Source organism: Triturus cristatus, chromosome 4_1 (assembly GCF_964204655.1).
Source record: "Triturus cristatus chromosome 4_1, aTriCri1.1, whole genome shotgun sequence".
NCBI classification, from domain to species: Eukaryota; Metazoa; Chordata; class Amphibia; order Caudata; family Salamandridae; genus Triturus; species Triturus cristatus.
In genome coordinates, this window is record NC_140585.1 from 936,886,703 (window position 1) to 937,175,060 (window position 288,358).

The window sequence follows — 288,358 nt, forward strand, 5'->3', positions numbered from 1 at the left end:
TTACTTCGCATCCACTGTTTAAGTAGGATTAGTCTCAATAGTTTAAACAGTTTAATGTATTTCAGGTGAAATACCCCAGAAGGTAGTTTACTGCACAGTGTACACTACATAATTTCCACATATGCTCCCTGAAATATGTCTGTGTTTGGACCTATCTGTCTCTACATGTGTCTTTGCTGTTCTCTCTGTTGCTTTGCTTGTGACCTTGTTGTTTGTGCTTTATTGCATGTGTCTCCACCTGCGGACATAAGTTGTCTTTGAGTGCAGGACATTTTCCCGAGGTCTTTGCTTGGTTGCATATGCATACTTCCGTCCTTGTGTGTTAACACGTTTCCATGTAATAATATTCCTTTGTTTTTGGTCGTTGTCAGCCCATGTCGTTATCCATTTGCCCATGACTAGCTTCATGTATCGGTATTTGAGTGTCTCATAAATATAAGCATGTATATATGTCCCTTTATGTATGGTTCGTTACCTCTGTCTCTGCCGCATGCTTTACAGGGAGCTGCTGATAAACAGATCTCTAAGGCCATTAGCTCCGTTAATGCCCCTTTTCAACTCAGTGTTTTTGCTGCCAATGTGTGATGGATGTCTTTCTTTTGCTCAATAGGAACGTACATACCCCCAAGGTTAATCTGTGCGTTGTGTTTGGGGTGAGAAAGCTTGCATTGAAGTGTCTGGTGTGAAGGTGACCGTGGGCATTGTACATCACGAAGCCCATGGCATTGGACCCTCCTCTGCCCTCCCGCTTCAGACTGGGATGACCTCCAGGCTGGGATAGGTGCCCGCTGGATGGTGCCAACAATATCGATCTTTAAAGGGATTGGGCAAAACTGGAGGAAGGTGACAGCAAACAGGAGCCGCAGAGCTTATTTAAATTGCGAGTTTCTAAGCTACTTCTCAGAAGCAAATCGGTGCAGCAAAGAATTCTGAAGAGAGGCGTTCCTTCCTCACAGCAGGTCAGTGCAGGACTGTAAATATGTAGATCCTCTCAAACGCACTTTACAGACTTTTAATACAGAAAAATAAAAGTTTTTATTGAGATTTTATGCTGGCAGAGAAGTACAGTGATGTTGTTTAGTGAAGGAGGTGTGTGAGTTACCCTGGCTGGTGGTATAAGATGGGTAGAGAATGAGAGAGCTGGAGGAAAGAGAAGTAGAGGAGAGACAGAATAGATGTAGAGTAGGAGCAAGGAAAGCAAAAGCAGAGGAGGCGTTGGGAGGGAAAAGGGGGGCTCATGAGGGGGTGGGGGTACGGGGGAAGGAGTGGCAACTACTGCTGGGACATGTTTGATATCAAACTATCTAGCTTGTACCAGATTTTATCATTTTTCATTTTAGGTGTCATCAAGTATATCACTGAACCCATTCTCACCAGGTATGAGAGGTGTTGGACTTGGCCCTTCTGGCAGGTTCACCCCTGAACTTTTTTTTCTTTTTACTGATGACTTGGGGTGGTAATTTTTGGTTTCCTGCGCACTTTCCCTGTGTCCCAGGGTAAAGTGCGTGCGTGCTCTGAGTGCATGTGGTGAGATAGGCCTGCCCTCCCATAGGAATGCATGGGGAATGTATGTGTCCCTAGTAGTTCCTGATGCGTGGGGTGTGCAGGCCCGAGTTTGGTATGTGCGGACTCGTGGGAGTGAATGCTGCGCGATGATGTGGGCGGCGTGTATGTACCTAGTGTGGAAGTGCCACTTCTAGAAGTGGGCACTTCTGTGTGCAGTGTGTCTGTCGCGTGTTTGGCTGGTCATGTCATGTGGCGGGCTAGGGATTCCCCAGAGTCAGGATGAGTCACCCAGTGGTGAATGGGGAGATCAGCAGCTAGATGGGTGGGAGGAGTACACCTGGGTCCTGAATAGGGCAGGGTTTTCCACACACAATGCTGGCTCCGCCCCCTGTGGTGCGACTGATGACCCTAGCCCTGCCAGTGAATAGAGTGAGGGGCTGAGCACATCAAGGGTGCTCCCCAACCAGCTGCGACTGGTTTTCCCCCTCACCCTGAACCAAGAACAAAGACTTTTACTGTATAAAAAGGGGCTGTGTCCCCTTACAAGTTGTTCTCTGCCAGGATCTTACCTGAGGGGGGGCTGCTGCTGCTGCTGGACCAGAGGACCGCCACCTGGACTACCTCCCTGCCTGGAGGCCCAGTGAGCTGGCTCTGGGTCCAGCCTTGCCCCCTGCCCTGCTGCATGCAGGGAAGAACTTTGCTGGACTTTGTGGTGCTTTTTAGGCTAAAGCGCTGGGAGTGCTCTATCTGTGTCCCTAAGCGCTTGGAAGCGTTTTTATTTTCCTTTAGCGCTCAGGAGCGCTTTATTTCTAACAGCCCGTGCCCACCCGGCGTTTGCCCCGTCTGTACAGATTCTGAATTCCCCTGGCAGGTGCCCACCCTGCCAGGGACATTGCCGGGGTCGTTGGCGGGTGCCCACCCCGCTTATTTGTCGTAATTCCACGGCGGGTGCCCACCCCGCCGTATATTTCACATCGCGAGGGAGCCTACCCCTCTTATTGCCGAGAGAAATCACCGCCGCGGCCCTTGGGCGAACCGGAAGCCAGGCAGGTTGTGTCGGGACGTGGGCGGGACGTAAAACCGGAAGCAGACGGGAGCCTACCCCGTGCTCCGGTGCGGCCAAGAGAAGTGAGCCGGCAGTAGAGTTCAGGCGGGAGCCCACCCCGCACTGGACTGTAACCAGGAGGCGGGGCCTCCTGGACGAAGCCGAATCCAGCCGGGCCGCCGCAGCGCGACCCAGAGGAGAGACGGAAGTGCCGTGTCCGCCCCCAGCCACCGCCGCGAGGGAAGTGCTCACCGGAGGACCGAAAGCAGACCAGGACCGCCGGTGAGTGAAGGGAGTAGACCGGGGTTGTGAGTCTGTCCGCATTGTTGCTCCAGCGCTGAGCATTATTTCTTTAGAGTCCAGAGGGACTCCCACGGGCAAGAATTGTGTCTTGAGCCCACGAGGCTCCAACGAAGGGGCCCATTGTTTGTTAAGAGCCTGTGAGGCTCACGAGTCCCCCGAGAGGACTCCAACGAAGGGGCCCATTGTTTGTTAAGAGCCTGTGAGGCTCACGAGTCCCCCGAGAGGAATCCAACGAAGGGGCCATTATTTCTCGAGCCTAGAAGGCTCTAGGGGGCATTTCAGTTGTTTCAGAGCCCTGGGAGGCTCCAACATTGGCCCCAGCATTTCTCCAGTTGCCCAGCACTTAGTGGGCAACTGCTACGTTTAGGTGGTGATTTGTGCGCGCTGGTTTGCGCAGCCTGCGCCGGCGAGCCCTGACTTTCTGGACGCAGGGCGTCCTTGCCCCTTCAGGGCCAGTTGGCCCAGGGATTGCCACAGATAGTGGCTAATGTGAGTTTTTGCGCCATTGTACCTTTCCTGCACCTCTGAATGTGTTTATGCCTCATGTGCTTTGCTTTACACCTCTGAATGTATTTTATGCATCCTGGGTTTATGTGCTTAGACCCCTACAGGTAGAGTGATACTTAGGTGGTTGTTTTTCTCCTAGTACAGGTGATGCTAGCGAGGTCCTGATTCCCTGCGCAGTATTTTCCTAAGGCGGTTAGGGTTGCGTAGGTGGTACTTACCTGTTACCAGTAGTTACTGGTTGTGTGCTATATGTTCTATTTTTAGTGCTACAGTGATTGTATGTGCTATGTTCTCAAATATTATTCCTACGTTCTAAGTGCTATTTCTACAAAGTGCTAATTCCTGACAGTGGTCCATGTGGCCCTGTCCCCTGTATATATAATCCCTTGTAAATTCTGCCCGTGCCTGTTGGCACATTGTAAAGTGTGTGTTTTTATCTAATGTGTTGTGTATAATACAAAGGTTATTTTTATATAATACCTTGTGTGGAGTTTCCTTTGTGGTGGGCCTTGGGTGTTGTTGCTGGGTGCGCGCGCAAACGCTTTACACATCGCCTCAGGGATAAGCCTGTCTGCTCGTGCCAAGCTACCAAGGGGGTGAGCAGGGGTTATCTTTGGCGTGTAACTTCCTTGCCCTGACTAGAGTGGTGGTTTCTGCCTGACTTTGGCGCAAGCCTTAGCCAACCAGAAATCCTTTTTCTAACATTGGTGATCAGCGGTGGGATTTGGACTTGCGTTTGCGCTGTACCGCAGCGGCAACTGGCCGCACTACAAAACTCTGCATGTAGATAAATCACATGGTATAGGGATTATTGTTTTAAGTTTGTTTTTAATTGTCATTTCTTTGGAAATGTGTTTTTGTGCACTGTGAGTTAGGTGTCCCTAGCTCGGGAGGGTAGATCATCCCCCTTAGTGCATTGTGTTTTCTGGATTCACCAGAGGGTGGGATCCAGTGGTGGCAGCGTAATAGTGTCCTGTACATTGTCCCCCGCCCTGCGCCCAGAGTTGGTACCTGTGTCACGTGGTGGTCAGGTTGAGGAATCAGGGGTGGTAGAAACTGCCTTACCAGTCCGAGGGGAGGGTTGTGTGTGGATGAGTGGTGAGTGGCACTAGGCAAGTGAGTGTGAGTTCTCTGGGTTAGAGAGCTTGCTTAATCTTTTTGTGAATTGTGTACTCCTGTTAAACTCAGACCCCTAGGTTCCCTGTGTGATCTTTTCTCTAGAACGTCTGCTAGAATGGAGCCTGCTTTTGATCCCAGTGATCTAGTTTATTACGGTATGCAGGAGTTGGAAGGGTTCTGTAGGGAGAGAAACATAGGGGTGAGAGAGTCAGACACTGTGTACGAACTGAGGAACCACATGATTAGATGGCAAACAGGTGAATGGGAACGTGAGCGCAGTGAGGAAGAAAGGGCCCGGGCCTCACACCTGGAGGGTGGTGGGTCTGTGGGGAGCCCTGAAGATTCAGAAGGAGATGACAGTACCTGGACGCCAGTAGAGAGTGAGGACCCCGTAGGTAGGGAGTCCCTTGCTGGGTCCAGTGTAGGAGATAGCGCCTCATCCCTTTCCCTGTCCCCTGAGCATAATGGTAGTTTTCTGGATTCCCCAGTAAGGGTGGAGTCCAGTGGTGGCAGCGATATAGAGTGCAGTACAGAGAGTCCCATTCCCAGTTCCCCGAGTATGGTACCTGTTTCCCAAGAGGAGGAGTATAGGTTGAAATTCAGGGGCAGTAGGAAACTGTCTCACCAGTCTTGGGAGGAGTTTTTGGAGGGATGTAATGAGGCACTGTCCGATTGGGTGGAGCAGTACTCGGAACGTACGTATAACGGCCTGTATGATCTGGTTCTCAAAGAACACCTGCTCAGTTGTTGTGTGCCGGGGTTGCGCCAACACCTGTTGGGGTGTGGATTGTCTGAGCCATTTGAGCTTGCAGAAAAGGCAGACCATTGGGAATGTGCTAGAGGTCCTCTAGAGTCATTAGTGAGTGATTCCAACAATAGTGGGTCAGAGATCCTCCAGCCCAGCGTGGTGGAGGAGGCTCAGTGTAGCCCAGCTAGGTCCCAGGATAGCGAGGAGGGTGTAGGGGCTCACTGCCTGGCTCAGTGGAGCAGGAGTGAGGGGGTGACCGAGGGTCCCCAGACGCCCGAAACCCTGCCTCAGGACTTGGATGGTTTCATGAGGGAACACCAAGTTGGGGACCTAGGCTGTCCTGTTAGTCCACTTGAGGAAGATCTCTTAGTGAGTGGAGGACCTGGAGCGCCTGTAAACAGGGCTCCTGTGGTTCTGGAGTCTGGCAGTACCGCTCCGATAGGGAGGGTACAGGAGTCCAGCGTGAGTGATTGGGGGATGAGTTCCCCAGTGGAAGAGCCGGTGGGTCAGGGACTTCCCAGTTGGGCTAGGATCCCGTGTAGTGACCAGGGTGACACCACTTCTGTTCTGGGGGATCTCCGCACACTGTCAGGTGGACAGGGGACGGGAGATCAGCGCCAGACAGACAGTCGCTCGACATATGTGTCATTTGATAGCCTCAGGGGGAGGGAGTGTAAGTCCCCCAAAGTCCTGGAGTGCCAGGCGATTATTCCACCAAAGGTTCTAGGCCGGAGGTTGGAAGGCCAGGTTCGGGATCAGCCTGACCTGAAGGGTGGGACGTCTGTAATCAGCGTCCCGACCAGTTCTTCTTCCAGAGGTACCGCCCCAGTTGGTAGGGAGCAGGGTTCTGGAAGGGGGTGCAGAGGGTGGGAGAGCCCACCTCTGCCCCCGGTACAACCTGAGGGGTTAAACCCTGGGTTGGAATGGCGTTCTAGGTGTACCCCTCGCCAGAGGAGGAGGAACCCTAGGAGAAGAGGTAGGGGGAGGAGAGCCTTCCCTGAGACTCCTGGTCCGCCTGAGGGTGTAGACCCTAGGCTGGAGAACCAGTGGCAGTCTAGTCCTGTCTTTCAGAGAGGAAGAGTGGAGAATGTCCGCTATGTGCCAGGGATTACTACCCCCCACTCTGTGGTTAGGCAAAGACCAGTGGCACCTGGGTGGCCTAGGGCCTGCTCTTGGCCGCGGACAGCTTGGGAGTACCAGTGGGGTAGCCCAGTTGGTCCAGACAGTGGTGTTAGAAAAAATTCCATGGGTTCACCGTGGCGTAGAACCGGAGGGTGTCCCTGCAGTTGCGGGCCCGCGTCCGTGTTCTATCGCCCCAAGCAGGGAAGTCCATCACGGTGGTGATTGGGCTGCCCTGCGTTTTGGCTGGAAGGGGGTTGTGTTGGACTTGGCCCTTCTGGCAGGTTCACCCCTGAACTTTTTTTTCTTTTTACTGATGACTTGGGGTGGTAATTTTTGGTTTCCTGCGCACTTTCCCTGTGTCCCAGGGTAAAGTGCGTGCGTGCTCTGAGTGCATGTGGTGAGATAGGCCTGCCCTCCCATAGGAATGCATGGGGAATGTATGTGTCCCTAGTAGTTCCTGATGCGTGGGGTGTGCAGGCCCGAGTTTGGTATGTGCGGACTCGTGGGAGTGAATGCTGCGCGATGATGTGGGTGGCGTGTATGTACCTAGTGTGGAAGTGCCACTTCTAGAAGTGGGCACTTCTGTGTGCAGTGTGTCTGTCGCGTGATTGGCTGGTCATGTCATGTGACGGGCTAGGGATTCCCCAGAGTCAGGATGAGTCACCCAGTGGTGAATGGGGAGATCAGCAGCTAGATGGGTGGGAGGAGTACACCTGGGTCCTGAATAGGGCAGGGTTTTCCACCCACAATGCTGGCTCCGCCCCCTGTGGTGCGACTGATGACCCTAGCCCTGCCAGTGAATAGAGTGAGGGGCTGAGCACATCAAGGGTGCTCCCCAACCAGCTGCGACTGGTTTTCCCCCTCACCCTGAACCAAGAACAAAGACTTTTACTGTATAAAAAGGGGCTGTGTCCCCTTACAAGTTGTTCTCTGCCAGGATCTTACCTGAGGGGGGGCTGCTGCTGCTGCTGGACCAGAGGACCGCCACCTGGACTACCTCCCTGCCTGGAGGCCCAGTGAGCTGGCTCTGGGTCCAGCCTTGCCCCCTGCCCTGCTGCATGCAGGGAAGAACTTTGCTGGACTTTGTGGTGCTTTTTAGGCTAAAGCGCTGGGAGTGCTCTATCTGTGTCCCTAAGCGCTTGGAAGCGTTTTTATTTTCCTTTAGCGCTCAGGAGCGCTTTATTTCTAACAGCCCGTGCCCACCCGGCGTTTGCCCCGTCTGTACAGATTCTGAATTCCCCTGGCAGGTGCCCACCCTGCCAGGGACATTGCCGGGGTCGTTGGCGGGTGCCCACCCCGCTTATTTGTCGTAATTCCACGGCGGGTGCCCACCCCGCCGTATATTTCACATCGCGAGGGAGCCTACCCCTCTTATTGCCGAGAGAAATCACCGCCGCGGCCCTTGGGCGAACCGGAAGCCAGGCAGGTTGTGTCGGGACGTGGGCGGGACGTAAAACCGGAAGCAGACGGGAGCCTACCCCGTGCTCCAGTGCGGCCAAGAGAAGTGAGCCGGCAGTAGAGTTCAGGCGGGAGCCCACCCCGCACTGGACTGTAACCAGGAGGCGGGGCCTCCTGGACGAAGCCGAATCCAGCCGGGCCGCCGCAGCGCGACCCAGAGGAGAGACGGAAGTGCCGTGTCCGCCCCCAGCCACCGCCGCGAGGGAAGTGCTCACCGGAGGACCGAAAGCAGACCAGGACCGCCGGTGAGTGAAGGGAGTAGACCGGGGTTGTGAGTCTGTCCGCATTGTTGCTCCAGCGCTGAGCATTATTTCTTTAGAGTCCAGAGGGACTCCCACGGGCAAGAATTGTGTCTTGAGCCCACGAGGCTCCAACGAAGGGGCCCATTGTTTGTTAAGAGCCTGTGAGGCTCACGAGTCCCCCGAGAGGACTCCAACGAAGGGGCCCATTGTTTGTTAAGAGCCTGTGAGGCTCACGAGTCCCCCGAGAGGACTCCAACGAAGGGGCCATTATTTCTCGAGCCTAGAAGGCTCTAGGGGGCATTTCAGTTGTTTCAGAGCCCTGGGAGGCTCCAACATTGGCCCCAGCATTTCTCCAGTTGCCCAGCACTTAGTGGGCAACTGCTACGTTTAGGTGGTGATTTGTGCGCGCTGGTTTGCGCAGCCTGCGCCGGCGCGCCCTGACTTTCTGGATGCAGGGCGTCCTTGCCCCTTCAGGGCCAGTTGGCCCAGGGATTGCCACAGATAGTGGCTAATGTGAGTTTTTGCGCCATTGTACCTTTCCTGCACCTCTGAATGTGTTTATGCCTCATGTGCTTTGCTTTACACCTCTGAATGTATTTTATGCATCCTGGGTTTATGTGCTTAGACCCCTACAGGTAGAGTGATACTTAGGTGGTTGTTTTTCTCCTAGTACAGGTGATGCTAGCGAGGTCCTGATTCCCTGCGCAGTATTTTCCTAAGGCGGTTAGGGTTGCGTAGGTGGTACTTACCTGTTACCAGTAGTTACTGGTTGTGTGCTATATGTTCTATTTTTTGTGCTACAGTGATTGTATGTGCTATGTTCTCAAATATTATTCCTACGTTCTAAGTGCTATTTCTACAAAGTGCTAATTCCTGACAGTGGTCCATGTGGCCCTGTCCCCTGTATATATAATCCCTTGTAAATTCTGCCCGTGCCTGTTGGCACATTGTAAAGTGTGTGTTTTTATCTAATGTGTTGTGTATAATACAAAGGTTATTTTTATATAATACCTTGTGTGGAGTTTCCTTTGTGGTGGGCCTTGGGTGTTGTTGCTGGGTGCGCGCGCAAACGCTTTACACATCGCCTCAGGGATAAGCCTGTCTGCTCGTGCCAAGCTACCAAGGGGGTGAGCAGGGGTTATCTTTGGCGTGTAACTTCCTTGCCCTGACTAGAGTGGTGGTTTCTGCCTGACTTTGGCGCAAGCCTTAGCCAACCAGAAATCCCATTTCTAACAAGAGGATAGTTTGGATTAGTCTTTCCACTCGGAGCGAATGACTGAGGGCGATTGAAACAAGAATGTCCCATAAAAGGCGGTCTTCTTTGTTTAGTGTAGATTTAGTGTGGGGGGGAGGGGGAGACGTAAGGTGATGGAGACATAGGGGCCTATCATCAACGACCAGCGATAATTATCGTTAAGCGCACTTAGAGCTAGGATAATTATCGCCGGGTAACGTGGAATTTTATCGCTGAGATAGCGTACTATTAGCAACGCTTATCTCAAAAGAGATAAAATTCTGAGCGCTAACTGCCAAATGTGAGATTATCCTGGAAATTCAGCAATAATCTCACAAAGTTTGGCGATAGCTTGATGATAGGGCAAGGCATACTTAGCCATGATATCCACCTTACATAGGATATCATGGCTAAGTCAGTCTTGAAGCAGGCGTAAGGAAAGTAACGATAACAGAGGTTATCACTACTTTGCTTGTCGCTCTGCAGGTTAGCGTGCCCATTGATAATTGGAGAAATGTCGCTTAGCGACATTTCTCCAGTTATGTCAGGGCAGGAACGCCCACTTTGCATCTCATTAGAGATGCAAAGCTGGGCGTTCAGTAAACAGGCGATAATGCAAGGATTCACGCGATAGCGTGACCTTGCTGATTGGGCGATAAAATTATCGCCGCTTTTCGTCCAAAAACGGACGCAAAAGCAGCGATAATTTTATATCGCCTCCTTGATGATATGCCGCTAAATTAGGTGTCCAATTTCTGTGTTAGATTTATGAAATGGTTTTGCTAAAGTCAGACCAGAACTTCTTAGGGAAGGTAATTGTACTGGATTGCCAATAGGTTTGTCAGGAGAGAGTAGAGTTTGAACACAAACTGTCCTCCTTTGGTTTGTGATTGTAGTGTGTTAGACAGGTTGGGATTAATTGGGTATTTGTGTCTGGCTATAATTGGCGTAATCTTTAGGAAGTGGTAAAAGTCTAGGTCATTTCGATCAAAATTAGCTTTGAGTTGGGAAAAGGGTATAGGCTTGAAGAGAGTACCGGGATGTCCTACAAAAAAATGCCTTTTTGTGGCCATTTCCATAGAATTTTTTTTTGCCTCCTTATTTCAGGTTTTCATTGTGCCATAGTGAGGCTAAGGGTCAATATCACATTTTAATAGGGCGTTTGTTGTCAATTGTTCGCAGGGCCTGTACTGTGCTTGAGAGGTTGCTTACACAGTGGTCTGTTTCTATTTTTTTAATAGTTATAAGGGATGTAAGGGAGAGTGGATTCGCCAGTGCTTTTTCAATAAACAGCCATGAGTGGGAGTAAGGTGATCTAAGAGAGAACCAGAGCCTTCCCTGTTTTGCTAGGTAACCGTGTTGGTATCCCCTATAATCTGTTAGGTTGAGGCCACCAAGTCTTTTAAGTAGCCTTAGTTTCTTCAGAGCAATTCTAGGTTTTTTGGAGCACCATGGGAACTTAGTGAGCATCGCATCAATTTTAGCAAAAAAGGTGTCTTGAAAGGTATACGGGTTATATACTGATTAAGAAATTAATAAGAGGAGTGATCATCATTTTGATGGGTTCTATTCTTCCCTAGCATCATGTGATGAATCTGGAGGACCATATGCCTAAGCTGTATTTCAATTTGCCCAATGTCATTTTTTCGTGAGATCAATGGACTCTGAGGTTTTAAGTGACCCAGATTCCCAGGTATTTTATCTTATCGGGGGGCCATTTTACTGATAAACGAGCTGTTACAATGCATGTTAAGAGAAGGACCTCTGTTTTGCAGTTGTTGAGGCAGTATCCTGATAATTGAGCACCATCATTGATAGTGGCTGTGATGTGGGGCAGAACAGAATCTGCTTGGGTGGTGAAAAGGAGGTTGTTGACTGTGTAGCTTCTGTGGCCCAGCAGAAAAGGGGATGCCTGGAATAAGGGGGTGTTAATAAAAATAGAAGGGAGAGAGGGCGCCCATGTCTGTGCCTTGTTCGAAGTCAAAAGAGTTGGATATGGTGCCATTGATATTTATTCTTGATTCATTTGTATGAGGCAAGAATCATTCTAGTTAAGGAGGGACCTAGGTTGAAGGTGGTGAGAGTGGCATGGAGAAAAGACCAGAAGACCTTATCGAATGCCTTCCCCGTATCTAGTGCTATCGCACAGAGGGGTGGTCGGGCTGGTGGATTTTTTTGATAGTGTGGCTGAATAGTCTAATGATGTCTGCACTGAATCTGCCTTTAGTGAATCCTCATTGTGCTAGGTGTATACTTTTTGGGAGGATTGGCTCCAGCCTGAGTGCAATAACTTTTGGGTACATTTTTCAATCAATATTTATAACAAAGATGGAGCGGTAGGCTTTGGGATTGGATGGGTCTTTCTCTTCTTTAGGTATAACTATTATAGTTGCCTCAGCGGTGGTTCCCTTGATCACACATGTAGAGGAGAAATAGGAAAATAGATCTTCTAGGGGGTGATTAGGGACACTCCCTAGGTTTGATTGAATGAGGCTGGGAAGGCGTCCAGGCTCGGTGCCTTCCCAGCTTTGAGTTTTTTATTTGTATTTATAACTTCAATGAAAGACAGAGGATTTTCTAATGAAAGTTTAGTTGCTTCATCTATCCTGGTGATTTTAATTTTGTGGAGGTATTATAGACTGGTTTAATAGGGAGTATTCTTGCTTTTTGAATAAAGGGTACAATTGAAATTTTCAAAGGTGGTAAGAATTTCTTTCTCATTTGTGGAGGGAACGCCATGTTTATTAAAGATGGAGGTTATCCTAGTTTTCTGGTAATTCTGTTTTACATACGAAGCTAGAATTCTTCAGGGTTTGCTGTGTCCACAGAAGTTGATACCTTTATATCTGTGGACTAGTAAGTGGGTTTTATTACATAATATCGTATTGTATTTGTATTTTAACTTGGTTTAGTGGGTTAGCTGTCTTATCCCTGAATTGCTTGGGGTCTTTTTCTATTGTTTTTATTTGATGTTCCAGTTGGTCAAGACTTGTTGGATTTGAAGGGGCATGTAGAGCTTCTGTCTAGAATGACATCCCACGGAAGGGTAAAATCCCTGCCTACAATGATTCTGAAGTGAAGGGGCAGGAGTAACATTTTTCTGTTGAGGTGCACCAAGGAAGATGAATTGAAGTTATTAAGGTTGTAAATATTCACCACTATAATTTCGGTAATATCTTTCCGTAGTTCAGTGAAGAGTCACCTGCCTCAAGGGTCTGCTTCTGAGGCGGTAATAGTCAGACCTGAGGAATTAGAAATGAGTAATTAGACCATTTTTTTGTTGGTGGTTGGGGCACATGATAGGTCACCAACCCATGATTTCTTAAGGAGAATGGCCTCTTTCATAGCAACTAAGGTTTCTTTTAGGAGTACGAGGTCTCATCGGAGTGAGTAATGGTTCATAATAGAGGTTTGCCAGCAGGTGTTAGATAGAGGGACGGAGTGGGAATGAGGGGGAGAGGAGGGAAAGTGATGGAAGAGGGGATGAGAGGGGGACAAGGGAGGGGGTGGTGGGTAGGAAGATGATAGAAGATAGGATAGGATATGGAAGAAGATAGAGGTAGAGGGAGAAAGTGCATGCTTGAAAGGGAAAAAATAAGTAGCATAAAATTAGCTTAGGGAGTAAGAACATGTGTCTGAGTAGCAGGAGGGGGTACATCGGAAAGGTTATCTGAGGGTGGACAGGGAATGCCAGAAGAGGTCAAGTCTAGGACTGACGGGCTAGGAGGGCAGGATTTAAGATAAAGTATACAACTGTATTCAAGTGTGGTGTGTGTGTGTGATAGGGGATTGTAATATCCAGTGAGGTCCTTTAAAGGATAAAGCAGGCCAAGTGTACTAGTGTAATGAGAGAGGTAGTTTGCTCGTCAAGGAGACAACATTGGGTAAACTGGGATGTAAACAAGGTTACCAAGTCGGTTAACTAAGAGTTGTCCAAGAATATTGTGTCAGATAATGTTTAAGCCTGGAGCATACACTTATTAGGACCATAAAAACAACTTGCATGAAATCCTGTAATAAGACTGAAGTGAGGAAGACCTAAGGTCTAGGATATAGGATCCAAGGCTTGTGATTATTACTAGTTAGTAGGCTGGTGGTTAGTAATCGGTGCTAGCCATAAACCGTATGTTAGAGTATCATGCAGATGTGGAGACGTACATCCAATCTGGGAGTTTGGAGTCACAGTTAAACTGGGATATACGAGTGTTAGTAGCAAACAGCAAACTTGTGCGACCAAGATAATTACTTTGAACCAGAAAAAGTAACAGTCTGTAGCTAGAACAGGCTTTCCAGGATCTCCACTAGGTAGAAGGTGTTGGGGAGATTAGAGAGATCCATTTGAAGGATTGCTGGTTAGTGTTAATTAGTGGGTATTACCGGGGTAGCTTGGTTACAGAACAGTCCAGCAGGTCATTATGAACTCATTTTCAGGTCTTTAATGTCCGCAATATAAAAGTCCAAGTCTTTGGGATCCTCAAAGATGGAAACATTTCCATTGAGGGTTGTCTTCAGTCGATCAGGACCAATGAAAGAAAATTGTATTGATAAGTCCTTAAGAGACTGACGTTGGGATAAGGAGGCTCTTCTTATTTTGACAGTGTCTTTAGAATATTCTGGGGAAATACCAATGGCGCAACCTTGCCATTTGATCCTTTGTAACTTCTTCATTTGTGTGAGGAGAGCCTCGGTGCATGAGTAACAGAGAGGTCCCAAGATAAGAGCTCTTGCAGCATCACTGTTTTGAGGCTGTATATGGGCGCTTTGTGAGCACCTTTTATTTCAAAGTCTTTGGTGAAGTTTACCCTAGCACTTGAGGAATATATATTTCCATGAATGTGGCACATGAAGGAGCCTGACTTTCAGTTCCTCCTGGGAGCCCAAAAATGTGAAGGTTGCTCCTTCTAGTCCTGTCTTTTAACTCAGTGATGTTCCTCTCCGACCGGGTCAATCTCGCAGTGGTAGTTGATATAGTCTATATAGAGTTATGCTTATGGTCTATACACTATTCTACTTCAGTGACTCTGCCACCTAGCGAGAGAATTTCTGGTTTTAAGGATGTCAGATTGCCCTGCATGGATTCCGTGGTGGTCTTTGTAGATTGTGTGAGTACGTGCAGCATGTCCGGCTTCTGCATGCTTAAGTCTAGTCTAACAGAATTGTTGGCTTTAGACTTGAGAGCGGAGTCTGTAATGGGGGCTCTTGTTTGAACCTCTTTTGTGCAGGGTTCGGATCCTTCTGGCTCCACACTTGATTCTCTAACATTGTGTGATCTGGGAAAAGCCATTCTGAAGGGGGTATGATGACCTGATAGGACGACCTTAATGAGAAGTCCTTGCAAGATTCGCATTGTGTGATGCCACTTAAGTTGCCCTCTACCTTTACAGTTCTGATTCAAGGCAGTTGATAAGAGAGGGTAGCTGATCTTCTGGACCCCACTTAGTCACTTAGACACTTTGGTAGTTTGCCACTTAGGGCCTGATTACGAGTTTTGTGGTGCGGCACCAGGTCTGCCCCGCCGCCGTACCATCAAACCCGTGGTCGGGCCGCCAACCAGATTACAAGTGTTTCTTGTGTCTGGTGGGCTTTTTGTGGCGTTCCCACAGCGGTGCTGCAATGGGAATGAAAAAATTAGTTCCTGCGGGGAATGAACTGTAAAGTCTATGCCGTGCAAGAACTGGGGTGCATGGACACAGGGGGCACATGTTGGGCCCCCCTGCATGCACCCCATTGAAACTGTTGCGGAGAGGAAGTAAGTAATATGCCTGGTGGTACCACAATGGTCCGCCAAGCATATTGTGGCCTCATGACCATCACGCCACCACCAGGAAATCTCAGCAGGGCAATGGCGGTCCGACTGCTCTAATAATAATAAAGGTGTCAGAAGACCGCCACTGCCGTGCCCCCGGGAGTCTAGTGGCCACTGGACCGCCAGACTAATAAACAAGCACTTAGTCACTTTCCAACAACTCTTGTATTTGGAGACCCAAATGGGCGCTGCACTTGCCTAGAGCTGAAAGATATTCCATGATGAAGCCTGCAGTGCTGTTCACTACAGGTAAATGCTGTACTTGTGAAGGTTCTGGAAGACGCATGGGGATGCAGCACCTGCTGTCTTGGAGTCAGGCAAAGGCTCAGGGTTCCCTGTAAGCTTTAGCATAGGACAAGCATATTTGCATGGAAAAAAGAAGCCCTTACCATGCATTTGATGTCAGTCAGAGGCAAAATAGACAGTTCTTGTCTAATTTGAGCCACAGGTGGCAGCTCAGTGCAGTCAGAGGAGTGATGTTCCAAAGTAGGACATTTTTAAGTCAGTCAGAGCGAGATCGTCTCGGAAGCTCTGCATGGAAATAAAGGTGCTCCGTTACTTATGGCTGCAAGAAAAACGGATTGTTAGAGTCTCTGCATTTTAGTTGAATCAGGCTTCATCTTGGAGAGTCGATAGATTCACTCTGGTGGTAGGGAGAGCCAATGTTATCTTCAGGCATGGCAGAACTTGTAGGCTAGGTAGCCATCTTCCTCGGGAGGTGACCACTCCCCCCCTGTATGCGCACTTTTACTACCATTTTGAAACTAGCATTATATACTTTTCACCATGACTAAGCTGAATTGTTGTATTAAACTTAAGTCACCCCTAGGGTAGGCCCAAAAGCCCATAGGACAGGGTACAGTGTATTTAAAAAGTGGGACATGTACTTTAAACTTTTACATGCCCAGATAGTGAAAACCTCTTTCTTTCATAGGATAAAATTGGGTTAACTTGTTACATTTCATAAATGAGAACTTTCGATTGGGAGCCGGTAGGAATGTCAGGTTTGGTCCCTAAAGAATTATACTTAGGCTTTCCAGTTTTCAGTTTCTATTTTGGGTAAATTCTGGTGGGGTTTTTTCAGTGTTTTCAATACCTTAAAAAAACAGTGGTTACACATTTTCGCCCCATTAAAACAACAGAAACAATGTTTTCGGTGTTTATGGAATGTTTTGCTTTTATTATTGCTTGCTGTCTGCACTGATTGCACATGAGTATAGACAGTGTGCTTACAGGCTATATGAGGTCCAAATATATTTTTACAAATCAAACTTACTGTAGTACTCCATACAAAACTTCTTCAGTGAGTCTTTGGTCATGCATGTTTGCTGTTTCACTCCCATGTAAACGTATATCTGTGAAACGGCCCTCTCAACATTGCCACTTGAGACCAGCAATGCCAAAACAGCCAGTACACAATTTGCTAACTCTGGCCACTGACATAGCTTTTCATGCCAATACTGCTGCACCTGAAGATTTCAATTCTCTGGGACAGGTTTTGAAACACATGCGGTGAACTGGGCACATGTGCCCTCAGTGATTGAAGCAGTCAAAAATGAAGCAGTACGGAGAAAATTCCCTTTTATGGAAGGGATCTAGGACTTATGCAGAGTACCCCAGTGAGGCTTCATTGACGTCAAATGCCATGGTTGGCGAAGGAACATATCTATGCATCATTGCACGCCATTTCCCATGCACTGTACAATAAAATTTCCTGATTTGCTCCTCAACAATTCTTTGCTTACCAAGTGGCAAGAATTCTAACATGGAACAAGTGGTAGTGCCAAAGTCACTAAAAGTGTCTCCCAGCCTACTCTCAAGGAGATGTTTCACATCTACATAAATTACGCTTAACACTTGGTAGACAAGGGTGTTTTCAGACTCTAGTTTTTTTATTATGCCCACTACAGCAGCCATGTTTTCCTGTAAAAATCTAAGAATGCAGTAGAGAGTACTTCACATCACAATCAATATGGAACCAAAGATCCTCACATTTCTTGACTTTAGCATTATCACTAACCACAAATTCGGTAAACGGTCATCACATAGATAATGTGGCATTCACAGCCTCTAGGAATAAGAACCACTAGTTAAATGACACAGTTGGGATGACTGTTTCTTTGATGCAACACAAAAGCATAATATTAGAAATATTTGCGGTTTAGTTCCTGCTAATAACAAAACAGTGCACCAGAATGGACGACAAAGTCAATAGCATTCTTCATTAACTCTGAAGATTGTAGAGCTACTTTCAGCATACCATCTAGAAAGTGGCAAGGATCTCTTACAGGTAAGGACTTCAGCTCAGGTATCGATTTTGACAGGTCATCACACAAAGTTTTATATAAGTAGCTGAATTACTGAAAATACAAACAATATCAATCCAATCTTTGTTGAACTTGGTAAGAACTTTTTGCACCATCATTCCAAGTGACACTGTGTTCCATGTTTTCTGAATGTCTGGTGTCATGTTTTCACCACTATCACAGATGCTTGGTGACAGCAGTCTTTGCACATATACCTGTGACTACACCTTGCATTGAATGTTTAAAGCCTGGGGTATTTGCCAATGCACCTACTATCAATGCTGACTTTGTTAGAAAAGGGGGCTGATGTACCAAAGGTTTTTACCCATCCTCTGACTGTGGGAAAATGTGATGCTACATATTGGGAAAGATTGTTATGAAACCAGCCATTTTACCTCTCCATGAAAGAAACAAACGCAGCCAAAATATCAAATATGATTTTGATATTTCCTGATTCTTTACACTTTATAAAATAATTAAATAAGACCTAAAAAAAGGTTCTACAGCCTGCAACTTTAGACCAAAGATCACAAAACTGAAAAAAGCAAAAGTGAGAAGAAACAATATTTTAGTGACATCCCTAAACAACAAAACTTAAGCAGAATAATGTTAACCCAGTCTTTCTTGCTGCTGCCTTGTATAAAAAAGTTACATTGTATTGGCCCCTTCAGGAAAGAATAAAAATGACCTTTCACTCACCTTTTCCTCTCTTTGAATGGCATTTAGTTTATGTTTGTGAAGGTGTTTTTTCAGTGTTTATATGTATACACTGGTAAGGGCTATTTTCCTTTCGGTGGGGTTTCATCTGTTATTACAGGTTTAAACCTAAAACAGGACAGCCTAATTGTATTTTAAAACCCTCTTTAAGTGTAAAGTCAGATTTTAAGTCACAATTCGGGAAAATGTCACTTTTAGAATGTTGGCATTTTCTTACCCCTGCCCTTTTGGTGCTTGCAGCTTGTATCCTGGGTCAAATGACTTGGTGTAGCTTGCAGTTGGTGTTTATGTATTGCTCCCAGACAATGAGACAAAGGGGGAATAGGTGATGGCAGGATGGGCCATCTCTGACTTGATGAGGGAAGGAGCTGTCACCTACCACTCTCCGACATCACAAAGTCTCTGCACAGCACACTTACAAAGGGTTTTGACTCTAGTGTTTTGTGACCCAGAGAAGCTACTGCTAGTGTGGGGAGGCAGGAAATTCCAAACACCTCTTTGGGTGGAAATCTCCCGAACCTTCTCCAACTTCAAAGTGGGCACCAGGTATAAATGATGGACCCTCAGACCCAACTCTTCAGTACACCTGTGGAAGAATCAACCGGACTGCTGTGCTGCTCTTCAAGAAAGACTATTACTCTGTTGCCCTGCTGCCTGAGTGAAAAAGACTAGACCTTCATCTTGATCCCAGGACCAACAAAGTGACTCCAAGGGCTAGTTAGCTGGCCTCATGATCAGAGCCTCAGGGACTGTGAGCCTTGCTTCCCCAATTGGTGCCACCTGAGACCTGGACCGTTGGAAGTGGGCCTGAAAGTGCTCTGTCAGTCCATCTATGGTACTGTGGGCAGGACAAATGCAGTGTAACGCATCTCCTGGCAGGTCAGCTTCAGAACCGTAGCCTGCAGTCTCCACAGAACCACAGCTCCCTAATGCATCCTCCATGCAGGCCTTCGCATTGCAAGTTCCACATTGAAGGCATCCTCTATGACAATGCAGGATTCTGCACGCACCCCACAGCTCCTCGGACCCACCCCTACACGATGAATCCTCAAGGCAGGATCTTGCAAAGCGCCACAAACCAGTATTTGAGCTGCTTTGCAGCAAGCCTTACTTGGTCCTTGTATCCAGTTCATGCTCCATCACAGTCAGCCTGAACTTGTAACTTTGTCCCAGTCCGACACCATGAGATAACCACAGTTGCTGATTTATGCTTCTAGGCACTATTTTTACTTAAATCTTTCAAATTGCATATCTCTGGTTCTATTGATTAGATTTTTGTCATTTTAGTCTCAAATAAGTTATCAAATTCCACTCTATTGTTCTAAATTATGTGCAATTTTTCTTGTGTTGTGTTTCCACTTTATTACTGCTTGAAGTGCTGCATAAATACTTAACATAATGGCGATAAGTTGATCCTGACTTCTTCGTGCCAAGCTACCAGAGGGTTACACACAGGTTAATTTGGTTATGTCTTCACCCTGACTGAAATTGTGGTTACCGTTTGAGTAGGTTTTCACCACCCTCAACCAATAACCCAATTTCCAATAGACTGCAGGGTAATTTAGAGGTTGGCGCTGGGATGCTCCAAAGGTCTCCAGCCTTTTCTGTAAAAAGAGCTACTTCTGTTCAATAAAAATTATCCCAAGCTACTAACAAATATTATCGGTGTTGTACTAGAGACCACATAAGACAAGGTTCTATTGGTAGTCACCCTGTGCAGGATTACCAGAAGTGATGACTTTGGTGCTGCAGCAGTAATTATCAGTTTGGAGTACCTCAACATGGGCAACACATAACAACCATAGCTGCAATGCCTGTGCCATCAAGGAAATACCTTTAATAACAAATCTCCATAATGCAGCATGATTTGTCATTTAAATATCAGCTTTAAGTATATTTTGGACACGCCAGCTTCTAAATTCTAAAATATCTAGGAAAAGTGAATCAGAAATCTTTTAAACATACCCCGATAACGATAGGGATGCCCTCTTGGACAATAGCCCACAGAGAAAGGCAGTAGAATGCCTGATCTGCATGAGAACATTCAATGTTGCCTCTGATAAAGTCAGTAAAATAATCAATAAAAATTGGAAGATTTCAAACAGTGGGACCCTGAGTCTACCAAAACCATTGTTTTCACACAAAAGAGGCAGAAGCCTCAAAGACGCATTTGTCCACACAAGACTCTTGAAACAGTCAATGTTGATCAGACCATTCACTGGGACCCTCCCAAACCTAGTAGGACACGATCCATGTGACAGATGTAACACCTGCACCCTGACAATAACCAAATAATCGGTGGATGTGGCTGGTAAATTAGAGTGGGAATTGAGACAATTTGCAAATTGCAATACCCGAGGGTGGTTTATATGATTACATGCCCAAGGGATCTCCGCTACATTGGCATGACCACACGTAAAGTGAAAAAAAGAATTGCGGAACACGGAAGCAACTTGATATGTGGACAGAACACAACAAAGACGTCGGCACACTTCATTGAGAAGGGGTATGCAGTGACCAACCTCATGTGGCTGGTCCTTGAACATGTACCAGAAACCACCAACTGTGAACGAAGTCCTCCTCGAAAGAGAACAATGCTGGGTTTTCAAATTAAACACCCGTGCAGTTGGCCTGAACAACAATATCCCATGGGATCAATTCACCACCTAACTTGCGCATTACCATGAGACTGAGATGATGAGCTTTTTTACATCTCCTCTGATTTTCTCCTATTATTGTTATTTTAAGTACCATTGGTTCATTTCTTCCTTTTTTTTTCAGCACTTGGTATCTGTCCGTCCAAATGTTATTTCTCAGCATCCATTAATTTTTAAGTATCCATAATAATATATTTTTCCTCCCACTTGTCTACTTTTTCAACATTTAAACCCCCCGTTTTTCAGTATGTAGAATTCATTTTTTACACAATACAATTTATTTCAATAATTCACTTTAATTTTGCAATCTCAGTTTGGTATTTATACACATCCATATTTTCAATACATAAGGAGGATGTTTTTCTTCCATTCCAACATCACATATTAATGTCGACACAGAACAAGCAAATGGTTCCATACACATCTACCATTTTGCTAGGTTAGGCGGTCTGGCTGACCGGTACCCATCAGCCACTGCACAATGTGCGCTTAGCGCATCTCTCGATGGAGTTCGATACTGGAGTTTAAAAACAAGGAGATCTAGTCACTGCTTAGCATGCAGGCACAGATTATATTTTTCAGGTGAATGGGCCAGGCGGGAACCTTAACTGTGTAGGTATGGCCTAGCAGTGTGAGTCCTTACTAAAGTAAGAAATAAGGGGCATAAGAATGAGGCTAATATGCTCTCCTCTATTACACTTACACATTGTATGACTACAGGCACATCTTGCATCTGTTGACCCATGGGGCACTATTAAGTGTTCCCATACGTATGTACAAGCATTATATATGTGTATTGTGGTGTATGATGATGAGTATGCACTTAGGAATATATCTACTGTGTGTATTAGAAGTGCTCACTATTTTGACTAGCATTTACACTTCCTGGACGGTATTCGCTACATATACATAGCCTTTCACATGGCATTTCATAGCATGATATGAATGTTAACTATTAGATGCTAGTTTTCGGAAAGCCATCTATTTATTTTTACCATGATCGGGAATATATGTTGTAGTGTCCCCGGGAATATATGTTGTAGTGTCCCAGGACATTCCGGGCTAACTCTTTATCTCTTCAGAGACGCAGTGGAACAGACACCAAGTAGGTGCATACATTCTTGAACATGCATTGAACCCTCTATTAGCTTCCTAATTTCTTTCCCAGTTTTTTATCATACCGACTAGTGTATACATTAAAGCATTTCACAACCACTAATCAGGTATATTTAACCTTAAAGCATATCCCCTCCATCTCCTATTTTACTTGATACATTGGTTGAATACCCTCTAGTGCTCCTGTGAAGTTTACTGTTAGCAGCACACTCTGTTCCACAGCGGAACGGTAAGGAACCCAATGATGAAGCATGCCACCAAGGGGCAACCCTGCTGGGTGAGAGGTACCGAAAAACAGCATGATTTGCTTTTCTGGTACAGGATTTCTGGTCAGTCCATTTGAGAGGATGGTGTAAACACATCAAGTGTCCGTCGGAAGGGGAGATATAACCAAATAGAGCCTGAGTTCACGGAGGGGGAATCAACTTGGAGGAAAAAGGCAACAGAGAAAAACATAACAAACTGATTTTAGGGTTCTAGAATTTAGTACGCATGTCAATTATCCTTCAGAAGTGGAGAAATAACCAACCTAAAGTCAAGGAAGGGGTAATCAACTTGGAGGGTGGTGAACAACAGAGAAAAACACATTAAGAATAGGACAAGACCTGACATAGTCTAGTGGTGAAAATAAAGAAACTGCCCAAAACAATAGTACCAACAAATTAATATAAAGTCCCAATATAATGTTAGATTCCATATCATAACCCAACAAGTCCAAAATAAAACAAAAGTCAGTCTCCCAACCCAAGTGTTGTCATGGGTTTAAGGTAACGTTTCCTGGCTTTCTTCAGAGAGAGTAGGACCACTTTAATCTTCTCCTTTAATCGCAGTACTTACCATCTTTTTTAGCAAGATTAGGGTAATTTGGGGGCTGAGGGGTTGATAAAAGTAGAGAAAAAGTGAATTAGGGTATGACAGTGATGGCTGAGTCTAGGAGGACAGGAGGCACGTGATGTTGCAATGCTAGACAGCCTGCAATATTTGTACAGCCTTGACTGCTCTTCTCATGTTTTCAAGGCTCTCACATCTACCCAGTTTACAGCTCCCTGGTGGCCTCTCTAAAAGAGCTATGTTAACGTAACAAAGGAAGTAATGGCAAACAAGAGTTCTCAGAAGTGTCCAGGGCATAATGTTGTCTGGATCTCACCATGATCTTCTTGGTGGACATTCTTTGGGGGTGGAGATCATAGAAGGGTGCAGATTCAGGCCCCAGTTTTTTTTAGGGCTTCTGCACTTGAAGAGGCGGTGGTTTCAAGGCCAGATGATTAATGGTTCCTGGAACACCACTGTTGTTTCTTGTTTCTGTCAGTGAGGATCCCTATCATCAGTTTCCACCTGAAAGGTAGTATCTAAATCAAACCAGCCTCCTCCATTGTGTCCTCTGCCCGGGGTCTTTTGTTTTGTCGTTTATGTCACTCTATGGGAGGCTGCATCTTCTCTCTTTGGGTGTCCTCATCTTCTTTCTAGGTATTGGTGGTATTCACAAGGGCCACACTCAGTGGCTAAGACCTTTCTCATTCTTTGCCCACGATCCTCTTGTTCCCCACTTCCTTTTTGACTGTGCTCTACAAAGGAAGTATGAGAAAGTAAAAAACTATGAGTACATATGCCCTCTGATTCATATACTTAACAATAGATATTGTTGTTATTGTGATTGTCGTGAAAGCAAAATGTGACATTGCGTCCTATGCAAGGTTGATATTTTTCCATGCTTCCTTAATTACTGGGTGAGTAATGTCAACAAAGCTACAGGTGTGCAGGTGTAGCACAATGCTCAACACAAACAAATAGAAGTTTGGCATATGGGATAACTTGACTTACTCTAATACTGCCTCTTCACCTTTGCTCATGATGGCCAACAGCAAGGGAAGAAAGAGTCAGAAAGCTACATGTGATGACTGCTAGGTGTGGCATGAATGGTTATTATCAGTACAAAGTGCTGTTGTAAGAACATATGATCATCCGTCATAACGTTAAACAATAATTATTAGGATGAAATTCTTGTGTGCTAGTGTATTATACCTTTACATTTAATACATGTATTTTAGAAACATTAACGCATCAAGACAATAGTTACATTTATCACATACTGTGAGTTACACATTTAGCATGATACCATGGAAGACAGAAAATATTGATGTGACCCAACAATGCTTGTAAGAAGCGTTTCTATATCCAATGATTTACTGCTGTGCTGCCGCTCATAATCCTCCAACTAAGTGCGCCGGTCTGCCCTGACTGGGATTCAGGTATGAAGCTGAAAGCACACCCCCAGCACATTCTCTGCCTTTTTCTGTTCACAGCACCAGGTGTCTCCCTAACGCTTGTGGCCTCCTTGGTTCTACAGGTGTGTTACTCCCACTGCATTGCAGTGATAGGTTATGTCTGTCCAGATGTCCATGTGCTGCATAGCTCAGCCAAGAGCCTTGCTCTCCATAAAGTTGAGGACATTTTTGGAGTACTCCTCCCACGATGAGTTACAATTATTCTAATGAGAAGCTGATGGTCCTCTCATTTCTCGCCAGACATTTTGGGGCTTCTGGAATAAAAGGGGCATCAGGATGCAGGAGGATTTTTCTCTGTTCTAAAAAGAGCTCAGATATGGCCTTACTTCCTCTTCCTGTTTGCAACTTGTTGTTGTTGTGTTTATAGGAAAATTCTTGCTCTGGCACATAGTTCTACACCTATTTAGAAGAGGGTGGACAACTCTGCCTCAATTTCATAGTTCTAGGTAATGTTGCATTTAAATAAGTAAAATACATATGTTTCCAGGTGGATGTGGTTGAGTGTTGACTTTGCATTAGCAGTTGTAGTAAAAGGGAATGTAGCCTATAGATATGTATTTGCTCTCTACTATGTCTGTCTCTGTTTACTGTTGTGTGATTGCGTGTTATAGAAATGGTTACATCATTTTCCCTTTTTGGCCTTGTGTGCTGGTAGTCTTATACCTTACCTCCATCGATTTGTATGAGATTACCTTGCAGTATGTGTGAGGGGCCATGTGTAGTGTGTAACTTAGCCCAAAGCTTGACTGGGGCAGATTTCCGTCTGTTTGGGCTGTAATACTACTGGAGTAGATATGGTGTACTTTTGGTGAATAGTAACTGTCTCTTTTGTAGGTGTGTTGTTATATGTGTATGCCCCTCCCTTTGCTTCCCCTACCTTGTAGTAGATATTGTCAAAGTTACAGCCACTCCCCCTTACCCTTCCTACATTTACACCACAAACGCATACCTATGTGTACAGAGTTCACTGCATTTGTGGCGGAGAACTCAATACATTAGAGACAGGAGAGACAGCAGAGACGTCGGCCGAAAACGATATCTATCCGTTTGTGAACAGCATGTGTGAGCATGTAAAGTAGTACTACTTTACATATGTAAAAATTCTGTCATGAAGAGGCCCTGTGATCTAGGAGTACCTAATAATCTAGTATGGTGATGGCTTCTGAACGAAGGCAGGGGTCAGTTAGCCAGCGGGCCCTAGTATTTTAGTACAACAAAGATTCTTTTCAACATGCCGAGAAGAATGTACAAGATTACCAATTGGAAGGTTGCTTCCAGCATTATAGCTGTGAGTCTACAATTTGAAATTGCATGCAGAGAGAGTTTACCAGTTTACAGATGTTCATGTGCACTCCTGTTTCCGACAGATTCTTAACTTTCTGATACATACTTGAATTTTTATTTTCACAGGATGAAAGCCTCTCAAAATGTCGGTATTGTGTTCTTATTGCTTCTATGCATGAAGGTCAGCTCTACAAAAGGTAGGTTTAGTTGTGTGTACATAATTCTATTTATACCTCATTCTTCATATGAAAAATATAAAGCAGTGAGCAGATCTTATTAACTAAAAGTGGAATCCATGTGTTGGCCGCTTATACACACTATTTGTAGAGTGTGCAGATGAGTAGAGCTTCTTGGTGCTAAGTCCCAAAAGAAAGTGAAAAAACTGAAGAAAAGTGTAGAATATTGGTTAAAACGCTGTTAGCTGCTATCTGAAAATTGCAATGGAGGGTTGAAGCTGCAGTATGGCAGAAGAGATTTCCAAAGACTGCTGGACACCACAGAAACAGGTTTATCACAGGAGCAAGCTCTTCAAGAGGGGAGACTGTGAAGAAAAGACTGATTTGTAGTTTTTAAAGAATGAAAATGAACATACCTACAACATGTAGAGGCCAGAAATGGCAGAGGGAGAAAGTAGGCTGATTTATTAACAATTGTTAGAGATTGCAGACAGCTGTCAGGAGATATGTGTTCCCATTTTCTACACCCTGAAAGCAGGCTATTGGCTACATAGATTTATGTTGCAATAGCAACAGCAAAAATATTGTGGTACCAGAATATTGTGTCAAATATATTGATGAAAAAATATCTACGTCTATGTACTTTGATGATCATATATTGTCTAGGCACGCATATGTGGAGTTAAGTAAAGTAAATCCATATTTACCTATATAAACTCACTCTCAATATGTTTGTGCTTGATATTTTTAACACAATATTTGTTAGTCAATATTGAGATGGAATATCGGTTGCATATTATATCAGCTGCATAGAAATAAGGGATCATACAGGCAATTCCAAGCAAATGCTGTTAAAATCTTTCAACCTAAATTTGATGAAAGCATGAATAACGTGCGTGCACCTGCGAGTTTAAGAAGGGGAAAATATATTGAAGAATTTTAGATGGAAAAAACAAGACCTAGTTACTAACTAAATCTAGGCATTCAAAGGGATTTAATTTAGAATGATGGCTATGTTATGCACAGCTTTAACTGGGCTTAGCTTGCGGTACAAGGATATGGCCATTCAAAGGCATTTCATTATGGAGAGGAAGCATCGGTTAATCGTACCTTATTCTGAGATGTATTTTCCTTTTAAAAGCTGGAGGGCATGCAACATTTTACCACCACAAGACAAGAGGCGAGGTGAACTGTATAGGAATAGGGTTCGAGTAGGTTGAAAAAGAGTTGAGTGTTATTTGCATTCATATAGAATTTGCCTGCAAGGGTATGCAGCACATAAGACAGAATATATGAATATTGATAAGGAGGGTTGAAAGAACAGCACCTTGTGGTACACTGTAAGTCACTGATACCCACTGTCAGGTGATTGAGGGAATGAGAGAATTGCTTGGGCTGTCATTCACGGCATTCTCCCAAATCACAATCTACAGCACCAAAAGGCAAACAAGACAAGTCTGTCCACACTAGACTAGGGTGCTCACCAAGGAAAATTATTCATATATTGAGGACCCTGACATCCTATTTGCCTCAGTACAGAACAGAACTAGGGTATTACATAAAAGTGTGAGATTTGGCCTCTCACACCACAACTGGGTGCCATGCTTCATATTTGGCCCACCACATCGCCAGAGAAACATCTAGTGCGGGTGGACCCCCCCACGTTTACTGAGTGTACTTATTTAGTTCTGTGGGTTACCTGTTCCAGTGTGTAGATAAAATCTCAGGCTCCTTCCTAAGGGTTTCTCTATAATTTTAGGAGGGCCAATGAGATGGTTAAAATTGAACTGTGATCTCAGATACAGGAATAATACCAACCCGAATGCATCACAGTTTATTTTTAAAACTGTATTTAAATACAGCTTTTACGCATTAACTTTTATAGTTACGGTAGGATTCATGTTGGCTGTCCTTTTTTCAGTGTTTATATTTTGTTTATTTGGGTCGTGTTTTCTCAGTGGTTTACAAACCTTTTGAAATCATTGCTTATTAGTATTTATTCAGTTGCTAACACGTGAAAAAGACAAAAACTGTGTTTTTTCAGTGTTTACAAAACATGTTGTTTTTATGCAGTGATTGTTATGAAGTGTACATATTTAATTTAAAGGAGAAGTAATGTATGGTATGGATTGTCTATCCATTGGCTGTGTCTCCAGTGGGCCTATGTTAGATGGTTTTAAGCAAAAAAAGTCTGTGCATTCGATGCACACTCACATCTCATTAGCCTCTCTCATACTCACCCAGTCAGGACTCCCTCTGGTTTGCAGAATTATTAATGGTCTTAACAAGTAAGAGTGCTATATTGACATGCTTTAATTAAGGGTGGGCGGAGCTGGCATAGTGTCTCTTAACGGAGCTCCACGGAGTTTGAAAAAAACTCAGTGGAACTCTGCTCTGCTCTCTCCCACCTCCCAAATTAATTAACATTTTTAAAAGAAGGTACATCCCTGTGTGGCTGCCTCTTCCTCTGCCTGGCCGCTCTCCTGCCTGCTCCTCGCCATCCTTCTTCTATGAAAAAACTCCTACATTGTACATCTTGCGGTAAGGCATAGTTGAATGAGCACGAACTGGGTTCAGAAATGTGTTTATTAAAACTAACCCCGGGCGGGTAACTCCGCTCTGCCACGGAGTCGGAGATTTGCCTACCTCTGCGTTCGCAATGGTGGGCAGATAGGCAAATCTCTGCAAACTCCGCTGACGGAGCGAAGTTACCCGCCCGGAGTTAGCTTTAATAAACACATTTCTGAACCCAATTTGTGTTCATTCAACTATGCCTTACCGTGTTTTATGATATTGTAGCGGTGGTCAACCATGCCAACACCATAGTACCATGTGAAACATATAAAAGTTGAAAGTACATCAGATTAATTTGTAGCCCTGCATACTAAGGCACCTGAAACCTGATTCTTTAAGCTCTTTGCTTGACTACATAAAGTTGGAGCCGCTGTCGGACATTTGTAGCTGTCAAGTGTCCCCATTGCAAAAAACTTATTTTAAGGCAGGCCGAACCATTTACTAGATATTACATTGCATTCTGGGACCTAAAATATTTCTGTGAACATTGTAACTATGGACTCAAAAATCCCAGCAGTAAAGGTTAGTTGTGTAAAAAGCCAGGATTAACTAAAGGCATCATACGTAACAATGGGGCAATTTGTGGCTATATATTTTGTTGGTATATTGAAAGTCTTGTATCATGTTTTCACCACTAACCTGCATGCATGGTGACATCACTCTTTCCACAGGTACCTGTTGATATGCCTAATATTGAATGTTTAAAATCTGGGGTGTTTGACATTTATCCAGCCATTGATACTTGCTTTTAGAAGAGGGGGCTAATCTATCTAAGAGTGTAAAACATTTAGTGCCTGTGGCTAAATGTGATAGTACATATTGGTAGAGAGTTTTATGAACAGCTATTTCATTATTCAGTGAAAGAATTAAACACTACCAATAGATCATAACTGATTTTGTTTCCAGTTTCCCTGTGGTATTAAAACAATTAGAGCAATCCTAAAACATGCTTCTGAACCCTGCATCATTAATCCAAGCACAAAGAACTGGGGGAATCAAAATGAAGAAGAAGCCAATATTTAATTTTAGTGACATCCCTAAGCAATAAAACTGTAGACACTATAGGGGGCGCCCTTGTTCACAACGTACCCATTCAGTCAATGAAAGCCCATATACGCGTCGTACGACCGGCTCCAATTGACTTCTATGGGAGTCTGAGTGACCCGAGTCCGTCAGTATACGGCTGCATCGTACTCGATCGGTCGGACTCCAGGCGCACGGCTCGGTCGGAAAACCCTCCCGATCCGACTCGGACGGAGGGCTTTCCCAACGAGATCGGAATCGGCCCCCTAGTTGAAGAAGGTGATGCATTTGCCACTGAGCTACTTTCTGGGGACTATGACTGACCTACAGACTGTGGAGGCGGTGGCTGATGTCTGACTGGAGCTGAGCAGGGTTGTCGGAGCACACTGCCTCAGGGATAAGCTTGGGGACCCACAGGCTCCTGTGATCTATCAGCCCATAGCAGGAAGGCGAGGTGGGTTTGGACAATCAACTGCTATATGCTGAAGGTTGAGTCATATGCGGATGTGCCCCTTTGCTGGCGACTATTGATATCAGTGATTTGCTGGCAGCCTCCCCCAGGCTTCTGCCGTGCTGTGATCACTGTTGCCTGAATTTAGGTCAGCCTGATGGCTGGCTGAGAGCACTCATGACTGGTAAGGTGGATGACAAACAACCTAAGATACAATTTGAACTGCACGTGCCTAAAGCATTATTGGTTCAATCAATCAATCAGGGGATTTGTAAGTTCGCTACTCACCTGTGGGGATCCCAAGACGCTGGAGCGGGGAGGAGGGTTAGGCAGCTCCGTTCAGTCAAAGAGCCAGGTCTTGAGCGTCTTCCTGAAGATGTTCAAAAAGGGGGCCCGTCTGATGTCAATTGGGAGCTCATCCCAGGACTTGCCCGGGATGTAGGAAAAAGCTGTTCCCCCTGTTCTGGCTCTATGGATGTGCGGGGTCTCGGCAAGGGCGAGGTCGGTGGATCGGAGGTTTCTCTTGGGTGCATGCAAGGAGATTCTCTCATTGAGGTATTGGGCTCCGGTGTTGTGGAGGCATTTGTAGGCGTGGGTGAGTATCTTGACCGTGACTCTCTTCTCGATGAGGAGCCAGCGGAGGTTGCGCAGGTGCTTGGTGATGTGTTCCCATCGTGGGATTCTGAGGACGAGTCTGGCTGCGGTGTTCTGGATGGTCTGGAGTTTGTGGAGCAGTGATTTGTTGATCTCGGCGTAGAGGGTGTTTCCGTAGTCCAGTCTGCGGTTATGAGTGCGTGGGTGACTGTCTTCTGTGATTCGGGCGGGATCCACTTGAAGGTCTTTCGGAGGATGTGGAAGGTGTTAAAACAGCTGGAGGCAACGGCGTTGACCTGTCGGGTCATCGAGAGGGAGGAGTAGAGTACGATGCCGAGGTTCCGAGCATGGTCCGTGGGGGTGTGAGGGCTGCCAAGGGCAGAGGGCCACCTGGAGTTGTCCCATGCAGAGGGGGAGGGTCCGAGGATGAGGACTTCTGTCTTCTCCAAGTTGAGCTTCAGGAAGCTGCTGCTCGTCCAGGCTGAAATGTTCTTCATTCCTTCCTGGAAGTTGAGTCTGGTGGTGATGGGGTCCTTGGTGAGGGAAAGGATCAGCTGGGTGTCGTCGGAGTAGGATTCTATGCTGAGTTTGTGCTGTCTGACGATGGCGGCACGGGGGGTCATGTAGATGTTGAAGAGCGTTGGGATGAACGATGATCCTTGGGGTACTCTGCAGTTGATTTCTGTGGGTTCGGAGAGGAATGGTGGCAGTCTGATCCTTTGGGTTCTGCCGGTGAGGAATGAGGGGATCCAGTTGAGGGCGGTTCCCTGTATCCCGGCGTCGTGGAGTCTGGTGGTGAGTGTGAGGTGGGAGTTGGTGTTGAACGCTGCGTTGAGGTCAAGTAGGATCAGGGGTGTGGTGTGTCCTTGGTCGAGGAGGGTGCCGATGTTGTCTGTGGCGGCGAGAAGAGCGGTCTCGGTGCTGTGGTTGCTGCGGAATCTCAATCAATCAAAAAGGCTTTATTTCGATAAAAACATATCATAAAAGCTGAATATAAATAGATTTTTCCAATTTAAAAAAACATTTACAAGAACCACTAGATTCCATAAATTTTCAACGAAGAAATAAATACATTCTGTACAAGTTAAAAGCAGTTAGCAATTTAACAATAAAAAGGAATTAAACATTAATTTTAAGCCTTTTGCTACGTAAATACCAGGCCCATGATAGAAATTTAGATAAACCACAGACATAAAGTGGGCGTGAATCTGACGTTAGGATACGCAGGGCCTCAATGTGTGACCTAGTGCCTAAAAGCCGACACAGTGCTTTGAGCCACTTTTTCCTGGGTTTTACATATTCCGGGCATTGGAACAAGAAATGCGCTAGGGTCTCGGTGCAAGTTGTGCAAAAAGGGCAAAAGGCAGTTGTCTGTGCCGGAATTTTCCACCGTGCTGTAAACGCTCTTAGTGGGAGAGTCCCAACTCTAAACTTGAAATAGAGAGCTCTATCGAACGGTTTTTCAATAATGTCCAGATACAGTTCCCGAATGGGTAAGACCTTGAACTTCAGGAAGTCCTCCGTTAGTTTTCCCAAAGACTGATTAACATATGTTCGGGACATAACCCAATTCCAGTATAGAGTCTTTAGAGCTGCCTTTGGTGGAGATGATCTATTGTCCCATGCTTCACTTAGTCCAAGAGCGATAAGTAAAGCTTTTACATCTCTCAACCACTTTATTTTGTGCCATCCTGGTGATGCCATTATTTCGGACAGCCCTTTAGCGTATTTGGCGAGTTCTGGGACTCGCCACAACCGGGCCCATAAAAGCAATGGCCGGAGTTTTGCAAGATCAGCTATAGAACGACAGCCTAAATCAAACATCAACGGTAAAGTTGGCGTACCCTGAGGGAGCAACATCAATGATCTACAAAATTTGTTTTCCGACTTAGAAAGTTCATCTATATTTTGGGTACCCCATAGTTCTGCTCCGTATAGAGCTGAACTAACTCCTCTTGCTTTATAAATGTCTACAATCGGGGCTATCGGTCTTATTGTGCAGAGACACTGTTCCTTTAGTAGGGCCCCTGTCACCCTCTTATGATTTAGAAGCATTTTGGTTAAATGGGAGGTCCATTGCATTGTTTGTGAGATGCGTATTCCTAAGTAATCAAATACCCTCTCCCTGCCTAAGGGTACTGAGTTCAGGACAGGAGGTCGGGCGAGTTTTTTTGGGGGATTCATCACCAAATATTTGGTTTTGTCAGTATTAATGACCAATCCCCGCTCCAAGCAAAAGGTCTGAAAGTTGTTAAGGAGCTTCTGAAGGCCCATTGGGGATTTGGATAACAACAGCGTGTCATCCGCAAAGAGGAGAGTTGGGACACGCTCGCCCGCCAGGGATGGTTCGTCTGAAGGGTCTTTTAACAGATGCTCAACCACACCGTTGACATATAAAGAAAAAAGGGTGGGAGCAAGAACACATCCCTGACGGACCCCTCTATCCACCGGGATTTTGTTTGTTTTCTCTCCCTGTGTACCCCATCTAATTTGGGCAAAATTACCTTCGTGGAGCCTCATCAACATTGAAAGAATATAGCGTGGGAGGCTCATTTTATAAAGGACTTCCCATAAAATCTCCCTAGGCACAAGGTCAAAGGCAGTCTTTAAGTCAATGAAAGCGAGATAAAGACTGCCTTTGCCTATAACCACGACCTTCCAATAGATCAGCATTAATCTAAATACTTGCTCTATTGTTCCCGTACCTGTTCTGAACCCCGCTTGGTAATTGGAGAGGATATCATTATCTTCAATCCATTGTTGAATCCTCCCCAATAGGACCTTCCCAACTACCTTCTGGGTTGTGTCCAATAAGCTTATAGGGCGGTAGTTAGAAGGCTCGTCCCTTAAGCCCTTTTTGAAAATAGGGACGACCTCTGCGCCCTTCCATGATTCCGGGACTGCCGCACCTTTATGGATGGCAACAAGCAGAGAATGTATAAGCTTCCCCCACGTTGGAGTATCGTAGCGGAGCAAGTCGCCAGGAATACCGTCACGCCCAGCCGCTTTTTGGGGCAAGATAGTATTAATAGCAGACTCAACTTCTTTAGTTGTGTAATCGGGCTCGGTCATATCACCCTCTAGAACAGAGTAGTCAAATGGTGCTCCAATGCTAAACCCCTGTGGGCAAGTATACAGTTGGGAGAAATGGGTAAACCATGCTTGACCGGTAATACTGCATGTGATGTGGTTACTATCAGGTCTATTCCTAGCTCTGATAGTATCCCAAAAAAGTCTAGCATCCTTAGCAGAGCTAGCCTTTTTCAGGGTATACCAATACTCATCCTCCCAATCCTTTTTGGCACTAGCTATCACCCGTTTGTAATTCGTCCTATTGGACTGTATTAGGGATTGCGTTTTACCCTTAATTGCTTTGATTAATGCTGTTTTTGCCTGCCTACATGCAGGAGTAAACCAATCGTGGGTGCCCTTCGGCTGTGAATTCGTTATGGGTTTACCACGGGGCACTTGTTCAAAGAAAACCTCCCCTATAGTTCTGATTGCTTCTTCAAAAATTAGGGTTACCCTACCTATTGCAAGGGGACTTTGAGAAATAGCATCAAACTCTGTTTGAGAGGTTAACAAGGTCTGGTCTATAAGATTGAGTTTGATTTCGTCTAAAGCTATTTTATTCCACTTTAGACGCCGCCCACAATTGGATAGTAAAACTTTAGGGGCAGGCTTGTGACTCAATCCATTTGTCTTACTAGGCCATAGATCATTAAGGGCTAAAGACAGCGGGTTATGATCACTCTCAATAGTAGATAGGACCGTCATATCCTGAACCGAGTTCCAAAGTGAAAAATCAAGTAGGATATAGTCGATCCGTGAGGAGCAATTCACCCTATTGTAGGTGTCTGCACCCATTGAGTCTGAGACAGTGCGGCCATTTACAGCTCTCAATCCGAACTCCATAGTCAATGCATTTAGTTGTATCACCCTTTGGGACCACTTTTTAATTGGTTTAATGGTTAATGGTGGTATGCCTCTTTTTAAATCATCTTCCACCAGGTCCAAAATATCTTCGGTCGCAAGGGGCTCAAATGAGCAATTAAAATCTCCCGCAACCAACACCTGAGCCCCATCACTGCCGGCTCTGAGCTCATTTTCGAGTAGAGTTACTGTAGGGGAAATGGAACCATTTTTAGGACCCCTGGCATAAACATTAATTATTTCCAGGGCTCTCCCCCTATTAGGACGTGATATTACATCCAAGCGTGACGCTTACCCATATAAGGAGACCCCCGGATGGGCGGCCCTTCCCTGTACTTGAGGGTATTGCGGGCAGGAAGAAGGTAACATACCCGACTTTGTGGAGGGGCTTCAGACTCCAGGTCTCCTGAAAAATACAGATCTTATGATCTTCTACCAGAGAATTCCATTCTGGCAGGCCCAACTTCCTATTTATGCCAGCCAAGTTCCAACTAATAATTTTAAGTGGTTCCAGAGTAGGACTAATACAATTCAATGTTGGATCAAATTGATCTCTAGGAGAATTAACCACTACATTGGTTTGATTGAGAGTGGGAGTACAATGGAAAGATGTTTCCAGATCCAGAGTGCTACTTATATCCACTAAAGGGGACACCAAAGAGAAGGGATCAATAGGGTTAGTTTGTAAATACGAGGGGGAATAATGGATACGTCAAAACCCTAAGTTGTGGTCAAAAAATTCCCCCTTATAGCCATAGGTAGAAGTAGCACAAGGGTGGTGCTCATTCATATGCCTAACCCAAAATCTATTGCCCTGAGCTGGCCATTGTATTTGGGAAGCTTGACAGGGATAAAAGAAATCTAAGCCAACTACTCTGATTGTGCTGCTAGAAGACTCATTCTGGTGGTTACAAATAAACTTCACGGCCTGTGCATCACGAAAATTGACTATAATACAGTCACCATGGACCTCCTTGCGTCTGTTGCCTACCCAGCCAACCCTTCTAACAAACAGGACCTTCCCATCTAGCTGTCTAGGGAGAGGACAGGTTTTATTCAAGTGATAAATAGTTTTATTTTTCAATTCCGAGTATGCTTCAATCTTACCAGACGGCAGCTGAGGGACTCCTACCAATACTACCACATAAGGCATACTGGCTGAAGGTAGGTCAATATTGGGGGGACTAGACTGTTCATTGACACCCCTGTCTACACCATTTGACAATTTTGCCCTCACTGCAATTGCATTCTTAGGAGTGGATTTATCACCAGAATTTTGTGAAGATGTGGCAGGACCGACTCTCTCACTTCCCGCAATAGCTCCATTGTTAGGGATGTTGAGGGTGGCCTTAGGTTGGGACGCTTGATCGGCTCTTAACACCTTGCTAGTTTTTGTTGCTAAACTTTTGCTCGTTTTATTTCCTTTTTTCGAGCTTAATGCAGAAGGGTTGTCACTACCCACATTCCCAGGGGTAACATTATTATTTTCTAAGATAGCAACAGTATGCATTAGCAATGGATCTTGTGACTTCTGTTCCTGTGAGATAGAACTATTTTTTGCGTGCAATTTAATAAGAGATTTTAAGGAAAAGAAGTTGTCAAGGATATCTTGCTCAAGCCTATCCAGCCTAGTAGATAAAGCTTTAAGCCTCTCATTGACCGGAAGTAAGAGAGACTTCATAATTTTTTCAATACAGTCGATTAGAGGAACCTCTTGAGCACGGCTTAAGGGATGTTTCCGGTTTGAAGTGTCACTCTGGAGTAATATGGGACTAGTATTAGTAGTTTCGTTGTTGGGTTGTACCGGGAGTCTTCCTGCTAGTGCTTCAAGCCTATGTGAGGGTGAGTCTCCAGGAATAACACCACCAGTTTCCGATATTATAATAGAGTTGTCAGATAAATGACTAACATCAGAGTTTTCAAGAGTTATCTTGCGCTTCTTGGATTTTTGGTACTTTTTATTTTTTGCAGTTCCCCTACCCCCACTAGATCTTTGGTCAAAGGGATTTACCCTATGAGATAGCTCAGATCTAAGCCTAGCAGACTGACCTCGGGTGATTACATGAGGCGAGCTTATGTTTTGGGCATCCTCTGAGATCCCAGACAAATTAAGTGGCCTCGAACAATTGGTAATTAATTGGGAACCACCTGGAGGGGATGCTGATATGATCGGCGACTGGGATAGCCTTGAGTGGAATGGCAAAGGGGGAAGGTTAGGGGACACATTATTATCCATAGAAGACACAACTACGGTGTCAGGAACCTGACGAGTCATTGGAAGCAATACAAAGGAAGGTAATAGAGTGGAATCCTGAGAATTGGTAGTAAGTAGTGACAGATCAGGATGGGGGAGGGGAGGGACACAACCCATAGGCAATGATAGGCGACGTTCCGTACTTTCAATGGCGTTTGCCACCACGCCAATCGTCTTCTGTAACATACGGTCTATCGCTGTTAAACTAGGAAGCTGTGGTGAAATAGCATTTTGGTTGTGAGCAAGTAAGGTTTTATGGGTATTACGCTTTCCCATTGTACAAGTTCTATTAGGGGGTACAAACCTAAAGCGTATTATACAGGGTGGTGAACCAGCTAGTCAACCATATACATATACACAACAAATGAATTACAATATAATATAATATTAGCCACTCCCCTATCACAGTTTGCTTTAACACAAAATATAGATACTACACCAATGGCCACAATTTACGAATAGTTGGACAAACCTTTCGGACTGTCAGTGCTCAAGAGAGTGGGACTCAAAGGGATGGCTGCGGAATCTGGATTGGGAGGGGTCAAGGATGGCATTTTCTTTGATGAATTTTGTTAGCTGGGCATTGACTATCTTTTCAGAGAATTTGGCTGCAAAGTGAAGGAGGGAGATGGGTCGGTATTTCTTGAGGTCTGTGGGGTCTGCTGAGGGCTTCTTGAGCAGAGGTCTGACTTCGGCACGTTTCCAGTCGTCGGTAAAGGTGCCGGTCATGAGGGTTGTGTTGCTGTTTCATCGTAGTTCTGGAGCGATGGCAGCGGCGGCTCTGTGGTTGATGTGTGGCGGGCAAGGGTCCATGGGGGACCCTGAGTGGATGCCTTTCATGGTCAAGGTGGTGTCTTCGGTTGTGACTGTGGTCCATGCAGAGATGGTGGGCTGGCTGGCGTTGCTTGAGAGGGCGGTGGTTTTGAAGTCCGATGTCTGGTCGTTGAAGTGGTTGTAGAGGCCCTTGATTTTCAGATGAAAGTAAGATCTAAGCTTGAAACAGAGATCCTGGGAGGGGGTGATGTCCATGGTTTCGTGGGTGAGTTTGGTGAATTCCTTGATGACACTGAAGAGTTCCTTGGAGTTGCTGGTGTTGGCGAGTGTAGGAGAGTAGGATCTGCTTCTTATGGTTACCCCCTCTTTTCTTGCTGATGTAACTGATGTAACTGTTTTTCGACTTTAGTCTGGCTGGGGCCCTACTATTCAGGGCCCCAGGCTAGCTGCTTCCTCTCTAAATTGATTACTAGTACCTTAGGTACACAACAGATTGGATTCTGAGGTACCCTTATAAGTCCCTAGTATACGGTATACTATGTACCCAGGGCATAGGTACCCCAGAGGCCTACCAGGGGTTGCAGCATGTATTATGCCACCCCTGGGATGCCCTCCAAAATGACACCACAGGTCAGCTACTGCAACCTAGGTAAGTCTTACTGAGATATAGGTTCACTATATCTCACCTATCACTGCACATATAAACCTATCAGTCACCCCTATGGCAGGCCTTATCAATCCTGAAGGCAGGGTGCTTGGTTTGGTGTGAGAGGGTGCCCATGCATGAGCAGAGCCCATCTGCAGCCTTTGGATCTCTTCTCCGGGCTTGTCTGTGATGCAGTCTGACCATATACTCTTAAGTGCATTATAACCAAACAGTAAATGCTAACTTTGGACTGGCTAGACGGAAACATGTCGTGTCAAACACCTTGGAATTATACCCCCACACCAGTAACTGGTGTGGGAGTATGATCCCACCCTTCTAGAGGGAGAGACATGACAGCACCGGTATGCCCGGTACCAGCTTAAAAGAGCCCTGGCATCTCAAAATGGATGCTGCAGCACAGACACGGGTCTGGCCTCCTGTTGCTGACCGAAACTCTGGCAGGGGAGTCCTGGACAATAGGTTTCCTGTCACAGGGATGTGTTACCACCTCCCAGACAGGCCTTAGTGGATTAGGGCTGGGTGGGAGCGCTCCCGGAATGCTCTGAAGTCCTGCACTGGGGGCACATTTGGTGTCGCTGTGCATAGTCCAGCTCAAACCGGTGGCATGGGCTACCAGCCCCTGCTCTGGTGCAAAACTGGACAAAGGAAATGGGTATAGACACCCATCTTTCCAAACCCTCCCATAGGTGGGTCCCCTAAGTTAGTCCAACTCCTTCCTTGGGTATAAAGAAGGAACCTCTGTAACCAGAACTTTAGATATCCCTGGACAAAACTCGGAAACTGAATCCTGGACCTTTGACGATCTGTTCAGCGCCAGATGACTGAAGAATCTCCCTTGGAGTAAAGGAGTTACTCTCCTGCTTGGCAGGCACCAAAGACGCATCTGTCCGGTCTGCATCTCTGAATCTCCCGCCAGACGCCGAAGACTTTGCAGCCCAGGAGGTGGGTTTCCAGACTTCCCAGAGGCCGAGACCCATAGCCCCTGTGGGTACCGTGGAACTGGAACCCCTGGAACCTCTGAACACCATGCACATTTGCAAGTGCATCAGCTTCTCAACATCTCTTGAGGCTGTGCATTGGGTTACTTGTAGCCCAGACCCGAGCACTTTTTGCACCAAAGATTGTGGGCCTAAACTCCACGAGTGTTCCGTGAGCCCGCTTTTTGCATTCCCGCTTGAGGTACCTTCGCGATCCCTGGTCCGTTGACTGGTGGGTCTCTGTGAAGGCAACTCTTACTTTAATTGGGCTTCCCTGGTTGTTCCAGACGTGCCCTGACTCTCCATTGCTTGGGGAGTCCACAGGATCTTGCTGGTCCACACCGAAGCATCTTTCTTCTTTCTGCATGGGTTGCTGTTGCCAAAGCTTGTTGTGTCCAATCCAGGCACCGACGTTGCAGCACTCGACATCCTTCGTGGGACAGCTCGAATCCAGACCCTGGTTGTCCTCGACACCTCCTGGTCCTCGTGGCTGAAGAGTCAAGCTTTACCTCTTCGCACCTGAAACACCCAACATCAGTGGGCATTCGTCTATCATGCCCCTGGTCACTGACAAGTGACCCAGACTCAGTCCCCTCTGCTTTCAGGTTCTTCACATCTCTGATCTAGGCTTGGATCCCTTCAGACACTTCGCATCTTCCCGGCAGCAGCACTTCTTCGCAAGCTGCTGTTGAAAACGACACCGCCACCTGACACCATTTGACACCTATGCAACCGGCTTCCCTGGGTGAGATGAATTGAGTACTCCAGTGCTCCCGTGGGTGTTGACCCTAGAACTTTCTAAGTCCAAGAGGGTTTGGTCCTAGTCCATTTCTAAGTGTCCTTTAACTATAAAAATCTAACCGTGACTTTCCCTATAGAAGCTAACGAGAGCTGGCGGTTGTGTTCTCACACTGCACACGTCCCCCGTAGGTCCCCTGTGTCAGTACCTTGGGTGGTTCCTTGGGGTCCCACCAATTCTACAGGCTCTAGGCCTTGTGTCTAGTCCAGTCGGGGTTCTTATACCACTTTCTTAGTATATGGTTTGGTCCGCCCCTAGGTCTTAACGTGTATTGTGCTAATTTACTGTAATATTTTGAAGTGTAACTTATGTGCTTTTGCCTCTAGCCTCATAAAGAGACTAGAGGGGTGTGTTTAGTAATAAATACACATATTTTATATATATACCTGGTGGGGTCTCCTTTCTTTTAGCCACTCAAGAGATTATAGACTGGTAAAACAAGCTGCTTTACGTTCCTTCAAGACTTAGCCTGAAGGCTGCTCTCCATAGCTATCACTTGGATAGCTTTAAAAAAAGGTTGTCTTTAACGTATCATCAGTATGCAGTCTCCTGTTAGCGTGCCCAGGTCTGGCCTTAGCACTGTTAGCTACTGCTCCAAGAATTTTAAAAAGATGCTGGATTGGCGAGATGCAGCCTCTGCGCAGCACGGTTGTCGCTTGATATGCAACTTCTGATGGGCTCCCTTTGCACGCCGTGGATGCTCGCTGCGACCCTTCACACACGCAACGAGCACGGGCAGCCCGGAGTGAGAGCTGGCCCTGACCCTGCAGGAGAACCGGGAGGCGGCTGTACGCCTTGGAAGCTACCCGCGAGCGCAGATCGAGGTGTTGGTCCTAGTGCTGGAGGATCGAGGCTGTGCCCTGCCCGCAGCCATGTCCTGCGCCGCATTGGCCCTGGCTGACGCCGGCATCGAGATGTACATGGACATGGATGGCACAGTTGTGCTTCGGAGACTGGCTGCCCCTCCCCCTCCTTTTTTGACACTCTGGCTCCTTTCCCCTTCTAATTCCTTCTCCGTTGGGTTGGCTCCCTGATTTTCTTCGGACTTGGCCCTCCTAACTTTTGGACTGGATCTCGTGTGCCCCCTGCCATTTTGGGACCGTCTCCTGTTGTCGTTCTTGTTCTTGGTCTGCCATCTTGTGAACTGGTCTGTCCCTCCGTCCCCGCTGGTCTCCAGCTGGGCGACCTATCGATCGTCCTCCTTCTCCAGGGATCTGTACCCTGGTTGTGACTATTGTTTATACTCATGGTCCGCTCTCCGTTTTCTTTCTCTCTCTCTTTCCTTTCCCTATCTGCTTTTCTTAGTTGTTTCTTGCTGCTACTCTTGTAAATGCCCTGCCCTGTAAATTTGTAACATATAATTGTCCATCCCTAATCGCTTTTTAAATGTACTCTTGAGTGTTTTGCAACTTGCATATATGTAATTCTAACCACTAGAATCTGTAGTAGACGTATTTACTTATTAATCTTCAACTTGTATATATGCAACTCTAACCTCTAGTATCCGTAGTGGTGTTTAGCCAAAATATCGAGTTTTAAATTTCGACCTACAATAATATCGTGTTTTTAATATCGTAGGTACAGAATATCGAAGTCAAGAATATCGACGGACAGGATATGGATTCCAAGGTAAGTAATTTCGAAGTTAATAATATCGAAGTAATTAATATCGATGTAAGTAATATCGTAAGCAAAAATTTCGATGTCAATAATATCGATATTTATTTAGTGTAATGTAATTTAATATGTATTTTATTTGTATGTTAAAGATTATTGTAATGTATTTTAATACAATTAAAAATAAATGTTTAGAGATTAATAATTATTTTAAATTTAATTTAGCGTTTTAGTATCAGAGCGGGTAGTGGGTTTATAGGGGAATAGGGTGGGAAGTAATTTAATTATAATTAATGAATTAATATGTATTGTTTAATTGGTATTTATGGTTAATTAATTGGTAATTAATTAATAATTGGTAATTAATTGATTAATTAATTGGTAATTAATTATTAATTGTAAAATTATTTGATTAATTGGTTAATTATATACATTATAATTAGTTTATTAATAATATTTATTTATTGTTATTGTTAATTAATTAATTGTTAATTAGTAATTAATTGGTGATTTAATTTTATTAAGTGATTAATTGATTGTTCGTGGAGAATCAATCAAATTCAGATTCCGAGATCGACAGATACCAAAATCAAGCAATCCAAAGACTACCAAGAGACCGTCAGACAGGTATAACCACAGACCGACCTACAGACCATCCTGCAGCCTTCCCGGTTCACTCTTGGCCCTCTTCATTAGCACCGCTTCAGATGTGTTCCCAAGGCTACTCAGGTACAGCCACAGACTTTTCCGAGAGCAGTCCGACTGGGCGCGCACCACACTTGCCACACCAGGCGTCCGATCGGCGTCTCTATTATTCACAAAAGGTCCGTGAAGCATCAGTACGTGCAGCCACCACAATGCTGCCCCGTCAGACCCCCAAGATTCTCCGTGGACACTGACCACCAAATACTTACACAGTTAACTGCTTCAAAAGCACTGCTCAACAGTGCATGCCAAGAACATCAAAACAATTCCACTCACCTGGTGCACACAGGTACAATCGCGTGTTCTCCACTGCCAACTCCTGAAGACCAACACGGTCAGCTCCTGGGTTACGCCTGTAGGACTCCGGTGAAGGGTCACTAGCAGCAGGGGATACTCTGATCGTGAGAGCGGAGTAAGTTCATACCAAAGATGGCTAAATTTCAAAGGATCCTTTTTCCGTCCACCCGCTCAACCAGAATTACCCCTTGTCCTTACCACCCATTTACGGGGAGGACGACCCAGTCACGGAGCTCCGGCGCAGTCGCCAACTGATGTACCATAAAATTATATTATAGGACTATACCTACCAATAGTCCCAGTACCATTACCAAATAATCAGTCAGTTGGCAGTGAAGAAGGTTCAATCGTTTATTAAACAAAATACTCTATAGAGGAGCCTCTCCGAACCTCACGCATCAGGTGCGCCGAGAAGACTGTTGGCTCGTATTCAAACATGAGGTTATATACTTTTCGGTTCAATAAATACAATCACTGTAAATGGAAAAATACCAGTTGGCCCTCTAGCTCCAGGGAAGGACCATATATGGCACACATCAAATCAGTACAAAGGCTTGACTATCTATTATTGGGGAGGTCAGGAGGGGTGACTCCCTTTCGTATTTGTGCCTGGGAGTGTAGACACGGCGCCTCTAGGAATGCGCTTATCGCCCCCAAAGTCAGATGCGACCTTGAGTCTTAGAACAGTCGAGTAAAACAGCCTACCTTCAGCTGCTACCAGTAACTCAGATGAACTGGGGCCTGACAACTGCACGTGATCAACACGTGATCACGGCCCGTGCTCGAGCATATGTTCAAAGATGGCGTCTGTATGGTTCTCGGCCTACTCTTTTAGCAATAGATATACAGGGAGGAAATAAACGAATTTCCTCCAAGCAAAAGCATATATATCAAACAGGGAGTATACGTATAGATGCATCATGCTTACATAATATAGGTCCGATACTCCTTATATACGGGAAATCTACTTTTTTATCCCTCAGTTTGACCACTAATGGATTAATATAGAGAGCGAATAAAATCGGGGAGCAGGGACATCCTTGCCTGGTCCCTCTTGATATATTAATTTTATTAGATTCCTTCCCCATGAGTTGCAATCTTGCAATCGAAGCCATTAAGCTCTAATATCCCCCATAAAAATCATCTAGAAGGATCATAGACATCCGGCCGCCTGTCTCATTTATAGTGTCAAATAATTAGATGACCCTACGGGTATGATCAGTTGTTCCTTTACCTGGAATGAAACCATGCTGCCAAGGGCTGACCAAACGTTCTATGACCCTTCCCAGCCGAGTAGCTAGAATTTTAGAATATAGTTTACTATCTGAGTTGATCAGTGAGATCGGCCGGTACGAAGATGGATTCTCTACAGGCTTGCCTTTTTTGGGGAATATTACAATATCTGTCTCTTTCCAAGACTCAGGGGGGGTTCCATTATACTGCACTCCCTTAAATAGGTCCAGCAGAAAGGGTGTTATAACAGTGCCTAAAATCTTATAAATTTCAAGCGGTATTTTATCAGGGCCTGCGGCCTTCCTGGGTGTCATTTCTGACAGTGCTAAATGAACTTCTTCCAAAGTTATTTCTTCTTCTAACTCGTCACTTGATACCGTATCCAGGCCCCCTTTAAATTCGACATCATCGAATAAACCCGCTAGGCCCTGGGCAACTTCTAGTCAATCTTTATTGATGTCATCCTGATATAAGTTTTGATAATAATGTTGAAACCCTTTCACTATCTCTTCAGGATCAGTATGCGTTTGTCCATCTATTTGTAGGGAAGATATTACATTAAGGCATATCCTTTGCCTAGTATAGAGAGCCAGCCTTTTGCCTACTTGCTCCCCATTTTCATAGATACTGTTCCTATGGGATTGATATGCCTCCACTGATCTCTGCGTCAGCCAACTGTTTAGTTCTGCTTTTAGGGCAATTATCCGATGTTGAATTTGGCTTCCCACCTGTCCCTGTGTTATAGTTGTGACATACTCCTCTTCAGCCCTAGCTAACTCCTGTGATAGTTGTTGATTCGTGGTCTCCAGCTGCTTCTTAGTCCTAGCAACACAGCTTATAGTTTCCCCTCTGAGACTAGCCTTAAAAGAATCCCAGACCACCCCCCTGCTGGCACTGTAACGGTTAATATCAAAATATTCCTGTGCCCAGTTTTAAATAAAATCGATATATTCATTGTTAACTAATAATCTCCTGTCGAACGTCCACTTACTTCGTAGTCTCCTAAAACTGGGTATATCTATTTCTTGGATCAAAGGGTTATGATCCGAGATTATTTTGGGTAGTTTCCTAATTCGATCCTTTGTGCCGTAGAAATAGTCAATCCTGACAAACTTCTTATGAGGGCAGGAGAAATATGTGTAGCCTGGGTTAGTCGAATTTTTAAGGTTCCAAATATCAACCAGACCGTGACTATTCTTAAGGGAAGTTAGAGCCCTATTTACTTTAGGTTTACGCCCAGAGTAGCCCCTTTGTTTCTGATTTTCATTTTCTACATCTAACGAGATATTTAGATCACCACAAAAAATTAAGGGGTTTGACCACGTAGCCTGTTCTGTTTCTAAGACTTCGAATATCTGAGGGTCATCCTGATTCGATCCGTAGATCGAACATATTGTGACTCCTATTGCAAGTTCGACTATGACCCATCTTCCCAGGGCATCCGCTGCTTTTCGCTTAGCTAAACCTACAGAAGCTTTAGCCAAAATGGCCACCCCACGGATATTAGAAGTATGTGTTTTGCAAGTCAAAATATTGTACCCTGCAACCTTCAGCAGTTCTCTTTTTCCCCAAGGAATATGTGTCTCCTGTAGACAAACTACATCTGCGGAGTTTAGCCACATGAGTTCTGCATATCTAAGCCTCTTTGCCCTATCATTTAAACCAGCTACGTTCCACGAGCATATGGTTATCTTCCCCATCTTAAGTTCAGTTTGATTTCAAAAGATGGCCACTTTAGTCTTCTCATGTTCTTGCTCATACAATTCGCACCTCCCATTCTGCCATTCATTAATCGTTGTTCTCTTTTTTAACTGCTTCTTAGTTTCGATTTTATTTCTGGAATTTTTTTTTTTATCTTGCCTTTTACCCACCACCCAACCCTCCCCCTCCCTTCTATGCCCCCCACCCGCCCAGCATCCCCACCTCCCCGCTCAAGGCATTCAGACTCAATCCTGAGTCTGTACGTGATGAGTGTGCTACTCAGAGCGCGAGCCCTGACACTCAAACCTCTCACGGATACTTTAACCTTTTTAAATACATGCTGCTCCTAAAGCTCCGATCTCCATAAGCATTATTTCATAACCATATTTTTGATTCGAGTTATCATGCCAGTCCTTATGTGACCTAAAAACAAAAACCCCCTCACAAATCACAATACAATCATAATATTATCACTATTTAAGCATAGTTTCTTTTACTCCCTCAACCCCCTAGGGATTAAGTCATCCTAGTGAGTGTTTCTGCCTTAAACATGATAGTCTGAGCCTCGCCAGAAACCCCATCCAAATACTCGTTAGCCTTTATTTCCTATAAAAAGAATTTCGTTTACCCCCCCCAGATCACTTTGAGCCGAGCTGGATTATTTAAGAAAGCTTGCGCTTTTTTGTCTTGAAAAGGCTTGATAAGCTGACGCAGCCTCCACCGTCTTTCGACGGTGGAGTGGCAGAAGTCCGGGCGGACAAAATAAGAGATCTCGTGCCTAGATCTTTTAGCTTCAGGACGTGCTTTCTCGTAAACAGCTTGGCGTAGCAGAAAGTTGCCAAAATACACCAAGATGGCATGGGGGAACGCGCCTGCTCTTGCTGGTTGCTTCTGAACGAAAGGAACACAATGGGCACGTTGCACCTCTAGTGCCCAGTTCCAGTCTCTAAGTTCAGGCAAGGAGGCCCCCCAGCAGGTCTACCATATATGATCGAGTATCTGTCCCCTCTGCACCTTCCGGAAACCCCAGGATCCGAAGATTATTCCTCCGCTGGCGGTTCTCAAACTCCTCCAGCTTCCACTTGACGTCCATCAGTTGTGCCTCATGAGAGTCAACTAAGTTTTGATTCGAAGCCAGGTCAGCTTCAGTGGAAACGACCCTTGACTCAAGGTCAGTCAACCGCTCTCCAAAGGCACTGCATGTCTTGGTTAGTTTTCGTACGACCCCCTGCATCTTACGCATGGCGACCTGAGCCTTGCACCCGTCTTGGCGTGTCTCCTCCCAATGTAGTGAGATAGCTTGAAAGATAGCTTCTAATGTTGGAGGAGTTGAAGGGGTTGGAGGGGTCGGCCCAGGTGGATCAGGGTTCGGTTGATCATTAGACTCGGGCAAAGGCATAGGCATAGGGTTTGTAAGTAGATTTGTGGGAGTGTAATCCCAGACCAAATCCTTCCCCCTCTGTTTCTTTTTCTTTTTCCTCATAATAGTTTTTGATTTGGCCCCCTCAGGCGGTTCCTGGTCGCTATCGCTAATGTCTGTGGTATATGGTGACTCCTCTGACCACTCACCACCATCGGATAATGAAGAGAAAAAGTCACTAGGTTCTTGTTCCTTGTCCAGATCATTTTGCCCCATATTACAGGGTTTAGGGATGGCTTGCTGCTGCTGCTGACTTGCATAGTAATCGACTTGCCCCATACTAATATTGCTTATATTGGGGTGAATTGTGGATGGCTTGGGGTTGCAATGGCAGGGTTTACGACGGGATTTATACTCAGCCCTTGAGCAGTTATGGTTGCAGTAGTAGTGCCCCCTCCCTCCTCCACTTCCAATTCCACAGAATCAGCCTGGGTATGGGGTCTGTTGGCTTTTAATAAAGCTGATTTGTCAATCTGGGCAGCAGCAGCAGACGAAGAGCACTCCAACCCCCGAGCAACAGCAACAGTCATAGCCCGATGTTAGGAGGGGCTCCCCGTAACATACCTTCCATGTTGGCGGTATGGGGAATATTTGTAAGACCTTCATTCAGGCCCCCAGTCTCCACGTTAAGTTTCTCTGCCTCTCTCCTTTCTGGTGACAGATCCTGCTCCACAGCAGCGCGCGCGGCACTCACGATTGTCTCCGGGCAGAGCGTGTTCTGAATACGCCCCTCGTGACCCGGAGCTGTTCTCCCGGCCGGCCCTCTCAGTAGCTCAATCACAGTGGGGCCGGCCGGTCGTCGCTTTTGAGTTTCCCCGCCTCTTCCTCTCTTTTCCAGCTCAGGATCGGCTACAGCTCCACATCGAGCACGTCTCGGTGTCTGTGCGAGCATCCCGGCCGACATCTGTAGCGCCGCCGCATCAAATGCCGCCTCGCCAGGTTCCAGCACCTCCGACACTTCCTGCAGTGCCTGCCTAGCTGTTCGTATCTTAGCGAACGTCGCCGCCGCCTTAGGACCCATCGCAGTAGATCTTGGAGGCTCGACCGAGTCCGCCTCGCTATCCAGCACTCTCCTCCGCAGTGGACAGGACCGGCACCAGCAAGAACACATCCAAGATGCCGCGGCACTTACTAGCAGAGCTGCAGGGGGAGAGAGCAGATCACTTGGTTATGCTGGAGAAGCTGATGCAGCCCCTCCTATGGGTTATGAGAATGAGACACATGATAATAGCATGAAGTCTTGCTGAGAGCCATGCAAGTAGGTCTTGTTTCAATCGACACAACAATTAATACATTCATAAGCAGAATGGTCAGTATCAAACAAACTGGAAAGGTATGACAGTAGAGTGGGAGCTGTGGAGCAAGGAGTATCTAATGCTGAAGATAATAGTAACACTAATGGAAAAACTTTACTAAACAGAGATAAAGTCATCAATGCTATTGCTGCTAAGAATGAAAGTCTGGAGGTGGGATCCTGATGGAATGATATGGATATCTGAAGCATTTCAGAAAGTGCTAACCCTGACAGACTCAAAGACTATGTGGAACGCATTCTGTTGGACCAATCTAGACCAGAGACCTTCTTGCATCTATTAGTGGTGGAGAGAGCCAACCAATCATTTGCTTCAACACCTTTCCCAGGGATCTCGGCTCACTCCATCCTTATAAGACTTCTCAATTTCAGAGACAGATCACTGCCGTAATCCTTGCACATGCAAAATGCACTCAATCGTGTGATGATGGCTACCGGACTCTCTATTGCCGGACTTTACTCTAGCAGTGCAGAAGGTGAGGAGGAAATGTGTCCCAATTTTTAAAAACAAATCTCTGAGAGGGTACCAGTACGCTATGTTTTATCTGTACTGTTTAATTATCATCCACCAGGCAATGACACATGTATTTCAAACCTCACAACTGGCATCATATTTCTTCCAAGGTTCCATTCCTCACTGCCTTGATCAAGCTAATTCTCTACATTCATCTTCAAGACATAACGACAATGGCTAACTATTTGGACCTCGCATTGAAGTTATTTTTCCATATAAAAGAAGGCGGACTGTATAAGCACTTCAAATGTTGCATACTGTACTGTGCTCCCACTTGTGGGTGCTTATAACCTACGTGAGCCTAATCTGCATTATATAGTATATTATATTATTCAATATTATACATTTCAACCATGCCCTTAAAATTGTTCAGGGGGTGCCTTGACTGCATAGGTGTTTAACACTGTACAGTGGTGAGTGTCCAATAGTTCTTCACCAATCTCGAAATACTAACCAGTAGCGGAAGGATCTGGCTCTCATGTGACACCTCAGGTTACATCTTTGATAGAATTTTTTGTCATTGAAAACCTGCTCCCAGAACCAAGCATGATGGCTGAGTTGTTCTCTACATTGGTAAAGGTTGAGATGTAGGTTGAGGTCCTGGTGGGATTGAGCCATTGGTGTGGCTGTGGCATGGGAGGGACCTTCTTGGGAGCTGTTTGGTCACTGTTTTGCAAAGCCAGATAGTTGCATTCACTCACAACTTGGGATTCATAAGTCAGATGAAAATCAATCTTTGTTCCCATAAGACGTGCACGTTATGCTTTGTCATTGTGGGACTCACATATGAACAGCTGCTCCCTTTCACTCCTGACATGGACATTAGGGGACTTAACAATCTGTATAAAATTCATCAGGTACTGTCATATTGAGATAGGCATCATATTAGTATAGCTCGCCTACAGGAGTTACACCTCACTAAACTGTCTGAGAGCACATTTGGCTGTAGGTGTGCTTCCTTCTGTCTTGCCTCAATATGCTCTGTGTGCAGTGTGGTAATTGTTAGACAGCGACCTCAGAGGAGCCCGGAAAGGGGTCCTGACTACCCTGAGACCCACCCTCGAGGTATCGTAGCCGGGCACTGGCGGGAGACTCCTCAGGGGGAGGAATCTCGTATCTAGGATCGTACCCCTGGTACCACACGACACAGAGACACCACACCGTGCGTTCTTAGGAATCAATCTTTATCACTCAGGTTAGCACTGCAAATATGTACAAGGAGAGCATGGGCTCAATGAGTCTCGGCAGGGATAGGGGGTAGCGGGACAGTCTCTGGCAAAGGTTCAAGGCAGGGGCGTATCCGGCGCACAGCTCACAATCCTCGAGCCGGGGGATACGCTTGTTGTAGTTGGGGTCCGATGGGACCGCGAGCGTTCGTGGGAGCCGCGAGTCACTCAGCAGGGCTCAGATACAAGTTCGGAGGTCTTACGATCTTCAGGGAGCCGTGAGTCACTCAGCAGGGCTCAGGTACAAGTTCGGAGGTCTTACGATCGTCAGGGAGCCGCAAGTCACTCAGCAGGGCTCAGGTACAAGTTCGGAGGTCTTACGATCTTCAGGGAGCCGCGAGTCACTCAGCAGAGCTCAGGTACAAGTTCGGAGGTCTTACGATCTTCAGGGAGCCGCGAGTCACTCAGCAGGGCTCAGGTACAAGTTCGGAGGTCTTACGATCTTCAGGGAGCCGCGAGTCACTCAGCAGGGCTCAGGTACAAGTTCCAGGAGCCGCGACCACGTCAGCAGGCTCTCGTTGTTCCAGCGTCGAATCTGCCGGACAGTCTCAGAGCACCCCTTGTTATAGGTCGACCCCTCTTTGATGTCCGTCTGTGCAGGCATGGGTCTCGTCACCTGGGGGTCGCTTGTCGGGGTTTCCTGCCATTGTCTTTTGATCCTTTCAGGGCCGGGTCGGGAGGAGTTCCAGACACCCAGCAGGTGTGGAGCCAGCCCTCAGGGAGGCCGGAGGGCCGATCGAAACCCATCGTCCCAGGGGAGTTCAGAGGTGCGATAGAAACTGCTCCTCCCTCTCTCATCCCCTGGAAGCGTGATGTCCTCCAGCCGGAGTGGCGCCTCTAGGTCCGGGTCGCGCTGGGGCCGGCGGCCATCTTGGTGCATGAAGTGGGCACGCGGGCCCGGGGTGGCCGAAAGGAGAGAGGCCATGGACGAGGATGTCCGGGTTGGGTGCGTGTGTTCTGGTGGGAAGGATCGGCTAGGCCGTGGGCTCGGGCTGCAGGTACCAGGTTAGGTGGTGCGGGGACAAGTAGAGCCATGCTACGAGGCCGGGTCCAACAGTAATCCTGGTAAAGAAAATGTGCAATTAAGCTGCTTGGTACTCAAGTAGAAGTTCATGGTAGATTCGCACTACTTTAAGGTGTGCTAGCGGTGTCCAAATTACTACTGATAATTGCTATTGTCCTAACTTTAATTACCTTGATTTCTAACACTTTATGGGGTAAAGTGCTGGCCACCAAACCAGATGAAATTTCATCAGCATCCTGCATGATCAGCTGGAAAGGTTTTCCAATGTGATAGGAGGCAGATCAGTGATCGCCACATCCCTAACGGCTATACTAGCTGAGCTCAAAATGCTCGATATATTGCAACATAGACATCCAGTGTCAAAAGAGGACACCTATTCACGAGCCCTATGAGCTGACGTTATTAACACTCTGACAGAAGGTGAAATTGGATATGGATTTAGCACTCCAGATTACTGATGCAGACTGAGTAAAGATTCTAGCAAACACCCCAACAATTTCTCATAATGCAAGATTCTAATTATTTAACTTTTATTTCTTGCACAGAGCTTACCTCTCACCTGGTAAAATCGATAGGTTTTATCCGATATCTGCAGCGATTTGTCCAAGATGTGGCTAACTTGGAGCTGAAGTGTTGTATATGGTATGGGCTAAGTCCCTAGCTGAGTTTTGGAGATCGGTGATGGATTGTATTAATAATATTACCCAAATGGTGATTCTTTGTACAATACCTTCCTGCTTCCATGGAGGATTTCCACACCCAAACAAATGTAAAACTACTACTAAGTTTACTCACCTAGCTCTGATACTCACAAAACGTGAGATAACATTGGATTGGAAGGTCTCTGGGCAGCCAAGATTGGGTAAAAGGCATGATGAACTGATTAAATGGGCCAGACATGAGAGTGCTGTGCTGTTTCGAGAGCCGATGAGGGGCGTGGTACAATTGATAGAGCCAGAGCATTGAATTACCTGATGCATTGTCTCACGGTTCCAGACGCAGACACACCAGATGGATCCCCCTTACTTGTTTGGGATTCAGGTGATGAAAGCTCCTAGGATCCCTCAACACCAGAACATGGTAGGATACTATGGGCAGACCAGACACTGAACTCTCATTATTGGTTTCCTTTCCTTAAGAGACAACGTGGCGGGGAATGGGAGATGGGGTGGGGCGTTGAGATGAGTGGACTGTTCATTAGTGGCTTGGATGGGTCTATGCAATGTCATGCTATGCACATTGAAATTATGTTTTATAATCTTACCATCTGAACTTTTATCAGACGCATATACAGTACATAAGGATATGACTTGTCCTATTATGATGTGTCCCGACCTATGTTGTATTGCACTAAAACAATAAAATATTGCTATTAAAATACAGAGGGCACCTACATACTTGCAGTATATAATATGTGATTCGGGCTAGATGTTTGTTTAGGTTTAGGATGGTGAATCATTTAGCTTAAACACTCTTGGACCAGTCCCATGCCTTACTTACAACAGGGAACCATGAACTGACCCCCATCTTTGGGCAGTGGTGCCTGGGTCCATAGACTCCTCCAAGAAGTTGTCTACGAAAAACTGAAAATAGAAATAGCAGAGCACTTTCAGCTTAATCTGGACATAGTGGAGCATGTGGGTACCATCTGGGAGGCTTTTAAGGGGGTGATCAGAGGTAGGTGCATCACCAAGCAGAGTGGTGAATTAAAATCTTTAAAAACAAACATAAGACTTCTGGAGAGTGCAATCAGATAACTTGAACTGTAACCTACAACTGGCATGCAAGTCTCTACCCTAGGTTGAATAAGATATAAAATAGCCAAATACCTGGATATGAATGACAGCTATGCCGCAGTAAGTATGCATGGGCCCATGCATACAGAGAGGGAGAGCGGCATGTTAAAATGTTAGCCGACATGATAAAACACCCCTAGGCTGCCAACAAAATTACAGAAATGATTCAATACTTGGGTAAATCATATCACGTCATGACTAGGATCCTAACGATCTTCTCTACATATTTTACCAAGCAATACTCCTAATGGGGTAACACTCTTTAGAAGACATCTGTGCTTACATATAAGACACAGCTTTAAACTGGCTAAGTGATGCTTATTGGCAGTTCCTTGTCTAGCTGTTCAAGCTTGATGAATTAAAAACTGTCATATGTGGTCTCCCATTAGGAAGGCTCCAGGTTCTACCGTGCTGCCGCCTGAATTCTATAAAAGTTTTTAGGCACTCTGGCTTTCCATCCTCTGGCTGGTTTTGAAGAGGCTAGAGAGCAACATGTTTCCCCTGATTCTCTGTGAAGCCATCCTGATTGCCCTACTAAAACCAGGAAAAGAACCTGTGAATATTTGTCAACCACTTTCACTTTTTAAATCAAGTCAAAGTTATAAAATGCATGGATTCAGGATAGCTAGAGCTTAAGAGATTTCTCAAACAGTGCTTATCAGTTGCATAGCCAAAGCTCGGCTAGAAAGTCCTTTTATTTTTTAGGGCCCAGATAAAGAAAAAATCCACCTCCTTGCTTTAGTAAATAAGTAAGTAAATGTCATTTATAAAGTGCACGGCTATCTCCAACGGAGGTGTCCCGGGGCTAAATGCAGTTTCAGTGAGGAAAAAGGGGAGAACTACGGGAGGCTAAAGAGCCTGGTTTTCTGCACTCTCCTAAATTCTGATTCTGACTCTATCATAGGAAGATGGACAGGCATGGAATTCCAGAGTGATGCAGTTCTCACAGAGAAAGCTCGGCTGCCTATCCTCGCCTTAGAGAAGCTAGGAATCCTGAGCAGTTTAATTAGAATGATAGGCAGGTTGGATTTACCAGATCGAAGTTCCAGCTTGGGAATATAAGGGTGTATAAGAGAGTGTGTGTAAAGCTCACCAGCCTAATGCTTGGCTCTATGAATGTAAGAGAGTGCCTTATACTGGATGCGTTCCAATATATGGAGCCAGTGCAAGTGGCGTAGGTGTTGGGAGACAGAGTCATTGCACGGGGTAAGGCAAAATAAGCAGGCGGACACATTCTGGTCTGCAGCCTCTTTATCCAAGACCATGTGACAACCAAGTAAAGCACATTGGCATAATCCAATCTTGAAATTATTCAACCCTGTACCACAATCTTTTGCGTATGCAGAGTAAATGCCACAGGATCTTTCCCAAACATCTAAGCATTCCAAAACAGCTCGCAGCTATGTTAGTAATTTGCTGGTCCATGGTCAACTTGATATCCAGTCAGAAGCCAAAGTCTTTGATCCACTGACTGGGTGATAGGCAATTGCCCAGCTCATCTGGCCCACAGTGGGGGCACCTCTGTTTTACTGCTATTTAGGTTTAGGCAGTTAAGATGCATCAAATCTGCCACTTCTTTAAGACAGGGAACTATACTGGAAGCGTTACTATCACCCATTGCGGAGAGTGAGATTAAAATGTACGTGTCATCAGCGTACGAATAGGAGTTAGGTGAAACATTTCCAATATATTGCCAATTGTCACATGTATATATTGAATAAAGTAGGGCTCAAGGAGGAGCCTTAAGGAACTCCATGGGGTAGGTTGAAAACTGCTGTTTATAAGGTTGGGCAGCAAACAGAAATGCGCGACCTTCCAAAAAATACTCAAACCAGGATAAAGCAAGATCTTGAACCCCAGCCGTGGCAAATCTCTGAAGAAGCAACTGATGAGAGACGGTGTCGAAGGCGGCACTTAAATCCAACAGGATTCAAGCCACAGATCCTACTTTATCCAATTCTTGTCTCAGAATTTCCGTAATGCCTAACAGTGCAGATTCAGTTCTGTGTTCCGCGGGAAAACTGGATTTGGAGTGAAGTTGGCTTTTCTTATCAGGCAAAGTACCATAGCATGCTTCCATACATTAGGAACCATGCCATACGCCAAAGAAGAGTTCAGCAGATCAATAAGGATCAGGGAGAGGGTGCTGCTTACCTTGCTTAACTTCTCAGGTTGTAAAAGTTTGGAGGGCAAGCTGGATTTAATGGCTGTAGATAGAGCTAAAACGTCTCAGGTTCAAGGGGTTGAAAAGAGGTCAGTGTCTCTGTTGGGCTTTTGCAAGTGGTGGTGACATATTGTGATGTAGCCAAGTCATCAAAGGTAGAGTGGATGCTAGATACCTTATTGCAGACACATTCTATTTGTTTATTACAATCCTTATGAGGCAGGGATAGACAAGGTGGCCCATGTGAGGGGCCCAGGAGAGATTTAACTATCTGAAAGGCTTATTTAGGGGAGTTACTAGTTGTCTCAATTCTGTTTGCGTAATAGGCCACCCAGGCAGATCTACAGGCCCTATGATGAATTCTGCTGTCCTCTTCGAATCTTTGGATAACATTTAACAGATAATGCTTCTGCCATATGCACTTCAATCATTACAGTACTTTGTTAGAAATTGGGTCTCTAGTTGGCAGAGTTATGTATCCTGTTCAAGTGGGGACCACCACTCTAGTCAGGGTAAGTAAGACACAAACTAAAAGCATACCTATGCTCACCCTCTGGTAGCTTGGCACACCGCAGTCAGGCTACACTAAAGAGGCAATGTGTAAAGTATTTGTGTAACACACACAGTAACACAATGAGAGCACCACAAAAAAGACCACACTACAAAGATAGATTATGATTTCATATATATAACAAGGACAAAACAACAAAAATCCAATAAGTAGAATTCAAGAATCAATTTTTAAAAATTAATTGCAAAAATAGCCCTTAGAAGCAAAAAGCTTTCAAAGAGTTAGTTGGTTGCTCTGGACCAGGACAAAGTCAAGAGTTCAGGCTGCCTGCACTGGAGTGCAGGCCGGCTGTAGAACCCATGCAGGGCCCGCTGAGCAAAGTATCTTAATCCTGGTTGCTGTATGAGATGCATCGATGATTCCACACAGTTGGGGTGTGTGCGCTGGATTTCTCCATGCAGTAGTGGTGATGCGTCGTCCATTGAGAGAAGCATCATTCCATGTGTAATGGTTCCGAATGCGATACGTTAAGTTAACCCACACTGGAGGGGCAATGCGTTGATCTTCTCCAAGTAGGGGCAGCCATGCGTAGATTCCAAAGTGGCATTTCCAGATGCAATGCAGTGGTTCAGAGTGCGATGCTCCAATTTTATTCATGCAACAGTGTTGATGTACTGGTTCTGCTATACGCAGACTGGAGATGCATCGATTTCGCTGGTGCAAGTATCTGGGACCACTTCCAGTGAACCAGGCACATGAGCAGGTGTAGAGACTTTGATTTCCCTGAGTCTGAAGCAACAGGAGGCAAGCCAACATGCCCTTGGATATCACTTCAGTGGCAAGGCAGAGTCCAACTATCCTCGCAGGGTCAGAGAGCAGCAGGCAGCAAGGCAGAACAGAAGAAAAGCAAGCCTTCCAGGTCAGCAGCCCTGCAGAATGTCAGTCCTTGCTGCAGCACAGCAGTTCTTATGACTGAGTACAGTTGTAGGTCCAGCAGTGTCTGATTTGGTGGGGTCGGAAACCCTCTACTTATTCCAATTTGTGCTATTGAAGTGGGGCTGACTGAAGGGTCTTTGAAGTGCACAAAAGCTCTTTCTTATCAACCCTGGCTCCAGACTATCTGTATGGGGTAATAAGCCCTTTGTGTGAGATCAGGACCTTGTCTTTTCAGGTGTGTCAGCCCTTCCCGCTCAGGAAGAGCCATCAGAATGCAGATGAGTACTCAGACACACCTAACTGTTCTGTTTTTGTGGCTGTCCAGAGGGAATGTCAATGAGAAACCATGGGAGTTCTCACGCTGTATAAGTATTTTGAACATTAACATAACCGACCCCAGACATGTATTGGAGATAGGCTGCAACAGTGCTTAATTTGTAAAATAATAAGTGCCAGGGCGCTGACCAGGAGGCAACTGCAGCTTGCAACACCCATCGCCCCTGTCATTGCTGTCAAAACAACTACTAACCATCTTTCCCGCCCGCAAGCGTGACAGTTCAGTTTATTCCAGGTCCCCAAAGCTAAAGGAATGGCTGGGAACTCTGGTATTAGCAATTCCTAATGTATATTGCATTCATAAACAACCATTGTTCGGCTCACCTCTAAATCAGATGAGCAGCACCACCATATGGCTGACTGTCTTAAGTGCGGTTTTGACAATGAAGTGCCAGTACCGAGCACCGGACACAAATTAAGTGCTGGTGTGGAGCACCTGAAACCACTGGCTCAAATTAAGCACTGGGCTGCAGGTACACAGAGCTGTAAGAGCAGAGAAATCTCCACTTTCTAAAAGTAGCATTTCTAAATTATTACGGTCAAATCCAACTTTATTAGTAAAGCAAATTTGCCATCACTGTTCCAAAGATATGAAACACAACACAGCTAACCCTTTCTGATCAAGGAACACAGCTTAAAAGTGTATTAAGGAGTTACAAATGGTAACCTATAAGAGGGGTAGGCCTCACAGTAGTGAAAAACATATTTAGGTGTTTTTCACTACCAAGAAATGCAAAACTTGAAAGTGCATGTCCTATCTTTCACTTACATAGCACCCTGCCCTATGGGCTACATAGGGCCTACCTTAGGGGTAACTTATGTGTATTATAAGGGGAGTTTGAGACTTGGCAAAGGGTTTCAAATGCCAAGTAGATGTGACAGTAAAACTGCACATTCAGGCTCTGTCCACTATACAAGGGACTTACAAATAAATTAAATATGCCAATTGTTTATTCCCTGATGTTATCATGCACAGGAGAGATGCAAATACACTTTAGCACTGGTTAGCAATTGTAAAGGGCTCAGAGTCCTAAGGCCAATGAAAAGAATCAGCAAAAAGAGGAGGTAAGCAGGCAAAATGTTTGAGGAAAACGACCCTAAGTCTGACAGGTCTAACATCCTTCTTTAGTGTAAGGATTGCTTCAGTAACTTACAATACCAAGTTGTGATGTGAAGATTCCGGCAAAGCTTGTCACAAACCGTTTAGCCCTCCTCCTCCCTGATTCTGTGATCCTGGACAAATTGGGGTTGATCCCAGGAAGGTCAACTGTATACAATGCATGTCTCTTTTTGTGAGACTCAAACCCTACAGCTCAGCTTGGATGCCATAGCTGTTTTTCTGGATGACTTAAAGGCATTTGATTCCTTGGAATGGGAATGTTTACCATACTGAGTATACTCAGGTCCTCCTTTACAAGGCCATTGTGCCTCCAGTGTGTCACTTTTTATGATGCAGCGATGGTGCAAAGTGCCTGCCCATTTTTACAAGGCCACGTGAAGTCACCCTGTGTGATTTTTCATGGCCTTGTATATATGAGCCCCTTTCATGCATTACTCTGGTTAGAAGGGACCTTCCATGGGTGTTGTTGTGTGTGTTCCCACACAACATCCATGGAACCTGAGACATTCTCAGATTTACAAAATTTGGTAAAGCTGGGAATGAGTCAGAATCATACACCGAGTGGTGCAACGAGGAGAAATACTTTTCTTTCTTCAGCATGCATAGAAAGAGGAAAATGTCATCAATGATTGTCTTTGTTCCGATAGGTGTCCCTTCCTGTACAAAAACATGAATTCCAGCAATGCAGGCACCCTTGCAACATGATGCAAGGGTGCCTGCACTGGTGTGTGGCAGCCAATAGTGCTCCAGCACAGGGGAAAGCACAGGTATGAATCGTATTGTTAATATGACGCATCCCTGTGCTTTTAAAATGATGCAGGTTGGTGCATCAAAATGGCCTGCGGCACCCCACTGCGTCATTCTTTTGTAAATTATGCCCTTAGTATGGCTGTCTGATTTGTGCTGATTTTTGGAGTGCCTCAGGTTATTGTATAATTCCCCCATAGCCTGCATTCAATATAATAATTGCACCTCACAGGCTATAGCCATCTCACATGGACCCTGACAGGGGTGCCTTTTGTCACCTATCCTTTTTGCAAAAGCCTTCAGACCCTTTTTAGCAAAGCTCCAGCAGCCCTACTCCAGAAATGTCCTTAGAGATACCAGCTGTAATCTAATCCTCTCTCTATGCAGATGGCATGACAAATAACCGAGAAGCCTGGGCGGCTTCCTCAGCACAATAATGAGAGAATTAATATGATTTGTGGCGCTGTTAGGAATGATTATTGATTAGAGCATACCTAAAATCTTCACCCTAACTGTCAACATAGTTTGATTCATACCAGAATCCCCACTGATATGGTCACAGAGTGCACATAAATGTTTGGGGATTTCGATCAACAGGGACATCAATCTGGTAATCTGGTAATCAGAGAAATTCGAGTTGTGGTTGGAGGTCTGCGCCTCTTAATCCTGATGTAATTTCCGGAATAATAATTTCCAAGAGTTATATATTGTAGTTCTCACTAGGCAGTGGTTGCCATTTTTTTATTGTGTTCTGCCCGGTGGCCAGTTGGCCGAGGGCTTTTTCAAGGCGAGGTTTCAGAGATATAGTCCTATAGATTCAGTCCGTGATATAAGTGACGCGGTCTCTGCGGTCCCGGGAACAAAGTACCCATCTTTGATAATCAGAGAAAACTAGGGTGATACTCTGGTCAAATTATCAAAACATATAACTTGCACCAAGATATTAATGCACCATGGCACAACACATAGTTTGGAATTGCTGTGATTCCTCTAATATTGTATTTTATATCATGCTTCTATGTCCAAAAAGCTAACGCAACAGTGGGGACTAGTGGTATCTTCTATGGCTACATCATACTGGTGAGATTTATGTCCCGGTCTCTCAATTATACTGGAACTGCAATTATAAATGCCAATAACATTTGTTTAAACAAAAAAGATAACTTGCTGGTTATCTCTCCTGCTGTCTTCTAGCAGGGCATATTGGCCTGGTGAAAATGGTTGTCCTATTACAATTACTTTGGTAAATTTTGTGAATATCTCTATTGTTCTCAAAGAGTCATTTTTCTCAATACTCTGATCTCAGATTATCGGGTTGGCATGAGCTGGAAAGGATTCCAGAGTTAGGTGGAACATGCTGACACTACCCGCTTACCATGAGGGATTCGAGGCACCAGACTTTGAGCAGTACTGTTTGTGGGTACAGGTGCCCTTTGCCTATTATTGGTTTAACCCATTCCATTATTTACCAAACACTGCTGCTGAATCAGATAATGTACCCACCCCCCCACCATTCTAGTCATTGATTGGGTCTTTAGCCGTGTAGAATATGGCACCCAGATACCACTGCATGTGCACTTTGGGTATGGGATACATAGTGAGAGAGGCTGGTCATGAGATACTTTATTCACCTCAGCTCACCCTATCTCATCACACAAAGCTTCCTTTAACACATGGGGCAAACCAATTGTGTTTCATTGATCTCTTGGCCTGCAACAGCCTATTCGACAATGGCAAATTCAAGACATTGCCAGACAGCTTCCTGTGCTTATCCCTAGATATTTTTCTATATTATTCTCTCCACAGGGCCTATGGGCCTGTGTGACCCTCTTTACCCTCCGAGCCTGATACTTTCATTACTTTAGAAAAACTCTTATCTGTAACCTTCACAAAACGTGTTATAGCCATCCGATACTATTCAATGCAAGATGAAGCACTGTGTGGTGACCACCTGGCCAGTGTTGGCTCATAGACTGAGTTGTGGGCGGTGATACCATGTGCAGTATGGGGAATCTCTTGTAAACAAACTGTCATCTCTCTCCGAGCAGTAGACTTCACATTATTCATTGTAAATATTTGATTTTAGTTTATTGCACCCCTAAGAGCTTATGGAATTAATGTCCTCAACTGGATTCAAACTGCATAACTGCATCAGGTATGGCACCCAGATGCAGATTTTCTATATTGTGCAGGGCCTGGGTATGTAGCCCTGCACAAACTTTCTGGGGTAAGGCTATCTCTGCTTTGTGTAATATGATTGGGGGTGCATTCCAATTGGACCCTAAGATGGTGCTGCTTGTCTGTGTGGAGGGATCTCTACCACTCATAAAAAATATTCTAGTTGGAATTCTTCCTATACTGTAATGCATATCTAGAGCTATATGCGCAAATCATGATGCCCACAGCCAGACCAGGAGACATATGAATACCGCTAAAATCATACCTGTTTGATACCTCTGTGTAGACGCGCCTACATTATTGCCTTGAACAGATCTGTTATGCCAGATTCTGGTTGCCAATATTTAGCTATGCTCATATATTCAATGCCTCACACCCCTTTTTAAGAACTGTTTCTGTGGTATGTCTTATGTGAACAGTCATGTCCCAGGACACTCTACCACTGTATGATTGGTCAGTTTACTAGTCAATTTATGCTATGTGCCAGTTAAGATTATTCTTGCTGTATAGTACTGGAATACAGGGGATTTTACCATGGTAGGCTGTATTGCAGCTCTTGATGTGCATATTGTATTTTAATAAAAACAATAAAATATAAAAACATATAATGTAATGTTAAGAAAACTATCTACAAATAATACATATTTTTGTTAGTAGAAAAAAGTTTGACACCTTTTTTAATTATGAAATCAATGTAACATTATTTTTTATTAAAACATAGTTAAACTACTTTTAATTAATTCTCTGCACCACTTTTCTGTCATTTAACTGCCTAATTACAAAAATATTTTCAACTTTAGGTGGAAATTTATTTTTCAATTTAAATATCAGAAAACATTTTTATATTTAATTTAGTATATTGCAATTAATTAAAAATATAGTTCATAATTATGTTGTTGGTGTTCAATGTTTTTTTCATGTTATTCTACATTTAAAATGCATATATAGCATCAATATACATAAGACTTTGACATAAAAATATTTTTTGAATGTAGTTTAACATTATTTCCTATGAGGTTTTATTTTACATCTCACCTCCATTATTTTCTTGAAGAGAGTGTTGGAGTATTAGGGGTTGGCCATGTGTGATGCTCGACATTTTGTTGCACTTTAGTAATTTTATTGTAGTACTACTAAATGTACTACGAAAATCAGTTTGTGAATAATCCCTAATATCTAATTTAAATTACAGAAATATTGTGAACAATGCAAACACTTTTTAGCATATTCTGTGGTGCCTTTAGGGGCAGGATGAGGTGTTGAGACTTTGTATTTGATGAATTGCTGCTTTGTAATCAAATCACCAGTACTGTGGGGGCACTGTCCTAACACTAGATAAATGGGAATTCTGATATTGCTGTAGATGACTTCTTGTGTGCTGAAAAAGATGTTATACAAAATGTAAAGGAGATTTAATCTAGCTAACCTCTGCATAATCACGGTATACTATTGTGTGAAACCCATTACATTCTTTTATATTTTCCAGGAAGTGAAGATATGCTACTTCTTTCCAAAGATCCTCAGGGTAAGCATCTTCTCATTATTGTGGTCCCATCCTGCAGATATTATCATAGTAGAAGTAAAAGGCAGATTCCTTTTTTTCTGGCTAGCTATCTGAGCCATGCCATAATGTGGCTTTTTGTAACACTACTAGTAGTCTGATGGAAAGGAGCATTGACGAGCTTTCATGAAGGAGAAGAAAGGCATGTCTTGCTCCTGGTTGGTCTGGAACACCCTGACAGGAAAGGTGATTGGAGAAATAAGGAAGGAAGGGGCAGGTTGGCAGAAAGGGGAGTCCAAACATCATGGAAAAGTGCAGTGGAACAGTGCAGGAGTCAAGATTAATAGATGGTTAGGCAAGTAGGGAGGGAGGTAATGGTGGAAAGGGTCTGATAGATACACTGAATGGCAGTAAATATAATTGCAGTGAGCAAGGAATCGTATTTTATTTGTGAGATTTTAAAGTTATTGTATTATTTTTACACGTAATAATAAAGGCTTGTCCATTCCATATGGTGTTCCTTTCAATGAAATTACTTTCTAATGAGATGCCTTTTATAAAACAAACGGATGAGATGTCCCTTCTTATGATTTAAATGAGTTCAATGACTGTACTATAATCTTTCTTGTTGTCATCAAATTTGATAATCATTTGTGATAATTGGAGTTCACACATTAGATACTTCTAAACCTGATGTGATTGGATATTGGTAGTGGACATTTTTATCATCAGCTCTGTGCTGTGTAAGCCATTTAGTAAGTTTATATTTAAATTAACTACTCAAGAGGAGCCTTAGTTGCTGTGTCTAATTAAGACACCCCTTATGGAACCTAGGGCAATGCAATCTTGAGGAGTTTCTTGTATTTCCTGTAAAAAACACAAAATATAGTTAGGTGTGCATTTTGATGAATTTCTGGTATGCTTGCATGAATATGTTTCTAGTTTTTTAAGTGTGATAAATACATCACAATTGCCTTTGTTAATCCTAAACATGCTTTTGGGATTTTCCAGGTAAAAAACAACAAAACCACCCTAAGTATTTCCTACAACTATTGGGTAAGTAGCTAGCCCTCCTCATTCTACACCCTTCCTAGTGCACACTACTAGCCATATTTTATGAAAAGTCCTGTTTCAATGATGATCACAAAAGGGAATGTATTCACAAGCATGGGCTCCACATTCTAAATGATGATTCAAAGGAACCAACTCTTCTGTAAAACAATGAGTAAGAGAGCTAAGTTTGAGAGTTCACATTCATATTTTTGCACAAGACTAATACTGTGCAAAAGACTAAATACCTCTGAACTGGCATAGGTAGGGTATGGGAGCCTGCAGTTTACTGCCAGTTTGGTTAATACTTTTCACTATATAATACATTAATTTATGTGAAGAAACTCTTCATTTAAGAATCTCTTAAGTTACTGTTGTTTGGATCTCAGAATCCCGATTAATCTCTTCAAGAAAAACCTCAGTTCATGATCTCAACTCCTGTGTTTAAGACATCCTGATCAAGTTGCGAGTCCAAATCCACCTCCACCCAACCAATCACCAAACACCGTTACTACAGCACCTATCAGGCAGAAACTGCTGACAATATGAGTAAGTGCCAGGACATGAAATGTTGTTTTCTTCTGCCAGACGCTATTTCCTCTAATCTCTGCCATTTCTTTGCAAGTTTTCTTTGAAACTGCTTTGTCTATTTGGTTTTTCTGAACATATATAATCAAAGATTTTTAATCTAAGATGTAGTAGTGTTCTTCAGGCCAGTTTTACCGGCAATTAAAAAGCAAATGGGAGGTTCTACACTAAGGTGCCGATTCCGATCCGTTAAAAATAATTTGCGTACGACCCGTACAAACTGCCAAGTACGGTTCGTATGTGAAAAATATCTACGAATAGCGTTGGGAAAAGTCTACGAGAGTGCGTCGGAAAGTTTTTACGTCCGAATATCGTCGGGAAAAGTGTACGACACATCCCCGGACAGTTTTACGTATGATTCGTAAAACTGAAGTCCGAGCGCACAAGTACGATCCGTACCGTCCGTCCGATTATACAAACGCATGTAAAACGTCCCGTACGGAGCGAACTGTGTACCACCCCTACCCCGGGCACACCTGGGCGAGGGGTACGAGTCGCACGGCCCCCCACTCCCCACCCCTCCCGCGTACATCTGCACCGTACCCCCAGCTCCCCCCATATCCGCACCATACCCCAGCACCCATACATGTACGCGCCATACCCCACCTCCGTACCACAGCCCTGTACCTGTACGCACTGTACCCCCACCCCACCCCCGCATGTACGGTGTGTACCCCCCGCATGTACGGTGTGTTCCCCCACCCCCGTATGTACGGTGCGTACCCCCACCACCACATGTACGTTGTGTACCCCCCGCATGTACGGTGCATACCCCCACCCCTGTATGTACGGTGCGTACCCCCACCCCCGTATGTACGGTGCATACCCCCACCCCCACATGTACGGTGCATACCCCCTGCATGTACGGTGCGTACCCCCACCCCTGCATGTACAGTGCGTACCCCCGCATGTACGGTGCGTACCCCCACTCCCGTATGTACGGTGCATACCCCCACCCCCGCATGTACGGTGCGTACCCCCCGCATGTACGGTGCATACCCCCACCCCCGTATGTATGGTGCGTACCCCCACCCCCGTATGTACGGTGCATACCCCGTATGTACGGTGCGTACCCCCACCACCACATGTACGTTGCGTACCCCCCGCATGTACGGTGCATACCCCCACCCCTGTATGTACGGTGCGTACCCCCACCCCCGTATGTACGGTGCATACCCCCTGTTAGACGGACCGGGAGGGTCGGCCGAGGACAAGGGGAGAGGTCTCCGGGGAGAGCCGTCTCCAGCGATCGTACAGACAAATAACTTCCCCCCCACAGACAGATACCACACAAGGAGATGAGTTAGCGTTCTTTATAAGCACTTCTTAAGGTACGATGAAAAGGTACAAGGAGGTCTGGACTCAGGAGTCCCCTCGATTCAAGTCTCTCAAGATGGGAAAAGGGGGTAGCGGGACAGTCTGGTTACCAGTCTGGTAGTTGAGATGGTATGGTGGGTAGCTCACAATCCTCGAGCTTGGTGGTCTAGCTGGTACGGGCCGCGGCAGCACCAGCAGGTCCCGGTGAAGATGGTCGATACACGGTCCGCGGCAGCGCCAGCAGGTCCCAGTGAAGATGGTCGATGTACGGTCCGCGGCAGCGCCAGCAGGTCCCGGTGAAGATGGTCGTTACAACGGGCCGCGGCAGCGCCAGCAGGTCCCGACGAGGATGGATGTTGCAGAAGGCCGCGGCAGCGCCAGCAGGCAGGACTATAGTTCACAAGATAGGGCTACGGCAGCGCCAGTAGTCCGTCAAGGCTGAGTTCTCTCGGTGTCTCTCGACTCCAGGATACAACTGCCTTCCTGCTCCGGAGCTGCTCCAGTTATAGGGCAGGCGCCCTTTGATGTCCGGACCCTCGCACTTGGAGGTCGGAGGGTCCGGGATGAAGGTGTCCAGACACCCAGCGGGGGGTGGAGCCGGTGCCTGGGGAAACTGGAGGCGATCGGCACCTGGCGGGGGAGAGTCCTTGGCGCTTCGTTCTCCCATTGACCTGCCAAGTGGTCCGCTCACCTCCCGGGTGGATGGTGGTGCCGGGATGACGGGGCCGGCCAGGCCCGGGGTTAGGGTTGGGTGGAGGCCACGCGGCCTCGCGGCGCAGGGCCCAAGATGGCGGCTTGATCCGGCCGAGGGAGCCGGTGGTGGCTTGGGCCCGTGATACATGGAGGTCCGAGGGCAGGAGTTCCGTCGGGAGACGGGGTGCGGGTGATTCTCGTGGGTCACGCCTGGCGGGCCGGGGCTTGGGCCCTGTCATGCGGGGAGGGAGCAAGCCCTTCGTGTGGCCTGTCCAACATGCGTCCCCCCCAGCTGAAGGCGGGGAGAGTCACCCATCTTCTTGGGGACTCTCCTCGTCAAGGCGGAAGAAGCGTGACAGGCCATCTGCGTTGGCGTGGTCTTGACCCGGTCGGTGCTCCACGGTGAAGTCCATTCCCTGCAGGGAGATGGACCAGCGCAATAGTTTTGGGTTCTCCCCCCGCATCTGCATCAGCCACTGCAGGGGTCTATGGTCTGTTTGTACCCGGAAGTGGGTACCGAAGAGATAGGGCCGGAGCTTTTTGAGGGCCCACACCACTGCGAAGGCCTCCCTCTCGATTGTGCTCCAGCGCTGTTCTCGGGCCAGGAGACGTCGGCTGATGAAGGCCACCGGCTGGTCATGACCCTCGGGGTTCACTTGGGAAAGAACCGCTCCGATGCCGTGGTCGGAGGCGTCTGTCTGTACCACGAATTCCCGACTGTAATCGGGGGCCTGGAGCACAGGGGCGGTGCACAGGGCGGCCTTCAGCTTTTCGAAGGCCGCTTGACAATCGGGGGTCCAGTTAATCCGCTTCGGTTGGTTCTTGGACGTGAGACCCGTGAGGGGCCCCACAATGCTGCCGTAGTCCCTCACGAACCGCCGGTAGTAGCCGGTGAGCCCCAAGAAGGCTCGGACTTCGGTCTGGGTGACGGGGGGCTGCCAGGACTAGATGGCAGCAATTTTAAGTTGCAGTGGGGCCACCAGTCCGCTTCCCACCTGGTGCCCCAGGTAGGTCACGGACCCTTGACCAATTTGGCATTTGCCGGCCTTAATCGTGAGGCCGGCCCGCTGGAGGGCCTGTAGGACCTCCTGGAGGTGGAGGAGGTGGTCGGACCAGTGGCGGCTGTATACAGCGATATCGTCCAGGTAGGCAGCGCTGAACTCTTCGAGCCCCGCCAAGACCTGGTTCACAAGACGTTGAAATGTAGCGGGGGCGTTCTTCATGCCGAAGGGCATGACCTTGAAGTGGTAGTGGCCATCGGGGGTAGAGAAGGCGGACCGTTCTTGAGCCCGGGGTGTGAGACCGATCTGCCAGTAGCCCGCTGTTAGGTCGAAGATACTGAGGTAGCGGGCGGCCCCCAGCCGGTCGATCAATTCATCCGCTCGGGGGATAGGATGAGCGTCGGTTCGGGTGACAGCGTTCAAGCCCCGGTAGTCGACGCAGAATCTCAGTTCAGGTGTGGTGCCGGGGGCAGCGGCTTTGGGGACCAATACAACCGGGCTGGCCCAGGGACTGTCCGAGGGCTCGATGACCCCGATCGTGAGCATTTTGGCCACTTCCTCTTGTATGCAGGCCCGTACCCGATCTGGTACGCGGTAGGCCCGGTGTCGGATAGGGGGACTGTCCCCGGTGTCCACGTCGTGCAGGCACCAAGGGGTGACCCCGGGAGTGAGGGAGAACAGTGAAGCGAACCGCAGCAGGAGGTCCCGGCAGCCCTGGCGTTGCTCTGGGGTGAGGGCATCGGAGAGCCGGACCCCGTCCACGGAACCGTCGTTCTCCTGAGTCTTCAGGAGATCCGGGAGGGGTTCGGAGTCCTCCTCTGCCCCACTGTCCGTAGCCATCAGGAGGCTGAGTTCTGAGCGCACAAAGTGTGGTTTGAGTCTGTTGGTGTGGAGGACCCGAAGGGGGTTCCGGGGGGTCCCCATGTCGATGAGGTAAGTGACGGGGCTTTTGCGCTCGACCACCTTGAAGGGCCCCGTCCACTTATCTTGCAAGGCACATGGTTCGGTGGGGGACATCACCCACACTCGTTGACCAGGTTCGAACTCGACGGAGGAGGCATTGTGATCATACCATCTCTTCATGTCTTCCTGGCTGGCCTCGAGGTTTGTCTTGGCCATCTCCCTGAAGCGCCGGGTCTGATTGCGTAGGGCCAGGAGGTACTTGAAGACGTCTGGAGGGGTCTTTAGGGGGGCCATCTCCCAACCTTCTTTGACTAGGCTGAGGGGCCCTCGCACAGGGTGCCCGTACAGGAGTTCGAAAGGGCTAAAACCGAGGGACTTCTGGGGAACTTCTCGGTAGGCGAAGAGGAGGCACGGGAGTAGTACATCCCACTGGCGACGGAGGGGCTCTTCCAATCCCCCAATCATCCCCTTGAGAGTGCGGTTGAATCGCTCCACTAGTCCGTTCCCTTGGGGGTGATAGGGGGTCGTGAATCGGTAGGTGACCCCGCACTGTTGCCAGAGGGACTTCATGTATTTGGAGATGAAGTTCGTGCCTCGGTCGCTGACGACTTCTCGGGGGAAGCCCACCCGGGAGAAGATCCCCATTAGGGCCCGGCCAACCACCGGAGCTGTTACAGTTTGAAGAGGCACCGCCTCGGGGTAGCGGGTGGCGTGGTCCACCAGTACCAGGATGAACCTATGTCCTTGTGCCGTGCGGGGGTCCAGGGGCCCCACAATGTCTATTCCTACCCTCTCGAACGGGGTGGTGACCACTGGGAAGGGTTGTAGAGGGGCTTTCAGCTTACGGCCACTCTTCCCGGTGGCCTGGCACGTGGGGCAGGACCGGCAGTGGTTCAGGACGTCGTTCCGCATCTTCGGCCAGAAAAAGTGGGTCACTAGGCGACTGTAAGTTTTGTCTTGGCCCAGGTGTCCAGCCAGGGGGACATCGTGGGCCAGGTTGAGCAGGAAGTCTCTGAAGCGGAGAGGTACCACCAGTACTCGACCGGCCCCTAGCTCTGCGATTCTCTGTTCGCTGTATAGCAGGTCGTTCTCCCAGTAGACCCAGTGAGTTCCGGTGGAGTCCCCTGCGCTCTGGGCGCTGGCTTGTTGGCGGAGTCCCTCGAGGGAGGGGCAGGTCTTTTGCTCCTGGCGGAACTGTTCTTGGGTGGGCCCCCCTTCTTGACGCCACTGAGCCAGGCCGGGGAGGTCCTGGGGTTGCGCGTCCCCTTCGGTCGTTGGTTCCGGGGGGTTGGCCTCGTCGTTGTCTTCTACTGGGGCGACCGGGGGCGGAGGTGCTGGCCATTCCGGTTCTTCTGGTCGGGGGACGGCACGGGCGGCCATGGACCGGGTGGTTACGCAGGCCCAATCCGGGAGGCCCAGCATCCACAGGTGCTCTCTTCTCTCGACGGTGGCCCACGGGGAACTCTCAAGGTCATTCCCCAGGAGGCAGTCCACGGGGGCATCATCCCGGACCGTCACTTTCAACAGGCCGGAGACCCCTCCCCATTCGAAGGGGACGCAGGCCATTTGACACAGACTTTCGGAATTGTCGGCTGAGCGGACGGGGCAGAGAATGTTCGGCAGGATCTGCTCGGGTTTCACCAGGTGACAGCGGACGGCCGTCACACTGGCGCCTGTGTCACGTAAGGCCTCGGCCCGATGCCCATTAATGGTCACCCACTGACCGTATTTCCTGGTGTTGGCGGGTAGGGGAGCCCGCGGGACTATGTCTTTTCCCCCTAGGCACGCTAGAACCATGGCGGCCGGTTCCCACTCTTGCTGGGCCGGCTCATACTCTTCCTGTTCCTCTGATAGTCGTTCTTCCCCCAGGGCGGCAGCAGCTACCTGGCGGGGTTTGGGCGTTTGGTTCTGCGGGCAGCTCGGGTCATTGGCGTAATGGCCGACTCGCTGGCATCGGTGGCACGTGACATTGGCTCGGAACCCTGGACGCATCGGGGGGTTTCCCCGGCCGGCCGGCCGGGGGCGGGGTGCTGGCCACGGGTGTTGCCGGGAGGGTGTCTCTCCCTCGCCCCTGGCCTCCTCCTCCTCCCCGAGGACGGTGCTGGCCTTGGTTGCTTCGGTTCTGCTCGTGTGGTCCTCTCCGGCCCACTCGGGTGCTTTCCCATCGGTCAGCTTCAGCGGCGAGCTGCCGGGGGTCAGTCAATTTACTGTCGAGGAGGTGCTGCCTGAGCTCGACGAAACAGTTGTTCGACAGGTGTTCCCATACCATAAGGTTAAAGAGTTGTTCGTAGGTCGTTACATGGCTCCCCTTGATCCAACCCTCGAAGACTCGGCTGAAATAGTTTACGTACTCCACCCAAGTTGTACCCGGGATCCGGGTGCAATCTCTGAACCTCTGGCGGTACATCTCGGGTGTGAGGCCGTAGCGGGTGAGGAGGGCAGCCTTCATGTGGTCGTAGGACAACATTTGGTGATCTGGGAGCTGCAACAGGGCATCGCGACCTTCGTTGACGAACCTCCCCCATAGTCCGGCTCCCCAATCACTCCGGTCGATCCGGTGGGAGGTCATGGCGATCTCGTAGGCTTTGAACCACTGCTGTATGTCGTCTTCTCGGACATACTCTCGGACAACATCCTTGGGGATGTGGACTTTTTTCTCGGTTGCCCCTGGGGTGTGCGGTCGCTCAGGCACCCCCGGTTCTCTATTCTGTTTCCGAAGTTCTATTTCCGCCAGTTTGCGCTCGTGTTCGAGTGTTATTCTTTTTTCCTCAAGCTCTCTCTGTCTCTGTTTTTCTTCTCGTTCCTCTCGGAGCCGCAGATGCTCTAGATTTAGTTTCTGCTCGGCTAACTTTAGTTCACCGTCCATTTTGAGTCGTGCCATTTCCAACTCGTGTAATCTGGTCCTTTCTCTTTCCTGGATCTCCTCCTGCGAGAGGCCCGTTCCCCGCTCCTCGGGAGTCGTGGCGTTCCCCTCTGGTGCGACACTGTTTTGGTCGGAGGATCCGGCGATCCCAGTTTCTGCCCACGACTCAAGGGCGCGCTTCAAATCATCTTTGGTACTCAGGCCGGTGGTAGCAATGCCTAGTTCCATGCAGAATTGTTAAGTTCGCGGTGGCTATATTCTTCCAACTTATCCATTTGGAACTTTTCAGTGGAACCGCTATCTTTGGCTGACATCGTGGTTTTGTCGTGGGGTGAGCTACTCTCTGTACGATTACGCGTTGATTCGGATTGCGCTGCTGGCCACCAATGTTAGACGGACCGGGAGGGTCGGCCGAGGACAAGGGGAGAGGTCTCCGGGGAGAGCCGTCTCCAGTGATCGTACAGACAAATAACTTCCCCCCCACAGACAGATACCACACAAGGAGATGAGTTAGCGTTCTTTATAAGCACTTCTTAAGGTACGATGAAAAGGTACAAGGAGGTCTGGACTCAGGAGTCCCCTCGATTCAAGTCTCTCAAGATGGGAAAAGGGGGTAGCGGGACAGTCTGGTTACCAGTATGGTAGTTGAGATGGTATGGTGGGTAGCTCACAATCCTCGAGCTTGGTGGTCTAGCTGGTACGGGCCGCGGCAGCGCCAGCAGGTCCCAGTGAAGATGGTCGATACACGGTCCGCGGCAGCGCCAGCAGGTCCCAGTGAAGATGGTCGATGTACGGTCCGCGGCAGCGCCAGCAGGTCCCGGTGAAGATGGTCGTTACAACGGGCCGCGGCAGCGCCAGCAGGTCCCGACGAGGATGGATGTTGCAGAAGGCCGCGGCAGCGCCAGCAGGCAGGACTATAGTTCACAAGATAGGGCTACGGCAGCGCCAGTAGTCCGTCAAGGCTGAGTTCTCTCGGTGTCTCTCGACTCCAGGATACAACTGCCTTCCTGCTCCGGAGCTGCTCCAGTTATAGGGCAGGCGCCCTTTGATGTCCGGACCCTCGCACTTGGAGGTCGGAGGGTCCGGGATGAAGGTGTCTGTTAGAAAAGGTAGACGGACCGGGAGGGCCGGCCGGGGTCAGGGGGAGAGGTCTCCGGGGAGAGCCGTCTCCAGCGACCGTACAGACAAGTAACTTCCCCCCCACAGACAGATATCACACACGGATAAGGTTCAGTGTTCTTTATAGGTACTTAGTTATGATACGGTAGAATGGTACAAGGAGGTCTGGACGCAGGGGTCCCCTCGATTAGAGTCTCGTAAGGTAGGGAAGGGGGTAGCGGGTCAGTCTATTTACCAATCAGGTAGTTCGGATGAGATGATGATGAGCTCACAATCCTCGAGCTTGGTGGTAAGGTGGTTCGGTCCGCGGCAGCGCCAGCAGGTCCCGGTAAGGATGGTCGATACAACGGGCCGCGGCAGCGCCAGCAGGTCCCAGGAAGAGGTACGGTCCGCGGCAGCGCCAGCAGGTCCCGGTAAGGATGGTCGATACAACGGGCCGCGGCAGCGCCAGCAGGTCCCAGGAAGATGTACGGTCCGCGGCAGCGCCAGCAGGTCCCGGTGAGGATGGTCGTTACAACGGGCCGCGGCAGCGCCAGCAGGTCCCAGGAAGAGGAAGGTTGCAGAAGGCCGCGGCAGCGCCAGCAGGCAGGACGATGGTTCACAAGAGCGGGCTACGGCAGCGCCAGTAGACCGTCAGGGTTGAGTTCACTCGGTGTCTCTCGACTCCAGGATACAACTGCCTTCCTGTTCCGGAGCTGCCTCAGTTATAGGGCTGGTGCCCTTTGATGTCCGGACCCTCGCACTTGGAGGTCGGAGGGTCCGGGATGAAGGTGTCCAGACACCCAGCAGGGGGTGGAGCCAGCGCCTGGGGGAGCTGGAGGCGATCGGTACCTGGCGGGGGAAGAGCTCTTGACACTTCGTTCTCCCATTGACCTGCCAAGTGGTCCGCTCACCTCCTGGGTGGATGGTGGTGCCGGGATGTCGGGGCCGGCCAGGCCCGGGGTTAGGGTCGAGGTGGGGCCACGCGGCCGCGTGGTGCAGGGCCCAAGATGGCGGCTCGACCCGGCCGGGGAAGCCGGTGGGGCTGGACCCCGTGATGAGTAGGGGTCCGAGGGCAGAGGGTCCGTCGGAAGACGGAGTACAGGGGCTTGTCACGGGGGTATGCCTGGTGGGCCGGAGCTCGGGCCCTGTCGTGCGGGGAGGGAGCAAGCCCTCTGTGTGGCCTGTCCAACATGCGTCCCCCCCAGCTGAAGGTGGGGAGAGTCACCCATCTCCTTGGGGACTCTCTTCGTCGAGGCGGAAAAAGCGGGACAGGCCATCCGCGTTGGCGTGGTCTTGGCCTGGCCGGTGCTCCACAGTGAAGTCCATTCCCTGCAGAGAAATGGACCAGCGCAAGAGTTTTGGGTTCTCCCCCCGCATCTGCATCAGCCATTGCAGGGGTCAGTGGTCGGTTTGTACCCGGAAGTGGGTACCGAAGAGATAGGGTCGGAGCTTTTTGAGGGCCCACACTACTGCAAATGCCTCCCTCTCGATGGTGCTCCAACGCTGTTCTCGGGCCAGGAGACGTCGACTGATGAAGGCCACCGGCTGGTCATGACCTTCGGGGTTCAGCTGAGAGAGGACGGCCCCGATGCCGTGGTCGGAGGCGTCGGTCTGCACCACAAATTCCCGACTGTAATCGGGGGCCTGGAGCACCGGGGCGGTGCACAGGGCGGCCTTCAGCTCCTCGAAGGCCGCTTGACAATCAGGAGTCCAGTGGACCCGCTTCGGTTGATTCTTGGATGTGAGTCCCGTGAGGGGCCCCACGATGCTGCCGTAGTCCTTCACGAACCGCCGGTAGTAGCCGGTGAGCCCCAAGAAGGCTCGGACCTCGGTCTGGGTGACGGGGGGCTGCCAGGACTGGATGGTAGCAATCTTAAGTTGTAGTGGGGCCACCAGCCCGCTTCCCACTTGGTGCCCAAGGTAGGTCACAGACCCTTGGCCAATTTGGCACTTGCCGGCCTTAATGGTGAGGCCGGCCCGCTGGAGGGCTTGGAGGACCTCTTGGAGGTGACGGAGGTGGTCGGACCAGTGGCGGCTGTATACAGCGATATCGTCCAGGTAGGCAGCGCTGAATTCTTCGAGCCCTGCCAAGACCTGGTTCACAAGACGTTGGAATGTGGCGGGGGCATTCTTCATGCCAAAGGGCATGACCTTAAATTGATAGTGGCCATCGGGGGTGGAGAAGGCTGACCGTTCCTGAGCCCTGGGTGTGAGGCCGATCTGCCAGTAGCCCGCCGTTAGGTCGAAGATACTAAGGTAGCGGGCGGCCCCCAGCCGGTCGATCAGCTCGTCTGCTCGGGGGATGGGATGAGCGTCGGTCCGGGTGACAGCGTTCAAGCCCCGGTAGTCGACGCAGAATCTCAGTTCAGGGGCGGTGCCGGGGGCAGCGGCCTTGGGAACTAATACAACCGGACTGGCCCAGGGACTGTCCGAGGGCTCGATGACCCCGATCGTGAGCATCTTGGCCACTTCCTCCTGTATGCAGGCCCGTACCCGATCTGGTACGCGGTAGGCCCGGTGCCGGACAGGGGGACTGTCCCCGGTGTCTACGTCGTGCAAACACCAAGGGGTGACCCCGGGGGTGAGGGAGAACAGGGCAGCGAACTGCAGCAGGAGGTCCCGGCAGTCCTGGCGTTGCTCCGAAGTGAGGGCGTCGGAGAGCCGGACCCCATCCACGGAGCCGTCCTTCTCCTGAGTCTTTAAGAGATCCGGGAGGGGCTCGGAGTCTTCTTCTGTACCACTGTCTGTCGCCATCAGGAGGCTTAGTTCGGAGCGCACAAAGTGTGGTTTGAGCCAGTTGGTGTGGAGGACCCGCAGGGGGTTCCGGGTGGACCCCATGTCGATGAGGTAAGTGACGGGGCTTTTACGCTCGACCACTTTGAAGGGCCCCGTCCACTTGTCTTGCAGGGCACATGGTTCGGTGGGGGACATCACCCATACTTGCTGCCCAGGCTCGAATTCAACGGAGGAGGCATTGTGATCATACCACCTCTTCATGTCCTCCTGACTGGCCTCGAGGTTCGCCTTGGCCATCTCCCTGAAGCGCCGGGTCTGGTTTCGTAGGGCCAGGATGTATTTGAAGACGTCGGGAGGGGTCGTTAAGGGGGCCATCTCCCAACCTTCCTTGACTAGGCTGAGGGGCCCCCGCACAGGGTGCCCGTACAAGAGTTCGAAAGGGCTAAAGCCGAGGGACTTCTGGGGGACTTCTCGGTAGGCGAAGAGGAGGCACGGGAGCAGCACATCCCACTGGCGACGGAGAGGCTCTTCCAATCCCCCAATCATCCCCTTGAGAGTGCGGTTAAAACGTTCCACTAGTCCGTTCCCTTGGGGGTGATAGGGGGTCGTGAATCTGTAGGTGACCCCGCATTGTTGCCAGAGGGACTTCATGTATTTAGATATGAAATTCGTACCTCGGTCGCTGACGACTTCTCGGGGGAAGCCTACCCTGGAGAAGATCCCCATCAGGGCCCGGCCAACCACCGGAGCTGTCACTGTCCGTAGGGGCACCGCCTCGGGGTAGCGGGTGGCATGGTCCACTAGTACCAAGATGAACCTGTGTCCTTGTGCCGTGCGGGGGTCCAGAGGCCCCACAATGTCTATCCCCACCCTCTCGAACGGGGTGGTGACCACAGGGAAGGGTTGCAGAGGGGCCCTCAGCTTCCGACCACTCTTCCCGCTGGCTTGGCACGTGGGGCAAGATCGGCAGTGGTTCAGGACGTCATTCCTCATTTTTGGCCAGAAAAAGTGGGTCACCAGGCGACTGTATGTTTTGTCCTGGCCCAGGTGTCCAGCCAGGGGGACATCGTGGGCCAGGTTGAGCAGAAAGTCTCGGAAGCGGAGCGGTACCACCAGAACTCGACCGGCCCCCAGCTCGGCGATTCTTTGCTCGCTGTAGAGCAGGTCGTTGTCCCAGTAGACCCAGTGGGTTCCGGTGGTGTCCCCTGCGTTTTGGGTATCGGCTTGTTGGCGGAGTCCCTCGAGGGAGGGACAGGTCTTTTGTTCCTGGCGGAACTGTTCTTGGGTGGGCCCCCCCTCTTGACGCCACTGAGCCAGATCCGGAAGGTCCTGGTGTTGCGCGTCTGCTTCGATAGTCGGGTCCGGGAGGTCGGACTCGCCGTTGTCCTCGACGGGGGCAACCGGGGGCGGAGGTGCTGGCCATTCGGTTTCTTCTGATCGGGGAGTGGCACGGGCGGCCATGGATCGGGTGGTTATGCAGGCCCAGTCCGGGAGGCCCAGCATCCCCAGGTGCTCTCTTTTCTCGACGGTGGCCCACGGGGAACTCTCGAGGTCATTCCCCAGGAGGCAGTCCACGGGGGCATCGTCCCGGACTGTCACCTTCAGTAGGCCGGAGACCCCTCCCCATTCAAACGGGACGCAGGCCATCTTACACATACTCTCCGAGTTATCTGCCGAGCGGACGGGGCAGAGAATGTTCGGCAGGATCTGCTCGGGCTTCACCAGATGACAGCGGACGGCCGTCACGCTGGCGCCGGTGTCACGCAAGGCCTCGGCTCTCTGTCCATTAATGGTCACCCACTGACCGTATTTTCTGGTGTTGGCGGGTAGGGGAGCCCGCGGAACCATGTCTCTTCCCCCTAGGCATGCCAGGACCATGGCGGCCGGTTCCCACCCTTGCTGGGCCGGCTCGTACTCTTCGGGTCCCTCCGATGATTGCTCTTCCCCTAGGGCAGCGGCCGCTACCTGGCGGGGCTTGGGTGTTTGATTTAGCGGGCAGTTCGGGTCATTGGCGTAGTGGCCTAGTCGCTGGCACCGGTGGCACGTGACGTTGGCTCGGTACCCAGGCCGCAACGGGGGGTTGCCCCGGCCGGCCGGAGGTGGGGTGCTGGCCACGGGTGTTGCTGGTAAGGCGTCTCTCCCTCGCCCCTGGCCCCCTCCTCCTCCCCGAGGACGGTGCTGGCCTTGGTTGCCTCTGTTCTGGTCGTGGGGCCCTCTCCGGCCCACTCGGGTGCTTTCCCACCGGTCAGCTTCGGCGGCGAGCTGCCGGGGGTCGGTCAGCTTACAGTCGAGTAGGTGCTGCCTGAGCTCGACGAAACAGTTGTTTGACAGGTGCTCCCATACCATAAGGTTGAAGAGTTGTTCGTACGTGGTGACCTGACTTCCCTTGATCCAACCTTCGAATGCCTGGCTGAAATAGTTCACGTATTCTACCCAAGTTGTACCTGGGATCCTGGTGCAATCTCTGAACCTCTGGCGGTACATCTCGGGCGTGAGGCCGTAGCGGGTGAGGATGGCAGCCTTCATGTGGTCGTAGGACGACATTTGGTGATCGGGGAGCTGCAGCAGGGCATCGCGACCCTCGTTGATAAATCTCCCCCAAAGTCCGGCTCCCCAATCACTCCGGTCGATCCGGTGGGAGGTCATTGCGATCTCATAGGCTTTAAACCACTGCTGTATGTCGTCTTCTCGGACATATTCGCGGACAACATCCTTGGGGATGTGAACTTTTTTCTCACTTGGCCCCGGGGTGTGTGGTCGCTCAGGCACCCCCAGTTCCTTATTCTGTTTGCGCAGTTCTATTTCCGCTAGTCGGCGCTCGTGCTCGAGCGTTATTTTTTTCTCTTCCAGCTCTCTCTGTCTCTGCTTTTCTTCTCGTTCCTCTCGAAGCCGCATATGCTCGAGGTTGAGTTTCTGTTCCGCTAACTTGAGTTCCCCATCCATCTTGAGTCGTGCCATCTCCAACTCGTGTAATCTGATTCTGTCTCTTTCTCGGATCTCCTCTTGCAGGAGGCCCGTTCCCCGCTCCTCGGGAGCCGTGGCGTTCCCCTCTGGTGTGATGCTGGTTTGGTCTGGTGTGACGCTGCTTTGGTCGGAGGGTCCTGTGACCCCCGTTTCTGTCCATGACTCCAGAGCGCGCTTTAGATCATCCTTGGTACTCAGGCCGGTGGTAGCAATGCCAAGTTCTATACAAAATTGTCTCAGTTCGCGGTGGTTGTATTCTTCTAATTTCTCCATTTGGAATTTCTCGGTGGAGCTGCTATCTTTGGTCGACATCGTGCTTATGTCGTGGGGTGAGCTACTTTCTGTACGATTACGCGTTGATTCGGATCGCGCCGCTGGCCACCAATGTTAGAAAAGGTAGACGGACCGGGAGGGCCGGCCGGGGTCAGGGGGAGAGGTCTCCGGGGAGAGCCGTCTCCAGCGACCGTACAGACAAGTAACTTCCCCCCCACAGACAGATATCACACACGGATAAGGTTCAGTGTTCTTTATAGGTACTTAGTTATGATACGGTAGAATGGTACAAGGAGGTCTGGACGCAGGGGTCCCCTCGATTAGAGTCTCGTAAGGTAGGGAAGGGGGTAGCGGGTCAGTCTATTTACCAATCAGGTAGTTCGGATGAGATGATGATGAGCTCACAATCCTCGAGCTTGGTGGTAAGGTGGTTCGGTCCGCGGCAGCGCCAGCAGGTCCCGGTAAGGATGGTCGATACAACGGGCCGCGGCAGCGCCAGCAGGTCCCAGGAAGAGGTACGGTCCGCGGCAGCGCCAGCAGGTCCCGGTAAGGATGGTCGATACAACGGGCCGCGGCAGCGCCAGCAGGTCCCAGGAAGATGTACGGTCCGCGGCAGCGCCAGCAGGTCCCGGTGAGGATGGTCGTTACAACGGGCCGCGGCAGCGCCAGCAGGTCCCAGGAAGATGAAGGTTGCAGAAGGCCGCGGCAGCGCCAGCAGGCAGGACGATGGTTCACAAGAGCGGGCTACGGCAGCGCCAGTAGACCGTCAGGGTTGAGTTCACTCGGTGTCTCTCGACTCCAGGATACAACTGCCTTCCTGTTCCGGAGCTGCCTCAGTTATAGGGCTGGTGCCCTTTGATGTCCGGACCCTCGCACTTGGAGGTCGGAGGGTCCGGGATGAAGGTGTCCAGACACCCAGCAGGGGGTGGAGCCAGCGCCTGGGGGAGCTGGAGGCGATCGGTACCTGGCGGGGGAAGAGCTCTTGACACTTCGTTCTCCCATTGACCTGCCAAGTGGTCCGCTCACCTCCTGGGTGGATGGTGGTGCCGGGATGTCGGGGCCGGCCAGGCCCGGGGTTAGGGTCGAGGTGGGGCCACGCGGCCGCGTGGTGCAGGGCCCAAGATGGCGGCTCGACCCGGCCGGGGAAGCCGGTGGGGCTGGACCCCGTGATGAGTAGGGGTCCGAGGGCAGAGGGTCCGTCGGAAGACGGAGTACAGGGGCTTGTCACGGGGGTATGCCTGGTGGGCCGGAGCTCGGGCCCTGTCGTGCGGGGAGGGAGCAAGCCCTCTGTGTGGCCTGTCCAACAGTGTCCAGACACCCAGCGGGGGGTGGAGCCGGTGCCTGGGGAAACTGGAGGCGATCGGCACCTGGCGGGGGAGAGTCCTTGGCGCTTCGTTCTCCCATTGACCTGCCAAGTGGTCCGCTCACCTCCCGGGTGGATGGTGGTGCCGGGATGTCGGGGCCGGCCAGGCCCGGGGTTAGGGTCGGGTGGAGGCCACGCGGCCTCGTGGCGCAGGGCCCAAGATGGCGGCTTGACCCGGCCGAGGGAGCCGGTGGTGGCTTGGGCCCGTGATACATGGAGGTCCGAGGGCAGGAGTTCCGTCGGGAGACGGGGTGCGGGTGATTCTCATGGGTCACGCCTGGCGGGCCGGGGCTTGGGCCCTGTCATGCGGGGAGGGAGCAAGCCCTTCGTGTGGCCTGTCCAACACCCCCACCCCCACATGTACGGTGCATACCCCCTGCATGTACGGTGCGTACCCCCACCCCTGCATGTACAGTGCGTACCCCCGCATGTACCGTGCATACCCCCACCCCCGTATGTACGGTGCATACCCCCACCCCTGCATGTACGGTGCGTACCCCCCGCATGTACGGTGCATACCCCCACCCCCGTATGTATGGTGCGTACCCCCACCCCCGTATTTACGGTGCATACCCCCGTATGTCCGGTGCGTACCCCCATCCCCGCATGTACGGTGCATACCCCCACCCCGTATGTACGGTGCATACCCCCACCCCCGTATGTATGGTGCGTACCCCCACCCCTGTATGTACGGTGCGTACCCCCACCCCCGCATGTATGGTGCGTACCCCCACCCCGTATGTAAGGTGCGTACCCCCACCCCCGTATGTACGGTGCGTACCCCCATCCCCGCATGTGTGGTGCGTACCCCCACCCCCGTATGTACAGTGCGTACCCCCACCCCCATATGTAAGGTGCGTACCCCCCGCATGTACGGTGCGTACCCCCACCCCCGCTTGTACGGTGCGTACCCCCACCCCGTATGTACTGTGTGTACCCCCACCCCGTATGTATGGTGCGTACCCCCCGCATGTACGGTGCATACCCCCTGCATGTACGGTGCATACCCCCACCCCCGTATGTACGGTGCGTACCCCCACCCCATATGTACGGTGCGTACCCCCACCCCCGTATGTACGGTGCATACCCCCACCCCCGCATGTACGGTGCGTACCCCCTGCATGTACGGTGCGTACCCCCACCCCCGCATGTACGGTGCGTACCCCCACCCCAGTGTGCACGGTGCGTACCCCCACCCCCGCATGTACAGTGCGTACCCACCGCATGTACGGTGCATACCCCCACCCCCGTATGTACGGTGGGTACCCCCACCCCCGTATGTACGGTGCGTACCCCCCGTATGTCTGGTGCATACCCCCATCCCCGCATGTACGGTGCATACCCCCACCCCGTATGTACGGTGCATACCCCCAACCCCGTATGTACGGTGCGTACCCCCACCCCCGTATGTGCGGTGCGTACCCCCACCCCCGCATGTACGGTGCGTACCCCCACCCCGTATGTACGGTGCATACCCCCACCCCCGTATGTATGGTGCATACCCCCACCCCCGCATGTACGGTGCGTGCCCCCTGCATGTACGGTGTGTAACCCCACCCCCTTATGTACGGTGCGTACCCCCACCCCCGTATGTACGGTGCGTACCCCCGTATGTCCGGTGTGTACCCCCACCCCCGTATGTATGGTTCGTACCCCCGTATGTCCGGTGTGTACCCCCATCCCCGCATGTACGGTGCGTTCCCCCACACCGTATGTACGGTGCATACCCCCACCCCCGTATGTATGCTGCGTACCCCCACCCCCGTATGTATGGTGCGTACCCCGACCCCCGCATGTAGGGTGCGTACCCCTACTCCGTATGTACGGTGCATACCCCCACCCCCGTATGTACGGTGCGTACCCCCACCCCTGCATGTACGGTGCGTACCCCCACCCCCGCATGTACCGTGCGTACCCCCGCATGTACGGTGCGTACCCCCACCCCTGCATGTATGGTGCATACCCCCACCCCTGTATGTACATTGTGTACCCCCACCCCTGCATGTACGGTGCGTACCCCCACCCCCACATGTATGGTGCGTAACCCACCCCCGTATCTATGGTGAGTACCCCCACCCCCGTATGTACGGTGCATACCCCCTGCATGTACGGTGCGTACCCCCACCCCCGAATGTACGGTGCGTCCCCCCACCCCCGTATGTACGGTGCGTACCCCCACCCCGCATGTATGGTGCATACCCCCACCCCATATGTACAGTGCTTACCCCCACCCCGTATGTATGATGCGTTCCCCCCGAATGTATGGTGTGTACCCCCATCCCTGTATGTATGGTGCGTACCCCCCACCCCCACATATACGGTGCGTACCCCCACCCCCATATGTACGGTGCGTACCCCCACCCCCATATGTACGGTGCGTACCCCCTGCATGTACGGTGTGTTCCCCCACCCCCGTATGTACAGTGCGTACCCCCACCCCCACATGTACGGTGCGTACCCCCCACATGTACGGTGCATACCCCTTCCCCCGTATGTACGGTGCGTACCCCCACCCCCGTATGTACAGTGCATACCCCCACCCCCACATGTACGGTGCATACCCCCTGCATGTACGGTGCATACCCCCACCCCTGCATGTACGGTGCATACCCCCCGCATGTACGGTGCGTACCCCCACCCCCGTATGTACGGTGCATACCCCCACCCCCGCATGTACGGTGCGTACCCCCCGTATGTACGGTGCGTACCCCCACACCCCGTATGTATGGTGCGTACCCCCACACCCGTATGTACGGTGCGTACCCCCCGTATGTCCGGTGCGTACCCCCATCTCCGCATGTACGGTGCGTACCCCCACCCCGTATGTACGGTGCATACCCCCACCCCCATATGTACGGTGCGGACCCCCACCCCCATATGTACGGTGCGTACCCCCACCCCCGCATGTACGGTGCGTACCCCCACCCCATATGTACGGTGCGTACCCCCACCCCTGTATGTACGGTGCGTACCCCCACCCCCGCATGTACGGTGCGTACCCCCACCCCCGTATGTAAAGTGCGTACCCCCACCGCCGTATGTACGGTGCGTACCCCCGCATGTACGGTGCGTACCCCCACCCCCACATGTACGGTGCGTACCCCCACCCCGTATGTACTGTGCATACCCCCACCCCATATGTACGGTGCGTACCCCCCGCATGTACGGTGCTTACCCCCATATGTATGGTGCGTACCCCCACCCCCGCATGTATGGTGCGTACCCCCTGCATGTACGGTGCATACCCCCACCCCCGTATGTGCGGTGCGTACCCCCACCCCCATATGTACGGTGCGTACCCCCACCCCCGTATGTATGGTGCATACCCCCACCCCCGCATGTACGGTGCGTACCCCCTGCATGTACGGTGCGTACCCCAACCCCCGCATGTACGGTGCGTACCCCCCGCATGTACGGTGCGTACCCCCACCCCCGTATGTACGGTGCGTACCTCCAGCCCCGCACGTACGGTGCGTACCCCCCGCATGTACGGTGCGTACCCCCACCCCCGCATGTACGGTGCGTACCCCCACCCCCGCATGTACGGTGCGTACCCCCACCCCATATGTACGGTGCGTACCCCCACCCCTGTATGTACGGTGCGTACCCCCACCCCCGCATGTACGGTGCGTACCCCCACCCCCGTATGTACAGTGCATACCCCCACCGCCGTATGTACGGTGCGTACCCCCGCATGTACGGTGCATACCCCCACCCCCACATGTACGGTGCGTACCCCCACCCCGTATGTACTGTGCGTACCCCCACCCCATATGTACGGTGCGTACCCCCCGCATGTACGGTGCTTACCCCCATATGTATGGTGCGTACCCCCACCCCCGCATGTACGGTGTGTACCCCCTGCATGTACGGTGCATACCCCCACCCCCATATGTGCGGTGCGTACCCCCACCCCCATATGTACGGTGCGTACCCCCACCCCTGTATGTATGGTGCATACCCCCACCCCCGCATGTACGGTGCGTACCCCCTGCATGTACGGTGCGTACCCCAACCCCCGCATGTACGGTGCGTACCCCCCGCATGTACGGTGCGTACCCCCACCCCCGTATGTACGGTGCGTACCTCCACCCCCGCATGTACGGTGCGTACCCCCCGCATGTACGGTGCATACCCCCACCCCCGTATGTATGGTGGGTACCCCCACCCCTGTATGTACGGTGCGTACCCCCCGTATGTCTGGTGCGTACCCCCATCCCCGCATGTAAGGTGCGTACCCCCACCCCGTATGTACGGTGCATACCCCCACCCCGTATGTACGGTGCGTACCCCCACCCCATATGTATGGTGCGTACCCCCACCCCCGCATGTACGGTGCGTACCCCCACCCCGTATGTACGGTGCGTACCCCCACCCCCGTATGTATGGTGCGTACCCCCACCCCCGCATGTATGGTGCGTACCCCCCGCATGTACGGTGCGTACCCCCACCCCCGTATGTACGGTGCGTACCCCCCGTATGTCCAGTGTGTACCCCCATCCCCGCATGTACGGTGCGTACCCCCACCCCGTATGTACAGTGCATACCCCTACCCCCGTATGTACGGTGCGTACCCCCACCCCCGTATGTACGGTGCGTACCCCACCCCCGCATGTACGGTGCATACCCCCACCCCGCATGTACGGTGCGTACCCCCACCTTGTATGTACAGTGCGTACCCCCACCCCCGTATGTACAGTGTGTACCCCCACCCCCGCATGTACGGTGCATACCCCCACCCCGCATGTATGGTGCGTACCCCCACCCCCATATGTACGGTGCGTACCCCCACCCCTATATGTATGGTGCATACCCCCACCCCCGCATATACCGTGCGTGCCCCCACCCCGTATGTATGGTGTGTACCCCCACCCCCGTATGTACGGTGCATACCCCCACCCCCGCATGTACGGTACATACCCCCACCCCTGTATCTACAGTGCGTACCCCCACCCCCGTATGTATGGTGCATACCCCCACCCCATATGTACGATGCGTACCCCCACCCCCGTATGTATGGTGTGTACCCCCACCCCCGCATGAACGGTGCGTGCCCCCTGCATGTACGGTGCGTACCCCCACCCCGCATGTATGGTGCGTACCCCCACCCCGCATGTATGGTGCGTACCCCCACCCCCATATGTACAGTGCGTACCCGCACCCCCGTATGTATGGTGCGTTCCCCCGCATGTATGGTGTGTACCCCCACCCCTGTATGTATGGTGCATACCCCCCACCCCCGCATATACGGTGCGTACCCCCACCCCCGTATGTACGGTGCGTACCCCCACCCCCATATGTACGGTGCGTACCCCCTGCATGTACAGTGTGTTCCCCCACCCCCGTATGTACGGTGCGTACCCCCACCCCCACATGTACGGTGCGTTACACCCGCATGTACGGTGCATACCCCCACCCCCGTATGTACGGTGCGTACCCCCACCCCCGTATGTACAGTGCATACCCCCACCCCCACATGTACGGTGCATACCCCCTGCATGTACGGTGCGTACCCCCACCCCCGCATGTACGGTGCATACCCCCCGCATGTACGGTGCGTACCTCCACCCCCGTATGTACGGTGCATACCCCCACCCCCGCATGTACGGTGCGTACCCCCCACATGTACTGTGCGTACCCCCACCCCCGTATGTACGGTGCGTACCCCCACACCCGTATGTACGGTGTGTACCCCCCGTATGTCCGGTGCGTACCCCCATCACCGCATGTACGGTGCGTACCCCCACCCCGTATGTACGGTGCATACCCCCACCCCCATATGTACGGTGCGTACCCCCACCCCCGTATGTACGGTGCGTACCCCCGCATGTACGGTGCGTACCCCCACCCCGTATGTATGGTGCATACCCCCACCCCCGTATGTACGGTGCGTACCCCCGCATGTACGGTGCGTACCCCCACCCCCGTATGTACAGTGCGTACCCCCACCCCCGTATGTACGGTGCGTATCCCCAGCATGTACGGTGCGTACCCCCACCCCCGCATGTACGGTGCGTACCCCCACCCCGTATGTACTGTGCGTACCCCCACCCCATATGTACGGTGCATACCCCGCATGTACGGTGCTTACCCCCACCCCCATATGTATGGTGCGTACCCCCACCCCCGCATGTACGGTGCGTACCCCCTGCATGTACGGTGCATACCCCCACCCCCGTATGTGCGGTGCGTACCCCCACCCCCATATGTACGGTGCGTACCCCCACCCCTGTATGTATGGTGCATACCCCCACCCCCGTATGTACGGTGCGTACCCCCTGCATGTACGGTGCGTACCCCAACCCCCGCATGTACGGTGCGTACCCCCCGCATGTACGGTGCGTACCCCCACCCCCGTATGTACGGTACGTACCCCCCACCCCCGCATGTACGGTGCGTACCCCCCGCATGTACGGTGCATACCCCCACCCCTGTATGTATGGTGGGTACCCCCACCCCCGTATGTACGGTGCGTACCCCCGTATGTCTGATGCGTATCCCCATCCCCGCATGTAAGGTGCGTACCCCCACCCCGTATGTACGGTGCATACCCCCATCCCGTATGTACGGTGCGTACCCCCACCCCCATATGTACGGTGCGTACCCCCACCCCCGCATGTACGGTGCTTACCCCCACCCCGTATGTATGGTGCGTACCCCCACCCCCGTATGTATGGTGCGTACCCCCGCATGTATGGTGCGTACCCCCCGCATGTACGGTGCGCACCCCCACCCCCGTATGTACGGTGCGTACCCCCCGTATGTCCAGTGCGTACCCCCATCCCTGCATGTACGGTGCGTACCCCCACCCTGTATGTACGGTGCATACCCCCACCCCCGTATGTACGGTGCGTACCCCCACCCCCGTATGTACGGTGCATACCCCACCCCCGCATGTACGGTGCGTACCCCCACCCCGTATGTACGGTGTGTACCCCCACCCCCGTATATACGGTGCATACCCCCACCCCCGCATGTACGGTGCGTACCCCCACCCCGCATGTACGGTGCGTACCCCCACCCCCGTATGTACAGTGCGTACCCCCACCCCCGTATGTACAGTGTGTACCCCCACCCCCGCATGTACGGTGCATACCCCCACCCTGCATGTATGGTGTGTACCCCCACCCCCGTATGTACGGTGCGTACCCCCACCCCCATATGTATGGTGCGTACCCCCACCCCCGCATGTACCGTGCGTGCCCCCACCCCGTATGTACGGTGTGTACCCCCACCCCCGTATGTACGGTGCATACCCCCACCCCCGCATGTACGGTGCGTACCCCCACCCCCGTATCTACAGTGCGTACCCCCACCCCCGTATATATGGTGCGTACCCCCACCCCGTATGTACGGTGCGTACCCCCACCCCCGCATGTACGGTGCGTGCCCCCTGCATGTACGGTGTGTACCCCCACCCCCGTATATACAGTGCGTACCCCCGCATGTACAGTGCGTACCCCCACCCCTGCATGTATGGTGCGTACCCCCACCCCGTATGTACGTTGTATATCCCCACCCCTGCATGTACGTGCGTACCCCCACCCCCACATGTATGGTGCGTACCCCCACCCCCATATGTACGGTGAGTACCCCACCCCCGTATGTATGGTGCATACCCACTGCATGTACCGTGCGTACCCCCACCCCTGCATGTACGGTGCGTACCCCCACCCCCATATGTACGGTGCGTACCCCCACCCCCGCATGTATGGTGCGTACCCCCACCCCCATATGTACAGTGCGTACCCCCACCCTCATATGTACAGTGGGTACCCCCACCCCCGTATGTATGGTGCGTACCCCGCATGTATGGTGTGTACCCCCACCCCCGTATGTATGGTGCGTACCCTCCACCCCCGCATGTATGGTGCGTACCCCCACCCCCGTATGTACAGTGCGTACCCCCACCCCCATATGTACGGTACGTACCCCCCGCATGTATGGTGCATACCCCCACCCCCGTATGTACGGTTCGTACCCCCACCCCCGTATGTACGGTGCATACCCCCACCCCCACATGTACGGTGCATACCCCCTGCATGTACGGTGCGTACCCCCACCCCGCATGTATGGTGCATACCCCCCGCATGTACGGTGCGTACCCCCACCCCCGTATGTACGGTGCGTACCTCCACCCCCGCATGTACGGTGCGTACCCCCACCCCCGTATATATGGTGCGTACCCCCACCCCCGTATGTACGGTGCGTACCCCCCGTATGTCTGGTGCATACCCCCATACCCGCATGTACGGTGCGTACCCCCACCCCGTATGTACGGTGCATATCCCCCCCGTATGTACAGTGCGTACCCCCATCCCGTATGTACGGTGCGTACCCCCAACCCCGCATGTACAGTGCGTACCCCCACCCCGTATGTACGGTGCGTACCCCCATCCCCGTATGTACAGTGCGTACCCCCACCCCGTATGTACGGTGCGTACCCCCACCCCCGCATGTACGGTGCGTACCCCCACCCCCATATGTACAGTGTGTACCCCCACCCCCGTATGTACGGTGCGTACCCCCCCATGTGCGGTGCGTACCCCCACCCCCGCATGTATGGTGCGTATCCCCACCCCCATATGTACGGTGCGTACCCCCACCCCCGTATTTACGGTCCATACCCCCACCCCCGCATGTACGGTGCGTACCCCCTGCATGTACGGTGCGTACCCCAACCCCCGCATGTACGGTGCGTACCCCCCGCATGTACGGTGCGTACCCCCACCCCCGCATGTACGGTGCTTACCCCCACCCCGTATGTATGGTGCGTACCCCCACCCCCGTATGTATGGTGCGTACCCCCGCATGTATGGTGCGTACCCCCCGCATGTACGGTGCGCACCCCCACCCCCGTATGTACGGCGCGTACCCCCCGTATGTCCAGTACGTACCCCCATCCCTGCATGTACGGTGCGTACCCCCACCCCGTATGTACGGTGCATACCCCCACCCCCGTATGTACGGTGCGTACCCCCACCCCCGTATGTACGGTGCATACCCCACCCCCGCATGTACGGTGCGTACCCCCACCCCGTATGTACGGTGTGTACCCCCACCCCCGTATATACGGTGTGTTGGACAGGCCACCCAGAGGGCTTGCTCCCTCCCCGCACGACAGGGCCCGAGCTCCGGCCCACCAGGCATACCCCCGCGACAAGCACCTGTACCCCGTCTCCCGACGGATCTTCTACCCTCGGACCACTACTCATCACAGGGTCCAGCCCCACCAGCTTCCCCGGCCGGGTCAAGCCTCCATCTTGGGCCCTGCACCACGCGGCCGCGTGGCCTCACCCCGACCCCAACCCCGGGCCTGGCCGGCCCCGACATCCCGGCACCACCATCCACCCAGGAGGTGAGCGGATCACTTGGCAGGTCAATGGGAGAACGAGGTGTCAAAGGCTCTCCCTCGCCAGGTGCCGATCGCCCCCCCGCTCCCCCAGGCACTGGCTCCACCCCCTGCTGGGTGTCTGGACACCTTCATCCCGGACCCCCCGACCTCCAAGTGCGAGGGTCCGGACATCAAAGGGCACCAGCCCTATAACTGGGACAGCTCCGGAGCAGGAAGGCAGTTGTATCCTGGAGTCGAGAGACACCGAGTGAACTCAGCCTTGACGGCCTACTGGCGCTGCCGTAGCCCGCTCTTGTGACCCACCGTTCTGCCTGCTGGCGCTGCCGCGGCCTTCTGCAACCTCCATCCTCACCGGGACCTGCTGGCGCTGCCGCGGACCGTACATCGACCATCTTCCTGGGACCTGCTGGCGCTGCCGCGGCCCGTTGTAACAACCATCTGCACCGGGACCTGCTGGCGCTGCCGCGGACCGTACATCGACCATCTTCCTGGGACCTGCTGGCGCTGCCGCGGCCCGTTGGAACAACCACCTTCACCGGGACCTGCTGGCGCTGCCGCGGACCGTACATCGACCATCTTCCTGGGACCTGCTGGCGCTGCCGCGGCCCGTTGTAACGACCATCATCACCGGGACCTGCTGGCGCTGCCGCGGCCCGTACCACCTAACCCCCAAGCTCGAGGATTGTGAGCCCATCATCTCATCCGAACTACCTGACTGGTAAACAGACTGTCCCGCTACCCCCTTTCCTACCTTGCGAGACTCGAATCGAGGGGACCCCTGAGTCCAGACCTCCTTGTACCATTCAACCGTACCTTTAGGAAGTGCTTATAAAGAACACTGAACCTTCTCCGTGTGTGGTATCTGTCTGTGGGGGGGGAAGTTACTTGTCTGTACGATCGCTGGAGACGGTTCTCCCCGGAGACCTCTCCTCCTGACCCCGGCCGACCCCCCCGGTCCGTCTACCTTTTCTAACACGGTGCATACCCCCACCCCCGCATGTACGGTGCGTACCCCCACCCCGCATGTACGGTGCGTACCCCCACCCCCGTATGTACGGTGCGTACCCCCACCCCCGTATGTACAGTGTGTACCCCCACCCCCGCATGTACGGTGCATACCCCCACCCTGCATGTATGGTGCGTACCCCCACCCCCGTATGTACGGTGCATACCCCCACCCCCATATGTATGGTGCGTACCCCCACCCCCGCATGTACCGTGCGTGCCCCCACCCCGTATGTACGGTGTGTACCCCCACCCCCGTATGTACGGTGCATACCCCCACCCCCGCATGTACGGTGCGTACCCCCACCCCCGTATCTACAGTGCGTACCCCCACCCCCGTATATATGGTGCGTATTCCCACCCCGTATGTACGGTGCGTACCCCCACCCCCGCATGTACGGTGCGTGCCCCCTGCATGTACGGTGTGTACCCCCACCCCCGTATATACAGTGCATACCCCCGCATGTACAGTGCGTACCCCCACCCCTGCATGTATGGTGCGTACCCCCACCCCGTATGTACGTTGTATATCCCCACCCCTGCATGTACGTGCGTACCCCCACCCCCACATGTATGGTGCGTACCCCCACCCCCGTATGTACGGTGAGTACCCCACCCCCGTATGTATGGTGCATATCCACTGCATGTACCGTGCGTACCCCCACCCCTGCATGTACGGTGCGTACCCCCACCCCCATATGTACGGTGCGTACCCCCACCCCCGCATGTATGGTGCGTACCCCCACCCCCATATGTACAGTGCGTACCCCCACCCTCATATGTACAGTGAGTACCCCCACCCCCGTATGTATGGTGCGTACCCCGCATGTATGGTGTGTACCCCAACCCCCGTATGTATGGTGCGTACCCTCCACCCCCGCATGTATGGTGTGTACCCCCACCCCCGTATGTACAGTGCGTACCCCCACCCCCATATGTACGGTACGTACCCCCCACATGTATGGTGCATACCCCCACACCCGTATGTACGGTTCGTACCCCCACCCCCGTATGTACGGTGCATACCCCCACCCCCACATGTACGGTGCATACCCCCTGCATGTACGGTGCGTACCCCTACCCCCGCATGTATGGTGCATACCCCCCGCATGTACGGTGCGTACCCCCACCCCCGTATGTATGGTGCGTACCTCCACCCCCGCATGTACGGTGCGTACCCCCACCCCCGTATATATGGTGCGTACCCCCACCCCCGTATGTACGGTGCGTACCCCCGTATGTCTGGTGCATACCCCCATACCCGCATGTACGGTGCGTACCCCCACCCCGTATGTACGGTGCATATCCCCCCCCGTATGTACGGTGCGTACCCCCATCCCGTATGTACGGTGCGTACCCCCAACCCCGCATGTACAGTGCGTACCCCCACCCCGTATGTACGGTGCGTACCCCCATCCCCGTATGTACAGTGCGTACCCCCACCCCGTATGTACGGTGCGTACCCCCACCCCCGCATGTACGGTGCGTACCCCCACCCCCATATGTACAGTGTGTACCCCCACCCCCGTATGTACGGTGCGTACCCCCCCATGTACGGTGCGTACCCCCACCCCCGCATGTACAGTGCGTACCCCCACCCCGTATGTACTGTGCGCACCCCCACCCCATATGTACGGTGCGTACCCCCCGCATGTACGGTGCGTACCCCCACCCCCGTATGTATGGTGCGTATCCCCACCCCCATATGTACGGTGCGTACCCCCACCCCCGTATTTACGGTCCATACCCCCACCCCCGCATGTACGGTGCGTACCCCCTGCATGTACGGTGCGTACCCCCACCCCCGCATGTACGGTGCATACCCCTCGCATGTACGGTGCATACCCCCACCCCCCTATGTACGGTGCGTACCCCCACCCCTGCATGTACGGTGCGTACCCCCCGCATGTATGGTGCATACCCCCACCCCCGTATGTTCGGTGGGTACCCCCACCCCCGTATGTACGGTGCGTACCCCCGTATGTCTGGTGCATACCCCCATCCCCACATGTACGGTGCGTACCCCCACCCCGTATGTACGGTGCATACCCCCACCCCGTATGTACAGTGCATACCCCCACCCCCGTATGTACGGTGCGTACCCCCACCCCCGTATGTACGGTGCGTACCCCCACCCCCGCATGCACGGTGCGTACCCCCACCCCGTATGTACGGTGCGTACCCCCACCCCCGTATGTATGGTGCGTACCCCCACCCCCACATGTACGGTGCGTGCCCCCTGCATGTACGGTGCGTACCCCCACCCCTGTATGTACGGTGCGTACCCCCCGTATGTCCGGTGCGTACCCCCATCCCCGCATGTACGGTGCGTAGCCCCACCCCGTATGTACGGTGCATATCCCCACCCCCGTATGTACGGTGCGTACCCCTTCCCCCGTATGTATGGTGCATACCCCCTGCATGTACGGTGCATACCCCCACCCCCGTATGTACGGTGCGTACCCCCACCCCCGTATGTACGGTACGTACCCCCACCCCCGCATGTACGGTGCGTACCCCCACCCTGTATGTACGGTGCGTACCCCCACCCCCGTATGTACGGTGCGTACCCCCACCCCCGCATGTACGGTGCGTACCCCCACCCCCGTATGTACGGTGCGTACCCCCATCCCCGCATGTATGGTGCATACCCCCACCCCTGCATGTATGGTGCGTACCCCCACCCCCGTATGTACGGTGCGTACCCCCGCATGTACGGTGCGTACCCCCACCCCTGCATGTATGGTGCGTACCCAACCCCGTATGTACGTTGCGTACCCCCACCCCTGCATGTACGTGCGTACCCCCACCCCCACATGTATGGTGCGTACCCCCACCCCCATATGTACGCTGAGTACCCCTTCCCCCGTATGTATGGTGCATACCCCCTGCATGTACGGTGCGTACCCCCACCCCCGCATGTATGGTGCGTACCCCCACCCCCATATGTATGGTGCGTACCCCCACCCCCGCATGTACGGTGCGTACCCCCACCCCCATATGTACAGTGCGTACCCCCACCCCCATATGTACAGTGCGTACCCCCACCCCTGTATGTATGGTGCGTACCCCCGCATGTATGGTGTGTACCCCCACCCCCGTATGTATGGTGCGTACCCTCCACCCCCGCATGTACGGTGCGTACCCCCACCCCCGTATGTACAGTGCGTACCCCCACCCCCATATGCACGGTGCGTACCCCCCGCATGTACGGTGCATACCCCCACCCCGTATGTACGGTGCGTACCCCCACCCCGGTATGTACGGTGCATACCCCCACCCCCACATGTACGGTGCATACCCCCTGCATGTACGGTGCATACCCCCACCCCCGCATGTATGGTGCATACCCCCCGCATGTACGGTGCGTACCCCCACTCCCGTATGTACGGTGCATACCTCCACCCCCGCATGTACGGTGCGTATACCCACCCCCATATATATGGTGCGTACCCCCACCCCCGTATGTACGGTGCGTACCCCCCGTATGTCCGGTGCGTACCCCCATCCCCGCATGTACGGTGCGTACCCCCACCCCGTATGTACGGTGCATACCCCCCGTATGTACGGTGCGTACCCCCACCCCGTATGTACGGTGCGTACCCCCACCCCCGCATGTACGGTGCGTACCCCTACCCCGTATGTACAGTGCGTACCCCCACCCCCGTATGTACGGTGCATACCCCCACCCCCGTATGTACGGTGTGTACCCCCACCCCCGCATGTACGGTGCATACCCCCACCCCCATATGTACAGTGCGTACCCCCACCCCCGTATATACGGTGTGTAACCCCCGCATGTACGGTGCGTACACCCACCCCCATATGTACAGTGCGTACCCCCACCCCTGTATGTATGGTGCGTACCCCCGCATGTATGGTGTGTACCCCCACCCCCGTATGTATGGTGCGTACCCTCCACCCCCGCATGTACGGTGCGTACCCCCACCCCCGTATGTACAGTGTGTACCCCCACCCCCATATGCACGGTGCGTACCCCACGCATGTACGGTGCATACCCCCACCCCCGTATGTACGGTGCGTACCCCCACCCCCGTATGTATGGTGCATACCCCCACCCCCACATGTACGGTGCATACCCCCTGCATGTACGGTGCATACCCCCACCCCCGCATGTATGGTGCATACCCCCCGCATGTACGGTGCGTACCCCCACCCCCGTATGTACGGTGCGTACCTCCACCCCCGCATGTACGGTGCGTATACCCACCCCCATATATATAGTGCGTACCCCCACCCCCGTATGTACGGTGCGTACCCCCCGTATGTCCGGTGCGTACCCCCATCCCCGCATGTACGGTGCGTACCCCCACCCCGTATGTACGGTGCATACCCCCCGTATGTACGGTGCGTACCCCCACCCCGTATGTACGGTGCGTACCCCCACCCCCGCATGTACGGTGCGTACCCCTACCCCGTACGTACAGTGCGTACCCCCACCCCCGTATGTACGGTGCATACCCCCACCCCCGTATGTACGGTGTGTACCCCCACCCCCGCATGTACGGTGCATACCCCCACCCCCATACGTACAGTGCGTACCCCCACCCCCGTATGTACGGTGTGTATCCCCCGCATGTACGGTGCGTACCCCCACCCCGTATGTACGGTGCGTACCCCAACCCCCGTATGTACGGTGCGTACCCCCACCCCCGCATGTACGGTGCGTACCCCCACCCCCGTATGTATGGTGCCTATCCCCACCCCCGCATGTACGGTGCATACCCCCACCCCTGCATGTATGGTGCGTACCCCCACCCCCGTATGTACGGTGCGTACCCCCGCATGTACGGTGCGTACCCCCACCCCTGCATGTATGGTGCGTACCCCCATCCCATATGTACGTTGCGTACCCCCACCCCTGCATGTGCGTGCGTACCCCCACCCCCACATGTATGGTGCGTACCCCCACCCCATATGTACGGTGAGTACCCCACCCCCGTATGTATGGTGCATACCCACTGCATGTACAGTGCATACCCCCACCCCCGCATGTACGGTGCGTACCCCCACCCCCATATGTACGGTGCGTACCCCCACCCCCGCATGTATGGTGCGTACCCCCATATGTACAGTGCGTACCCCCACCCTCATATGTACAATACGTACCCCCACCCCCGTATGTATGATGCGTACCCCCGCATGTATGGTGTGTACCCCCACTCCCGTATGTATGGTGCATACCCTCCACCCCCGCATGTATGGTGCATACCCCCACCCCCGTATGTACAGTGCGTACCCCCACCCCCATATGTATGGTACGTACCCCCCGCATGTACGGTGCATACCCCCACCCCTGTATGTACGGTACGTACCCCCACCCCCGTATGTACGGTGCATACCCCCACCCCCACATGTACCGTGCATACCCCCTGCATGTACGGTGCGTACCCCCACCCCCGCATGTGTGGTGCATACCCCCCGCATGTACGGTGCGTACCCCCACCCCCATATGTACGGTGCGTACCTCTACCCCCGCATGTACGGTGCGTACCCCCACCCCCGTATATATGGTGCGTACCCCCATCCCCGTATGTACGGTGCGTACCCCCCATATGTCCGGTGCGTACCCCCATACCTGCATGTACCGTGCATACCCCCACCCCGTATGTACGGTGCATACCCCCCCCGTATGTACGGTGCGTACCCCCACCCCGTATGTACAGTGCGTACCCCCAACCCCGCATGTACGGTGCGTACCCCCACCCCTTATGTACGGTGCATACCCCCACCCCCGTATGTACGGTGCGTACCCCCACCCCGTATGTAGGGTGCGTACCCCCACCCCCGCATGTATGGTGCGTACCCCCACCCCCATATTTACAGTGTGTACCCCCACCCCTGTATGTACGGTGCGTACCCCCCGCATGTACGGTGCGTACCCCCTCCCCCATATGTACGGTGCGTACCCCCACCCCGTACGTACTGTGCGCACCCCCACCCCATATGTACGGTGCGTACCCCCCGCATGTACGGTGCGTACCTCCACCCCCGTATGTATGGTGCGTACCCCCACCCCCATATGTACGGTGCGTACCCCCACCCCCGTATGTACGGTGCATACCCCCACCCCCGTATGTACGGTGCATACCCCCACCCCCGCATGTATGGTGCGTACCCCCTGCATGTACGGTGCGTACCGCCACCCCCGCATGTACGGTGCGTACCCCCCGCATGTACGGTGCGTACCCCCACCCCCGCATGTACGGTGCGTACCCCCCGCATGTACGGTGCATACCCCCACCCCCGTATGTACGGTGCGAACCCCCACCCCTGCATGTACGGTGCGTACCCCCCGCATGTACGGTGCATACCCCCACCCCCGTATGTTCGGTGGGTACCCCCACCCCCGTATGTACCGTGCGTACCTCCCGTATATCTGGTGCATACCCCCATCCCCGCATGTACGGTGCGTACCCCCACCCCGTATGTACGGTGCATACCTCCACCCCGTATGTACAGTGCATACCCCCACCCCCGTATGTACGGTGCGTACCCCCACCCCCGTATGTACGGTGCGTACCCCCACCCCCGCATGTACGGTGCATACCCCCACCCCTGCATATATGGTACGTACCCCCACCCCCGTATGTACGGTGCTTACCCCCGCATGTACGGTGCGTACCCCCACCCCTGCATGTATGGTGCGTACCCCCACCCCGTATGTACGTTGTATATCCCCACCCCTGCATGTACGTGCGTACCCCCACCCCCACATGTATGGTGCGTACCCCCACCCCCGTATGTACGGTGAGTACCCCACCCCCGTATGTATGGTGCATATCCACTGCATGTACCGTGCGTACCCCCACCCCTGCATGTACGGTGCGTACCCCCACCCCCATATGTACGGTGCGTACCCCCACCCCCGCATGTATGGTGCGTACCCCCACCCCCATATGTACAGTGCGTACCCCCACCCTCATATGTACAGTGAGTACCCCCACCCCCGTATGTATGGTGCGTACCCCGCATGTATGGTGTGTACCCCAACCCCCGTATGTATGGTGCGTACCCTCCACCCCCGCATGTATGGTGTGTACCCCCACCCCCGTATGTACAGTGCGTACCCCCACCCCCATATGTACGGTACGTACCCCCCACATGTATGGTGCATACCCCCACACCCGTATGTACGGTTCGTACCCCCACCCCCGTATGTACGGTGCATACCCCCACCCCCACATGTACGGTGCATACCCCCTGCATGTACGGTGCGTACCCCTACCCCCGCATGTATGGTGCATACCCCCCGCATGTACGGTGCGTACCCCCACCCCCGTATGTATGGTGCGTACCTCCACCCCCGCATGTACGGTGCGTACCCCCACCCCCGTATATATGGTGCGTACCCCCACCCCCGTATGTACGGTGCGTACCCCCGTATGTCTGGTGCATACCCCCATACCCGCATGTACGGTGCGTACCCCCACCCCGTATGTACGGTGCATATCCCCCCCCCGTATGTACGGTGCGTACCCCCATCCCGTATGTACGGTGCGTACCCCCAACCCCGCATGTACAGTGCGTACCCCCACCCCGTATGTACGGTGCGTACCCCCATCCCCGTATGTACAGTGCGTACCCCCACCCCGTATGTACGGTGCGTACCCCCACCCCCGCATGTACGGTGCGTACCCCCACCCCCATATGTACAGTGTGTACCCCCACCCCCGTATGTACGGTGCGTACCCCCCCATGTACGGTGTGTACCCCCACCCCCGCATGTACAGTGCGTACCCCCACCCCGTATGTACTGTGCGCACCCCCACCCCATATGTACGGTGCGTACCCCCCGCATGTACGGTGCGTACCCCCACCCCCGTATGTATGGTGCGTATCCCCACCCCCATATGTACGGTGCGTACCCCCACCCCCGTATTTACGGTCCATACCCCCACCCCCGCATGTACGGTGCGTACCCCCTGCATGTACGGTGCGTACCCCCACCCCCGCATGTACGGTGCATACCCCTCGCATGTACGGTGCATACCCCCACCCCCCTATGTACGGTGCGTACCCCCACCCCTGCATGTACGGTGCGTACCCCCCGCATGTATGGTGCATACCCCCACCCCCGTATGTTCGGTGGGTACCCCCACCCCCGTATGTACGGTGCGTACCCCCGTATGTCTGGTGCATACCCCCATCCCCACATGTACGGTGCGTACCCCCACCCCGTATGTACGGTGCATACCCCCACCCCGTATGTACAGTGCATACCCCCACCCCCGTATGTACGGTGCGTACCCCCACCCCCGTATGTACGGTGCGTACCCCCACCCCCGCATGCACGGTGCGTACCCCCACCCCGTATGTACGGTGCGTACCCCCACCCCCGTATGTATGGTGCGTACCCCCACCCCCACATGTACGGTGCGTGCCCCCTGCATGTACGGTGCGTACCCCCACCCCTGTATGTACGGTGCGTACCCCCCGTATGTCCGGTGCGTACCCCCATCCCCGCATGTACGGTGCGTAGCCCCACCCCGTATGTACGGTGCATATCCCCACCCCCGTATGTACGGTGCGTACCCCTTCCCCCGTATGTATGGTGCATACCCCCTGCATGTACGGTGCATACCCCCACCCCCGTATGTACGGTGCGTACCCCCACCCCCGTATGTACGGTACGTACCCCCACCCCCGCATGTACGGTGCGTACCCCCACCCTGTATGTACGGTGCGTACCCCCACCCCCGTATGTACGGTGCGTACCCCCACCCCCGCATGTACGGTGCGTACCCCCACCCCCGTATGTACGGTGCGTACCCCCATCCCCGCATGTATGGTGCATACCCCCACCCCTGCATGTATGGTGCGTACCCCCACCCCCGTATGTACGGTGCGTACCCCCGCATGTACGGTGCGTACCCCCACCCCTGCATGTATGGTGCGTACCCCACCCCGTATGTACGTTGCGTACCCCCACCCCTGCATGTACGTGCGTACCCCCACCCCCACATGTATGGTGCGTACCCCCACCCCCATATGTACGCTGAGTACCCCTTCCCCCGTATGTATGGTGCATACCCCCTGCATGTACGGTGCGTACCCCCACCCCCGCATGTATGGTGCGTACCCCCACCCCCATATGTATGGTGCGTACCCCCACCCCGCATGTACGGTGCGTACCCCCACCCCCATATGTACAGTGCGTACCCCCACCCCCATATGTACAGTGCGTACCCCCACCCCTGTATGTATGGTGCGTACCCCCGCATGTATGGTGTGTACCCCCACCCCCGTATGTATGGTGCGTACCCTCCACCCCCGCATGTACGGTGCGTACCCCCACCCCCGTATGTACAGTGCGTACCCCCACCCCCATATGCACGGTGCGTACCCCCCGCATGTACGGTGCATACCCCCACCCCGTATGTACGGTGCGTACCCCCACCCCGGTATGTACGGTGCATACCCCCACCCCCACATGTACGGTGCATACCCCCTGCATGTACGGTGCATACCCCCACCCCCGCATGTATGGTGCATACCCCCCGCATGTACGGTGCGTACCCCCACCCCCGTATGTACGGTGCATACCTCCACCCCCGCATGTACGGTGCGTATACCCACCCCCATATATATGGTGCGTACCCCCACCCCCGTATGTACGGTGCGTACCCCCCGTATGTCCGGTGCGTACCCCCATCCCCGCATGTACGGTGCGTACCCCCACCCCGTATGTACGGTGCATACCCCCCGTATGTACGGTGCGTACCCCCACCCCGTATGTACGGTGCGTACCCCCACCCCCGCATGTACGGTGCGTACCCCTACCCCGTATGTACAGTGCGTACCCCCACCCCCGTATGTACGGTGCATACCCCCACCCCCGTATGTACGGTGTGTACCCCCACCCCCGCATGTACGGTGCATACCCCCACCCCCATATGTACAGTGCGTACCCCCACCCCCGTATATACGGTGTGTAACCCCCGCATGTACGGTGCGTACACCCACCCCCATATGTACAGTGCGTACCCCCACCCCTGTATGTATGGTGCGTACCCCCGCATGTATGGTGTGTACCCCCACCCCCGTATGTATGGTGCGTACCCTCCACCCCCGCATGTACGGTGCGTACCCCCACCCCCGTATGTACAGTGTGTACCCCCACCCCCATATGCACGGTGCGTACCCCACGCATGTACGGTGCATACCCCCACCCCCGTATGTACGGTGCGTACCCCCACCCCCGTATGTATGGTGCATACCCCCACCCCCACATGTACGGTGCATACCCCCTGCATGTACGGTGCATACCCCCACCCCCGCATGTATGGTGCATACCCCCCGCATGTACGGTGCGTACCCCCACCCCCGTATGTACGGTGCGTACCTCCACCCCCGCATGTACGGTGCGTATACCCACCCCCATATATATAGTGCGTACCCCCACCCCCGTATGTACGGTGCGTACCCCCCGTATGTCCGGTGCGTACCCCCATCCCCGCATGTACGGTGCGTACCCCCACCCCGTATGTACGGTGCATACCCCCCGTATGTACGGTGCGTACCCCCACCCCGTATGTACGGTGCGTACCCCCACCCCCGCATGTACGGTGCGTACCCCTACCCCGTACGTACAGTGCGTACCCCCACCCCCGTATGTACGGTGCATACCCCCACCCCCGTATGTACGGTGTGTACCCCCACCCCCGCATGTACGGTGCATACCCCCACCCCCATACGTACAGTGCGTACCCCCACCCCCGTATGTACGGTGTGTATCCCCCGCATGTACGGTGCGTACCCCCACCCCGTATGTACGGTGCGTACCCCAACCCCCGTATGTACGGTGCGTACCCCCACCCCCGCATGTACGGTGCGTACCCCCACCCCCGTATGTATGGTGCCTATCCCCACCCCCGCATGTACGGTGCATACCCCCACCCCTGCATGTATGGTGCGTACCCCCACCCCCGTATGTACGGTGCGTACCCCCGCATGTACGGTGCGTACCCCCACCCCTGCATGTATGGTGCGTACCCCCATCCCATATGTACGTTGCGTACCCCCACCCCTGCATGTGCGTGCGTACCCCCACCCCCACATGTATGGTGCGTACCCCCACCCCATATGTACGGTGAGTACCCCACCCCCGTATGTATGGTGCATACCCACTGCATGTACAGTGCATACCCCCACCCCCGCATGTACGGTGCGTACCCCCACCCCCATATGTACGGTGCGTACCCCCACCCCCGCATGTATGGTGCGTACCCCCATATGTACAGTGCGTACCCCCACCCTCATATGTACAATACGTACCCCCACCCCCGTATGTATGATGCGTACCCCCGCATGTATGGTGTGTACCCCCACTCCCGTATGTATGGTGCATACCCTCCACCCCCGCATGTATGGTGCATACCCCCACCCCCGTATGTACAGTGCGTACCCCCACCCCCATATGTATGGTACGTACCCCCCGCATGTACGGTGCATACCCCCACCCCTGTATGTACGGTACGTACCCCCACCCCCGTATGTACGGTGCATACCCCCACCCCCACATGTACCGTGCATACCCCCTGCATGTACGGTGCGTACCCCCACCCCCGCATGTGTGGTGCATACCCCCCGCATGTACGGTGCGTACCCCCACCCCCATATGTACGGTGCGTACCTCTACCCCCGCATGTACGGTGCGTACCCCCACCCCCGTATATATGGTGCGTACCCCCATCCCCGTATGTACGGTGCGTACCCCCCATATGTCCGGTGCGTACCCCCATACCTGCATGTACCGTGCATACCCCCACCCCGTATGTACGGTGCATACCCCCCCCGTATGTACGGTGCGTACCCCCACCCCGTATGTACAGTGCGTACCCCCAACCCCGCATGTACGGTGCGTACCCCCACCCCTTATGTACGGTGCATACCCCCACCCCCGTATGTACGGTGCGTACCCCCACCCCGTATGTAGGGTGCGTACCCCCACCCCCGCATGTATGGTGCGTACCCCCACCCCCATATTTACAGTGTGTACCCCCACCCCTGTATGTACGGTGCGTACCCCCCGCATGTACGGTGCGTACCCCCTCCCCCATATGTACGGTGCGTACCCCCACCCCGTACGTACTGTGCGCACCCCCACCCCATATGTACGGTGCGTACCCCCCGCATGTACGGTGCGTACCCCCACCCCCGTATGTATGGTGCGTACCCCCACCCCCATATGTACGGTGCGTACCCCCACCCCCGTATGTACGGTGCATACCCCCACCCCCGTATGTACGGTGCATACCCCCACCCCCGCATGTATGGTGCGTACCCCCTGCATGTACGGTGCGTACCGCCACCCCCGCATGTACGGTGCGTACCCCCCGCATGTACGGTGCGTACCCCCACCCCCGCATGTACGGTGCGTACCCCCCGCATGTACGGTGCATACCCCCACCCCCGTATGTACGGTGCGAACCCCCACCCCTGCATGTACGGTGCGTACCCCCCGCATGTACAGTGCATACCCCCACCCCCGTATGTTCGGTGGGTACCCCCACCCCCGTATGTACCGTGCGTACCTCCCGTATATCTGGTGCATACCCCCATCCCCGCATGTACGGTGCGTACCCCCACCCCGTATGTACGGTGCATACCCCCACCCCGTATGTACAGTGCATACCCCCACCCCCGTATGTACGGTGCGTACCCCCACCCCCGCATGTACGGTGCGTACCCCCACCCCGTATGTACGGTGCGTACCCCCACCCCCGTATGTATGGTGCATACCCCCACCCCTGCATGTACGGTGCGTGCCCCCTGCATGTACGGTGCGTACCCCCACCTCCGTATGTACGGTGCGTACCCCCCGTATGTCCGGTGCGTACCCCCATCCCCGCATGTACTGTGCGTACCCCCACCCCATATGTACGGTGCATACCCCCACCCCCGTATGTACGGTGCGTACCCCCACCCCTGTATGTACGGTACGTACCCCCACCCCCGCATGTACGGTGCGTACCCCCACCCCGTATGTACGGTGCGTACCCCCACCCCCGTATGTACGGTGCGTACCCCCACCCCCGCATGTACGGTGCGTACCCCCACCCCCGTATGTACGGTGCGTACCCCCACCCCCGCATGTACGGTGCATACCCCCACCCCTGCATATATGGTACGTACCCCCACCCCCGTATGTACGGTGCTTACCCCCGCATGTACGGTGCGTACCCCCACCCCTGCATGTATGGTGCGTACCCCCACCTCGTATGTACGTTGCGTACCCCCACCCCTGCATGTACGTGCGTACCCCCACCCCCACATGTATGGTGTGTACCCCCACCCCCGTATGTACGGTGAGTACCCCTTGCCCCGTATGTATGGTGCATACCCCCTGCATGTACAGTGCGTACCCCCACCCCAGCATGTACGGTGCGTACCCCTACCCCCATATGTATGATCCGTACCCCCACCCCCGCATGTACGGTGCGTACCCCCACCCCCATATGTACAGTGCGTACCCCCACCCCTGTATGTATGGTGCGTACCCCCGCATGTATGGTGTGTACCCCCACCCCCGTATGTATGGTGCGTACCCTCCACCCCCGCATGTACGGTGCGTACCCCCACCCCCGTATGTACAGTGCATACCCCCACCCCCACATGTACGGTGCATACCCCCTGCATGTACGGTGCATACCCCCACCCCCGCATGTATGGTGCATACCCCCCGCATATACGGTGCGTACCCCCACCCCCGTATGTACGGTTCGTACCTCCACCCCCGCATGTACGGTGCGTACCCCCACCCCCATATATATGGTGCATACCCCCACCCCCGTATGTATGGTGCGTACCCCCCGTATGTCTGGTGCGTACCCCCATCCCCGCATGTACGGTGCGTACCCCCACCCCGTATGTATGGTGCATACCCCCCGTATGTACGGTGTGTACCCCCACCCCGTATGTACGGTGCGTACCCCCACCCCCGCATGTACGGTGCGTACCCCCACCCGTATGTACAGTGCGTACCCCTACCCCCGTATGTACGGTGCGTACCCCCACCCCCGTATGTACGGTGTTTACCCCCACCCCCGCATGTACGGTGCGTACCCCCACCCCCATATGTACAGTGCGTACCCCCACCCCCGTATGTACGGTGTGTACCCCCCGCATGTACGGTGCATACCCCCACCCCCGCATGTACGGTGCGTACCCCCACCCCGTATGTACTGTGCGCACCCCCACCCCATATGTACGGTGCGTACCCCCCGCATGTACGGTGCGTACCCCCACCCCCGTATGTACGGTGCGTACCCCCACTCCCATATGTACGGTGCGTACCCCCACCCCCGTATGTACGGTGCATACCCCCACCCCCGTATGTACGGTGCATACCCCCACCCCCGTATGTACGGTGCGTACCCCCTGCATGTACGGTGCGTACCCCCACCCCCGCATGTACGGTGCGTACCCCCCGCATGTACGGTGCGTACCCCCACCCCCGTATGTACGGTGCGTACCCCCACCCCTGCATGTATGGTGCGTACCCCCCGCATGTCCGGTGCATACCCCCACCCCCGTATGTTTGGTGGGTACCCCCACCCCCGTATGTACGGTGCGTACCCCCCGTATGTCTGGTGCATACCCCCATCCCCGCATGTACGGTGCGTACCCCCACCCCGTATGTACAGTGCATACCCCCACCCCATATGTACAGTGCATACCCCCACCCCCGTATGTACGGTGCGTACCCCCACCCCCGCATGTATGGTGCGTACCCCCACCCTGTATGTACGGTGCATATCCCCACCCCCATATGTATGGTGCGTACCCCCATCCCCGCATGTACGGTGCGTACCCCCTGCATGTACGGTGCGTACCCCCACCCCCGTATGTACGGTGCGTACCCCCACCCCCGTATGTACGGTGCGTACCCCCACCCCCGTATGTACGGTGCGTACACCCCGTATGTCCAGTGCGTACCCCCATCCCCGCATGTACGGTGCGTACCCCCACCCCGTATGTACGGTGCATACCCCCACCCCCGTATGTATGGTGCGTACCCCCACCCCCGTATGTATGGTGCATACCCCCACCCCCGCATGTACGGTGCGTACCCCCACCCCATATGTACGGTGTGTACCCCCACCCCCGTATGTACGGTGCATACCCCCACCCCCGCATGTACGGTGCGTACCCCCACCCCCGCATGTACGGTGTGTACCCCCACCCCCGTATGTACGGTGCGTACCCCCACCCCCGCATGTATGGTGCATACCCCCACCCCGCATGTACGGTGCATACCCCCACCCCCATATGTACGGTGCGTACCCCCGCATGTATGGTGCGTACCCCCACCCCTGCATGTACGGTGCGTACCCCCACCCCCGTATGTACGTTGCGTACCCCCACCCCTGCATGTACGGTGCATACCCCCACATGTATGGTGCGTACCCCCACCGCCGTATGTACGGTGAGTACCCCCACCCCCGTATGTACGGTGCATATCCCCTGCATGTACGGTGCATACCCCCACCCCTGCATGTACGGTGCGTACCCCCACCCCCGTATGTACGGTGCGTACCCCCACCCCCGCATGTACGGTGCGTACCCCCACCCCCATATGTACAGTGCGTACCCCCACCCCCATATGTATGGTGCGTTCCCCCCGCATGTATGGTGTGTACCCCCACCCCAGTATGTATGGTGCGTACCCCCCACCCCTGCATGCACGGTGCGTACCCCCACCCCCGTATGTACGGTGCATACCCCCACCCCCATATGTACGTTGCGTACCCCCCGCATGTACGGTGCATACCCCCACCCCCGTATGTACGGTGGGTACCCCCACCCCCATATGTACGGTGCGTACCCCCCGCATGTACAGTGCGTACCCCCACCCCCGTATGTACGGTGCATACCCCCAGCACGTAGCGCTGGGTGTACGCACCGTACATATGGGGTGGGGGTACACACCGTACATGCGGGGGGTACGCACCGTACATATGTGGTGGGGGTACGCACCGTACATGTGGAGGGTACGCACCGTACGTACGGGGGTGGGGGTATGCACCATACATGCGGGGGTGGGGTGGGGTATGGTGCGTACAGGTACGGGGCTGTGGTACGGCTCATACACGTATGGGTGCTGGGGTACAGTACATACATGGGGGGGCTGTGGGTACGGTGTGGACATGTAGGGATGGGTGTACGGTGCGTACCGGGCCTCCTTTTCGTCGTGCATCGCGGCGTACTTAGCTTTTCCGGCACTTTTTGGGTCCCGTAAAAATATTGCCGTGCGAAGTGCTGTAGGTATGAATCGTACTTGCTGATCCGTAAAACGCTGCCTGACTCCTTGCGAATGTCGCGTACACGGTGTCCCGGATCGGAATTGTGGGTATATTTTAGCCGGTCGGTGTTTTTTATGATTTGTACGGAAATGGTGTTTCTGTACGAATCGTACTTGCGGGTTTGTAAGGTGGTTTTCCCGGGTACGAGTCGGACGGAGAAAACGCTCCGTCCGACGGTTCGTACCCGGGTTTTACAGGATCGGAATCGGCACCTAAATGTTTGCATCCAGTATGGTTTCAAAACTGTGGTACAACAAGTTTTATTCATTTAAGGATGCTGGCAAGGATGCTGCTAACAGTATACCAATTAGACTAGTTTAGTTTGCCACTGTGAGAAAGTAGTTCATTATTTGGGGTGAATTGCCATCCACTACATGTAATAAAGTCACTGTAATTCGATCCAATGCTGTGGAACTGCCAGTTTAATTATTTTCAGTGTTGGTCTCTTTGAAGCTCAGAAGTTCTGGAGCAAAACATTTAAAAAGCACCAAAATTCTTTTGGTGCTCGAACAACCACAGGATTGGAACCTCATGGGGGGCTGTTAGAGAGGCAAAGGGCAACAACATAGGCCAGTGTAGGTCCATTTTCCATTTGTCATCTGGGATTCTTCACAGGAATGTCCTCTTCAGCATTTCTATGCTCCTGCAGCCACCTAGTGGATCAGTCTCATGATCCTTGAAGATCTTTCTGTCCCCAGAATCAGAGATTAGCCAATATCTACATATTTTTTGGCTCAATCAGTCTATAACAAAACAGCTATAAAATTGAGCAAATAAATGGGTGACCATGCAAAAAGGGACATTTTCTCACACAGACGTTCCTTGGATAGAACAACAAGAGCAAACAGGCATATCCTGGCCAGTTCCCATTGTTTTAATCAGAATGGGTATGGGAAAGCCCTTTGCATCAGTCCCAGCCTCACATCCTACCGCAAATCACATTCCTGATGGGGATTTGACCATCTCAACAGATTTGGTCATACTCTTAAGTTCCACCTTCAACAGTACAGCCAATTTGTCAAATCAGCCTCTGTCACTAAGCATGTCCAGAGGCATCCCTTCTCATCTACAACCCCACATATGATAAAGCTAAGCCTAGAATGACAACAGAAGCCTCCCAGAAAGGGAAAAGGACCATCATGGCCAAGAAAGTGATGTTGGTCATTCTGCCTCTTCAGTCAGGCTTCTGTTCCAAAGTGAGTGCCAGCACTGCCCAGAAGGCAAGCAACCAACAGAGGCCACTGAGAACGGTTGTGGCAGGAAGCAGTTGTCTAGTCAGCCACTGACCGGTAGATGCTCCTATCTGGTGCCTGAAGTAGGCCTCACTGTCAGCCTTTTGGATAGCAAGATAGCTAAAAATTGGTCCTGAGGTCTCTTTGGCCTCCTAGGTTTTCCAGAGTAGGCCAGGCAGGCTACAGCCTCATGTTGTAGACACCCTCCTTCATTCTCACTTCTGCCATCATTGTGTATCATGAGATTGATATGTGTCTGGCACTCCAAAATGTAAAGGTTAGACACACGGCCCTCCTCAATAGAAGGTGAAAAACTCTGTCGGTTTCTCTTGGAGTCTCCCTGGCCTGGACCCCCTGCCTCCTGTTGCTGTGTCAGTACAGTAAGCGCCGCCAGGCCAGAAGTGGCTTCACCAGTGCCAGTTTTGGAGTCCTTTCTTATCAGAACACGTAAACTATGGCACCCTGGTCTTCCCACTGTGGGTGGCATAGGCTCCTACCCCTTACTCTTGTCCAGGGCCTCTGTACCTTATGTCTAGGGACAGCACCCCCAGAAATCTGTATTTTTGGGACACCCTGTGTGGCAGTAACTCCCAGCTTTTTACTCACCTGTTGAAGCTCACTGCCAAGGATGCAATCTATGGGCAAGTGTCAATAAACAATTATCCTCCTCTAGGCAAGTACCCCCCCTTTCTCACTATACCATGGCAATTGGATTGACAGAGTTCAGCTCATGGACATTCTCAACCCCACAAACCTGTCCTGGCTGAGATGGGTCTGTTCCATTCAAGGTGACCCTATGGAAGTACTTTTTAGAACTCGCAGGGATCATCAGTTTACCCTCTGGGTCCCCCTCCAAGCTAAGGGGGACTTATGCCTCCTCTTTAAAATTGCCAGTAGTGCTAACCTTGCTCTTGGAGCATGAGGAATCTCCCTTTCTATGCCCTGGCTGAAGGTAGAAAAAGCACCTACCCCTCTTAAATGGCCTCCTTCCCCTTTGGTTCTCTCTTCCCTGCTTTTTAGAGGGGTTTGGGACTCTTTCCCCTTTTTAGACGCTTAGGGTTATATGGAGTTTTCCAGTTGAGGCCTGTTGCGTCCCTCCTTTTCCTGGTGCGAGCCGGGCTCCCCCTTCTCGGGATCACCACCCCTGGGATATTTTTGGTACACCAGCATATACCCACACATCAACTTCTCTTCCATGCTTCCCGAGATCAGTCAACTTGGACCCCACTAATTGTGGGTGTAACTCTTATTATAGTGGGGTTCTATCATAATAAAATGTTACAGCCCATCATAAGTATACACTTGCTTGCCCAGTCCACCCTCTAGTGCTTTCAATGAAATGTCTACAAAATCTGCCTAAGTTTGCTGTAACTTTGTGGGTGTACCGGAACTTCTTCCTGTACTCCTCAGGTGTAAGACCAAACTTCTGTATTAGGGTCTCTTTCATGTATGTGTGTGAATGAGTCAGCTACCCCTTTTGCTATAGTCAGGAGGGTATCCCTCGTCAGTGTTGGTACCAACTCCCACAATAAGGATCCCAAGGGCTGCCTGTCCACCCTGCACATTTCCAAAGCCCTTTCAAAGGATGTGAACCATTTGTCATTGTCAGCCCCCACCACAAAGCTGGCAACAACTTTTAAGGCAAGTGAGAGGCGTGTGACCCCGATGTAGATACCTCACCATTGCTACCACCATTTTCACTTGACATCAGTCCTAGTTTGGCCATCTTCTCTTCTAAGGCAATTCACCTTTCTTCTGCTGCAAGCTTCTTAACTTCCAGATCTAGGATAGCCAGCTTGTCATAATGATCCTTCTCTGACTCTTTCCAATTGAAAGTCATCTAGCAGACTTCGAGCTGTGATGATCTAAGGCTGTGGGTGCTTTCACTTTCTGCCCTAGAAGAGGCACATGAGAAGCTTCTTTGAGGCAGAACATAATCTGCCTCCTCCTCTCTTTGAGTTTCCTCTATTTCTTCATCATTCTCCTTTGAGGTGGTCTGTGCTTACCGGACCTCTTCCCATGCCCTCATGTACTTTCGCTGTCTGCCTTCTTGGCATTCATGCCCATTTTTAGCTTTCTTTCCACTTCTGTAAGACTAGCCAGAGAAGCTAGATACAATCCATGTTCTCAGAATTGACTTAAGGTTAAAGAATGTTACAAAAAAATTATTTAGGGGAATAATAAATGACCCAATAAAAGACAAAATGACAACTAAAAATAAAAAAAAACTATTTTTGCTGCTTATTAAATGTAGGGGATATTTAATTTGAGTGGTACTGCTAAACACAAGATCCACCACAAGAAATAAAGTCACTATCCTGGCAGATCCAATAAAAGGTTTCAATAATTTGAACTTGTGCTCAACCCCTGGTAGCTTTGGCACAGATCAGCCAAGCTTACCTTTATGAAATTGTGCAAAGCAGTTAAAATTACCAAACAGCTAAGAAGTCAAAAACACAGCACATTAAGCACCTCACTCCAATTTCTAAAAATAGGGAAACATTTAAAATGCAAAATCACACCAAAGTGACAAAAATCCAAAAACGGTATACAGAGATAATAATTATTTAAATATTTACAAATAGAAAATAACACCAAGAAGAAAAAAGCGCCAATTGTGGTCAGTAGTCGAGGTAGACAGGGACCTAGGTGTAATTTAAGGCTCACAGCATTGGGGACATGGTCGGGTACCACAAGTAGGTTGGGCCTGCTAGGTAGTGATGTTTGAAATCATTTTAAAATCCCCATTTGAAAAGAGCTGCTGTTTTTTTTCTGAGGAAAAACTCTTCTCTACACAGGACAAATAAGAAATGCAACCTGATGTTATAAAAATGCCTGTCTGGTCATTGTTGTGGTTGACCCCCTTGAAGCTCTGAAGCAAACAATTTTTAAAAAGTTCTCAAACTTCTTCTGGTGCCACAACAACATTTAGAAACCCTCAGGGTCTTTGGCAGAGGGCAACAGCAAAGCCCAGTCCAGGTAGAGTTGCCACTGGTCCATCGGAATTCTTTACAGGAATGTCCTCTTCAGCTTTTTTATTTTCCTGGAACCACCCACAGGATCATGCTTATGATCCTTGGAAATCTTTCACTCCTTGGACTTCAAGAGGATGTGGGTCCAACCTCTTCTGGTCATTTCCAGTGGTCACATATGCCAAGTGCAGCATGTTCAGTCCATCTGGTATCCTTTTGCTAGACCAGCAGTGTTTTGAAGAAGGCTGGGTGAAGATCCAGCTTTGTAGCGTTCATCAGCCTATGGGTCAGGGACACCCTAAGCCACTTCTAGCTTCTTTCTCTCCAATGGAGTAAAGGTTCCCACGCCTTGATCTACCTACTTTTGCAGTAGTTCCTGGTTGCCTTACTGCATCAACAGAAGGTCTATAGCCCCCATCCTGCACATTCTGGGATGAGTCATCTCTGTCCATTGAAGTTACCCTATTGTGCAATCCTGGGAGGAATTTCACACATTTTAAGACCTCTTTCCAGACTGAGAAAAGGCTGTGAGTTTGCAGAGGCTAATGGTAATTAGTCTTCCTTCTAACAGTTCAGGCACTTAAAGTAACTTTCTAAAAGTTATCTTTCCTTAATAAAATAGATAGGCCTGCACAGTGAAAATAGCTATTAAGTACTTTTCACAGTAATGTGGTACATGCCCCACTTTTATATAAAGAGTGTACATAGGGGGTGACCTATTAATATTTAAATAGGAGGTTTTTACCTATTAAAAAGGGTTACTTTAATCGGGTGCACTGCAGAGTTGACACTACAGCAACCAGGCAACAATTGTAGACCTGACATGTCATCCTTAGTCACTCTAGTAGATCGTTCAATATATGCTGCAGTCCACAAGAGGCATTTTACCTTTCTCTGCCACAGGTGTATTTTCTGTATGATATACTATGGACTTATAAGAAATCAAATTAGTCAGTCTGGAGATAGCCAATGTCTACATGTTTTTGGAGCCAGAGCACATAAACTGAACAGAAGTGCTTCAGTGAGCGGAGTCTAATAAAAAGCAGCCCAAAAATGGACCACCCCACAAAAACGGTTCTTTTTCACACAGCCAGTGTTTCTACCCATCTCTTTTTGTACACAGGCATTTTGTCCCTAATGATGTTTTTAGCTATAGCAAGAAATTTAAGACTTGATACTATTCTGTTTTATTCTAAATTACAGGTCTTGCAATGAAAAGTTGTTCTTGTCTATGTACTAAATTATGGTTAGCAGCCAGACACCTTTCGGATACCATAAATTCATGTTTTCCCATTAGACAAAAGTGCAGGTCATATAAAAATAAAATATCATTATTGTTTGCAATTTGAGACAGCCATGAAAATGTGAGTTTTCCCCAACACTGCAACATAAATGTTGCTCAAATATTATGTTTAGATGTTTTCTTGACAATCTGATTTTGGACAGTAGCCAGATGATAAATAACTTTTCATTGTGAGTAGGATATTCTGACATATATGAATATCACTTTGGTGAAAACAAGGTGTCCGAATGATGCTCAAAATTAATATCATCTCAAAAATATCCTCTTATACAAACATATTGTGGTGACAAAAATATCTTGGTACACAATATTGCAAAATATCATTTTTTAAGTGTTTGATATCATTTTTCAACTAAAGTTTATATAATATTGATTTTTCATTATTATATAATACTTTATGTTGAGTGTTTTAAGTTATTAACAAACTGATTTTACTTGTTTTTAATAGTGTTTTATTGTTTTGGTAATATTTTGAAAGTGTTGTTTTTGAGTTTGTTTTATTTTATTTTATTATTGGTGGGCTGTTGGATTTTCAAGGGAGTAGAGTGGAAAGATAGTGAAATATAGATTTTAAAATGTTAAACCTTTTTTTTACAATTTGAAAACAATAATTATGTAAATTATGGTATTGTTACATTATTTAATTAATGGTAAATCAATGTTATTTAATTGTTTTTACTTGTTAGTTATATTATTAGGTAGGTATATTTTTCGATCATTATTTATTCAAATTGTTAATTATCTTTCCATTGTAATTGGAAAATTATGGTATTTTTTATATTTGCTTATTAATTTGAATACATTAATTCAATTGTTTTTTGTGTTATATGTTTTTGTTCTTTTAAAGATCTAAATGTAAAACATTTTGTTGTGATCTATTTTATTTTTGTAGTTCACATTATTTAAGATTTTTTGCAGGGCATTTGAATTGTAGGGGAGTAGGTTTGGAAATACTTCACTGTAATTTCCTTTAGTATTTTTATACTAATGTTTAAATTTGTATTTTTTACGACACACTTTTGTAGATTATATTTCAAGAAATTTAGCAGTGTTTTGTTGTTATCATTTAAAATATATTATATAATATTTGTTATATATTATTCCACCCTTTCCTTGATGTTGCTTTGGTTGGAGTGGGAATAGGAAATCTGTTACCTCAAAAGTCCAGTGCTTTTCCTACTGTTGCATAGGTTGGAGTGAGAATAATAAATCCGACTCCCACAATGTCCAGTGCTTTCCCTAATGTTGATTAGGTTGGAGTGGAAACATAAACCTCAGCCCTCCAAAGTTCAATACATTTCACTGATGTTGATTAGATTGGTGAAACTCCCTCACCCTAAAGTCCAACGCTGTCCCTACTGTTGCTTGGATTGAAGTGGAAATAGTAAATCTCAAATCTCTGAAGTCCAACACTTTCCCTGCTGTGGCGTAAGTTGGAGTGAGAATAGTATCTTTCTGAAGTGCAACGCTTTCCGTACTGTTTGATGTGGGAGCAGGAAATCTAACCTCTCCAAAGCCCAATGCATTTCCTACTGTTGCTCAGATTAGAGTGGGAATAATATCCTTCTAAAGCGCAATACTTTCCCTACTGATTTTTTATTTGAAGAGGGAGCAATACATTTTAGTCTTCAATATTTATTGTTTTCACTTTTTTCGCCTTATTGAAATGTTCATTTTGTTTTATTAATTTTTTTGTTTATTTTCATTTTAATGGATTTTAATTGTCAACCATTTATTATAATATGTCTTTGCTTTGGCTATAACATTTAAAATAATTTGCCTTTTTGTTGGAGAAATTTCTTTTTTCTTAATTGTTGTAATTTCTTTTTATTAATATGTTTTAATTTTTGATTTTGTAATTGCTTTATTTTTAACATTTGTTTCAATTTTATTTACAGTTTATTTTTTATTAACATTTTTATTTTATTTAGTAACTATTTTCAGTGATATTAAAATTAATGTTAATAATATTAATAACGTTGTTTGAAAATGTAATTTTAAGTGTTTATCAATTGTATTATATATATTTTTTTCAGTTTTTTAATAATAAATTTATATTAAATATATTTTATATTTTACACAAAATTTGCCAGTTTTAAAACTTCAGTAGTTAGTATTTAAACTTGTATATTCTTTATTATATAGTTGTTTTAGTATTTAAATTGGTTTTTATTTGCTGTTTTAAAAAAATAAATATCTATATATGCATATATCTATATATATATATATATCACCTACTGGCGGTCGCCAGTAGATAGTTATAGTTAGGACCTTGTTTCTATTCAAAAAGCGTTTTTTGTTTTCCCAATAACTGTGGCGTCGTTTGACGAATGATGAATCTTTGTGAAATTTTGAAAACTAGTAGGGTGCTCCGGTCAACTCCTGTCTTGAAAGTTTCGGGGAGATTCGTCAAGCGGGGGCCGAGAAAAAAGGGGGGTACCAAAACGCATTTTCCCCATTTAAATTCCAATAGGAAAATTTAGACAAAGCTACATCCCGAACTGCAGAACGGAATTACACCAAATTTGGCAAAAAGGTAGGTCTTGGTTCAGAAAGAGCCCTTTTTATTAAATGGTGTAAATCCGTTCAGTAGTTCTTGAGATATTAGAAAAAATAAAAATATCGATATCTCAGCACCAAGGAGGGTTCGCGAGCCCTCCCGGGCACAAGCTTCACTCTGATTGGCTGCCAACACTCCAAACCAGGAAGTGTTGGTAGCCATTTTGTGACATGGTAGAGTCACAAGAAAAAGGGTGGAACAAAGTGAAAAATGAAGAAAAGGGGGCAGGGTAGAAGCACCCTGACCCCCTAGGCTTGCTCAGGGGGTCCCACAAGGACCCCAGGCCCTTAAAAAGCATTTTGTTTTAAATCGGCCGGATTCGTGACCCCTGCGCTAACTCAGCTGATTTAAAAAAAAAAAAGTAAAACGAAGCGGGGGTTCCCGTGCTTTGTTATTGTTAAGCCCCCATGTGGGCTAGGTCCCAGGGGCATGCCCAAATTATATTGCAGGGGCCCGTGGGAGGCCCCGCAGCCCCGGGGACTGCCACCTTCCCGGGGCTTTGTTGATGATTTGAGGGGGGCACACAGCCCCCCACAGCCCCGGGGACCACCACCTTCCGTGGGCACAAAATATTCAAATTTGGGGGTCCGTAACGGACCCCAGACCCTGTGGACCACCACCTCAACTGGCCTTTCCAAACATGCCCCTTCCTGGAGCCCTTGATTGCCCTGGGGACCGCCACCCCCCAGGGCCAGCTCCTGCAATGTCCCGGGGTGCCCACCCCTAGGCCATTGCTGTTTGCTATGGCAGGGTGGGAGCATGGCTCCCGTCCTGCCATAGCAAACTCTTGCTTTGCTTCATTGAAGAGAGAGCAGGTAAACCTGTTCTCGCTTCAATGAAGCAAATCAGAATTGCTTCTGAGCAAGGGGAGCTGCATGTTAGCATATATATAAAACATTTCTAAACTTTACCGAAACACACAGTCACTGAATGATGTCATCAGTGATGTAATTTGAGATGTCATCAGTGATGTCACTGACCATGTCATAAATGATGTAATATGTGACGTCATCAGCAGTGCATTGCGTGGGCCTGAGTTATAGTTAGCTTAGCTGAACTAACTATAACAGAGAGAATTTCTCTGGTTTTGTACGTGGGAAATGACCAACTAACTACAAGATCCCTGAAAACTATGTTTTTTTCAGTGAATATATATATATATATATATATATATATTACCTACTGGCGGTCGCCAGTAGGTAGTTATAGTTAGGACCACGTTTCCATAGGAAAACCTCAACATTCTATTTTGAATAACTTTGGCGCCGGTCGACGAATCCTCGCGAATTTCTCAAAATAGGTGGGGCGCTACGCTCCGCTCCTACCCTGAAAGTCTCGGGGGGATCCGTCAAGCGGGGGCTGAGATAAAAGGGGGGTCCCAAAACGCGTTTTTCCCATGCATTTTTCCATAGGACCTTTAGAACGACCTACAGCCCGAACGGCTGAACAGAATTACTAGAAATTTGGCAGAGAGGTAGTCCCTAGGTCAAGGAAGTGCCTTTTGTAGGTTTGGTGTAAATCAGTTCAGTAGATTCTGAGAAAATAGCCTTTAAATCAATATATATATCTGAGCCAGCTTACGGTACGCTTACCGTACGCTTACGGTAAGCGTACGGTGGCGTGCGCGAGCGCGATTCTGATTGGCTCTTAGATCTTAGTAAACATTCGAATCGGCCGAAACCAGGAAGCGGCGGCCGCCATTTTGTGTATTTCACTCTGAAAAAAAAGAGTGAAAACAAAGAAAGGGGGCAATGAGGAGAGTTACAGACCCCCTAACAATTGTAAGGGGGTCAAAGAAGGACAGAAAAGTACAAAAAAAACATTTATTGATTTTAAAAAAAATCACGGGGTACGCGTACGGTAAGCTCACGGTAAGCGTACGGTAAAAAAAAAAAATAAATAAATGAAAATCAGATTTAAGAGTTTAGAAATTAGGGAGCTCTAAAAAGAGCTGTTGTGTTTATGGAGTCATTTTTTTAGTGGTACCTACAAGTAAGTACCGATGCAGAGTCTAAGGTTCAAGAGGAAGACTCTGTTCCCTTCATCATTGAAGTGCACACCATCTCCTCTATAAATGTCTTGCATGTCGTAACGCAAGTTGTTGTGGTAAATGGCACCCATACCATAGTCACGGAGGAAAGCAGAAACAGATTTGTTGACGTGCTTTCTTGCTTTGTCAATCTGTGGACAGAAATGATTGGACCAGTTCCATTTTTGCCTTTGGCATATGTTGGAAAACACAAAGGCAGTTTTAGGGAAAAGTGTAAACAGTTGTGCAAAGGTGTCCTTCATAAGCATTTCCAGACCTACCCCAGTCAAAGTGCCTAGGTCATTGCCACCACAGTGCACTATTATGAGGTCAGGGTGTTGGATTTGCATGAAGGATTTCACCAATGGCATCAATTGGTGCCACTTTAACCCTCTCTGACCAATCCATTTAATGTCTACATTTGGCAAAGCAAGGTCTCTCACCATATCTGTTTTCTCTGCAAACTTTTCACTCCAGAAGACATAGCTGTGCCCTACAATCCACACTGTGAACATCTTCAAAGGAGAACTGGATGCACTCAGGAGGTGTCTTTCAGTAGAATGGCAATATGAAAAGAAAGACAGTTTGGAAATGGAGGCATACATATTTTTTACAAAACAAAAAGAACTGATTGGCTGTTTCATACCATTCTAGAAAAAAAACTAGGCTGTATGTGAAAATTAATAGAAGCATGTTTTGTATTGGTACAAAAAAATGTGTAACCAAAGAACAGTACTATGGATTTGCAGTTAGGATTGAAAAGTCAAGCACTCTTGCTCTGTGGAATTGAAACATTGTGTGTCGAACTTCTGACCTAACTGCACACAGCAGTGTTCCATGAGCTGTTGCTATGGTAGCAGGCAGAAGTCAAGTTGGGGGAAGGGTACTAGGCAGAAGTCAAGTTGGGGGCAGGGTACTTTTGGAAAAGGGTTGGTTTTCAACCAATAGAAATGTGTCATTACATTTGAAAAAAAGGGGGAAGCACTGAGATTTGAAACTTACATGTATATGTGTGGAAAAATAGAGGGAAAGTTTGCCATTATCTGGTTCTGCTGAGAGGAGAGAGGTGTAGAGAACAGAGATCCTGGCTCTGATAATCTGCTGTTTGAGTGACACATTTCTTTCACAACTAACTAAATTTAAAGGTGAGTTTACAGTTTGAGAGGGGATGTATGTGGTAACTTAAGAAATGAATAATAGAAATGGGAATTGTTTTTGTTGTAGTTACACATGGTGGATTCATAATGTGTCAGTCTGTAAAAGAGATTTTCACTTGGCCCGAAAAAAAAAGAGCAGTAAGTGTGCTTTCAAATTGGCAAAGAAATTTCGTTTTGGGACTAATGTGAAAACATGACTCTGTGTCCATAGAAGAATTATAGGCAGAAATTTATTGCGTCTTGCTCTGGTGATTTCACAGTTGCAGTAGATGGAAAAGAGGAGCGAATTTTTGGGGGAAGAAGCAGAGGCTTAGCACACACCCATGTGCTTGCCATGTATAGTCATGCACAGTAATTAGAAGCGAGTGGGGTTTTCAGGTTTAAGTCTGTAATGCAAATACATTCAGCATCACTAAGGCTGGTTGCCCCTGCTGGAGTGTAGGCAGTCACAGAGAATACACACGGTGGTGGTCTGAAAAAAAAACAGCTTGGACATGTGCATTTAAATAAATTTAAAAAAAAAGGTTTCAGAATGTGTCAGTCTGTAAAAGTGATTTCAAAGTGTAAAAAGAGATTTTCACTTGGCCCAAAAAAAAAAGAGCAGTAAGTGTGCTTTCAAATTGGCAAAGAAATTTCGTTTTGGCACTAATGTGAAAACATGACTCTGTGTGCATAGAAGAATTATAGGCAGAAATTTATTGCGTCTTGCTCTGGTGATTTCACAGTTGCAGTAGATGGAAAAGAGGAGCGAATTTTTGGGGGAAGAAGCAGAGGCTTAGCACACACCCATGTGCTTGCCATGTATAGTCATGCACAGTAATTAGAAGCGAGTGGGGTTTTCAGGTTTAAGTCTGTAATGCAAATACATTCAGCATCACTAAGGCTGGTTGCCCCTGCTGGAGTGTAGGCAGTCACAGAGAATACACACGGTGGTGGTCTGAAAAAAAAACAGCTTGGACATGTGCATTTAAATAAATTTTAAAAAAAAGGTTTCAGAATGTGTCAGTCTGTAAAAGTGATTTCAAAGTGTAAAAAGAGATTTTCACTTGGCCCAAAAAAAAAAGAGCAGTAAGTGTGCTTTCAAATTGGCAAAGAAATTTCGTTTTGGCACTAATGTGAAAACATGACTCTGTGTCCATAGAAGAATTATAGGCAGAAATTTATTGCGTCTTGCTCTGGTGATTTCACAGTTGCAGTAGATGGAAAAGAGGAGCGAATTTTTGGGGGAAGAAGCAGAGGCTTAGCACACACCCATGTGCTTGCCATGTATAGTCATGCACAGTAATTAGAAGCGAGTGGGGTTTTCAGGTTTAAGTCTGTAATGCAAATACATTCAGCATCACTAAGGCTGGTTGCCCCTGCTGGAGTGTAGGCAGTCACAGAGAATACACACGGTGGTGGTCTGAAAAAAAAACAGCTTGGACATGTGCATTTAAATAAATTTAAAAAAAAGGTTTCAGAATGTGTCAGTCTGTAAAAGTGATTTCAAAGTGTAAAAAGAGATTTTCACTTGGCCCAAAAAAAAAAGAGCAGTAAGTGTGCTTTCAAATTGGCAAAGAAATTTCGTTTTGGCACTAATGTGAAAACATGACTCTGTGTGCATAGAAGAATTATAGGCAGAAATTTATTGCGTCTTGCTCTGGTGATTTCACAGTTGCAGTAGATGGAAAAGAGGAGCGAATTTTTGGGGGAAGAAGCAGAGGCTTAGCACACACCCATGTGCTTGCCATGTATAGTCATGCACAGTAATTAGAAGCGAGTGGGGTTTTCAGGTTTAAGTCTGTAATGCAAATACATTCAGCATCACTAAGGCTGGTTGCCCCTGCTGGAGTGTAGGCAGTCACAGAGAATACACACGGTGGTGGTCTGAAAAAAAAACAGCTTGGACATGTGCATTTAAATAAATTTAAAAAAAAAGGTTTCAGAATGTGTCAGTCTGTAAAAGTGATTTCAAAGTGTAAAAAGAGATTTTTACTTGGCCCAAAAAAAAAAGAGCAGTAAGTGTGCTTTCAAATTGGCAAAGAAATTTCGTTTTGGCACTAATGTGAAAACATGACTCTGTGTGCATAGAAGAATTATAGGCAGAAATTTATTGCGTCTTGCTCTGGTGATTTCACAGTTGCAGTAGATGGAAAAGAGGAGCGAATTTTTGGGGGAAGAAGCAGAGGCTTAGCACACACCCATGTGCTTGCCATGTATAGTCATGCACAGTAATTAGAAGCGAGTGGGGTTTTCAGGTTTAAGTCTGTAATGCAAATACATTCAGCATCACTAAGGCTGGTTGCCCCTGCTGGAGTGTAGGCAGTCACAGAGAATACACACGGTGGTGGTCTGAAAAAAAAACAGCTTGGACATGTGCATTTAAATAAATTTAAAAAAAAAGGTTTCAGAATGTGTCAGTCTGTAAAAGTGATTTCAAAGTGTAAAAAGAGATTTTTACTTGGCCCAAAAAAAAAAGAGCAGTAAGTGTGCTTTCAAATTGGCAAAGAAATTTCGTTTTGGCACTAATGTGAAAACATGACTCTGTGTGCATAGAAGAATTATAGGCAGAAATTTATTGCGTCTTGCTCTGGTGATTTCACAGTTGCAGTAGATGGAAAAGAGGAGCGAATTTTTGGGGGAAGAAGCAGAGGCTTAGCACACACCCATGTGCTTGCCATGTATAGTCATGCACAGTAATTAGAAGCGAGTGGGGTTTTCAGGTTTAAGTCTGTAATGCAAATACATTCAGCATCACTAAGGCTGGTTGCCCCTGCTGGAGTGTAGGCAGTCACAGAGAATACACACGGTGGTGGTCTGAAAAAAAAACAGCTTGGACATGTGCATTTAAATAAATTTAAAAAAAAAGGTTTCAGAATGTGTCAGTCTGTAAAAGTGATTTCAAAGTGTAAAAAGAGATTTTTACTTGGCCCAAAAAAAAAAGAGTAGTAAGTGTGCTTTCAAATTGGCAAAGAAATTTCGTTTTGGCACTAATGTGAAAACATGACTCTGTGTGCATAGAAGAATTATAGGCAGAAATTTATTGCGTCTTGCTCTGGTGATTTCACAGTTGCAGTAGATGGAAAAGAGGAGCGAATTTTTGGGGGAAGAAGCAGAGGCTTAGCACACACCCATGTGCTTGCCATGTATAGTCATGCACAGTAATTAGAAGCGAGTGGGGTTTTCAGGTTTAAGTCTGTAATGCAAATACATTCAGCATCACTAAGGCTGGTTGCCCCTGCTGGAGTGTAGGCAGTCACAGAGAATACACACGGTGGTGGTCTGAAAAAAAAACAGCTTGGACATGTGCATTTAAATAAATTTAAAAAAAAGGTTTCAGAATGTGTCAGTCTGTAAAAGTGATTTCAAAGTGTAAAAAGAGATTTTCACTTGGCCCAAAAAAAAAAGAGCAGTAAGTGTGCTTTCAAATTGGCAAAGAAATTTCGTTTTGGCACTAATGTGAAAACATGACTCTGTGTCCATAGAAGAATTATAGGCAGAAATTTATTGCGTCTTGCTCTGGTGATTTCACAGTTGCAGTAGATGGAAAAGAGGAGCGAATTTTTGGGGGAAGAAGCAGAGGCTTAGCACACACCCATGTGCTTGCCATGTATAGTCATGCACAGTAATTAGAAGCGAGTGGGGTTTTCAGGTTTAAGTCTGTAATGCAAATACATTCAGCATCACTAAGGCTGGTTGCCCCTGCTGGAGTGTAGGCAGTCACAGAGAATACACACGGTGGTGGTCTGAAAAAAAAACAGCTTGGACATGTGCATTTAAATAAATTTAAAAAAAAAGGTTTCAGAATGTGTCAGTCTGTAAAAGTGATTTCAAAGTGTAAAAAGAGATTTTTACTTGGCCCAAAAAAAAAAGAGCAGTAAGTGTGCTTTCAAATTGGCAAAGAAATTTCGTTTTGGCACTAATGTGAAAACATGACTCTGTGTGCATAGAAGAATTATAGGCAGAAATTTATTGCGTCTTGCTCTGGTGATTTCACAGTTGCAGTAGATGGAAAAGAGGAGCGAATTTTTGGGGGAAGAAGCAGAGGCTTAGCACACACCCATGTGCTTGCCATGTATAGTCATGCACAGTAATTAGAAGCGAGTGGGGTTTTCAGGTTTAAGTCTGTAATGCAAATACATTCAGCATCACTAAGGCTGGTTGCCCCTGCTGGAGTGTAGGCAGTCACAGAGAATACACACGGTGGTGGTCTGAAAAAGAAACAGCTTGGACATGTGCATTTAAATAAATTTAAAAAAAAAGGTTTCAGAATGTGTCAGTCTGTAAAAGTGATTTCAAAGTGTAAAAAGAGATTTTTACTTGGCCCAAAAAAAAAAGAGCAGTAAGTGTGCTTTCAAATTGGCAAAGAAATTTCGTTTTGGCACTAATGTGAAAACATGACTCTGTGTGCATAGAAGAATTATAGGCAGAAATTTATTGCGTCTTGCTCTGGTGATTTCACAGTTGCAGTAGATGGAAAAGAGGAGCGAATTTTTGGGGGAAGAAGCAGAGGCTTAGCACACACCCATGTGCTTGCCATGTATAGTCATGCACAGTAATTAGAAGCGAGTGGGGTTTTCAGGTTTAAGTCTGTAATGCAAATACATTCAGCATCACTAAGGCTGGTTGCCCCTGCTGGAGTGTAGGCAGTCACAGAGAATACACACGGTGGTGGTCTGAAAAAAAAACAGCTTGGACATGTGCATTTAAATAAATTTAAAAAAAAAGGTTTCAGAATGTGTCAGTCTGTAAAAGTGATTTCAAAGTGTAAAAAGAGATTTTCACTTGGCCTAAAAAAAAAAGAGCAGTAAGTGTGCTTTCAAATTGGCAAAGAAATTTCGTTTTGGCACTAATGTGAAAACATGACTCTGTGTCCATAGAAGAATTATAGGCAGAAATTTATTGCGTCTTGCTCTGGTGATTTCACAGTTGCAGTAGATGGAAAAGAGGAGCGAATTTTTGGGGGAAGAAGCAGAGGCTTAGCACACACCCATGTGCTTGCCATGTATAGTCATGCACAGTAATTAGAAGCGAGTGGGGTTTTCAGGTTTAAGTCTGTAATGCAAATACATTCAGCATCACTAAGGCTGGTTGCCCCTGCTGGAGTGTAGGCAGTCACAGAGAATACACACGGTGGTGGTCTGAAAAAAAAACAGCTTGGACATGTGCATTTAAATAAATTTAAAAAAAAAGGTTTCAGAATGTGTCAGTCTGTAAAAGTGATTTCAAAGTGTAAAAAGAGATTTTTACTTGGCCCAAAAAAAAAAGAGCAGTAAGTGTGCTTTCAAATTGGCAAAGAAATTTCGTTTTGGCACTAATGTGAAAACATGACTCTGTGTGCATAGAAGAATTATAGGCAGAAATTTATTGCGTCTTGCTCTGGTGATTTCACAGTTGCAGTAGATGGAAAAGAGGAGCGAATTTTTGGGGGAAGAAGCAGAGGCTTAGCACACACCCATGTGCTTGCCGTGTATAGTCATGCACAGTAATTAGAAGCGAGTGGGGTTTTCAGGTTTAAGTCTGTAATGCAAATACATTCAGCATCACTAAGGCTGGTTGCCCCTGCTGGAGTGTAGGCAGTCACAGAGAATACACACGGTGGTGGTCTGAAAAAAAAACAGCTTGGACATGTGCATTTAAATAAATTTTAAAAAAAAGGTTTCAGAATGTGTCAGTCTGTAAAAGTGATTTCAAAGTGTAAAAAGAGATTTTTACTTGGCCCAAAAAAAAAAGAGCAGTAAGTGTGCTTTCAAATTGGCAAAGAAATTTCGTTTTGGCACTAATGTGAAAACATGACTCTGTGTGCATAGAAGAATTATAGGCAGAAATTTATTGCGTCTTGCTCTGGTGATTTCACAGTTGCAGTAGATGGAAAAGAGGAGCGAATTTTTGGGGGAAGAAGCAGAGGCTTAGCACACACCCATGTGCTTGCCATGTATAGTCATGCACAGTAATTAGAAGCGAGTGGGGTTTTCAGGTTTAAGTCTGTAATGCAAATACATTCAGCATCACTAAGGCTGGTTGCCCCTGCTGGAGTGTAGGCAGTCACAGAGAATACACACGGTGGTGGTCTGAAAAAAAAACAGCTTGGACATGTGCATTTAAATAAATTTAAAAAAAAAGGTTTCAGAATGTGTCAGTCTGTAAAAGTGATTTCAAAGTGTAAAAAGAGATTTTTACTTGGCCCAAAAAAAAAAGAGCAGTAAGTGTGCTTTCAAATTGGCAAAGAAATTTCGTTTTGGCACTAATGTGAAAACATGACTCTGTGTGCATAGAAGAATTATAGGCAGAAATTTATTGCGTCTTGCTCTGGTGATTTCACAGTTGCAGTAGATGGAAAAGAGGAGCGAATTTTTGGGGGAAGAAGCAGAGGCTTAGCACACACCCATGTGCTTGCCATGTATAGTCATGCACAGTAATTAGAAGCGAGTGGGGTTTTCAGGTTTAAGTCTGTAATGCAAATACATTCAGCATCACTAAGGCTGGTTGCCCCTGCTGGAGTGTAGGCAGTCACAGAGAATACACACGGTGGTGGTCTGAAAAAAAAACAGCTTGGACATGTGCATTTAAATAAATTTAAAAAAAAGGTTTCAGAATGTGTCAGTCTGTAAAAGTGATTTCAAAGTGTAAAAAGAGATTTTCACTTGGCCCAAAAAAAAAAGAGCAGTAAGTGTGCTTTCAAATTGGCAAAGAAATTTCGTTTTGGCACTAATGTGAAAACATGACTCTGTGTGCATAGAAGAATTATAGGCAGAAATTTATTGCGTCTTGCTCTGGTGATTTCACAGTTGCAGTAGATGGAAAAGAGGAGCGAATTTTTGGGGGAAGAAGCAGAGGCTTAGCACACACCCATGTGCTTGCCATGTATAGTCATGCACAGTAATTAGAAGCGAGTGGGGTTTTCAGGTTTAAGTCTGTAATGCAAATACATTCAGCATCACTAAGGCTGGTTGCCCCTGCTGGAGTGTAGGCAGTCACAGAGAATACACAAGGTGGTGGTCTGAAAAAAAAACAGCTTGGACATGTGCATTTAAATAAATTTAAAAAAAAAAGGTTTCAGAATGTGTCAGTCTGTAAAAGTGATTTCAAAGTGTAAAAAGAGATTTTTACTTGGCCCAAAAAAAAAAGAGCAGTAAGTGTGCTTTCAAATTGGCAAAGAAATTTCGTTTTGGCACTAATGTGAAAACATGACTCTGTGTGCATAGAAGAATTATAGGCAGAAATTTATTGCGTCTTGCTCTGGTGATTTCACAGTTGCAGTAGATGGAAAAGAGGAGCGAATTTTTGGGGGAAGAAGCAGAGGCTTAGCACACACCCATGTGCTTGCCATGTATAGTCATGCACAGTAATTAGAAGCGAGTGGGGTTTTCAGGTTTAAGTCTGTAATGCAAATACATTCAGCATCACTAAGGCTGGTTGCCCCTGCTGGAGTGTAGGCAGTCACAGAGAATACACACGGTGGTGGTCTGAAAAAAAAACAGCTTGGACATGTGCATTTAAATAAATTTAAAAAAAAAGGTTTCAGAATGTGTCAGTCTGTAAAAGTGATTTCAAAGTGTAAAAAGAGATTTTTACTTGGCCCAAAAAAAAAAGAGCAGTAAGTGTGCTTTCAAATTGGCAAAGAAATTTCGTTTTGGCACTAATGTGAAAACATGACTCTGTGTGCATAGAAGAATTATAGGCAGAAATTTATTGCGTCTTGCTCTGGTGATTTCACAGTTGCAGTAGATGGAAAAGAGGAGCGAATTTTTGGGGGAAGAAGCAGAGGCTTAGCACACACCCATGTGCTTGCCATGTATAGTCATGCACAGTAATTAGAAGCGAGTGGGGTTTTCAGGTTTAAGTCTGTAATGCAAATACATTCAGCATCACTAAGGCTGGTTGCCCCTGCTGGAGTGTAGGCAGTCACAGAGAATACACACGGTGGTGGTCTGAAAAAAAAACAGCTTGGACATGTGCATTTAAATAAATTTAAAAAAAAAGGTTTCAGAATGTGTCAGTCTGTAAAAGTGATTTCAAAGTGTAAAAAGAGATTTTTACTTGGCCCAAAAAAAAAAGAGCAGTAAGTGTGCTTTCAAATTGGCAAAGAAATTTCGTTTTGGCACTAATGTGAAAACATGACTCTGTGTGCATAGAAGAATTATAGGCAGAAATTTATTGCGTCTTGCTCTGGTGATTTCACAGTTGCAGTAGATGGAAAAGAGGAGCGAATTTTTGGGGGAAGAAGCAGAGGCTTAGCACACACCCATGTGCTTGCCATGTATAGTCATGCACAGTAATTAGAAGCGAGTGGGGTTTTCAGGTTTAAGTCTGTAATGCAAATACATTCAGCATCACTAAGGCTGGTTGCCCCTGCTGGAGTGTAGGCAGTCACAGAGAATACACACGGTGGTGGTCTGAAAAAAAAACAGCTTGGACATGTGCATTTAAATAAATTTTAAAAAAAAGGTTTCAGAATGTGTCAGTCTGTAAAAGTGATTTCAAAGTGTAAAAAGAGATTTTTACTTGGCCCAAAAAAAAAAGAGCAGTAAGTGTGCTTTCAAATTGGCAAAGAAATTTTGTTTTGGCACTAATGTGAAAACATGACTCTGTGTGCATAGAAGAATTATAGGCAGAAATTTATTGCGTCTTGCTCTGGTGATTTCACAGTTGCAGTAGATGGAAAAGAGGAGCGAATTTTTGGGGGAAGAAGCAGAGGCTTAGCACACACCCATGTGCTTGCCATGTATAGTCATGCACAGTAATTAGAAGCGAGTGGGGTTTTCAGGTTTAAGTCTGTAATGCAAATACATTCAGCATCACTAAGGCTGGTTGCCCCTGCTGGAGTGTAGGCAGTCACAGAGAATACACACGGTGGTGGTCTGAAAAAAAAACAGCTTGGACATGTGCATTTAAATAAATTTAAAAAAAAAGGTTTCAGAATGTGTCAGTCTGTAAAAGTGATTTCAAAGTGTAAAAAGAGATTTTTACTTGGCCCAAAAAAAAAAGAGCAGTAAGTGTGCTTTCAAATTGGCAAAGAAATTTCGTTTTGGCACTAATGTGAAAACATGACTCTGTGTGCATAGAAGAATTATAGGCAGAAATTTATTGCGTCTTGCTCTGGTGATTTCACAGTTGCAGTAGATGGAAAAGAGGAGCGAATTTTTGGGGGAAGAAGCAGAGGCTTAGCACACACCCATGTGCTTGCCATGTATAGTCATGCACAGTAATTAGAAGCGAGTGGGGTTTTCAGGTTTAAGTCTGTAATGCAAATACATTCAGCATCACTAAGGCTGGTTGCCCCTGCTGGAGTGTAGGCAGTCACAGAGAATACACACGGTGGTGGTCTGAAAAAAAAACAGCTTGGACATGTGCATTTAAATAAATTTTAAAAAAAGAGCAGTTTGTGTGCATTCAAAATGGCAAAGAAATTTCGTTTTGTGACTATTGTGAAAAGAAATGTAGTAATATATTTAAATACAATAAAGGATTTTTTTTTTAGTTTTTTTCAGGTATTGCTGAAGAACAGTGAACAAAATTTAAGATGCCTACAAAATCTCGAGTTCAAAAAACGCTAAAAAAAAAACTATATTTGAGGACAACTGGAGGACCAAAGTTAGTAGAAGATGCTGATGTTGGGAAAAAGAAAAAATCTTCTGGTAAGCAAAAAAAACAATTCCTAAACAAAATATTGAAAACAAACAAAAATGTACAAAATGTCTGTTCTCGGAAAAATGTAACAAAACCTACAGAACAGCAAAAAATTGAGGATTTAGTTAATGCAAATATACCTTCTGCAATTGAAAAGTTTAACATAAACAGAAAAACAGCATTTAAAGAGATACGTAGAAAAATGTTTCAGAGAAGAGTTATGTCCAATTTGATAAAGGATATAAAGAAATATAAGCAAAAGGCTAAATATTATAAGAGAAAAAAAGAAATTGAAGCCATTGCAGCAAAAGCATTAGAATTAAAAAGGAAACTATTCATATTAATTTTGAATAGGATGCGTACATTAGATAAAATGGTTAATGTACTGAAATCACAAAGCAAAAGCAAAAGAGTAGTGAACAGAACAAACTTTTGTAAAGTGTTTTTAGGAAAATGGATGCATAGTTCAAGTAGTGAACCTTTTTTTAATGAAGAAAGCTATTTTCAAAGTAATAGTTTGCTGCATGCAGTTGACACCAGAGGTCGTTCATACGAAGTAAAAAATGGTTGCATAATGGAGAAGGAGATAATGGTTCCAAGAGATGAGGTACAAGTGATGGCAGATGAGGCAATGGGGAGACGTCCTAAAGCCCCAGTGTACACTTGGAATTGTAGTAGTATTTGCACTGTGCGTCAGGAATCTATTGACAGATTTCGAGAGTTTCTAAGAGAATATAGTAAAAAAAGTGTAAAACAAAAGATTAAGGTGCTTCAAAGTCTGGATCCATGCAGAGTGAGAGAGAATACTGGTTTGCAGGGTCATTCTCTTGCTTGTCTATCTAGAAAAGTGTGCAATAGTGTTTTCCATCATTTTAGGATGCTGGCTGTTCATCATACTGAAATGAGAAAGTTTGTGAGACGGTTGTATTTTGCCAAAAGTCCAGCAATAAAGTTAAATGAATTGAATAGGGCTCTGTTCCGAGGAACGGTATCAGATGTAGAGAAGGTTGTTGATGAAATTCAGTTTTGTTACTTTGGTCCTGAACAAAACAGTGCAGAGAAGGACACAGTAAATGAGGCAGAAGTGGAAGAGAATGTAGAACCCTCTGTAAGTAACACATTTAATGATCACATAACAAAATTTGCAATAGTCTCTAATGAAAGACCAAATGTTACTTGTATTTGTTGCCGCAGAACTCATTATAGAAAACAAACTAGGAATGTTGATCTCTACAGAAAGAGTGAAAATGAAGATAATTATAAGTGGATGGATTTTGCCACATATATATTTCTTGAAAATTGTTTTGAATTGGGTGAAGATCAGCGTATTTGTAAATACTGCTACAACAAGTTAGAGGAAAATAGAATGCCGACCAGAGCTGTACATAATAATTTAGAATAATTTAGAATAATTTAGAATTGGATGCTATTCCTGCTGAACTTTCTGAATTAAATACATATGAGTCTATACTCATTCAATGTGTTCATCCGTTCCAGACCATAGTACGTATGGAGCCCAAAACTGGTAAATTACCTCCTTCAGATTTACTGAGAGGTTTAAAAGGTAGAGTGGTGTATTTGCCCTTGGATTTGAAAAAAAATATGGAAACTATTGATGCAGATACTTGCAGATACTTTGGAAACTGAACCATTAATTATTCTGGTTAATGGTGTCCCTACAAAGAATAAGAAGATTTGGCAGGAGCTGGTAGATGTGCGGAAAGTACAAAGAGCAAATTTGTATTTGAAAAAAAATAACAAATGGTATGAATCAATTTATATAGAAGAAGAAGAAGAAGAAGAAGATTTACAAGGAGACACAGAAACACCAACTGGACAAATTGAAAAAGTGGACAAGTCAAAGGAAGAAGAAATTTATGAACATTTTAGCATACATCCTCTCCATTCGAAAGAAGTTATGGGAGACAATATTGATCTCTTTCAGATGAAGAAAGCAAAAGGAAATCCCGTGAGTGTATGGGAGGAGAGCTTGGAAGCTCGATGTTTTCCCCAGCTGTTTCCTAAAGGAAAAGGAGGACGATACGATGAACGTCCGGAACAGATTCCAGCTTCTGAGTATCGGACTACAAGACTATATGCTGAAGATCCCAGATTTCGACAAAGTATCCCTTATTTGTTCCATCTTTTATTTGAAAGCGACTTGTCTGCACTGTCTTATGCAGTAAATCACATTTTAAAAAGTGGAGTACATTTACAAAATGTGTCTGCTAAGGAAAGTGCAGCACCGAGATGATCATTTGGAAACACAACTGATCAATCTGATGGCTTGTCAGCATGGGACAAATGAATATTGGTACCGACGCCATGGTGAATTAAAATGCATGTTACGGAATTTAGGAACACCAACATGGTTCCTTACCCTAAGCTGTGCTGAGTACGCTTGGGATGATTTACTGGATTTTCTACGAGAGGCCAATTCAAACATCGAAAACATCGAATACAAGACAGCAGGAGAACTGTGCTCATTGGATCCGGTTAATGTTTGCAGATATTTCAATCATAGATTTGAGGCTATGATGTCCTTCATCTGCAATAAAAAAAATCCACCCCTTGGAGAAGTAGTGGATTTCTTTTGGAGAAAAGAGTACCAGGCAAGAGGTGCTCCTCATATTCATATGCTGCTGTGGATCAAGGATGCCCCAAAGTTTGGAACAGATACTGATGAAGCAGTGTTATCTTACATTGAAGAATATGCAACATGTGCTATACCTAAAAACACAGAAGAGAACAAGTTAAAGGAGCAAGTTCTACGTTTCCAAAGTCATCGGTGTGGAAAATACTGTCGACGGAAATACAAGAGCAAAGAAAAATACTACACTAAATGTCGATTTGGATTTCCTAGACCTGTTCTTACAAATGGAAGAGTCAACAGTTTTATGTCAGCTGTGAGACATACTATCACAAGAAAATCACCTAAGAATACCTACAACCTTAAAAGAAAAGAAGAATCAAAAAATATAAATGACTACAACCCAGTCATTTTATCCATGTGGAACGCTAACATGGATATACAGTATGTTGCTGACAATTCCATTGCTGTTGCTCGATATGTAACGTCTTACATTACGAAATCAGAAAAAACAGAATTGAAGGAAATGTGGGAAGAGATTTCTCACGAGAAGACTGTCAGTAAGAAGCTGTACAGTTTTAGTTTGAAGATGTTATCGCATCGAGAAATTGGATCCTACGAATGTTCAGATAGGTTATCTTCTGCAAGTCTCTACTCGAAGTCAAGAAGAATAATTTGGGCAAGTTTAGGCCTTGCAGCAATGAGAAATCGGGTACTGAAATCTGTTGGAGAAATTGAATATTTGGCTGAGAATGACCCAGAAAGTACAGACATATTGAAAACAAACATGTTGGACACATATTATCCCAAGAGAAGTCATCATCTGGAGAATATGTGTCTCTATGAAGTGCTGCAGAACTACATTTATTCACGGAAAGCTGCAGAAGACATCAACAGTGGAAAATATAAAGTTGTTGGTGAAGAAGGATGTTTGGTGAAGCAAACCAAAGGAAGTTTGATAAATCACCGGAAGCTGAGTTGCGACACTACTGACAAGAAAGAATTTTACTACTTGGCTCTTTTACAGTTGTTTAAACCATGGCGTACAGAGGATGAACTACTGGGAGAATTCCAGAGCTATGAAGATTCTTTTAATGCTTGCAAAGACAGCATACAATGCAGTACATTCTCAACTTATCTGCAAATGTTAAATGAAGAAATTGAACAGGAAACTACAATTGCAGCAGAAATAGCTAGAGACAGTTCTCAGGACAGCCAAAGTTCAGGAACATACAGTCAAGATCCCCTAGGACAACCAATCGTTGAAAATGAAGCATCAATAGCCATGAATGAAGTGGAAACGGCTATGAATCAAGCTCAAGAAGAATTTATAGACTTAGAAAATTTGGAAAGACAACTGAATCAAGAGCAGCAACAAATTTATGAAGAGATCAAAAACAAAATTGATCACGGATTTCTACATATCAAAAAAGAGTGCTCATGCACATCATTTCATCCAATCAGGATGTATGTAAGCGGACAAGCTGGCACTGGAAAAAGTTTCCTAATTAAAGTCATCAGAAGCTACCTAAAGCAAAAAACGGATTCTACTTTGTCTTGTGTGGTTACTGCTCCAACTGGGTTAGCAGCATATAACATAAAAGGAATCACCTTACATCGTTTGCTAATGTTACCAGTGGAGCATGAGAACAAAATACAATTCAACAAGCTAACTGGAGAAGCATCCTTAGAAGTGTCAAGAGTATTGAAGAAGATGCAAGTTCTCATTATTGATGAGGTGAGCATGGTATCAAACTTAATGCTTGCCTTTGTGCATTTAAGAATGCAGCAAATTTTGAAGACAGACTATGACGTGTTATTTGGTGGAAAACACGTCATAGTTTTTGGGGATCTTTTGCAACTTACTCCAGTTAAAGGACAACCAGTGTTTAATACTGTGACACATGAAGACACGAAGAAGTCATTGGGAAGCATTGGAAATACAAATATTTGGTCCTTCTTTGAGTACAAGGAACTTACAACTAATATGAGGCAAGCAAACGATGAAGAATATGGAAGTATTCTGAAAGATATCAGAATTGGACTACTCACAGAAGTTGGCAAAAAAGCATTACAGAGTCGGCTGCTACATAACTTATTTCCAAAGGAAGAAATAGTTGCAGAGAAAATATACAAGAATATTGCAGAAAACAAAAGTGTCATCTGCTTAATGCCAACTCTACGTGAATGCTCAATATTTAATGAGGAGCTTTTGAAATTGGAAAATGAAGACATCATGAAATTGGAAGCAGTGGACAAAATTGAGGATGGAAGAATTACTGTCACAGTAACAGGCAAACTGAAAAATAAATTGGACTCACTAGAGAAGAATATCTCCAAAACAGCAGGATTAGAAAAAAATCTATATGTTTGCATGAACTGTAGAGTGTTTTTAAGGAGAAATTTGGATGTTGAAAAAGGCTTAGTGAATGGAGCGATGGGAAGAGTTGTGGGTTTTATTAATTATCAGAAAAAAGATGGAATTGAATGTTTAAAAATAAAATTTGATCAGATAGAGGAAGTTAAAGACATTTGTCGTTGTTCAGTTCGTTTCATGCTTGTGAAAGACTTATATGTACGTAGGAAGCAGTTTCCGTTTTCACTAGCATATGCTGTAACTATCCACAAGTCTCAAGGATTGACTGTAGATTGTGCATTTGTGAACATTGGTTCAACTGTGTTCAAAGAAGGTATGGCATATGTAGCTTTGTCACGAGTCAAAACATTATCAGGTTTATTCATGATTGACTTTGATGATTCAAAAGTTAGTGCTGATACAAACTGTGTAAAGGAGTATAATAGATTAAGAAGAACCTATGCTCCTCATTTAGGTCAGTATCCTGTGTTGGAGAAACGTGTAGTTTCTCGTAAAAGGAGAAATGAGAATATCTGTAATGAAGATGTAGAGAAGAGGAAAAAAAAGAGGAGTGATGTAATTGCAAGCAAAAAGAATAAGGAAAATGAAGAACAGGTTGTAGGATGTCATTTTGAAAATAGCTCTGGTGTCAACTGCTACGCTAATGTAGTGCTGAATGTTGTATTTTATCTGGAAAGTTTGCAAGAGCAGATAATAGTAAATCAGGGAAAAAGATTCTGTTCAGAGCTCAGTCTCCTTTTTCAAAAGCTGAGTAAAGATAAAACTCAAATAGAAAGTGCTACTGACATTAGAAAACTATTAGATGTATGTTCAGGACGAACACAGTTTTCTCAAAATGTACAGCAAGACGCACAGGAATTCTTGTTGTTTTTTCTTCAGGTAGTGGAAGAAGAAGGAGTTCCCATTGACATTTTTTTTGGTCTCTCTTATAAATGGGAACATAGTTGTGAAAATTGTTATAATATATGTGGCTCTATTGTTGATAATGAAAGGTTTATTTATTTGACATTGCCAGAGAGTAAAACAGTCACTTTTGCAAAATTAGTTAAAGATGCTAATCATAGCATGAAATGTGGTGAGTGTAATTCTGACATGTTTTCAACATTAATTTTAAGGGAATACGGACAGTATGTAATTTTAATGATGCAACGATGTAGAGCTGATGGTTCAAAATTGGATACTTTAATAAAGAAGTTTACAGGACAGCAATTATCAATTTCAGGAAAAACTTTTGTAACTGTTGCAATAATTTTCCATGATGGACCTACTGTTACTTCTGGACATTACACAGTTTTTCTTAAATGTGAAAAAGGCTGGACACTGTGTAATGATTCCCAATTGATTTTCAAACAACGTTTGCCTTTTGATTTAGCAAATTCCTATCTAATCTTTCTGAAACCTAAATTTTAGAGAGACTTGGCAAGATGTGGACAAAATAATTTTACCATTTTACTGGATTACCATTGCAATTTTGTAGAAAAAATATTTTTTAAAATTATCATTTGGCCTAAAGGAAAGATAACCAATTGTAATGTGGACTTTTTAAATTTTTAATGCAATTTTGAAAAACCAATAATTTAGAGATAATCGGTAACTTCTGCACATTTTAAATTTTGGAATGCTATTGGACTGCCATTGGAAATTTTTACAAAAATGATTTAAAAAATTACTATTTGGCCATGTGGAAAAGTAAGCAATTCTATTGTGGACTAAATAAATTATTCAAAAAATTTTTGTGAACCAAAATGTTACAGAGAATCGGTGAGATCTGGACAGATTAAACTTTAGAATTTTAATGGTTTTCCCTTGGAAATTTATTCCAGGGAAAAAAAAAAAATACAATTTGGCCTAAAGGAAATAAAATCAGATGTATTTTGGAGTTATTTGAGATATAATATTGTGATTATAATCCTGAAACAAAAATATCAGACGGTATTTTAAAGAAAAAAGTATTGTTTTTAGATGATATTTTTTTAGAATAATATGCATTTCTGTAATGATAAGTTTAAGTGAGAAGAGATTCTGGGCTTTTTTAATACAATCTTTGAGATTGTTTTTTTTTTTTGCCCGCTGTAAAATGATGAATGCAATTGCTTTCACAATTTATAGTGAAATGCAATATATTCTGAAAACAGCAAAAATAAGGCAAAAATATTTTTGGGTAAAAAATGTAAATATGTGTACTGTATTATAAAATGGTTTAAAGATATTAATACTTTTTTCTTTTTTTTCAGATCGATATAGAAAATTTTCGTAAACTACAACCATTTTAAAAACTATTTTTTAAAAAAACAAATGAATAAATATTTTTTTCAGTGAGTATGATAAGTCAATAGTAATAATTGTAGTCTCTCAAGGACCTTGTAATGTGAAAAATGATTTTTTGTGTTTTTTTTTAAAAAATAAAAAAAAAGGTACGCTTACCGTACGCGTACGGTAAAAAAAAAAAAAAAAGTTTTTTAAAAAAAATGTAAAAAAAAGATGAAAGATAAGGTTGGCTCTTAAAAGAACCGTTGTGTTCATGCAGGGACAGAGGAAAGGAACCATGGGAAAATCATTCAAAGCTACAAATGTGCTGATCTATTTTGTTATTCACTAGGGAAACACTGGTCTCCCTATAACAAATTAGAGCTTTACAAAATGTGCAATGAATATCAACCTTCCGAAATCGAGGGTTCATTTCCAGAGGGCCAGCAAAAGGAGATTCTCCCCCCACAGATGAAGGGCTCACCTGAGCTGCAGAAGAAGGAGTAAGCTCTGCAGGTGATGGTCCAGGCTGAGCTGCTGTGGATGTACTGGCTCGTCTTTCTGAAGAGTTACCTCCAAAAAGTTGAGCATGTGTCCTTTTGTGTACATCCTTGAGGTGCCTCATCATGGTGTGATTCCCAAAGGAATACTTCCTGTCAGGATTACCTCTAGAAAGTACACGCTTACACAGCTTGCAAGTAACTAAAGGTGCATTCACCTTTTGCTGGCCTTCTGGAAAAGTAAAATAATCCCAAACATAAGAAGGTTTTACTTTCCTCGCTCTCTGCCTCAAGACAGTGCTGCTGGTGCTAGCCTCACTCTCAGAAGAGCTCTGCTGTTCTGCCATCGTATCCCAAAGACAAACCAGCTCCTTCTCCCAAGGGATCACAAGCAGAAATGAGGGGAATGGGTGTGGTGTAGGAGAGTTCTAGAACTGAAAGTAGTTTCAACCAATCAAAAGTTGTGTTTCAAGATCACATGACCTACCGTACGCTTACGGTACGCTTACGGTACGCTTACGGCAAAAAGTACGCGTGCGCGTTAAAAAGACACGCGCTTGCGCGCATGCGCATAACAGTCATTTCCCGGCACTTCCGCGTAACGTGCGCGTGTTGCGTAAGCGCGCACGCGTCCCACGCGCAGTACGCGCGCCACGCAAAGTACGTAACTATACGCAAGCTGCGTAGATAGATTACGGGCGTTGCGTAAACCGTACGCTTACCGTGAGCTTACGGTACGCGTACTATAAAAAAAAAAAAAAAAAATAAAAAAAATCTGGAAATAAATTTTACTTGTTTATTTTAAAAAATTTATATAAAATAAATATTTAATGATTTAAAAAAATTAAGAATAGTCTTTATAAAAGATAAAAAATTAAATTAAAAATATGTTTGAAAAAAATGAAGAAAAAAAAAAAAAAATAGCATTTAAAAAACCTTGCAAATTCACTGAAAAAAACATGGGTTTCACACACGTTATAGTTAGGAATTAGCATTTAAAAAACCTTAGAAATTCACTGAAAAAACCATAGGTTTCACACACGTTATAGTTAGGAATTAGCATTTAAAAAACCTTAGAAATTCAGTGAAAAAACCATAGGTTTCACACACGTTATAGTTAGGAATTAGCATTTAAAAAACCTTAGAAATTCAGTGAAAAAACCATAGGTTTCACACATGTTATAGTTAGCTGGACATTTTACTCGTAAAAAACCAATGAAATTGCCCCGTTATAGTTAGTTCAGCTAACTATAACTCGCGCGCCCGCAATGCACTGCTGATGACGTCACATATTACATCACTCATGACATGGTCAGTGACATCACTCATGACATCACTGATGACATCTCAAATGACATCACTGATGACATCACTGATGACATCATCCTTGTGATAGAGTGGCAGACCTCCTCTCACCTTAATATAAGCTTTGATACACACATTCAAAAATAGAGACTAAAAATTTCAAAACAATGGACATACCAATACCAGTTACAACAACCTCTTCAGTAATTCTAAGATCCACATACACATCCACTCATTCACCAACAGTCCTATACAGTCACTCATACATGTACTCACTCATCATATGTACTCATACATCTATACATCCTGTTACACAATGCCACTCATCCATAGAGTTACTCACACACATAGTCACTCATGCTAATAAAGAATAAAACATACATTTACTTGCATATACAGTAATACACACACCACCATACTTACTTCTACGGAAACTTACACATACTTAGTCTTTTAAACAATCACTTATAGAAACACATACTTATTCATACAGGAACTCTTTCAATCTCTCCCTCTCATATATACTCACATATATACACCAATACTCACATATACTAGTTTAAAACATATGTAGTTACTCCTGAAGACACTATTGAGACAGTCATTCACTCACTAACACACCCATACACACACTCATCCACCCATACAGTCCTGCACACATGCTGTCTTCAACACATACAAACAGTGAGTCACTCATTCATGCATCTATGCACTACGTAATACCCCCCACCGTACCATACAGACACTCAGACTGATACTCAAAAAAACAACTAATAACCTATATAGACACCCATGTAGCTACTCACCAACCCATGCAGCCACTTATACACAAAGTGAGAGATACACTTAATCAGTCAGTTACACAATCAATTTTTCAAAAACAAATCATCCATTTAGACACTTATATACCCATTTATTCTTCCATCGACCTTGAGATATACATATATAAAACATATTTAATTTTCAGAATAACACACATTCACTGGATGATGTCATCAGTGATGTCATTTGAGATGTCATCAGTGATGTCATGAGTGATGTCACTGACCATGTCATGAGTGATGTAATATGTGACGTCATCAGCAGTGCATTGCGGGCGCGCGAGTTATAGTTAGCTGAACTAACTATAACGGGGCAATTTCATTGGTTTTTTACGAGTAAAATGTCCAGCTAACTATAACATGTGTGAAACCTATGGTTTTTTCACTGAATATATATATATATATATATATATTACCTACTGGCGGTCGCCAGTAGGTAGTTATAGTTAGGACCACGTTTCCATAGGAAATCCGCAACATTCTATTTTGAATAACTTTGGCGCCGGTTGACGAATCCTTGCGAATTTTTCAAAATAGGTGGGGCGCTACACTCCGCTCCTACCCTGAAAGTCTCGGGGGGATTCGTCAAGCGGGGGCTGAGATAAAAGGGGGGTCCCAAAACGCGTTTTTCCCATGCATTTTTCCATAGGACCTTTAGACACAGCTACAGCCCGAACGGCTGAACAGAATTACTTGAAATTTGGCAGAGAGGTAGTCCTCAGGTCAAGGAAGTGCCTTTTGTAGGTTTGGTGTAAATCTGTTCAGTAGATTCTGAGAAAATAGCCTTTAAATCAATATATATATCTGAGCCAGCTTACGGTGCGCTTACCGTGCGCTTACCGTACGCGTACGGTGGCGTGCACGAGCGCGATTCTGATTGGCTGTTAGATCTTAGTAAACATTCGAATCGGTCGAAACCAGGAAGCGGCGGCCGCCATTTCGTGTGTTTCACTCAGAAAAAAAGAGTGATATCTTGAAAAGGGGGCAAGGGAGAGAGTTACAGACCCCCTAACATTTGTAAGGGGGTCAAAGAAGGACAGAAAAGTACAAAGAAAACATTTATTGATTTTAAAAAAAATCGCGGGGTACGCGTACGGTAAGCTCAACGTACGCGTACGGTAGAAAAAAAATAAAATAAAAGAAATGAAATGCAGATTTAAGAGTTTAGATATTAGGGGGCTCTAAAAAGAGCCGTTGTGTTTATGAAGTGATTTTTTAGTGGTACCTACAAGTAAGTACCGATGCAGAGTCTAAGGTTCAAGAGGAAGACTCTGTTCCCTTCATCATTGAAGTGCACACCATCTCCTCTATAAATGTCTTGCATGTCGTAACGCAAGTTGTTGTGGTAAATGGAACCCATACCATAGTCACGGAGGAAAGCAGAAACAGATTTGTTGACGTGCTTTCTTGCTTTGTCAATCTGCGGACAGAAATGATTGGACCAGTTCCATTTTTGCCTTTGGCATATGTTAGAAAACACAAAGGCAGTTTTATGGAAAAGTGAAAACAGTTGTGCAAAGGTGTCCTTCATAAGCATTTCCAGACCTACCCCAGTCAAAGTGCCTAGGTCATTGCCACCACAGTGCACTATTATGAGGTCAGGGTGTTGGATTTGCATGAAGGATTTCAACAATGGCATCAATTGGTGCCACTTTAACCCTCTCTGACCAATCCATTTAATGTCTACATTTGGCAAAGCAAGGTCTCTCACCATATCTGTTTTCTCTGCATACTTTTCACTCCAGAAGACATAGCTGTGCCCTACAATCCACACTGTGAACATCTTCAAAGGAGAACTGGATGCACTCAGGAGGTGTAATTCAGTAGAATGGTAAAAAGAAATGAAAGACAGTTTGGAAATGGAGGCATACATATTTTTTTTATAAAAAAAAGAACTGATTGGCTGTTTCATACCATTCTAGAATAAAAACTAGGCTGTATGTGTAAATTAATAGAAGCATGTTTTGTATTGGTACAGAAAAATGTGTTACCAAAGAACAGTACTATGGATTTGCTGTTAGGTTTGAAAAGTCAAGCACTCTTGCTCTGTGGAATTGAAACATTGTTTGGTGAACTTCTGACCTAACTCCACACAGAAGTGTTCCATGAGCTGTTGCTATGGTAGCAGGCAGAAGTCAAGTTGGGGGAAGGGTACTAGGCAGAAGTCAAGTTGGGGGAAGGGTACTTTTGGAAATGGGTTGGTTTTCAACCAATAGAAATGTGTGATTACATTTGAAAAAAAGGGGGAAGCACTGAGATTTGAAATTAACATGTATATGTGTGGAAAAAGAGAGGGAAAGTTTGCCATTATCTGGTTCTGCTGAGAGGAGAGAGGTGTAAAGAACAGAGATCCTGGCTCTGATAATCTGCTGTTTGAGTGCCACATTTCTTTCACAGCTAACTAATTTTAAAGGTGAGTTTAGAGTTTCAGAGGGGATGTATATGGTAAATTAAGAAATGAATAATAGAAATGGAATTCCTTTTGTTGAAGTTGTGTTTATCATTTTCTGTTTTGGGAGAAATTTAAATGTGAGGAACATGTAAAATAATATGGACTATGTTTTCACGATAAATTAAGGTGTACTGGTAAAAATAAGGAATACTTTAAGGGTTTGAGGTTGCACTCAGTAATGCAAATACATACAGCATCAGTAAGGCTGGTTGCCCTTGCTGGAGTGTAGGCAGTCACCCAGGTTACAAATGGTGCTGGTTTGAAAAAGCAGTTTGGACATGTGCTGTTTTCAGAATCTGAAAAGTGGATTCAAGATGTGTCAGTCTGTAAAAGTGTTTATCACTTGCCAAAAAAAAGAAAAGTAAGTGTGCTTTCAAATTGGCAAAGAAATTTCGTTTTGTGACTAATGTGAAAACATGACTCTGTGTGCAAAGAGGAATTACAGGCAGAGATTTATTGCGTATTGCTCTGGTGATTTCACAGTTGCATTAGATGGAAAGGGGGAGCCATTTTTTTGTGCAGAAACAGACTCTTAGCACACACCCAGCTGCTTATCCTGTGGAATCATGCACAGTATTCACAACCGAGTGGGGTTTGAGGTTTCAGTCAGTAATACAAATACATTCAGCATCACTAAGGCTGGTTGCCCTTGCTGGAGTGTAGTCAGTCACCCAGGTTACACATGGTGCTGGTCTGAAAAAGCAGTTTGGACATGTGCTTTTTTAAGAATCTAAAAAGTGGATTCAAAATGTGTCAGTCTGTAAAAGTGTTTATCACTTGCCAAAAAAAAGAGTAGTAAGTGTGCTTTCAAATTGGCAAAGAAATTTCGTTTTGTGACTAATATGAAAACATGACTCTGTGTGCAAAGAGGAATTACAGGCAGAGATTTATTGCGTATTGCTCTGGTGATTTCACAGTTGCATTAGATGGAAAGGGGGAGCCATTTTTTTGTGCAGAAGCAGACTCTTAGCACACAGCCAGCTGCTTATCCTGTGGAATCATGCACAGTATTCACAACCGAGTGGGGTTTGAGGTTTCAGTCAGTAATGCAAATACATTCAGCATCACTAAGGCTGGTTGCCCTTGCTGGAGTGTAGTCAGTCACCCAGGTTACACATGGTGCTGGTCTGAAAAAGCAGTTTGGACATGTGCTTTTTTAAGAATCTAAAAAGTGGATTCAAAATGTGTCAGTCTGTAAAAGTGTTTATCACTTGCCAAAAAAAAGAGTAGTAAGTGTGCTTTCAAATTGGCAAAGAAATTTCGTTTTGTGACTAACATGAAAACATGACTCTGTGTGCAAAGAGGAATTACAGGCAGAGATTTATTGCGTATTGCTCTGGTGATTTCACAGTTGCATTAGATGGAAAGGGGGAGCCATTTTTTTGTGCAGAAGCAGACTCTTAGCACACACCCAGCTGCTTATCCTGTGGAATCATGCACAGTATTCACAACCGAGTGGGGTTTGAGGTTTCAGTCAGTAATGCAAATACATTCAGCATCACTAAGGCTGGTTGCCCTTGCTGGAGTGTAGTCAGTCACCCAGGTTACACATGGTGCTGGTCTGAAAAAGCAGTTTGGACATGTGCTTTTTTAAGAATCTAAAAAGTGGATTCAAAATGTGTCAGTCTGTAAAAGTGTTTATCACTTGCCAAAAAAAAGAGTAGTAAGTGTGCTTTCAAATTGGCAAAGAAATTTCGTTTTGTGACTAATATGAAAACATGACTCTGTGTGCAAAGAGGAATTACAGGCAGAGATTTATTGCGTATTGCTCTGGTGATTTCACAGTTGCATTAGATGGAAAGGGGGAGCCATTTTTTTGTGCAGAAACAGACTCTTAGCACACACCCAGCTGCTTATCCTGTGGAATCATGCACAATATTCACAACCGAGTGGGGTTTGAGGTTTCAGTCAGTAATGCAAATACATTCAGCATCACTAAAGGCTGGTTGCCCTTGCGGGAGTGTAGTCAGTCACCCAGGTTACACATGGTGCTGGTCTGAAAAAGCAGTTTGGACATGTGCTTTTTTAAGAATCTGAAAAGTGGATTCAAAATGTGTCAGTCTGTAAAAGTGTTTATCACTTGCCAAAAAAAAGAGTAGTAAGTGTGCTTTCAAATTGGCAAAGAAATTTCGTTTTGTGACTAATATGAAAACATGACTCTGTGTGCAAAGAGGAATTACAGGCAGAGATTTATTGCGTATTGCTCTGGTGATTTCACAGTTGCATTAGATGGAAAGGGGGAGACATTTTTTTGTGCAGAAACAGACTCTTAGCACACACCCAGCTGCTTATCCTGTGGAATCATGCACAGTATTCACAACCGAGTGGGGTTTGAGGTTTCAGTCAGTAATGCAAATACATTCAGCATCACTAAGGCTGGTTGCCCTTGCTGGAGTGTAGTCAGTCACCCAGGTTACACATGGTGCTGGTCTGAAAAAGCAGTTTGGACATGTGCTTTTTTAAGAATCTGAAAAGTGGATTCAAAATGTGTGAGTCTGTAAAAGTGTTTATCACTTGCCAAAAAAAAGAGTAGTAAGTGTGCTTTCAAATTGGCAAAGAAATTTCGTTTTGTGACTAATATGAAAACATGACTCTGTGTGCAAAGAGGAATTACAGGCAGAGATTTATTGCGTATTGCTCTGGTGATTTCACAGTTGCATTAGATGGAAAGGGGGAGCCATTTTTTTTGTGTAGAAGCAGACTCTTAGCACACACCCAGCTGCTTATCCTCTGGAATCATGCATAGTATTCACAACCGAGTGGGGTTTGAGGTTTCAGTCAGTAATGCAAATACATTCAGCATCACTAAGGCTGGTTGCCCTTGCTGGAGTGTAGTCAGTCACCCAGGTTAAAGATGGTGCTGGTCTGAAAAAGCAGTTTGGACATGTGCTTTTTTAAGAATCTGAAAAGTGGATTAAAAATGTGTCAGTCTGTAAAAGTACTTTTCACTTGCCTAAAAAGTAGTAGAAAGTATGCTTTGCAATTGGCAAAGAAATTTCGTTTTCTGTCTAATTTCAAAGCATGACTTTGTGTGCACACAGGAATTATTTTTAGATATTTAATTTGTGAAGGTGTTATTGTGATTTTCATTTATAGGAAAGGGGTTTATAGTATTTTAAGATTTCTAAAGAACATAAAAAATGTAGTAATATATTTAAATAAAATAAAGGAATTTTTTTTTAGTTTTTTTCAGGTATTGCTGAAGAGCAGTGAACAAAATTTAAGATGCCTACAAAATCCAGACTAAAGAAAGACCATAAAAAAAACCTATATTTGAAGACAACTGGAGGACCTAAGTTAGTTGGAGATGCTCATGTTGGGAAAAAGAAAAAATCTTCTGGTAAGCAAACAAAAGATTTTTTAAAGAACATATTCAAAAAAAGGAAAAATGTACAAAATGTCTGTACTGGAAAGAATGTTTTCAATAGAAAAGGACAGGAAAAAATTGAGAATTTAGTTAATGCAAATATACCTTCTGTAACTATAAAGATTAACTTAAACAGAAAAACAGCGTTTAAAGAGATACATAGAAAAATGTTTCAGAGAAGAGTTATGTCCAATTTGATAAAGGATGTGAAGAAATATAAGCAAAAGGCAAAATTTTACAAGAGAAAAAAAGAAATTGAAGCCATTGCAGCAAAGGCATTAGAATTAAAAAGGAAACTATTCACTTTAATTTTGAATAGGATGCGTACATTAGATAAAATGGGTAATGTACTGAAATCACAAAGGAAAAGGAAAAGAGTAGTGAACAGAACAAACTTTTGTAAAGTGTTTTTAGGAAAATGGATTCATAGTTCAAGTAGTGAACCTTTTTTTAATGAAGAGAGCTATTTTCAAAGTAATAGTTTGCTGCATGCAGTTGACACCAGAGGTCGTGCTTACGAAGTGAAAAATGGTTGCATAATGGAGAAGGAGATAATGGTTCCAAGAGATGAGGTACAAGTGATGGCGGATGAGGCTATGGGGAGACGTCCTAAAGCCCCAGTGTACACTTGGAATTGTAGTAGTATTTGCACTGTGCGTCAGGAATCTATTGATAAATTTCGTGAGTTTCTAAGAGAATATAGTAAAAAAAAGTGTAAAACAGAAGATTAAGGTGCTTCAAAGTCTAGATCCATGCAGAGTGAGAGAGAATACTGGTTTGCAGGGTCATTCTCTGGCTTGTCTATCTAGAAAAGTGTGTAATAGTGTTTTCCATCATTTTAGGATGCTGGCTGTTCATCATACTGAAATGAGAAAGTTTGTGATACGGTTGTATTTTGCTAAAAGTCCAGCAATAAAGTTAGATGAATTGAATAGGGCTCTGTTCCGTGGATCGGTATCAGATGTAGAGAAGGTTGTTGATGAAATTCAGTTTTGTTACTTTGGTCCTGAACAAAACAGTGCAGAAAAGGACACAGTAAATGAGGAAGAAGTGGAAGAGAATGTAGAACCCTCTGTAAGTAAGACATTTAATGATCACATAACAAAATTTGCAATAATCTCTAATGAACGACCAAATATTACTTGTATTTGTTGCCGCAGAACTCATTATAGAAAACAAACTAGGAATGTTGATCTCTACAGAAAGAGTGAAAATGAAGATAATTATAAGTGGAAGGATTTTGCCACATATATATTTCTTGAAAATTGTTTTGAATTGGGTGAAGATCAGCGTATTTGTAAATACTGTTACAACAAGTTAGAGGAAAATAGAATGCCGACCAGAGCTGTACATAATAATTTAGAATTGGATGCTATTCCTGCTGAACTTTCTGAATTAAATACATATGAGTCTATACTCATTCAATGTGTTCATCCGTTCCAGACCATAGTACGTATGGAGCCCAAAACTGGTAAATTACCTCCTTCAGATTTACTGAGAGGTTTAAAAGGTAGAGTGGTGTATTTGCCCTTGGATTTGAAAAAAAATATGGAAACTATTGATGCGGATACTTTGGAAACTGAACCATTAATTATTCTGGTTAATGGTGTACCTACAAAGAATAAGAAGATTTGGCAGGAGCTGGTAGATGTACGGAAAGTACAAAGAGCAAATTTGTATTTGAAAAGGAATAACAAATGGTATGAATCAATTTATATAGAAGAAGAAGAAGATTTACAAGAACACACAGAAACACCAACTGGACAAATTGAAAAAGTGGACAAGTCAAAGGAAGAAGAAATTTATGAACATTTTAGCATACATCCTCTTCATTCAAAAGAAGTTATGGGAGACAATATTGATCTGTTTCAGATGAAGAAAGCAAAAGGAACTCCCGTGAGTGTATGGGAGGAGAGCTTGGAAGCTCGATGTTTTCCCCAGCTGTTTCCTAAAGGAAAAGGAGGACGATACGATGAACGTCCAGAACAGATTCCAGCTTCTGAGTATCGGACTACAAGACTATATGCTGAAGATCCCAGATTTCGACAAAGTATTCCTTATTTGTTCCATCTTTTATTTGAAAGCGACTTGTCTGCACTGTCTTATGCAGTAAATCACATTTTAAAAAGTGGAGTACATTTACAAAATGTGTCTGCTAAGGATTTTATGGAGAAAGTGCAGCACCGAGATGATCATTTGGAAACACAACTGATCAATCTGATGGCTTGTCAGCATGGGACAAATGAATATTGGTACCGACGCCATGGTGAATTAAAATGCATGTTACGGAATTTAGGAACACCAACATGGTTCCTTACCCTAAGCTGTGCTGAGTACGCTTGGGATGATTTACTGGATTTTCTACGAGAGGCAAATTCAAACATTAAAAACATCGAATACAAGACAGCAGGAGAACTGTGCTCATTGGATCCGGTTAATGTTTGCAGATATTTCAATCATAGATTTGAGGCTATGATGTCCTTCATCTGCAATAAACAAAATCCACCTCTAGGAGAAGTAGTGGATTTCTTTTGGAGAAAAGAGTACCAGGCAAGAGGTGCTCCTCATATTCATATGCTGTTGTGGATCAAGGATGCCCCAAAGTTTGGAACAGATGCTGATGAAGCAGTGTTATCTTACATTGAAGAATATGCAACATGTGCTATACCAAAAAGCACAGAAGAGAAAAAGTTAAAGGAGCAAGTTTTACGTTTCCAAAGTCATCGGTGTGGAAAATACTGTCGACGGAAATACAAGAGCAAAGATAAATACTACACTAAATGTCGATTTGGATTTCCTAGACCTGTTCTTTCAAATGGAAGAGTAAACAGTTTTATGTCATCTGTGAGACATACTATCACAAGAAAATCACCTAAGAATACCTACAACCTTAAAAGAAAAGAAGAATCAAAAAATATAAATGACTACAACCCAGTCATTTTATCCATGTGGAATGCTAACATGGATATACAGTATGTAGCTGACAATTCCATTGCTGTTGCTCGATATGTAACGTCTTACATTACGAAATCAGAAAAAACTGAATTGAAGGAAATGTGGGAAGAAATTTCTCACGAGAAGACTGTCAGTAAGAAGCTGTACAGTTTCAGTTTAAAGATGTTATCGCATCGAGAAATTGGATCCTACGAATGTTCAGATAGGTTATCTTCTGCAAGTCTCTACTCGAAATCAAGAAGAATAATTTGGGCAAGTTTAGGCCTTGCAGCAATGAGAAATCGGGTACTGAAATCTGTTGGAGAAATTGAATATTTGGCCGAGAATGACCCAGAAAATACAGATATTTTGAAATCAAACATGTTGGACACATATTATCCCAAGAGAAGTCATCATCTGGAGAACATGTGTCTCTATGAAGTGCTGCAGAACTACATTTATTCACGGAAAGCCGCAGAAGACATCAACAATGGAAAATATAAAGTCATTGGTGAGGAAGGATGTTTGGTGAAGCAAACAAAAGGAAGTTTGATAAATCACAGGAAGCTGAGTTGCGACAGTACTGACAAAAAGGAAGTTTACTACTTGGCTCTTTTACAGCTGTTTAAACCATGGCGTACAGAGGATGAACTACTGGGAGAATTTCAAAGCTATGAAGATTCTTTTAATGCTTGCAAAGACAGCATACAATGCAGTACATTCTCAACTTATCTGCAAATGTTAAATGAAGAAATTGAACAGGAAACTACAATTGCAGCAGAAGTAGCTAGAGACAGTTCTCAGGACAGCCAAAGTTCAGGAACACTCAGTCAAGATCCCCTAGGACAACCAATCGTTGAAAATGAAGCATCAATAGCCATGAATGAAGTGGAAACGGCTATGAATCAAGCTCAAGAAGAATTTATAGACTTACAAAATTTGGAAAGACAACTGAACGAAGAGCAGCAACAAATTTATGAAGAGATCAGAAACAAAATTGATCACGGATTTCTACATGAAAAAAAAGAGTGCTCATGCACATCATTTCAACCAATCAGGATGTATGTAAGTGGACAAGCTGGAACTGGAAAAAGTTTCTTAATAAAAGTCATCAGAAGCTACCTACAGCAAAAAACGGATTCTACTTTGTCTTGTGTGGTTACTGCTCCAACTGGGTTAGCAGCCTATAACATAAAAGGAATCACCTTACATCGTTTGCTAATGTTACCAGTGGAGCATGATAACAAAATACAATACAACAAGCTAACTGGAGAAGCATGCTTGGAAGTTTCAAGAGTATTGAAGAAGATGCAAGTTCTCATTATTGATGAGGTGAGCATGGTATCAAACTTAATGCTTGCCTTTGTGCATTTAAGAATGCAGCAAATTCTAAGGACAGACTATGACGTGTTATTTGGTGGAAAACATGTCATAGTTTTTGGGGATCTTCTACAGCTTACTCCAGTTAAAGGACAACCAGTGTTTAATACTGTGACACATGAAGACACAAAGAAGTCATTGGGAAGCATTGGTAATGCAAATATTTTGTCCTTCTTTGAGTACAAGGAACTTACTACTAATATGAGGCAAGCAAACGATGAAGAATATGGAAGTATTCTGAAAGATATCAGAATTGGACTACTCACTGAAGCTGGCACAAAAGCATTACAGAGTCGGTTGCTACATAATTTATTTCCAAAGGAAGAAATAGTTGCAGAGAAGATATACAAGAACATTGCAGAAAAGAAAAGTGTCATCTGCTTAATGCCAACTCTACGTGAATGCTCAATATTCAATGAGGAGCTTTTGAAATTGGAAAAGGAAGATATCAGGAAATTGGAAGCAGTGGACAAAATTGAGGATGGAAGAATTACTATCACATTAACAGGCACACTGAAAAATAAATTGGATTCACTAGAGAAGAACATTTCCAAAACAGCTGGATTAGAAAAAAATCTATATGTTTGCATGAACTGTAGAGTATTTTTAAGGAGAAATTTGGATGTTGAAAAAGGTTTAGTTAATGGAGCTATGGGAAGAGTTGTGGGTTTTATTAATTATCAGAAAAAAGATGGAATTGAATGTTTAAAAATAAAATTTGATCAGATAGAAGAAGTTAAAGACATTTGTCGTTGTTCAGTTCGTTTCATGCTTGTGAAAGACTTATATGTACGTAGGAAGCAGTTTCCGTTTTCTCTAGCATATGCTGTAACTATTCACAAGTCTCAAGGATTGACTGTAGATTGTGCATTTGTGAACATTGGTTCAACTGTGTTCAAAGAAGGTATGGCATATGTTGCTTTGTCACGAGTGAAAACATTATCAGGTTTATTCATGATAGACTTTGATGACTCAAAAGTTAGTGCTGATACAAATTGTGTAAAGGAGTATAATAGATTAAGAAGAAGCTATGCTCCTCATTTAGGTCAGTATCCTGTGTTGGAGAAACGTGTAGTTTCTCGTAAAAGGAGAAATGAGAATATCTGTAATGAAGATGTAGAGAGGAGGAAAAAAAAGAGGAGTGATGTAATTGCAAGCAAAAAGAAAAAGGAAAATGAAGAACAGGTTGTAGGATGTCATTTTGAAAATAGCTCTGGTGTCAACTGCTACGCTAATGTAGTGCTGAATGTTGCATTTTATCTGGAAAGTGTGCAAGAGCAGATAATAGTAAATCAGGGAAAAAGATTCTGTTCTGAGTTGAGTCTCCTTTTTCAAAAGCTGAGTAATGATAAAACTCAAATAGAAAGTGCTACTGAAATTAGAAAACTTTTAGATGTATGTTCAGGACGAACACAGTTTTCTCAAAATGTACAGCAAGACGCACAGGAATTCTTGATGTTTTTTCTTCAGGTACTGGAAGAAGAAGGGGTTCCCATTGAAAATTTATTTGGTCTCTCTTATAAATGGGAACATAGTTGTGAAAACTGTTATAATATATGTGGCTCTAATGTTGATTCTGAAAGGTTTATTTATTTAACATTGCCAGAAAGTAAAACAGTCACTTTTGCTAAATTAGTTAAAGATGCTAATCATAGCATGGAATGCAGTGAGTGTCAATCTGACATGTTTTCAACGTTAATTTTAAAGGAATACGGACAATATGTAATTTTAATGATGCAACGCTGTAAAGCTGATGGTTCAAAATTAGATACTTTAATAAAGAAGTTTACAGGACAGCAATTATCAATTTCAGGAAAAACTTTTGTAACAGTTGCAATAATTTTCCATGAAGGACCTACTGTAACTTCTGGACATTACACAGTTTATCTTAAATATGAAAAAGGCTGGACACTGTGTAATGATTCCCAATTGATTTTTAAGCAACTTTTGCCTTTTGATTTAGCAAATTCCTATCTAATCTTCCTGAAACCTAAATTTTAGAGAGATTTGGCAACATCTGTACAAAACAATTTTACCATTTTATTGGATTACCATTGGAATTTTCAAAAAAAATGATTTTACAAATTATCATTTGGCCTAATGGAAAGGTAACCAATTGTAATGTGGACTTTTTCAATTTTTAATGAAACTTTGGAAAACCAAAAATTTAGACAAAATCGGTAACATCTGCACAATTTAAATTTTGGAATGTTATTGGATTGCCATTGGAAATTTATTCCAAAAAGATTTTTAAAATTACTATTTGGCCATGCGGAAAGGTAAAGAATTCTATTGTGGACTTATTTAATTATTAATTAATCTTTTGGAAACCAAAATGTTACAGACAATTGGTGAGATCTGTACAATTTAAACTTTAGATTTTTATTGGATTACCATTGGAAATTTAATCAAAATATAATTTTAAAATTACTATTTGGCCTAAAGGAAATGGAACCAGATGTATTGTGGAGTTATTTGAGATATATTTTTCTGATTATACTTCTGAAACAAAAATATCAGACGGTATTTTAAAGAAATAAGTATTGATATTAGATGATATTTTTAAAGAATATTATGCATTTCTATAAAGTTATGTTTATGCAAAAAGAGATTGTGGGCTTTTTAAAACAATCTTTGAGATTGTTAATTTTTTTTTTGCCCGCTGTTAAATGATGAATGCAATTGCTTTCACAATTTATAGTGAAATGCAATATATTCTGAAAACAGCAAAAAAAAGGCAAAACATTTTTTTGAAAAATATGTAAATGTGTGTACTGTATTATAAAATGTTTTATTAAATATTAATACTTTTTTCTTTTTTTTCAGATTGAGATAGAAAATTCTCAAAAACTAGAACCATTTTTAAAGCAAATAAAATTTAATTTAAATTAATAAATATTTTTTTGAGTGGGTATGGTAAGTCAAAAATGTCATGGTCCCTTTTTTCCACTTCTCCACAATCACATTTTCAGTTTTTCATTGTAGTCTCTCAAGGACCTTGTAATGTGATAATTGATTTTTAGTGTTTTTTAAAAAAAAAAAAAAATTACGCGTACCGTACGCGTACGGTAAAAAAAAATTAAAAAAAGTTTTTAAAAATATATAAAAAAAGTTAAAAGGTAAGGTTGGCTCTTAAAAGAGCCGTTGTGTTCATGCAGGGACAGAGGAAAGAAAGAATGGGAATATTAGTCGGAACGACAAATGTGCTGATCTATTTTATTGTTCACTAGGGAAATACTGGTCTCCCTATGACAAATTAGATCATGACAAGTGGCGCACCGTATTTCAACCCTCAGAAACCGAGGGTTGATTTCCAGAGGACGAGAAAAAGGAGATGCTCCCCCCACAGATGAAGGGCTCACCTGACCTGCCGAAGATGGACTCGGCCCTGCAGATGATGGACCAGGCTGAGCTGCTGTGGATGTGCTTGGTTGACTTATTGAAGGGTTACCTTCAGTATGTCGAGCATGTGTCCTTCCGTGTACATCTTTAAGGTGTCTCAACATGGTGTGATTCCCGAAGGAATACTTCTTGTTGGGATTCCCTCTTGAAAGTACACGCTTGCACAGCTTACAAGTCACTAAGGGTGAATTTACATTTTTCTTGTTCTCTGGAAAAGTAAAATACTCCCATATGAAAGAGGTCTTTTGTTTCCTCCTTCTCTGCCTCAAGGTAGTGCTGCTAGCCTCACTCTCAGAAGAGCTCTGCTGTTCTGCCATCGTATCACAAAGACAACCCAGCTCCTTCTCCTAAGGGATCACAAGCAGAAATGAGGGGAATGGGTGTGGTGTAGGAGAGTTCTAGAACTGAAAGTAGTAAAAACCAATCAAAAGTCTTGTTTCTTGATCACATGACCTACCGTGCGCGTACGTTACGCTTACGGTGCGCTTACGGCAAAAGTACGCATGCGCGTAAAAAAGACACGCGCACGCGCGCATGCGCAAAACAGGCACGCCCCTTCACTTCCGCGTAACATGCGCGTGCAGCGTACGCGTTAAGCGCTGTGCGCGCGTGACGTGCGTCTACGCAAATTGCATAAATGAACCCAAACAGCGTAGAAATCTAACGTAATGAAAGCAAGACGTGCGCTTACCGTACGCGCACGTTAAAAAAAATAATAAAAAAAAAAATAAGGAAAAAAAACAAAAATATGTTATACTAATAAATCTTACCTTTTTATTTTATAAAAATGGTTAAAAAAAACATATTGTAGAATTTTTAAAATTGAACCATAGTCTTTAAAAAAGGATAGAAAATTAAAATAAAAATATGTAAAAAAAAAAGAAAAAAAAAATTAGCATTTAAAAAACCTTGCAAATTCACTGAAAAAACCATGAGTTTCACACACGTTATAGTTAGGAATTAGCATTTAAAAAACCTTGCAAATTCACTGAAAAAACCAAAGGTTTCACACATGTTATAGTTAGCTGGACATTTCACTCGTAAAAAACCAATGAAATTTCCCCGTTATAGTTAGTTCAGCTAACTATAACTCGCGCGCCCGCAATGCACTACTGATGACGTCACATATTACATCACTCATGACATGGTCACTGACATCACTCATGACATCACTGATGACATCTCAAATGACATCACTGATGACATCACTGATGACATCATCCTTGTGATAGAGTGGCAGACCTCCTCTTCCCCTAATATAACCTTTGATACACACATACAAAAATAGAAACTAAAATGTTCAAAATAATGAACATACCAATATCAGTTACAACAACCTATTCAGTAATTCTAAGAACCACATACACATACAGTCATTCACCAACAGTCCTATACAGTCACTCATACATGCACTCACTCATCATATGTACTCATACATCTATACATCCTGTTACACAATGCCACTCATCCATAGAGTTACTCACACATAGTCACTCATGCTAATAAAGAAACAAACATCCATTTATTAGCTTATACAGTTATACACACACCACCACACTTACTTCTACGGAAACTTACACATAGTTAGTCTAAAAAACAATCACTTATAGAAACACATACTTATTCATACAGGAACTCTTTCAATCTCTCACTCTCACATATACTCACTTATATACACCAATAGTCACATATACTAGTTTAATAGATATGTAGTTACTCATAAAGACACTATTGAGACAGTCATTCACTCACTAACACACTCATACACACACTCATCCACCCATACAGTCCTGCACACATGTTGTCTTCAACACATACAAAGAGTGAATCACTCATTCATGCACCTATGCACTACATAATGCCCCCCACCGAACCATACAGACACTCAGACTGATACTTAAAAAAAGAACTATTTACCTATATAGATACCCATGAAGCTACTCACCAACCCATTCAGCCACTTATACACAAAGTGAGAAACTGATACAGATATTTTCATATTTAAACATTACTCAGTAAGCCATGTATTCACTATGATACACTTAATCAGTCAGTTACACAAAAAAAAAATAAAAAAAAAAGCATCCATTTAGACACTTATATACCCATTTATTCTTCCATTGACCTTGAGATATACATAAATATAAAACATATTTAATTTTCAGAAAAACACACAATCACTGGATGATGTCATCAGTGATGTCATCAGTGATGTCATTTGAGATGTCATCAGTGATGTCATGAGTGATGTCAGTGACCATGTCATGAGTGATGTAATATGTGACGTCATCAGTAGTGCACGCGCTGTGGGCACCTGGTGCGCTTCGCGCACCGAGCGCCCACGTTGCGCATTTCGTACCGTGCACGCCTCGCCATTTTTTACAAAATATCAATTGTTTTTTTCTCCCTTGGGGGTCCTTAGATTTATATATTAAATGTGATTGTTAATTTTTTTGGCATTAAGACCATTCTGTGACTTAGTATCTAATTCAAGAATATAGCGGGTTTCAAGTTTGCGTTGCATAGCTTCACGATTACCACCTCTTCTGAGGGGACTTACACAGTCTATTACAAAGTATTTCAAATATTCAATTGCATTGCCATGACATTCTTTAAAATGTCTGGCAACTGGATACGCTGGATCGCTGTTAATGATAGCTCTAATGTGCTGGAGTATCCTCTTGTGTACCTGCAACTTGGTGCTACCAACATATTAAGCCTGGGCAAAGCACTACGCCACGCTCGCGCAGTTTGCTAAGTTTGTGCTACTTCGCACTACGTGAACTGCATGTAGCACAGTGTGAACACGCGTAGCGTAGTGTTGCGTAGTGCTGCGGTCATTTTTTGCTTGCTCGCGGTCCTCAACGTCAAGTTGGCGACCGCGAGCAAGCAAAATGACATCCCGGCGAGACTTTTTCCTTGTTCGGGATCAGCAACATCAAGTTGGCGATTGCGAGCATGGAAAATAAACCTCCCGGCGAGATTCCCAACGCGAGGAGGTCAGGTTTCTCATTGCGAGTGGTCGCGTATGCTCGCGACCGCTCGCGATGAGAAACTACCAGTTCGCGTTGAGAAAGCTGCCGCTTGAGTAAAAATCTACTCGAGCAGCAGAAAACTACAGCTCGCACTGTGCAAGATGCAATTTTCAATGATTGCACATTGCCGGTTGCTTGTCCGCACTGTGCAATCATTGAAAACGACATCTGGCACAGTGCGAACAAGGTACTACGCAGTTCCCGAAGTGCTACGCGTAGCTCGCGTAGTGCGAACTGCACTTTGCGTAGCTTCGCGAAGTGCTACTTCGCGAACTACGCCCAGGGTTACAACATATTGCAGTCCACAGGGACACTCCAGCACGTAGACAGCGAACTCTGTTTACAGGTTAACAACTTTGTGATCCATCTCACATTCATGTGAAAAGGAGTTCTATATGATGGTGTGCATACACCATATTTACATGCTTTGCAGTTTGTACAGCAAACAAACCCCTTTCTGGAATTCAACCATGTTTTAGTTACTACTATCTCTGGGCTACTTTTAACTAAGTCACTAGACATGGATCGTGCTTTTCTAAATGTTATTTTGGGGGCCAGTGTAATTTGCTCCCCAATAACAGCATCATTACGAATAAGATTCCAATTATGTTTGATGGTTTTACGTATCGTGCAGTGTTGTCGGTTATAAGTTAATATCAACCTGGTAGGTTCTGCAAGTTGACTACATATGGTCGTAGAGGCAACCCGAGTACTTTGTAGGACGTCCATCCTAGAAATCTGATTAGCTCTTATGGTTGCTCGATCAATGTCATCTATTGAATAACCCCTAGTTAGAAATCTTTTTCTGCTTGCACTTTGCGCCATCAAACATTCCTCATGCTGACTACAGATACGCCTAATAGGCAACATCTCCCCGTAGGGGATGCTGCGAATCAGGTGGCCTGGATGGTGACTGGAAGCATGGAGTACTGAATTCCAGTGATGTAATTCGAGATGTCATCAGTGATGTCACTGACCATGTCATGAATGATGTAATATGTGACGTCATCAGCAGTGCATTGCGGGGGCCCGAGTTATAGTTAGCTGAACTAACTATAAAGGCGAGAATTTCTCTGGTTTTGTACGAGGGAAATGTCCAACTAACTACAACATCCCTGAAACCTATATTTTTTTCAGTAAATAAAAAAAAAAAAAAATATATATATATATATATATATATGAATGAAAAAACGCCACTGCCAGTGCTTCATTCGAACACAGAGACGAGAAGCGGACCCAAACGATTAGTGCCAATCAAAAGTGCTTTATTGGTTGCCCAGCCTGTCCGCCATAACGCGTTTCGACCCCCACTCGGGTCTTGATCACATGACACATTGCTGACGGTGCGAGTGGTATTTAAAGTGGTAAACAGGAAATGAGTTTCAGGTGTCATTGCAGCCTGTTTGACATAGAAGAAATACTACAACATGTCGACTTATATACACAGTAAAATCAAACATTATATAAATACATAGAATAAATACATACAAAAATATATAAATCTTTAAAACCTGAATATATCTAAAAACAGATTTTCCTATGTTACTGTGTACTTGTTATTGGGATTATTTACAATATTCACAAAAATCCTTATTTGCGACATTTATTTAGGGTGTCAAATACACCTCCCTGAGTTGTTCGTATTGCTATCCTAAAATTCTTGGTCAATATATAGCTGACATTCCCCTCAGTGACTGGCTATCCTTGTTCCATTCAGTAAAATGAATGAATAAATTAGTTTAATACCGCCCAAGTGGTATAGCCAATAACTCCATTGTTACAACCACAATTTAAATAACCCACTCAAAAAGTTTGTGCAAAATAGTGCAAAAATAGTGCCAAAGGATAAGATCCTTCTTCTAAAAAAGATATAAGTTCAAAAACCAGTTGATTTCCTTATTATTAAAAAACAGTTAAAAGAAGATGTATGGGATCTAAATTCATATATGGTATTACCAACTCCCGGTAATAGGTGTTTCATTTTCATTTCCTCAAATTTCAGATATCCCTATCTATGAACTGTTAATTATTTGAAGTTGTCACTCCCCACAAACATGTCATGAAAATACCCATTAATTGAGTAATTGACTGGTCCTACAAGCAGGTAAAAAAGTCCTCACTAGCATTTACTCCAGCGGATTTTTTGTGTTGAGCTCTAAGATGTATCGTGTCTCCAAGAGGCGTAGTTTGCCCTCTCGGTTACCCCCACGCTTCATTGGTGGAACCATGTCAATAACATAGTAATGAAGAAACTTGGGGTTACACTCGTGTAATAGCTCAAAATGTCTAGCGACAGGATATGCCTGATCCTTTCCTGTAATTGCCCTGATATGCTGGAGTATCCTTTTGTGGACTGGTAACCTAGTGCTACCCACATATTTCAGTCCACAAGGACACTCCAGCACATACACAGCATATTCTGTCTTGCATGTGGTTCTCTTCTTTATCTGGGTGGGTTCAGACTTAAAAGGACTGGTGTAATGGGTTTTATTCTGTCCAAATTTGCAAGCTTTGTAAGTGGAACACTTTTTAAAACCCTTGATTTGTGCCATCCAGGTTGTCGGAGTGCTCAGTTCAGGACAGTTGCTAACCAACTTATTACTCATTGAAACTGATCTCCTAAAGGTTAGAACTGGTTTTTTGGCTACTAATTCGCCAATGACGGGATCCCCCTGTACCAAGTTCCAATTGCGGGAATAGATTTTCCTTAATTCCTGATGTTGTCGACTAAAAGTTAATATAATTCTGGATTGCACATTTAAGGTATCCTCACTAGCATTAACTTGTTTCTGTTTGGGGACCAAAGTATCACATCTAGATATGCCTCTTGTTTTCTTGATTGCGCTATCAATGATTTTGCCTGAATAACCCCTTTCCAAGAAGCGAAGTTTACTGGCATCTTGGGCACGGATGCAGTCCGTGTCCGAGCTGCAAATCCGTCGTATACGCAGCATCTCGCCATACGGGATGCTACGTATTAAATGCTGGGGATGATGGCTAGAGGCATGAAGAATTGTGTTGCCCGCAGTGGGCTTTCTAAAATGCTTGGTAACCAATTTACTGTCCTGCACATAAAGCTCCACATCCAGAAAAAATGCAGAATTCTCACTTATGGCTGATGTGAATTGTAAATTCAGGCAATTCATATTCAATTTGTCCACAAACGCCTCTGCACTCTGTTTAGATCCTTTCCAAATAAAAAACAAATCATCAATAAACCTCAGGTATAATACAACATGATTAACCACAATATCCTTGGCCTCGCCCATCAGAACCTGCTCCTCCCACAGTCCCATGTGTAAGCATGAGTAACTGGGGGAGAAGCAGGCCCCCATGGCCACGCCCCGGATTGGTTGATAAACCTGTTTATTGAAAAGGAAAAAATTCTGCTCAAGGCATGCAGTTATCATATGTAGCAGCATTTTGTTATGGGACACACAACTTATTGGTCTCAAGTTTAAAAAATGTTCCACCGCCTTCAGGCCATCACAATGTCTTATCGACGTATACAGGGAGGTTACATCAAGAGTCATAAATAACATGTCCGCCTCCCATGGTATATGTTCAACTTTGCGCAAAAAATCAGATGTGTCTTGTACATACGAGTTGAGCCCCCTCACCCACTCTTGAAGAAAAAAGTCCACATATTTGGAAGTGTTTTCCAAGGCACTATTAATAGCCGAAATAATTGGCCTGCCTGGTGGTTTGGCAATGTTCTTATATATATTTATATATATATATCGAATTGTCAAGAAAAACGCACTCTCGGAGGTCAATTGTTATTTAATAAACACTCGCTACGCGTTTCGACACGAAAAAGTGTCTTGCTCACACGATGTATGCATTATATCCAAACGTGCATATATACTTTGTTTTACATTGATTATCAAGGTATCATGTATCTATTGATTCATTAGTACGAGTCTGTAACCCGTTCCAAAATGGCTGCTGTATTGACAGTGTGGACCAGGAAATACGAAAGTACTTCTTTTATGTTTATATATTTGTATATATGCACGTTTGGATATAATGCATACATCGTGTGAGCAAGACACTTTTTCGTGTCGAAACGCGTAGCGAGTGTTTATTAAATAACAATTGACCTCCGAGAGTGCGTTTTTCTTGACAATTCGACAGTGGATTAACCGGCTTTGGGTTCGCCGGCCAATGCACCACCTGACGAGGGATTGATCCCAGAAGGACCCGATTGTGACTGTTTATATATATATATATATATATATATTTTTTTTTTATTTTTTTTTTTTATTTTTAGCAATGGGGTTAGAAGCCGGATCGCACAGCAGCGGGTGCGAGCGCTGGGCCAAACCCAGGCCAGGTTCAATTTTGACACAAGAGACGCCGCACTCTGGAACCATAGATTTGCAAAACTTTATTCAACCATAAAGCCTAGTCTGTCAACCGACGCGTTTCGGCCATGACGGCCTTGTTCACGGCCATCATGGCCGAAACGCGTCAGTTGACAGACTAGGCTTTATGGTTGAATAAAGTTTTGCAAATCTATGGTTCCAGAGTGCGGCGTCTCTTGTGTCAAAAAAAAAAAACAAAAAAAAAAAAAAAAATATATATATATATATATATATAACATACAGTAAATAACAAAAAAGTAATTGAAACATGCAACTTTAAATGAAACATATATATATATATATATTCTGCGTTTTTATTTTGCAGATAAAATGTATAAAATGGAACTATCCTTGTAAATTGCCATTTGCATATGCACCTTATGTATTCAAATATGGCTGCCGCGTTAACAGAAAATGAGCTTGCAGGCTAATGTGTTCAAATCCTTCTAGTCCTTCCTCAATGTTCTTACTCTGTGAAAGTGAGTATTTTAATGAAAAAATGATGGCGCTCTAACATCGTGAAAAAGGCAGCTGAGACTGATGAAAAGCATAGATGTTTTGTCATTTACAATAAAGAACCGAGTGACCAAACCCACCTGGGAGTGCTGGACAATTATTTCCTGCAAAGGAGGAAAATCTAATTTTTGAATATATATATATATATATATATATATATATTCACTGAAAAAACCATAGGTTTCACACACGTTATAGTTAGGAATTAGCATTTAAAAAACCTTGCAAATTCACTGAAAAAACCATAGGTTTCACACATGTTATAGTTAGCGGAAATTTTACTGATAAAAAACCAGTGAAATTGCCCCGTTATAGTTAGTGCTGGCAACTATAACTCACGCGACCGCAATCCTCTGCTGATTCTAATACTGTATTTAGACACTTATTTGCCCATGTCTTCTTCCATACATTTTTAGCTATACATATATTACAAATATTTTTTTTTCATAAAGACACATATGTCATCAGCAGAAGATTGCGGTCGCGTGAGTTATAGTTGCCAGCACTAACTATAACGGGGCAATTTCACTGGTTTTTTATCAGTAAAATTTCCGCTAACTATAACATGTGTGAAACCTATGGTTTTTTCAGTGAATTTGCAAGGTTTTTTAAATGCTAATTCCTAACTATAACGTGTGTGAAACCTATGGTTTTTTCAGTGAATTTGTACGGTTTTTTAAATGCTAAGTTACTTTACGCCATTCGAGGCGTGCGCGCCCACTTAACGCAGTTCGTTCCGTGCACGGTTTTTATCAACTTTAATAAGCCCTGTACATTTGGTGGCCTTCGGCCACCAAAAGCACAGGGGGTGGGGTCAATGTGGATAGTGTTTTTTTTATTTCGATTTTATAATTTCATGTTGCCAAAATTTAGTTTTTTTTACCTATTAATAAGCCCTGTACATTTGGTGGGCTACGGCCACCAAAAGCACAGGGGGTGGGGTAAGTGTGGATAGTGTTTTTTTTTTTTTTTTTTTTTACCGTACGCTTACGGTAAGCGTACGGTAAGCGTACTCGGCGAAATTGCCGAAAAAAAAATAAAACCGTTTTTGCTCTTGGGGGATGTTTGGGGACTCCCTCAACATGACTATGTGGGAGGGAGTTGTCAAAACAGCCCCGTAACATGTTTTTGGCCATCTTGTTTGATAAACAACACTCAGTGCGAGAGACAAAATGGCGGCCGCCGCTTCCTGGTTTCGGCCGATTCGAATGTTTACTAAGATCTAAGAGCCAATCAGAATCGCGCTCGCGCACGCCACCGTACGCTTACGGTAAGCGTACGGTAAGCGTACCGTAAGCGGGCTCAGATATATATATTGATTTAAAGGCTATTTTCTCAGAATCTACTGAACAGATTTACACCAAACCTACAAAAGGCACTTCCTTGACCTAGGGACTACCTCTCTGCCAAATTTCTAGTAATTCTGTTCAGCCGTTCGGGCTGTAGCTCGTTCTAAAGGTCCTATGGAAAAATGCATGGGAAAAACGCGTTTTGGGACCCCCCGCTTGATGAATCCCCCCGAGACTTTCAGGGTAGGAGCGGAGCGTAGCGCCCCACCTATTTTGAGAAATTCGCGAGGATTCATCGACCGGCGCCAAAGTTATTCAAAATAGAATGTTGAGGTTTTCCTATGGAAAAGGGGTCCTAACTATAACTACCTACTGGCGACCGCCAGTAGGTAATATATATATATATATATATATATTCACTGAAAAAAACATAGGTTTTAGGGGTGTTATAGTTAGCTGGACATTCCTCCGTTATAGTTAGTTCTGCTAACTACATCTCGCGCGCCCACAATCCACTGCTGATGATGTCACATATTACATCATTCATGACATGGTCAGTGACATCACTGATGACATCACTGATGACATCTCAAATGACATCACTGATGACATCACTGTTGACTTCATCCAGTGAATGTGGTTTGGTTCGTTATTTAAATATGTATTATATATATAGCAATCTGCATTGAAGAATGAGTGGATATATAAATATAAATATCTGAATGGAGGATTTAGTAGCAGTGTGATTGACTGTTTACTTGACTAATTTATAGTGTCTCACTAAATATATTTGATAGTGACTAAACTGTGTGAATATTAGGGGTGGGCGGAATTTGCGGAATTAACCTTCGCAAATTATCGCGAGAATGTTTAAAATTATCGCAAACAAGCAGAAATATCGCGAAGATGCGGAAGTTTTTTTCCGGCATGTTCGCGAGATTTTCTGCATGGTTGCGGGTCGCCAACTTACCCATGTGGTTGCTTGCGGGCGCGGCCATCTTGTTTTGAGTTGTTCTCGCGGTGCATGATCGCGAGAAGAAAGACGTGATCGCGCGACGCATGACGTCACTGCGGGCGCGAACTGTCGCGAGACAGCGCAAATGGCTAAAAACAATACAACATCTCATGGAGAACGCGACCGGATCAAGAAAACTTGTCGGCGAACGCAGGGATTCAGGTAAGGCGATCGCGCGCGCGCAAGAATGTATCATTTTACAGCGCGAGCAAGAAACAAATTATCGCCAAGCTGCGGAAACCGGAATTTTTGACATTTTCGCGCTCTCCGCGGAACGCAAAAATGTCAAATTATCGCAATTTCCGCGAACGGAACGAAATTTTTGCCCAGGCCTAGTGAATATCTGTATCACTTTATCAGTTGTTGTGTAAACTGCTGCACCAGTTGGTTACTAGCTACTTGAAAGTCTATATTAGTTATTGATTAGTTAACTGAGTATTTGTATGGGAGAGTGAATGTGTGCGTGGTTCGGTGGGGGGGGGTGTGACTGCCCAAAGATGTGTGAATAGTTGATTCAGTAGGTATATGAGGTTAAGACTACATGTTATAACCGTTGTTTGGGTGAGTGAATATCTTTATGGGTGTGGTGATGAGCAAATATATCTCTCAATGGTACATGTCCAACAAAGTAGAAAAATAAAAGGCAGTGCATGTGACAGTTGTTGTATAAAAATAAGTATACATAAGACTCAGTGGTTGTATGAGTGACTGTATGGATAACTGTATACTTGTAATAGTGATTTTATAACACACTAAGTATAGTTACTATCTATATCAATAAATGAAGTGGTGTTTATATAAGTGTGTAGCTGAGTAAATGTAAGTATGATTAATTATTTGCATAAGTGAGTAGGATGACTGCATAAGTGAATAGGATGTGTGCTGGTATGTAATGTCGATATAGGTGTATAAGTATATTTGTTAGTATTCTATTGATCATTGACAGCATGTATGAGTGAATCTATAGGTAAGTGATTAGATGTGTGTGTAGATCTAGGAATCACTGAGTGGGTTTTTAGAAATTTGTATTGGTGTGTCAATCGATTCAAATATGGTACTCTGTATTTTACTGTGAGTGATGAAAGGTTTTACTAGTGTATTATGAGGTGTATCTGTTTGTCACGTGGATGATGTCATCAGTGATGTCATCAGTGATGTCATTTGAGATATCATCAGTGATGTCATCAGTGATGTCACTGACCATGTCATAAATTATGTAATATGTGACATCATCAGCAGTGGATTGTGGGCGCGTGAGTTATAGTTAGCAGAACTAACTATATAACGGAGGAATTTCAATGGTTTTGTAGGAGTGAAATGTCCAGCTAACTGCAACACCCCTAAAACCTATGTTTTTTTCAGTGAATTTCTAAGGTTTATTAAATGCTAATTCCTAACTATAACATACCTGAAACCTATGGTTTTTTCAGTGAATTCAAAGGTTTATTAAATGCTAATTCCTAACTATAACATACCTGAAACCTATGTTTTTTTCAAGGAATTTCAAAGATTTTATAAATGCTAATTCTTAACTATAACATATCTGTAACCTATGATTTTTTCACTGAGTTTCAAAGGTTTTTTACATCATAATTTTTAAATATATTAATTGTTTTATTTAGTTTTTCTAAATATCAGCTTATCCTATGGAATTTTCCTTTCAAATAGTTTTTGTTAACCAATAAGAAACATGCTTTTAACAAATACAAACATACACCCTACTTTTCAGTCTAGAATGTTCTCAAACAGCCAATCATTTATTTTCTTTTTCAAAACTGCATCTTATCCACCATTTTAGAAAAATCTTACTTTTCAAACTGCCATTTCACATACAGACACCTTCTAAGTGCACCCAGACCTCCTTCCAAGATGCTTAGAGTGTGGATTGTGGGACACAGCTATATTTTCTGGAGCCAAAGGTATGCAGAAAACAGAGGTATTGACAAAGACCTAGCTTTGCCAAATGTACACATTGAATGGAGTGGTCAGAGAGGATTAAAGTGGCACCAATTGATGCCATTGGTTAAATCCTTTTTGCATCTCCAACACCCTGACCTCATAATTGTGCACTGTGGTGGCAATGACCTAGGCACTTTGACTGGGGTAGGTCTGGAAATGCTTATGAAGGACACCTTTGGAGAATTTATGTCACTTTTCCCCCAAACTGCCTTTGTCTATTCTAACATATGCCAAAGACAGAAATGGAACTGGTCCAATCATTTTTGTCCAAAGATTGTCCACGCGGCCCCCCTCCCACAATACAAAAAGCCCCAGGGGGTGGTGGTCCCCGCGGCTTGGGGGGGCCTTTGAGCCCCCCCATCAATTTGTTTTTAAAGCCCTGGGGGTAGCGGTCCCTGGGGCTGGGGGGCCTTTGAGGCCCCCACCCATGTATTTTGTAGCCCTGTGGGTGGCGGTCCCTGGGGCTGGGGGCACCTCTGGGCCACCCATTAAATGTAATATTTTTGCCCCCGGGATTTGGCCCCCCGGGGGCTAATTATTAAAGAAGGATGGGAGCCCGGGCTTCATTTTTTTTTTTTTTTTACGGCAGGATCCGCGCACCCAGCGCGCAATTTGCGTTTAAAAAAAATAAAAAATTGTTTGGGCCCTGGGGGTCCTCGTGGGACTAGAGAGTCAGGGTATTTCGACCCTGCCCCCTTTATACGTTTTGCACACTTGATCCACTGATTTCTTGAGCCTCGCTTCTAACGAGGCACAAAATGGCTGCTAACACTTCCTGGTTTGGACTGTTTACAGCCAGTTGACAGTCAATTAGCATGCAGCTTGTGATTGGGAGGGTGCGCGCTGGGTGCGCATAGGGTGCGCGGATCCTCCGAGGCCATATATATATATCTATGATTTTACCAAATTTGGTGTAATTCCGTTCAGCAGTTCGGGCTGCAGCTGCGATTAAATGTTCCTGAGAAAAATTGCATGGGGCAAATGCGTTTTGGACCCCACTTTTTTCTCGGACCCTGCTTGACCAATCATCCCGAGACTTTTAGGATAGTAGTGGACCGGAGCGCCCCACCAGTTTTAAAAATTTCACGAAGATTCATCAACCGGTGCCAAAGTTATTCCAAATACAATGTTGCGCATTTCCTATGGATAATAGGTCCTAACTATAACTACCTATTGGCGACCGCCAGTAGGTAATATATATATATATATATTCACTGAAAAAACCATAGGTTTCACACATGTTATAGTTAGCGGAAATTTTACTGATAAAAAACCAGTGAAATTCCCCCGTTATAGTTAGTGCAGGCAACTATAACTCACGCGACCGCAATCCTCTGCTGATGCTAATACTGTATTTAGACACTTATTTGCCCATGTCTTCTTCCATACATTTTTAGCTATACATATATTACAAATATTTTATTTTCATAAAGACACATATGTCATCAGCAGAAGATTGCGGTCGCGTGAGTTATAGTTGCCTGCACTAACTATAACGGGGGAATTTCACTGGTTTTTTATCAGTAAAATTTCCGCTAACTATAACATGTGTGAAACCTATGGTTTTTTCAGTGAATTTGCAAGGTTTTTTAAATGCTAATTCCTAACTATAACGTGTGTGAAACCTATGGTTTTTTCAGTGAATTTGTACAGTTTTTTAAATGCTAAGTTACTTTACGCCATTCGTGGCGTGCGCGCCCACTTAACGCAGTTCGTTCCGTGCGCACAGTGAGCACGCGGTGCGCTTCGCGCACCGCGCGCCCACTTTACGCAGTTAGTGCCGTGCACGCACGGTGTGCCCACGTTACGCTAGATGGGCCATGTACGCACGATGCGCTTCGCACACCGTGCGCACATGGAGGACATATTATGCGCTACCTTGTGATAGGTAATCTGTTGAAATTTTTTGGGGAAATGCTGTGCTCTAATAAGCCATGCACAAATGGTGGTCGTCGGCCACCATTTGCACACGGGGTGGAGAGAGTGTGGATTTTTTTTTTTATATTTTTTTAGCGTACGCGTACGGTAAGCGAACGGTAAGCGTATTCGGCGAAATTTTCGAAAAATTAAAAATTAACATTTTTTGCCTTGGGGGATCTTTGAAGACTCAGCTAACATGGTTATGTGCATGGGCGCTGTCTAAACAGCCCCTTTATATGTTTTTGGCATTTGTTTATCAGCTCCCCCCTCAGAGTGCGAGAGAGAAAATGGCGGCCGCCGCTTCCTGGTTTCAACCGATTCGAATGTTTACTAAGATCTAAGGGCCAATCAGAATCGCGCTCGCGCACGCCACCGTACGCGTACGGTAAGCGTACCGTAAGCGCACCGTAAGCTGGCTCAGATATATATATTGATTTAAAGGCTATTTTCTCAGAATCTACTGAACAGATTTACACCAAACCTACAAAAGGCACTTCCTTGACCTGAGGACTACCTCTCTGCCAAATTTCTAGTAATTCTGTTCAGCCGTTCGGGCTGTAGCCCTGTCTAAAGGTCCTATGGAAAAATGCATGGGAAAAACGCGTTTTGGGACCCCCCCTTTTATCTCAGCCCCCGCTTGACGAATCCCCCCGAGACTTTCAGGGTAGGAGCGGAGCGTAGCGCCCCACCTATTTTGAGAAATTCGCGAGGATTCGTCGACCGGCGCCAAAGTTATTCAAAATAGAATGTTGCGGATTTCCTATGGAAACAGGGTCCTAACTATAACTACCTACTGGCGACCGCCAGTAGGTAATATATATATATATATATATATATATATATATATATATATATATATACATATATATATATATATATATTTATTGCGATACTCCTTCTGTTGTTTTGCAAACAAGAACGGAACGGACTCCACTTGATTCGTGCATATAAATATTTATTTTTTGCTTCTGCCGCCATTACGCGTTTCGGGCCACCCAGAGCCCTTGATCACATGACATGCTTCGTTTTTTTTCCCCCGTTTTTAAAGTGACATAGTGCTAGTTAGCGTTCATAACCATAAACAACAGACTGCTCGTCTTTTTTTCATTGTTTGTAGTACTATTGCGTTTATCACATATCTGAACCAGAAGTTTGTATCATACTTTGCAATATTTTGACAATTTGGATTGTATGAATAAATAGATAAATAATTAAATAAATATCTTTACAAACTCCATAAAACTATGTTAATAAATATTGGTAATTGTTCTTAAAAACCACATTCTTTAAAAACATCTGATATTTTTACGTGACCCCTAGTTCCAATATATCTGCATAAATGCGCCAATATTTCAATTATGTTCATTTCCTTGATCTATTTTGGAATCATTATATTTGTACAATACATATTTTATCCACGCAAAAATATATACATGTGATATGCATAAAACATTTTGAACAGGTTCACACTGGGTTATCTTTTCACTATTTGATATTGCTACCTGATTATATCCCTTTTTATAACCCATTTTGTTCTTTATGCTGCATGTATGTTGGAATTGGGGTACACATTCAAGGTTTTGATACAGTACGTGATATGTGCAAAGTACGCTAAAAACAGTGCTAAGGTGCTAATTTTCCGTGACCCCCACTATTTGTGTAAATCTTTGTTGTGTGCCATGCGCCCATGGTACTATTAGTAAAAACAACGGGTATTCTGGCCGGGAGGTGGGACAGAGTAAAATATTATTTTATATTGGCAGCTTTATTTTTTAATGTTATATTCTTATTCATCGGAGTCTTAGATCTACAGCCAGGTGTACAAGTCTTCAGTGGTGTTCAGACCGTGCGGATTTTTACTGTCAAGTTCTAATATGTATTTTGTTTCTAAACGTCTCAGAATTGCATCTCTATTGCCTCCCCTTCTTAATGGGGGGACATTATCGATTACATAATATTTCAACTGGTTCAAATCTCTATTGTGTGCCTCGTTGAAATGCCGGGCTACCGGATAGGAACTATCATTGTTGATGATAGCCCGTAAGTGTTGAAGTATTCTCTTGTGTACCTGGAGGCGTGTGCTTCCAATATATCTTAGACCACAAGAGCACTCCAATATATAGATTGCAAACTCTGACTTGCACGTTAGAAATTTACTGATGGGGATAGGCTTGTCATTGACGGGTGAATGGTACATGGTTTTATTTTCCCCATACTTACATGCTTTGCATGTTGTACATCTCACAAAGCCTTTGCGTTTGGTCAACCAGTTGGAATTGGTTGGAGCTTCAGGGCTACTGCTCACTAAATGGTCACTGGTACTGCATGCCTTCCTGAAGGTTATAATAGGAGAGGCAGGCATATATTTATATATATATATATATATATATATTATCTACTGGCGGTCGCCAGTAGATAGTTATAGTTAGGACCGTGTTTCCATAGGAAATCTGAAAATTCTATTTTGAATAACTTTGGCGCCGGTTGACGAATCCTCGCAAAATTTTCAAAACTAATGGGGCGCTCCACTTAGCTCATACCCTGAAAGTCTCGGGGTGATTCGTCAAGCGGGGGCCGAGAAAAAAGGGGGTCCCAAAACGCGTTTTCCTCATGCATTTTTCCATAGGACCTTTAGTCGAAGGTACAGCCCGAACAGCTGAACAGAATTACTTGAAATTTGGCAGAGAGGTAGTCCTCTGGTGAGAGAAGTGCCTTTTGCATGTATGGAGTAAATCTGTTCAGTATTTCCTGAGAAAATTGCAGTTAAAGCACATAAATATCTATAGCCCGGTGCGCACACCCTAACGTGCGCGAGCGTAATTCTGATTGGTGGTTACATGTCAGTCAACGTTCGAATCGGTCGAAATCAGGAAGTGTCAGCCGCCATTTTGTTTGTTGTGGATGCGAGAGTGAAAAATAGAGGTGGCGAACGTGAAAAGGGGGCAGGGTAGAGAGTTCCTAACCCCCTAGCCTTTGTCAGGGGGTCCCTAAAGGACTCCAAAGGGTGAAAAAAACAATATATATTTTTTTTTAAATCGTGGGGTGCGCGCACGGTGCGCGCACGGTGAAAAACCTTAAAAAAAAAAAAACATGCATAACTTAGCATTTAAAAAACTGTACAAATTCACTTAAAAAACCATAGGTTTCACACACGTTATAGTTAGGAATTGGCATTTAAAAAACCTTGCAAATTCACTTAAAAAACCATAGGTTTCACACATGTTATAGTTAGGTGGACATTTCACTCGTAAAAAACCAATGAAATTCCCCCGTTATAGTTAGGTCAGATAACTATAACTCGCGTGACCGCCACTCTATCACAAGGATGATGTTATCAGTGATGTCATGAGTGATGCCACTGACCATGTCATGAGTGATGTAATATGTGATGTCATGAGCACTGGATTGCGGGAGCGCGAGTTATAGTTATCTGACCTAACTATAACGGGGGAATTTCATTGGTCTTTTACGAGTGAATGTCCACCTAACTATAACATGTGTGAAACCTATGGTTTTTTAAGTGAATTTGCAAGGTTTTTTAAATGCTAATTCCTAACTATAACGTGTGTGAAACCTATGGTTTTTTAAGTGAATATATATATCTATATATATATATATATATATATATATATATATCTATACTAAAAAAACAAAGGTTTGAGGGACGTTATGGCTAGAAATTAGCATTTAAAAAACCTTTGAAATGCACTGAAATAATCGCAGGTTTCAGGGACGTTACAGTTAGAAATTAGCATTTAACAAACCTTAGAAATTCACTGAAAAAAACACATATTTCATCACTCATGACATGGTCAGTGACATCACTGATGACATCACTGATGACATCTCAAATGACATCACTGAAGACATCACTGATGACATCATCTAGTGACTGTGCGTCTTTGTAAAGTTTGAATATGTTTGCTATATATATATGCAAAGGTGTATTGAAGAATGAGTGGGTGTATAGGTGTCTGAATGGATGATTTAGTAGGTGCGTGACTGACTGTATAAGTGAGTGATTAAACATGTCTTACTAAATGCATGGGTTAGTGACTAAACTGGGTGAATGTCTGTATCAGTCTGTCAGTTGGTGTGTAAGCGGCTGCATGGGTTGGTGAACAGCTATATGAGTGTCTATATGGGTCATTGATTGGTTGTCTGTACCTGTATGGGTGCCTTAGTGTCCGTGTGGGTGGGTGGGTGGGTGGGGGTGTGTGTGACTCCATGCATGGATGTGGGAGTGGGTGATTTACTGGGTGTATGGGTTTATGAGTGCATGTGTTAGGGACTTTATGTGTGAGTGAGCGTACATATAGATGTGTAATTAAGTGAATGGATATCTCAGTGGTATATGTGTAAGTAACTACATATGTGAAAGGCAGTATATGTGAGTGTTGGAGTATATAAGTGAGTATACGTAACATTGAGTGATTGTGACAGTGGCTGCATGGATAAGTGTGTGCTTATTTCAGTAATTTTTAAGAGAGTAAGTATATGGTACTATCGGTATGAATAATGGAGGTGATGTGTGTGTATAACTATATAGGTGAGTAAATGGCAGTATAATTAGTTGTTTGGGTGAATGACTAGGTGTTTAAGTAACTCTTTGGGTGAGTGGCAGTGTGTGAGTGTCTATATGGGTGTATGAATGGATATATCACTGGCTGTATTAATGAATGACTGCATGTATGAGTGACTGTGTGGTTTAATGAGTGGATGTGTGTGTAGTCGTATGAATCACTGTGCGGGTATGTACTAACTGCTATTGGTCTGTGTTGGAAGCCGGAGACCCAGTCCCGCTCTACTGTCACCAAGTGCGCGACCAGGGGCTCCCCATTCCATGTTAGGCCAAGTAAGGACACCGTTTGAGAAAGCCCTGCTTACCCCCTCAGTAGCTTGGCACAAGCAGCCAGGCCTATCTCCAAGGCACGAGTGTTCAGTATGTGCAACCACGCCCACAGCAACCCCCTGTTGACACCACAAATGGACTCCACACAAGTTTGATAAAACAAGTATAAACTTTATACAAAAAGATATATGATCAGACCACACGATACATAGGCCAACATAGAATAAAGGGTACTATTAATTTCGGCTGGCTGGTAGTTTAAAATCCCAACCACTGCTTTCAACATGCTACGTTGGTCGCAACACTAGAATCACACACGTTGCAATAGACAAACGATAGTGCACTGCATAACGATATAATCCTGTGCTGGGCAAAGGAGATATACTACAATGTATAACGATACACCTTGGTACCTGCAATGGGAGAAATAATGCAATGCGCCACACCCCAATCAAGTACTTGTAATGAAGAAACAATGCAATGCGGTCCGCTACAATCATCACTGTCCCAACAGTCTCTTCCTTGGTTAGAGCAGCAAACTGCAGACCAGCCCCAGATCATGAAGCAATGATTGGTCTTTCCCCAGCAGTCTCTTCAGTTACTCCTTCTTTAGCAGAGGTTCCTCTTGACCACAAAAACGGGTCCAAGCCTTTTCAGTCTCAATCCATTTCTGTTTCATTCCGACGTTCAGGTTTTTCAGCTCTCATAGTTATACCCCTTAATTTATTTGAAGTTTGTTGTGCTCAGGGGTCCCTGGCCCCTAGCTAAATCAGTTTTGTGTGTCTCCGTTCCAGTGTCAACTTTTTCCCTTTGATACTAGGGGTCTGGATCCCTAATCACTCAGCAGGAGATGGGTCAATTGGTTTATGGAACCAGCCCAGTCCTTTACACCTCCTGGGCTTCTCCCTCTACTCTGCCATCTCAACCCCTCCCTGGGTCAATACCTCTCCCAGCTCCTCACACCTCTCAGATCCAGACAGTCAATCCACATTCAGCAGAGACACACAGAATTGCTTAAACCACAAAACTCAGCCACTTTCTAAAAGAGTGGCTTCTGAACACACAGTGACAAAACCACTTTCATAGAAAGATGTGTTATGACAGAGTGAGTTCCTACATACTAAACTTCACCTCTCCATTATAAACTTACAGGAAACTAGGCTAACAAAATACAATACCCAGTCTACCCCATTCTGTCCTATGGGCAGAATGGCCTACACCAGTGAGAACGAAATGGAGTGTTTTTCACTGTCAGGACATAACACACACCTCAGTATATGTCCTGCCTTTTACCTACACCTCAACCTGCCCAGGGGTTACCTGGGACCTACCACAGGGGTGCCCAGTGTGTATGAAAAAGGGAAAGAAAGGCCTGACAAGTGGTTACACTTGTCAGGACAACATGCTAACTTAGCACTCTGCACGCAGGCCCTACACTGAAGGCCTGAGTTCCCTTCTCTGTGCGCCTTTGCATTAATAGCCCTTGCACACACAGTGCACATCACTAGGGACTTTTACTAGTAACGCAAACATGCCAATCATGGCCTACCATTTACCATTACACTTCATATAGGAAACACTTGTACTTTGACACTGATCAGCAGAGGCAAAGTACCCAAAGCATCTAAAAACAAGTCTATGTCAGGAAAACGGTCTAGGGAAAAGCAAAAAGTGTAGGGAACTTTAGCCAAAAAGCCAAGTCCTACAGTCTTTACATGGTTTTGATATTGGTAGTCTGTATTATAGAGTGGGTGTATCAATGTTTTATTAGGGTGTGAGGAGGTGCATCAGATGATGGCATGGATGGTGTCATCATTGATGTCATCAGTGATGTCATTTGAGATGTCATCAGTGATGTCATCAGTGATGTCACTGACCATGTCATAAGTGATGTAATATGTGACGTCATCAGCAGTGCATTGCGTGGATGCGAGTTATAGTTAGCTCAACTAACTATAACGGCTGAATTGTCCAACTAACTATAACGCCGCTGAAACCTGTGGTGTTTTCAGTGAATTTCTAAGGTTTTTTAAATGCTAATTTCTAAATATAACGTCCCTGAAACCACTGTTTTTTTCAGTGAATTTCAAAGGTTTTTAAAATGCTAATTTCTAACTATAACGTTCCTCAAACCTATGTTTTTTTCAGTGAATACATATATATGTATAAATATACACTCATGCCCTAAGGTATCTATACCGTGCAACCTATACCATGCACTGCTCCTTATCCTACATATTACACTCTTCATTAATAATATCACTGCAACATTTGCAGTGAAATTATTGATTAGAGGGCATGATGAGGGCACAATTATAGTTACAAGTCACCTGCATGCCTTAATCTTTCTCACCAATAACTTCTTATACACAGACACCGGAGCACTCCTGGGTTAAGAAATCCAATTAATTTTATCCAGCATGACATGTTTTGGCCTATGTGAATTTAACAAATGCTTGATGTGAGAAGTTGGCCTGGTATATGCCTTCCACCAGTTATAGTGGGCACCCTGTACCAGTCCAAACAACCCCTTATTGGTTATAGGTTAAAGACAACCTTTATTGAAAGCTATCCGAGTGGTAACTATGGATAGCAGCCTTCAGGCTAAGTTTTGAAAGATTGTAAAGCAACTTGTTTTACCAGTCTATAATCTCTTGAGTGCCTAAATGAAAGACAATCACACCAGGTATATACATAAAATATATGTATTTATTTCTAAACACACCCTCCTTGGCTCTTTATGAGACTAGAGGTCAAAACACATAAGTTACACGTCAAATATGACAGTAATAAGCACAAATACACGTCAGGCCCTAGGATCGAGCCAAACCATATACTAAAATAGTAGTATAAGAACCACGACTTAACTAGACACAAGGCCTAGAGCCTGTAGAATCACTGGGACTCCAAGGAACCTCCCAAGGTAGTGACACTTGACCCAAGGGGGCCGTGTGCAGTGTGTGAAGATAGCCGCGAGCTCCCATTAGCTTCTATGGGGAAAGTCACAGTTAGATTTTTAAAGATTAGGGACACTTAGAATTGAGTCAGGACAAAACCCTTTGGGACTTAGGAAGTTCTAGGGTCAACACTCATGGGAGCACCGGGGTACTCAAGTTACCTCACGCAGGGAAGCCGGGTGCATAGGTGTCAAATGGTGTTGGGTCGCGTCGTTGTTTTCAATGGCAGCTGACAAAGAAGTGCTGCTGCTGGGAAGGTGCGAAGTGTCCGAAGAGATCCAAGCCTGGATTGAAGTCGAGAAGAACCTGAAAGCAGAGGGGACAGAGTCTGGGTCACTAGCCAGTGACCAGGAAGGCGATAGGCAGATGCCCAACGATGTTGGGTGATTTCAGGTGAAGAAGGTGAAGCTTGACTCTTCAGCCACAAGAACCAGGAGGCGTCGAGGACAACCAGGAGCTGGATTCGAGCTATCCCACAAAGGATGTCGAGTGCTGTAGGGTCGGTGCCCAGATTGGACCCAACAAGCCTTGGCAACAGCAGCCCACGCAGAAATGAGAAAGATGCTTCGGTGCAGACCAGCAAGGTCTCTAGGACTCACCACTTGGTAGGGAGTCAGGGCACATCTAGAATAACCAGGCAAGCGCAAGGAAATTCAAAGTTACCCCCTCATGGACCCACCAGTTGACAGACCAGGGATCACGAAGGGACCTCGAGATGAAAAACAAAATGGCAGCCCACGGGTCACTCGGGGTGACAAGGCTGACAATCTTCTGTTGATTCTGTGCTCGAGGTGGGGGCTACAAGTCAGCCTAAGCACAACTTCAGGAGATGTTGAGAAGTCAATGCACTTGCAAAAGTGCACGGTGACCCAGAGTTCCGGTTCCACACTACTCATGAGGGCTGCGTGTCTCAGCTTTGCTGGGGACTCGGGTCAACATCTGAGATGTCTGGAAATACTCTTCCTGGGCTGCAAATACTTTGGAGTCCGGTGGGAGCTTCAGAAATGCAGACCAGCAAATTGCTTCATTGGTGCCTGCCAAGCAGGGGAGTCACTCCTTGACCCCAAGGGAGATTTCTTCAGTCCTCTAGTCTTGAGTAGAGCATCGAAGTTCCAGGATTCAGCTTCAGAGTTTCGTCCAGGGATATCTAAAGTTCTGGTTACAGAGGTTCCTTACTTATAGCTAAAGAAGGGGTTGGACTAGCTCTGGGGACCCACCTACGGGAGGGTTTGGAAAGAGGGGTAGCTACACCCATTTCCTTTGTCCAGTTTCATTCCAGAGCAGGGGCTGGAAGCCCCTGAACCGGTTTGAGCTGGACTATGCACAGGGACACCAAATGTGCCCCCAGTGCAGAACTTCAAAGCACTCAGAGAGTGCTCCCACCCAGCTCCAATACACATAAGCCTGTCTGGGAGGTGGTTACACCTACCTGTGACAGGAAACCTATTGTCCAGGCCTTGACTGCCAGATTTTTGATCAGCAGCAGGAGGCCATACCCGTGTCTGAGGCTGCAACATCCATTTTGTGATGCCAGGGCTCTATTACATTTCTACTGGGTATACCAGTACTGCCATGTCTCTCCCTCTAGAAGGGTGGGATCATATCCTCACATCAAGAACTGACGTGGGGGTATGATTCCAAGGTGTTTGACACCAAACACAACATGTTTCCGTGCAGCCAGTCCAAAGTTAGCATTAATCGTTTAAGATATAATGCACTTAAGAGTATTTGGTCAGGCTGCACCACTGACGACCCCGGAGAAGAGATTCCGAAGGCTGCAGAGGGGCTCAGCTCATGCCTGGGCACCCTCTCACATATAACCAAGCACCCTGCCTTCATGATTGTTAAGGCCTGCCTTAGGGGTGACTGATAGGTTACTATGTGCAGTGATAGGTGAGGTATAGTGAACCTATACCTCAGTAAGGGGTGCATGCACCACCTTACCCAGGCCGCTGTAGCAGACCTGTGGTGTCATTTTGCATGGGTGTCATAATACATGGTTCAGCCCCTGGTAGGCCTCTGGGGTACCTATGCCCTGGGTACATAGTATACCATATACTAGGGACTCAAGAAGGTACCCCAGAATCCAATCTGGAGTGTACCTAAAGTACATGCAATCAATTTAGAGAGGAAGCAGCTAGGCTGGGGCCCTGAATAGTGGGGTCCCAGCCAGACTAAAGTCGAAAAACAGTGAAACACCGAAAAAAAGTGGAGGTAAACATGTGAAGCAGATCCTACTCTCTTACACTGGTCATGAGAAATACATTTTCATGTGAGTCTTTAGATAGTCTTTGTTGAACTCCTCTTCCTATAGATGAATTGTGGCTAGCAAAGAAGGACTACACTTAGTCCATAGTTAGCTCTGTTTGGTGTGCCAACATCATAACGTGTATCATCAAAGTTAGTTGGCCCGTGTTGATTATTGGCCTCAATCAAGATGAAAACAAGCACAGTGTCTTTTCAGTAAAACTTCATTCCACAGTGGATACAGGCTTTTCAAAAACCACTCTACAAAATATTTGCAGTGTCTCCACCCTACGTCCTACCTCATATCGCCCTTTTGTGCTAATTTGAATTAAACCGGCAGTATGCTGTAGGACATAGGGTAGAGACAGTGCAATTATTTTAGAAAGTGGAATCGCTCCTGCTTTGTAAGTGACAGCACACGGTGGTGCAAATGGAAGTCCTATAAGTGTATAATAGTTTTTTTGACTCACATGCAAATGTCTTTCTCCATAATACCATCTGAAAAGGCCACTGAAGCCGAAATGCGTCATGCTGGATAAATACAATTGGAAAAGTCAACCCGCTGAGTGCTCCGGTGTATTCCTGTAGGGTGCTATTGGTGTGGAAAAAAAACAATTATATATAATTATATTGCAAAATGTGATCAACACCCTCCATTCATTCAATTCATTGTGTAAACATCACAGAAACAAAAAATGATGTAGTGCACAGACTCCTTCTCGATTTTTCATCAGAATTTCCTTTATTTATATCTTCTCGTTTTAAAAAAAAAATCCCTGTAGCCAACCCGTTTCGTCCTTAACTGAGACTTCTTCAGGACTTAAAGTGTGGTTGGCTTACACATTAGCCAGAATGTAGAAAGGTCACAGCAAGGAGTTCCCTCTTTCGCCTTACCAAAATGGCAAACTGCAGGTGTATGGTCTGTGTGTTGTCTCAATTACACTATAATAGCTTAGATTATATTTCAAAATTCCATCATTCCTTCTTCGGAGGTATCATCAACAAGAAGCAGGCACACGAGGGAGATTCTCGCAGTGACCTTTCTGTACTTCTGCTAAAAAAGCAAGAAGATATAAATAAAGGATTTGTGATGAAAAAGGAGTCTTTGCACTAAATAATTGTTAGTTTCTGTGATGTTTACAAGGTTCCAGAGGGTCCTTGGGGCCCTACTATCCCCCTCTTACCTCCTGTAATTTCCAGAGAGTGCAATTGGTGAGAGGACTTTGGAGGTTACGCCCTTTTCTCCACCACTCTGCAAACATGCCACCTGGTGCAATACTGGTTGAGGGATTAAGTCCTCTTGGATGCTGAGGGACCTTAGGGGTCAAGAAGCCCTCCTGTTACCTCCAGTAAGACCCTTGTTGCGGGATTCCGGCGAGCTATTCAGGGGCCCTGCCCCCTTTATCCACCACTCTACAAAGGCAACTACCAGTAACAAAAAAACAGAGATTCCATTAAAAATAGAAAGGTTTCAAGTACATTACAGTTAGGAAATAGCTTTTGAAAAACCTTGGAAATTCGTTATAGTTGTCTCAGCTTTCCCTCATACAAAACCAGTGAAATTCAGCTGTTATTGTTACCTGAGCTTATTATAACTTACTCCCCCACAATGGACTGCTTTTGACCTCACATTTTGCATCACTCATGACATGGTCAGTGACATCACTGATGACATCTGAAATGATATCACTGAAAAAATCATCAAGAAAACCACTGATACCATCATACAACCTCTTGTACTCCTACCCACAAACCGACACAACCACTCACATACCCATTCACAGACCCATACAAGTTCTCACACACTTACTCACTCCACCATAGAGCCACTCACACACCCACTCACTCACTTGTACAGCTACTCACACAAACATTCACTCACCCATACAGGTACTCATACAACCAGTCACTCACCTGTACAGTCACTACACACCCACTTACCCACCAATAAATCCACTCATACCGCCACGTATTCACCAATAAAACCACTGACCTACCCAATCACTGACTAATACAGCCACTCACACAAATACAGCCACTCATACAGCATCTCACTCACCCACACAGCTACTCACACACCCACCCATACACCCATGCAGACACTCACACACCCATACACACAAGGATACATAGTCCAATCCAAAACAGCTTTATTCGACAGAAGTCATAAAAGCGATACAAAACAAGTACAGGTACATAATACACAAATAAATTAACAAGGATACAATATAAAATTGTTACTATTTAAAATATTTACAGATTTTTAAAAATGCATATAATACAGAAAAGATCGTTATGGGTAACATCCAAGACCGCTAACCCTTTGCTAGCTAACACTCTTGATTCTTATTACCCATGCCCACCCTAAAAATTTAGCAACGGCCACAACAATTACCGGGTCAGTGCAGGTACGAAGGAGCCTTGTTGCTTCAACACTCCATCTAGTACCCAGTAGTTTACAAACAGGCCTCAACCATACACACCTCGGGGCCGTGTAGGCAGGGCAAACAAAAAACATGTGAGCTAGAGTTTCCACCTGGGGATTGCAGAAAAAACATGAGTTGCTACTCATAGGCTTCCACCTGGCTGCAAAAGAGTTTAGGGGCAACATTCCCACCCGCATCTGGAAAAATAATTTCCTATCTAGCACTTTGGTAACGAGATCCCAGAAGTGTTCTAACCTTGGTGCAGTTTTAATGCTCAAGAATTCATCAGTTAGCGAAAGGGATTTAGCTTCGCGAAATACCTTGGCATTTACCAACTCCCAGTATTTCTCTTTCATGAGTGTTTTAGATGGGAAGGTAGCAGCCAAAGGGTTCTCCCAGAGATCGTTCATCCCTAGCGCCTCAAGGGATTTTCTGGTCTCATTAAGCCAAACAATCTTCCGGGAGCCCACCAAAGACATTATATCAAGAAAACCCTCTGCATACTGAGCTAAATCTGGGGTGGTCCATAGGCGACGCCAGTAAAGAATAGGACGAAGCCTGGCTACATCGGCTATTGAGTTCTTACCAAGGTCATGTCTTAAGGGAACTATAGCTGTGCTCAGGGGGAGAGAGGTAATACTACGCAAGAACCTGTTTTCCGAGATAGTTAAAGGAGACAGGTTCTCGTAGCCCCACAGTTCAGCACCATAAAGAGCAGAACTCACAGCTTTGGCACTGTAGACCTGAAGCACAGGTCTAATAGGCTTCGAAGGGGACTTTTTAAATTCGCCAGCTAGAACTCCAGCAATTTGCCTATGTTTTAGGGTAGACAAGTCTCCCTGTAGTTTCCACGAAAAATTATTTTGGATGTTAACACCCAGATAGTTAAAAGCCTGTACTTGTTCTAATGGATTTTTGAACAAAACAAAATTGTTTTAAAAAGATTTATGTGGCCTGAATACCACAAGCTTGTTTTTTTGAATATTTACCTCAAGGCCACGTTCAACACAGAAGGTCTCAAAAATATCCAATGAACGCTGGAGTCCGCTGGGTGTTTTGGCAATTAAAAGTGTATCATCGGCGAACATTAAAATAGGGACCTTAGTGTTGCCAAGAATGGGTGCATCAACATGAGCTTTCAAAAGTCGATCCGCTATATCATTGATATATAGGGAGAATAACGTTGGGGCCATTGCACAACCTTGCCTAACACCTCTTTGGACAGGGAAGTCCTCGGTCGTTGTACCCTGACCTCCCCATCTAATTCTGGCAGAATTATCCGCATGCAGCCTCTGAATTAAGGACAACAAGCCGCCATGAAGCCCTAGATCTTTCAATGTCAACCAAAGTTTGGGACGAGGGACTAAATCAAAGGCGGCCCTTAAGTCCACAAACACCGCATACAGATTCCCCTTACCCAGGACAACCGTCTTCCAATAAAGGAGGATGAAGCGAAATACTTGATCAATCGTACTAGTGAACTGGCAAAATCCTGCCTGGAATGAAGATAAAATATTGTTTGACGCTATCCAGAGATGAACACGGTTTAAGATCAATCTACCAGTGATCTTCTGGATAGCGTCAATCAAGCTAATGGGCCGATAATTCTCAGGAAGCGAGCGGTCCCCCTTTTTATACACCGGGATTATTTCCGCAGCTTTCCGTGAGCTAGGGATTGGGGCACCATGAGCCAACGCGTTAGCAATCAGCTGAATGTATCTCCCCCATCTGAGCTTGTCATGCAGGAAGACATCCGCAGGTACACCGTCCGGGCCGGGGGCTTTGCCAGATGCCACTCCAACCAGTGCTAAGTTCACCTCGGAGCTAGAAAAATCATCATCAGGTTTAAACAACTGGTGGGACCCCTGACTTTCAGAGGGATCAGTGGGTGCGGCATACTGTGGTTTAAAATACTCAACCCACTTCTCTTGGGAGACATTATTTTGGGGACACTCCGGCTGACCATCAGATCCCCACTTTACAATACTCCAGAATAATTTACTGTTATTCTGAAGGCTTGCTTCAAGAAGGCCCTCCCATTTTTTCCCGTCCCAATGGCGTTTAGCCCTAGCCACACAACTCTTATAGATGGCTCTTCTATGGCGAACCAGGAAGACATCCCCACCCTTCAAGGCATTCCCAAGTAGTAGCCTAGCCTCCCTACATTCCTTGTTATACCAGGAGGCTTGATGGATGGCACCTCTTGGACCTGTTTTCGCTTTAATAAGGAAATGAGACTTCAGGCTGGAGAATAAGCTATCATGCGCAGATGTTACATCCCACAGATTCCCATTGGAGGCAAGAACTGACTCTATAGCGATAATGGAACCGTCCACCTCATCTAAAATTTGTGATAAGGTGACAGGGTTCCCCATAAGACCAGACCATCTCAGACGGCGCATGTCATTAGATGACACCACCTCAGGAGGACACGACTCCCCATCCTCTACGGGACCACTATCTACCTTCCACCATCTATGTGATAAACAGAGAGGGTTGTGATCACTCTCAGGAAGGGACACAATCTTCATGTCAACGAGGGAGTGCCATAATTTCTTGTCAGCCATGATATAATCGATTCGACTCCTGCTCAACCCATTATTAAATGTGCTGGCGCCCTCACGGTCACTAGGCATCCTACCATTCAGCCCTCAAGCCCCTATCCATGCAAAGGGAATTAATCTGAATGGCAACTTCCGGCCACCTTGATAAAGGGGACAACTCCAGGGGAAGGATACCCCAACCTAACTCTTCGTTGTCCTGCGTATCCCACTTATTTTCAAGAAGAGGTTCAAACGTTATATTGAAGTCACCTGCTATGATAATGAAGGTATCAGCTGAGTAAAGATCAAACAGGCGTAAAAGATCATCAATGACCGGGGATTTAGCACCCCTACAGCTCCTTACATACACATTGTAAATGTCAATTTTACCCAATATTCCAAGCTCAAGCCTCAACAGTTGAATGTCACGATTACCCGTGTGGAGGAGTTTAGTAGTCAAACACAAATCGCTTCTTAACCAGATGGTTAAGCCCCCTGATGGACGCCGGTGTGACCCCTTAGTTGCCGGGATATGAAAATTTAGATAGCCCACACAAAAACGAGGCTCTAAGAGCCAGGTCTCCTGGAATATACAAATATCCATTGTATTAATAAATGTGACCCAATCAGCAATAGCTAGCTTAGAAATTAGGCTAGCAATATTCCAAGAACATAAGGAGCCACCAGTCATGGAATGGCCAACAGGTTCAGAAACGGTGGGTTGCGGGTCAACTAAAAGACCGCTAATGGGTTGCTCAGGCCCCAGGCGTAGTTCCGGGGCAGAAATAGAGTGGCAGATGTTAGGAGCAATGGGGACTTGATACACAGGGATAGAATAGGGGTCAGTACAGGGGCCGGTCATAATAGGCTCTTGGTACTCATTGTCCACAGCCCTTGGACCTCTGTCCCGATGGCCAGCACCTTCCTCGTCATGTAGTCAGTCGATATTATCCAGGGAAGAACCAGCCACCACCCTATCTCTACATTGACCACACTTAGACCCTGCTAGGTCGTGCGGGGGGTAACTTCGCAGTTGGATGGAAGAGCCTTCCGGGGGACTAGATCTAAACTCCAAGGATAGATGGTTTTCTGCGAGATAGTTACTTTTAAGAGTTCATTCAATGCAATCAACAGGGACCCTAGATGAAGAAAGTCTAATGGCTCTGGAGATATCTTCCCTGATGACTGAACGACATCCCCTAACGTGTCTCAACCAATGGATCACTTTGTTAGTCAGCGACTCAGAAGACTCAGTGCCGCCAAATGTAGCCAATTTAGGGACATTAGTCATAAAAAATGTATTGGGACAATCGACGGCATTACCCTTAGATTGAACATTAGGTTGAACATTATAAGCGCCCATGCCAGCCAGGGGCCGCTGAACGAGTTTAACAGAGTCGCTTCCCGCTCCCAACCTCTTTGTACAATTTGATCTGGCCTGCAGAATACTAATAGGATTAGCTGTTGGACGAATCAAAGATTGATTCATTCCAGCCTTAACAGCATTACTATAGGTAACATAACCTTTGGGACAGGGGTTGGAGAGCCCTGGACAGACAACCTGTTTACCCAATGGATGTACTGGAGCAGGTGAGGGGGTAGTTGGAATAAAACCAGGGGCAGGGGATGGGGCAACAGGACTCAACCCTACTTTGCTAGTCAGAGACTCTATCACTGATTTCAATAAGCCAATTTCATCCCTCAACAACTTAACCATATTTATAAGATCGTATAAGGTATTATCAGATAACTCACCAAGATTGCCTGAGAGGGGTTTGGGGGAACACAACAGATGTTCAGGTGAAGCCACATTAATAACTTCCTGCTCGTTCATCAAAGGGGAAAACCTATTAGAACAAGGCACAGTAGGAACACTGCACCCAGAATCGACTACAGGAGACGAAAGAGGGCTATCCCTAGCAACCAAGCCCTCGGGATCAATCACTTTGCTGGCACCCTTCGAAACACTTAATGTGGACTTACAACGTAACATTTCCGGCACAATAAGTGCTGGTGTACGATTAGCATGCCCAGAGTCAGCAAAAGAAGAGGCGATAACCTGGCTATCGACCGGCGATGGCTGGTCGCATCCCAAAATTGCCTCGCACTCCCCCACCAAGTCGCCAATACGTGACAAAGTCCCTTCCGGATCGAGCTGTTTGGCAGCACGACGAGACTTCTTAAGTTTCCGTACTTTAGGCAAAGAACCATTTTCCCCTGATCCCCCAGAACTCTCAACTAGCTTTCTCTTGCCCATTCAGGAGCAGGAGCAACAACTTAAGGGGGACAACGGGGCAGAATCACCACTCAAGATATATAGTCACCCTATGAAGAAGTTCCACTCCTCACAGCTTGTCGACGACGACCAAGGGGGGTGGCCCAGCCCGGCCTCCTCCGTCCCCTGACGGCCACAGACGGCCCGCCCTTTGCCCGGGCTTAGCCCGGCACGTCCCACGACGCGGAGGGAGCCTCTCGCTTTGCTCCGCCTCCGGCCGCGAGAGTGGTGCGTGACAGCCGCTGAGCAGCCTGGGAGCTGTAGTCTCCCCCTTTGGGCCGCGCAGTGGAATGGAGCGGCCACGGAGGAGACACACAGCGTCGGGGCCCCAGGAGCGATGAGGGAAGCAGGTAGGTGCAGGTAGATACAGGGTCGAGTGTCTGGTCGTTACTGGCAGCTCAGGACAGACCCCCCCTGCTGAATCAATTTTTGCCATTAAATTAGGCTGGTCTAAATGTTATCCCATAGTTTCACTTTAACAGTCTCTTCCAGCAGAGAAAAGCAGAAATTCTTTGCCCCTGCGTGCAAGCCTGCTGCCGCCGATAGTCCCGCTTTAGTCCGGCTTTAATTCTCAGCCGCAGTCATCCCTGTCGACTCCACAGATCAATGAGGGTGAAGAAAAGAGAGCAAGATCCGGCACCCTAGCAGCAGCGCGCCTCAGAGGTGCTGTCCGTGGAAGACCGCGAGGAGCCCTGCCGTCACCACTGCTTCTGCTGCCGCGGCGTCCTTCTTACTGCGTGATCGGCCTGAAGGTTGGGGGAGGAGCGATGGTCACTAGCAGCACTTCCTGCGGCCGTGGTGAGGCAGCAAACGCGGCACTGGCGGCAAAAGGTCCGGCTAGCTACGCCACTGGGTGACCGGCTGGCTCCATGTCATGGGATACATAGTCACACAGACACTCACATAATATATGTTGGAGGCATATCACTCAGTAGTAATGCACATAGTACAGTAATTTAACTTTTGGAGTAAGTTATTATATATGTTTAACAATCATGAACTCTTAGATAATACTTACATTGGATGGTGTCATCAATGATGCCACTGACCATGTCATGAGTAATGTAATATGTGTGGTCATAAGCAGTGCATTGTGGGGCATAAATTATAGTTCGCTCAGGTAACTATCACTGCGGAAGTTCACTGGATTTGTATGAGTGAAATCTGACCCTAACTATAATGTCCCTGTAACCTTTGTTTTTTTGCAGTGAATATATATATATATATATATATATAATCAGTGAATGTCCAATTAATTACAATGCTTATGCACGTTGCAGTATAAACATAATGCACCTGCCAAATTGATTACTGTTCACAGAAAGAACTGTTGAAGTCTACTGATCGCTGTGAGCGCAAAGGCATCACCAACATGCCGCTTTTCAGATAAGGCTACCACACAGTTGCAAATCATCTCTGAAGTGCTTTCAAACTGCCAGGTTGGAAGGCCCAACACATTAAAGGAAAGTGAAATTTCCAGTCTTCGTGTGCGTGCTCTCCATTAGATACACGTGAAGTTGGTTTTGGAGCTATATATAAACATCCAACAAAATCAGTCTCAAATTGTTCAGCGCACTCAAGACCTGGTGCAGGTGTCAGTGCTAGACCATTCGCCCTTCAATATTAGACTTCAGCAGGAAGACACCGCACTCAGTGAACTTGATTTCAAAGGTTTGTTGGAGCTTTACAAGTGCTACACCAACGCGTTTCAACCACTCAGGATCTTCGTCGCAGTAGGTGAGTCTTACTTCTAAGGCTTTTTCTACATATACTTTTTTTTCACTGAGTCCAGTTGATTAAGCCCAAAGAGACCAGGTGCAGACTCCAGTTCATTACTCATCACATTTATTTTCATACAAACAACTTAGTCCGCCATGTTTACAGGGGTGTGAACAAGGCAGCCATGACATAACTGAGATGCAAGGCATGAGGAAATGATTAGATAAGATACAGGGTGAGTCTTGAAAAACAAACTCAAATTGAACACTATCAGTTAAGGGTGACCTCACTGTGATAGTGGAATTGAGTATTGATATATGTTTCAATATAATTTCAGGTAAGTTATAAGTGTTCTTGATGACATAATTTGGGGAAAGCTCATAGTGACAGAATAGTATGCCTCCAAACCTGCAGCAAGATCAAGCGGAAGAAGGGCACAATACCCACATTTTCAAATGAAAGCAAACAATCTTAGCTTAAAAGTTATATTGATAAAAGTGAGGACAGTGAAAATTATAGAAAAAGAGCTGCACTCCATTTTTTGATCCCTCAAGCATCACTGAGTGCTCAGGAAGGAGGCCAAGTTTCTTACAAAACTAATGGTCCCTTGCGAGGACCTATCACAGGAGCTCAAAGGGAAAAAATACAGGAAGTTGGATCATGATTGGAAGTTGCAGTAATAATTAGTAAACATATCTAATGTGACATTGTAAGGTAAAACCACTGAGGGACAGACATCATGATTACTTTATCTGACTCAGAGGGGATCAAAGAAAAGGGTTATCCAAGACCACTTGAAAAAAAATCAAAGAAGTTCCCCAAACGTACAGAGATAGGAAAATGTTCAAGTGCAAGACAGGTAATAACAAGAGAACAGGTGGCCATCTCAACTGTTATATGAAAAAGACGGAGCACAAAGACTTAAAAATCGAAGTATGTGTGAAAGAGTGGAGGAGGTGGAGCAGTAAAGATGGTAAAGTAATAAAAAATATTTAGATCACCATTCTCTACAGCACAACTTGATTTTGTAGGTGTTCCTCAGAAGTAAGGGCGAAAGGTGACATGATTCATTTTTTGTCAGTTGATACACAAAGTGCGCTTTCTCATTGTATAATAGAGTGTTTCACGAATATATTAGCACACAGAGTACATTTAATAATCTTTTGAAAGGACCTTACTCAAGAATCATCCGTGCTAATTTTAAGAACTACATGAAAATAAAGAAAAGTATGCAACAATGCCAGGAATTTTTACATTTAAAATTGCAGAAAAGAAATTCAGCTCATAAGTGTGAAGATATGAGTTATTAAACTTCACAAAAGTGCTGGAAGATGAAACAGCTGCTAGAGGAATTCAACAACAGTGAGCCAAAGTTATGCTGCTCCAGCAGGCAAAACTAAAAGTGCTGAAAGCAGGTGAAATCTATATAGATTCTTCAGGTTTGTCTGCGCTAAAACACGCAGCCTGCAACGGCAGTGTGGGTGTGTTAAAGTGAGGGGTCTCTGAGGGTGGCACAACACATGCTGCATCCTTCAGAGCCCTCTCTGGTCACAAGGCCCTGGGTACCAGTGGTATCTTTTATAAGGGACTTACACGTGGGCCAGAGATGCGCCAATTGTGTAAATAAAGATACAGTTTTGAGAAAGAACATAGGCCCTGGTAATCTGACTGGCAGAGACCCAGGGCACTCTCAGTCCAAGTGTATCAGATATCAGACACAAAGTGGGTGGCAACAATGCAATAAAAGGCAATATCTCACACAATCTCCCCCAAAGGAAAGAGGATGAGACTAACCTTTCCCAAGTTCTGTGAAGGGTGTCACAATGGATCCATACCCCTTCACAAACCTCCTGTAGTATATTGTCAAGTCAAGGAATGCCCTAAATTGGGTTGGATGGTTGGAGCTTCACAGTCCAGAATGTCCTGGATCTTGGGTGGCAAGGGTTGAACTTGGCCTCCACCCACAAGGTGGCCCAAGTATACAACAGTTCTCTGCCTTATCTGGCACTTGGATGCTTTGATAGTTATTCCTGCAGATTGTAGGGCCTGTAAAACCTTCCCCAGTTGGTCCAGGTGATCCCGCCAGGAGGAGCTGAAGACTTGATCAAGGGACTGGATTCACCAACCTTTGGAAGGTGGTAGGGTTATTCTTCAAACTAAAGGGCATACCAGTAAACTCACAATGCCCATCACATGTGGAGAATGTTGTCTTTCTTTGGCTGATGTGGCGATGCCAATCTGCGGGTACCCTGCAGGTAAGTTAAAGGTGCTGAGGGGGGTGTGGTTTGCCGCATAGCGGAATGGCCACTCTGTGAGTAAGCTCCGCCGGCCGGGAATTAATACTTTTGTTATCCTGTTACACCGAGAGTTGCTGAGCTGTTTTCACATCATTAAACAGCAGTGGAATACCTGGGGACCCGAGCGCTGCTCTTTTTGTTATCGCCCGACGCTCCGAGGCTGAGATACGCGGCTGCGTGGACGCAGTCCGGCCGCTTGAAATGCTCCAGACGCTCCAGACGTGGTGTGGGTGGGCGGCCCCAAAAATCGAGCCCGTGGCAGTCGGCATGCTACGGGCCGGTGATCTGTGGAGGTGCAGTAGATCCCCTGCACATAACGGACCCGTGGACCACGGTGCAGGTATCGCTTGGTGAGACGAGGGGCGCCGTTGCATCTGCCGCCACACGCGCCCTGCTTGGTGCGGCACAGCCCGAGGGCAGTGTGAGGAGGAGTGAGGCCTGGTGCAGGGTGATCGCCATTTTGGGACCGCGTCGGATCTCGGCTGTATTTGTGAGAGGCTGGGGGAGCTGGCCCCTCCTGCCGAGGATCGCCTTTGCTGACTTGCTGCCCCTCGGCTGCGGCCGTTACTTGACTTGCTGCACGCACCTTACTGGATGCAGTGGGGCCTGGGGTACAGTGGAGAAGTGATCTACATCCTGGGGCCGCCATTTTGTGGCCGCATAGCAACTGACCTGAGACTGAATGCGGCTGGGGGGCTGGCTGTTCCTACTGGGATGGTCCCCGCCGGCGCGCTGTCCCTTGGCTGTGACCCTTGAGAACCCTGTACAGGCCATGCTCACTGTCCTGCGCTGTGGAACCAGTCGTGTGGCCTCGGTGGTCACCTGCTCCCTGTGAGGCGGACACTTCTGGTGAACCAGAGAGCAGTGGTGAAGGTCTGGAGGAAGATATTGGGGACTGTTTACACCGGACGAAGTGGCTGCTTGGAGGTTTGTGAGCGCTGGTGACCTGCGTGGCTGTGGAGGTGTAGATTGGTCGGTAGCGAGGGGAGCTTTGTCCGGCTGAGGACGGGACAGCTGGTGCGCCCGGTAGGAATTTCAGGTGCATGCAACGCTGACCCTGGGAGCTGAAACGCGACATGCTGGCCTGGGTCTCGGCAGGCCCCTCTGGACTTCCACGCTTTCAAATTGCATTTGTAACCATGGGAAAACAGGATGCTAAACAACCGAAACTTACCTTTGAGAATAAAAGAGCCACGTGACATACAGAATCAGACCCAGATGCGCTCACTGAGAGTCAGCATGACACGCAGGCGGAGGATCGTGGAGAAGACCTACGGACCCTCATGCTGGAAATGCATTTGATCTGCGGAATATTGATACCTAGTTGGATACCCTTACTGCGCAGTTGGACTCGGTCAAGACTCAAGTGGCAACACACGAAACCCGCCTCGATGTCCTGGAAAACCGAAACACCAATTTCCATGACTTATAAGTGGAAACTAAGGAACAACTGCTGAATATGGATAAAATGTTGGGAATAATTAGAGCCAAGAACGAGGATTTAGAGGCGAGGTCACGCAGAAACAATCTTCGCATTACTGGTATGCTGGAAACGACTGCCATATCCAAGATGGAGACCTTTATAGCGAACCTGCTTCATGAACTCTTCGACCCCCACTTATCACCTGTCTTTGTGGTGGAGAGGGCGCATAGGTCGCTGGGACCGAAACCTACGGTGGGAGCAACACCTAGGTCTATCTTTGCAAAACTGAACTACCAGCACAGAGACCTTATACTACGGCTGGCAAGAGAAAAGGGTCACATTTCTCATAAAGGCAAAACTATATCATTCTGCCCTGACTTCACTCTGGCTGTGCAGGCGGCATTGAGCGAATTCCTGCCTGCAAAACATATCCTACTCCAAGCACAAATTCCCTACTCCTTGCTGTATCCTGCCAAGCTCAAGGTCTCGCATGACGTCACGGCTCACTTCTTCACCGATGCGAAATCTGCTTTGAAATTTGCCAAACATGTTGGTGGGAAAAGGAATAAAGATGAGATGTCCGCAGCCAACCACCTCAGTGACAATGACTGAAATGGGTACTGTACTGTCATAAAGCCTGGATGCTTGGCTGTGTTATGATGCAGGCTTGAGTGATTTTGTGTTTTGAGCTGCAATAGCCCTTGGTCTCCACAGTTTGTTTAGAGTTTGATCTGTTGACATGGTCTCGCAACACACTCCGCAGCACTCTCAGCCACCCTGTATGAACAGGATAGTTTACCGGTCTCGCTGCGCCCCCATGGTAGATTTCCCTGTACGGATATGTACCTGCTGTTCCTTTGTTCATTTAGGGGGTGGTATTCTCCAACCTGATTGGGGGGCTGGAGTGGGTGGTGGGTGGAGGGGTGGATTGGTTTCTTGTTTATTGCCAGTATGGTTGCATTTTGTTGTCTGGGCTGCATGGTTTGGATCGAGAAGATAACGCGCTGCCATTGCTCACGCTCTTTTCTTCAGTGTATAATGTATACCGCCACGCCACCACACTGAATGTTCTCACAGGGAACATTAGAGGTCTGAATGATAGTAGGAAGTCTAGACTCGTGCATGCTTACTTATCCCGACACAATATCGATGTATGTATATTGCAGAAGACACACCTCAATGTAACACCATCCCCGCGACTCAGACATAACAGGTGGGGCTATGTGTACTCCCCCATATGCTCTAATTATTCCCAGTGAGTGGCCGTGCTGGTTAGGAGGTGTTTGGACTGACGGGAGGGTGAAATTCATGGGGACCCCGAGGGCAGATACCTCCTCATACGGGACACATTGGGCAGAGTTCCCCTAGTCATTGTAGCGGTATGTGGCCCCAACGTAGATTTCCCCGACTTCTTTCAGGCTCTTTGGACCAGGGTTAGAGTGATTAGTTGTAGTACAATTCTATGGGGGGGGGGAATTTTAATGTCATCTTAGAGGATGCAGTGGATAGGAGGGGAGCGGCCAGATCCTTGCATCCTGCTGCTGGAGCCGCCTTGAATGCTATAATCTCTGACGGAGACCTAGTTGACATATGGCGTCGGAGACACCCCTTGGTCCGGGAGGATACCTGTATCTTTGACCATCATAGTGCTTGGTCCCGGTTGGACTTCTGGTTGGTCTCACGGGATGTAGCCTCGTGGACCTCTGATATCTTGCACCTACCCCGTTCCCTATTGGATCACACACCTTGTCTGTTGAATTTGGCACTCCCAGATTCACGTCCCTGAGCATTCTCCTGGCTCTTAAGGAGAAAATCCGGACGGATATTATAGATTACTTCACTCTCAATGTCCATTAAGGGCACACTTGCCTCACTGGAGGCCCAAATCAGAGAACTTGAGGAGCAATTTTTCTCCACTAATGAGCCTGCCACTATGGCTCTCCTGAAATCTAAGTTATTAGATTACGAAGTGGAGGCACAACATGAAGTGAAATTCCTAGGGAAGTATGTGGAGGCACGAAGGTACGGAGAGGGCGATAGTCCAGGACGGACATTGGCTGGTCTGATCCGTCCTTCCAGATCCACTGCGTATATCCACGAATTGCTCACCGCACAGGGGACTGCTGTCAGGGGATAGACAGATATTTTGAATGCATTCTCCATGTTTTATTCTCAGCTTTACACTGCCACCCAGGAAACGTGTCCCGAGGGAATGCAACCTTTTCTCAATTCGTTGGAACTAGTTTGGTTCCATCAACGCCACAGAGATTATATGGACTTCCCGTTTACCGTGACGTCGCCCAGGTCATAAAATGTTTACCGCTACACAAGGCGCCTGGGCCGGACGGCTTGACCACCTCCTTCTATAAGACATACGTGGAGGAGCTGGCGCCTCAACTGTTGGCTTTGTATGAGGAGGCCCAAAACAATGGTGTACTACCCCCGTCCATGAAGGAAGCGATCATTATTACCCTATTGAAACCCAGAAACGGAGCTGGATTCCTATCGGCCGTTATCAATGATAAACGTGGATGTTAAAATCCTTGACCAGTCAGGATTTATTCCTGGACGGTTGACCTCCCAGAACTTGCGGACTGTCTTCTCGGTGCTGCACTACCTACACCCTGATGTGTGGGCCGCCGTAGTTTTTTTAGACGCCACCAAGGCATTTGATACGTTCGAGTGGTCATATCAATTTGCTATATTAGGCCACATGGGGTTTAGCCCGCTCTTCAGCAATCGCATTCGGCTCCTCTACTCTCAGCCCACTGTCCGGAATAGGGTGAATGGCCTGCTCTCTGAACCTTCCCCATCACGCGCGGCACCAAGCAGGGGTGCCCCCTTGCTTTTTGCGATCGCGATGGAACCCCTAGCTGCATGTAACAGGCAACATCACACGGCTCGGGTATAGAGTTTAGAACGAGGAGCCTCCTCATTTCGCTTTATGCAGACGATGTCACCCTTTACATTATAGATCCCGAGGTGTACTTGGACCCCATTTTAAGGGAATTTATCCGTTTCGGGGGCCTGGTCGGTGTCTGTATTAACTGGGAAAAGTCTGTGATATTTCTACTTACAGATGGCACACCTCAGATGACCTCTGAATTCCCTCTGAAGTGGGATGTTGAGGCGGTCAAATACTTGGGCATATGGCTCAGTTGAGACTCGCAGGAGATATGGAATCTCAATTACGGGCGCACCGTCACATGGTTGGAAGAGAAGGTTAAAATATGGTCTAGGCTTCCGTTATCTTTGGTAGGGAAGATTACGCTGGCTAAGATGGTCGTCCTACCGAAATTTTTGTATTTATTTGTTAACATCCCGCTCCCTCAGACGCAGCATTTTTTCCAGACCTTGAGGTCACAGCTGGTCTCCCTGGTGTAGGCGGGCAGACAGGCCAGAGTCTCCTGGGATTTATTGACACTCCAGTTGAAGCGGGGGGGTAGGGGCTCCAGATATGCAGCTCTACGCACTTTGCGCTCAGGCTCAATTCCTGCACTACTGGGTTCACCCAACACCCTTCCAACCCCACGTAGCAGTTGAGATCGACACAGTGGCACCTGTTCCCCTCAAGGTGGCACTTTATCAGTCATCACGACGCCCTCGGCAAGACAATGGCACAAAAGATGAACCTACACACTTTCGCGGACTTGTATCCGGGAGACACTTTCAGATCCCCACCGGTCGCAGATGAGGAACAGGTGGTACCATTTGCCGAGCTGCTCTTATATCATAAGCTGCGTGCAGCCTGCCGGGCCCTTTGCGAGGGTTTCCCAATGCCCCCACCATCCTTGTCTGCATTGGAGAACCTGCTGCGTTGTCCATCTCACCATAAACTCATCACACGTCTTTACACACACATGCAAAACACCTCCCCGCTGGTCAAACCCCGAGCCCGCCAATGGTGGAGTGTCGAGCTTCCTACTCCGTTAACTGAGGCTCAATGGTCCTTCTGTTGTGGCCAACTTACTGAACTCTCCCCTAACTACAGGCTTTGCTTAATTCATTTCAAATATTTACATAGATTTTATAGGACACCTGTTGGTTTGCATCGTATGGGGCTCAGGACGATGAAAGTTGTTGGAGATGCGGGTTTACTCCAGCCTCTTTGCTCCACATGGCGTGGGATTGCCCAAAACTTGCCTATTTTTGGTCCACAATTTTTACATCAGTGAATCAAATTATCGGGGCGTCACTTGCCCCATCCCCCACGTTGGGCTTACTGGGCTACGTAAAAGACACTCCACCTAAAATGCGCAAATTACATGCACTTCTCCTGCTATTTGCAAAACGACAGGTTGCAGTACACTGGGGGAAGAAGAGGGCGCCCTCCGTTAAAGGGTGCATCAGAGATGTCACATATGGTCATTCACAGCTGAGCCTTTTTTGGGAACTCATGCCCCAACTTTAAGACTGCGTGATATCTGGGAACCGTTTATAGGTTGGACTCAGGAGCAACAGCGACTGACTGCAGAAGCACAGATGGGTGAAGCTCCGTTGGGTAATTCGTTGTGATTTGGTGATGGTTCTATTCTCTTTTGCTCTTTTGTGTCTGTCTACTTCTAGGTAACCCTGGGCGTAGTTCGCAAAGTAGCACTTCGCGAAGCTACGCAAAGTGCACTTCGCACTACGCGAGCTACGCGTAGCACTTTGCGAACTGCGTAGTACCTTGTTCGCACTGTGCCAGATGTCATTTTCAATGATTGCACAGTGCGGACAAGCAACCGGCACTGTGCAATCATTGAAAATGGCATCTTGCACAGTGCGAGCTGTAGTTTTCTGCTGCTCAAGTAGATTTTTACTCGAGCGGCAGCTTTCTCAACGCAAACTGGTAGTTTCTCATCGCGAGCGGTCGCGAGCCGAGCATACGCGACCACTCGCAATGAGAAACCTGACATCCTCGCGTTGGGAATCTCGCCGGGAGGTTTATTTTCCATGCTCGCGATCGCCAACTTGATGTTGCTGATTGCTGATTGCGAACAAGGAAAGAGTCTCGCCGGGATGTCATTTTGCTTGGTCGCGGTCGCCAACTTGACGTTGAGGACCGCGAGCAAGCAAAAAATGACCGCAGCACTACGCAACACTACGCTATGCGTGTAGTGCAAACTTCGCAAACTACGCGAGCGTAGCGTAGTGCTTTGCCCAGGCTTACTTCTAGGACCGGCGTGCATGGTGGGATATGGCGAACGAGTTTTAGACCCTACATATGATTTTCTGTACTGTTTCTTCTTAATGGTTCAAAGAAAATGGTTGTACAAAGATGTGCTCTTGTCTCAGTGTGGGTGTATGGATCGCGGCTTGGCCAAACACTGCTTTGTAATGTAAGAACTGTGTTGATTCCACCTCCTGACATAGATTGCTAACATGCTGGCCAAAATGTCAATAAATACAATATTTTTTAAAAAGTTAAAGGTGCTGAAGAATTTGGCTGCCCACAATTTGTCTATCACCTCATCAGTTCTGGGTATAGGGTGAGCATCTGTCTTAGTGACAGCATTGAGACCACTGTAGTCCACATAGAACCTAATGTCTCTCTTTCCACCCTGTGGGTGAGGTTTGGGTACTAAGTCAACTGGGCTGCCCAGGGACTCTCAGAGGGTTCAATAACCCCTCACTCAAGCATCTTGCTTACTTCAGATGTGATGCTCTCCTTGACTTGGTCAGGCTGAAGATAGATCTTGGTTTTGACTGGCAAGCTGTCTCCAGTGTCCACATCATGGGTACATCAGTGTGTCTGTCCAAGGGTTAAGGAAAAGAGCACAGCATACTGCTGCAGGACTTGCCTGTAGTCAACCTGCTGTTGGGCAGAGAGGTGGGCCTGAGTGACAACTTCATCTACTGACCCATCTTTGGGACTGTAAGAGAGGGTGTCAGGGAGAGGTTGACTGTTTGTCTCTTGATCCTCATCAGAGACCATCAGCATGGCCGCATCAGCCCTGTCATAGAAAAGTTTAAGACGGCTCATATAGATCACCCTTTTGGGTGTCCTGCTATTGTCTAGGTCTACCAAGTAGGTGATCTCACTTTTCTTTTCTAGGGTAAGGTCCACTGCATGTGTCATGGAGGGCCCTTGGTGCCACAGTCTCCAAATCCCACACCTTCGGCCCTGGTTGGGACTTGACCAGTGCAGCCTTATGGTCATACCAGAGCTTCTGGAGCTCCTGGATGGCCTCAAGATTTTTGGAAGCTTTTTCCATGTACTCTGCCATTCTAGAACATAGGCCTAGTACATTGTCCACAATATCGTGATTAGGTTCTTGGAGAGGCTTCTCCCAACCTTCCTTCACAAGAAAAAGTGGCTCCCTAACAGAATGACCAAACAGAAGATCAAAGGGGTAAAACTCTACTCCCTTCTGAGGCACGTACCTGTAAGCAAAAAACAGGCATGGCAGTAGGACATCCCACCTCCTCGTGAGCTTTTCAGGGAGTACCATGATCATGCCTTTTAATGTCTTGTCAAATCTCCCAACAAGGGCATTGATTTGTGGGAGATAAGATGTTGTGAACTTATAGTTCACTACACACCCCAAGTGTCTAGTATGCAGACATGAAGTTGCAACCTTGGTCTGATACCAACTCCTTAGGGAACATCCTGGAAAAATACAATGAGGGCTATGGCTACTGCAGGGGCTGTAGCGTCCTTAGGGGAATTGTCTCAGAATACCTGGTAGCATGATCCACTACTACTAGTATGAATTTGTTTCTTGTTGCTGTGGTCGGTTCAAGTGGACCCACTATGTCCACACCTACCCTTTCAAAGGGAACCACAACCACTGGGAGTAGGTTTAAGGGGGCATTTGGCTGTCCACCCATCTTGCCACTAGCCTGAGAGGTGACACAGGAACTGACAAACTCCTTTACTTTCTGGGACATGTGTGGCTAGTTGTAGTGGCTGACAAGCCAGCTCAAAGTTTTTGTCTGGCCAAGATGCCTAGCTAGGGGGATGTCATTGGCTAATGTTAGGAGGAATTCTCTAAACATATGAGGCACTAACACTCTCCTTGCGGCACCAGGTTTGGGTTCTCTTGCCTCAGTGTAAAGGAATCCCTCTTCCAAATAGGTCCTGTGGGAGCCACTGAAATCTCCCTTTTCCTGTGCAGCAGCTGACTGTTGCAGGCTTTCAAGAGTTGGCCAGAACTGCTGTCCAGGCCCAAATGTTCCCTGGTCCCAGGGACTCAACCTGGTAATGTTCAAGTTCCACAATCTCATGGGTCGACAAGCCCTCTCCCTGAGGAGAGGAGTCATGTGTTTTTTGCTGTTCAAAAGCTGGTGCCCCAGTCTTCTTACAGTTCCTCTTGGAAGGTTGGGCAATTATTACAGGCTCCAACATTTCTTTTTCACCCTGTGCTAGGATTTGTGCTCTGGTTTTCGCATACAATATCTGAGGGATTTCCAACATTGCTGCATGGGTTTTTAACTCCACCTCAGCCCATGCTGAGGTCTCCAGATTATTCCCAGACAGGCAGGCAACGGAACGTTTTAGAGAGACCACTACCTGTTTCAGGCCAGTAGCCCCTCCCCAAGCTAGTGTCACCATTGCCATTGAATGGTCTGTAGTGACACTGTCAGCATTGGTGACTGGATAGGTTTTTCTGGCCAGGTAATGTCCTGGGAAAACTAGTGTGTCTCTCACCATGGTGACACTGGCACCTGTATCCTTCAGGGCTTCTACTCTAGTCCCGTTAAACAAGGGGAACTGCTGATACTTTTGCAAGTTAGTGGGCTAGACAGCGAAAGTGGCAAAATCTACTCCACCCTTACGGACTAGAACAGCTTTGGTGTGAACTCTGATTTACTCTGGGTACACTTTTGATCCTATCCAGAGACTTGCTACACCAACACTAACTGGAGAAGTACTAGGGGCACTTTTGTTAGGACAGGCAGTGTCTCCAGTTCAGTGTCCCACCTTCTTACAGTTGTGACACCAGGCCTTTAAGGGGTCAGAAGTTTTACCTTTGCACCCACTGCTGGATTGTGAAAGGTTCTTAGGCCCACCCTCCTGAGCAGGTTTTTGGGGCCTTTAGATGAGTCTTGCTTTGTATCCTTAGGGGGTTACACCATTTCACCTGGGAGGTTTTGTAAGCCCTTTCATTTGTTCACCCACAGTGGTTGTCTTGGTCACCCTAGTCTTGACCCAGTGGTCTACATTCTTACCCAATTCTTGGGGAGAAATTAGACGTAGGTCTACTAGATACTGATGCAAATTTTCATTAGTTCAATTACTTAAAATGTGTTCTTTCTTAAACATATTAATAAGCCCAACATAATCATCACAACACTTCCAGTTATCTAACCATCGAATGTTTTTACTGAGTAGCCTATTAAGTCAAACCAGGACTGACCTGCGATTTTGTGAGCCACCCTGAATCTAATTCTATACTCCTCAGTTGTGAGTCCAAAGCCCTCAATCAGGGTGCCCTTCATGAGGTCGCAGGACTCAGCATCTACTCAAGTAAGGGTCAGGAGTCCCGCCCTGCAATTACCAGTGAATAGTTCCCAAAGTAATACTCCCCAGTGTGACTTCTTCACTTTTCTCATCCCACAGGCCCTTTCAAAAGCTGTGAACCATTTGGTGATGTCATCACCCTCCTTATATTTGGGGACAATTTCTTTGGAGGTTTTAGGGTAATATGAATGCTCTAAGTCCCTAGGTATTATATTGCTGCCACCATTTATGGGTTCTAGACCCATTTCTGCTCTCTCTTCTTCTAAAGCCAGGAGTCTATCCTCCAGGGCTAGTCTCTTGGTCAACCTTCCTAAAAGAATGTCCTCAATGTTACTTAGGGTGTCTGTTCCACCCGTGAAGGATCTAGATTCCCTAGTACTACTTTTGGGAAGATGGGCACAGTGACCACATCCGCACTAGGTAGGTGAGGGGTTTGGTAGTTGTTCTCCTCTTCACTACTATACCCTTCTTCAGAGAGTTTATCCTCTTCGGACGGGTCTATATTCTGCCAAGAGATCCTGGAGCTTAGACTTGGTAGGATGGGAACCAGGTTTGATTTTTTAAATTTTACAGAGAGACTTTACCTCTCCCATCTTGAGATGGGGGTAAGGAGTCAGTTCAAGCTACACAACCATCCATCCATTACTTTACTAATAGTTGGGGGCTTTTTAAAGGCCCAAACAACTTTTAGAGGCTTTCCCCTTGACTACAGTAAGTTTTGCATGTCTAAAAATACTACAAGGGACTTATCCAAGGCAATAACAAGACTTTTTAAAAATTTAGAAAAAGAATTCAATAAAAAAACACAATGAATCTAAAGGCAATTTTTGGATTGTAGTCATGCGATCAGGTGTTGACTAAGTAGTCCAATAAATGCAAAGTCTTAGACCCCAACACTGATCGATCAATGTAGGAAGCTGGCTCTTTATATACTATACCAAATTAAGGTATAGTGTGTACAGAGTCCAGTGGATCCCCAGAGAAATAAAGAGGCTTAAGTAGATAATACTAAAAGCTCTATTTGTGGTAGTGTGGTCGAGCACTTCGGCTTATCAGAGGTCTGTGTTGAGAATTTATTGTACACACTCAGACAATAAATGAAGGAACACACTCAAAGATTGAAACCATGTCAATTGTTTTGTACAAAAAGTTTGTTATTTTATTTCTAGATCAAAAAGTACTCAGTTGCAGTAATACTTTTCAAATGCAGTAGAAAATGCTTCACAGTAATAGAAATACTTTTGAAGAATTAGTTTAGAGTAGTAGGATAGTAGGACTTTGCAATGGGAATAGATAGACGTTTGTATGCAATAGATTTATAATTCAATGCACTTATATGGGAGGAAAACAGTAGTATGCCTTAACAGGTAAGTACATGACTTACTCTTCCAGGCTTTGAGGGTTTTGTGCAGCCCAGCTCATTAGTTTAGAAAGCTTTTGCTTGGTTGAATTATATACATATAAGAAAAGCGGAGATTATACAACACTAATAATATTAGTAGCTCTCAATGTGTTTCATTGAACATAAGTAGCTCTCAGTACAGAAAAGGTTGGAGACCCCTCCCTGTGACCAACAATGGGCAAGGTTCAGTTTAAGGTAGGCAATGCACCAGCAGCAGCAGTGGGGCGGCTGGGTGCAGAGGTCGCTGAGTCCATTGTAAGTCAATGGAGACTGGGGACACTCAAAGCAGTGTGGGATTCAGTATCTACGCCACGACAGTCGATACCGCCAACAATATTTACCCTCGTAGTCAGCAGGGAGCAAAGAAGATGGATCGGATTCAGTAGGCCGCCAACTCCATTACCATCGTGGTCATCATCAGCAAGTTACTGTAGATCGGATAGAGGCACCGCCAACCCGGCTGTCGTTGTTGTGGTGAGGGAGAAGTTCTGCTGATGTCAGACCGACATGGAGCGGCAGTGGTCATGCAGGCGGTGCAAGAGAAGACTGACTGGGCCATTTGGAGGAGGATATGGGCTCTCAGGAACGGAGCTGTGAACAGCTTGGGTCGTTGGGCTGAGAGGTAGTGGAGGCTGTCCACCTGCGATGCTTTCTTCTGGCAGGGTAGAGCTACGTCAACCCAAGTGTCCGTCCTCTACGACTGCAGTATTAGGGTTCTTTTGCAGCAGTGAGTCATGTCAACACAAGTGTGGTCTTTAGCAGCTGCAGTTCTTGTACCGGCAGATGCCAGGGACTAGAGGCTCTAGCCCAAAGGGAGGTTCTTGGTGAATGGATGAAGGCTGGAGGGTCTCGGCAGTTTCTTGGAGGCCTTGCAGGGTTCTGGAAAGACAAACTGGCCAGTTGTTGAACCGGTTGCAGGGGGAGGGGTTCTTGCCGAGTTTTGCATGCAGTGGTTTTGTTCTTAGTCAAGCAGCGGTCCTGGTCCGTCTTCTACTTTGTTCCTTCGGTCTGATAAAATCTGAGGATCAAGGTTAAGGGGTGCCCCTAAATAATGAAGTTAAGGGCTTTACAGGTATTGACAGATGGTAGCCAATGCGCTACTTGCCTTTAGGGTGACTATACCCTTTGAATGTTCCTTACTTTTGGGGAGGGGGCATTCCCCTAACCTGATTGGGTAGAATTCTTCCATTCAAGATGGAGGAATTTCTAAGGAGGGGGCCACCTTAGCCCAGGGCACCTTAGGAATGGTCCTGGCAGAGACTGGACACCTTTTCTGACTACTTAATTTTCCCGCCGACCTTGCTGCCAAAAGTGGGGCTTGGTAATGGAGCGGGCAACTCCACTGGCTAGAGAGGCCCTGGCTAGCATTACAAAGGGCAGGATGCCTTTGAGGCTCACCGCCCTGAATGCTGTTCCTGCTAGGGGGTATGTGACAAGCATCTCCACCCAGGCAGGCTTTGTTCCTGACCCACAAGAACACAAAGGCTCCCACCTCAGGGAGGTCAGAAACATGTCTGTGTGTGGCAGGCTTGTGCAGACCAATCAGCTGCACACAAAGGAGCTGGTCGTTTTTCTTGGGGAATCTCTAAGATGCCCTCTGAGTGCATTGTTCAATAAATACAACACTTGCATCAGTGTAGGTTTATTGAGATGAGAAGTTTAATACCAAACTTCTTAGCTTTCAGTAAACCCATCATGGAGCTGTGGGGTTCGTAATGACAAACTTCCAACCCTTGCACTCAATATGGCTTCACTGCACTTACAATGTTGGTGACTAGCACAGACACTGCAGGGGCATATTGCCCATGCAGCTATGCCTTTACCTTTGGTATAGTGCACCCTGTCTTAATTCTGTGAGGCCTGCTAGAGGGTTGACTGACCTATGCCGCAGGCAGTGTTTGTGGGCATGGCGCACGGGGAGATGTGCCATGTCGACACTTTGGTTTTGTCTGCCCCAAAACATGCAGCCTGCAATAGTGGTCTGCGTGTGCTAAGGTGAGGGGTGTCTGAGGGTGAACAAAACATGCTGCAGCCCTCAGAAACTCTCTCTGGTGACAAGCCCATTTGTACTAGTGGTACCTCTCACAGGGGACTCATATATGGGCCAAAGAAGCGCCAATTGTGTAAACAAAGCTACAGTTTTGGGAAAGAGCACAGCTCCTGGGAACCTGACTTGCAGGGACCCAGGATACACTCAGTCCAAGTGCATCAGATATCAGGCACATGGTCCATAAATGAATGAAACCAGCATGACCACCTGTCCTCCCTTTTGGACATGGATGGTTGGGTGATTACATTGCAGTTCAGCTTCTTACAATGGAAGAAAGATGAGTCATAACAATCTACTGATGACCACCAGGAAAATACTGCTCACTTGACTTAGGGTTGACGGTTCAACTCTATTTTAATTAATTTTCCAATATGAATTAATGTGACTAATTGGACTTTAAGGTGATTCTTATTTAACGCATTCTGAATAAGCCCCCTCCCCTTAACATCTTTTTTGTATGTTTGCGCTCCGCAAAACCATTAATACATATTTTTTTTCTCCACAATATGTTACATTCCTTGAGCAGAGATAGGGCGAACTATATTGAAAACCATGGACTACATTTCCCGATAGTCCTATCTTATAGGACTACAATTGCCTTTTGAGATTGGGTCCCTGCCGGGATCTATTGCATGGGTCACGTGTCTATAGGCACACACCCATTGCAACACAGCAACTACTTAATCCCTCCCACAGTGGAGCCCGCCTTCCAACATACGGCAGTGGAGGGGGATCCACTTTCGTGATATCTATATATATCTATATATATCTATATTCACTTAAAAAACCATAGGATTCACACATGTTATAGTTAGCTGAACATTTCACTCGTAAAAAACCAATGAAATTCCCCCGTTATAGTTACTGTGGGCAACTATAACTCACGCGACCGCAATCCTCTGCTGATGACGTCAGATATTACATCACTGTATTTAGACACTTATTTACCCATGTCTTCTTCCATTAATCTTTAGCTATACATATATTACAAATATTTATTTTTCAGAAAGACACATATGTCATCAGTGATGTAATATCTGACGTCATCAGCAGAGGATTGCGGTCACGTGAGTTATAGTTGCCTGCAGTAACTATAACGGGGGAATTTCATTGTTTTTTTACGAGTGAAATGTCCAGCTAACTATAACATGTGTGAAACCTATGTTTTTTTAAGTGAATTTGCAAGGTTTTTTAAATGCTAATTCGTAACTATAACGTGTGTGAAACCTATGTTTTTTTCAGTGAATTTGTACGTTTTTTTAAATTCTAAGTTATGTTTTTATTATTTTTTTTTTTCAGGTTTTACACCGTGCGTGCACCGTGCACGCACAGTGCACTTCGCGCACCGTGCGCGCTCTGTGGGCACTCGGTGCGCTTCGCGCATCTAGCGCCCACGGTTCACAGTGCGCCCAGGGTGCGCGCACCTCGCGATTTAAAAAAAAAATAAAATGTTTTTTTCTCCCTTGGGGGTCCTTCTGTGACCCCCTGACCAAGGCTAGGGGGTCAGGAACTGTCCACTCTGCCCCCTTTTCACATTCTCCGCCTTTGTTTTTCACCCCCTCAGACTGCGAGAGACAAAATGGCGGCCGACACTTCCTGGTTTCGACCGATTCGAATGTTTACCGACATCTAACAACCAATCAGAATTGCGCTCGCGCACGGCAGGGTGCGCGCACAGTGCGCGCACGGTGCGCGCGTATAGATATTGATATGCTTTTAAATGCTATTTTCTTAGGAAATACTGAACAGATTTACACCAGACCTGCAAAAGGCACTTCCTTGACCTTATGGCTACCTCTCTGCCAAATTCCACGTAATTCTGTTCAGCCGTTCGGGCTGTAGCTGCGACTAAAGGTCCTATGGAAAAATGCATGGGGAAAACGCGTTTTGGGACCCCCCCTTTTTCTCGGCGCCCGCTTGACGAATCACCTCGCGAGGATTCGTCAACCGGCGCCAAAGTTATTCAAAATAGAATTTTGAAATTTCCTATGGAAACTAGGTTGTAACTATAACTATCTACTGGCAACCGCCAGTAGATAATATATATATATATATTCACTGAAAAAACCATAGGTTTCACACACGTTATAGTTAGGAATTAGCATTTAAAAAACCTTGCAAATTCACTGAAAAAACCATAGGTTTCACACATGTTATAGTTAGCTGGACATTTTACTGATAAAAAACCAATGAAATTCCCCCGTTATAGTTAGTGCAGGCAACTATAACTCACGTGACCGCAATCCTCTGCTGATGACATATGTGTCTTTATGAAAAAAAAATATTTGTAATATATGTATAGCTAAAATTTAATGGAAGAAGACATGGGCAAATAAGTGTCTAAATACAGTATTAGCATCAGCGTGCCCACGTTACGCTGGATGGGCCATGTACGCACGATGCGCTTCACGCACCGTGCGCACATGGAGGACATATTATGCGCTTCGTTGTGAAAGGTAATGTTTTATTTTTAATCAGTATCTATTATGCCATGCACAAATAGTGCCCTTTGGGCACCATTTGCATACGGGGTGTGGAGAGTGTGGATATTTTTTATTTTTTTTTATTTTTTTTACCGTACGCGTACGGTAAGCGTAATCGGTGATTTTTTGAAAAATATTAAAATTGATTTTTTTGCCTTGGGGGTTCTTTGGGGACACCTTCATCAAGGCTAGGTGGTTGGGAGCAGTCTAAACAGCCCCTTTACTTGTTTTTTGCCTTTGTTTTTCCTCCCCCCCCTCAGAGTGCGAGATAGAAAATGGCGGCCGCCGCTTCCTGGTTTCGACCGATTCGAATGTTTACTAAGATCTAACAGCCAATCTGAATCACGCTCGCGCACGGCACCGTACGCGTACGGTAAGCTTACCGTAAGCGCACGGTAAGCGCACCGTAAGCTGCCACAGATATATATATTGATTTAAAGGCTATTTTCTCAGGATCTACTGAACAGATTTACACCAAACCTACAAAAGGCACTTCCTTGACCTGTAGACTACCTCTCTGCCAAATTTCAAGTAACTCTGTTCAGCCGTTCGGTCTGTAGCTGTGTCTAAAGGTCCTATGGAAAAATGCATGGGAAAAACGCGTTTTGGGACCCTCCTTTTTTCTCAGCCCCCGCTTGACGAATCCCCCCGAGACTTTCAGGGTAGGAGCGGAGCATAGCGCCCCACCTATTTTGAATATTTCGCAAGGATTCGTCGACCGGCGCCAAAGTTATTCCAAATAGAATGTTGCGGATTTCCTATGGAAACATGGTCCTAACTATAACTATCTACTGGCGACCGCCAGTAGATAATATATATATATATATTTTTATATATCCGACACTGATATACCGTTACTGACGGCATTGGAGACTACATATCCGGCTGCTAGGTCCTCCAACAACCTCTCTCGGGGCTCTGATGTGCACTTGGCTAACTCCTAGTGAATTAGAAAAGAGGGGTTGTGGTATTTAACCATCTACCCCTTGGCCCCTTATTGAAGGGGCTTCGGGCGCTTACCCATTGTACTGTACAATTCTGCGGCCGGTAACAAAAGGTGGAGGCATACCATTTATAGCTGTTTTGGAATAAGCAATCTCGCCCTATTGTGTGCACCAACAACAAAAAGCAGTGGGGTGACATAAGATGCAGGCAGATACCACAGCTGCACTCAGAAGTAGATCATGAGTCATCCCATGCTGACTCAAATGATGGTTTGTCAACATGGACATGAGTAGAGTTAACATAACTGCTGGAAGTGCATGCTAGTCATTCAGAGCACATGTACGGCGTCTTGATTTGTCTGTTATTCATTTAGAACACCAGAGTATTTTTATAATGAAGTGAATATGTCAGTCACTAAGGTGTGGGTGAGTTCAGGAACATGATCCAGCATTACAAAGATGCACATCTGAATATACAAGCACTTAAAATGTTTGAAGGTAACCAATGTTGTATGTTCAGGAGTATGAAAGTGATTGTAAAGGTAAACTCCTGATACACTATTTCAAAAGAAGGCTACATTGTTATTGGTGACACTTAAGCTTTGCCTTTCTTTGTTTGCAAATAATTTTGTATTACTAGTATGTAACTAGAGAGGTGATGTCCTCCACTCTTTTCCATGATGCGTAGTATAAAATAACTAGGGGGAATAACAATATACATATGCATGCACTATTAAGATGCTTGGTTCTTGGTCAAGGTTCTGTCTCAAGCATTTATCTTAGGTTTTTGTAGGAATGGTTTTCCTAAAAGATGCAAAAATGCTACTGTTAGTGATGGTACATACCTAAAATATTCCAAGGGCCTAGGGTAAAACATGGCAAACAGTCAGATGATGACAGCGTGGCCTACACTTGAGGTTTTGCTGCCTCATATTACATATTTACCTTCAGTTTAGGAAGTAATGGTGCACTATGACATTTTTGAAGGTTTTATTTTTAGATTAAATCTTCTGCCCCTCTTGTACCTTTTTTCTCTAGGTTCTCCAACTCGAGAGAGGGACCAGTAGAGTTTGAATGGTCACCTTATCTGCATGGTTTGATTGTATTCCATAGTTTTTAATTCCAAAGGGGTCGCAAAATGTTCGTAATTAAAAGAGTTTTTTAAGTCAGGTAATCCATTGTATTTTAGCTCACAACCAATGGTTCATGTTTTTAACCATACCAGGGGTTAATGCCAATAAAGGAAAACTTTGAGAAATAACCCTAGGCATGTTCTATTTTTTCTTTCTTGCCAAAACGCAGGACCTAAGACTTTGTACGGAAAACAGATTTAATAGAACTCCCAGGGCAAAAAACATCATCCCTCGGTTGAGACTGCTGGGGTGGCATTTTTCCTACCCCGGTGTGAGAGGTCATCAAATGATGAAGCATGCCTTGATAAATTAAGGGTGAGACGAACTCTCAAAAATCATTTGTTGACCCTCTGAGCTGCAATTGCACAGGAGTGACTCCAGAATCCTCAAGTAGTTTAGTGGGAAATCTTTCAGCTCCCAACTCATAGATCACCGGCCCAGATTAGGCTGGAGTTAGGGAGCTTAAAACACAATCAACCATCATGTATGGGAGGAACTCTCTAAAAGATGACGCTCACCAGCAAAAAACTACTTTGATGAAATTATTGTCCTTTTAGGATTCGCAGAACTATGGCTGGCAGCACCAAACCATGATATTTTTTAAAGAACTGTTAATAAAACTACAAAAATAACTTCCTCATTATAAGCAGGAAAACCCTAGAAAAACGCTTCCACGCCTGGTCAAAATTAAACAGCTACAAGACCCTGAGACCACAGCAATATTTGAGTAACGTTTTAAACTGTACAACAAAAAGATATTACTTGAACAACCACCTTGGGATCTTGCTGTCGCACATGCATAACAGGCCCTGGCTGAGGGCAGAAGGGGAAATGACTTGTCGACTATGTGGCCTCGCGACTGAAGACCCGGTACGCGCTATCTGCCTCTGCAATTTCACCTTAGGCATATCTCGAAAATTGCTGCAGCCTCTTTGGAATCAGTTAAGGGTGCACTCCTGTAGACAAGCCATTTTGACCTTCCTCAACTCAGCAGACCAGAGAATAATTTACCAGACTGTATACCTCCAAGGAGTAGAGATGGCCCTGAAGAAGACAAAGCCCCATAACTGCCACTTGGACATATATAAAATCAAGTCCCCTCTTGCAAAATGATTCTGTGGACACTAAACATTTTAGCTGTACCCCAACATTTTTAACTACCACTTACACTTAACAACTTGCTTCTAGCCCATGTAAATTATGTTTTACTGTTTCGTTTTGCACTTGCACTTTGCCTACTGTTTTACTTTTTTTTAATTGACATCTCTATTTTGAACTAGGACTTTTGCACATTGGGAAGATTTTAATTAATCTAATAATAAAGGTTGACTTGACTTGACTCATCTATAAGAGGTAAATGGAGCAACTATCATCATATAAGAGAAATATATTTGCATCTACAATATTAACATCTTTAGCTAGAACTGGTTCAAGAACAATTTTGTATCTTCGACCACCCTCAGCTTGCAGTGGAGTTCCCGCATTGATATGAAACGGAGGAGGGAAGATACATCATGGGCCTTATTATGAGTTTGGTGGTCCTACAATGGCGGTGGTCCTCCACCGTCTGCTGTAGGACCGCCCAACACGTGGTGCAATCACCCACCAGATCAGGAGTTAAATACTGGTATGGCTGGCAGTGTTAGTCTGGCTGCGGCAGCCTGCAAGGCTCATAGAAGAGCCTATAATGCAGACTGCTGCAGTACATGCCACACCGTGCAGGAAGTGGGGGTGCAAATGCACCCCTGCCCAAATCCAGCAGGGGCCCCGTTAGGGCCCCCTTGGTTGCCTTTCTGACACACTTTTCATGGTGGGATCACCCCCATGAAAAGAGCGAGGAAAATGCAACTCATAATATATGATCTGCGGTGCCAGCAGTGGTACCCCCAGCATATTACGGCAAGTTGCAGACTGCTGGCCCAGCGGTATCCTTGATTCTGGCAGTGTTGTGGCGGTCCGACCACCATAGTCCTAATACTGCAGCCGGTCCCACATTGTGGCAGTGATCGGACCACTACTTCAGCTTTGGCGGACCCATAATAAGGCCTTTAGTTTTGTAAGGGATAATGCGTTATTAAGCAGGTGTTGATAACTGGTAAAGAATCCTAGTCATTAAATGATGAGATTTTTTAGCAATTGACAATGTTGGTGCAGATTGTTATAGAGAAGGATTTTAATCATACTCAGTATTTGAATATAGGTGCCTCTAATAAGCATTTGGAGGAAAGAAGAGCTTTGGTTTGAGTGCCTACCAAATGATTAAGCAGAGTTCAGATTCATTAATAGATTGTGGAAACATCATAAGGTGGATTGTAGTTTATGAATTATTGTAAAAATGCATCACCTCAACTCATAAATAGATAATATTTTGGTTCATGGGGCAATGGAATGGGTCAAAGCAGATAATTAGTGGTCAGTTTTTTCAAATAATGCATCAGTTAATGTTCAAATCAATAGTCAGAAGGTAGATAGTAGGAAGCCCAACTGGAGGTGGCAATTAGATAACTTTACTGACTACTGGAGAATTTGAAATTGATACTAGTCAAACAATCGGCAAACATTTTGAGAGTAGGGGAGGCCTTTATGTTGATAATTTGGGAACAAATTACAGCTCATGGTGCCAAAGTGATGAAAAAAGAGAATAAAGAAGAATTGCTAGTAAATAGAAAAAACAACCTGTATAAAGAAAATTCAAGAAAATTTAGAAAATAACAATTTAGTATGAGATAAGTTAACATTAGGCTGTTTGCAAAAAGCCTTGGAAACTTGTGGCCAGTTAGTATATTATATTTGTAAGGTAAAAGATCCCAGTATTGGAGAATTAGTTAAAAATATAAGTAAGAGTCGAGATTTGTACTTTCAAAACACAGTAGGCTGCACTCTTAACTCGTCTTACAGTTAGAATCTATCCCATTTTGTCCCCATCTCCTACTACCTTATCTCCACACTACCTTTCACACTTGGTACACTAATTAGCCTCATCTTGCTCACCACATAGGCCAATCTTTTTCTACCTGCTACCTGTAAATCCCAGTTCTCACCTCCCATCTTAGATTACCCTTTCATTGTGCAAGTGTACTACCTGTTTCACCTTTGTTTGTCTCACGCCCTTCAGATTGTTTGTTCCATTCAGAATTCTGATTCTTAATAAAAATGTATTGAAATAAAAAAATAAAATTACAAAGGGGATAGGTAATATATTCCTACTGCATTATGAAAAACTTGATTGTTAGGATTACCTCCTAGTCAGAGAATTTAAGTAGCGGTACCTTCAGAACTTGATGACCTCCCTTATAGGGGAAGAACAGAAGAACATTAGAAGTGCATTGGCAATTTAGGTGTTTGAGCTGTTAAACTATAACACAGAAAATGGAAAAAGTCCTCAATTATTTTCACTTTGGGCTATTTTGAAGATGGAAAGATAGGGAATGAATGTAATTTATGCTACCTATTCAATCTCCAGGGTTAGTGGATTGGAATGGCCCTCATTCCAGCCGGGCAAACCTGTCTCCCAGGTCTGTATGGGTATGATTTATGAGCTGGTCATGACAGTGCACAATGCATTAATCATAGAAATAGCATCTTGAAGGGATTGCAGTGGACAATATGGGTCCATGGCTGAAAATGTGTAATAAAAGGGCTTTTAAAGGAATTCTCCATTAATAAAAAAAGAAGCGACATGAAAATGACAGCAAGTGAGGTGGTCGGTATTACTTCTGGTTGATCATCACTATGTACAGGCCACCAAGGGGCATATCAGTAACAACCCGCGATAATTATCGCTAAGCGCACTTAGCACTAGGATAATTATCGCCGGCTATCGCCGAATTTTATCACTGAGATAGCGTGCTATTAGCAACGCTTATCTCAAAAGCGATAAAATTCCAAACGCAAGCTGCCAAATGTGCGATTATCGCTGGAAATCCAGCGATAATCGCACAACATTTGGCGATAGCTTGCTGATAGGGCAAGGCAGGCTTAGCCATGATATCCACCTTCCATAGGATTTCATGGCTAAGTCAGTTGCTACTTTTCTTATCGCTACGCTTGTTAGCGATTTCCTTGATAATTGGAGAAATGTCTGTTAGCGACATTTCTCCAGTTATTTCAGGAAGGAACGCCCACTTTGCATCTCATTAGAGATGCAAAGCTGGGCGTTCAGAAAACAGGCGCTGAGGCAAGGATTCACGCGATAGTGTGACCTTGCTGATATAGCAATAAAATTATCGGCGCTTTTCGGCTTAAAACGGCCGCAAAATGCCTGGCTTAGAAAGGAAACCATTTGTGTTGTGGGTGGCCAAGACCTCAACAGATGTGCATTGTCACTGTTTAGGGGAAAGAAGGAATGGCTCTTCCAGCTATCATCAAAAGAGGACAGGTGTAAGGCCAGTGGTTATACGAAGAAACCTGGGCTCTGTCAGTGTTTATGGGGATGAAACGAGGTGTGCTGATGGTGTTTAATGGCAAGGAATTGGGTACGTAGTGATTGGTTATCGTAAAGTGAACTATCAGTGGGTTTGGGAAAGATTGTACAGTGTTAACAGTTTATGGGAGGACAGCTGGAGGGTAACCTACAAGAGGGTTCATTAAGGTACCAGGTGCACTCTCAGTGATTAGAAGAGGGAAACAAGTGGGATGGAAGTTGTTACGGTTCAGCGCATCAGTCTGTATGAGAAGATATTCTATGTGTTCTTAGTGGCTGTGAAATAGAACGTGCTCGGTCACTGGTTAGGGATAGGAAGCTTGGAATGTGCTCGGTCAGGGGTTACGGATCAGATCTCGGAACTTTCTCAGTCAGTGGTTATGGACAGGGAGCTTAGAATATTCTCATCAGTGGTTATGGGTAAGGACCTCAAAGTGTGCTCAGTTACTGGTAATGGACAGGGAGCTCTGTCTGTGGATGAGGAGACGGAACAGGTTCTCTGTCAGTGAATAAAGGAAGTCAACAGGTGCACCGCCTTTATTCATGGAAAGGGCAGAAAGTGCACTGTTGCCGCTTTGCAGAAGGTAACTGGTGAGAGGATAGTGAAGACTAACCAATGCACTGTGAAATACGACAGGTCTGCATCAGGGGCACTGTCAGTGGTTAATAGGAATAGACTCCGAGCAGGTGGTTACCTTCAGCGTCGGGGCACCACCCACCCATTTTCCATCATCATAAAGAAACAAATTTCCTAATTACAATTATTTTCTTATAATAGCAATTTGAAAATTAGTAAAGCCTGACTTTCTATCACCTACTGACCCACGCGTGAGCGAGGGTTAAGCAGCCGTGCACTTTTTAGGTGATACATGAGCTAGTACCTTGATCCAGCCCTGGTCTGCCATTCTTCAGGGCTTTCTGTACCATATTCCTAGATGACATACAGCAAGCATCACTTTTTAATGTAGACCTGGGCGCTTTACCTTTCAGCCCTCTTGCCGGGGCTACCTATCAATGATTGCTCCTGGAGGCTGCCTTTGTACGGGGCGGACCAGTCTATCACCAAGTGATCTGCCATCATTAGAGTCACGAGGCCTGATGACTCTGTGACACGGGGTCACATACAGTAAATGGATACAGTGTACTCTAGCTGTGCAGGCACAGTGTATCTTTTTAAGCCAGATATCACTTTCCCCTTGTTGCTGCGGTGCCTAGCAGAAGGTCGGTGCAGCAGAGAGGACATGGGCAGACCTGAGAACTGAGCACTACACTGGAGATCTGGTCCTGCGGAAGAAGAATGCCTCACCTCTTATTACAGGTAAGTTGGGCTCCCAATGTCCTCCATTGCCTCCTGCAGCCAATCAAACTTAGTCCTCAGTTTGTCTTTCTTCAGAACATGCCTGCCTAAACAAGCCATGCCAGCTTAAGCCCTTGCAGGCTGTTTCATCTCATACATTTTACGGCACAATCTTCCCAGAGTTCCTGTCACTCAGTCATTAATATGTGTTACTAGGGCTCAGCCAATAACTATCATCTCCACTGAGCACAAAGAGCAATGGTCACAAGCGAGAATTAGAGAATGAGATTGTGAGAGTGAGCGGCGGTAGCAATCAGTATGAGAGCCTGAAAATGGCCAGGCACACCCTGCAACTAACAGAAGGGGCACCATTATTAGCACCTGTGTAGGAGAATAGGATCTGCCTCTTATGTTGCCCCCACTTTTTTTCTGATGTTTACACTGGTTTCTGGCTATAGTCTGGCTGGGACCCTGCTAATCAGGGCCCCAAGCTCTCTGTTCTCTCTAAATGACATGGTGTGCACATTAGGTGCACTAGTGATTGGATACTGTGGTACCTTATGAGTCCCTAGTATATGGTACCTTAGGTACCAAGGGCATAGGTACTTCACAGGTCTACCAGGGGCTGAAGCATATATTATGCCACCCCTGGGAAGCAGACTAAATCTGACACCACATGCCTGCTACTGCAGCCTGGGTGAGGTGGTGCTAGCACCCCCTCACTGAGATATAGGTTCCCTATGTCTCCCCTGCACACACATTTAAACCTATCAGTCACCCCTAAGGCAGGCCCTATCAATCCTGAGGGCAGTGCCCTTGGTTTCCATGTGAGGGGGTGCCTCTGCCTGAGCAGGGCCCCTCTGCAGCTCTCAGAGTCCATTCTCTGGGGCTGTTTGTGAATGCGGTCAAACCATATACTCTTACCTACATTACTCTTATTCTGAGTAATATATTCCTTGGTCTCATTCATTTCTCTGTATGATGAAGACTCCACTGGCGAAACATCTAGCAATAACTCAGATTGGAGCGGTGATGAAGGCTCTTATCCTAGACGAGGAAGAGGTCGATACAGACGAAATCAACGACGAAGAGGTGCAAATTGGTCAACGCCACAGTTTTATGACCAACCACAACAACTTTACCAACCATTCGCACCTAACTTTCAGGGATGGATGAACCCGTATTTACAAGGACCACACATGATGGGCCCCATGATGAACACCCAACGGCCGCCTTTTTTAGGGAGAGGTCGGTCCACCCAACGAGGAAGGAAAAAAGAAGTATCCTGGAACGATCAAGAGAGACAGATATACACCAGGAGCATGTCCAGAGACCAACCAGGCCCCAGCAACATGAATCCCTGGTGATAAATCTAACGGACACCACGATAACCCAAGATCAAGAGGAAATACTGAACAAAGGACTAGGTTTCGTCCCCACCCCCCCTTTAGACTTATTCAAAGTCAAGTGCGAACTCTCAGAATTCTGTAGAAAAATAAAACTGAAAGCTTTTTTCAAAAACAAACAGCACGATACACCAACAAGTGACACCGGCCTCAGACCAAAATCCAATTTTTGTCCACCAAACCATCTGGTCCCCATAGAAGTATTAGCCTTCGAACAAGCTATCCTCAAAGGAGTGGACAATATCAAACCCTCATCCCAAAGGCCATTTATGAACATCACCAAGCGAGAGAGACTGGCAATAAAAGAACTAAACAACAATGAAGACATAGTTGTTAAACCTGCGGATAAAGGGGGAGGAATCGTCCTCTTGAACAAATCAGGATACGATACCCAATGCCAAAACCTACTATCAGACCACAAATTCTATGAAAAGATTACCACTGACCCAACAAAAAGACTGCAAAGTACCATTAAATCCATGATAGAAGAAGCTGAGACGAACCAGTGGATATCAAAACACGAGGCAGATTTCCTTATGACCAAATCACCAAGAATACCATATTTCTATTCCCTACCAAAAACACACAAGAATAGATCCCCACCACCAGGACGACCAATTGTCTCAGGAATTGGATCAGTGCTGGAACCTCTTTCACAATTTGCCGATCATTTCCTCAAACCTCTTGTACAACGAACACCAACGTACCTGAAGGACACACGTGACCTCCTCAACCAACTGGACAACCAGGTATATAATGAGAACACCATGTACCTGGTGGGATTAGACGTGGAGAGCTTATACACCAGTCTCCCCCAACAGAAGACACTAGACACACTTGAAAATGTGCTATTCTCGGAACCTTGGACCAACTCAACACCGAGACACTTCATACTTCAGTGTTGCAAATTAGCTCTAACTGAAAACTTTTTTGAGTACGATGGCACCCTCTATAGACAATGTCACGGTACATCGATGGGCAGTACTTTTGCTCCCAGTGTGGCGGGCCTGTATGTCAGTGACTTTGAGCAAAAATATATTCACAACCCTGACAATCCGTACCTGACCAAAGTAAAATTCTGGAAACGTTACATAGATGACGTCATAATGATTTGGGAAGATACTGCTGAATCTTTAGGAGACTTCCTCACATGGATCAACTCCAGAGACGAGTGTTTAAAATTCACCTGCACTTTTGACAGACACAAACTTGACTTCCTAGATATAACTATCTATTCAGAGAATAATCTTCTCCAAACCAAGACGTACCACAAACCAACAGCAAAGAACAGCTTGCTGTCTTACAATAGCTTCCACCCGCGTCCTCTCAGAGACAATCTACCATTCAGTCAGTTCCCTAGACTCAAGAGGAACTGTAGCAATCTCCAAACTTATAAAACTCAAGCAAAAGAATTGGGTGAGAAACTAATCAAAAGGGACTATCCAGTAAAAATCATAAGGAAGTGTCAGAAAAGAGCATTGTACCAACCGAGAGAAAACCTTTTACAGACATCAACACGGGCAGAACCAGATGACCTACTAACGTGTGTCACCACTTATAATACTATGTCCAACACAGTGAAAAAGATTGTGAACAAAAATTGGAGAATTCTAACCTCTGACACCTTACAATGGCCTAAACCAAGGTTTGCCAACAAAAGAACAAAGAACATAAAAGATCTTCTAGTACATACCAGACCTGCTCTACAAACAAGTACAGGAACCATAACAGCAGCATGGAATTTGGCACCAATCACAGGACACTATCCTTGCGGGACGTGCTCAGTCTGCAGTCTAACAAAAGTGACCAAAACCATCCAACTCCTTCCTAACCTTACGTGGACATTGCGAACGCACACTAACTGCAACACTACCCACGTAATTTACATGATCACCTGCCCATGTGACCTCAAATATATCGGAATGACTTGTCGAAAAATAAAATTGAGAATCACAGAACATAAAAGCAACGTGAACTGCAAAAGAGCTACCACCAAAATGAGTAGACACTTCATAGAGCACAACCATGCCACCAGTGACCTCAAATGGGTAGTCCTAGAAAGTTTAAGAACTGTCAACTACAATGCCGAAGGTATCTTGTATGAAAAAGAACAACGTTGGATTGATCGCTTGTCCACGGACAAACAAGGCCTCAACGATAATATACCATGGTATACCTTAGCTACGTGAACATCCCATTACAAGAATTTTTTGTAACAAACAAGAATGTAAGATCAGATCTAATCATTCACCAAGGCACGCTCACAACGCACAACGCAATCTCATCCCACCATTTTTTTGAATTATAAAAATATCGTAGTTCCTCTATCAACACATTCTAAATCAATCGTGATAGTTTGACCAGGCAAGATAACACACTAACCTAATGCATTTGTAAATCACGTACAACAATGTCTCGCCTCCTTTAGTGAATACCATAAAAATAACCTACATTCATTTAACTGGTTCGAACACACGTTTGTACCGTGCCAACCACGGCACCTTGCCAATCTTTACCGTAAAACGTGAAGTCTTTCTTTGACCTTCACTACGTCCTCGCCTCTTAACGGTGATTCTAACCGGACGAATCTGATTGGGTGTACCGCGAGAAGAGGCAGATGCAGACACTAAACGTGCGAGAATCGGTAAGCTCCGATGGCCTCCGCAGTGCTGGTACAACTTCCAAACTCAAGTAAGGTCTTTCTAATTTACCTCTCTGTCCTTATTTTGAATACAGAAATGAATTCTCGTCCTGCCTCCGGACATCCACGTATGAATGTTACCAATCCAGCTTGAGGTAAATACGCATTGACATATTACTGCAACGTGCTTTTCAGAAACACGAACGATTGTTTTGTTCACAAGTAATATAGTCTATCTCACTCACGTAGCAGCAAGCGGCAAATCGTTATTGATGATACTAGTGTCAACAATTAGAGTCCATTGCTTACAAACACACTTTAGATATTATCTACATGGCTTTACAATTCTTTAACCACAACGTCTTGTTATGAACCAAGCAATGTCCCACAGTGTTTTTAATTTCATCTCGCCGAGATCACGATCTCGTTACCTCACGTAACTGTCCCTAACTTCCGCCTAGTTGTTTTGCTTTTACACACTATCCTCACTTACCTCCCCACACATAAGTAGTTGCCCTAGACGACCGCAACAAATCACGACCATTGATTAAGAAAATTGTGGTGAATGTAACCATTTCTTCCCTTTTATAGGTACAGATACTATTGATCTGACCCCTTTAATCAAAACAAGTGACAAGTGTTCTCACTTTAGGAGCGACAAAGCGCCTTCTTAAAAACCACGGTCCTGATGAAAGCCTTTAGACCCTTGCAGAAGGCTGAAACATGTTGACCCCTACATCATGACGAGTACGGAAGACTAGTAACCCCGTCTCACCCCACACTCCTTTCTTTTAACTCTCTGATCAAGCTTTCAAGAATAAAGTCACTATGGAAACAATGACCAAGAGATTTTAACCCACTAAATGCGAACCCTCTCACATTTTTTGTTTTTCATGTCTGGACACTACTGTTGAACCAGAAGGTCTTCCTCCGGGTGGAGGGCAGCGTACACTCAAAAAAGACCCGATGATGATGCTGCACTTTTACACTTAAGCGGTAACCTAGTTCATGCCGCCTCTGGTACCTGTGTATAGTTATGAGGGTTCTTTTACGAAGGAAAGAACAGTAAACAAGACCCTGGCTACACAGGACAAGTGGTCCACTCCCTTTTGATTTTTTGCATTATACATAGGAAGCCGAATGGACCACAGCTTCTTTTTCCCTCCCTTTGATAATTTGTTCTTAATTTGTGTAGCCATAAAGATTGTGTGATGTCTTCGGGGTGCGATGCCCAGCAGAGAGCCATTTAAGGATCCACGTAGCCAAGGATCAGCCTCTTCGTCCACGGCTAAATATCTACACACAGGATCAGACACCCACCCACTTACTTCTGAAAGCTCATCGGAAGTCCAAGCTGCAGAGAAAAGGGGGATACCCCAAAATATTTAGACAGAGTTTGTCATGTGCCAGAGTTAGGTCTTGTAGGAAATTGTGCCAATTTACCTGTATACAGTTGTTTCCTAAAGTTGCCTTCCCTTTGTCACATTGACTTTTGATAAAAAAATTATTTTGTGACATTTAGGCCAGTTTCTAAGAAACACCGACCTTGCTGACACAATGTACTGTGTGAGAACACTATCACACTGCCTTGGCATTAAGTGCAAGGCCCTCATGTGTGAGATACGAATGCGCTTGGTATTACTACCATATGGTAACACAGCTAGCTGTGGAATACAAACCATGGCAGCCTGATCACAAACTGGACCCAAGACAAGGATGCAATTTTCTATATATATCCTTTTGTTTCCAAAGACAAGCAGAGGAGATGCTTCTGCTGACATCGAGGGGTCCCTGCATGATGAAGCTTTCACCTAGCAGCTGACTGATATCTCCCTGAGTGGTGTCCACTTTGTGACCAAGAATGGGTCCTAAAATCTTACCCACCAGGTAAAGGGGTTAGGTCATCCAAAAGGGGGTTTCTTGGCAGACCATACATTCCAACCATAGACACATAGGTCAGAGTTTGCATCGTAGGAGTATGCTAGATTCTTGTAATATTGTAAATGTAGCCATATATGTCTCAACAAGATGGTGGAACTCTTTGTTTTATTCACTGTTATGACACACATTATAACTCTTGTCTGCTTCTGTCTTTTAATCATTGCAGCACATATTTTCTATACAACAATCACTACGGTTCAATAAACATTGAAAAATGTCCCTTCGTGTATTCTTTGTATATGTCTTTGAGCGAGAAAGAGCACGAGTGACTGAGCGAAAATTTCTAGATCTGTCATTACGGTTCCTGAGGGAATAGGTGTGTCATATTCAGTGATTGCTAGAAACGTTTGCTCCCTGTCATAGAGGGGCTAATGTTGGCACTGTGAGCTACCTGGTCTATGGGACAACATGTCCTGCGAGGGTGCATGGAATCAGTCTGGCATCGTCCTAAGTTTATGTTGGCCACAAACATGCAGTTAGTACTGTTTTGTGGAAAGTACACAACAAGTTCTTGGACTGACCCTTTGGCGGGGTATTGAGTTAAGGGCTGGGTGCTGGCAGGAGGGGGGACTGACCTGCTGGCTGTCTTGAACCTTTCTGTTCTAACCCTGAGATGCCTAGATGTGGATGTGCAAAGGGCCTTCACCTGGCTTCAGGTACCCCATCAGGGAAAGAGCACTATGCGGTGCACTGGTGTTAGACATTAATGTATGACTTTGACTTCACAATAATCTTGCTGATGCCCTTGTAGAAGGGCTGGGGGGATGTAGATGGAATTGGGAACTCCTGGCCCAACGCATTTCGTAAAGGATGCTCTGCAATGTATAATTCAAAGACAGATGTCATATCTGTGATACAATCTATGTACTTTCCTTGTATTGTGTTGCTAATGTACTTATATCACAACAAACACAGTAGAACCAATGTCTAACTAACTACAGCATTCACTCTTTGCAGGAACTGTGAGAATAAAAGGCTACGTCCTAGTAGACCACCATGACCAAGAGTTGTTTTATTTCTTGGGACGGCGGAAGGTCTTGGGAAACAATTTTACTGTGGAGGGCAGTCAGTGACTTGCATTTAGTGGGCGTACTATAAGTGTAAGGTAGTCTGAAGGAGTAAAAGTCAGGGTTTGTGAGTGAGAATGAATGAGTGTAAGTGAGAATAAGAATAAGTGAGTGAATGTAGATGAGCATGAATGAGTAGGAGTGTGCACGAGTGTGTTTGTTTGTGTGTCGGCCATATAAGAACACCTCCTTCCTCCCGCTGCACCTTTCTGGAAGAAAATTGATTCACTGGCTGGAATTGCAGGCAAGCATCATGCCCCATCAATGTCAAAGTTCAAAAGCTACCTCTGAAAAGAGCAGATGATCATTGGATGGTATAGAATGAGAGCAAATCCATCATTGGTTGTCAGGGGAAGAGAATAGCTGTGCAACCAACGATTATGGGACAGTGTTGTTACCTCACTAATGGTAATGAGAGGCTTGCACTGCGGTGAGACTTGCTTTTATGAGGAGGCAGCGCTTATGAGATAGATCAGGCAAGTGTTCATTGACTAAAGGATGGAAACAGGTGAGTTGTTAGTGGTTATGGGACGTGTGCAGTGGGTTACACTGGTCATACAAAGAGAATAACTGATATCTTAGTGTTCATGGGATGTGGCATGTCCTTGCTGTATTTATTGTTTGTATTCATAGACAGCACATTGTATGTTTTGTTTCTCCCAATGATAACTTTCAGTAAGTGCTTTATAAATTATATTTTAAAGTGGCACTTAATGAAAAGACCTTTTGCCAAGCCCTCAGTCTGTCCAAGGTAATATTAACCGACTTCATGCCTTCAATATGATAATTATATCTTTATCATTTATCAAATCAAGAAGATTTTATATTGACCACTAAATACATTTTGTTGTTAGTGGGACAGTAGGTTTTTAGCTTCATGATTTGAGTGGTGTGGTACAAGGATATCATTCTCCGAATACTGTCTAACATAAATATTGGCCCTAAACTGTCTGCAAATACATCACCACATTAGAGTGAATAATAGAAAATCTACACCCAATGGGGCAAGATAATTTTAGACACTATTTCTGAATACAATATTCTGCTATAAAACCCCCTTCTGTTCCTTTGGACTGAATCTGACATGAAGAGGCAAGAAACCTGCACTACTGACATGAACATTTGTCTCTTTGTTTGATTTAGATATTTAAGATGCTTTGTAAAGCACTGAATACCACTAAGAGGTACTCATGTAGCATTTTGTGTGGGGAACAAATAAAGAGAGAAGAAATTACAAATCTTGTTAGTAGGGAGATAGCAAATGAGCCAGTGAACCCATAATTAATTCAGTGATGTATTCCTTAACCTGAAATGTTAAAGGCAGTAACCAATTTTAGGTATCTAGCTGCCGCAACAACAAACTCAAGTCACAGTGGACATTTGGGAAGTCATTGGAAACAATATCACCCATAGCCTAGTTTGAAGATGTATGTTTTAGAGACTTTCTTAATTTAAAAAGGTTGTTTTCTAGTCTGAGGTGTATAGATAAAGAGAACCACAGTTGGATTCTAGAAGATTTTCTCAATGGCTTTCTGAGAATAAGAATACTTATTTAAGTCAGAGGAAGAGAGTCTCTTAGGCAGGAACCCTGCAGATCAAGGCACCTTCCACCAGAATTACTGCAGAAAGTATGCAATGTGAGAACGAGATTTGTATGGTCTTTGAGTCATTCATAATGTTTAATGGAGAATGCATATCAAGAAACGTAGTATCACTGGCCAGCCAAACACCACTGATAAGTGATATAAGAATTCACAATGAAACTATGTGACATGGGTCAAAGCACTCTAATGGCAAGAATATAGCGAAGACATGTAAAACCTATTTGCGACTGGCCATTCTTTGCTAATCGACCACCATCATTATTAGAAATGCGCATGCTATATTACATTTCTGTTGAGATGCACAATTTTGAACTTGTTTTTAGGCAGCATTTGTCTCACCAGTATGTTTTCTTTTCAGAAAATGCTCACAAACCGGAGTATAATCAGACTTTCTTAGCAACTCCCAAACTTGGTGATACATGGAATGATCGAATGAAGGATTTGGTGACTGGTCTTGTTGGACTTATTAATGTGGAGGGCATTCCCGTGGGGAAGTTTATCAGTGTGCTCATAGGCTTCCTCTGGCCAAGCTCTGCTGTTGATATTTGGGAGCTTGTTAAAGATCAAGTGGAATACATGATTGACCAGAAGATCCTTGCCGCAGAAGTCAACCAGTTGAGTAATAGCCTTGATGGCTTACACCGAACCATGCAGCAGTATGTAGAGGCAAAAAACAACGAGAAAGGGGCACTCATGGGTGCCATCATGGCTGTTTGCAATGATCTTCACAGCCGACTTGTGCACTCCAATAACGCGGTTCATTTGATTCCTATGACCGTGACATTGTCATATATGCATTTGTCTAATCTCAAGGAAAGGTTGATGCATGGCAAAGAAATCTATGATGAAGATAACACAGCAATCTGGAAGAAAGACTTGCAGGAAGAGATTAAACTTTATAAGAAAGAGTTTCAGGAACTCTATGCCAAATGGCAAAAGTGGCGAAGCGACAGCATCACTGTGAAATTGGATGAGTACAAATCCCCAACAACCATACCGCCCTTTTTCTTCTACGTCTTCACAGGAGATGTGGATGACAAGGTCACCGGGGAAAATAGGAACTTTTATACAATGCAGTCTACAGTTGTGTCCAACCCGACTTACTTCAAAGAGATCTGTGACACAGTCAAGACAATGTTGTGGAATAGGGCAAATGGTGCCATTCTGCAAGCCTTGGAACCCACCTTCTTCCTCGATAACTTTATGCCAGGGAGCGAGGACATTCTTTCCAAACCAGACCCTTCCATGTTGAAAGCTTCCTTTGGTCCATTTTCATACAACATTTTAGAAGGTAACTCTGCGAATACCCGCACTGTTCTCTACCCCTCTTCAGACAATCCGAACGAGACCCCTGTCACCCAAGTGCAGGTGAGGGAGTGGAACCTGATCGACGGTCTGCGATTCATCTATGAGAACTACTGGGGCAGATTTGTTGGAAATCCAAATGGGGGATTGCTGCATGAAATTAACATAAAGGGAGCACTTGTGCACAATATCAAAATAAGTTTTAATAACGGTGGTGTGGTGGATATAGAAATCATTCGCAGTGATGGAATATCTTCAGGCAGGCTCGGAAATCGAGGGGGTTGGGGAGTTACCCGAGTTGAAGCTGGAGGCATAGATACCTTCGGCATGTACAATGTGAAAATGACCGGCAGCAATGGAGTAACTCAAATTGAGATGTTTTACCGCCATTTCACCTGTCGCCCTTCTGACATCAAATTGTATATGAAGTGATTAAGGCCATGATACAGGGCTCACGACAAGACATTTCGCTTAGTTTTACGCCATGTTTATCCTACTGCTCTACATCCTTTAACAAAGTTGATATTCTACTCCCCTCCAAAGTATCTGTCCCTCCATCCATTTCTATCTCTGTCCTTTAAGCTTCCCACTCATCCATCTATTTCATCCGCTCATCTATCATTCTTTGCATCCATCCTTCCTCTCTTGGTGGCAGTGTGTATTTGCTCTGTTAGTTCACTGGGTGTCAGATATCTTCTTTGGTGTGGTTGCAGCATTCTTGTCGCATGTACTTGTACTAGCAGTATTCTACCTATTTCCTAATAAACCTAAAACTGTGTAACGTTAAAGAGCAATTAAAGTGTGTTATTTTTTTGATTTTGGATGCTGTTTTACTGCAAACAATAGCACCAGATTTGTCTGATTGATAATGAGTACCCAGGAGCAACGTTTAATGATGATTGCACTGGATACAATCCGAATTGGAATTACTGTGGTGCGATCATTATAATTTTTTTCGGGTTTTGACCTTCAGAATGGGACATAACAAGCACCATCTACTGGGCATTTATCCTTAGTAAATATAAGCATATTTGATCTGCAATAATTACAGGGTACCATTAAGTATGCACCAGTCATAATTCGGTCCCATGTGCAAACATGGGTTTTTATCTGGTCCACTTATAATCAAGGTCTCGGTGTCTCAGCCTTAAGATGGATCTAAGATCAGTACATCATTGCCTGCTACCTTCCACTAAACACACAAGAAACTTTGTAATAATCGAGATTTTTTGAGAGTTTCAACTACTGTCCATTACCTGATGCAAATTAACAGCAGACAACATCTTTACAGCCGTACAGCATTGCTTATGTGTGTAAGCACCTGGTTGCACCCCACAACCCTCTGCTCCTTTCTGTGTATTCAACAATGCAGGACAGTGGATGCACTGAAAACAAAATGGCATGCCTAGTGGGCACCATGTTTTTCTGGCTCTCCTCCTCAGCAGACTTTTTTTTTTCTCTAATACGATCTCCCTAAGTGTTTATTTTGCTTTAGGAAAACAAAAACATCATTGATCCTAATATGAAGTACGTTTTCTCGCTGTGTGTCAGGGCTACTGTGTGTGTTATCTGTTTCGGGCTATCATGGTAGGCCTGAGCCGGGAAATCCAGTGATGACGTTTCTGCTCGTACTTTACAGTCATGGATGTCCGAGTGTCCTGGCCACAGGATTGGGATGGTAGAGCCAGCTGAGGATTCTCCCACCTCTAAATGGGAAGAGGGAATTGCAACTTAGGTGCTCGAGCACCTCCTGTATTTTGGCAGATGCCACAATTTTTATACCAATAAATAAGCAAGATTAACAAAAGAGCATCACTAAATAGCAGCATCTATAAAACCAAAGAAAGGCTACTGTATCACACTGATGTCATTGTACAGTCATATGTCATTTACCAGTTATGTAATCAATGTCATTTTTTATAACATCTGTTACAGGTTATATGTGCTTTCATCGAAAACCAATTTCATGGAACACCATTACTGAGAAACCGTTGCACCTAAAATGTTTAATGGAAATTTGCAGGATTAATGGCATTTAACATATCATAACAAGCATTTGCAATGCAATAGGTCTCGCATTATAAAAGTGTGAGCAGCTGGCATTGCTAATAATAATGGAACACTAGCTATTGGCTTTGTAAATGATAAATAAATGCCATTATGTGTTTGTTTTATAAAATAGCTTAAAAAAGGCATTGTCATGAACAATGCCAATAGCTTAAACTTTTGCAAATGCGAGACCTATTGCATTGCAAATGCTTGTTGTTACTGGTGGCCGGCAATATCTGCCCCCTGTAACAAAATCGACAGAAACCGGCCCTGGCAAACATATCGGCCACACACCCCTACCTCCCATCGTGGGCTGGCCGAGCAGCTTACCAGGGCCGGTTTTGGTTCCCTGCCCTGCATGCTGGTGCTGTTAATAAATACAAAATGTTGCTATTGTGCACATTACCTTGATTTTAAACCCAAAAATACATCTTTCACACAGTAGTATATAGATGTGCTTTAAAACCAGCTGAAGATACAGAAATTGTTTCTTATGTGCTATATGTCTGTCCCTTTTTATTTCACACTTTTTGTCAAACCAGCATTGTGAAAGCCAACAAATCTATGTATAGTATACTGATATATATTTTTTCCAGGCCTGTTTTTGCATGCTTTAGTCACAAAAATGCAAAGAGAAAAACACAGGTATGGACCTGCTGCTAACAACTTACATGAGATCCCTGCTTCGTGTGCTAATTTTAAATTAGTCTGTGCATTATGAAAATGAGAACTGTCACAAAGGGGCTTGATAAAAAATGTATTCCCAGATGTCCCACTGTTGGAAATTTTATGTGAGTAAAACCAGGACTTGGATGGAGGTTTATAGACCATGCACTCGATATTGCATAGTTACAGCCCAGGATGCATTTAACACCTTAAATATTTTAAAAAACCTTACACACATAAATAAGTAACGTTCTAAGTTGCTGTACGCCAGGAAGTTGGTGGGTCACTTTTAATTTTTTGGGAGTTTTATATAGCGCGAGCTGGACCCGAAGGTATCGGAGCTCTAGTTATATTACAGCAAGACACATCCATGTATTTTGTATTCACTGGCAGAATAAGTGGTTTGCCTAGAAATGTTGAGGCGGCGCGAGACTGGACTTAGTTCCCCAACTTCAAAGTTGGCACCTCTGGCCGTTATAACACATCGTCTCAGCTCTTATTTTAAACCCTGACAATGCAGTGATTTCGGTAAATATAGGGAGATGGTTTAGTAAGAGTAGTAACTACATGCATATTTAGTATCACTGGTATATTTTTTGGGACACCTTTTATGTGCCTGATTTTATATCATGTTGACGGATGATTCTTCACGCATACCAGGAAGAATTAACACGTGTTTAAGGACCTGGAATGAAATTTAAGATTTTGTTTTTTCCACAGGAAATAATCACCGTTTTACAACGTGGAGGCAACCTAGGTCTCAACTAGGTCTGAACTCCTCGTTTCTTACCTGATAGCAAAGCCGTTATTTTAGTTCTGCTAGCTGTTCAGTTTGAGCAGGTTCTTGCTGCCATGAAGAGGCTGGAATGCGCTTTGCGAGCGTAAGCTTTTTTTCCGTCTGAATAGTGAATGCAGTGGAGTATGGGAGGTGTGAAGGAGATTTAAGGTACAGCCAGTAGAAGTCAGAAGCTGCGCTAAATTAAAGAAGCATTGTTACCACTGTGCTGCTCACAACATGAAAGGGCGGTGTCCTAGTTTACCGCGTTTGATGTTTTGGACAGCACAGTGCTAACAATGCCTGTTTATTTTAGCCAAACTGTGTTAAAATTTACAAGCATTGTTAGCACCGTGCTGCTCAAACCATTAAGTACGGTTTCGGAAAAGAGGGTGCCAAAGGATTGAGGTGGAGCACTGCTGCAGAGGCCGTGTGCCCTCCGAGGGAGGCGAGGCACTTCAACAAACTGCGACAAAATAAGCAAGCATTGTTTGCAACGTGCTGTCCAAAACATGAAGCACGGTGTCATAGAAGCGCGTGCCGTGCTGATATATGAAGTGAGGTGAAGCAAGACAAGTAAGCATCAAAGATAGGGAGAGTTATTATCCTCTGCCAGACTGCCTCAAACCCATGGCTGTTTTAGAGGTAGTGGCAGCCGCATTTAAGGAGTATGATTACGACGGACTCAGCGCGCACCATCTGTGCAGCGCGAGTCCTTGGACAAGGCACTGGTCATTTGCCTGGGGCGCAATATGACGACTGAGGTCCCACTGAAGGCCCGGACGGTGAGACACAGACATCCTTGTGGCGCTAGTAGGCTAAGCAGAGTGAGAGCAGGTTTGATAGCTCAACACCAACAAGTTCACAGCAGAGCAACAACAAGCTGACGCCATTGTGAGGGAAGTGTGATAAGGGAGGGGGTGGCAAATGGTGAGCAGTTTCCGGCCGCTTTGATGTTCTCATCAAAGCGGCCGCGAAATGAGCTTTTGTAAACGGGGGATTTGAAAGTGCAAACTAGTGTTTTCAGGCTGCCAAATGGTGCGCGCGCCCGGCGCACATGCACTGTATTTGGAGGCCTGAAAAGCACTAGTTTGCACTTCCAGATCCCCCTTTTACAAAAGCTCTCGCGAGAGCAGCGCTAAAGCGCTGGCTCAGACGAGACCAAAAAAAGCAATTCCTTGAATGTATCTTTTTTTTTTTTAGAAATTGGCTTTTGCATGCTCATTTTTTCAAACGAATTGGTTGCATGTCTTTATTTTAGACACAATTTTGTCATATTTTTTTTATTGCTTTATTTTAGGGAAAATAATTTTGCTTTTACATATTTTACAATGTCAAACAATTACTTGGTGCTTTCCATTCACGGTACCCTCACCACACCTAAACAGCATCCATCCCTGAACCCTAAAGCCTCTCTACCCCTAAATGTGACCCATTCCTGAACCGTGAAACCCCTCACCATGCCTAAACTACGCCCATCCTGACACTTTAACCCCATCCATCCCTGACCCTTATGAACCTCTTTCCATGCCTGAACCCCACCTATCCATGATTCCTTCAAAACCTCTCACCCACCCCTAAATTTTACCCATACCTAATTCTTAAAAAATCCTCACCACCCTAAACTCCATTCATCCCTGAATCCTAAAAATCGTTTTCTACATCCAATCTCCAGCCATCCGTGAATCCTTATAATTCCTCACCACCATTAACTTCACTTGTTTCAGAACCCTAAAAACATTTCTGCCAATAAACTCCACAATTCCCGGACCCCTAATTCCCCTCAACACCTCTAAACTTGACCCATTTCAGAACCCTAAAAACCCCATCATCACCCCTAAACTTTGCCAATTACGTAACATTAAAAACCATTGCCATCACTAAACTGTGCCCATCAATGAACCCTAAAAAACACAAAACACACCAACAATCCACCCATCTCTGAACCCTGAAAACCACTGACCACCTCTAAACTCATTCATCTATGAATCCTAAAAACCCCTTATCACCCTTAAACTCCACTCATTCCTGATCTCTAAAAAAAACCCTCACCTCCCCTAAATTCCACCCATGTCTGAACCCTAAATATCACCTCCTAAACATCATCCATCCCTCAACCCACAAAACCCTCACTATCACCAAACTCCACCCAAGTTTAATGTTATTTTACATTTTTCCTTAAAAGTATCCTTCCTTTTAAATGTACATGTCCTTATAATTGACTTTCCTTAAAATTTATTGACCATGATTGGGTTTCCTCCAATGAGTGTTCTCAGTTTCTATGAATTCGCAGACGTCATCTGTCTAATCATATGTGAGGTGATGGGGAGTCCACTTGCGGGGAGGGGGAGTTACAGTTTTTATGGCAGAGGAGTGGGTTGTGATTTTGTGAAGCTAAGCATAGGCGGCCAATTTCGGGGGGGGGGGATAGCTTTATGTCACAACCATACCTTCACTTTGAGTGTAATTGCTTCACTGAATGTGTGTTTATTTAATTTATCTAGGTTCAGTTGTAAATTTCTAAACATAGTTTAAACGAAACTTCATACAAATTTAAAACGCATTTGATAGGATCCCTGGAGTGGCCTGTGGTGTGCAATGAAATGTTACATTTTTAGCGCATCTCCAAGTGCCTTTACCCTGCCCTTTGGTTTTAGGCTGAGCATGCGCAAAATGATTTCCTCCATCAATGATGTAATGTCCCAATGCAAATGAGGATATACATAAATGGGTATGAGAGATTGTTATTTCTTCGCCTATTGAAAATTAGTCACTGAAACAGCGGTGGTACCCTCTATAATTCAATTTGATACAGGAATCGATTTCTGTTTTGTAGTCTCAAAGCAGAATGCGTTGGCTGTTTGTCATTCACTGCTTTGTAACCACTACTTAAAAGGCCAGTAGATATTGATTCAGCTCCTTTCACATGATGTCCTAGCTTTCTTGTCCATTTTAAGTAATGCCCCCGGTTTGATGGCTTCCTCTTTATTCTTGAATTTGTACTGCCTATGGAGTATTTTTGTTTCACCATATTTTGGGATTGGGTGAGTTGTATCCTTCCACTCCTGATGTCAGGGGACTTGTTTTCCTTCGGCACATTTGTGCACCATCTGTCTTTTAGACCTTGATGGAAATGCATAGCTCTTCCCCTCATGTGTCTGTCCCCTCTCACCACTGCCTCTTTCTACCATATGTTGTCTCCTCATTGATCTCCCTCTTCTCTCTCCCAATCTCTCCTGCTGCTCATCTGTGTGCTCCCTATTTCTCCACTGCTGCCACATCTCCCCATTGCCTTGTATTTCCCATGCAGTGTGTATTTGTTGGCTCCCAGCGGCTTATATAACACTGCTGCAGGGGTGGCAGCTTTTGAAAAACAGCCCTTTCTGAGCATCCCAACCTGACGGGTGTAACTTGAGGATGGAAACGCGTCTGTTGCCGAAAACCTGTCCTCTATCTTGGGACATTGGCTTGATGCTCCTTTCCCTGCATCTTGCTCAGGACTGGTCTCGGACTGAGGACCAGTGGAAGCAGTGAAAAAAAGCACAGAAAACAGCTCAAGTTAATGCATGCATGCGATAGAGTGTGTGCGAAAGGACATGTGGACCACGGTGTGCGTGTGTGTGTATGTATGTGCAGGTGAGGCCTATTTTGTGGCACTTGTTTGCCTCTTTGGGGTGATCCATGGCTGGATGATGCCCTTCAAGGTGACATTTGAATTCTTGTGGTAATAAAAAATGTATCCACAGGCAAAACCTTTAATTTAACTCAGGAGTCTTCACGCTGGGCTAACTGACGTACTTAGGGAGTGAGTTATAGTTTGGCGGGCAGTCCACCGGCCCAACAGGGGTGCATCTTCAAGGGAGGTGTATGGGGTGAAATAACCCCCAGGTATTGCCTCCGTCAGGTTGCGGCTCACCAGTGACTGTCAGGTGCAGCTGTGTCTGGAAAGGTGAGTGCATCCTAGCGTGTGACTACAGGCGGCAGGTCCTTGAGTGGGTCGGGTGAAACTGACTTTGAAATGGGTCCTATCAGGGCCCTATGTTCATGGCCTTACTTTTGCCAGCAAAAACACTGATCAACTTCTCCACAATAAATGTAAAAACCCTTGAGGAAATGCATATCAGCGAAGCAATCCCTCTTTACACTTAACTTTTTCCTTTTTTTCACTTCAGCATGAATTGGCATTTTGAAGGAGAATTTACTTTTTCCTTCCTTGACGCTGCAGTTGTGCTTGTGCTTTTTACAGGTATTACAAGGACCCTGGGGTGTTTATCGGGTCTGCTGAGTCAAGCCCCAAAAGAATGTTAGGTTTGCAAAAACAGCAGGGAATTCATTAATATTCTCAAAATTGTGTGCGATTGAGGGTCGGCCACTAACAGCTGCGTTGGGGCTAAACATTGCTGCAACAGCTCTCTGTGCCTCTGAATCTGAAAGCTCTGCCATATCTTAAAATTATCCACTGAATAAGCTATCAATCATTCTGGCTTATACCTGAAAATGTGTTCCACCCTAGACCCCGCTAGCTCCATCAATGTATCTGGATACTTTGGTCCAGTGGCATGCCTGCTTCCCATTTCGTGTGCTTCCTGAACTGAGCTTGAAGTGTAACCAGCAAGCCATACCACCTAACAGGCCCGGCTCCAGGAATTTTTATTTGGGTGGGCCAAGGGTTCATTTGGGTGGGCCACTGCGGGCTCGATTTGTCGCATATATGTCTGGGCAGGCCTGCTTCAGGGCCCTCCTTTATCTCTTCTTAGTCTTATAAGGCCCAGTAAAACGCACTCTTTTCCAAATCTCTTTCTAAATGTTATCACTCTCAAAAAGAGTTTTTTCCATGTAATGTTCCTTTGATGGGAAGAGGAGGTTTCTGAGGTGGGAGTATCGGGCAAGTGACACTTCTCGGGCTCCCTCTGTGTGAGCCTTCAGGGAGAATCCCTCTTCATTACTACCTCCACCTGACCCCTTATTCTGCAGTGCGATCCCTTACAGGCTTGATTATCCACTGCTCCTCTCCAGTGCACCTTCTCTCACAGCTGACCTTGGGCCCCAGCTCCATATCATGTACCATTGGGCTCCACTTTCATTTTTCCCCTTAAAAACATTAGTAAAATCACCTTCAAACTTAAAACATTGAATATAGCAGTAAATATAAATAGCACGCACTTTAAAGTATGTTCCACCATAGCCCTTATGACCCGACTGCTAATTAAATAAACAAAAACAGAAAGGCCATGTCAGGGCCGGCTTTAGCGCTGATGTGAAAGTTTTTCTGGGCACCAAACCAATAACCTATCTCCGTAAATACCTTTACTACCACCTTCCAACAGTGCCCCTCATCCCTTCATGGCCCCCCCTATTGACCTCCTCCTCGGATTCCCTCACTGCCATACGTCACAAGTGCCCCTCATCTCCCCATAGCCCCTCCCGCTCATGACCTCCTTCCTCGAATTTACTCACTGCCACCCTCCAACAGTGCCCCTTATCTTTACGTAGGCCCTCCCCCTCATGACCTCCTCCTCAGACTCCCTCACTACCACCCTCCACCAGTGCCCCTTATCTCTCCTTAGCTCCCCCCTCCACCCCATGACCTCCCGCCTCGGACTCACTCACTGCCACCCTCCAACAGTGCCCCTCATCTTTACATAGCCCCTCTCTAATATGCATTTTGTTTGTTGTATAGTGCTACTCATATCAGTGTAGTGTGTGTCAGTACTTTACACCACGCACACATTATACAGAGACAATGAATCATACACGTATGTACATCAGTCTGCAGGGAATGTTAAATAAGCCAATGAGGATTACAAGGTGTAGGAATCACATGTCATCCATACTGGTGGGCCCGATATTTTAAGAGGGTTTGGTCTGGGGAAACACAACTTTAGGATTTAAAGAGTATTCCATGGGGGTCTGCTTTACTGATAAAAATGTATATCTGCCCAAACATACTCATTTTAGCAACATTAGAATAATGAACGACTGAGGAAGTTCTAACTATATCACAAAACAAATAAAGCTAAGTTCTATCTATCCCATTCATGTTTGTTTGGAGCTCTTTGGTGCCAGTTCGTTGGTCACTGTCCTATGTTAGGATTGTAACTTCTGAACTGCAAGTAACACAAGGATCTCTGTGACAAAGGCAGTAACCCACTGAGCTATCCACATAAAATACAGTTCATCTGCATTTAAAAACTACTAACAGACAAATGATTGCTCTCCAGCAGGATCATTAATCACCAGAGTCATCTGGGCATTTTGTATTGTCTTACTGTTGTCCTGCATCAGCCATGATAATGATAAAAACTGTTTAAATGAAGCACACACGAAGTATGTGCCCTGCTGGGCCTGCGCAGATTTTAAATAGAAAAACAACTAGTAATACATTCTCTTACCTACTCCATTAGTCAAACTTTGTGTCACAGCCTGATGTGATAAGCTGCTACAGGGGTCAGGAAAGGTGAATAGGAATAAACAAACTTATTTTCTTCTGCACTGCATAGAAAAAGAAATATCAACGCAGCAGGACAGTAGGCAAAGGTTACCGCCGCCAAACCAAGGATTTGTCGCCTTTGCCATGTGGAGATGAAGGGGTGAAAAAATAAACAAAGCCTCGTTAACATGTAAAAATGGTCTCTTAAAAACCTGTGAAGTACTCGGGTGCGGCTGCGATAATCTCAAAAACTGTCTGTGTGTGTGAGCCCACCCGGGCGCGCACACACACAGACAGCCCTTTGAGCCCCATGGTGTTGCGCGCCTGCCTTCAAGGCCTCACTGCGAGTGCCAAGGCTCCTGTTTGGGCTAGAACTGGGCCTGCCACCTAAACATGTCAGTGGCACACAGGTTATCTGTCACAATGGAGAATCTATGCTTGGAGTATTTCTCAATGATGGATGGAACTAACAGAGCAGAAGCAACCAGCCAATACCCCCTGCCAGAAATGATATATCTGAAAAACCAAGCAAGAAGTGAGGCAAAGGATAGCGCGACATAGATCTCGTATCAGAACAAGAACAGCTTCAGCACCTCTGGTCAATCACTTTGTCACAATGGGCCATATGGAGAAACATTCCCATTAGACAGTCCTGCTACCATTTCAGCCAAATTAAGAGGTGGTGACCTTGAAGCAGCCTTTACACAAAAACAAGCTTACTTGATATTGTGTTTCAATATTGTAATCAAAGTTCTAAATGCAATGACAAAACTACGCAGATTATGAAGAAAAACAGGAGTATTCAAACTGTAAGTAAAAGTAAAAACCTTGGTATGATAGCATCCATAACAAATTTAACATGGGATAAAAAATCTGTAATAGCAGCATTCATTAAACTATATGAATCAATGAGACATTCACCATGAAATGAGGATCTAAAAATGCGATGAGAAATGACAACCTGCAAACTGTAAAGATAATACAGACACCAGCATACATTAGATTCTATCTTGAAAATAAGGAAAAGAAGTGGCAGTCATAAATCAATCACTTATGGAAGCTTTCTCCAAAAACAAAACAATTTTGCACTTGAACACTTCTATATATACATAAAGGTGCCCGAGACAACAGGCAGAGCCTACAAAGAATACATGGCAACGTTCCAACTGAAAAAACCGGTCATCAAAAGTGATGTAACTACGTTTACCAGCTTGCAACTGCACCTAGATAGTTACATTTGCCTTAAATGTAATGGCCTGGGCAAGGAGCAATCAGAGACAAACAACTCTGTTCACAGAAAGCAAACAAAGACCAGCAGCAATGCGGCGCGCGAGACATCTTCAAAGTAAGTGCAAGACTGCATAAAAAACATGATAGAGCTAAGTGTTGAACATGATAACATTGAACCTTTTTAAACCAGCAGTGCCGAGGATTGAGGACTGTGACTTCAAACATTGCAATGAGGCAGAGTGTACAAAGTAATTGTTGTTGTACTGATGAGACATGAGGTAAACGTCTATTCAGCACATGCTTTCGAAGATGCCTAAAAAAGCCTGCTATGCCTTGTTTTGGTAAAGAAATAAAAAGAAAAAAGCGGCCAGAGTGAAGTTAAGTTAAGCCAGCGCTACACTCGTGAATGTATTTTCTAGCCCTCAGACTCACGAGCGAAATACGCCAAATTCACTACATAGTGTTGGCATATTCGGAAACAGACAGTAGCGTACTTAGGAAAGCCCTTGCACTTCCAAAAAGCTCTAGAATATTATTCTATTATTTTTTTTCGGAATAACTGAAGAAGCAGGGGACAAAGATAAATCAAATAATGAAACAGTGCCCTGCCTAAACTGAGAAAACCGAATAACTAAAGGTAAGTAATGAATGCATTCTAGGAAGCAGAAACAAAGACCGTGAACTAGTGCAAAATATAACCATTGAGAGTTCTTAAACTCATCGCACAATGTTTTATTTTTGAAACAGATAAACAATGGCAAATATAAAGCCAGGCTGGGCAAGTGAAATAAACCAGAAAACCTGAGAGCATTGAACAACCCACCACAGAAAGGAAGAGGTAATACTTCACAACTGCACTCATGGAGACTAAGGTATAAAGCCCTGATACTAAAAGAGAACAAGCAGTGGCATAGTCAATAGGTCTCGCCTTTGAGCCAAGTGTTTGGCTAGAGATATTGGCCCATATTCTCAAGGAGCTATCGCAGAGTTAACAGCACATTAGCGCAGCCAAACTCGCGATAAATATATCACCCCATTCACAAGCTGGTGCTAACAGCCGATATCATCAGTTTTCCTGCAATAGCAGCCGCAAAAAACATCGCCACAGATGACCCCGGCAACTATCGCTAATGAGATGCAGAGTAGGTGTTCCCGTGCAAAAAGCTGCAACAACACCACTCCACGTCATTCTCGACGACCAGCCAGATCTGCGATAAGATCACAAAACAGGCGATAATGCGCGTTAGCACCAGGAAACTAACACCTGCTCCGACCTGGTGCAAAGTCGGACTACAACCTGCACCATAAAAGAGAGCCCAGCCCAGAGTCATACCTGAAGAACAACAGATGCCATGGAGCCACTGAACATGCGTGCCGGACACCCAAGAGGGCCACAGCACCCATCGCCACCACCCCCAGGACCCCCCCTCTCCGGCATCCCCCCCCTGCCCCCTCCGGCCTCGGGACAATCTGTAGGTCACAGCCTGCAAGACAAAAATCATGATGAGAAGGTGTGTCCTGAGCACATCAAGGGACAGAGAGAGAGAGCGAAGGAGAGAGAGAGAAAGAGAGGGAGAGAGAGAGAGAAAGAGAGAGAGAGAGAGCAAGAGAGGGAGAGAGAGATAGATGGACAGAGAGGGGGTGAGAGATAGATGGACAGAGAGGGGGAGAGAGAGATAGACCGACAGAGATGGGAGAGAGAGATAGACAGACAGAGAGGTGGAGAGAGAGATAGAGAAAAGGAGAGGGACAGGGAGAGAGAGTGCCGACACTGCGCACCCAGGTCACACTGCTCACCTGCTGCCATCTGTGTGTCTCCAACCACGTGCCGGTATGTAGTGCAGTTCACCAGGTCCCACATCTGGGACAGACCCGTCATCTGAAACAGAGTCCAGATACCTGAATGGCAAAGTACATACAATTGCACAAGACATCATCGCCTGTCCGCCCCTGCGCACCCAGGCAGCCGCACCCCAGCCCCTCTCGCCGCCCAGCGGTGCATGCCCACCCCTGCGCACACAGGCCACACTCCTCACCTTCCGCCACCGGCGTGTAGAAAAGAGGGCCCACCATGTGCCGCTGCAAGCCACAACCCCAGGGCCTGAGGACATGGCACCGTCCAAATCATGCAGCCCTGTTCTGCAGGCCACCAGGTCTCACATTTGGTGCTGGGTTTAGATTACTCCTTGGCAGAGGACATACTAGTGCACCCGGCATCATCGCAGGCTGCACACCCGCTCAGCCTCATAGGTGCCACTAACTCTGTGATCCAGGTAGGCCCACACTGCCCACTGACTCAGGCCTACACTGCGGTCCAGCAGGGCACTCAAAACCTGAGCCGTCCGGACCGCCGGGACAGGGCATTATCGCAGGCTGCACACCCGCTCAGCACTTAAGGTGCCTCTACCTCAGTGCACCGAAAGTCAACGTCCCGTGGCGGTGTGCCTGTGCCAGCCGCAGTGTATCCAGTGCCACCAAGTCTGTGCCCCCACAGTCATGGACCTTCTATGATTGGGTATCGTGGTGCGGACGCCATCATGACCCCTCCGGGCCTGCGAAATGTGATGTTGCAGGCCCCTGGGCCCCCATGCCTACATGCACACCACACAGATACACCCAGAGAGAGGTTGGAAATTGCATCATGCACATGTGCCAGGCCCTTTTTATTGGCAGGGTCACGTGTGCTGTGACGCATGTGCTGGATGGGTGTGGTGTGGGTGTCTACCAGCCTTGAGGGAGTGGCTGTGGCATGCTGACAACTAGACCTGTGATCAGCAGATTACTACAGTGCAAACCTGGGACATGTAGCGTTGCCGTCCCCCCCTGTGAGCGTTTGTGGAGTGGGCTGGCCTGGCCTGGCGTATGTCAGTCCAGCATAAGGGTTTGAACAATGCCCCCGGGGCTCTGTGCTTGGTTCCGTATGGGGCAGGACAAGGAAGTAACAAATGTGTGTGTCCCTGTTGTTTCGTCAAATGCAAAAGAAACAATTGATGGACGGAATGCTGGACAAGGCAAACATTCACCCCCAGTCACAAGGATCTGGGTTTAATCCATCATTCTTTTGCTCACCACACCACTCCAGTTTGGAACTAGCTATATGCAAATCAGCCTTGACCCTGTTCCTTGTGGGAACAGTTCAGCCCGGACTACCAAGCCAGGTCCTCCCTGGACCGGACACAAGCCTCCTGGGACCGGTTTCAGGGCATCACCCTTCATCAGCCAGGCTAGCTTGAATCCAGTGGTGTAGTGAGCACAGGACCCACGTCTGGGCATACCCTTCCCACTTAGGGCGACAAATGCAAAAGAAACAATTGTTGGACGGAATGCTGAACAATGCAAACATTCACCCCCAGTCACAAGGATCTGGGTTTAATCCATCATTCTTTTGCTCACCACACCACCCCAGTTTGGAAGTAGCTATATGCAAGTCAGCCTTGACCCTGTTCCTTGTGGGAACAGTCCAGCCCGAACTGCCAAGCCAGGTCCTTCCTGGACTGGAAACAAGCATCCTGGGACCGGGATGGATTTAGGCCCAGATCTCTGTACTGGGGTGAATGTATGACATTGTTCTGTATTCTGTCCATCAACTGTTGTTTTTGCATTTGTCACCCCGAGTGGGATGGATGGGTATGCCCAGACGTGGGTCCCGTGCTCTCCATGCCACTGGAATCAAGCTATCCTGGCTGAAAAGGGGTGAAACCCCGAAACCGGTCCTAAGATGCTTGTTTCCAGTCCAGGGAGGACCTGGCTTGGCAGTTCGGGCTGGACTGTTCCCATGAGGCACAGGGTCAAGACGGATTTGCACATAGATGGGTTCAAACTGGAATGGCATGGTGAGCAAAAAAACGATGGATTTAGGCCCAGATCTCTGTACTGGGGTGAATGTATGACATTGTTCTGTATTCTGTCCATGAACTGTTGTTTTTGCACCTGTTGTTTCGTCGGCGCCACCCGGACAACATTCGGTAATGTGTCACCATGTGACCCAAGTCCAACGACATTAGCCACATGGACGTAAGAGGAATTCACTGACTCTACATTTATTCATGCAACCACACTTGAAAGACCATAGACACAACACATCTGTGTGATTATGAATGTTTAATGCACATTCAGTGGAGTGTTGCATATGGAGCAGTACAGGGCCGTGCAAACCCCACATGACGATGTTGGCCCATGGAGGGCCAGCCAGAGTCCTACAGGGAATGACAAGTCCAAAGGAAGAGGAACTGTTCAGTCTGCAGTCTGATTGCTGTGTCATTGGCGATCAAACAGAATATAGTAGTCCATGTTGAAGTCCAAGGTGAGTGTCACAGAGTGTATCGGGGGACAGTGGAAGCAAAAACAGGCCATATGGCGGAGATGAATGCTACTGCGTCCTTCTTAACACGAAGCCAGATTCATCCGCATCTTCGTCCTCTGCTGTTTTATGTGCCTCACATATGGGTGGTGGTGCCCTTCCGACAGCACTGTGTGTCAGTGACACCTCAGGGGCTGGAGGTGGAATGTCTGTCGCATAGTGTGGCACTGACACTTCAGGGGGCAGAGATGTGGATCTAGTGGTAGCGAATGCACCACTCAGTGGTGAGTGGTGTCCCTCTTATAGCACAGCTGTAATGATGCGATGAAATCGCAAATGATCCAAGCAAAGTTCAACGAAGTTAATCTTGAAAATGTATTAAGCAAAGATATCCATTGTAATCATGAATATTTAGACAAGATTGTCGCTTAGGCAATTCAAATAACTTTTTACAGGAAAATCCCCAATGCATTTCGGGTGGGTAACCCTTCGTCAGGAGGAATCCTAAAGGATAAAAAGACAGGAGTAAATGTCACAACCCCTTGGTTAGTGACAACTTAAAATATTTATGTGTTAAATGTGGTAATTAAAGTGAAAAAAACGGAAGTGGTAGTCAACACGAATGAAACAATGAAGAATGGGTTAAATGAAGAAAAAGACGGTAACCAATGACTTAAGATGTGGCTCTAATCAGACTAGACATCTAGAAACGTTCAATAGACAAAGTTTACAACGACAGAAAATCACCGTGCTTGTTAATTCATAAACCAATGGGGAGTCCATTGCCAGAGTTTAGCGCCAGAAAATCACCGTGATTCAGAACTACTACGAAAATTAGTGACTGAAAACGTTCAATAGGCAAAGTTTGCGACGGAAAAACACAGTGATTGCTAACAAATAAGGAAAATAAAATTCACTGTGATTCAGAAATATTAAAGGTGGTGCAACACAGAAAATTAACATGAGCGAGTGAGTGAGAAAAGCCTGTGGGTTACGTTGAAGCTCAGGCAACCAACTTCATTAACAAAAAGAAGTGTGAAGAAGAATTGCATGATAACTCAAAGGTTTCAACAAAAAAGTGAGCGAAAATAGCTCAACTAAAAGTGAGTTTACCTTTAGTATGAATCACAGCGAACATCTACAATGCTCGCGCAGGCAGTATAACAGGTGTCAGCCATTGTTCAAACCACGTTATAAGCAAAACAGTTACCGTGACGTCTAAATGGCGGCCATCTTGGAATGGGTAAATCAAAATACCAAACTTAGATCATGGCGCTAAGCGGCATCCATTTTAAAATGTTTCAATAACATAAATATATAAACAAAAATAGACACGGGCAGTAAGAAGTGAATATAAAGAATATAAAAAGATTAAGTGTTGAAGACAATGTGAAGAAAATCGGTAAAGAAAAGTCAATAAACATAAACACCTGAACGTTCTGAAAAAGGGAAACAATGCAATATCACCCATAGGTTGTCATAAAAAGTGGAATTTGAAGTGGATAAAATGAAAATTAAAAACAACGTGCACGTAAACATTGATAATAAGGCATTAGGCTGTGAAAAAGATAATAATGGAAGGATGAAAGTAAATTTGAAGAACAATAAAGTGTAGAAAGGGAAGTGTTGAGAAAAAAAAACAAAAAAAAAAAACATGAACAAACAGGATAATAAAGAAAGATTGTAAAAAACAAAGCTAGTGAAGCATGATACGTGGAACCAGCAACATAGTACATAGCACAATACAATTTCAAATGAAACAACTGAGTCCAATTCAATCGTTGAGTCCATTAGGTACCAAGGAGTTCATTTTGGAAATCCAGAAGGTTTCACGTTGGATCAAAAATGTGCGGTTATCTCTGCCTTCTTTGAAAGGGACTATTTCACAAACAAGAAAACGTAGTTGACTGATGTTATCGTTAGGTTCATTGAAATGAGTGGCTACTGTGGATTTCAAATTCTTGTTCCTGATGTTACTTTTATGTTCGTTCAAGCGTGTTTTAATCTTCCTTTCTGTTTTGCCAATATATGCTAAGCCACAAGGGCATTTCAACATATAAACCAGATTTTTGGAGTCACACGTAGCTGAAACAAATAGTTTAACGTTGTATCCACGGGTAGGATGTTGAACAATATTCCCTTTAATGATGCTGTTGCAGTTACCGCAATTGTGGCAAGGCATCGTGCCCTTGTACAACAAAGATGACTGAGTTGAAGTAGGTGATTTCAATAATTCCATCAAATTTTTACTCCTTTCATAAGCAAACAATGATTTTTCCAGAAAAATTTGGTTGAAATCAGATTCAACTTGAAGCATGGGCCAATGTTTGAGAATAGCTTTTTTGAGGCTAAAACTTTCTGTGGAATATTTAGTGACGATGACTGCTCTAGGGGTAGATTTGATGTTCATCTGTTGTTGATCCAATAACTTCACCCTTTGTTTAGTTGAAGTTTTATCAATGGCCGCGTCCAAAATTTCAGGTGGATAACCTCTGTCTAGGAAACGACGTTCCATGCTTGAGACCTGTTGAGCAAATTGGGTAGGTTCTGAAATGATGCGTTTGATCCTGAGAATTTGAGAGAATGGTAAATGATTTTTCAGAGAAGGCTGATGAAAACTAGTACAATTTAAAAGATTGTTTCTATCGGTGTCCTTTCTGTACAGATTAGTTTCTATACGGTTGTCTTTGACGTAAATAAAAATATCCCAAAAATTAATGTGAGATGCATCAATGTTGAATGTGAACTTTAATCTTTCATTGACCTGATTTAGTTGATCAATGGCATGTGTCAATAAGATTTTGGGACCACGCCAAATTAGAAAGATGTCATCAATGTACCGTACAAAAAGTAGTAAATGAGATTTCCATGGGTGGTTGTTGATGATGTGGTCCAATTCAAATTTGTGCATAAACAAATTGGCATAGCTAGGAGCTGCACAATTGCCCATAGAAGTACCGTTGAGCTGTAGAAAAAAACAATTGTTGTGACAAAAATAACTGTGATATAACGTGAAGTGTAGCAGTTCTAATAGAAAAAATTGTTGATCCTGTGGTATCTGTGACTGAAGTAAAAAGAACTCAGTGGCCTCCATGCCAAGGTTGTGTGGAATAGACGTGTATGAAGACTAGGGGTAGGCGGAATTTGCGAAATTATGTTTCACAAATTATCGCGAAAATGTTTAAAATTATCGCAAACAAGCGGAAATATCGCGAAGATGCGGAAGTTTTTTTCCCGCATGTTCGCGAGATTTTCTGCATGGCTGCGGGTCGCCAACTTACCCATGTGGTTGCTTGCGGGCGCGGCCATCTTGTATTGAGTTGTCTCGCGGTGCATGATCGCGAGAAGAAAGACGTGATCGCGCGACGCATGACGTCACTGCGGGCGCGAACTGTCGCGAGACAGCACAAATGGCTAAAAACAATACAACATCTCATGGAGAACGCGACCGGATCAAGAAAACTTGTCGGCGAACGCAGAGATTCAGGTAAGGCGATCGCGCGCACGCGAGAATGTATTATTTTACAGCGCGAGCAAGAAACAAATTATCGCCAAGCTGCGGAAACCGGAAATTTTGACATTTTCGCGCTCTCCGCGGAACGCGAAAATGTCAAATATTGCAATTTCCGCGAACGGAACAAAATTTTCGCCCAGGCCTAATGAAGACGTAACGTCTATGGTGCAAAAAAACATGTCATTCTCCCATAAGGTAGTGAAATTAAGTAAGATGTTCAAAAAATCAGTGGTGTCTCTTACATATGTAGACATGGCTTGAACCAGTGGTTGGAGATGTTTATCCAAATACTTTCCGACAGGTTCATGAAGTGAACCCCGGGTAGAGACTATCGGTCTCATTGGTGGATCATTCAGGTTTTTATGAACTTTAGGTAACTTACGTAGTGTGGGATTCTTGGGAAATTTGGTGCTGAGAAATTTACGTTCAGTTTCTCCAATGGTACCATGTAGGACTGCTTTATCGATGATGTTCTGCAAAACTGTTTGAATGTCAGGTGTGCGATTGTAATCAAGGATGGAATAAGTTTCAATGTCAGATACGTGTTCCTGCAATTTGCGGTTGTAATGATCAGTGTCCATCACAACAAGTGCACCCCCTTTGTCGGCATTAAGAAAGATGATATTTGGATCGTTGGCTAAGTGTTTTAGTAAAGTTTTGTCTTTAGATGTTAAATTGAATTGTTTGATCTTGTTATGTCTAAAGATGATTTGTAAGTCATGTTTCACCAGAGTCTCAAAAGTATCAAGAACTTTGTGGCTTGTGGGGGCCATGAAGGTACTTTTGGGTTTCAAACCTTGCAAAGTATTCGATGGTTGTGTAGGTGGTTCAGAGAGAACATTGTCAAAAAAATGTCTAAGTCTAAGTTTGCGCATAAATTTATAGAAGCTTACTTCTGCTTCCAAAAGATTTGAAGCATATGTCGGGACAAAAGAAAAACCCTTTTGGAGTATTTTCAACTGGAATTTGTTGAGTGGAGTTGAAGAGATGTTGATAACAAGATTGTCAGGAACGTTCATCGTTGGCTCCTTGTCATTCTCTTTTCCAAAGATGGAGCTAAAGGTGTTTCTTTTCTTACCCCTCCTGGGTCTACGCGATCTGATTGGCTTGCCCCTAAAAAAGGAACCGCAGGAGAAATGTTGAAGCTGAGGTAGATGGAGTCGCTGTATCACTGATAACCTCTATTTGAGGTTTATCCGTGCGTGAGAAGCTTCTGGATTTGTTTCGGGTCATATCAGAATCACTGCTCACAGGTGAAGTGTCAGTGTCGGATGTTTTGGGTGAAAATTTGTGCTGACGTCTCTGTGCATAGACTTCTGCCCAATTATAAACTTCTCCTAACTTCAACTAAACAAAGGGTGAAGTTATTGGAACAACAACAGATGAACATCAAATCTACCCCTAGAGCAGTCATCGTCACTAAATATTCCACAGAAAGTTTTAGCCTCAAAAAAGCTATTCTCAAACATTGGCCCATGCTTCAAGTTGAATCTGATTTCAACCACATTTTTCTGGAAAAACCATTGTTTGCTTATGAAAGGAGTAAACATTTGATGGAATTATTGAAATCACCTACTTCAACTCAGTCATCTTTGTTGTACAAGGGCACGATGCCTTGCCACAATTGCGGTAACTGCAACAGCATCATTAAAGGGAATATTGTTCAACATCCTACCCGTGGATACAACGTTAAACTGTTTGTTTCAGCTACGTGTGACTCCAAAAATCTGGTTTATATGTTGAAATGCCCTTGTGGCTTAGCATATATTGGCAAAACAGAAAGGAAGATTAAAACACGCTCGAACGAACATAAAAGTAACATCGGGAACAAGAATTTGAAATCCACAGTAGCCACTCATTTCAATGAACATAACCATAACATCAGTCAACTACGTTTTCTTGTTTGTGAAATAGTCCCTTTCAAAGAAGGCAGAGATAACCGCAAATTTTTGATCCAACGTGAAACCTTCTGGATTTACAAAATGAACTCCTTGGTACCTAATGGACTCAACGATCGAATTGAACTCAGTTGTTTCATTTGAACTTGTATTGTGCTATGTACTATGTTGCTGGTTGCGCATATCATGCTTCATTAGCTTTGTTTTTTACAATCTTTCTTTATTATCCTGTTTGTTCATGTTTTTTTTTTCCTCAACACTTCCCTTTCTACACTTTATTGTTCTTCAAATTTACTTTCATCCTTCCATTATTATCTTTTTCACAGTCTAATGCCTTATTATCAATGTTTACGTGCACGTTGTTTTTAATTTTCATTTTATCCACTGCAAATTCCACTTTTTATGACAACCTATGGGTGATATTGCATTGTTTCGCTTTTTCAGAACGTTCACGTGCTTACGTTTATTGACTTTTCTTTACCGATTTTCTTCACATTGTCTTCACCACTTAATCTTTTTATATTATTTATATTCACTTCTTACTGTCCGTGTCTATTTTTGTTTATATAATTATGTTATTGAAACATTTTAAAATGGCTGCCGCCATGATCTAAGTTTGGTATTTTGATTTACCCATGCCAAGATGGCCGCCATTTAGACGTCACGGTAACTGTTTTGCTTATAACGTGGTTTGAACAATGGCTGACACCTGTTATACTGCCTGCGCGAGCATTGTATATGTTCGCTGTGATTCATACTAAAGGTAAACTCACTTTTAGTTGAGCTATTTTCGCTCACTTTTTTGTTGAAACCTTTGAGTTATCATGCAATTCTTCTTCACACTTCTTTTTGTTAATGAAGTTGGTTGACTGAGTTTAAACGTAACCCACAGGCTTTTCTTACTCACTCGCTCATGTTAATTTCCTGTGTTGCACCACCTTTAATATTTCTGAATCACGGTGAAGTTTATTTTCCTTATTTGTTAGCAATCAGGGTGTTTTTCCGTCGCAAACTTTGCCTATTTAACGTTTTCAGTCACTAATTTTCGTAGTAGTTCTGAATCACGGTGATTTTCTAGCGTTAAACTCTGGCAATGGACTCCCCATTGGTTTATGAATTAACAATCACGGTGATTTTCCGTCATTGTAAACTTTGTCTATTGAACGTTTCTAGATATCTAGTCTGATTAGAGCCACATCTTAAGTCATTGGTTACCGTCTTTTTGTTCATTTAACCCATTCTTCATTGTTTCATTCGTGTTGACTACCACTTCCGTTTTTTTCACTTTAATTACCACATTTAACACATACATTTTTAAAGTTGTCACTAACCAAGGGGTTGTGACATTTACTCCTGTCTTTATATCCTTTAGGATTCCTCCTGACGAAGGGTTACCCACCCAAAATGCATTGGGGATTTTCCTTTGGTTTCCTGTAAAAAGTTATTCGAATTGCCTAAGCGGCAATCTTGTCTAAATATTCATGATGACAATGGATATCTTTGCTTAATAAATTTTCAAGATTAACTTCGTTGAACTTTGCTTGGATCATTTGCGATTTCATCGCATCATTACAGCTGTGCTATAAGAGGGACACCACTCACCCCTGAGTGGTGCATTCACTGCCTATTTTCTCGCCTTGGTTTAGAGGACGACTCCTCTTCAGCACGCTCAGAACCTTCCTTAATTTGGTTTACCCTCTATAAAAACGGAGTGCGTGGTATTCCATATCCTTCGTGTAGTGGTAGCAGCAGCATGCATCAGCACCAGGCCTTGTGGCAGCAATGCCACGCGGATGGTCTTAAGGTCATTGAGGAACCTAGCTACCACTCGCTGTTGTGTAGCCATGGCAGCCTCACTTTCCGCATTCGCCCGCTCCATGCCCTCCATTAACCTCCGCATGTTTCCCAGCTCTATTCTCTGAGTCAGGGCCCCAGTGATGTCAGCCATGGTTTTTTGGAGAGCATGGAGTGGACTGTGGGTGTCTGTCAGGGACCGTGAGTGGTCCCTGATGGGACTTAGGCACCCATGTATGGCGTCTAGTTTGTCTGCCATGCGTTCAAAGCCCACCCACACCTGTTCAGCCAGCTACCCCTGCACCCCAACACACGGTGTTGGAAGGCCATGCGTTCATCATGGGGGTCCTGGGAGGCAGCCGTGGTGGTGGGTGCTGCCTGCTGTATAGTCTGTGCAGGGGAGGGCTCTTCTCGTAGCAGCGGGCTGCCTAGCTCCTGTAAGTGGGCTGCAGAGGCTGTCCACGAGCAGTCGGAGGGTGTCGGAGTCAAAGCTGTGGTGGTCCTCATCGTCATCAGAGAAGAGAGGTTCGGGCTGCTCTGCAGGAGGTGTTGATTCTCCCTCTGCAATGTGAAGGAGGGATGCAGTTTAACAATGTGTTCCCATGTATGTTGTCACATTGTACATGTTAACATACAGACAGCATGACTGTGTACATCGTGGCTGTTTGAGAGGAGCTGCCTATTTGATGTGGGACAGTGGACATTTCAACAGCAGACGTGTGTGTGTTTGTACTTGTACATTATCAACTCACATTTGCCTGCTATGCCAATTGTAATTGGCCAGTGTCTACACCCAGTCGGCACCAGTTGTGTCCTGTGTTCTGTTGTGGACGTGTTGCGGTTTGTGCCACATCGTTGTCCATGTTGATGAGCTCTGCAAGGGAAGAGGTGTGGCGCCGTGGCTAGGGCAACTGACTCTGGAATCTGGGGATCACGGTTTGATCCCCGGCGCTGGAGGCAGCTTAGCCCAGCACCATGTGACTCTGGGCAATAGCTTGCTTAATCTTCCCGATGGCCCCCAGCGCCTTGAGACCCTTACGGGTGATTGTTCGTGCTTTACAAATGTGGATTATTATTATTATTATGTGTGTGTGCCGCATTTTGGGTGAGTCGCCCCTGCAGCTCATATTTTGCTGCCCCTTATCCCTTTCATGCGATGTGCCTTTGACATCTGTGCTTATACAGTGCTGAGGTGTTGCATACTTGTGTACATGGGTCTCTTGGTGGGAGTTGGGGGCTCGGCATGGTTTGTCTGCAAATGTGCTATGCTTACTTGTGCATGAGTGCCACTGTGCCCATCTCCACCGTCCCCGCTCATTACTCACCCTGTTGCTGTTGTGTCCGGTCCTGTTGAGCAGTGTCCGTCTCCCCACTGATGACTGTGGACACCATTTCCTCCATGTCGACCAGCTCATCCTGTGGCGCAGGACTCCCACCTCCAGTCAGCATTGCTGCCTTACGGTTGTTGGCGAGTTTCAGCTTAGTTTTGCACTTGACATTATTCCAGCACCTCTTGACCTCATCCATTGTCCTCCTCAGCACTCTAACTGCATTCACCTTGTCCACAATGAACTGCCATAGTCCATTTTTTGTTGCCAATGACACAGTGGAGGTGACGAATTGTTTTTGATGGTGATCGACCACCTCCGTTATCAGGACCCTGTTTTCCTGCGGACTGAAGCGCTTCTTCCTACTCTTCTTGTCCTTGCCCTTCTCTGACCCAGAGGTCCCAGGCAGGTCCTCCGGGGGGCTTGTGGGGTTCTGGTTCACCTCCGTACTTCCTCTGGCAACATCCATTGTGCTTGGCTGCTGTTTGGCATTTTTTTGTCAGTTTTTTCTACTTTTATGGTGAATTTTCCCGCATCACGTGTGTGAATTGCAGGCCTGTAGCTGGTTTTTGCTGATTTTTGTATCACGATTGGCCTCATTGCAGCTTTCTTTGCGTTTGCATTTCGCATTTTTGCGGCGTGGCATTGATTTTGACACGAAAGACACAAGATGATGGAAGGAATGTTGCACATTGGCAAAACAAGCATCCTAGGACCTGTTTCAAAAAACGATGGATTTAGGCCCAGATCTCTGTACTGGGGTGAATGTATGACATTGTTCTGCATTCTGTCCATCAACTGTTGTTTTTGCATTTGTCACCCCGAGTGGGATGGGTATGCTCAGACATGGGTCCTGTGCTCTTCATGCCACTGGAATCAAGCTATCCTGGCTGAAGAGGGGTGAAACCCCGAAACCGGTCCTAGGATGCTTGTTTCCAGTCCAGGGAGGACCTGGCTTGGCAGTTCAGGCTGGACTGTTCCCATGAGGCACAGGGTCAAGACTGATTTGCATATGGCTGGGTTCAAACTGGAATGGCATGGTGAGTGTTAGACCTGGCATCATTGGCATGAGTCTCTCCTCCATTTTTTTCTGTTTGCCTCCTCTGTTTACGATGTTTTTGCTGGATTATTGCTTTGGGCACTGTGCCACTGCTGATCAGTTCCACAGTGCAAGTGCTCCCTATGTTAAATTGTTACATTGATTGGTGTTACCATGATTGGCTTGGTTGACTTACTGTTCAGACCCTAGTCTAGTGCACTGCGTGTGCCAAGGGCGTGTAAGTTAACTGCTGCTGTTGGGCTTGCAGCACTGGTTGTGCCACCCACAGAAGCAGCGTGTAAAATGTGTCTCAGGCCTGCCACCGCAGCGCCTGCGTGCAGTCCCTGACTGCCATGTCGACTTGGTAAGGAAACCTACTTACCAGTCTCTAAACCTTCACTTTGCCACATTTCAGACACCTCTATGGTAGGCCCTAGGGCAGGGTGCATTGTTGGTAAAAGGTAGGTCATGCCCTGATGTGTGTGGCATGACCTAATAGTGAATTACAGCCATTTTCGTTTTTCACTATTGAAGGGCTACCTGCCTCCAATAGGCCAGACTGGGCAGACTGATTATTAACTCCATTATAATCTATCTGACTCAGGGAGCATGGTAGCAAGTCGAGTTTAGTATTCCTGAACTCAGAATTTAATAACACACCCTTTAGGATGGATGGTTTTTAAATTCTATGTTTGAAAATAGCACTTTTAGAAAGTGGCTATTTTCTTGTCCAACTATCTACCGGTCTCTGCTGGTTTGGTGTGTGTGTCAGGGGCTGGGTGGCTCCAGAGGTCTGAATGAGTCAGTGTGGGGTGAATGGGGCGTTTACACATAGAGTGAGGGAAGAGTAGCCTGCCCTGCCTGACACAATACTGGCTCCACCTCCTGCTGGGCGACTGATAGCCCTGCTCCTGCCAGTGACAATACTGGCTCCGCCTCCTGCTGGGCGGCTGAGGACTCTGCCCTGCTCAGTGAATAGGCCAGGTGCCTCTGCCTGGCAACACCCACAACAAACCTGAGATGGTGGGAATTTCCCTGTTTGGACAAAGGGAACAAAGGAGAAATGGGGTATAAGAGAAGGACCCCTGAACCAAGAACTCAGATCACTTCTGACAAGGAAACCTGTACCAAGGACAAGAAGCCTGCTGATCTAAGGACTTGCCTCCCCTTTCTGCCAGAGTGCTGTTTGGCTGTGGAGGAACCTGAAAGCTGCTTCTTTATTTTTGCCAAGGAACAAGGAGAGAGGAACTTGGTGTGTACTCTCTGAACACTTGCTAGGAAATCTCCAAGGACTGGAAGAGTGCCAGTCTCCTGCTGAAGTCACAGGGCCAAAGGACTTCACCATTTGCTGAATTGCTGGAAAGTGTTGTTTCCAGTACACAAGGGAAAATCTGCAGTCTCGACGCCGCCGACGCTGCCGAATCCAGCTCGACATCGTGAGTAACGGCTCCAGTGTCCCGAGCCTTCGACGCCGGCCGCCGGGCCCGATCGACGCCAGCAGCAACGCCAGTGAGCAGTGGGTATCGGCCCCGGCTCCAAGTGACCCCGTCTCGACGCCGGTATCGACGCCAGTGAGGAGTGAGTATCGGCTCCACCTCCAAGCGACCCCGTCCCGACGCCGCTGCTGATCGCATCGACTCGACGCCCTTCTCGACGCCGTGAGCGCTGCTCCGGCCCGACATCCCTCGACGCCGCTGCGGATTGACCCGACTCCGAGGCACGATCGACGCCGACCTCGACGCCGACATCTCGACGCCGTGGATCATCGTTTTCTTCGTTTCTCAAGGTACTGTACTTGTGGGGTCTGTTGCAACTCCAGGCTCGACGTAGCGCTCCTCGCGGTCGACGCCGAACCTTGGGAATCTTGTAGACTCGACGTCGTGTGACTCCTGTGGGGGTTACATTGTTGCCAAAGAACTGTGCTCAGAAGAATACTTTGCTAAAGAACTATTTGCCAAGAAGAAACCTTACTTGAACTATTACTTTTCCTTCCAAAGAGTATTTATTAAGACTGTGGTATATTTTTGTCGTTATTTGGTCTTGTGCTAAACCTTATATAAAAATACTATTTTTATAATAACTTCTGTGTCGTGTCCATCTGTAGTGTATTCACTTTATTACTGTATGGGGTCATAAATGCTTAACACACTGCCTCTGAGATAAGCCTGTCTGCTCTGCCAAGCTACCAAGGGGGTAGCAGGGGTTATCTGAGTGTGTAATCCCCTTTCCCTGACTAGAGTTGGTTGGTCCCTATTTGTCAGAAGTGTATACCTCTGCCAACTAGAGACCGCCGGTTCTAATATTGGTGGTCAGCGGTGAGGATTGAACTTTGCATTTATGACTCATGTGCAGTGATTAGTGTACGCTACATAGTGAAAGCAGACCATAACGCAGCCACAATCTGTTTTTGGTAGGATATTCTATTTTTGTTCTCCGCTTTCCTGGAGCTTATTTTCTTAAACACTGCCAGTTTTGACCATGGAGAATGCCAGAGCTGCTACACCTGTGGAGATTGTTGTGGGGGAGTTTGATAAGGAGAAGATAGATTCCTACAAGCTAAAGGATCTAAGAGGATTTTGCAAGCAGTTTAAAGTTCCTAGCACAGGTCTCAAATTGAGAGGCGACTTCCTCAAAGCGCTGAAGGCCTGGTTAGAGGCCAGAGATCCCTCTGACCCGGTGGTGGTACCGGAAGAGGAAGAAGAAGAGGAAGAGGAAGAGCCAAACAGGTGGGCCAGTGTCATCTCCAGGCAGCAGTGTTTCCTCTAAGAGCCTTTCTCCTGAAGAGTTGGAAGACAGGGAGAAGGAGAGGGAATACAAGTTAGAGATGGCAAAACTTAAATTAGGAGTGCAGTTGGAATTAGAGAATGCAAGAAGCAAGAGAGAAGCTGAAATGGAGAGCAAAAGATTAGATTTTGAGAGAGAGAAATTAGCGTTTGAACGTGAGAAGATGGTGAGGGAGATGGAGCTTAAAACTAAGAGTTTAGAGTTGAATCCCTCTGGTGGCAGCACTCCATCTGTGCCTGCAGAAAGTAGGTTTTATTTTCCTAAAGATGTGATCAAAGATTACAGTAAGAATGAAGATATTAGCCAATGGTTTAAAGCGTATGAGTTAGCATTGTTGGCCCACCGGGTCCCTGAGAAAGATTGGGGAACGGGGTTGTGGAGCCGCTTTACAAATGAAGGGAGAGATACCTTGTTGAGCCTTCCTGCTGAGGATAGGATGTCTTATACTCATATGAAAGATGCTTTAATACTGAGATATGGCCTAACTCCAGAAAAGTACAGACAAACCTTTAGAGAATGTAAGAAGTTGCCTGGTACTACGTGGGTTGAATATGTGTCTTTTTTCTGCAGAACCATGGATGGTTGGATAAAGGGTAGCAAGGTTGATAGTTATGATGCTCTTTATGATTTGTTTGCTTGGGAGCACTTGTCTAATAACTGTTTTCCAGAGCTACGCCAGCACCTTGTTGATAGCAAGCTATCTAACCCTAGAAAACTTGCTGAGGAGGCGGACCGCTGGGTCAGTACCAGGGTCCACAAGGGTCCAGTGGGAGACTCAGCCAAAGGTGGGCAGGGTCCCCAGCAGAAGAGTGGGGGGGACAGGGGTAAACAGAGGGAGTTTCAGAAAGGGCCCCAAAGTAGTCCCCATGGGAACCAAGGGAAGGGTTCCCAGCCTCCCCCTGTAAAGAAGCCAGAGGCCCCGACAGGTAAACCTGTTCACAGGGGCCCCATGACCTGCTATGCCTGTAAGCAGGTGGGACACCGTTATTATGATCCCCAGTGTCCCATGAAGGATTCGAATGCACCGCCGCGTGCACCCCCTCGTCAGGCAGCGAGTGTAGCCCTGGGAGGGGATGAGATGGGTGCCCCCGGTGGGTGGGGTCCCGCAGAAATGTCCCTGGTCTCTTTAGGAGACGTGGAAATGGTCCCTCCAACCCCTCTGCCTAGTAACACTAAGAAATATAGGCAGTGGGTGACCATTAATGGCCATAGGGTGGAAGCTCTCAGAGACACCGGAGCGAGTGTGACAGCTGTCAAGTGTCACTTGGTGTCCAGAGAGCAGGTGGTCCCTCATGCATTCTACCCCGTTGTAGCTGCTGACAACTCACAGAGTCAGTGTGAGGTAGCTCAAGTTCCCTTTGAGTGGGGGGGGGTCTCAAGTACTCTTCAGGTTGCTGTGAGGCCCGCCATGCCTGTTGATTGTCTCCTGGGCAATGATTTGGAGGACTCCCCTTGGGCTAAGGTGGAGAGAAAATCGCATCTGGAAATGTTGGGTCTGCCTGAGTGAATGTGTGCGACCACCCGGTCCATGTCAGTCAGTAAGGGTGTTGATGGGGCCCTGGAGCCTGAAAGTATGGCCCAGGTCCCAACCGTGAAGAGAAGGGGCAGGGGGCACGGGAAACCGTCCCCCATCGTTCCCGCGGTCCAGGAGGGAGCAGACCCTGAGGGGGATGCCCTGGAACCGACAGGAGAACAAGTGGCCGAACTGGGAGACCTGCCCGAGCTGACCCATTGGCAGCAGGATGGTGGTCCCTCCAGGGAGGAATTTTGTGCTGAACAGAAAGTGTGCCCTTCTCTTGTGGGTATGAGGCAGCAGGCCTCAGCCCAAACGACAGGTGATCAGTCAGGATCACATTGGGTCTACTGGGAGAACGACCTCCTGTATAGCGAGCCTAAGGCTGCTGAACCTGGGTCAGCCCGTGTGCTGGTGGTACCCCAGCGCTTCAGAGCCTTCCTACTGGGGTTGGCTCATGACGTTCCGTTAGCTGGACATCTGGGGCAGGACAAGACCTATGACAGGCTTGTCACCCATTTTATTGGCCCCAGATGAGAAGGGATTCAGATATCCATTGTAGGACCTGTCAAACTTGCCAGGCAAGTGGGAAAAGCGGGCGGAAGCAGAAGGCTCCCCTCCAACCTTTTCCCGTCGTCAGTACCCCCTTTGAGCGAGTGGGAATTGACATTGTGGGGCCACTGGACCCCAAGACAGCCATGGGCAACAGGTTTATCCTGGTCTTGGTGGACCATGCCGCCCGGTACCCGGAAGCCATCCCTCTCCGCCCAGTGACGGCCCCCGTGGTGGGACGGGCACTGATGGGTGTTTTCTCCCGCATGGGGTTCCCCAGAGAGGTGGTGTCAGACCGGGGCACCAACTTCATTTCGAATTATATGAAGTCTCTGTGGAAGGAGTGTGGGGTAACCTACAAGTTTACCACTCCTTACAACCCTCAAGGTAATGGGCTGGTTGAGAGATTCAACCGGACCCTAAAAGGCATGATCATGGGTCTTGAAGAACCAATGAGGCGTAAATGGGACGTCCTCTTGCCATGCCTGCTGTTTGCTTACCGTGAGGTGCCACAGAAGTCTCTAGGGTTCAGCCCCTTTGAGCTTTTGTATGGTCACCCGGTAAGAGGACCTTTGAGTCTGGTCAAAGAAGGCTGGGAGTAATCTCCCAGGAAACCTCCCCAGGATGTATATAGTTACATGCTGGCCTTTAGGAACCAGACTTGGCGCTTCAGAGATCTTGCTCAGGCAAATATGGAGGCCAGCCAGGAAGAGATGAAGCGGTGGTACGATCAGAATGCCACTCTGGTTGAGCTTCAACCTGGTCAGAAAGTTTGGGTCATGGCCCCTGTGGAACCTTGTGCGCTCAAGGACAGGTGGACTGGACCATTTGAGGTTGTGGAGAAAAAGAGCGATGTCACCTACTTGGTGGACTTGAAGTCTCCCAGGAACCCCTTAAGGGTCCTGCATGTCAACCGGTTAAAGCCCCACTTAGAAAGGTCCGAAGTGGGCATGCTCCTTGCCACAGATGCTGGGATGGAGGAGGAGAGTGAGCCTCTTCCTGACCTCCTGTGTGCAAAAGAAAAAGATGGGTCAGTGGATGGTGTTGTCCTCTCTGACACACTGACCCCTGAGCAGCAGCAAGATTGTCGCCATCTGTTGGTACAATTCCCTGATCTGTTCTCCTTAATCCCTGGTGTCACTCGGTGGTGTGTCCATGATGTGGACACTGGGGACAGCACTCCTGTGAGGCACAAGGCCTACAGGGTGACTGAAAAGGTCAGAGCATATATCAAGGAGGAGGTCTCCAAGATGTTTGCCTTAGGGGTGGTTGAGTCCTCTAGCAGTCCTTGGGCCAGCCCAGTGGTCTTGGTCCCAAAGGCTGCAGCGCTTGGTGCTTCACCAGAACTTCGGTTCTGTGTGGATTACCGAGGACTCAATTCGGTCACCAAGACTGACGCGCACCCCATCCCCAGAGCTGATGAGCTCATCGATCGGTTGGGGGCTGCCCGGTACCTTAGTACGTTTGATCTAACGTCTGGGTACTGGCAGATCGCCTTGACTGATGGGGCAAAAGAGAGGTCTGCATTCTCCACACCAGATGGGCACTACCAGTTCCGTGTGATGCCCTTTGGGATGAAGAATGCCCCTGCCACATTCCAGAGGTTGGTTAACCAGGTACTGGCCGGGCTGGAAGATTTCAGCGCCGCCTACCTGGACGATATAGCAGTGTTCAGCGCCAGCTGGGAGGAACACTTGCGCCACCTCCAGGAAGTGTTGTTGGCCCTGCGCAGAGCAGGCCTCACAATCAAGGCTAGTAAGTGCCAGATTGGTCAGGGTTCAGTGGTGTACTTGGGGCACCAAGTAGGGAGCGGCAAGGTGGCCCCCCTGCAACCCAAGATAGATACCATCCTGGCTTGGGAACCGCCCAAAACCCAGACTCAGGTGAGAGCCTTCTTGGGTCTCACGGGTTACTACAGGAGGTTTGTCAAGGGGTATGGCAACATTGTGCACCCCTTGACCTCGCTGACTTCCAGGAAGCAGCCGAGACTTGTGATCTGGACTGACGCCTGTCAGAACGCCTTTGATACCCTGAAAACTGCAATGTGTACAGCACCGGTCCTCCAGGCACCCGACTTTTCAAAAGAATTCATTGTCCAGACAGACGCTTCAGAGCATGGTGTGGGGGCTGTTCTAGCACAGATGAATGAGGAGGGCCGAGACTTACCTGTAGCCTTCATCAGCCGGAGGTTACTTCCCAGGGAACAAAGGTGGAGTGCGATAGAGCGTGAGGCATTTGCTGTGGTCTGGGCGCTGAAGAAGCTAAGACCCTACCTGTTTGGGACTCACTTCCGGGTTCAGACAGACCACAGGCCCCTCGGATGGTTAATGCAGATGAGGGGTGAGAACCCAAAGCTGTTGAGGTGGTCCATTTCCCTACAGGGGATGGACTTTACGGTGGAACATCGCCCTGGTACAGATCACGCCAATGCTGATGGTCTGTCCAGATTTTTCCGCCTTAGTGATGAGGACTCCCTGGGTGAAGGGTAGTTCTCCCCACATTTCAGCTGGAGGGGACACGTGTTAGACCTGGCATCATTGGCATGAGTCTCTCCTCCATTTTTTTCTGTTTGCCTCCTCTGTTTACGATGTTTTTGCTGGATTATTGCTTTGGGCACTGTGCCACTGCTGATCAGTGCCACAGTGCAAGTGCGCCCTATGTTAAATTGTTACATTGATTGGTGTTACCATGATTGGCTTGGTTGACTTACTGTTCAGACCCTAGTCTAGTGCACTGCGTGTGCCAAGGGCGTGTAAGTTAACTGCTGCTGGTGGGCTTGCAGCACTGGTTGTGCCACCCACAGAAGCAGCGTGTAAAATGTGTCTCAGGCCTGCCACCGCAGCGCCTGCGTGCAGTCCCTGACTGCCATGTCGACTTGGTAAGGAAACCTACTTACCAGTCTCTAAACCTTCACTTTGCCACATTTCAGACACCTCTATGGTAGGCCCTAGGGCAGGGTGCATTGTTGGTAAAAGGTAGGTCATGCCCTGATGTGTGTGGCATGACCTAATAGTGAATTACAGCCATTTTCTTTTTTCACTATTGAAGGGCTACCTGCCTCCAATAGGCCAGACTGGGCAGACTGATTATTAACTCCATTATAATCTATCTGACTCAGGGAGCATGGTAGCAAGTCGAGTTTAGTATCCCTGAACTCAGAATTTAATAACACACCCTTTAGGATGGATGGTTTTTAAATTCTATGTTTGAAAATAGCACTTTTAGAAAGTGGCTATTTTCTTGTCCAACTATCTACCGGTCTCTGCTGGTTTGGTGTGTGTGTCAGGGGCTGGGTGGCTCCAGAGGTCTGAATGAGTCAGTGTGGGGTGAACGGGGCGTTTACACATAGAGTGAGGGAAGAGTAGCCTGCCCTGCCTGACACAATACTGGCTCCACCTCCTGCTGGGCGACTGATAGCCCTGCTCCTGCCAGTGACAATACTGGCTCCACCTCCTGCTGGGCGGCTGAGGACTCTGCCCTGCTCAGTGAATAGGCCAGGTGCCTCTGCCTGGCAACACCCACAACAAACCTGAGATGGTGGGAATTTCCCTGTTTGGACAAAGGGAACAAAGGAGAAATGGGGTATAAGAGAAGGACCCCTGAACCAAGAACTCAGATCACTTCTGACAAGGAAACCTGTACCAAGGACAAGAAGCCTGCTGATCTAAGGACTTGCCTCCCCTTTCTGCCAGAGTGCTGTTTGGCTGTGGAGGAACCTGAAAGCTGCTTCTTTATTTTTGCCAAGGAACAAGGAGAGAGGAACTTGGTGTGTACTCTCTGAACACTTGCTAGGAAATCTCCAAGGACTGGAAGAGTGCCAGTCTCCTGCTGAAGTCACAGGGCCAAAGGACTTCACCATTTGCTGAATTGCTGGAAAGTGTTGTTTCCAGTACACAAGGGAAAATCTGCAGTCTCGACGCCGCCGACGCCGCCGAATCCAGCTCGACATCGTGAGTAACAGCTCCAGTGTCCCGAGCCTTCGACGCCGGCCGCCGGGCCCGATCGACGCCAGCAGCAACGCCAGTGAGCAGTGGGTATCGGCCCCGGCTCCAAGTGACCCCGTCTCGACGCCGGTATCGACGCCAGTGAGGAGTGAGTATCGGCTCCACCTCCAAGCGACCCCGTCCCGACGCCGCTGCTGATCGCATCGACTCGACACCCTTCTCGACGCCGTGAGCGCTGCTCCGGCCCGACATCCCTCGACGCCGCTGCGGATTGACCCGACTCCGAGGCACGATCGACGCCGACCTCGACGCCGACATCTCGACGCCGTGGATCATCGTTTTCTTCGTTTCTCAAGGTACTGTACTTGTGGGGTCTGTTGCAACTCCAGGCTCGACGTAGCGCTCCTCGCGGTCGACGCCGAACCTTGGGAATCTTGTAGACTCGACGTCGTGTGACTCCTGTGGGGGTTACATTGTTGCCAAAGAACTGTGCTCAGAAGAATACTTTGCTAAAGAACTATTTGCCAAGAAGAAACCTTACTTGAACTATTACTTTTCCTTCCAAAGAGTATTTATTAAGACTGTGGTATATTTTTGTCGTTATTTGGTCTTGTGCTAAACCTTATATAAAAATACTATTTTTATAATAACTTCTGTGTCGTGTCCATCTGTAGTGTATTCACTTTATTACTGTATGTGGTCATAAATGCTTAACACACTGCCTCTGAGATAAGCCTGTCTGCTCTGCCAAGCTACCAAGGGGGTAGCAGGGGTTATCTGAGTGTGTAATCCCCTTTCCCTGACTAGAGTTGGTTGGTCCCTATTTGTCAGAAGTGTACACCTCTGCCAACTAGAGACCGCCGGTTCTAACAGTGAGCAAAAAAAACGATGGATTTAGGCCCAGATCTCTGTACTGGGGTGAATGTATGACATTGTTCTGCATTCTGTCCCTCAACTGTTGTTTTTGCATTTGTCACCCAGAGTGGGACGGGTATCCTCAGACTTGAGTCCCATGCTCTCCATGCCACTGGAATCAAGCTATCCTGGCTAAAGAGGGGGTGAAACCCCGAAACCGGTCCTAGGATGCTTGTTTCCAGTCCAGGGAGGACCTGGCTTGGCAGTTCGGGCTGGATTGTTCCCATGAGGCACAGGGTCAAGGCTGATTTGCATATGGCTGGGTTCAAACTAGAATGGCATGGTGAGCAAAAAAACGATGGATTTAGGCCCAGATCTCTGTACTGGGGTGAATGTATGACATTGTTCTGCATTCTGTCCATCAACTGTTGTTTTTGCTGTTGATTTTAATGCGGTCAGTTGATGCGTTATCTGGGGAATATTGTATGGTGCCCCAGTGTTGAGAATACTTTGTTAACACAGCGTGAGTTTCCCGCGATAGACCGTGATGTTGAGGGTTGAGTTAAGTTAGTTTGCGATGGTTATCGCACGTTCTTGAGAATATACCCCATTGACTTTGCCAATGTCTTTAAGTTATTCATCTGCCATTACTTGCAATACAAAGATTAAGCACATACAGAAGGCTCTATCCCCTATTACGCCACACTATAGAATGGAAGGGACTGGGAGCATGTTGAACACAAACAACGGGAGGGGGGGAGCAAAGATAATGCAGACAAAGGAAGGGGGCGGGAGCAAAGTAAAACACAATCCGAAATTTAAAAAAAAGCCGAGGCAAAAGAAAAAGTAGTGCGGGTACCAAAACATATGGCCCATATCGAAAGGACCAAGCAGCAGGGGCAAACGCCAGGGCCGAGCCACAAGGTGGGACAAATTTACTCTAGTCTGAAAGGTCATGTAACTGGACTTAAACACAGTGTATACTATCACCAAAGTATATATATAAAAAATTCTATATTTTTTTCACATTAATACAAACGTTTTCAAATCTTTTTCCCATCATTTATTTGATTTACACATACAATACCAATATTAACATTTACTAATAAGTGTTCAACTAGGTGAATCCATTGCACATTTTCTGCTTTCTTCTGCAGAAGTACAACATTTAATCTTAAAACAATATCTGATCTTCACGCCCAATACATTTCAGGCACTCAGACCCTTCTTCAGGGGCCCATCCTGTAAGAAAATAAGTACAGGGGTTGGCATCAAAAATTGCATAACATAAATTCCAATAATATATTCTGCTTCTTTCAATAATAATGATCACTCTATTGTAAAGGCCTCAAATCTCTATAAACCTTCAGAGATTCAAAAATGTGTTGAGCTCATAGCCATGCGAATCATGTTGGAAATAACAAATAAAATAGCCATGCAAATGTAATACGTTAAATAATAGAAACCAAACCAGTGTGTGGTGTGGCTCTTCTCATGATAACGTGACTGTGATCAAAAGTGAAACAAATATGTAAAAATAGTGGTTGAGTGAACTGCCATATACAATGTATAATGCCTACAACCGTGTGATTTATCACATAGTGGTTACATACAAAACAACAAACTCATATATAGCCTGATACACCTCGTTGCTTTCTATCAGTGACTATGAAACTAGAGAGCACTCATGCTAACGGTGTCCCCTACTAAACACCCATCTGTGCTGTGCCTCCATATGCTTACTCACAATTCAAAGTTAATGCGGCTATAATGTTCTCTTGTGTTATTATCCTGCCAGAAACATGTAAACAGAGAGTTATCTTTGGGTACACCTGATTGTTTAAACTATTAACATACTACTGAAAACCTTAATTCATCTTACTTGTATTTGTGTGACAATTACTCCAATGTTCCTGAATATATTGCTGTCCACAAGAATGAATTCCGATCGAAACTGCTACATAAAGAACTGATCAGCAAAAGTATATTGCCATGAATCATGGCTCGCTACCTCTGTTCAACCCACGTTATCTGACCTTGTGAAGTCTACCATTAGCCATTAAAATATATGTAGATGGATCGTGAACATAAAAGACGGACCTTTCCAAAACCTATCACCGTTTTACATTAAACTCGGGCCATTTTGGAGTGGTATACAAATGTATAATAAAGATTACATGCTTCTAAAATATGTAATGATGATTAACGCAATCTGCTGGAATGTATCCTGCCACTTCTCAAGTTCATCGATCTAAAAAACAATATTTACGATCTCTTAAAACCTGCTGCTTTCCATTCATAACTATGTAGATAGATTATGGATTTTAGAGATGAATTTCTACATCATCGTGTCCAAATGAACTCGTGCTATATTGGAGTGGTATACCAGCTAACAACAAGAAACAATAATCCTAACATCCACAACAGTGAATAGCGTCATCTGCTCAATAACATGACATTAATAATCAATCTGGATCGGTCCTACATATTTTCATGTATGGGAAAAATGTCATCCTCCATTAACGTGAGTCAGCAGTGATTATCCTACTCCAGTGCTCACATAGTGATATGCATGTTCTACTTCTTATCATACTTGCATATTTGTGATTTTTTGACACAAGATGTGTGTTAATGCATGAACACATGATTTAGCTGTAGTGTATTAGAGCCTTCTAAAATGTGACCACTGTTGCAACTGAATGAATTGAAAGAGAAGACTCATCAGAAACAACTCATATCCTATTTGTTGTTAAGACCCTAAGAGTGTAGTGTATCTAACTTCTTGATCCAGTATATTTCCCTTTGTAGTAAACAACTTGTGGTGTCTTTTCCTGGTGATTTTTCCATTATCTCAATGACTTGAAAATGTAATTGTGAGATTGTATCTCGTGCTTCTCACCAATGTAGTGCCAAATTAGAAGTCTTGTTTTGAGTACGGATCGTACTTTTGTGCTCAGTTATCCTCATTTTGATTTGGTGCTCAGTCCTGCCTACAAACATTAAGCCACATGGGCATTTGATGCTATAAATCAGGTTACTTGAATTGCAGTCAGTTGTATGTAATAATTTTATGCTTTCACCCGTCTTTGGGTGAGTGATAGTGAAACCGGTTATCACATTGTTACAATGAGTGCAATTCAAACAGCGCTCTGTTCCTTCTGCTGTTTTTTGTCCTTTTGGTTCAATGTTGCCAAGTATTCTTTTAAATTCTTAGATCTTGTGTTTACGTGTAGGTGTTTCGATTTAAATATACCATTCAAATCTGATTCCTTCTGTAGAAGTTCCCATCTTGTGTTTATTATCCTTCTCATGGCGCCCACCTATTAGGGACTGCACTACAATTTTTCTTACTTACAAATTTTCTCTATCCACAAACCAAAACTATCGCATTTAGGAAGGTGGACTAAGTATCCAATCACAAGCAGTGGGCATGTGGTGTGTGTCTTCTAACTTCCCAAAGACATTACAGCATGCCTCGCAGAGCAGCGCATGTGTGCTGTCTCTATGCTCTACCTAAAAAATAACAATGTTGTTTTATTAATTTCTTCACAGAGTAGAACAGTCAAGATCCTGAGGATATTTTGAAAGTAAAGGGAGGTTTGAAACCCATCGACCTGACTTAATCTGGGGAGGTTTTGTGTTTTGACAGAAAAACCAAGGGTAGGCAATCCTACAAGGGACACTGGAGGCCAAAAGCCTTTTTTGACAGAAAAAAAGATACAAATAATAGAAACTCCATCACTTTACAATCAAAAGATTGGTTTGTCATTAACTTATTTTTTTGCTATATGTATGTTTATTATGAATCATGTTATCTCTCCATGTGATCTAGAAAAATGTTGTGTATCGTTTCCAGAAGGGCTAAAAATAATGTTAGTTTCATATAATTGTTGTTACAAGGATATGTTAAGTGTGTTTGCTTAATGTTTTAAATATACAAAAACACTTTAAACCAAAAATAAGGTTAAGATAATTAAATTGCTTAGCCTTTCTGAAAAGTTGCATTGATTGAATGATTATCAGCCTGAGTACTCTATTGAAAACAAAACTTTCAGAAAATTTGGATTTTGCTGCCCAAAGTCCTTTGGTGTCTATAACCTTTCTTGGGTTACATGATTGGTTGTAAGTGACAGACTTTGTGAATTCCCCCTAGACAGACACACAAGAGAGGGATTAGGTGTGGCTCAGTGGACCATCTGCTGGCAGAAGGAGGTGCGGAGCTGAGCACAGCCATACTTGCAACTGAATAGCCTGTGCTCTGCCTTCACCTACCTAAAGAACCCACATTGTCACTGTACCCATCTTGGAACCAGGGAAGGGAGGCAGGAAATTCCATGCACTTTAAGGCCACTGTCTAGAAGCTTCTTCCACCACCCAGAAGGAGGCTACCGGGGTATGAAAATGGGACCCCAGTCACCAACTGTTCAGTGCACTTCGGGACCTGTGGTTACGCTGCCAGGAAGAACGACTGCTGTGCTGCTGGGAGGACTGCTGCTCTGAAAGACTGCTGCTCTGCTGGATTGCTGTCCTGCTGTACTACTACCCTACTGCCTTCTGCCTGGGTACAAGGACTGATATTCATTTGTCCCAGGACCTCAGAGTGACTCACAAGGCCTACTTTGCTGGTCTCCTGTTGAGGGACACAAAATGTTCCTTCCTCTTGAATTCACACTTGGGCCCACCTGAGTGGGTCTTGACCCTCCAAGTAGTGCCCCTGCAGTCCCGGACCCTTGGAAGTGGTGCGAAATGTGGCCAGATGGCCAAAATCCAAAGTGAGGACGTAACATTTTTGGCTAAAAACTGCTTTGAGAATCAGGAAGAGACCAAGACCAACCTGATCGCCTTTCTGCCTGAGATGCATCGCTGGTCGTATTGACCTCCACAGCAGCAAATCCTTTTCAGTGGTCCTTCACCAAGAGACTAAGTAAAAACATAGAAATCTTCACTGCAGCTTCAACCGAAGGCTATCTGACAATGATGCTCCCTCTTTGAACACCTCAAGCAGTTTTGCCGAGCTGAACTTTGCATTCTTAGAACAGTCTGAAGGTAAGCACTGACCGGTCCAAATCCACTTTTTGTATCCAAACCTCACTCCATCACAGTCAGCCATATTATTCGACTTTGACCAGGTCTTGCACAGCTAGATGTCCACGGATGGTGCTTTGATCTTTTATGCGCTAGCTATTACTGAAAATTTTAAAAATAAATTCTAACTCTGGTTCTACAGATTGGATTTTTGTTGTTTTGGTGTCAAATATTTTAATCAAATATACTCCTTTTCTAAATTGGTCTGAGAATTTTCTTTTGTTGTGTTTTCACTTTATTACAGTTTGTATGCTGCATAAATATTTACACATCGCCTCTAAGTTAAGCTTGACTGCGTTCTGTGCCAAACTACCGAGGGTTAAGCATAGGCTAATGTAATAACTTTTTGTGGTTAATCTGTGAGGGATTGTGGTTATTGCTTCACCGGGGCTCACACCCCAGCCAACCTAGAACCCAATTTCTACTCATACCAAGTTACCAAAAGTATGCCAATTATACTGATGTAATTTAAATGTCACGTAGGGTTGAGCACAGATTAATTTAATCACTTTTTGTGGTTCACCCTGCAAGAGATTCTGGTGGTTGTTTCACCAGGGCTAGCAGCCCAGAAAACCGACAACTCAATTTCTAGCAATGCCAAATTACCAAAAGTATGCCAATTATGTTGACGTACTGAAAATTTCACCCACACCTAATTGATAGCATTTTTGGGGCCCTAAAGTCATGATTCAACCGTCTTGAGAAACTGGTTGGTACCTGTGTACTCCCAGGAAGGTGTATGCAAGATTGTTATAGCCTGTGATGTGCTGCATAACATCTACTTAAGACGGGGCTTACATATAGATGTTGACCCGGAGCTACGGCCACTATTGGGTACCTGAGGTGGGCACTGAAGAGAGGTCAGGGTCTGCAAGTGCATGAATGTCTAATCTTTCTCTTGTGCTGCTAGCGTGGTTACTCCATATATGTTGTTGAGCAGTCGCTCTTCATACCATCCTGTGACAACTCTGTTTACTTGACACAATGTCACCAACTAACATGCTATGCTCAAGTTGAAACAAAGGTAGGCTGATCATTTTTGCAAATATTGTATTAAAGATCAACACGGAACCACAATATCTTGCATTCTACACTGGTTGAGGGCAAATATTCTTAAATCTAGGGTAAATATTTTAAAATCAAAATTATGACTTAATACATATATTATGTACACAAATTATCCCTGCTTTAATGTTTTTACTGTCTCACATTTGAAGTTCTTGTAGTACATCTAGGTCGGGTGGCACACGCAGACTCCACACTCGAAATTGAGATCTAGGCCTAATGCAACAAACAGGAAATGACATACAGGAAGAGGAAGTCGGGCAGTTTGTTTTCATTCTGAGCCATCCTCTTATTCAAGCAACATTCTCCTCGATCTTGCAGCTCCTTTGCCCAATATTGGCTCCAATATAGCTGAAGGACTTGAAGAGAAGGCCCCCTCTCCATGTTCAGAGAGGGATTTGAACATCATCGCTTAGGGGGTCTTTGGCAAGTACCTTCTGCTTTAAGGGGGCCTTGATACACAACTGAGCAATGTGGTGCATTCGCAAATCTGCCGGGAAAATGCCACACGCTGGAGTGAAATGGGTGTCCACACTCCGCAGAGGGAATCTGTGTCGCATGTGCTTGGAGAACCTTCATTGCTGGGCCCATATTATGGTCCAGTACATTATGCTGCTCCTAGTCACATATGCAGCATAGTGCATGACACCAATGTACCGGAAGGCCCTGACAGTTGCCTGGTTAACCCTAAATGCTCAGCTGGAAGATTTCGAGCAGCAGATGGACAGTAAATAAGTGTATATTAGTGTAAGAAAGTGCCCCTTTTTGCAAGGTTACCCCCCACTTTTTGCCTCACATCTGATGCAACCTCACTTGATGTGCCCTGTGTCTCTGCCAATCTGGTTCCCAGGGCCTGCGTTCTTTCCCAACACTGTACCTTTGTATCCACAATTGGCACATCCCTGGCCACAGATAGGTCCCTTGTAAAAGGTACCATGGGTACAAAGGCCACTGTGACCTGGGAATGGCTGTAGCACCTACTGTGCCACCCTTAAAGGCCCTGCACCTTAATTAACACACACACTGCCACTAAAGGTTGCGTGTTTTGGTGCAGAGAAAAGCAAAGAGTTAACATGTCACACATCCCTGTGTACCATGCCTACAATCCACTCCCTAAGCCCCAGATAAGTCACCCCTTTAGCAAGGTGCACTAGCCCTAAGGTGAGGGTACAGAGGTGTGAGCCCTGTACCCTTACAGTGTCTAGATCCATTCTTAGACATTGTAAGTGTAGTACATCCATAAAGAGTATTTGGTCTGGGAGTTGGACATTACAAACTCCACAGCTCTATAATGGATTTACAAAAAACTTGGAGGTTTGGTAGCAAACTTCTCAGCACATTAAACCCACACTGATGCCAGTGTGGGATTTAATGTAAAAAGCACTCAGAGGGACCCTGGTGTGGTTCATGAGTGGCTGCCTGCCATTTGCCACCACCAGACAGGTTTCTGGACCCTGGGGTAGAGAGCCTCCACTCTCTGGGTCCAGGAACAAAGCCCTGCCTGGACAGAGGTGTCATTCCTCCACCCCCAGGATGAGCTGGGTCCATGGAAGGGGAAGGTTCAAAGGCCTACCGCCTTTGGAAGCTGGCCCTGCCTTTTGCTGCCCCCAGAAACTGACTCCCACCGCTTCTGACCTCCATTTTGGCCGGGAGAATCAGCGGGAAAACCAACCTAGGAATAGAGGTGTGCCCACCTTTGCCAACCCCACTCCTCAGGTGGGGGAGGTGAGAGAAAGCACACATCTCAGTCCCCTCCACCTTGAAAATGAGGGGACTCAGCCAATTAGTAACTGGCTCATTCCCCCTCCCACTGGAGGGTGGCATAATGGGAATGGATCCATTGGTTCCGACCTCCACACCACTTTAACTTACCTTAATTTAGTATTGAGGGGTGACCCTGAACCTTGCCTCCTCAGATTCACGGAAGAAAGAAGGACAGAAGAGCCTTGCTGACCTAGGAAGGAAAAGAGGACACCAACCGTCTTGGCCTCAGCCCTACAGGCCTGTCCCATCTATGACCTGCCTACAGCGAGAACCCCTGTGAGTCCAGCAGCCAGTAACCCCCAGAGCTCAGAGGACCTGCCATGTGACCTTCTTACAGACATGTCTCCTGTGAGCACCAAATTTGCTCAATCAAAATACTCACCTCCAGAATCTGGATTCCGGCGACTCTGAGATTCTGCACCACTCGACACCCGACGCCCACAGCCCGAGTTTGAGTGGCCCAACATCCCAAGGAGGTTTCTCCAGTGATCCTGACCTGGGATCTGGTGATCCCCGACCTTCCTCAAGATGCCTGCAGCCTCAACCTGAAGGCCCCCCCGACCGCGACAAGAGCGGGTAAGAAAACCCAATGCCAGAACACACCCCTGCACCCTATGCCCCATAGCCTTTGGTGACCCAATCAACGGTGTCCAGGCATCCCTCAAGATCCCAACTTACCTCTCCAGCCAGTGGCCGCCTTTGAGACGCCTTCCCCCCCAAGCATGCAGCATTTTTCCAAAACTGAAGTTCTCCATTTGAAAGCACTGGGTTCCCTACGTCCGACTTGCACCCTACACCCGGCCGCCCCAGTACTGCTGGTGGTGCAGCTCCTGTGCTGGTTGTTGGCCCCTTCAGTGCTGACCTTGATCCAAGGAGCTTTGCTCCCACACCCGAGTTGGCTGCTACAGTGAACTCAATTGCAAAGTATTAAAAGTCATACATACCTTGTATTGCACAAACTTACAGTGTGGTATCTAGGCATACCACTCCAGTACTCAAAGTAATCTGAAAGTAATTACTGTTTAATTCTAACTGCATTTCAAAGTCATACAAACCTGCAACAACTGCAAATTCAACCACAAGTGCATTTCCTTGAATAGTCTTGCATTTGAAAATGTATTTTACTTACCTGTGCCAAGTCCAGCTTGGTCTGGATTCTGTCTCTGAGTGTATCAGTCCATGATTGAGTGAAAACAATAAATGCTTAACACACCCTCTGGATAAGCCTAACTGTTCGCCCACACTCCCACAAAGAGAGCTGTTAGTACTTACCTAATTTAGCCTCTGCTATACCTCTGGGAACGAGAAAGCAAAAGACAAACAATTGATGGACGGAATGCAGAACAAATCAAAACATTCACCCCCAGTCAAGAGATCTGGGTTAAATACATCATTCTTTTGCTTACCATGCCACCCCAGTTTAGAACTGGCCATATGCAAATCAGTCTTGACCCTGTGCCTCATGGGAACAGTCCAGCCCGAACTGCCAAGCCAGGTCCTCCCTGGACCGGAAACAAGCAACCTAGAACTAGTTTCGGGGTTTCACCCCTCTTCAGCCAGGATAGCTTGATTCCAGTGGCACAGTAAACCCAGGACCCATGTCTGGACACTCAGGGTGAGAAAGCAAAAGACACACAATTGATGGGCGGAATGCTCCGAAAGATAGTCTCTGAGCAGCTATAAACTTTAAATGCTATCATGACCTCATCAACAGCAGCTATTATGTCTCATCTGCCTCCCCAACTTACCCCACCTTCTGCATTCCTGTCTCCCATTTCATCTGTGATCCCTCTTTATCTGCTGATCCCCTGTTTAAATTCTTCTGGTGAGGTGTCTGGTCTTTTCACATCCAGCGTCCTCCTTAGAGGAGGATCTCCACATCATGGTTGCAACGGAGAGTGATGATGGCCAGTGACTTTTGCCCCCACGCAGGAACCGAGGTTGGACACACCCTCTGGCTTAGGGGTCTGACTCTTTTACATTTTGAGTAGTCAACCCTTCATAGACTTTTGTCTTCTCATGTATATAGACTGATTCCCTTGATTCTTCCTGATTTCATTTTATTTTTTGCCCAACCCCTTCCCAGTTACTATTTCCCCTGTAAGTGAAGACTACAGTTTTTCATTTAGCCAAAAAATATATCTATCTGTTTCAATTTCCTGGTATAAAAATGTACACATTTCTAACTGAAACAAAACATCTCTTCCTTGAATTTTCAAATCATACTCTTGTCAGACAAATTAAATGCTTAGTTATTTAGAAGATGCTTTGTATATCACAATTAGGGATCCCGGCTTTAGAGTATTTTATTTTTTTACATTTCCATCTGCATGTACCCATATTTATTTATTGATCATATTTACTCTATTTATCTATTTTTATTTTGTGTTTTCTGTATAAATGAAGCTGCAATTAGTATTTTTCACATTTATTTTCCTGATCAATGTATACTCGCAGTTGAACGTCCAAAAGATTTCAGCAGTATACAGTGCAATAGCATTATCTGAACACACAGCCATTGTAGAATATCATAAATAATGGTAGATCTGCACTTAATTACGCTTAATTAGGAAATCTACTGTGTTTTTTCATTTCGCCTACCTCTCAGTCTGTACACCTACTGGCCTGGCACTCATAATTGACAGTAGAAAAAAATCATCCAACGAAGACCTATTTTCAATATCTGTCAATAGGTAAAAATAAATACAGACAGGGATATAGTTTTCTCTCTGTATTTATCTGTAAAAGTCAGTAAAAACAGAAAACTGAGAGCCCTGATCACAATGTAATTTCTAATTGCCTTATACTTTGAAAATGAACAAAGATAACATACACAATAGTATTCTATGTGGTAAATACAATATAAAACATTCAACACAGATGGAAGGTTGACTCGGGTTTGTGGCATAAAAAGTGTACATATTTTTATCAAAGAAAAATGGTGACAGTGAATGTGTTTATGATATACAGTGGACACAGTTATTGCAGGGGTGTTATCCGCCTACTCAATACTGGTGATGAGAAAGTTTGATACTGGTGCTCTGGGTGGTTGTGCAGGTGTAGGAGGTGATGTAAATAATGCAGATGCTGCAGGTGTTTCTGTATAATTTGCTGCATGCATTGACCGTGAACATTGACAGTGACGTTTTTTTCCCCATTACCTTTATTATCTTCATGGCCAAGGCATGATGTTTTGCACTTTTTTCCCTAACTGTTCTTAGATATTTTTGGTGCCCATTGGTTGGTAACATTTTTCAACATTATCCAATGTATTGGTACATATTACTCTGTTGTTGGTAAAACTGATCCTCCAAGTGGATGGCATTATCCCATGCCACACCGCCCCTGCATGTATGGCAGTCTGACATGGCCAGCAGGTTGACCAGCACAGAGAAGGATGTCACCTGAGACGACGTGGACAGGGGAACTCATTAATGCAGGGTTACCTGCGCCTCACCTGTAGTGTGCTCTCTCTCTCTGATGATTGGGAGGAGTGGTTAGGAGATTGTACATAGAGACCTATGATTTGAAGGCAAATTGGAGATGACTAGTGCTTAGGCAGAAGTAGCATTAGTGGCTGCTTAATTAATGGCTGGGGACTGGCAATCTTCAGGAGGAAATTAGGAAGAACATTGTTGCCTGGCTGTGAAGTGGGATTTTTAAAGATTTTATGTGTTGGGGCAATAGTGCCCACCTCTTTGTTCAGGTCCTCCTCCAGCTCCTAATTCTCCTCTTCTAGGTGAGTAGTACTGGCCACTGATACTGTTGCTGTCTTCTGCTCGCAGATGGCTCACCATTATCATCCGGCTCAAGGTCCCCCGTACCTGGAAGAAGAAGATTCAACAGATGTAATACAACACATCTAGTTTTGTGTGAAAGTCTCAACACAGTACTTTTAAAAGCACTGTTCTGCACATAAAGTATAAAGTAAGTACCATGCGACCCTACGTCAACATATGCTATTAAGGGTTGATCCATGGATGAGATTATTACATTTCAACAATGTGAACTCACGAGCTCAAGCCACAGAGGGGACTGTTTTGGAGATCCTCGTGAGGTCAGCTGCTGAACATGGGTCCTTGTAGATGGTGGTTTCAAAGTATGCCCAGATTATATAGCTAAAGAGATAAAATGGAGGTTTAATTGATATTGTCAATCTATAAAAGCTATTATGACCACAAATACAACTACATTAGTGAGACAGACAGCAGTATATCCACCACCATGAAGTAACCTGTTAAACATTTAAATTTACTGACAAAAAGAGAAAATAATTTAGTGAAAGGGCAAATGGTGAGATGTAAAAGTTAAGATCATAGGTGTGAGAAGTTGGCCTGGCATATGCTGTCCATTAGTTATAGTGGGCACCTTGCACCTGTCCAAACCATCCCTTATTGATGAAAGGTTAAAGACAACCTTTATTGAAAGCTATCCTAGTGGTAGCTATGGAGAGCAGCCTTCAGGCTAAGTCTTGAAGGAATGTGAAGCAGCTTGTTTTACCAGTCTATAATCTCTTGAGAGGCTAAATGAAAGGAGACCACACCAGGTATATATATAAAATATATGTATTTATTCCTAAACACACCCTACTAGTCTCTTTATGAGGCTAGAGGCAAATGCACATAAGTTACACTTCAAATGTTACAGTAAATTAGCACATTACCCGTTAGGCCCTAGGGGCGGACCAAACCATATAGTAAGAAAGTGGTATAAGAACCATGACTTAACAAGGCAGAAGGCCTAGAGCCTGTAGAATTGCTGGGACCCCAAGGAACCACCCAAGGTAGTGACACAGGGGACCCACAGACGACGTGTGCAGTGTGAGAACAAAGCCGCGAGCTCCAGTTAGCTTCTGGGGAAAGTCGGGGTGAGATTTTTAAAGTTAAATGACACTTAGGAATGGACTAGGACCAAACCCTCTTGGACTTAACCAGTTCTAGGGTCAACACCCACGGGGGCACTAGAGTACTCGAGTTACCTCACCCAGGGAAGCCAGGTGCATACGTGTCAAATGGTGTCGGGTCACATCGTCATTTTCAATGGCAGCTTGCAGAGAAATGCTGCTGCCGGGAAGATGCGAAGTGGCTGAAGATATCCAAGCCTGGATCGGAGATGTGAAGAACCTGAAAGCAGAGGGGACAGAGTCTGGGTCACTTGCCAGTGACCAGGGGCATGATAGAAGAATGCCCACCAATGTCGTGTGTTTCAGGTGAAAGAGGTGAATCTTGACTCTTCAGCCATGAGGACCAGGAGGCGTCCAGGATGACCAGGAGCTGGATTTGAGCTGTCCCACAAAGGATGTCGAGTGCTGCAGTGTCGGTGCCCGGATTGGACACAACAAGCGTTGGCAACAGCAACCCACGCAGAAAGGAGAAAGATGCTTCGGTGCAGACCAAAAAGGTCCTGGGGACTCCCCAAGCGATGGAGAGTCGGGGCACATCTGGAGCAACCAGGGAAGCCCAATGGAAGTAGAAGTTGCCTATGCAGGGACCCACCAGTTGACGGACCTGGGATCGTGAAGGTACCTCAAGCGGGAATGCAAAGAGCGGGCTCACAGAACACTCGTGGAGTGTAGGCCCACAATCTTCAGTGCAGAAGGTGCTCGGGGTCTGGGCTACAAGTAACCAAATGCACAGCCTTGAGAGTTGTCGGAAAGCTGATGCACTTGCAAATGTACGCGGTGTCCAGGGGTTCCGGTTCCATGGTACCCACGAGGGCTACAGGTCTCAGCTCTTCTGTGGACTCGGTTCGGCCTCTGGGATATCTGGAAATCCACCGCTGGTGTTGCAAAGTCTTTGACATCCGGCGGGAGCTTCAGATATGCAGACCGGACAGATGCTTCTATGGTGCCTGCCAAGCAGGGGGGTAACTTTTACCCCAAGGGAGATTCTTTAGTCATCTGGCGTTGAACAGATCGTCGAAGGTCCAGTATTCAGTTGCAGAGTTTCGGCCAGGAATATCTAAAGTTCTGGTTACAGAGGTTCCTTCTTTATACCCAAGGAAGGGGTTGGACTAACTCAGGGGACCCACCTATGGTGGGGTTTGGAAAGAGGGGTGGCTACACCCATTTCCTTTGACCAGTTTTGTGCCAGAGCAGGGGCTGGTAGCCCCTGCAACCGTTTTGAGCTGGACTATGCACAGGGACACCAAATGTGCCCCCAGTGCAGGACTTCAAAGCAATCCTGGAGTGCTCCCACCCAGCACTAATCCACTAAGGCCTGTCTGGGAGGTGGTAACAACCCCCTGTGACAGGAAACCTATTGTCCAGGCCTCCCCTGCCGGAGTTCAGTCAGCAGCAGGAGACCAGACCCGTGTCTGGGGCTGCAGCATCCATTTTGTGATGCCAGGACTCTTTTAAGCTTGTGCCGGGTATACCGGTGCTGTCATGTCTCTCCCTCTAGAAGGGTGGGATCATACTCCCACACCATTTACTGGTGTGGGGGTATGATTCCAAGGTTTTTGACAGCAAACATGACATGTTTCCGTGCCACCAGTCCAAAGGTAGCATTTACTGATTGGTTATAATGTACTTAAGAGTATATGGTCAGGCTACATCACAGACAACCCCGGAGACGAGATTCCGAAGGCTGCAGAGGGGCTCTGCTCATGCATGGGCACCCTCTCACACAAAACCAAGCACCCTGCCTTCAGGATTGATACGGCCTGCCCTAGGGGTGACTTATAGGTTTATATGTGCAGTGATAGGGGAGATATAGTGAACCTATATCTCAGTAAGGGGTGCATGCACCACCTTACCCAGGCTGCAGTAGCAGACCTGTGGTGTCATTTTGGAGGGCTTCCCAGGGGTGGCATAATTCATGCTGCAGCCCCTGGTAGGCCTTAGGGGGTACCTATGCCCTGGGTACATAGTATACCATATACTAGGGACTTATAAGGGCATCCCAGAATCCAATCTGTGGTGTACCTAAGGTACTAGGAATCAATTTAGAGAGGAAGCAGCTAGGGTGGGGTCCTGAATAGCAGGCCCCCAGACAGACTAAAGTCGAAAAACAGTGAAACATCAGCAAAAAGTGAGGGTAACCATAGGAAGCAGATCCTACTCTCCTACAATAGGTTTCCAGACTTACCTGATGGATTCATGGAAGAGGACCTAATTGCTGCTACCAGGATACCCCCTGATGTCCCAGTTGAGGGTGTTTGAAGGTAAATACTAAGGGCTGTTGAATAACAGAAGCTGACATGTGTGAGAGAGAGACATATATAAAGGAGTAAATCATAAATCAAAGTAGAAGATGCTAGGTACATGGTGTTGCACTCGCTACTCATTTTGAGACACACACAAACTGATAATGTGAAAAACAAGACCTAATGTACCTTTTAGTGCTATCCTTACATTGTTAAATTTCAAGGACAATTTGGATGTCAATAAAACTATTTAAAATACAGGCTTACTGTTAGAACTGGGGTCTCAAGTTGGCTGAGGTATGTACCTTAGTCCGCATAGGGACCTTTGCTTCTAGTCAGGGAAAGGAGGGACACACTCTTAGAGAACCCCTGCTCCCCCTCCGGTAGCTTGGCACGAGCAGCCAGGCTTATCTCCAAGGCAATGTGTAAAGTATTTGCAACCACACTCCCAGTAACACAGTGATAACACCACAAATGGACACCACACTGATTTTGTAAAAACAGCTGTATCTTTATCAAAAGAAATATGATGAGCCCAAAGGATTGAAATCCAACATATTCGTATTCGTAATATTTCACTTTGCCGAGTATTAGGCCAACAATCACGTGTAGGTTCTTGCGGTATTAGTGAGCAGTTCACGATGATCTAATGCAGTCCTAATGCAATGCTATGCAGTTTGTAATGTAGAAATAAGACAGTCCTTAATGCAAGTACTAATGCAGTTCGTAATGCAGTTCGTAATGCAGTTCATAATGCAAGAATAATGCGGTTCGTACTGCAAGAATAATGCAGTTCTTAGTGCAAGCATTAGGCAGTTCTTAATGCAAGCTTAGGGCAGTTCGTAATGCAAGGAATAATGCTATAAGCCAATCTGCTCGGTCAGCTTGGGCACCCCTTGGCCCCAACAACAGAGACAATAGTCGTAAACCTAAAGGGGTGGCCCGGTACTGCTGGGCAGGTATGGGCCGCTCGGGGACTCAGTGCGTCTAACGCGGTGCAGCAGGAGAGAGACCGGAGCACTCCTGTACTCCTCCTGCACGCCTCCCCAGGCCACACACACTTGCGGCTCCCGACCGGAGTTCAAGCTTTGCCTGGGGGGTGCGCTGCCTCGCTCTCTCTCTCTCTCTGCTCATCTGACATCCTGCTGGATGGTCCCGATGAAGTTGAAGCTCTGTTGCAGGGCGGCGCTGTAGCCAGATGGGTTACAGCGCTGCCTTCTTCTTCGTTGATGATCTTGGGCAGATTCCTCTTGGTGGACAACGATCACGATCCCTTTCACCTTGCAGCTTCCTTAGCTTCAAGAAATCATTTAGCACGTTGTGGCTCGGGCCAGTGGCGGCGATCCTTACTCATAGCCTCAGTTACGATGACGGCTCGGGCCACAAACAGCAATGCAGCAGCGTGGACGATGTTTTATGCTGCGGGGGCAATGCGGTCACGTGGCATCTCGTGAACAGCACCACAGACCACAGGGCAGTCTCAGGCATGCAAAAGCACACGGACCAAGCGTCGCTGAGACACGATTGGAAATCTTGATGTTCCCGAGTTTCCACAACAGGGGACCAGCTCTCCTCTGGCCCTTGGAGACAAGTTACTTCAGGACACAGCACACAGCAAAGTCCTCTCAAGCAGGAGGACACACCACACAGCACAGTCCCTTATCCTCTCCTTAGTCAAATCAGCAAACTGCAGGCCAGCCCCAGAACACACAGCAAGGGAAGTCCTTCTCTTCAGTATCTTCAGCTGTTCTTCTTTGGCAGAGGTTCGTCTTAATCACAAAGTAGTTTAAATCCTTTTTCAGTCTTGAGTTCAGTCTTCAGCTCGCACATTTATACCCTAAATGCCTTTGAAGTCTTTGTGTTCAGGGGGCTCTGAGCCCGGTCAAAACCAGTTCTGGGTGTCTTCCTGCCAGTGCATACCCTCTTCGTTGAAAGTGAGGGTCTGGGCCTCAGATGCTCTGCAGGAGGTGGAACCATCCATTTGTGGCAGCAGCACAGCCCTCTTCACATCTAGGCGGCCACTCCTCCCACCACACCAAATGCAGGCCAGCCTGTTGCTGTCTCACCTACTCCTCCCTGGTGTCAGGACACCTCCCCAGACCCAGTCACATCCAAACACAGACAGTCAATACACAACCAGGCAGAGACACGCAGGATGGTTAGGACAAGAAACCAGCCACTACTAAAAGCGTGGTTTCTAAACACAAAATTTAAAACCAACTTCACAAAAAGATGTGTTATTAAATTTTGAGTCCAGGCACACTAAACTCCATCTCTTCATCTTATGCTGATGGGAAGATATGCTGGCATTCCCCATTTTGTCCTATGGGCAAGATGGCCTTGCAACAGTGAAAAACAAACTTGGCAGAATTTCACTGTCAGGACATGGTACACACCTCAGTACATGTTCTAACTTTCAGATACACTGCGTTCTGCCCGGGGGGGGGGCACCTTGGGCCTACTATAGGGGTGTCTGATGTGCATAAAAAAGGGAAGGGTAAGGCCTGGCAAGTTGGTGCAATTGTCAGGACAACAAGGCAGTTAGCAAACTGCGCGCAGGCACTGCAGTGGCAAGCCTGTGATCTCTTTTTAGGGATACTTATGGGGGTGGCACAATTAGTGCTGCAGGCCCACTTGTAGCATTTGCGTTACCAGCCCTGGCACACATAGTGCACTTTACTTGGGACTTTACTAGTAAGACAAACATACCAGTTATGGACAACCAATTACCATAACACTTTATACAGGGAGCACTTGCACTTTGACACTAATCAGCAGTGGCAAAGTGCCCAAAGCATCTAAGTCTGCAACACCATGTAAGAAAAAGGTCTAGAAGCCAAAAAGGGCCAAGTCCAGTACTTACCAATTGAGCAAGGTGCCAACAGGGATGTGTGAGCTAAGCCATACATGTACCCTTTCAGTAATAAAGATATTAGATCTTTAGGCAAAAGATCAGAGATTGATTTTACCAGCGTGCACTGTCTGCTGTGTGGTCTCAGTACAGGTATTGCAACACTGCTAGAAGCAGATGTCAATCAAATAAATACATGTCAAAACACATATTGTAATTTTTGTTTTGGAGCAAAATAAGTGAAAACAATCCTCTGTAGTGTTTTACTTAGCCTGTTAGCATTGGGACATACCTTTCGGTAAAGGTGGTTTGCTGTGTAAGCCTTGCCCGGTGTGTTGCCCTGCTGCATCTGAAATGTCTTCTACCTCAGCTGAAGCAATCAATCTGGCAGTTTGAAGAGTAGCAAAATAAACATTAAAATACCATGCATGCATTTTTAGGGCTTGAGTTAGAGGACATTTGAGAGGGGTAAATAAGTGATATGGGATTAACAATGCAGGTATGAGTGATGAACAGATATGGATGAGTGCTGTAGGTTTGTTTTTACAGAGATAGTCAATGCTGTCAAGGTTTCCAAGTCCAAGCATGCTATGAAGAGTAGCAGGGAGTGTGGTGTTTATGATCTACCTGGCACACTGCAGTGTTGTTATAAAATGTCAGCCCATATAGCAGATGGGGGTGCATTGTGGAGAGGACATCCTTCTTGAGAGGAATAAGATGAAGATGGGCTCCAGTTGGCCCTTCAAGAAGAAGTTGAGCCAACTGAATATGGGAGAACTGCTTCACCTGCCTCCTTCTATTTTTCCATTTTTTCCTAATATCCCCCAAGGTCTGGATTTCATCCCCCAATGCATTCAGACCCGTCTGTGACCTTCTGTCATAAGGCTGCTTCTAGGTTCCACTAAGAGAGAATGGAGGCAGACCATGTAGTTACTGGTAATATTCAAGCTCAAACTCAACTACATGGGCTGTATCGTCTTCAGAGAAATTTCTGGTCCTCTTCAACACAAGCAACATCTTCGAGGGCAAAAGATACAGTGGTGCTGCATGACCCAAAAGCTGTCAAGGAAAGAAACATACCCTATGGACTGGGTAGTATTTTTTTGTGGGTGTAAGGGAATGTGTGCCAGGTGTATCGATTTCTTTCAGTTGTATGTCATTTTCCTAATCACTAGCATGCAACGGTCTTCTATGCAGTGCCATACAGAGGTCTCTGTCTTGTGTGTGCAGGTATCCTAGTCACTACTTTGTGGAGTCTCCACCCCAATGAGGCAGTCTTGTCCCAAGCATGGAGGTTCTGCCAGATGTACCAGACAGTCTTAAGTTAAATGTAGCAACTATACAATCATAAATTCCATTTATTCTAACTCTACCCCCCACCCCCCAAAACAACTGAGGAAGTGGAGACCTGTAAGTCAACACTTTTGAGTAACTGTACAGTGGGTTTTGTGAATAGCCAAAAGTAGTAAATAAAAAACTCTTAACCGCGGCTGACCCAAGGTTCAGCACCTCCATCCTTTATATGAAAGTAATAAGTGTCCTGTGCATCCACTTCCTGAGCTTACCGCAGTTAAGCTCAACTAGCATTCAGCGAGATAGATTCTGTTGATAAGAGGAAGGTGCACCAGGGAAAGAGTCACAGTCGTCAAATTAGTCCAGCAGTTTCCTTTTTTTGTAGAAAAATTCCTTAAAACATGGACATCAGTCTACGTGTTTCGTTCCCTTAGGGGAACTTCATCAGGGCTGAAAACACACACATAAAACATAACATGAATATTAACACACAACATCTAACAAAAGTTACAGACAATACAAATTAATAAATTATATCTGAAATGACTCACATAAACCATATATAATATCAAATAAATAACAATGCACAAAACACACACTTAAAAAGACAGATCCATATAAAAATGTAGATGTACCTAAATTATCAAAAAACTAAAAAAGACACCAATTCTTAGTCTCAATATGTATAGGATGGTTGTCCCAGGCCTATTGTAATGCCCTTGTTGCTTATACATTCCAACAATTTTTGAGAGACGCAAGACACAGAAGAGCGTCTACCATCTAGATAGCAAGCTAATTAAAGCCAATATGCATATTAGAGAAAATTAAAGTCATTATGAATGTACATGAACACATATATTGAAAAAAGAGAGAGAGATGGGTGAGCACAGAGAGAAAAAGAAAAGATACAATATCATATGTAGAGATAGAAGGGAAAGCAAAACAGAACATACCCTAAGAAATGGCATTGAGGGTTTATCGATATTGAATAAATTAGCGATTCTGAGCACTGCCACTACCTTTAACCTTACTAACATCCCACGTTGTATATCTGCTCAATAAGGTAAGCTGCCTAGTAGCTGAGAAGGGAGGAGTGCATTAAAAGTAGCAGGTGGTCTTCAAAAGGATGGTTGTAAATTGTCTTCCTTCTCAGTTATATGGCTGTATCACTATAGCAGGTTCATTCACATGTTTCTGAAAATAGGATGGCTCCAAAAAGCAAAATCTTGCTTGATGCCCAGTTCTTTGTTGCCTCTAAAATGTAACTTGGTATTCAGGTTTATAGACAGTGGGGCTTGGTAGTCTATTATTAGAAGGTGAGCCCCTGGAATCCTGCTGGGTGTGGGCAGGCTGTTGTCAGGGGAGGGAATGGCTAACCAGTTCTCCCTACAGGTAACAAACACATGACGCTTGAGTCTGGCCCATTTCTCTGTACAGTATGTGAAAATTTTAATACCTATCAACCTTCCTGGAAGGATACAATCACCACTCCAGAGATGGGAGGGGCGAAGAGCTACAGAGCAACTGTGCTTCTGGCAGGCAGGGCTCTTCAGCATCTCTGACCAGCAGGTTGGCCCCACATGTTGGGTTGAATTGACTTGCAGACAGCACAACCAAAAGTACAATAATCAATGTCAATTTATTTTTTCTCTGTTTGCTCATGTCTTGAGCCTAATCATGTGTGATCTATGCCTTTATGGGACTATAGACTGCATTATTTTTCTTAAGCTTCTCTCTCACAGGAAAATAAATTATCCTGCAGATCTTCATAGACAGACAGCAGTATACTTTAAACCAGACCCTTGGAACCATCCTTCAATCAAAAAGACTTCAAGCCAACCTGTTGGTTTACCATTTGCAACCTCAACAGCCCATCCAGATCAGGCTGTAGTCGAACAATGTCTACAACGGCGGTACACTTTAAATACAACTCCTGGCACCATCATGCCATAGTATACTTAACTTTGTAAACAAATAGAAAGCAAAATGAGCACTGGGTTATCTTGTGTTGTGGGTTATGGCTTTGTGTAAATATGTATAATACCAAGCATGTAATCACTTTCAACTTAACTCCGAAATGCTGTCCCTTACCCTTCTCATTATGAGCGCACTGCCCCAGCCTGCCCTGTGTGCTTCGTAGTTAGGCTCATCATGTTGCTTGTTGGTAAATCAGATCAAGATCCCCCTAACATTATTGACTAAGACACGTCCCTGAGCACACCATATCAGCAGTCCCCTGGCCTCTGCCTCTTTGGTGCAAGACTACCCCTCATACTTAGAGATCCCTACCAGGTGAGCAGAGATTCTATGCTTTCAGCAGAGCATCCACCCTTGCAGCTCTGATAAAGGAGTAGGATGTATGGCGTTACAACGCATGCTATTACAACGCCTACCTTTACAACGCATTTTTTACAACGCAAACACTATTACAACGCAATATTTTATAACGAATACTGTTACAACGCAAAACTAAGTAAAATACTTAAAAGTGCTTTTACAACGCATACAATTACAACGCATACCATTACAACGCCAAAATATATATATTTTTTTTAAAAGTACAATAAAATCTGGCACGGGATGCAGGGAAATTAGGGGTTTTAGGGTGGGGAAGTGTATTAAAATGTGGAGAAAAACTGTACGTAAATTAACTGAAATGCATTACAAAATTAATACTCGAGTATTAAAATTAATACTCGAGTATTAAAATTTATACTCCTTTTTCACCAAAAAATCCGGTATACCAAATGTAATCGTTTTACACAAATAAAGAATAATTAATCCACAGTTCATATACATGCAAATCATGATTATATCAGAAAACAAGTAAACGGATTTCAACACAAAACACATACACATAGTCGCCATTTTAACCATCCCACTTCTAAAACTTGTCCTACAACACTTTCTATGACAACAATAGCAAAATACATGTTCCAAAATGGATGCCAAAACGGAGCAAATAAATGAAAACAACACATCTTTTAAAGCTTTTTTAAATTATCATTTTCCACAGCAAATAAAAGTATACTAAAAAACACAACGAACGCTGTTTTTTAAAAAATTAATAATGACACTGACTAAAACTTATAAATACCAGCAAGACACCATTTTGCAATCAGTTGATTATCAACTACCAGAGAGACCAGACGCAAAAACCTGACCCTCTGACACCTAGACTGTGACCTAGACTGAGAGAACACTGCAATCCTTTGGAGAAGCATTCTTTCTTTCCTACTACAAGTAAGTCACTATTATATTTTAACACCATGTTTTGTCCAAAATCATTTTTTATTTCCAACCAAACAGTGTATCAAAAATATTTTTAATATTTTATAAAATGTACTCAAACTTTTTTTTTTCTTTTAAGTAACTGTAATATATACGAACTTATAACATCTTATTTTTGTTCCTAGATCAGAAATTTGGTTTTCTAGCAAAAGCAACATATCGTTTGCCAAATTTTTCTTCATCTCAACCTACTCGACTCACCTTTCTTAATGTGAAGGTAAATTATTTAATACTTCGTAGAACTTTATTTTTTTTAAATTAAAACATTTACTTTACCATTAGCAAAAGTGTTTGATGGTGTAGAGGTAAAAAATAATTTATTAACTCATTGAAGTTGCATCATAAAAGAAAGTGTGTGATGGTGCTGAGGTAACAATTACTAATGTTACTTCAGTTAGGTGCAGCAGTAGGAAAAGTGTGGGATGGTGTAGGAGTAACAAATACTTTTCTAACTCCAGTTGTTCTAATGTTTTTTGTCTTACATTTTCACAGACAATCATTTACAACTTTGTCGAAAAAACCTGAAAAACAAACAACCAAAAACTGCAGCCAGCAGGCCAAACCATAGCAGAAGCCAAACCAAGAAAGAAACACCAACAACAAAAGGTATTTTAAATGAACACTGTTATAAATCAAACAATATAATAGTTAAACCTTTATTTAATAATTAATATAAAATCCCACAATTCAGAAAATATGAGTTGTATTTGGAATAAATATTACTATTGTAACTCAAGGAAGGTGCAGCAGTAGGGAAAGTGTGGGATGGTGTAGGGGTAAAATTTACTATTCTAACTCCAGGAAGGTGCAGCAGTAGGGAAAGTGTTGGCTGGTGTAGGGGTATAAATTTACTATTCTAACTCCAGGAAGGTGCAGCAGTAGGGAAAGTGTTGGATGGTGTAGGGGTATAAATTACTATTCTAACTCCAGCAAGTTGCAGCAGTAGGGAAAGTGTTGGATGGTGTAGGGGTAACATTTACTATTCTAACTCCAGGAAGGTGCAGCATTAGGGAAAGTGTAGGATGGTGTAGGGGTAAAATTTACTATTCTAACTCCAGGAAGGTGCAGCAGTAGGGAAAGTGTTGGATGGTGTAGGGGTATAAATTTACTATTCTAACTCCAGGAAGGTGCAGCAGTAGGGAAAGTGTTGGATGGTGTAGGGGTATCCATTACTACTTTAATTTCATTATGGTGCAGCATTATTGTAAGTGTATTATGTTTAGGGATACAAATTATGTATTTAACTCAAGTGTGGTGCAGCACCAGGGAAAGTATGATATGTTATGTTGTTATACTTTTATAAAATGTCATCATTACAAACAATTTTTCAAAATTTGCATTTGTCACCAACGTTGTCAAAGTTTTTCATGTATTATTTTTTGATAATATCATTTTCACAGACAATTGTTTGCAACTTTGTGGGAAAAAACTGAAAAACAAATAACTCAAAACTCCAGCCAGCAGGCCAAAACCACAGCAGAAGCCACACCAAGAAAGAAACACCAAAAACAAAAGGTATTTTAAATCAACACTGTTATAAATCCAACAATATAATAGTCAAATTTTTTTTGTTTTTTTTTTAAATAAAACCCCACAATGCTTAAAATATGGGTTGTAGTTGGAATAACTATTACTATTATAACTCAAGGATGGTGCAGCAGTAGGGAAAGTGTTGGATGGTGTAGTGGTATAATTTACTATTCTAACTCCAGGAAGGTGCAACAGTAGGGAAAGTGTTGGATGGTGTAGGGGTATAATTTACTATTCTAACTCCAGGAAGGTGCAGCAGTAGGGAAAGTGTTGGATGGTGTAGGGGTATAAATTTACTATTCTAACTCCAGGAAGGTGCAGCAGTAGGGAAAGTGTTGGCTGGTGTAGGGGTATAAATTTACTATTCTAACTCCAGGAAGGTGCAGCAGTAGGGAAAGTGTTGGATGGTGTAGGGGTATAAATTTACTATTCTAACTCCTGGACGGTGCAGCAGTAGGGAAAGTGTTGGATGGTGTAGTGGTATAATTTACTATTCTAACTCCAGGAAGGTGCAGCAGTAGGGAAAGTGTTGGATGGTGTAGGGGTATAATTTACTATTCTAACTCCAGGAAGGTGCAGCAGTAGGGAAAGTGTTGGATGGTGTAGGGGTATAATTTACTATTCTAACTCCAGGAAGGTGCAGCAGTAGGGAAAGTGTTGGATGGTGTAGGGGTATAATTTACTATTCTAACTCCAGGAAGGTGCAGCAGTAGAGAAAGTGTTGGATGGTGTAGGGCTAAAATGTACTATTCAAACTCCAGGAAGGTGCAGCAGTAGGGAAAGTGTTGGATGGTGTAGGGGTAAAATTTACTATTCTAACTCCAGGAAGGTGCAACAGTATGGAAAGTGTTAGATGGTGTAGGGGTAACATTAGAGCTAGTGTATTTACTGTTACATCCTAATTTTTTTTTCTTCTCTTCTCTTCACAGATAATGTCTACTCTTGAAGCAGCTAAATATATAAAATCAAGGAAAGGGAAAAATTTATTAAACCATGCAGGATACATATATAGTAAGGAAAGAATAAGTTTTCCTAGACATCATTGGAGGTGTGTGCAATACTACACTACCCATTGCAGTGGCAGAGCGGTTACACTTGATAATTTAGTTGTAAAAACAACAGAACATAACCACTCTGCCTCTGCAATGGAGGTAGAAATAAGAGAAACTGTTAATGAAATGAAAGCAATTGCAAGCACCTCCAATGATTCTACAGGATCCATTTTAAGAGAGGTTGCACAGCATGTTCCCAGTCATGTTGCTAGTAACATGCCTATTTTGAGAAGAATTATTCAAAGACAAAAGCAGGCAAGTAACATACAATTATCTACCCCACATACTTTTTCTGATATTAGAATTCCTCATGATCTTTCTATTTCTTTTTCTGATGAACCTTTCCTTCTGCATGATAACCAAAACCCTCAAAAACGAATTCTTATTTTTAGTACCCCACGTAACCTAGCAAAGTTAGAAAATAGTGAAATTTGGATGATGGATGGGACGTTTAAAAGTACACCCCATCCTTTCACTCAAATTTACACTATACATGCAAAAATTAACAATAATGTAATCCCCTTAGTATATAGTTTGCTACCTGATAAGACTTCTGCAACATACTCTGAACTTTTATCAGTTATTAAAAGTAAAACTTCTCAAAGTCCTAGGAAAATAATAATAGATTTTGAATTGAGCATGATCAATGTGATCACTAAAACGTACACGGATACCCAAATTCAGGGATGTTTTTTCCATTTTTCCCAGGCATTTTGGCGTAAATTACAAAAAACATCCCTAGTTGCAGAATACTGTCGAGATAGCAAACTACAGTTTGAATTAAAAAAATTAACAGCACTTTGTTTTGTTCCTCCCGATAGTGTGGACGAGTACTACACTGCAATTACAGAATCTGTTTTTTTTACAAGTAATGAAGAGAAATTGGCACCCATACTAAATTATTTCGAGGACACATGGATTGGGCACCTAAGCAGATCGGGTCGCAGGAGGAAGCCACGATTCCATGTGGAGTGGTGGAACTGTTACACGAGCTGTTTAGAGGGAGAAGCAAAAACAAATAATGCCATAGAGGGATGGCATAACTCCTTCAACCATACAATTGGCAAACCTCATCCTAATTTCTACTCTTTCTTGGAAACTTTGAAGAAGGAGCAAAGTTTTCAAGAAATTAGACTTGCCCAAACACTTGCAGGAAGTCTAAACCCACGAGTTACTGTCAAAACAAAGGAAATGTCTGAGAGACTATTGGCTATATTACAACAATTTTCGTTGTGTGTGGCTCTAGACTACCTGGAAAATCTTGCTAACATTCTATCTTTTTAAAAATAGTTATCTACTTACTTTCCTGCTTTGTTTCAAATTTAAATACCCTTTAATTACAATTGGCATACAATTATTTTTCAAACATTTTTTCAAAATTACGAGTCGGGTCTCCTAATATTTTTTTTTTCTTCAAACCTTCATTTTTTTCCAAACAACCAATGTCTCCAAAACAACTTTACCATAATATTTGTTCAACTTTCCAAAGATCAATGTAATGATAATAATTAGTATTCGAAAACTTCCAAACTAACTACCACCCAAAAGATGCAAAAAAACTCTACCTATTCAAATTTTCCAAAGTCAATCCTTTTTCAGAAATGCACATTGCTGCATAAACACCAAATAAATAACAAGCATTTTTTCCCAAAATTATTAATACGCAAAAAATTTTTTTTAAAATGAAGATATAAATCATTGGTATTCTTACCGAAGTTTTGAAATTAACATTTTTAATTGTAACTTTAATTACTGTTACAGTTAATTACTTTTTTTTTTCAACAAATAAATTTTCGCGACCCGACGTAGACATACACTAATGACATGAACGTGGACATGCTATTTTACATTCTAAACATCAATTAGTTATTCTGCAACCTCTCCTTATTCTTTCTTTACTATATATGTATATTTTTTTAACTTTATAACAATAAATAAATGTGAAAAAGTTTCCTACCTGGACGCAGATCAGCTTCCTGCTGCTTCCTCCTCCGACGCTCTCCAAAATGGCGCCTTACGTTTACGTTCATGTCATGACGTCATCGCGTGCATCAATGTTAAGAAAGGACTATTTTATTTAGTATTTCAATTAATATATGTTTATAATTATTAATAAATAATGTATATTTTTTTAAAATATGTACATTATGTTATAAAAATGAATAAAACAAAAATGTTTTTTCTATGTTTTTTCAAATAAAGAAATATTTAATACACCTTTATTGTTTACTGTTATTTTTTATTAATTTGTTATTTAAACATGTTAAATATATATTTTAATATGTAAATTTACTAAATGTGTTCCTTACCTCGAGTCTAATTTCTTTTCCCTTTCAAACTTGCTTTTTCTTCTCTTTTCACTCCTTCCTTTCTTGTTCCGCGGGTTGTATCTTCTTAAGCTGCCAAAATAAATGAAGGACAATTTATCACATAGACTTCAATACAAAAGCGTGGGAATTTTTTTTAAAGTAAGTTCTATTTTCTTTTTTCTTTTTTGTTTTGGTATAATCTAAAGTTAAATTATTTTTAAATAACTCTATTAATATTTTAAATATTTTTTTAATTATTAAAATATTTTTTTATATATATTTTTTTTAATTATTTTTTAATATATTTATATTTTTTTATAATCTTTTATGTATGCATGTCTTGTCTCAATAGAACTTTTTTTAAAATAGTTATTTATTCTTTAATATTTAACATTTTCTTTTATACAATTTAAATAATCCAAAAGTACTCATTCTTTTTTTCTTTAATTAATATTATTATTTACATTTAAAATAAGAAAGTTTAAAATACTCAAGTATTAATCTTTTATAATACTACACATTTTGTATTCTTTTTTTTTTTTTATACTCATAAATTACTCTTTCATATTTTTAAAATACTTATGTAGTAATCTTTTACAATACCACTCATAAATTATTATTTGTTTATTTATTTATTTATACTGAAAAATTACTCTTTCATATTTTTAAAATACTCAAGTATTAATCTTTTATAATACTACTCATTTATTATTATTTTTTTATTTATTTATTTATACTCATAATATTCTTTAAATACTTAAGTATTAATCTTTTATAATACTACTCATATATTATATTATGTTTTATTTATTTATTTATACAGAAAAATTACTCTTTCATATTTTAAAAATACTTTAGTATTAATGTTTTAAAATAATATTCATATATTATTATTTTTCTTATTTATTTATTTATTTGTACTCTAAAATTACTCTTTCTATTTTTTATAATATAGTATTTATGATAAATACTAACACATTAAATAATTAAAAAAATTAATAAAAATGCGTTGTAATGGTATATGCGTTGTAACAGTACTTACCATATAATAGCATGCGTTGTAAATGCATGGGTTGTAAAAGCTTTTGCGTTGTAAAAAATGCGTTGTAATAGCATTGCGTTGTAAAAGTTGCGTTGTAAAGGTTGTTTCCCAAAGGAGTACCATGTTGCATTAAAAAAATCAAACTACCAAAGCAGTTTGTTATTCCAAATAAAATAATATTGGCCCTGATGTGCTAGGATATTTCTTCAAGCATTTGATGGGGTAATTTCTCTTGTTTCCAGGTCAGGACCTCCAAGATATACCTAGTGACCCTGATCAGGGAAAATGCACATCAAAATGACTATTGTGATAGAAGGCACATTCTGATGTTCATTGACAGATGCACAAATACACACAGGCAACCTCACACTGCACATCCGACACAGCATGTGTGTGTGTGTGTCACAGTATCCCCAGGCAACTACACAACACATGATACAGATGTGGACACAGTGCCATACAAAAGTAAACCATCATTGGGACACCCTCAGTGGGCAATCAGGCATTGGGAGATGAGAGGGAGCACAAAAGACACATGTGACACAGGCTGGAATGAACACCAACTAACACAGCAAGAGACTGACACACAACAGCGCTATCCCCAGGGACAAGACATTGGGGTGACACAAGCATGCATGACACCTCCACTGTGATGACAAAGGCAGATGTCGTACAAACTGGGAAACCCAAACATGTGTCCTGTGCCACAAACGTACATCACACATACACAAACACAAATCACTCAGCATGGCCCCTCATCCATGGCCAAACGGGAGCTAGGGGACCATCCATGCCAACATTCACATCAGTCCACCATCAACACCACGCACCTGAACTGCAACAATGTGTATCTGTGAAGCCCACATGGACAGGTGACATTGCACATGCACCCATGACAAACACAGGAATGTTGGCATGAACTTAGGTGCACACACACATCACACAAGGACTGTTTACAACCTTGGGGAATGACAGACACCATGCACAGTATGTGGTACATGGCCATGAACTCAAAGCTCATGTGACTTTCACAATCCCTGCCACAGTCCCAGGACTATGCAGATGCCAAGGAGGAACACAAGGCACCCATGCTGACACCTGCCAGCATCGCTGCCGCGAACCCGACAAGTGGGAGCAGTCACACACACATACAAATGTCTCAATCACTGAAAACTACCACCTAGGGACAACTACATGATATTGCAAACAAATAAGTGCCTTGAGGAACCCTCACTGTGTCCCATCTGTGTTTGACAACATCATCAACACTCAGAACTGACAAATCACAAATGATGATACACCAATTAACAGTAGTGAGTCATGCACCCACACATCTGGTAGCCCATTGGAAAAGTAGTGGGATTAACCCAGTACCACTCAGCAAGCATCAACAACAGGAACATATCAAGGGAACACTGTCTGTGTATGAACAGGGATGTAGACACACACACATGCACATACAACACACACCATGGGCCCAGGCCATGTCACTGGACAACACACGAACTTGAGGGGACACAACTCCTGTGGGAGCCCAGCAGTGCCAAACATATTCACAGCAAGTCCCACTCATGTCTGCAGAACACTTGGTCAGTCAGCCATTAGTTACCACACAATGAAGGCTATGGTCACAACAGCCTGGGTATGGGAGTCACCCCTAAGTCAGCTGCACATACCCCAAACATATGTCTAGCAAGTTGCACAGAGGATCCAGTTGCTCCTATTACAATGATGCCCACACCTGTAGGGCCAGTAGTGATGAGCACGAAGTATGTGGAAGTGACAATTTGGACAACGGGAAGCACATCATATGTGCAGGGGTGCAAGCCACAGATGTGACCATGGCAATTAAATGCTCACAGAGAGATCTACACAAAATGTTGATCCAGACACACCCAGGTAGCTGCAAAGGATGACATGGATACCCACCAGAATAGGATACATATCTCATGGACCATAGGGAGTACCTCACATCAACACATCAGTATGCAACATTGTAAACCAAGCATTACATGTGCGAGGCCATGTAAAACAACATCAACATGATGTACAGCGAAATCAAGTTCACAGGGACAAAGTATAACGCTTTATTCAGCATATGAAAAGTGAAACGTCTGTTCCAACAAAAGGCCAATGGCCAGTCCATGTCCAAAGGGCAAGGAGTGAACTAGAGTGACAAATTCAGTATAGGAAATTCGAAACGTCTGTGCAACCAAAAGGCCAATGGCCAGTCCATGTCAAAATGCCAAGGAGTGAACTAGAGTGACAACTGTCACACCTTGCTTGCCTGCACTGCTAAGGACCGGGGTCATCCCCTCGGAGGGGCATACATGGGGGCAGGCCAGGCACCGCAGGGACAGGATCAGGGCACAGCAGAAGGAGGCAGTGAAGAGGACTTGCAACTGCAGCGGAGATGACTGAAGTGGTGGGTGCTGTCACAACTGTGGAGCACAAGTCAGATGGTGTGGGTGCCGGCACAACTCCAGTGGGCAGGTCATATGGAGTGGATTGGCTCACCACTGCAGTGCCCAAGTCAGGCGGGGTGGCCGTGGACTCCAAAGCAGTGCCTACATCCATGGCAGCGGAATGGGGGACAGATGAGGTCTGCAGGGCAGGGGGTGGGGACATCAGTGGCACCAACGGTCTGACCAGGTGTGGAGGAGCAAGTGCTGGGGGGATGGCCTTAGCATTTTGGGGATGGTGTATCTGTGTGTGGGGGAACCCAGGGCAGGGAGTGGCGGGGGAACCTCTGGAGTGGTGGCCTGTGGGATGGAGGACAGAGACTTTGCCTTGGAGCTGCGTGGTGGTGGGGGGGTCTTGCTCTTTTTGCGCCGGGGGACTTGCGGGTGGGTGTCTCGGTCTGACTGCACCTGGGGGAGGGTGTCCGGGTGTGAGGGGCACTCCCTTCTGTGTGTGGGGACTTCCTCTTCCCTTTGGAATCAGGATCTGCTGGGTTGGTGGGGAAGAGGCCAAGGTCACAGAGGAAGAGCTTCTGGGGGGATGGGGTTGCAGGTGAGGCAAGGGAAGGGGGCTGGGAGGGAGTGGTCTCGGAGGACTGTGAAGTGGTTGTGGATGACTGTGTGTGTGTCAGCAAACCAGCCCCTGTGAGTGTGAAATCAGTCCCCTGCGCTTGCTTGTGTGCATGTCTAGCCCTTGGTTTGGGGGTTTCTGTGCTTGGGACAGGTAGGGTGCTAGGAATCGTGGGTGCTGCAGGGGTAGGAGGGGTGTGGGACTGTTGGAGGAGGGACACTGCTGCCGTTAGGGAGGAGGCCATGGACTGATTGGTCCTCTGTAGGGCAGACATGCCCGAGGAAATGCCCTCCATGAATGACACCAGTTGTGTCAACAGACCTGTGTGTGCATGGAGGACCTTCAGCATCGATGTCTGCCCTACATGCATCTGTTGAAGTAAGTCCACAGACTCCTCCCTCAGGGCAGCAGGGGACACAGGGCAGGGGGTGCGGTGCCTAGCACAAAGGAGACATGCTCACGAACACAGGAGCCCACAGGGCCCTCTGGGATGGGAGCCGATGGGAGGGGGGTGGTGGTGGTGGTGGTGGCGGTGGCGGAGACAGCCTCACTAGCTGGGGTTTGGTGGCTGCTGACACCCGCCTCCACAGGGGAGTCATCCTCAGAGCTGATGTGGGTTTCAGCTGGGGGGGATGGTGCTGACGACTCCTCTGAATGGCTCAAATCGCCCTCCATCCACTGGGTCCACCTGACTCCTCTCCTTCTGTCCCTGTAAGGCTCTGTGGCTCCTCCTGGTCCGTGGAGCTGTCCCCTCCTGTGGCCGTGGATGTATCTGGATAGGAATAGGAAGTAAGAGAACAACATCAGTCACCTGCACCGACTGCACACATCACAGTGAGTACATCACATCACAGGGCAAGCCCTGGCATCATCAGCTGAACACAGCTCAAAGTGCTAACAATGTTTAGAATAAGACAATTGTCATTTTCAACATCAACAATGGCACACATATCCCTCCTTGACTTGCACACATATGTCTGTTGCATGTTGGATGCTAATACCATGATCTGCCAACATGCACCACCCACACATTAGTTGTACATGCAAGTGAACATGTAGGAGTATGTCACTAGACCCACAGCACATCTCTTGCGACTGACTCAGCCCAGGTGTCCGGATGAAGGGATGGGCAGAGACTCATTTCACATGCTTGGGATGCATGCCAGCAACACACACTATGATGTACTCATGTCCTGATGGGCAAGGCCACAATGGGGTGCATGGTGCACACTTGAACACAACACAGGCTCACTCATAGCAAGTTCAATGCCATGGCACTGACATGCCCTGAAAGTCAGTCAACACTGTCTCCTGTCACAGGGGCAGGGCATCCAGACAACAACATAATGCACTGACTCACAATCCTAGCTCAGTTGCAAATCTGACTCTGCAGATGACCGACGCACTTGCCCATCCCATGCAAACAACATATCCAGGACCCAGAAGACCCCACATCATGAAAATCAGACATATGAGTCTCAGCAAACACAAATCCATGTACATTAACACATCACAGTCTGTCATGCATATAACCCAGCTGCATGAGGGACAGAGTTGCATACACCATTGTGCGCTGTCAGATGATCACACACCTATATGTCACACAGGTTTTGTCTCCCACAGTCACATTGCAGATGTCATGCTGACCCTCTGAATCATGGACACCCCAGTTGTACGTAGCAACAAGCCACACCCTAATGACACAGAGGCACACACCTGAGGGCACATGTTATGAAGCACAACCTGTAATTTCACATACAGGAGTGGGATTACAGAGTGTTTGTGAATGCCCTTGAGGGGGCAGGACTGGGCAGGACTAAGTGAACCAGTTTTTGCCCCAGACAGTAGTCAGGTGGCTAAGCAATTGTGGCATACTTGATATACCTACTCCTGATGCCCTAAAATTGGAGTCCCCTGCTGCATGGTTTTGTATTGAATACCCGAGAAACATGTTGCGAGACAGACCAGCAATTGGTACACATCTCAAGGGCACACACAGTTCACATGTCAGATCTCAGGCATTGTGTAAACAATTGACCCACCCATGAAACACACAAATGAGTCACGGGAACTGATGCTGACTGGTACCTGATACATAGCTGACTGCAGGGACATAGTGCCCTAGTGACACAATCAAAACACTGTAGGGGCCACCTGTGGAACAGATGAGGAGGGTGCATCACACAGATGAGGGACCTTATTTTGGGACTACAAGACCTACGCAATGTGGAAGTGTGACCCGGACAAAAGACTGCTATTTGCATGTCAGACATAGTACACAGATCAGGCATTGACTTACCCCCTTCCTGCTGCTGTCTGGCCTTCAGCTGCCTATCCAGGTCCAGGAAGACCACCGCCAGTATGCGGAGCATGTGGGGAGTCAGGGTCCGGTGTCCACCCCTCCTGCGTGGAGGTGACAGCTGCAGCTGGACTCTAGCTATCCTCCGGGTCCAGCCCCAAAGGTCCTGCCACCTCTTCTGGCAGTTGCGGATGCGGCGCTTGTAGACCCCCACAGAACGAACAGCCCGGGCGATGGTCAGCCAAATCTCCTGCTTCTGGTGGGCATCAACCTGTGAGGAGGACAAAGTGAAAAGTACATTAACACACATGCCTCAGATTTGTGCAGCACACAATTATATATACATGTCATCATCACAAAGGGAAATAAATTACACAGGTAGTGCAACCCTGGGGAATGAAAACTCACATGCATGTCTGACATGTTAACAATACCTGGATAGTTTAAGTTTGCAAAAATGCACTTTAGCAGCAGGAAAACTATTCATTACATGTACCTACACACTTTGGGGGATGAAAGTAGTCAGTGAGAATACTTGCCACTGGTGTACACACTGCTAGTACTGCTAGTCAGACATCATGCATAATTAGGAAGGCAGTGGACAGCACACTCACCTGCTTCCCTGGTGTCCCATAGAGCTTTCTGTACTCTGGAAGGAGCCCGTCCAGCAGGGCCTGGTTCTCCTCCTCAGTGAAGGCTGGGGCCCTCTCCAGTGTACGTGCCATAGCAGGAGCCAGAGGATGCAGAGACAGCAGCAGTGGTAGCAGGGATGTAGTCCAGTAGCATGTAGTGCAGGTAAGTGAGCTCCCTGGGGTCCAGCCAGCCTTATACCTGTGCTGCAGAGGCAGACTCTGTGCCATGTGTCCAAAGTGATAGGTCCAACACGGTTGCATTCTATGAAACTGGCCAATCCATTCAAAAGTACGACTCGTACCCGCCTTCCGCATCGTTCAAATCTTCACCTTCATGGAACACTTGAAATTGCATAATTGTTGTAGACATCCAACTGAATTTCAAGTGCACAACTCGTACAAGTTTTGAATCCGCATCCGTCTCCATGTCAGTCCTGAGCCAATGGGTGCGCCCGGCTCAGTCAACTGACTGTACAACGCGTATTTTGAATCTACACATGCACCTGTCTCCATACGATTCAATG

General features: G+C 45.9%; 1 protein-coding gene across 2 annotated transcripts; it reads left to right on the top strand.

Moving 5' to 3' along the window:
- Nucleotides 1–902: 902 nt before the first annotated feature.
- On the top strand, nt 903–219,562 carry LOC146855869 (uncharacterized). 2 transcript variants are annotated; one of them, XM_085653815.1, is made up of 6 exons: nt 903–959; nt 25,582–25,652; nt 41,256–41,306; nt 62,001–62,039; nt 63,027–63,071; nt 217,828–219,562. In XM_085653815.1, exons 2-6 carry the CDS (start codon nt 25,583–25,585, stop codon nt 219,204–219,206), a joined length of 1,584 nt encoding a protein of 527 aa, XP_085509941.1. In that variant the 5' UTR covers nt 903–959; nt 25,582; the 3' UTR covers nt 219,207–219,562. The 2 variants fall into 2 exon arrangements, with proteins under 2 accessions (XP_085509941.1, XP_085509942.1); XM_085653816.1 differs by lacking the exon at nt 41,256–41,306.
- The last annotated feature ends 68,796 nt before the right edge of the window (nt 219,563–288,358 follow it).

Bases quoted from the DNA above. Each gene is read 5' to 3' on its own strand.
- LOC146855869 (XM_085653815.1), top strand. From the start codon at position 25,583: ATGAAAGCCTCTCAAAATGTCGGTATTGTGTTCTTATTGCTTCTATGC. The intron at 25,653-41,255 runs GTAGGTTTAGTT...TTAATATCGTAG, and splicing joins GAAGGTCAGCTCTACAAAAG to GTACAGAATATCGAAGTCAA. The intron at 63,072-217,827 runs GTAAGTAGCTAG...TTTTCTTTTCAG, and splicing joins GTATTTCCTACAACTATTGG to AAAATGCTCACAAACCGGAG.